The sequence below is a fragment of the Miniopterus natalensis genome, chromosome 1, assembly GCF_054644295.1.
Source record: "Miniopterus natalensis isolate mMinNat1 chromosome 1, mMinNat1.hap1, whole genome shotgun sequence".
Lineage (NCBI taxonomy): Eukaryota > Metazoa > Chordata > Mammalia > Chiroptera > Miniopteridae > Miniopterus > Miniopterus natalensis.
In genome coordinates, this window is record NC_142081.1 from 193,089,502 (window position 1) to 193,298,567 (window position 209,066).

The window sequence follows — 209,066 nt, forward strand, 5'->3', positions numbered from 1 at the left end:
ATAACAGACACTATAATCTGACAAAGGCACTGCCTGCCTGCCAACAAGCACTCTGAAGATAAGTTAAAACCAGGGCCAGACAGACCCTTTCAGGTCCATGCTATCCATCTATCTATTTATCTACCTATCATCTATGTATCTATCAGGTATCTATCATCTATCTATCCATCCATCCATCCATCCATCCATCTCTATATCTACCCATGTGTCCTTGTACTACTTGCAGTGTTCTGGGTATATTAATATGAGCTTAGTAAAAGAAGCATAGCTCACTCCTTATTATTCATTCTGTTTCTCAACCAATCTTTTGTCTTTCAAAGTCCTGAGTCCAATGGGACCCTTTACAGTTATTGTTAAAGAGAGAGCAGAATCCAGTGGACCATATCCATGTTTTAGATAAGATCCTACTACTTCCTCTGAGCAGAAGTGATAAGTAGTCCTCCTAACAAAATTACATATGAATAGGGCGTCCTGTTATTTGTCTGAGCAACATCTTATAGGACATGCAAAATAGTCACAGTATATTGGAATGAATTTCAAAGCCAGTTATCTAAGCCAAAGATTTTAGGAAAAATTTGCTTTTTTTTTTTTTTTTGGTAACTCTGTATATGTGGTGTCTCTCTAAGCACAGGAGCTCTAAAACCTGAGATACTCCATTCTCCGAGAATTCCATGTGCCTCTGTGCTAAATCCCACAGAGGGACTGCCTCCTCTGTTTGGAGGGTCCTGGCATGTAAAAGTAAACAGGGCACACGCTTAGGGAGGATACATTAATGCAGCTTTTTGACTGGAGGCTAAAAGCCAGAATCCAGAATCATCTTGACGATTTTCCACCCATTGCACTGACCTTTATGACACCCAAGTAAAGCCAGGATGAACTGGATTACAAGTCAGAAGTCTACCATGACCCTTTCTGTTGCTCCTCCAAAGCTTGATGCCCACATTGGTAAAAGTAATGGGTAGTATAGTTCCTTGAAGCGGGCAACAGCTTCCACAGTATCAAAGCACAACCACCATCTTTAGGGGAACAGCTCAACCACCTTCACCTCCCAATTCACTTTAAGCCTCTGGTCCTGAACTCACCATGTTCATCAGCTTGATCAGTCAGGATATGGGTTCTAGTCTGGCTTTTCTGCACTACATTATATTCTCTATAAAATGAGGAGGTTAGATTGATGATCTCTAAAGTCTACTAGCTCAAAAGTGAACTCCTGTAAATGCCAGGTTGATATGAAAGCTGAAGGGTGATTAATTTAAAATCAGTGAACTTTTTCACTGGGATTGTTACTGGTGGGGAGAGGTCCTCGTCCCCACTGGTTGCTTGTGGTAGGAGATTTCTTGCATTATCCCAAGAAAAAGAATCTTCTGAGACTCACACGGAAGAAAGAGGGATTTTTATTTCTGTGGAATTACATCTCTGAGTTTCTAAGGTCGCTTCTCCCTTAGTCCCACCATAAAAGAAGTGTAGCTGTGGCTTTAGTAGGGCTAGAATCAGAGTCAGTGTCCAGAGTTTCCGTTCTGTATTGGAGCAGTGTCCAACCCAGCATCAGGCTAGCTTATTTTGTGTTCTCGCTCTAGTCCAGCAGTCCACTGCATGTGGGGTCCACAGGGCCATATGACTATGGAGGAAACATGGATGAATGCAAGGAAACAGGAATGAGAGAGTCCCACATGCCAAGAACCAAGAGGGCCAAGAGTCACAATAGCAACAATAGAGCAAATTCCTTCATTTAGGGGAATATGTATTCCCAAATTTTTGTGGACTTGCCACAGGCATGCCCATTCTAGCCAATGATCTGTTCCCAGGCGTGACTGACAAGCATCTTCCCTAGTCAACCCACCTTCACTGCCCATGCATCTTTTTCCCCTTTGTTGGCCTCCTTCCCACAATGTTTTTGCACAGAGTGGGCCAGAGGGTTCCCTGGGAAGTGCAAAATTGCAGCTTCCTGGTGAAGCTGCCCAAATGACATGCGTATAATGTCTGGCCTTGCCTTTGCTCTTTTCCTATTACTAATAACTAGCTAATTACAACAGTATCAGGATTAAGCTGAGTTTTTTAATAAGTAATGTTTATCATGTATTGGGCTTTGTTCTAAGCACTTTACATGTTTTGACCTATTTAATTTTCAGAGTCTATATGAGGTAGATACTACCATTATCTTCATTTCACAGGTGAGGAAACTGAAGCACAGAAATGTTAACTAACTTGCCCACGGTCATGGAACTGATGGGTCTGAGATTTAAATAATGGACACTTGGGTCCAGGACTTATTCTCCAACTACTATTCTGCACTGTCTTTTACGCTTCTATTTCTATTGATACTATTTCCTCAGCCTGGAATATTCTACCTCCCACATTTCAATAAATATTTACTGTATATTTCAGGACCTGGGCCTGTAAATGGAGTTTCAATAGAGAAGAAGAAAGACAGGTCCCTTCTCTCACACAGCTTATCTCTAATGGCAGGTACAGGTGAGAAAGCAAGTACATACTCAATAATTAGATATAATACAGGTTTTAATTATTGCTCATATTACATTACACCATGGAATTATTAATTACTGGTTGTTGTTGCTGTTATTGTTAATACATTATACCATGAGGGCAAATACAGAAGACATTTATTTTAGACTTGAGTAGTCAGGTAAAGCTAAGTGACTTCTAAAATGACATGAGGATGACAAACATTTAGCCAGACAAAGAATAGTACTAATGAATGCTCTGGAGTAAGAGAGACCATGTCAGAGTCAAGGAACTGAGAAAAACTGAATGAGGCTCAGGCAGAGAAAGCAAGGGAAGAAAATGAGAGACTGCACTAGAGAAGTGAGCAGACACCAAATCATAAATAGCTACATTAAGAAGTTTAAACAAAGGCAGAATTAAACCTACTAAATTTTAATCTTCAGGGCCCTCACATCCATAGAACACTTCCAAAGCCTCAGAAAGAGCCCTAGCAAGGGATTCACAGAGCCATATGGTTTCGAAAATTTTGCAAAAGAAAGACATGTCCACTGAAATTGGCGATGACAGCTGTCTATTCCACTCTGACTTCCCTGCTGTCAAGCTTGCTCTTGTGTCAGGTGGCATCGGAGTGGCTAGGACATTTGGGGGGGATCTAGCTAAGGGAAATGGAGTTGACTATACATTTAGTTTGGGTTTCATGTTCATAATCATTTCCAAATATGGTGAACTTATAGCAAGCCACCTCAGTGTAAGAAGGGCTTTTTCCTTTTTTTGATGAGAATGGCATACTTGATAAAGTTTAAATACAGTTTTTAACTGCCATTTGGAAAAACATATCCATAAAACAAATGAAGAATTATAAACTTATCCTAACGTGGGTGCACGTGACAGGTATCTTTTTTATCACTTTTAAATTATTTTTACATAACTAATAAGTTTCAGATTAAAATAAGTCAATACAAAATACAAGCAATAAAGATAAGGAATGAAATCAGTAAAATTTATTCTGACACTGAAAAGCAAATTGTAAGACAAACCTTTTCAGATCATGCCAAATGACATGATTAAGAGGCACAAATAAATTTTTAATAGACGTAACAAATAGGCTTTTGGATATTCTGATAACCTAATTAATGATGAGGAATAAGTGATATGAGCACATTGAGAAAAGTCTTAAATTTCTTGCTAATTTGACCTGAAATATGTAAATCAACAAAGATGACAGTTAGCTCAGTACTCTACTGCAGAGAGGACATCAATGACAAATTGCTTAACCTGTATCATGAACAGTACTGGTATTGAAGGTTACACTGAACAAGAAAATTTGAAATGTCCTGAAATCCTACAACATACATTTGGAAGAATTTAATAAATGTTTCCCCAAATTTGACAACAGTCTTAAATAGTTACACAGCATATAAACAATAGGCTGTGAAGCTTTTCTAAAAAGAAAACTTTTCTTAAGAAGTTCTCTAAAAATATTAATAATGTTAAAAATTATATGTTGATTAAATTACCATGCTAAAGAAAACATTGAATCATCAACTTATACTCTCTATAGAAAATATTATAGCCCGGCCGGGCGTGGCTCAGCGGTTGAGCATCAACCTAGGATCCAGGAGATCAGGGTTCGATTCCTGGTCAGGGCACATGCCCGGGTTGCGGGCTAGGCAGCGGATCAATGACTCTCTCATCATTGATGTTTCTGTGTCTCTCTCTTCCCCTCCTCTCCTCTCTCTGAAATCAATAAAGATATGTTTAAAAAAAAAAAAGAAAATATTATAAAATCATTGTCATATGAAAAGATCAGAAAGTACACAGCTAAAAAAAGTGAAGTAAATACGGGGTGGAGCAGAAGTAATTTTACAGTTGTTTGTATGGAAAATAATACAAAAATTAATAAATAAAAATACAAGAATACACTCTGTGTTTCATATACTGACAACTGTAAACCTAGTTTTGCCCCACTCTGTATTGTAGTGGTACAGCAGGTAGATAATTGATAAAAATATCTTTTTCAATTTTAGGATATCTGTGGTATTTGTCAGATTTTTTAAATGTGCAATTTGTTGTTTTTCTTTTCTCATTCTTAAGTATTCACTTTTGTTCCTGATTTTTGTGTTGATAATTTTGTGTTGTTCTGAAAGAGGGCGCCCAAAATTGTATAAACGCCATCCCAAGGCATTGTCTTCCTCTTCTATCTAGTCTATTTATCCTTCAATACTCAGCCCAAATGCTGCCTCTGTGCCATAGTTTTTTGTGTTGATGCCTGTTTTCACAAAGGAAAGAAGAAACTAAAATATTTTAACTACCCTCTGCTGAACATCACATTAGGCACTTATGATATTACTTCACTGAGTCATATATATTTCTTGAAGGCAGGGCAATTGTTTTGATTTGGGGAAATACAAATCAAAAATAATGCTGGTTGTAATAATTCTGGCTCTCTAAGAATGCTATGGTGCTAACTATATATCTTAACGGTTGTTATAATTAACACCTTCTTAAGTGTGTTGATTTAAGATAACATTTAACCTTTCAGGTAACCCATTTTAAACTCAGACACAGCTCCCAAAAATGCAGCTTCAGGTTAACCATGAATTCTGTGTTCATTAATACAGTTCTCTCAAATGTTACAGTTGCATGGGCAAGCTGTTCACCTATACCCAAGTAACTACATGTCAGTGATTGCATTTAAACTCTTGGGACTTTGGTACAGTCTATTTTCTGTACCTCACCCTACCTGAATATATTCCCTTCCAGCTTATCTAGTCAATTCTTAGCATCCCCATTGAGAATGACACTCTAATCCTCTGGGATTAAGCAAACACTGTCCCTGGTTTTCAGCATTACATTGTTAATCCGTTAGGATTTACAAAAGCACAATTTGAAAAACAAGGACATAATTCCATTGCCCATAATTTAGGATGGCAAAAATCAGATCAACAAAGGCTGCCAACATATGACATAATTAACACAGCCATTGTAGGGAGGGTGTTGCAGCACATATGGGATGATATATAAAACCAAACAATGTTTTTTATAATGTGTGAGTATAGATATTATAAAGTTTAAGATCAAGTGGAGATCTCATCCTTAGTTCTCCCTTGGGCTGCATTTTTAGTGTGACCCTGACAGCATCAAGTGTCAATTTCATATCTGATGATAAAATTGTCTATTGAAATAGAAAGTTATAACCAGCATTTTTTACTTTATATGTCAGGTTCTTAATAGTTTCCTAAATAACAAGGAACACTCTTAGTCAGTTGGCATTTTCCAGTGTTTTAATTGCCTGCTGTGATATAATTATTGTGACATTTTGGGATGTTTTTAACATCCTGAATTAAATATTCTGACATCCCACAGAGCACTTCATGAAAACAGTCAAACTGTATTCAAGTCATTAGCAGTCTACAGCTGCCCTTTAATAGTAAAATTATTTTCCAACACAAAACACAGATGAAAAATTAAACTATTTAACAACTTTGATCTCAGGTTCGATTTGAGTATTATATTACCTTAATTTGTCAGGTAAGGAAGATCAGGGCAACTCAGATTCTTCCATTAAACTTTACCTGAAGCATCAACTGAATTAGGGCCACTTTTATGATAAAAGATAATGAACACAATGTACTGATATCAAAACTGCAGTTAGCCCCAGATTACACAGCCACGAATCCCACATTAAGGATAATCCCCAGAACACCGCACCTCCTTCTCTGTCACCCTACAAAGCTCGTTTGTTTTATCTCATTCACATATTTATTTATCTGGCCACCTATCTGTTTGTTTACTTGTGTCACATGATGTGTTCAAATAAAATCTGACAGATAACTTAGATAATTGGTATATTTTAAATAACAGCCCCTGTAGCATACTTTTTGTGGTAAGGTCCTAATGGATTGCTAAAGGGAAGGCCTGGCTGGATGGACCAGTGACGACACAGGGATAACTCCCCATCTTCACTTGGATGTTTCTGTTGTTTTTTTAATCCCCACCCAAGGACATTTTCTGAGAGAGAAGAAGGGAGAGGAGGAGAGAGAGAGCGAGACATCGATCGGTTGCCTTCCATAAGCTCCCTGAAAGGAGATCAAACCCACAACCCAGGTATGGGCCCTGACCAGTAATCAACCCAGCAACCTCTCGGTGCATGAACAACACTCAACCAACTGATTCACTCCAGCCAGGCTTCACTTGAATGTTTCATAAGCATCTCAAACATAGCACATTTGAAAACTTCTTGATTCCCTTACCTTCTCCTACAGCCTCCCTATCTCAGGAAATGGTAACTCCATGCTTCCCGTTGCTCTCAGACCCACAAACTTGTTATTATCACTTATTCCTTTTCTTGTTCTAACATGTAAAAATCAAAACCATTAGCAAATCTCATTGGTTAACATTCAAAATATATCCAAAATCCAATATTTCCCATCACCTCCCCTGACTCTTAATTCAGTTCACTATCTTTTTTTTTTTAAATTGTGGTAAAATATACATAAAATTTGCCATGTTAACTATTTTTAAGCATACAATTCAGTGGAATCAAGTAAATTCACAATGCTATGCAACCATCATCACTATCCAAACAGAAATTCTGTACCCATTAAACAATAACTCTCCATCCCCGCCTCCCCACAACAGCCTCTGGTAATCTCTATTCCACTTTCTCTCTCTATGAAGCAGATTCTCCTACATACTTCATATCAATGAAATCACACAACACTCGTCTTTTTATGTCTGGCTTACTTTACTTAGCACATTTTAAAAGTTTATCCATATTGTAGCATGTCTCAGAACTTCATCTTCCTTTCTAAGGCTGAGTAATATTTCAGTGTATGTCTACACCCCATTTCATTTCTTCATTCACCTGTTGGTGGATGTTTGGGTTATATCAACCTTTTGGTTACTGTGAATAACACTGCTATTAGCCTTGGTATACAAGTATGTGTTGGAGTGCTGCTTTTGATTCTTTTCGGTATGGATGTAGAAATGGAATGGCTGGATCATATGGTAATTCACTTCTGTTCCTCAAACTTGACATGCATATTTCTACCTCAGGACCTTTTCACTAACTGTTTCCACAGCCAGACAACCAGATAACCACATGAGTCCATCCATCATTTCTTTAAGGTCTCTGCTCATATATAACCTTACCAGTGTTGCCTTCTTCATCTTCCTATCTAAGGTAGCCCACAAGTACACACAAACACACACACACCAATCAAACTCTACCTTCTTAACCTATATTTTTCCATAGACTGTATTATACCTGACACATATATTTGTTGATCTGTTTATTAATTGACTGTATTTGCTCACTAGAATGTAAAATTCCCGAGGCCAGGGCATCATATTGTTTGTTGGCTCAAAAGACTGTTTTTCTGTGTGTTCATGTGTTTGTACTTTAAATATATTAGTGAGGATTTAAGCACAACCCATTTACATACCTAAACTTCCAGCTACCATTGCAGACTGCAGTGCAGGGGTCAAGCTTGGGATTGTTTGGTAATAGTACACTGTATCTGCACACATGCGGGCTGCAGTGCCCACCACTCCTGGCCAACTCTGAATAGGTTGGGGAAACCTATCTGCCAATTCTAATATTTCTCCTTGCACCCCACTTTGGAAATCATTGTTCTAAGGAAAGAGCTTGTTATGCTTTAGAAAACTAAAATCGTAATATAATATAATGTGATTTATAGTTTTCAAAGCAATTTGGTGTCTATGAAGAGCTGTCAGCTCTCACTAGCTTCAGTCCTCAACTCCTTCCAAACACCCTTCCATCTTTCTAATGAAGGTCACCTTTTCATGGGGGAAAAAAAAAAGATGCTTCTTGGTCTTCACCTGTCTCAAAGGCTCTTCAACTATCAACATGGTTACCATGCCTTCTTTTTTTTCTCTGCACAGCTTATTGAGGTATAATTTATTTGCCATAACACTAATCTACTTTAAGTGTAAAATCCAATTCTTTTTAGTAAATTTACAGAATCATGCAATCAAATCACCACAATCCAATTTCAGAACTTTTCCATCATTCCAAAAACATCCCTTAGGCCCATTCATGCTTTTTACTTAAAAATTCCCTTTGCTTTTTTAAAAAATTTATCTTTATTGTTGAAAGTATTAGAGTCCCCTTTTTCCCCCATTGACGGCCTCTACCCTGGCCCCACCCAGGCGTTCACCACACCATTGTCTGTATCCATGGGTTATACATAGTTGCATACAAATTCTTTGGTTAATCTCTTCCTATCCACCTCCACCTTCCCTCTGAGATTTGTCAGTCTGTACTTCTGTGTCTTTGGATCTATTTTGTTCATCAGTTTATTTTGTGCTTTAGATTCTACATATGAGTGACTTGGTCCTGTGCCAGCACGCCCTTCATTTCCCTATTGTCTTTTTTGCCATTCTTTCATAATCTTCTTGGCCTATCCCTCCTACTCTATTTAACTTTTAAATACTGATATTCCTTAGAGCGTGGTCCTAGGTCCTCTTTTCTTCTTACTCTGTACCTTTTCCCTAAGTTACCTCATCCATTCCAAGACTTTAATTACCATCCCTTCTACATCAATATCTGTCCTCCATCCACACCTCTTTTCTGAGTTCTAAACCTTTATATGTTCCCTTGTGTATCTATTTTCCTCACTTGGAGGTCTCATAGGCACCTCCAACTTCACATGCCTGAAAATGAACTTACTATTCTATCTACCCCAAATCTTTTCCTCCTCCAGTGTCTCATCTCTCAATAAAGACACCCTGAGTACCTTGCACTTAGTATCTCATATCAGAAAACTTGGGTTTATCCTTAACTCCTCTCTCTCCTAACCTACCACATCCAGTGCATCCCTTCTATCTATCTCCATGGACACCTCCCCAGACCCAGAGCATCAGCATTTCTTATCTGGACAACAATCACAGCTTCCTAGTGGTTTCCCCGCATCCACTCTATGCATCTTTTACACTTTTCTCCCAATGCTATCAGAGTCAAGTAAAAAGTAAATAAAAATGTACATAAAGTGCTTCAGTGGTCTCTATAACCTTTAAAGTAGATTCAAAATGCTTTTTTTCCCAATTTTATTGAGATACAACCCGTGTCCCTCAAGGGGTAAATGAATGAAGAAACTGTGGTATAAAATATATGGAATATTATTAGCTATGCTATAACATGGGGGAGCCTCAGGAGCATATGCTAAGTGAAATAAGTCAAAATTCTTTACCGCAACCTCCAAAGCCCTGCACTCTCAGATCCCTAATGATCCCCTGGGTCACACGCATTCATTCTCTCTTGCTCACTAAAATCCCACCACAGCCTTAAGTCATTTTCCTCTCCCCAGAGATTATTTCCTCTTTCTGAATGTTCTTCCCGAGTCTCCCAACCTCTCACTCCTATTCATCCTCAGGTCTTAGCTTCTATGTCTCCTTCCCAAAGGAGACTTTCTTCCCCGACTCCACATTCTTAGTCAGCTTCCCAGAAATACTCCCTCATAGCATCCCCTGATTTTCACTTTGCAGCATATCTCACAGCTGTAATTAAATAGCAATCTATATTATTTCATATGCTCCCCTCCCTAAACCGTAATCTCCGTGAGAGCAGGGACAGTGTCAGCTTTGCTTCAGGGCTGTACCATCGAGAGCTGGCTCAGTGCCTCACACATAGGAGGCACTCAGTAAATATTTGAGGACTGCATAGTTTCATCTAGCCCTTATAACAGTCCTGAAAGGTAACCAAGATCATTCATACGGTATGGGTAAAGAAACTAGAAGGTAGCTTGCCCAAAATCAATCACAGAGGATTTTAGAAGCATAAATAGAATAATGCATTGAGCAATTTAGAATGCTTGCTTAATTAAATCTGAGTAATGATTAATGATACCCATTGTCATTAACATTGTTCAGCTTTTAAACAAGTCTTCCAAACAAAAAACAAAAGCAGTTAGTCAGCCTAAGGAAGCAGTTACAAATGTGGATGTAATTTCTAACTCTCAAAAAGTACTTGTGAGGTAGAAATTAACATATATTAAATTACTGTTTTCCAGGAAGGCCTAACCCATGGCCAGTCTATTATTCGTACACACCACATAAAGATCACTGGTAAAAGCAATCCCTGGTTTCTCCCATTCCTGTGCTCAGTCACCACATACTGCATGAATGATAGGAACCAAGGACTCACTGGACACTAGATAGAAAGCACTGGATGGTGTGGCAGATTGTCCCACACCTAATATGTACTTTAAAAATATTGTTAACTGGATATAGGAATGAGCCAAACTTAAGCCTTTACATAAACTTGCTCTTTAATGGTACTATTTCCCACACCACCAGTACTAAGCACCTTAACATTTCCAGCCTTTGAAATAAGAATGTATAATAGACACAAGAATCTTTTCTAATAAACATTGAAATAACTAACCAATAAACCAATTTTTAAAACTAACCAAAAAAAGCAATAGATATTATTTGAATACCTGCTATGTGCCGCATAGTGTGGACAATGGTGATCCCCTCACTTGTGTAGTTCTTTAGAATTTACAAAATGTTGATATCTGCCTTTCCTAGTCTTTCTCTGTAGTGAACACTAACATTCCAACCTGTGGCCTCATAGCCACTTAGTTTATGATCCATCCCTTCTAAGACCCAACAACCAACACAGCAACAGTAGATTAGTCCTACAAGTTTAGTATCCAGTGTGCTTAACAAGCCCTGTAGACTCCTAAACCCACCAGCCATGCATTCTCTTAATACTTTGGGGAGTAACTTTATGACTGGTTCTGCCACAGGTCCTGACCAGGACTCTAGTTCTTTCTCTAGACTTGGGACCATGTCTGAACCCCACCCAAATAGAGCCTTGATGACTACACTAACACTTGCTGGTCCCCTGTCAATAGGCAGAGACCAACTCTGTGAAAATTCCCTTTATTGCAGACCAGAGCAAGCCTAATCAAGTCACCAGTCCAGCAGGTCACCTACAAGGTTAGGAGTCAGGACTAGACAAGGCTTGATTAGGCTCTGTAGTACACCAGGGTTATCAGAAGTGATGGAGAGAAAAAGCCAAGTATCAACTCATTGAGGCCAAATCTTGCAGCTAGGCCAAGGATTTTGCTTAAAACCAAAAACAGTAAGAGATACAAAAAAATCAGAAACTCAGTAAATGCAGAAAAAATATTTTGAGTCAAAATCAAAGTGGGTAAGAAACAAAGATTCCAAGAATTTAATTTTGAGAGCCCATTCCTATTAGCACTGAATCAGTGAATGGCTGGGTTAAAGGCACAGAAGTAGGGAACACTGTAACTTGAAACCAAAAGAAAATTAAGACAAGCCCTTAAAACAATATAAAGTGTATTATTCCCATTTTACAGATAGGAAACAGGCTTGAAAGCTCAAGTGGCTTGCCCAAAACAGAACTCTGGTCAATGGGGAAGGTCCGCACAGCACCAAGCATAATGTTTGACTCCTAACAAGCACCTTGTAAATGTTTGCTGATTGGATATAGGAATGAGCCAAAATTTGAACCCCTAATTTTCTGATTCATATATCACATGTAACTCTTGAACCTCACTATTTGTAGTGTTTCACATAAACTAGCTCTTTAGCGGTATTATTTACCACACCATGCATCCTCCATTGATGCTAAAGGAAAGCCAAATAATTCATAATTGGGGTCGGGTGGGTCTCTAGTGAGAGTCAACTTTGCAGAGGCAAGTTTTAAAAGAGAAACCTGAACCTGCAGAAAGGTCTGCTTTTACAGTGGCAACGAATGAAAATGTGAAAATGGAAGCCATCTATTTGCATGTTCTTGAGAAAAACCAAATTTGCCTGGCTGGAGAAGCATTAGAGCTATTTTTGTATACCCCAAAGGCAAAAATCACAGCTGACACAATAGCGCTGACTGAAATGGCATCCCTGAAATGACAGCTTCTACATAGAATACTCCTCTCTCAGCTAACCTCTGTCAATATGCTATCTGGTCAACGCCAGGGGTGAAGAGTATCTATACGTTAATGCATTGAATATGTTAATAATAAGCATTTGCTTTGAAGTCTACTTTAAATTAGGAATGAGACTTTCCAGTCGCGAGCTCACCGGAGGCCTTTGTGAATAATGTCGGTTAATCGCTGAACCATCCTATACGTTCGCCAGGCACGACACAGGATAAGCAGGTGACTGCAGTTTACCCTTTTGCCTCTGTGTTACTCAGCTCACAGCAGAGGTCTGAGGGCACATTCTCATAAATGGTGGAGTAAAATATACAAAATAACAATAAGACAAGCCAAAAATCTCAAAAGCTGGAGACATGAAAGGTTAAGGTTGACATTTCAGCTTTAAAGTAAGTCACTGTAACAGGATGAGGGTAGAAAAAATGTCAAACTCAAGAGAGGTAAAACAAACGAAACTCACCACAGTAGCTGGCGTATGTCAAAATCTCAAAGGTGACTAGAAAGGCCTTCCAGTCTAAATAAAGATGGGAAAATACCAATAATTATGCCTTCTATTTATTACCTTTCAGAGCTGAAGACATTTGACAAACTTTAACTCATCAACCCTCACAACATGACTGTGAGTCAAGTGGATGACAACTGGTCTACCTTGTTTCACAGAAAGAGGATGAGACCTGGGGGGTGATGAGTGGCAGAATTGCTGCACAACACCTGTGGGCAGTGAGAAAAGAACCCCAAGCACTAGCTAGCGATTCTAAAACCCAGACAAGAAACCGCAGAAACTCAGGCTCCCAAAAGAAATTACTATTACAGTACCATCTAAAAATCCTAAGATTGGAAAGCCATTCTCTACTAATTAGCAGCCATGACTATAATTTTCTGATCTGTTCCTTCTAGGTGTTAATGAGATGTTTTCATTTTTTTTTAAGAGAATTTTGATACTGCCAGTAATAATAAGCATGGAATCAGAGCTTTAAGATCATATGTCATTAGATGCTAAAGATGCCATATTACCCTATACCTATATTACTCTCAAGTAGTCTGTATTATTGTTCAAAATATTTACTGTTACTTCCTGAATGGGACTAAAATCAGGCTGGGTCTTGTGACTGTGAGAATATTAAAATATCCCTACCCTGTGGATGTCAGGTTTGACCATATAACTACCTTTGGCCAATGAAATGTGAACAAAATTCACATTAGTCGTTTTTGAAAAGAGGCTTTGAGAATTAACACATGGTTAGCCATATGCATTCCCCCTCTGCAGTGAGACCTGCAGGTTGCGGAAAGAGACTGCTCCATCAATTCACCCCATCACACAGTGATCAATAGACAGAGCTGTGATTTGAATCCAAGCATTTGAGCTCCAGAACCTTTTCTCTTAATGTTATTCCATACTTTTGCCAGTGTAATAATGTGGCCTGAAAGAGGGTGAATTGCTCAGTAGAAACCCTGTAGTAATCAGCAATTACTTTAGGCATCGGTAAAGTAATGCCTAAGAATCTGGCTGAGGCTTCGAAAGGTAATAATTAATTAAATGTTTTTAGTTTCTGCATCTAGGTTTGTTTGAGGTGTTTATGCCAGACCTATATTTTTAATGTTATGTCAAAACCTATTTATACTTTCAGGAAAAAGGGACCAGCTCTTCATTGAATAGGCTAATACCTGGCCTCAAGGGTTTCAATTCCAAGTCTTCACTCCCAACAATAAGCCGGCGACTGACAATGTCCTAGTTCCAGCCTCCTCTTAGTGTGGGCTTTTAACAATAATTAGTCTTCCCAATAACTACTCTTCTTTAGTCCTCACTTTGTGTGTGTGCGTTTCTACCCTGGAAACAGAGATCCAAACTACAACCTTTGAATATAAGTTCCCACTCCAGTCTGCCACTCCCCAGCCTTCCCTTTCTCAGTAATCAGAATCTCCATTAGCCCGGTTGTTCAGAACCCAAATTTGGAGTTATCCTCGACTCCTCTCATACACCCACACCTTTCATTTAATTCATCAGCATATACTGTCACTCTATCTCCAAAATATAGCCTCTATTCCACTAGTCCATGCACATCCTTTCACTACTCGTCAACTCTGAGCATGGCACCCCTAGGATTATAGCAACAAACTCCTAACTGGCTTCCCTGCTTTCACTCTTGGCCTCCTACAAACTGCTCTCCAAAGAGCAGCCAGAGCGATCCTTCTAAAAGATCAATGGAATTGTGCCACCCTGCTCCTCTTAACCCCCCAAATATTTCCCACCTGGTGGTGTGGGCCAATGCTTAACCACCCGCAGGAATTCTTGGAGCCCAGGGCTGAGAAGAGGTGGAAGCAGCCTGAGCTCCTGAGTGGTGGAAATAGGCTTTTAAAGAAAGAGAACGAGTGAGGGCCAAGTAGGCATAGTCATGGCCCGGTAAAGGAAGTCCACGAGGGCAGGGCAATCCAACACTGCCACTTACACATCAGGCAATGCCAGCCAGGACATTTCACTCAGCTTTCGAATCCATATTAAAAAACAACAACAACAACTATAAAAGAGTAGATGGGACCAGACAACAAGATGGCAGCGCAGGTAACCGCGGTACCCACTGCCTCCTTCAACTGCATCAAAATTACAACTAAAATACAGACCACCATCATCTGAACCTCCTGAGACCAAGCTGAACAGAAGCCCCACAACCAGGGAACTGAAGCAGCACCGAGACCGGGAGGAGGGGCGGAGACGCGGGCGGGTAGGTCTTAATTGCTGAGACGCAGCCTCAGGCCCACATCCGGTGCCGCAGGGTAAACCCGGGAGGGAATCTCAGGGTGGGGATTTCCCGGAGGAGTGAGGCCCCTTCCTGCCCAGGGCTCCAGGGCGGGAAGAGAAGTCCCACAACTCCGGGCTGTGAAACCAGCAGGGACAGTCCCTGAAGGTCACGGAGGTTTTGGAAGCCCCAGCAGCTCCTCCTAAAGGGCCCGCCCACAGACTCACTTGGACACTCCCTCTGAGCCTAGCACCGGGCAGCAATTTGAAAGGACCTGGGACACTTGGGGAGGAACTAACCTGTCTGGAATCCGGGGGATAGGTGGAGGTGCAGCTCCCTCCCAGGCAGAAGGGCTGGCAGAGGCCGTTGCTTCTTTGGCCAGTCCTCCCTGCACAGAGCAGGCACCTGACTCACACCTTTGGCCCCGCCCCGTGATTCCTGGAGGCCCCGCCCCTCCCTACCTGCAGCTCATCCAGGCCATTTCCAGGGACTTTTCTGTGTGCAAGTGGCCTCTGGAGCCTCATGCTTAGGACTATCCTAAAGTCTCTCAAACAAGCAGTAGCTGCCCCATACGGCGTGAGAAGCGGCCCCAGGCCTGGCACTAGCAGCAGCCTGCACTGGCTCATAGGTTGGCCTCTCCTGGGCACCTCCAAGGCCAGCACAAGGAGCAGCCAACTACGGTTTGCTGCGTAGCTCATGCTGGGGGGCCCTGGGCAAGGCCCTGGCACAGGCTGACTTTACACCTCCCTGGAGGCCCCAGAGACAGTGCACCTTGTGGTCAGACTCGACCACCCCGGATTACAACCCTACCACATCCACAAGTGACACACTCAAGGGGCGTACTTGGTGAACACCAAAGCTCCACTGAAGTAAATCCTGCTCCATAGAGGTGTCTCCAACACAGCAGCTCTTTGGCTGTAGATACAGCTGGTCCTCACAGCTGATTGGCTTGGGGGTGAATTCCTCCCAGTGATGCCAACAGCAACCAAGGCTCAGCTACAACAGGACAGTGCACAGAGCCCATACCAGGGAGCATCTAGAAGGCCCAGCTCAGGTGACTGGGGAGGTTGAGCCACTGGGCCCTACAGGACACCTACTACACAAAGCCACTCTACAAATTCCAGGAGACATAGCAGCTCTACCTAATACAAAGAAACAAACACCTGGAAGCAGCCAAAATGTGGAGGCAAAGAAACATGTCACAAAGGAAAGAACAGAAGAAATCTCTAGAAGAGGAACTAAATGAAATAGATCCAAGCAAGCAAACAGATACAGAGTTCAGAATAATGGTCATAAGGATGCTTTAGGACCTTAGTAAGACTATTAAGGAAATTAGTGAGATCATCGATGACATAATAAAGTACCAATCAAAATGAAGTCTACACGAAGTGAAAGGCAGAATAATTTACAGGGAATCAACAGTAGAGTAGAGGATGCTGAGAATCAAATCAGCAATTTGGAACATGAGGAAACAAAAAACACCCAACCAGAAGAACAAAAAGAAAAAAGAATCCAGAAATATGAAGATACTGTAAGGAGTCTCTGGGACAATTTCAAGCTGCCCAACATTTGTATTATTTGGCTGCCAGAAGGGGAAGAAAGAGAGCAAGAAATTGAAAACCTACTTGAAAAAATAATTACAGAAAACTTCCCCTACCTGGGGAAAGAAACAGACTTACAAGCCCAGGAAGCACAGAGGGTCCCAAACAAGAGGAACCCAAAGAGGCCCACACCAAGACACATTATAATTAAAATGCCAAAGGTTAAAGACAAAGAGAGAATCTTAAAAGCGGCAAGAGAAAAGCAATTAGTTACCTACAAGGGAGCACCCATATGACAGTCAGCTGATTTCTCAACAGAAACTTTGCAGGCCAGAAGGGAGTAGCAAGAAATATTCAAAGTGTTGAAAAGCAAGAAACTACAACCAAGATTGCTCTACCCAGCAAAGCTATCATTTAGAATTAAAGGTCAGATAAAGAGCTTCACAGATAAGAAAAAGCTAAAGGAGTTCATCACCACCAAACCAGTATTACATGAAATGCTGAAGGGTCTTCTTTAAGAAGAAGCTAATGGACAAAATAATCTGACAAACAAAATAGACCCAGAGACATTGAAGCATGCAACAGATAGTTGTATCTCAGAGGAAGAGGGAAGGGAGAAGGGGGTGGAAGTTGGGAAGAAATTAACCAAAGAAGTTATATGAGTATATACATAACCCATGGACATAGACAATTATGGGGTGAAGGCCTGGGGAGGGGATGGAAGGGAGGTGGAGGGGGTCAATGGGGTGGAAAATGGGACACCTGTAATACTTTCAACAATAAAGAGAATTTTTTTTTTTTAAAAAAGAGTGGATGGGATGTAATGGTTTATCATGCCTGTTCTTATTGCTTAAGATCACATGGTTGCAAGCAACAGAAACCAACTCTGGCTACCTTACACAGTAAAGAAGTGTATAGAAGGGTTTGGGGTAGCTCTCAGAGTCAAAGGGAAGGCTGGAGACCCAGGATCAGGAAACCACATGGACTAAGGTAGATGTGGATGTCTCACAGCAAGAACAGAATTATAGTAATACAAGTATTAACAGCTGCAGTTATAAAGTATACTCTATTTAATATGTACCAGGCAGAGCCTAACCCTTTAGATATTCTAGCTTATTTAATTCTCACAACAACCTTGTGAGTTAGGTACTAACAATGGCTCCATTTTAGAGATAAGGGAGCTGAGACATAGAGAAGTTAAAGAACTTGCCTCGTTATGGTCACTTAGCCAGTAAGGAGTTTGAACCCATGCTCTCTGGCACCTGAGTCTCTGCTCTGAGACACTCTGTGCTACATGACCTCTTAGATGGGCAGTTACTTCAGGGCCCCAAATGACTCCAACCATTTTCCTGCCTTTGTGTTATTTCCCCAGGATTCAACCAGGAGGCCTAGAGTGAAAGCAGGGAATCCAAGTAGGAGGAAAGTAACAAAGTCCCAGGAGAAGAGGCACAATTAGAATGATGTAGGAAATGGTTTGGGTCCCATACCCAGCCCTTGGCTAAGCTAGGGCATGTCGCTTTTCTGACAGTATTCCCAAAACTGCACAGAAAAGAGCAAAAGAAACCTCCTTAAAGGGAATCAGGATGGCATCACCCAAAGCAAAGGGAATGGAACTTGTCCAGCCAAATACAAAAGTACCCAGCACACCATTTCATTTAATTTTCTAATAGAGCACTGTGTTAACAGATTCACATACAGTTGCATTTCGTTCTCTCAGTGTTATGAGAAAGGCATTTCACAGATGAGGACACTGAGGGTAGAAAGATCTAATCATTTCCCCAAGGTCACACAGCTGGTAAAGCAGAGACGTAAGCCCCGATTTGTCATATTAGAATTTTCATTTTCTTAATTTATAAGATATTAAGATATGCTTGGCTGTACAGAAATTGGAGTAGCCCTTTCGATTATAGGAAAACAATTCTAAGCATACATAATATGCAAACTATTTTATAATAAAAACCTGACAAGATTAAATTAAGCCATAATTGTGCAAATACCTTTAAAGCTAAAAGCACTAATTAGATTGAGTATATTGTTATAATTAGTACAAGGATATGAAAATCACATATTGAGTATAAAACGTATTGACCCAGTAAAATAACAAAAAAAAAGGAATTGCTTTTATAATATAAGCACCATAACCTTAAGCTTTCTTTATAGTCATGCATTTTAGACGTTGACAGCTCTGCGATATTCAGCCCAGGGAAGGAGAAAGGAAGGAGAGATGGAGAAAACAACTCAGAAACGGAAAAGGTTGAATGTTAATGATCTCTTCCCATCACCCTCAATCAAGTGAGTCGTCCACTCACTTTAACCCACCATTTCCCTTGCAAAGAACAAGCTCAGTTCCCTTGGAGAGCAATTTTTGCAGACAATTACAGTTTATAGTTATTTCAAATAATGGTTTATGAAGGAGAGGCTAACGCAGGAAAATGTCTTTCCTTCTCAAAATATGGAAAGGAAACACCAAAAAGAAAGATGCAAATAAATAAATCTATAATTAGTCTTTCAGATCCACACATTTATCTAGTTGTGAATATTTGGTGGGGGGTGGCTATGTCTGCATATACACAGTACAAATTCATACAACGTATAGAGATAGAAATAGGCTCAAGCTAGGATTTTAGCCACAGACAGAAACCACAGGTAATCCAGATTAAGTCATTAACTAATGACATGACTCTGGGCAAATCACTTGATTTCCCTTTGCCCTTTGGTCCACCCCCCAGTTGGGTACTACACAGAAACTCCCTGAAAACCAGATGTTACATCAAAGCCAATATTTCCTGGAGGCTGGCCTTGCTGACTTCTTTGAAAAGCACTAAATTTAGAAGGAGCGTGCAAATAACACTGCTCAGATTAAACTCGCTTATTAGTGGTCCAGATGATAATCAGAGGCAAACAGATGGTCGCTTAATGAATGTTATTGGAAGGAAGGCATCTTTAAATATAGCAGTTGTGTGAAAAGTTTGCTTTTTCTTACAAGTTATTTTGATAATCATGTTAGAATGTTGGCATCTCTTTCCAGAATATAACCTTGTAGAACCTCACAGACATGTTGAGCAAGATCAAAGATTTGGAGAGCCAAGAACAGGTTTCTCCAAGTCTAATAAGCAAAATTATGCCATTAAAATGGAGATCAAAAGCCGTAACAGAAAGCTTATAGTTACCAAGAGCCAGAGTATATATCTTAAAGAATCAGAGATATCAAATATCCCTTCCTTTTTAGAAACCTGACATATGAAACCAAACCTATACTAGTGCCAGAATAGGGAATGAATATTTCTTTTACAAAAGATTTACAATAGGATTCCTATGTCCCAATGTACCCTAACATGTTTTAAAATGATACGTTTCTTGTTTTTCAAGAAACATGCCATTCTCCCTGCTCAGCAACATACAGTTAGAGGCTATACCTCATTCCTCTCTATGCAAAGAAAACAATTACTAAGTACGTTCTAAAACGGGCAACGTAGCTTTCACATAACCACTGGAGACTGTGAACCAGCATCAACTCCCACTATCAATGTTAACGAGTGTTAGTAACACAACTAATATTAATTGAAGATTTGTGAAATTCTCAGTGTCAGGCACTTTTTACAAAAGGTATTTGTCAAAACCAAACAAAACAAAACTGTACACTTTTACCAGTTTTCCTGGAGTACAACTGGGGTTGGTAGAGGCACAGCTCTAAAAGGTTACATATTCAGGGTCCATTCAGGACACAGAAACCAAACTAGTTAACTGAACAGAGAGAAATGAATATAAAGTATTCTTAACTAGATAAATAGTTATTAGCTAAGTAACTGAAGGAGTAAAAAGAGAACTCTAAGTAGTGGTAGGCGGGGCTGCTAAGTGCTTCAACCAGCTCTGTGGTGGGAGAAATCTGATTTATAGCATTTGCTAAAGTCCATTATATGTATGTATGTATGTATGTATGTATGTATGTATGTATGTGTGTGTGTGTGTGTGTGTGTGTATTTCCGCCATGGCAGATTTCTAGCTACCAACAATTTAACAATTGACTTGCAAAATTTCTGAAAATTTAACAATAGGCTCTGGAAAGCCAATATGGGCTGGCTCTAGCACAGAGATAGCAACCTCAGGAAACAGCTAACACCCAAGGGCTTAGGAACAAAGAGGCTGAAATTTATCAACATTTAGAAACTCAGAGGAGGAGCTTCACAGAGTTGAAGCAGAGATCTAAGGGAGTGGGACTCACCTGGTGTTGATGAGGGGAAAGGAGGTCCATGGGCCTAAGACCCTAAAAAGAAGGCACTTCTAAAAAGGAGATGTGGGAAAACTCCCACCAAGGCCAAGCTTCACCAGCCCCTCCAGCAGAAGACCTTTGCAGTAGGCCAGTCCCTGCTCCAAGGTAACAACATGCAACCAAAAGGCCATGATCAAGCATGTGGATATGTTGGAGGGGATGCAGCAGGACTCGATGCACCTCAGGCACTGGAGAAGTATAACATAGAGAAGGACATCACGGCCCAAACTGAGGAACTTCGGTAGTTACGTGACCCATGAAACCTAATACTTCCTCTACTTCTTCCTGGGCCAAGTGGCCATGCTTCTGTTCAAATCTAGTTGAAAGTATGGACTGTGCTACACACCCAGTGATCCATCCAAAATCAAGACTTGTAACCTAAATTCCAAACAGCAGAGACTGCAACCGTCAGCCTTTCCTAAGGGAACACCTGGACCTTTGAACCTGCATTGTGTTGTTTCACACAGGGCATTCTCTGTACTGATTTGTTGTGGTTATAAAGCAATTCACAAAATAGCTACATTTGTAGTTTTCTATTCCATACCTCTCTGCTCCATGTTTTTTCTCCTCAAAAATCCACTCTTTTCAAAAAATAAATTTGTTGAAGTTTGAAAAATAGACCAAGACATCATAAATACATTAACCAAATGGATGTGTGGCTGGTCCTGGTGGCTCTGAAGACGAGCACAGCATTTGAAAGTGTCAGAGAAACTGCAACCTGGAATCAGTTCTGACCATGGGAAGGAACCACAGGGGTGCGGGTGCTGGAGTGCAGCGCACAGGAACAGGAGGCAGATCTGATGCCAGCAGGAAGCTGCCCGGAAGGAACATGCCCTTTTCCTCCTACCGCCTCGCAGTCTCCCTCCGCTGCCCCCTGATGGAAGGCGAGGGAATGGTTGCAACCCCAATGGCATTTGCAGAGTCCCAGTCCCAACACAGCAGAGCTGAGTCTAGAAAGGAGGGTTTGGAGCTGAAAGGCAACTTAATAACTGCCACAGTTATAATCAGAAGAATAATCCTTTATACCCGTATATTCTTTACAATTTGTAAAGCTTTTTTTAAAGTGTATTTGAAATAATAATCATCATTTATTACTGAGTATTTACAACGTGCTGGGAACCATGCTAAATTTTATATACAACATATCTCATTCCATTTCCACAACAATCCTACAAGATAGCTATTGTCAACGCCATTTTATGTGTGAATAAACAGAGGTACAAAAAGGTTAGGAGAGCAGTCAAAGATTACACAGGCTGATGGCAACTAACTAGTTCTCAAACCTAAGTCCTCTGACTTCATTTCACCATGCCACTGTCTCGCCACAGGGCTATGAGTTAGGAAAGAAACCAAAATGTCAGCACCAACTTCATTTGAGGTCTGTTCGGGAAAGATTTATATGCCAAAGATTTATATTCTTTTTTAAATTGGTTTTTTCACTTACAGTTGACATACAATACCAAGGATGCAGCATAGTGATTGGACATTTATATAACTTATGAAGTGATTACCCAGATAAGACTAGTACCCATATGACTCCATATGAAGATTTATATTCTTAATGGGTATGGCAGAGATCCTATTAGTTCTTGCCGTTCTTGCTCTTAGTCATTGCTTAACAGAATTTTGGTAGAACTCAAAAAGTGCTCTAGTTAAGAGGGCTATCTATTAAAGTTGAGCTCAGCTGGAAGTAACAGAAACCATAAAAATAATAACCCAGACAATTTAGGGGGGCTATTTGTCTCACAAAAAGCAGGTCCACGGTTTGACAGTCCAAGAATGTATGGTATCATTCTGATGCCCTCAAGGATCTAGGTCCTTTCTAATTTCCCACTCCTTCATTCTCTCTTTGCACATGTCTTCCACCTTTGCAGGTGTCTTCCATTCCCATGCTGCCTCACTGTGGCAAGACTGTTTCTTCATATCAAATGTTGAGTCCATGCTCTTGTTGAAAAGAAGGGAAAGATAAACGGCAATTAATTCTGTTCCTTTCAAAGAATTTTCTCAGAATCCCTTCTCAGCAACTTCTGCTTACATCTCATTGTTCAGAACTGTGTCATATGCCTACTCGTGGCTGAAAGGGAGGCTGGTAAATGCCTTTTGGAGCGAGATATATTTCCACAGAATAAAATAGGGGGTCAGTTAGTGTGCAAAAAAAGAAAGAATGAATATTGGTTTAGCAATTATGCACATCAATCACAAAAGATAAGCAGGACTGGTAGGATCAACAGCTTATCTGCCCTTTACCTATTCATCTACCTTTGCCTTTTCCCAGCCTCTTCATTTTTCACTGAGTCTGTGACCCAGATTTCCCAAAGCAGCTTCAGTTGAAAGTGTTTGTCCCTTTGTGCCTATAAACTCCATCACACTTGCCAGCCCTATGTCCTGACTTTGGATTGGAAAACATGTGTCAATATAAACTACTTACTTGTTTTCTGGTTTTCTTCAACAACCCTTCAGTCCCTCTTAATTTTCAATTTAGGCACAGCTGACACTGAACCTAAAGTCCCAGAAAGTCCCCTTTCAATTTTTTGGACAATTTTGTCAAGCTTTGTTCTTTTCAGTAATTCAGTTTAACATTCTTGAGGGTTTGGAACCATTGCCAGACCATACTTCATAAACTATGTCAAGAGAGCATATTAAACTTTATATGGAATGATACTTGCCTTCGACTGAATATCTACTCTCCTTTTCATCCAAGAAGAGTGGAGGTTAGGAGACCCTAAGAGTTCAGCCTGTGAGGTACTTACTCTCTCTTCCCTCTTTCTTCATACTATTTTAGCGATAACAAATAGAACCTTAAACAATAGGCAGATGTAGATTTCAAGAAGATGGGAAGGATTTTCAAGTAGGCATAGTGCCTCCTTTCCTCTATCTTTCCCTCTGTCTCTAAGATATCACCGTCCTGAGAATCAATAACCAGTTCCAATGGCCAAAGGCTTACTAGGAAGACGTGTGAGTTAAAAGGCAGACGACACATAATTACCATGCAATATCTTAGCCTTCATTTTAGCAGATTGTAGTAAGGTTTTAAACTGTGTGTGTGTGTGTGTGTGTGTGTGTGTGTGTGTGCACTCACTTAATCCTATACACCTCTACAACCACAGCAGGCACTTATGACTTTTTTCCCCTCTTTCCCCCTCAGTTTTTAATAGATTTTAGAACAGTTTTAGATTTACAGAAAAATTTAGCAAGTAATACAGAGAGTTGCAATGTACTCACTGCTATACAGTACACCCTATTACCAACTTCTGGCATTCATCTGGTATATTTGTTGCAATTAAGGGACCAATATTGATACATTATTATTAAATAAAGTTCATAGTTTATTAAGATTTTTCTTAGTTTTTAATTGATGTCATTTTTCCTGTCACAGGATCCCATCCAGGATACCACGTTCATTATACTTAGTAGTCATGTCCCTATAAGCTCTTCTTGATTGTGACAGTGTCTCAGACTCTCCTTGTTTTTAATGACGACATTTTTCAGGAGTTCTGCTCAGATAAATTGTATGGTGTTCCTCTACTGGAATTTGTCTGATGTTTTTCACATGTTTAGGCTGAGGTCATGGGTTTGGGGAGGAAGATCACAGAGGTAAAGGGCCGTTTTTCTTTTCTTTTAATATATCTTTATTGATTTCAGAGAGAGGAAGGGAAAGGGAGATGGAAACATCAATGATGAGAGTCATCGTTGATTGGCTGCCTCTGGCACACCCCCAAGTGGGGATCAAACCTGCAACCGGGGCATGTGCCCTGACCAGGAATCAAGCCACAACCTCCTGGATCCTAGGTCGATGCTCAATGGCTGATTCAAAGCGGGCCACGAGAGGGCCATTTTCACCGCATCATATCAAGGGTAACTACGATCAACAAAACTAATTATTGTTGATGTTGAACTTGATCACCTGGCTGAAGTAGTGTTTGTCAGCTTTATCCACTATAAAATTACTTTTTAGCCCTTTACACACTGTTTCCATTTTGTAAGGAAGCCCCTGTGTGCAGCCCACACTTAAGAGTGAGGAGTTAGCCTCCCTTCTGTTAGAGCGGAGCATCTACACAACTTATTTGGACTTCTACGTGGGAGATTTGTCTCTTCTCCCCATGTATTTTTTTATTCAATCATTTGTCTATATCAATGTGAACTCATGGATATTTATTTTTTACTTTGGGTTATAATCCAATACTACTTTATTTTTTGCTCGAATTGCTCCAGCTGTGGCTAGTCGCAGCTCTTTCCGTTGACTCCTGTGCCCCTTTGGCATACACACATCAATGTGGGTTTGTATTTCTTTAGGGTTTTGGTGTGTGTTTTTTCAGCACTTCCTTACTTTGGGGCACTACAAGATGCACACGCTCGTCTTGTGTTATTTCCTGCCCCAATCCTAGAATCAGCCATTTCTCCAATTTTACTTTCATTTTTACTATCAATTTTAGTCCTTTCAACAATTCTTTATCCAAAAAACAAGCATGAGGTTCCTGTCTTTTTCCACTTATACAAGAAGAAATGAGCAGTAGACACAGCAAAATAAGTTCAAAAGATGCAGATCCCTAAGAGAAGGAAGGAAAAAGGGATTCCTCTTCATCCATTTCCCAGGAAGGGAGTCACACTTCCAGATTGTCTGAGGGGAAGGCCATGTGCAGGAGGAAGTCCCTTCCTGTACATCATCAGAGCATCCCTAGGGTGGGTGCTCTACGTCTCGAGCAACCTCTGCTCTCCCTTTCCTGCAGGGAAGGGTCCTTGCATCTCACCTTGCAAAGACAGCACCTCTGTGTCCTCCAGAAATGGTTTAAACTCTGGTGCTAACAAAGAGAAGAATGAAAGGAGCCCAGGGAAAGTCACTGGTGACGATGGAAATATCCATAAGCCCCTCAAGATACCAAGATGCCCCCTGTGAGAGTTGCCAGTGTGTGTAAGGTGGCCAGTGAGTCTTTCAATGAAACAGTATCAGGTAAGAAGCACTGACTGCCATTTCCTAGAGGCAGCAGAAGTATATTTGTGGGACCACCTTGCAGAGAAGGGACCCAGCAAACTGTGTGCTCCTGAAGGCACCAATACATGGATGGAGAGAAAGAGAGACAGAACAACTGGCTGCAGTTTCCCTTCTGATCGTTCTCAGAGGCTACTTCCTCCAGAAAACCCTCCTCGGTCTGTGGTCTGGCCTGGGCTGGGCACCTCCGAGCTCCTAAGGCTGTGAACTCTCTTTCACTTATCAACAAATACATAATCAAGCCCCTATTATGAGTCAAGTGTTGAGCTAAGTGCTAGAGATAAAGAGATGAATTTTATCCTGTGCTTTCAAAACTCACACACCAGGGCATAGGGAAGGAGAGTGGGGAATCAAAACCAAGTCAGCATGCAGTTTTCATACCTTTGGCAACAGGTGAGACTGAATGACAACTGCCCAGGCGAGGAGCAGAGGAAGGCAGTGTGAGTGCGGAAGCATCTCCGGAGTCTTAGAGGGTGACAGCCAATCCTCCAGTTCCACTCCTTGTCCTGTCTTCATATTATCTATTATATTGTATTATATTCTCTTTTCTTACTTGATTATTTTTTTTCTCTTTGGCTTCTATTATACACATCTTTTTGACTTGCTCACTGTCAAGGTCAGGGTTTCACCAGAAAAACATACCAGTAGGATATATATAAAGAGATAGGGAAGAGAGGGGGGAGTGAGGGAGAGAGAGAGAGAGAGAGAGAGAGAGAGAGAGAGAGAGATTTATTGCAAAGAATTGGCCTACACAATTGTAGGTGAGGGCCAGGCAGGTCTGAAATCCTTAGGGCAGGATGTCGGGCAGGGCAGGCTGCAAACTTTCCTGCCTGAGATGATGCTACCGTCCAGAGGTGAAATTTCTTCTTCCACAGGAGAACCTCAGTTTGTTCCTAAGGACTTTTAAGTGATTGGGCCAGGCCCACTCAGATTTTTCAGGATAATCTCCCCTTACTTAGAGTCAAGTGATTGTAAATGTTAATCAGATTCACAAAAGACATTCATGGAAACACCCAGATGAGTGTTTGATTCAATAATTGTAGGTTATAGCCTAACCAAATTGACACATACAACTGGCCACCACACTCACCCATCTCTTCCAGCCATCTGCCCTGAGCACACCATTCAGGAGCGATCACGATGAGATAGCTTCCTCCAGGAGTTGCGCGGCATGGGAGGCCTGCTTCTTCATTGATTTCTCTCCCCTCCCACCCCACCACTCAGGACTCTGCAGAGCCTCTACCCACACTATGGCCGGGCTCCTGCTGCCTGTCTGGGCACCCCGGGTGCATAGCCCCCTACTGAACATCTCCTGGATAAACAGGACTATTGTAACACACGTGAAGAGGGAAAGGACTACATAACCATTTTTAAGCGGGGAAAATGAAAAGCACATTAGTTTAGGAATAAATAAGAGATGAAATGTGGGCGTTTGGGTCCAGAGAACCAAAACAGAACTTTGAATCATAGCCTTTCCTTTCTTTCTCCTTTATTAAAGGATATAGCACAGAATTTAAGTACTTGAGCCCTGCAATCAACTGGATTTGAAATCTAAGTTACGTAACCTTCAACAAGTTTACAGCCACCGTGATCCTCAGTTTTTCACCTATTACATGGGAAGGTAGAAGGCCTTAGCTCAGGGAGTGGTTATGAAGATAAACTGAGAAAATATGTGCAAATCACTTACCCTAGACAAGCACATTATACAGTTTTTTCCTTAAGTTAGCTGTTATTATCATGAGATACCAACTATGTGGCAGGCAGAGTGAGGGATATTGAGAAAAGTAAGATCCTTAACGTTGAGGACCATAAAATCCAGTGGAAATGTCAGACATATAAACAATTTTAATACAATGTGGGAATTCAGTATGAGGGGGGAAGCAGAGAAAGGAGTAAGTACTCCAGCTCACGGGTCAGAAAGCCTTCACAGTGGCAATGCCACTTGAGCAGGGCTTCCACGGACCAGCAGTGCCTTCCTGAGCACAAAAGCAGGGAAGGGCATTGCAAACATAAGGGGCAGAGGCACTGAAGAGCACAGTGTGCCTAGAGGGGAGCAAGAAGCCCAGAGTGAATGGATTATCGGGGGTATGTGGCGTGCAGAGGAGATGTGGGGAAGGTAGAGGAGGTGGAGAAGTGGGAGGATGGCAAGAAATAAAGCCATCTGATGAAGACTGATATGGCATGCTAAGGAGTTTGGCCTCTATCCTGAAGGCAGTTGTAGGCAGGCTTCCAACTCTGCTTTTGGCCACAGAGCAATTGTACTGTAAATTGATAAAGCAGCATTTGTATTTACTTGTCTACAAGCCAGGCATAGCAAATGCACACATCCCCATGGAAATGTTCCTCGCCAGGATCATCAGTAATCAGGGCAGAAGAGGGACAGGGGGATTACACATACCAAAAACAAGTCAACCATGGCGCCCAACCCAGCCCATCACCTTACATCACCACATGGCCGAACTTACAGAGGATTTTGGGGAGGAAGAAAACATTCTTAGCTGAAACAAAGGGACAAATCCCCAAATAGTTCTCTCTCCCCACTCCCTCCTGTACACACCAGTTCTGGATTATTTTACACAGTTCACTATTCTCTCCTTTTTTCAACACTTCATTCTCTTGGCTCCTAGGACACCCCATTGTCCTGGTCACCTTCCTGCCTCTCAGACACTCCTTCTCAGTCCCCTTCACTGGTTTCTCTTCATGTTGAAGGCCCACGTTTCAATTTTTGGACCTGTTCCCCATCTCTGCTCGTTCCCTAGGGCTTTTATGCAAACTTATTACTTTAAATACTATCTATGTGCTGACAATTTCCAAATTTATATCTCCAGCTCAGACCTCTCCCTTGGACTCCAGGCTCTATATCCAATTGCCTGTTCAATATTTCTACTTGAGACGTCAGGCATCTCAAACTTAAGATGGATAAAACTAAACTTTTGGCCTTCCAAGCCAAACCTGTTCAGTAAACATAAATCACATGAATCCTTTTAAAACATAAATCATATCACCTCACTCTTCTGCTCGAAATTGCCTAATAGCTCCACATTTCATTCTCAAAAGAAGTGTAAGATTTGTATACTGAAAACTGCAAAACATTGGTGAGGACACTTAAAGATCTAACCAAACAGAAAGACATCTCAGGTTCATGGATTTAAACTGGTATTGGAATTGGTGCTGTTAACATTGCAATAGTTCCCACATTGATCTAGAGACTCAATAGAATCCCTGTCAAAATCTCAACTGCAGTTTTTACAGAATTTGGCAAGTTGATTATAAAACTCTTACGGAAATGCAAGGGACACAGAAAACTCAAATCATCTCGAAAAACAAAACAAAACAAAGTTAGAAACCCTCTTGATTTTGAAACAATACAAAGCTATGGTCATCAAGACAGACATATCGATCAATGAAATATGATTGAGACACAAGAACAGACATATCGATCAATGAAATAGGATTGAGGATCCAGAAAGAGACCTTTGCATTTATGGTAAACTGATTTTTAACAAGGGTGTCAAGATGATTCTATGGAGAAAGAATAATTACTTTAACAAATGGTGGTGAACAACTGGATACCCACATGCAAAAAAAAAAGGAGGGGGGAGATTGTACCCTACCCCTTACATGATAAATAAAAATTAATTCAAAATGAACATATACATGTAATTTTCAAAAAACCCCAACACATGGGTTGAGGAGAGTAATGGATAAATAAGACTGAAGATAAATACATGAGTTGGAACTCTAAGCCAACTTGAGGGAATGTATGAAAGAAACGTAATCCCATTGACTAGATTCAGAAGTTTAGAATTTCTTTAATAGGATTTCTGTAAATAACAGCAAAGGGAATGGAGGAAAAGAGACAACCAATGAAATAAAAGAAGAAAATTTCCCAGAATCAAAGAAAGATATAAATGCTCCAATTCAAAGAATCTAAATACATATGAATTTTCAGTATTCCAAGGAAAAGGGAAAAAAAATCCTAAAAGCTTCCAACTAGGGGATGTCGGTGGAGAAAATTAACAGAAGTATTAAAAAGGAATGAAATTTAAGTTGGCATCAGAACTGTCATGAATTGTGGATGCCAGAGTGAGGGAGTGATGTCTTCCAAGTTCCCTGGGACAAAGATTGTGAGCGTAACCAAGTAGGCATTCATACTTTTCTAAAATGTTCGCCTTTACAAACTTAGTATACCACAAACCGCTTAAAAGCATAAAACAGAGTAAGACAATACAATTAGGATTCACTTAAAAATTAAGGGACACTATTTCCATTTATGTAGCATGTATGCATGGAGCCCCTCCTCTATGCCAGGAAACATTGTAGTTACCAGTGACACAAAGGTGACCATGGTACAGTCCATTCTCCTTACTCATGGATTCTGTATTTGCAAATTTGCATCCTCACTACAATTGATTTGTAACCCCCAAATCCACAGTCACAGGGCTTTCATGGTCATCTGTAGACATGCACAGATGGGAAAAATTTGAGTGCACAACCCCATTGAGGTCAAACAAGAAGACAGCTCTCATGCTGTAAACAAGTGACTGTTCCATGATGTAGTTAGTACCAGATTTTTCTCATTTTTGTGCTCTTTTTTTGGGGGGAGGGAAAAGTGATTTTGCTGTTTAAGTTGGTCCCCAAGCATAGTGCAGGAGTGCTGTCTAGTGTTTCTAAGCACAAGAAGTCTGTGATGTGCCTTATGGAGAAAATATATGTCTTAGATAAGCTTCGTTCAGGCATGGGTTACAGTGCTGCTGGCCATGAGTTCAAGGTTAACAAATCAACAATATATATCAAATAAGGTGTCTTTTAAAAAAGACACACATTTAAAACGAGATTATGTATTGATCAACCCTGGAAATGTGACCAGAGCTTCCATAGGACCCTAACCCTGCATTTCCCCCAGAAGCAGATAATTCAGTGTTCATGGTGACTTTATAGAAATAGCCACCATAAGTCATGAAAATTGACTGAATATTGTTTACTCTCAAGTAGAGCACAAATTTTCTAAAAAATATATAAGTTTGCATGAATAAAAAAAACAATATAAACTATCTAAAAGCCTGAAACACAATCCAACTAGGTATATTCTTTCAACTTTGCCAGCTGCTTTCCCGCTTCTTTCAGTATCAAAAAGTTCCTAAATAGATTGTTCTGGCATCCTTAAATTCCTGAAAAGATGTCAAGGAGTATTTATGTGATTACATCAGCCATCTTTTCTGGGTATGAAAGCACATTGTGTTTTCTCTTTATTTAAAAATTATTATAAATTATATTCTTGGATGCTTTTGTAATTTCTGTAGGAGTTTCAGTACATCTTCCACTTTCAAAGGGGGAAATCTCTGTTATCTTTAGGATTGTCAACCATTTTATCTTTTTGTTTTATAAGTTAGCCAATAATTAACCAGCAACAAGTGGCAATGCACAAATGAAATTAATGGAACAAAAAGCAGACTGCAAGAAACAGTGAGCTTCATGAAGAAAAACTGGGGAAAGATGCTAAACACTTTGAAACTTTATATTCATATTAATTCTTACCAAGAAAATTTAAATTAAATTTCTTTTTTGCTTCCTTAGCAAACAGAACACATTTTTACGTCGAAATAACCTTTTACTGTAATTATTCTTTATTTGCATGTTTGGCAAGATTTCCTTCTGTCAACCACTTATCTGCAGTACTAAGACTCATAAAAGAGCTCAAGGACTAACGCTGGTATCACTGTAACCTATTTTGAAGGTATTTCTAATCTTACCATCTCTGAGCAATAAAGCAGCTATGCTTGCATACCACTTTGCTATTACAGGGAGTCAAAGTTCAAGAATGAGAGAGTAGAAAAGGAATTCTAAAATTTTTCAGCTGTTTTAAAATGTACCTTACAGAAGCCAATTCCTAATTGTTTGTGTCTGTTGTGATAAGCAAGAAGACCACGATTCCAAGTTTGCAAGGGGGAGACTGTCCAGGATATACCAGCATAATTCTGAACAGTTCTCCTTTTCATCTGCAAAGTGTCCTAGCAACGAGGGACACGTGGCGATGGGAGTGGGAAGAGGGGGCTGATATGATTCTCTTTCCTGCCTCACCATTCTCCGGCATGGTTTTCTTCCCTGTGGTCTGCCATTGTTTTTTTTTCTGGCTCAAGATAACACACATTTTTTAGAACCCCAATTAAAAGCTGCTTCATTTTTTTTGAGGATGGAAATGGAAATATTTTATCATTTTATGTAACAGTAGCAGAACCAGTTATTAATCTGATAAAAATTAGAAGATAATTTTTTTGTTTTCTGGATCACCTATTTATAAATATTTAATATCTCATAAGAGCAATTGCAAAAATAAAAGTAGAGACAGACTTCTAATCCTGTCTCATCAACAGCTTAGTCAAAAGGAAAATTTGGTCATCTGTGTCAATATGAGAATTCCAGACCTTTGGGTGCAGACTAAAAATAGCACGTTAGACTACAAAGAAACCACAGGCTTCCAAAGCATTAACCAGCTGGAAGTTTCTTTTAAAAATAAAAAAAGATAAGAAAGGAAGAAAGAAAATAAGAAAACTACCTTTCTCTGCAGTGTTGTTTCCAATGGAATGATTTGCATTTTATTTAAAACAGTTGATAATTTCCCCTCTGGAGGCAGAGGCAGCAAGGAAGGACTCCTTTTCCAAGTTCAAAATAACGACAATAAAGAGACAAACAAGATGGCAGGTAGGTCACAGCCGCACCCGCCGCCTCCAGCAACCGCATCACAATTCCAGCTAAAACACAGAACCACCATCACTCAGAGCCTCCTGAGATCTGGCTGCACAGAGGCCCCACAACCAGGGACCTGAAGCAGCACCGAGAGGGTAGGAGGGGCGGCGACGCGGGCTGGGCGGGGCTGGATCCCGGAGACCAGACCTCGGGCCCACACCCGGTGCCCCGGGTTAAACCCGGGGTGGAATCTCGGTGGCGGAGGTTTCCCGGAGGAGTGAGGGGTCCCAGCCCCACAGCAGGCCCCCAGCCCAGGGTTCCAGGGCCGGGAAGAGACGTCCCCATACCTTTGGGCTGGGAACCCAGCGGGGACTGTCCCTGAGGGTCACGGAGGCTGCGGGAGCCCCAGCAGCTCCTCTAAAGGGCCCGGCGCGGACTCACTCGGACGCTCCCTCTGAGCCCAGCGCCGGGCAGCAGCCTGAAAGGACCCGGGACACTCGGGGAGGAACTGACCTGCCTGAGATCCGGGCGAGAGGCGGAGGGCGGCTTCCTCCCAGGCAGAAGGGCTGGCGGAGGCCATGGCTCCTGTGGCGAGTCCTCCCCGCACAGCCGGCAGGTAGGCGCCATGTTGGAGTCGCCAGCACCTGACTCACCTGTGGCCCCGCCCCGTGATTCCCAGAGGCCCCGCCCCTCCCCACCTGCAGCTCATCCAGGCCATTTCCAGGGGCTTTTCTGTGCACGTGGCCTCTTGAGCCTCATGCTTAGGACTTTCCTAAAATCTCTCAAACAAGCAGCAGCTGCCCCATACGGCTTGATAAGTGGCCCCAGGCCTGGCACTAGCGGCAGCTGCACTGGCTCATAGCTTGGCCGCTCCTGGGCACCTCCAAGCCCAGCACAAGGAGCAGCCAACTACGGTTTGCTGTGTAGCTCATGCTGGGGGGCCCTGGGCAAGGCACTGGCACAGGCTGACTTTGCACCTCCCGGGAGGCCCCAGAGACAGTGCACCTGGTGCTCAGACTGGACCACGCTGGATTACAACCCTACCACATCCACGAGTGACACATTCAGGGGCACACTTGGTGAACACCAAAGCTCCTCTGAAGTAAATCCTGCTCCATAGGGGTGTCCCCAGCACAGTAGTTCTTTGGCTGTGGTTGCAGCTGGTCCTCACAGATGATTAGCCTGGGGGTCAATTCCTCCCAGTGACGCCAACAGCAACCAAGGCTCAACTACAACAGGACAGTGCACACAGCCCACACAGGGGAGCACCTGGAAGGCCCAGCTCAGGTGACTGGGGAGGCTGAGCCACTGGGCCCTACAGGACACCTACTACACAAAGCCACTCTACCAATTCCAGGAGACACAGCAGCTCTACCTAATACAAAGAAACAAACACCTGGAAGCAGCCAAAATGGGGGGCAAAGAAACATGTCACAAAGGAAAGAACAGAAGAAATCTCTAGAAGAGGAACTAAATGAAATAGATCCAAGCAAGCTAACAGAGTTCAGAATTTTGTTTATAAGGATGTTTAGGCAGACTATTAGGGAAATAACTGAGAAAATCAATACTATAATAAAGCACCAATTTGAAATGAAGGCTACAGGAACTGAAATGAACAGTAATTTACAGGGAATCAACAGTAGAGTAGAAGACGCTGAGAATCAAATCAGCAATTTGGAACATGAGGAAACAAAAAACACCCAACCAGAAGAACAAAAAGAAAAAAGAATCCAGAAATATGAAGATACTGTAAGGAGCCCCTGGGACAACTTCAAGAGGCCCAATATTTGTATTATTGGGGTGCCGGAAGAAGAAAGAGACCAAGAAATTGAAAACCTATTTGAAAAAATAATAACAGAAAACTTCCCCTACCTGGGGAAAAAAATAGACTTACAAGTCCAGGAAGCACAGAGGGTCCCAAACAAGAGGAACCCAAAGAGGCCCACACCAAGACACATCATAATTAAAATGACAAAGGTTAAAGACAAAGAGAGAATCTTAAAAGCAGCAAGAGAAAAGCAATTAGTTACCTACAAGGGAGCACCCATACGACTGTCAGCTAGTTTCTCAACAGAAACCTTGCAGGCCAGAAGGGAGTGGCAAGAAATATTCAAAGTGATGAAAAACATGGAACTACAACCAAGATTGCTCTACCCAGCAAAGCTATCATTTAGAATTGAAAGTCAGATAAAGTGCTTCACAGATAAGAAAAAGCTAAAGAAGTTCATCACCACCAGGCCAGCACTACAGGAAAAGTTGAAGGGTCTTCTTTAAGAAGAAACTAATGAACAAAAGAATCTGACGAACTAAATAGACCCAGAGACATTGAAGCATGCAACAGGCGATCATATTTCAGAGGAAAGAGGGAAGAGGTTAGAGGGTGGGAAGAGATTAACCAAAGAAGTTATATGCATAACCCATGGACACAGTCAATAACAGGGTGAAGGCCTGGGGAGTGGGTGGGAGCGAGGTGGAGGGGATCATTGTGGGGGTGGGGAAGTGGGACACCTGTAATACTCTCAACGATATAGATAAATTAAAAATAAATAATAGTGACAACAATAATAATAGACACTCCATATGATGGTTGTAGAAAATGCATAAGGACAGAAAGGGTACGAATTACATTCTTAAATGAGGTTACATTATATTTATTACAATAGCATCTCAATTGCATGGAGGAATAATAGTGAATTTGTGTGTGAGAATGTATTTCTTTAGTTTAAAGTTAATATTTAATGTACCTCTTGCAATAAATGTGTAGCTTTTCTGAGATTCTGAAGCCCAAAAGCTGGGAAACCACAATCTGTAAGAAACAATACAGGAATTGGAACCGATAAATTTGGTTTTATTTCCAACTCTACCTCATTTGCTGAACTTGGGTAAATCACCCAATGACTTTGCGCCTCAGTGTCCTCATCTGTCAAATAAAAGTGCTAATACCTTTCTTACCACATCTAATTGTTAGAAAGAGGAACCAGTGGGAAAATAGATATGAAAGCAGTTTGGAAGTTAGAAAGTACTATACAAGTTATTCAAATTACTCACTAGTAGATATAGAATTAACTGCTAAGACTAATTTTAACAAATAAAAGCAAAACTTGCTAGAATGACGGCCACAGTGGGGATATGTGTGATTTTGAAATGTTTGGCAAGAAAATATTTTTTCTAAAGAAATTGGATTCACAGTGATACAGTCTTCAGATGCTAGAGAGGCCCTCATTTCAAATGAATGAAATTTAAACTGAAAATATAGGGTTAAAAAGCACTTGGTAACACTCTTTGATCCTTACGCATTGTCTACCTTCTCTCATGGGTAAAAGTTCATGCCTTATCGCCCATTCAAATCACAAGCTCTCTGAGGACAAAGTTCCTGGTTGTTCCATCTTTGTAACCTTCTTCCCAGGGCCTTTGCACGTAGCTGAGGGCATAATAGTCATAAGTCACAGGCGCCCAAATGAAGCAGCTTAGTTTCAGATCCAGGTCAATCTAACATTGAAAGCCTGTCCTTTCCTGATACCAACCTACTTCCCTAAACTAGGCACTCATTTTGGAAAGCAGTGTTTAGGGTTCTTTGGACAGCAGATCTATACTTGTATGTAAGATTTAAGTTCATCTACCCACTTGGCCTCAGGTTGGAAATAATTTCGGCTCCCCAGCTTTCATTCCTGACTCATGTCTTTCTCCTACCCAACCACATGGCTCTCACTGTCTCAAACCCTTGCCTCCTCGGTTCTTCTCCACAAAGAAAAGATAACCAGGGTCCTTTTAACCCTAAGAGCACAGAGTAGTCTCCTGGTGGCATCTCCCCACTCCCAGGCAGGAAAGAAGTAACTGTACCCCCAGGATCGCTCTGATGAGAAATCAAGTTGGTAATCGATATTTTGAAAACTTCCAAATATAAGTATTGTCCATCAGCATCTCTGTCGACATTAAATCAATGAAAGACTTCATTAGTTCAAGTGCCTGTCTCCCGTCTTGCCCCTGTGCTCCCAATGCTGGTGCACTCGGGGAGACCCGTGTGGAGAGCCATCAGCTGAGTCTCCTCCACTGCTTGCTCATCCTGGCTTTGTTCTCTGGCATCTGGACTTCTAGGGAAAACAATGAGAAAAGTAATACCCAGGGAGTCTATTAGTAACCATAGTCCCACATTTCCCAAAGCATGTTCTTCAGGAAAATATTCCCCAGAGATGCTACACACACACACACACACACACACACACACACACACACAAATAGAAGGAAAGGAAGGAAAGATGGAAGAAAGAGAAAAAGGAAAGATTCTTGTGGTCAGAAAAAGTAAAAGAACTGCATACCAGCCCTTCCTTCCCTAAAGGCAGAAATGATACTTCAACCATGCCCCAAAGGCTAGTAGTACAGTGCCTGGTCCATGAAGGTGTTTAAAATATATTTGTTGATCAAAAACGTGAATGCATTTTTAATACTAAATACTCTAAGAAAAACTACCATTTAAAACATTTTTTTTTTTCATTTTGCTTCACCCAGAGTTATCCAAATGTATCCGAACACAGAATTCTTTTTCAACAAAATGGTGTTTTGTGGATCCCATTCTGGGAAATGTTGGTGGGCAGAGTAAATCCAGCTAAAGAAAACTCATTTTGCTCTAAAGGTTAGGGAATGTTTTGCTTGAATTCTCTAAAATCTTGACTAGCACTGGAAGGCAATCATACTGTTATTCAGTGGTCTGAATAATTCCTATTAGAGAGGGCCATTCAAGAAGGATGGATAGACCTTAAAATCTCTTAAATTTTGTTTAGTTTCCTGACATTATGGGAAAATTAACCAGCTTGATTGTAGGATATAGTCCAGCTCTGGGTTCTCTAATGGTCTATTTTTCTCAGACTGTGTAAACACCAATTTACCATCTTTATCACATTTTTCAGATAAAAATACAACTCTTTATCCCAATGTCAACATAATTTCTTAAAGGTTAACAACCTAAAAAAATCTTGAATGTTATTCAGTGACCTAGTTCTACAAACACAGAGAGAACTAAAAATCCCCAAAGAGTTTTGAATTCAGAAGTCTAAGTTTTACCTTTTTAAAAGCTTTTTGGAACCAAAGGTTTAAAAAAATGAGCTGAATTCTTTCAAAAATGTTGATAATGCTCTTCCACTTATATCAGGTTTTAAAAAACATACCCAAAGTTTGGTTAACTTCAGTTCCTCAAAGCAGACCTAAACACTTTCAGTTTTCAAGTGGCTGGGTAGGTAATCAAGACTCTTGGCCCTGATTTGTACAAGAATTGTATTTTTAATAATGCAAAGAAAATCAAACAGAAAAACAAACAAAATATCAGTCTGATGCCAAGAAATTTGTTACCTTCTAGGATCATCATAAATATAAAAGTACAAGCTAAATAGACCTGGCTCAGCTGAAGCAAACTAGTTAGCAGTCTGAGCCTCAGTTGCCTCCTTGTGAAAATGGGCATAATAATAGAGTTTACTTTATAGATTATTGTAAGACTGTTGGAAAAGTGTCTGGCTCACAGAAATCAGTCAATATTAGCTTTTATTCTTAGCCCAATCCCTATTTCCCAGAAGTTGAAAATGAGACCCAGTCAGCATAAGGGATTTGTCCAGAGCCACACCGCTAGTGAATATCAGACTAGGAATTGTCACTTAAGTCTCACAACGCTAGTCTAGTTATCTTTCCACCACATCATAACAACAAAAAATAGGAGCGGGGAAAGTAACTTGAAAACACATAAAATTGATGTACAAAGGAACTGTAAATTGGTACAAATGAGAGATACAATTGACTAAGGAGTTGAGAATACACTTGAGTGAATGAAATGGTTACATATATAAGGTTAGTCAGGATGGTCACACAAGAATACTTTTAAATCAGATTGTGAGGAAATGGGAAACATGGAAAGATGGAGAGGAGAAGACAGCAGGCGGGAAAGAGAGGTGGGCACAGACATTTGTAGGCTCTAAATCAACCACTTGCCAAGACCAGCAAACAAGTTTTCCTGCCCACTACGTTGAGACTGAAACAACCCTGGATAATGTTAACCAACATTGAACTAGGACTCACTGTATCAGGCACTATTCTCAGTTCTACCCAATGTATCTCTTTAAGTCCCAATGGGAATTCAATAAAGTAGGTACAATTATAATCTTCACTCCAGTGAGAGAACAGAGGCTCAGAGTGGTTGAATATTTTGCCTAGGGCCAAACAGTAAGTGACATGGCCAAGAGTTAAACCAAAATGGTCTAACATTAGGTCCAGAACTAATTATTATGCTAGAATGGAAGGGAGGGAGAGGGAAAGAAGCAAGGGAAACAATGACTTCTGAATGTTTTTTTTTTCTCTTTTTGTAGACTTAAAATCAAAATGTTGTATTAAAAATAAGGATGCATTTTGCATATATGTAAACATATGTACAACCACATAAATAATTACATACATGATTTTTATCAATTTTCTGGTCTATTTCATGGAAACTGTTAAAAGTAGCGTACAAGTGTGTTTGTTTAAATCAAAACAACAAAATTATAAGAGGAGAGGATTCCATGTTTTACAAAAGTTCAATAAACTTTCTGGTACCAAGAGTCATTCTATTCCAAAGATTCCAAACATAATCACGGTCTGTTTTTAAAACTGAACCATATCTGACTGCATGTGTAAGTGGCAAAGATCCAACACCATGAAACTATAAAACGGTGCAAGGTACAAATGAACCAACAGCAAGGGGAAGGAGAGATTGGTGTGTTATATCAAGAGGCTTAGCAGGACTGACAAACTCAGCTTTGAGGCCTCCATTCAAATACAGTTGTTATGCCATGCTTATCAGCTACAGTGGCGTGGTTAAGTGCACGACCTCTGGAATCCTACAAACCCGTGTCTATCCTAGATCCACAACTTGTTGACCGAGTGAACACAGGTATATTACTTCATTTCACCTACTTTCAGTTTCTTTCTATATGTAAGGCAGATAATATTATCTATTCACATACAATAACACACATGAGAGTGCTTGTCCTATGTATCATCTGTATAGCAGGCCTTCAAATAAATGTTAGCACTACACAGGTTATATTTCGCTTTGATATGTATTTTTTTAAATGCAACCAATGACATGCCCTGTTGGGTGTGGCTCAGCAGTTGAGCGTCGACCTAGGATCCAGGCGATCGGGGTTTGATTCCCGGTCAGGGCACATGCCCGGGTTGTGGGTTCGATCAATGACTCTCTCATCATTGATGTTTCTCTCTCTCTCTCCCTCTCCTTTCCTCTCTCTGAAATCAATAAACATGTATTTTAAAAAATAAAAATAAAAATAAAAAATAAATGCTACCAATGACAGATTGAATACATTAGACTTATTTCCCATTCTCTTTGAACACTCATGACCCATTTCAGCCCTCAACTTCTCCTTGAACTTCTCTCCTTCCTAAATCTGTAAGATTGAACTGTATTGTCTCTCTGCCCCCCTCACTGACTACTCTTTTTCATTGTTTTCTTCTATTTTTTCACTGTGGGGTAACCAAACACGAGCCCCTGGCATTAGTTTCTCTCTCCATACTCTCTCTCAGCAAACTCATCCACTGTCATAGGCGCCTTCATCGCATGTAGGTAGATGGCAACTAACCACCTCACCTGGATTCCTCGCATGCACTGCGCGCATATCCGGAGCTGGCTCTGAATGTTTCCATGAGACTGCTACTCTATTTGCTTTCGCTTGTCACGACTAAAATGCCAGTCACTGTCAACCCTGCTACGGCCTCTGTACATCACCATCCATCTTTCCAAACAAAAGGAACAAGCCCTCAACTTAAGTAGAAAATGAGTTGATTGATTGGAAGTCTATGTGGACTAGTTACAGGAGCGATGGAAGGGCTGGAGAACCAGCCTCAGAAAACAGGCAGGAACCAAGGAGACCCAAGACACAGCCACAGCCCCACCGCAGAACCAGACAGCTAGGGATGCAGAACCAGGCAGCTAGGGATGCTGTCCCTGTGTCACCACCACCAAACATTCTGATGCTTCTGGAGTCACAACTCTACCACAAAATACTCATCTCTGACCATCCTCTACCCACATCCATCATTCCTGCAAGAACCAAAGCTCCAGATGGAAGCATCTGAGGGGCCCAGCCTAGATGACATGCCTTTGCTTTACCTACTCTGTGTAGAAACTTGGAGAGGTTATCTGCTCCTGAATACACACTTTTGGCTTCCATGGTGGAAGGTAGGATTCAGCCTTGCTATTTGCGGATTGTTCCAAAATATAAAGAGCATTTGGGTGCTGGGAAAATAATATGTTTCTACACCTTCCTGTAAAACCAGCTGCCCTACCTGGCTCTGTTGTCACCACCCTCAAATCACTGTGTGTATCCCCCCACCCCCAGTCATCAATCTATTTGGGGGTATCTGTTTCCTAATAGTAAATATCTCCTTAATCCTACTCCAGTATCTCTTCACCTCACATGGCACTTTTGAAATAATCTTCCCACTGGATTCCTCTCTCTAGTTTCTTTCCTTACACATTTCTTGTGGACATTTGTTCTTTTAGTAGCAGTGCCCCAATTTTATTTTATGTAATTACCTCTCCTTTGTTGCACCTGGAGCTGTTAATCAAGGTGATCTGACCTCCAACTCCCAATGGCATATCCATAGCCCAAGATAGGCCATCACACGCTTTCTCTTGGAATACAAATATTGACCAAATAAAATACAAAGACTGAACATGTTTACTTTTTCCCCAAAAAAAGTTAATATATTGGTTTTCTATTGCTGTATAACACATTGCCACAGACTCAGCAGCCTGAAACAGTATCCACTTATTAGCTCATAGTTCTGTAGGTCAGAAGTCCAGTAATGATGTGACTGAGTTCTTTGCTCAGGATATGACATAGATGAAATCAAGGTATTAACTGTGCAGCCTTTCTTTCAAGAGGCTCTGGAGAAGAATCTTTTTCCGAGCTTATTCAGATTGTTGGCAGAATTTAGGTCCTTTTAGTTGTAGAACTGAGGTCTACATCTACTGTCAGGTGGGGGCTACTCTTAGCTCCCAGAGGCTGCCCATATATCTTCCAAGTCAGCAAAGGAGAATCTCTCTCAGGTAGAATAATCCCTTTCACACTTCAAATCTCCTTCTATAAAGAGTTTATTCCTTTTAAGGGTTCCTCTGATCAGGTCAGGCCCATCTGGATCATCTCCCTATTTTTAAGGTCAACTAATTTGGGGCCTGAATTACATATACAAAATCCCTTCACAGCATCACCTAGATTAGTGTTTGACTGAATAACTGGGAGAATGTGTGTCAATACCAGGGGCCACAAATCTTGGGGGTCACCTTAGAATTCTGTTTACGACTGTTACCTAATTATCAAGTTCAATTTATTTAATAATTTTTCCCATTGCCACTTATTTTTAATGTCACATTAATCATTTTGTATATGTTTGTATATAGACCATTATCCTGTTTATAAGCTATCTATACTTTAATGCTGATCAGTTTACCTGTTCTTGTGGCACTTCCATACAATAATTTTTAATTATAATATTTATAATACATTTAAATATCTAACATGACAAGTTTCTCTTCATTCTTTGTTCTTTTTCAGATTTTATATTGTTTTGATATTTAATGCTCCCCCATAATAAAAAAAAAGTAAAATAAATAATCCCTTTGGGATTTTTATTGTAATTGCATATTTTAAAATTTCTGGAAATCAAATTAGACAAAAATGGAAATTTGATTGGAACTGATTTTGAGAACAATTGACATTTGTATTAATCTGAACTCTTTTTGTTGCTGGTGAAAGAAGTCAAGCACAAACTAGCTGTTAATATTTATAAATAATACTAAACAGTGTCTGACATGTATCTGTTTAATACACTAATAAGCTATTATTTTTGCCTCAACTTAAATATTTTTCATCCGAAGGACTTTCCGGACGTTCCACACTAAAGTAGTCCTTTCATCACTTTCTGTTCCATCATAACTTTTAATATTCATCATGGCCCTTATCTCTACCTTGTATTTTCTTGTTTATTTATTTGTTTATAGTCTGCCACCATGCATTAGAATGAATGCAAGGTCTATGAGCATAAGGAGATTTGTTCTGTATGTGTTAGATATTTAATAAATGTTGCAAAATATATATATTTTAAAAAGATGCAAGGCTTTACTGGAAGGTTACTGAAGTAGTCACAGAATTATATGAATAATAGAATAGGGAGTAAAGTAGCTTTGGAGAGCTCAGCGATTGAAACCAGGGAGTTGACACCTCTTTAAGTCTCATCACTGCTTGTATCCCTGAGCTTCATTCTCTGCTACTACAGATAGATTTTCTTCAAATGGCAGGACACATAGCTCCCGGAAGACCCAGATTTATTCTCTCAGTGCTAAGATCTAAAAGCCAGTGGAATATCTTTCTTGCTTTAATTTTTAAAAATTCCAAGATGGTGTCTGAAAGCCCCAGTTTGGTTTGAGCAGTCAACTTTTGGACTACTCTAACAAGGGAAATGAAGTACTATATTTGGCCCCGGCTTGGGTATGCACTCATCTCTTCATGCCTTCCAAATCTGTATTTACTGCACCCATCTCATTCATGAACATGGTACATCTCTCTACTTATTTAAGCCTTCTTTTTATTATCTCTCAGGAAAGTTTCATGGTTTTCTGGATACTATAGTCTCTTGTTAACATTACTCTTAGGTCTGTTTCTTATTGCATTTTTCCTTCTTTCAGTAGTTATTGCTGGTAATATGGAAAATATATTGATTAATTTGGAATGCTTATTGGCTACCTTTCTGAACTCTCTTATTTGGAATGAGATGATGAAAATTCTCCTGATTTCAATATTACAAAATAATAGATCTGTATCGACTGCTATGATTTTGTAAGACTTCATCTTCATATATTTAATTTATCTTACCCTCTTGCAGTCAGCTATGAATTATTTGCACATTAACTTTCTGTCAAAATTTCACAAATTGTGAAAATGAGGTGACAGTAAAAAAATTAAACTGACTTTCTAAAACAAACACTCAAGACCTTAAAATAATTTTAAATGAGTGATCATCTCCTCCAGAATTGTCCCTTGAAAGTCATAGTAAACATGTCCGGTACACATGCCCAGCTCCTGCTCCCCATCTCTGAGGATGTCTCCCAAACCCATAACACTTCACCAAATGTTTTGGGCCTTTTTACTGAGCCCCTTCTGTTGCCTGTAGTCAATTAGGCCAGGGTTAACACTAAGACCAGATGGACTACTGAGCTCTCTCTACTGGGAATTTATCATTGAGAACCTGGGATAAGGAGCACACATCAGTTATCTGCAGGTGCTGAGCTTGTATACTGAGAACTGGGACTCCATTTTTGGATCAACCATCTTCTCCCCTATTCTCCATTGCCATATACACAGAAAACCTGAACAACTAAAGAGGGAGGGGAAATGAAAAATAATGATGCAGATATACAAATGGTAATTGACTTTATGGCTCCAGAGAAAGAAGCGAAAGAGAAAGAGCAGATTTGGATCACCGGTCAAATCCTGCTTTTAGATTTACAAAACACAGTTCTACTTCTGGTATTTGGATTTCTCCAAGATATCCTTGTTTAATTCAAATAAATTGCCCCGTATGTTAAGCTATTTTGTGTGGGTTTCTGTTACTTGCAAATAAAGAAACTGTGACTAAAAAGACAAACTAAAGCCCATTCTAATAATTTTTTCAAAATGTTAGAAAACATTTTTGAGATAACTAGTCTAGAATTGCCTTCCAAGCTTTGGTCATGGTCTTCCATTTGATGACAAGCCTTAATCCTTTAAAAAAAATTTAACACCCAGAAGCCTTTCAAAGATGTACAACTTTAAAAAGTGGGGATTTGAAGAACACTCACTAAATAGTTATTATATGTTAAGTAAGTGGCTTTATTGTTTTATAGGAACAACTTGTTGCTTGAACATATGTTCCTGTAGTTAATATATGGTTGAAGTTAAGAGGATAGGTTCAGGAATTAGATTTACGTGGTTCAAATTCTGGCTCTGTCACTTATCAACTGAGTAACTGTGAGCAAATTATAGTTACTGCGAGATGTATATTAAGATAATCTATTAAAAAAAAACTTAAAACAGAGTCTATTATTATCATCATTTTATGTCCTCCGCAAACTAACCTTTCATTATGCTGCATTTGCCTTTAGTCTCATATTATCTGGTTGGAATGCTCTTCTCTCCTAGACTCCAACCCCTCTCCCCTCGATTCATTGCCTTTATTTGGCTTACTCGCTTCTCAGCCCTTAGTCCAAGGTTATTGGCTTTAGGCAGAGCTCATTCTAGGATTTGGCTTCTCTCTCTCCTCTTGTGAGCTCTGTTCCTTGGTGTTGGCCTTATTATCAAACCCCATGTAATTGTCAAATATTTATTTACTAAGAACTGTTTTCTAGGTGCTGTGCATGGATAAAGCTGTGAAGAAGACAGACAAGGTCCTGCCTGCATGGACCTTGAGTTTTACTGTATGGAATCAGACCATAAACAAATAAATAATGTAACCATTCTAGATACTGACTTAACACTGAAGACCTGGCACTTAGTGTAGCACATAACCAATGTTAGGTGCCCAAGATGTTCACTGAATTTTTATGTGTGGGGTAGTGCTTTCTGACTTAAAGATATATTTTATGGTATGTATCTTAAATATTGATGTTTGAAAATTAAATATTTCAGTTTATACAAATGCAAGTTAAGATATTTCTGTGAAAATCAACAGTATTTTTATAGCTGGATATAACTTCTAATCATACCAAATTTGCAAAACAAAATTCTGTCATATTTTTATATATACTTCAGTTTTGTTTGAATTGAAAAAATAGTGAAAATCCATCCCAAAGTAGTTGACATTTTGGAGGGCTTTTTATTTTATTTTATTTCGTTTTTAATCTTTCTTAAAAAGTGCCTGGAAACCAATGCTTTAAAAGAAAATACTGCTTCGGCAGTAAATTTTACATACTCCTCAAGGTGCCAAAATAAACTCTTGGATCAAGGGATTCATAATGGAAAAGGGGTCTACTTTTTAAATGTATAAAAAAGCACATCTGAAGATTTATTCTGTAAAGCGAGTGCTGCATGTGCAAACCAGACCTCTTTGAGGAATGAAGGTGTGCTAACGGGCTTTCTAGCTTCGCAGTTGAGAGTCCCCCAACAGCACAATGCAACAATTTCATTAGCTGCATGTGCGTAGCTTGATTCTTCTCACTCTCCCTATTCCTTGTAGAACCTATCTGGGCAACTATTTAATGCTACCAGGCCAAATTCTTTCTTCACTTCTTTCCTGCCAAACAGTACCATAATTGTCATCGAGATGTGATCATCTGTTTCATATTGCTTTAACTCATGCTAAATGATAGCGCCAGTGCGATTTACCATTTCATTTCAGCTCTTACTCTTGAAAAATCAAAAATATGTGAACACTTCTTTTTATTCCCTTTTTTCCAAATCATGAGGCTGTGAATAAATTAACATTGTCCTGTTTGATGCATTATGCTCTTTGATTGAAGGAAGAAAGATGACTAGAATGAAAAGAAAGTTTTTAATAGAGGAAATTGGTTGGGAGTCTAAAAACTGCTTAATAACATATAAAAGCTTTCACAGTCCAGAAATGTTCTGCCCAATTTGGTAGCCTCCGTTTGCTTGTGACTATGAAATGTGGCTAATCTGAACTGAAATGTGCTAAGCGTAAAATACACTTAGAATTTCAAAGATGGTACAGAAAAAGAATGTAAAATCATATTATATTGATTATATGTTAATAATAATTTAGATGTGTAGAAGTGTAAAGTACATTCTTAAAATTAATTTCACTTTTACTTTTTAAATGCAACTACTAGAAAATTTGTATTTGTGTCTCATATTATATTCCTATTGAACAGAGCTGCTCCACAATTAACACACCAGGAAGTGAGAATAGTCAGAGATGAGATATCAGGAAATGAAAAGTCATATGTAACTAGCATTCTCAAATGTTATTTTCTGTTTTGAAAGGCTTATTTGGAGGAATATTCGTCTCTCTAAAAGAAGTCGGGGTAAAGTAGGTGAATTTTTTTTTCTCAATAATGTGGATCTTTGTTTTGGCCTGTCTGGATATACACGTTCCCTTTTCTGGTGATTGTACCCTAGTTCCTTTGAGAAACCATCTCTCTCTCTGATTTTGAGTCCATGTGGATAAGGCTGACCCCATGATTCATTCTAGAATTGGCCATGTTACCCAGGCCTAACCAATCAAAAGATTCCATTCTCCTGGCCAAAATAATTGTCTTAGGAAATTGATGAAAGATCCCCTTGAGAAGGATCTCCAGTTTCCTGCTGAGAGTTATAAATCTGGTTATAGGTGTTCTATGAGCAAAGTAGAGTAGATTTAGCAAACTTTTACTTAATAATCTGTGTTCAGTCTGCAGCTTTAGCCCCTCCCTCTACTGTGTTTGGGTGCTCAAATCCATGATCTCTCCAGTCCAATTTCTCCAATAAATAAATTTCCTATTTGTTGCTGGAGTAGGGATAAAAATGCTTGGCCTTCACATGTGCTGAGAGAGTGTAGAGGGGAGGTGGTGTTTCTCACAGCTTTTCACACAATCTTTCAACCAATCCCTAGGCTTTCAATCCTGCCTCTTACCTCTAACTTCAGTCTTGAAATTCTATTTTCTTGGAACAATGGAGAAACAGAGATTGGAGGAGACCAATAATATTCAAAATAGTTGCTTAGTTTTATATTTAGATTTCCTTTTCTTTCAAGTTTTTGGTTTAGAGCTTAATGACTTTAGTGTATGAGACAAGATCAGGTGATTTTGCTTATTAGATTGGAAAGCCTATAATAGGATAATATTAAACTTTTCTTTACCTTTCACTGTTGCATAAGTGATTATTATTTATAACTTAAATCTTATTATTATAATTTAAATCTTCAAATATTATATGATCTTGACATATTGACCACTAAGTTAAAAGGTACTAAAGCTATATCAACATCATAGTTCATTCCTATCTCTCCTATTTTATAAAGCTAAGTGATAGTATAATTGAACTGCTTCGTTCTTTTCTATCTTTATTTCACCTCTATTCTCTAGGTGGATTTTAATATGGACCCTTATCTATCATATTTCATTGTTTTAATAAGCCTTCTTTATAATAATAATTTAAAATGAATGTATTCAATTCACTGGATTTGACTTCAGAGCTTTATTGTTGGGCTTCTTTACCATGAAATATTGGTATTTTGTACTATTGTCATATCAAAATAAACATTTTCTATATGTTGTAACTGAAGGCCAAACCCAACCTTCTATCAACAGCATGGAAAACAATTTTAAAATTCATAGCCTGGCCAGTGTGGCTCAGTGGTTGAGCATCGATCTATGATCCAGGAGATCTGGGTTTGATTCCCAGTCAGAGCACATGTCCCGGTTGCGGGTTTGTTCCCTAGTAGGTGGCGTGCAGGAGGCAGCCGATCACTGATGTTTCTATATCTCTCTCTCCCTCTCCCTTCCTCTCTCTGAAATCAATAAAGATATATATTTTAAATAATAAAATAAAATTCATAAATTGTTCATATATCTGTTCCCTAAGACATTTTAGTAAGGGAAGTGATACACTTTATTTATATAAGACATTGTGGTTTAGTTTATATTAGGAATCCCAATAAGCAGAAAGGCCAGATGATGTTAATTTCTTGGTTTGAACTATAACTTCTGTAAAATGCAAACATGCCACCTCTTTTTGTCATTGTCTTGACATCAGGGGTGAAAAATAAGTTTGGATTTATGAATAGAATGATGGTGGGTGTGTGGGTGAAAGAAGACCTATGTCTTTCACGTTTTCTTTTAAAAATCTCTTTCATTTTAATTCAACAAAAGTGCCTTTGGTACCCACTAAGCGTAGAATGCAGGCATAGAGAAATGATGGACACCCAGGCCTTGACTTCACAGTCTACAAAGTGGAACAAAACAAGTTCCTCCATTTCTGATTCCTTTTGAGGCAGCTTTATCACCTTCTTATCTGCTTTCTAGTGTAAAGAAGTGGTTACATTTGGAAAGACAGAAATTCAAATTCCAGTCTACCGCAAATTAGCTGAGTGATGATGGACAAGTTAACTCCTCTGAGCCAATTTCCTAATTCTTTCCCTGTGATGTGGGGATGACAATAATAGTGCTTATTGTGTATGGTTCTGATAAAGGTTAAATGAATTAATAGTGTGTGTCAGTGCTCAACAAATGATGGCTTAATTATAGCAAAAAGAGTCAAGATTAGGAATCGGGGAATCTGATCTTTAGTTTGGGGACTGCTGCTTATAAACTGAGTGGCCTGCATACATTGCTTATCCTGTCTGGGCCTCAGTTTCCCTATCTGCCAAAATAGAGGATTGACCTGGATGATCTGTACTCTCTCTAAACTGTAGTGGTGTAAGTGCTATAGATGACATTTTTGTTTGACTTTGATACTGAACCATGCAATCAGATTAAATAGGGAAAAATTGCCAACATCAGCATATAATGCATTGAAATTTTATGAAAAGGATGAAAATGAAAGTGGTAATGAGTTAGGCTGGGAGACTGATTTCAAGAAGACACAAAAAGCGTAGGGATAGATCAGGTCCTATTATCATCTGCCTGGGTGTAAGGGGAAATAGATGGTAAATGGTATTTTAAAAAATCAGATGCCAAGTTCAAAGTCATATGATACTGTTTTTAAAAAGCATGCTCACCCTATTAATTGGTTATCCTGACAGTTAAGGGCCTGAGTATTCCTAATGCAGTGAAAAGTGTGTCCAACTAGAAGATATTTGATATGAAGATGGTAACAGGGTATAATAGTAATGTTCTAAAAATATTCACTGATTGAACTAAACAAAAAACATAAAAAACAAAAATCTGAGATACCACCCTGAGATGAGTGACAGAATTAGATCAACTATCATGCCCATTTTTTGTACTCTAAGGACAGTCTTAGAATAGGAAATAGGTGGACATTGCAGTTTAAGAAATGAAATACATCACCACTATATATCTGTTTCTTCAATTTTTATTCCCTCCTGTGAAATTTTATCTTTGTTCCCTACCAAATGTACATAAATATGTTGATGATATTTGGAAATGCATCAAGAAGACAAAAATCATTCATCTGTTTTAGATATCTCTAAAATTTAGCTGCACTATTGAAATTAAATGCATCAGCATGTACATCTGAGATGATGATGTCCTTAGAGTCCATACTCCCATAAGCAAAACAATGCTGAGAAATCTTTGGCTTATAAATATGGATGAATCTAAGATTTTTACATAAAATTTAACGTAATGATAATGTAACTGATTAGAAATTTTTGAGAAGGGGCTATGTTTCAAGGAATAAATAATTGATCAAATTTTCTGATTTTTATTTTTATTTATTTATTTTTATATATCTTTATTGATTTTAGAGAGAGGAAAGGAGAGGGAGAGATAGAAACATCAATGATGAGAGAGTCATTGATCGGCTGCCTCCTGCATTCCCCCAGCTGGGGATCAAGCCTGCAACCCGATCACGTGCCCTGCCTGGGAATCGAACCACTACCTCCTAGATCCTAGGTTGATGCTCAGTCGCTGAGCCACACCCAGCCGGGTGAAGTCTGTCTGATTTTTAGATCTCTGATCCGTGCAGTGCATTTGAGTTCAGATCTAAAGAAAATATAGTAAAGTGTGATGTTTTTTAAGCAGTTAATAAATTTACTCCAAAATGGCTTTTCAGCAGTATGAATCATTTTATAGTTAATTAAGGCATCTAATCATTATAACTTACAATTACAAAAGTATTTAGAATATTAAATTAGAAAATGCATATTACTTTTGTTACATGTTGATAATTCATAATTGAATAGGTACAACCCTACTAGTATATTGGATTGTTTATTTTTGTTGCAAAGAAAAAGAATAGCTCTTATTTTCAGTTAGTATTTCAAAAAACATGACTGTAGTCATACCCCCCTGTAATCTGAGATTTTTCTACTGTGGTAATATGAGTATTTTACACTATACCAATTCATTTGTATGTTTGTATCACAGTCTCCTAAAATGTACCCTAGATTGGGAATTGACTTCCAAATGGTCAAATAAATCAAGAAACTATTAATTTGCCCAGCAGCTTATATCTATACTTGGTAGTGTGCAAGAACTCTATAGATGTGTTTATCAGTTTTAGGTAAATAATAGTGAACCTATGGATATTTACGGTGGTTTCATTGAAGTAATGACCCTAATATGCTCACACCTTTCTGTATCCATGCCATTTGTTAGTGTCCTCCAGATGTTGGACTTGGTCATCTGATTTGCCTTGGAATGGGACAATAGCAACAAACGTTATGCAGCAAAGACTTGAAAAGCACTTGCACATTAGTGCTTATGATCTTGTTGTGCTTGACATACTGCCACTTTGTAAATAAGCTTTAGCTAGCTTCTGAGTGATGAGACACATGAGACACATGGCTCAGTCATTCCCATTATTTCAGCACAGGGAAGCCAAAGTCCAGACAAGAGTGAAGCCATCCTAGATCATGCAGATTCCAGCATTAACAATCCCAGCCAAGATCAGCAGAACCTTGCCAAATCAGCAGAACTGCCCATCTGACCTGTAGACTTCCCAGCAACGTTTTAAGCCACTAGGTTATGTATGGATCGGCTTGTTACACAGCAATAAACTAATGATACACTATATGTAGGAAATAGACTGCAGAACAAAAACATCTTTCTAAAGAACATTAACATTTCCTTTGAGAGTAACTAGATTTCCAGTGTAGGAGACAACCTTGGATATGACCCTTTTGTGTCTCTGGATTTACGGATATCTGGCCTAAAAATTCTAGAGATATCATATTCATTAGTTTTGTTCATTAATATTTCTATTCCCCCTTCTTTTGGGGAACATGGTAACACTACACTTTTCCATCTGCAGTAGACTACGAAAGTGGCCACATTATTTTTTCTCTCTCTATCCACACCCTTTCACAATGTGACTTGCAGCTCTTCCTGTTAAAAAGTACTTCCCTTCATTGACTCTGGGCTTAGCCGTATGATTGCTTTAGCCATTTGGACTGGAGAAAATGTGACCCAAGCCAAAGCTTTAAAAGTGCTTGTGCATTAGGGCTTGCTCTCTTGCTGACCTTGGAATCTTGTGACTGCCACCATGTGAACAAGCCAAGGCTAGCCTCTTGATGACAAGGGACAACTGGCCTGTTTGCTTTGTTGTCCCAGATGACAGTCACCTCACCTTCAGAAACAGAGCTGCCTCTCTAAGGGGACCCTAATCACAAACACCCAAGTGAACACAGTCCAGGCAAGCCGAACTATCCAGCTGAGCCTAAACAAATTTCCATTCCATGGGATCATAAGCTAAATAAACAGTTGATATTTTAAGGCATTAAGTTTTAGGGTGGTTGGTTACACCTGCAAAGCTATCTGATATATCACTCCTTTGAAGGTAGGCATGGCCATATGATTTGCTTTACCCAATGAAAAATGTCACTTCTGGCAGAAGCCTTTAAGAGCTGGACAGTGATTTAACATCTTTTTCTTGTCATGGTGACTGGGGAGGTTCCAGATGGTGGAGCTCCATAAACCTGGGTCCCTGAATGGACATGGAACAGTTCTCCCTACCGTCCTTCACACTGACTTTTGGAGGACATATAGCTTAAGAAATAAATCTTTGTATTAAGCTTCTGAGATTTTGAGTTTCCATACTAGAGCATAACCTAGCCCATTCTGACTATGTAGAAATTGGTACCCAGAAGGCGTTATGACAATGGAAAACCTAAACTATGTGGCTGTGACTTAGAGGCTCAGTGGGTGGTGGCAAGGAGACTGATGTTAGAGGCTGGAGAGTTAGTATTCCATGCTGAAACTGTTCGTGTGAGTTTTCCATTCTTCACCTTTATCCTGGTTATCTTTCCCTGGTTCTGCCACTGTACAGTGTGTGTGTGTGTGTGTGTGTGTGTGTGTGTGTAAGCAGAGAGGAATGGTCCTTTGTCCTTTCAGGTCTCTAAAACAAGAGAAGCTGATTCCTGCTCTAATATAGGGACCACCAGGCATCACCTAGAGATGCCAGACTTTGAGGTAAATGCTATTACTGAAAGGAACTTTTGGATTGTCTCCCTTGTGATAGGGATGGATGTCCTTTGTAGTGTAAGGAGAGTGAATTGGTGACCAGAAAGGTGAACTGCAGTAATCATTGGTGCCGCTCACCAATACATTCCGGTTATCTTCTTCCTGGGCAAGTAGTAGGATTACACTTCCGAGCTCCCTTGAAGATAGGCATGCCCGTATACATTTTTTTAATCAATAAAATAGGAGTGGAATCGACTTGTATCACTTTTAGGAAGAACCAGTTTGCCATTCATCTTCCTTGGGCCTATCAGGCCAGTGGGGAAGGGACAGTGATTGGGGCCTTCCTCGGTGGTCCTGTTGCTTGGTGACAACACCGGCTGTGGAGCTCCACTCCCCACCGCCCCCCAATGTTGGTTAACTTGTTACTGCTTGTTGCTGCACCATAAACTAGCCCATCCTAACTAACGTAGATTACTGTAAAAGCGATCAGAAAGCTACAGGTGCTGATCGCCCGGCCGTAGCCGCAGCGGGCCGCTGGCAACTCCTGAAGCTCCTTCCCAGTGACCTGACTCCTTTCCCAGCTGTGACCGTTCTAGAGCGGTGACCATGAGATTTTAAAGTTTATTTTCTTAATCTGTGAAAGTGTAAAACTACATCTTCACCATGGAGGGGTAAATACTGAAGTTTATATTAAACGAAAAGCTCCCTGAAGAAGAAAATACGTGTTCTCCGGCGCAGCGTGGAGCCCGTCGCGCAGCATCTGCAAGGAGCTGGTCCCACGCCGCGCCCCGCGCGAGGCCAGGCGGGTGGGGGCGTCACGCGGCAGGGGCTTCAGCGGGTCGCCTGCTCCAGGAGTCTACGTTTTGCGGATAAAAAGTTCCCCTTCGGGAGTTTTCATCGTCACACCCAGAGCCCCCGTAGGTGGTTTTGGGGGGAAGCCCCGCATCGTCTCCCTGACCCCCACACATGTGCTGCTTCTGAGGTCCCTTCCCCCTGGAAACTGACGTTTCTGCGGGATCTCCCCGGACATTCGGCAGTTACTTGGGATGCGGCCGAACGACCAGCTTGCTCTTTCCCTGCAGCGGCGGGATGCCAGGGACCCAAAAAGTTTCCAGCACTTAAAGCACAGAGTGCGGCTGGAACCACCGAGGAGCGGTCCAGTCCCGCGGTTCTCGCCGCCCCGGTCTCGCGGAGCCTAAGGAAGCTGAGGTGCCCGGGTCGGACCCGGCGGCGCGGCCAGAGCGCGGTCCCGGGCGCCGGGCGGCGGAGGCCGAGCCCGCAGGAGACGCCGCGCACCCAAGTCCAAGGCCGGTCTCCAGGGCGGAGTGTGGAAGGAGGACCGCGGAGTGCCCGTCCCCGCTGGACTACAAGGTCCAGCATGCATGGCGCCGCGGCGTCCAGCTCCCCTCCGGGACTCCCGCGCAACGGAGCCTGGGAACTGAAGTCTCCGCGCGTCCCGAGTCGCGTCGGGAAGGCAGAAGGGAGGAGCTGCCAGTCCGCTCCCTCGCGCGCCGGTTCCTGGCCGGGCTTGGAGCCTCTCGCTCTCGCTCGGGGTTTCCGCGGGCGGCGGGAGCAAGTATGGCTCGCTCGAGTAAACTGCGGGGGGAGGGGGGACTGGAGCGCGGGCGGGGAGGCGGGGTCAGCGGAAGCGGCAGGTTGCTTCCTTCTCCTCGCGCTCCCTCCCCGCCTCTCCCCGAGGGAGCGGTGGGAGGGGGAGGGAAGGGCAGAGGGAAGGTAGTGACACGTGTCAATCAACCCCCCTCCGGGGGGCGCGCGCTCCGGGGCTCGCGCCGAGGGCTCGCGCCCCTGCCTCGTGCCTGCGCCGCTCGTATGTAAATGAGGGCGCGTGACGCGGGACGCAGATGGACAAGGGAAGAGAGAGAATGGCCGCTGCCGCCGCCGCTGCTGCCGCCGCCGCCGCCGCTCAGTGCCGGAGCCCTCGGTGCGCGGCGGAGAGGAGAGGATTCCGGCGGGAACTCGACTCCTGGCGCCACCGCCTCATGCACTGTGTAGGTAAGAGAGACACGGGCCGGGGCGCCGGCTCCGCGCGGCCGCGGCTGCCGCTGCCCGAGGAGTTTGTGGCTGAGGGGTTTAGTTGAATCTCCCGTTCGGGTCAGTTCAATGGGGGAGCGCGATGGGAGCGGCGGCGGCGCGGCGGCCCCGGCGCTTGCCTTTTGTCTGGGGGCTCGTCGCCCGGCGCGGTCCCCGCTCCTTCCCCGTCCCCGGCGTAGCTGTTGGGCTCCCAGGAACTGTTAGTTCGGACCCGCTCGCCGAGCCCCGGAGGAAGCCGCTCGCTCGCGCTGTCCCCGAAACTCCTCGGCGCCCCTCGCCGCCCGTGGTCCACCCTGTCAGGAGGGAGGAAGCGGCCCAGCGGGTCGGCGCCCGGGCGAGGGGAGCCGGCGGGAGAAAGGCGGGCTGGTCCGCGCCCCCACCGGGCGCTCACACACCCCCTTCTCGTCGCCGGGGGCCGGGCCGGGCGACGCGACCGAGTTCCAGGGAGGGGGACCCGGGCGACCCCCTCCCCCCGGGCGCTCGCGGGGCTGCTGCCACGGGTGGACCAGCGGGGGGCTAGGGGCAGCGGGGGCGTCGCCCGAGGGGCGGGGGCGCCCTGCTCTGCCCTCTCCCGCTCGGCGGCGGCGGCGGCGCTGTGTGTACCCCTTTAAGAAGGAGCCGCTCGAGCGCTGACGGTTGGGATTTGAAGTTCTTCCTCCCTCTTTGGAAGTCTGGACGGCGGGGGGGTGGGGGACTGTTGCCATAGCGATGACACCCTCGCCCCCCTTCTCCCTGTGGACGCCCGACGACTCTGGTCCTCTTCTACTGTCATGTGATGGACCCGTCCCTGCACTTCCACGCGCGGCTCCCTCCCCACCTCCCGTCCCCAGCCTCTCGCCACTCCGCCTTCCCTGTCGGTGGGGTCGGAATCGTTTTGCTTCAAACTTCTGGGCTCGGAGCTGTCATTCTGCGGGTTGCTTGGAGTGGCGGGAGGTGGTGGGACCTCTGGACCTTGCCGCTGTCGCTTTTTTGTCTGAGTGGGACGTGTGCGTGGAGCTGTTACCCGGCAGGTTGGTGGTGTGAGCAGGAAGGGACAACGCGGGTCCTGGATGAGGTGTGTTGTGCGTGTTTATGTTGGAAGGGGGTTCGGGGTAAGAGAGTGAGGGAAGAAGAGTGGATAGTGGTAGCAGCTTGCTCGGCCGGCTGTTAAATCTCGGCGTTTGGAGTTGAGGCACTAACCTTAGTGCCTTAAGAAAACCCGCTCTCTTACCTTGTTTCCATCTGTTCTTTCGCCACCTCGCGCCCCTTTTCCCCCACCCCCCGCAGATTTGTTTGGTTAGCGCCTGGATGAAGATCCTTCTCGTTTTTTCACTAGTGAAAAAGAGATCGTGGTAGGATTAACTAGTACAACTTCAACTCAGAAGTGTGCGCTGCAGAATACTATGGACATAGGAGAACGTACGAGAAAGAAGATTGCTCTGATTAGGGGCATTTAAGTTATGTTTAAGCAATTTACTGTTCACCCTTATAAAATATGTTTTGGTCTTATCTAAGGAAACATTCTAGGAAATAGCTTTAGTCGAGTGCTCATCAGTGATTTTAGTTCTTTAAAAAAGTATAGAAAAACCTCACGGTATTCTTTATATAAAAATTTGAAGCTAAATGTTACTAGTGCTTCCTGAATACAAAATGGACCCGTTTTTATAATTGTTTATATAAAGATCTCTTCCACTGACAACCTGTTTAGAAATTATTGAGTTCGTTGAATTAGAATCAGGCAGGATAACAGCATTGTGTAACACTTTTTTGAGATATTGTGTTAAGTTTTCCCAAGTGATATGACGATTTCTTTGGTCAATTTTATGTTTTTGAATCCTTTAGAGTCTTTATCCCTTCATCTTTTTGCTTATTTAGATACGTTAAGTATGGCTCTGTATCTCAAAAATATATGCACCTTTGAAAAGTAGTTAAATTTTAATTAAACACAAAATTAATGGATTTGATGGGAAAAAGGACTTTTTGCCTTACCTATTTGGATACTGAAGTAGGATTAGGAGACATTGAAAATTGAGTTAATGCTGTTATGTCTAATATGCAACCTCTATATTACATTTTTAATGTAACATATAATTAATTGTACTGTATTTGAAAGGAAATTTTTAACTGGTCCGCAACTATATTTGAGAATTGTTTCGCAGAGTCCCAGTCCTAGTCAGGAGACCTAGTAGGACCCATTTCATACTTTGTTTTTGTCATTGTATTTTTAAATAAACAATAAAACTCTTTTAAACAGGATATACACTTGTTGATTGGTTTTCTTCAGTACCGTATATGTGAAGCATCTATTTATAGTGTGAATTGGGATTAAATGTAGTTTGTGTACTTATTTTAATTTGTCTTTTGCTATAAGTATGCTTACATTCAATATTTTACTTTGTAAACATATTTGCAAAAAGCCATATTCTTTTTCCTTTGTATGTTTGTATGTGTGTGAATATATGTATATGTGTATATGTTTCTATATTGCATATTCAGTGCTCTTATGGCTTGAAATCATTTTTATAAAATATTATTCTTTCTGCCTTTGGAGAAGAAAATGATTCAAAAGCGTTATTTTTAAATGAGGTAAAGAAATTGTAAGCAGCAGCTTAGGGTCGTACAGCAAGTTAGTATTGACCCAGTAGTGAAGTTTTAAACCTAAATTTTTAGAGTAAGTCTTCAATCTGATTCCTTTTTTTGTAACTTATATATAATATTCTAATTTTATGGGGGGAAAGTTCATCTTCCTTGTAGTTAGCTAAGATGTATAAGTCTTGATAAGGAAAGTGATGTTTACCTTTCTCTATTTGCGGAATTCATTTCTTTAGATTTGTGACTATGATTTATTCCTTTTTATAATTTAATTGAAGAGTTGCCCTATATGCTCTATGCCCCAATTAATACCTCTATTTACAATGTGGTACTTTTAATAATTTGATTATTTTTCTAATATCATCATATACTATGCTATAATTTTGAGTATGCTCATATAACATGTTTTAGTGCTTATCGGATATAGTAAACAGTATCCTTGTGCTTCATATAATATTGAGGTATAACATATAGTACTGAATTTTAGGGAATATATAATATAATTAGTAACGGATAAGTTACAAAAATTAAAACAAAGTCTAGGAGAAAAGGAATGCATTAATGTAATTTTAAATATTATCAGAACTTGTATGGTCTGTTAGGATATTTGATCTGGGAGATAAGCCAAGTTTTTTGTTTTTGTTGTTTTGATTTTTTTTTACTTTTATTTTTGGTATAATTTTAAACTTACAAGAAAAGTTGGAAGAATAATACAAGGAACTCCTATATGCCTTTACCCACATTCACTAATTGTATTACATTTTGCTGCATTTGCTTTATTGTTCTTGCCTTATATCCATATCATTCTATCTGCCTGTCTGTCCATCCATCCATCCATTTATCTTCTCTTGGAATAATTTGAGAGTAATTTACAGATACCATACTTCTTCACTCCTAAATTCTTCAGTGTATATTTCCTAAAATCAAAGACATTGTGCTTATGTAACCACAATGTAGTTATTAAAACCAGGAGGTTTAATATTGGCATAATACTGTTATCTAAATCATAATTCATATTTTATCTGTTTCTCTATTTTATCTGTAAGCTTTCCTCCCCTTAGTCCAGGATCGTGCATTGCATTTAGTTGTCACATCTCTTTAGTCTCGTAATCCGGAACACTTCCTCAGCTTCTCTTGTATTTCTTGACCTTGACATTTTTGAAAAGTACAGGATAGTTATTTTGTGGAATGTCTTCCCAATTTGAATTTGTTTGTTGTTTCCTCACGATTAGATTGGTTATGCATTTTTACCAGTAATACCTTTGAAGAGATGTGCTTCTTAGTACATCATATCTTGAGCTTCATGTTGTTGGCTTTGAAAATAGGCTAACGCATTATTCTCCATATTTCTCCCTGAAAGCCATCATCTATCCCTTTGTAATCAATATGTAATTTGGGGGAAAATACTTTGAGAAACAGGATATTTACATAATCTCATCAAAAATATCATCTTCAAGTTTTAACATCCATTCATGATTTTCTAACTTCTTTATTCAATAATTAGTAGATATTCTGTCATATAGCAATATTTGCCATCTTCTTTCTTCCCTTCTCTCTTTATTCAGTTATCTTTATCAGTATGAACTCATGGATTCTAATTTAATCAATGTTTACATTCATTACTGTCATTATTTTTATTTCTAAATTTTCCCAGGTTTCGCCAATGGGAGCCTCATCAAGCTGGTTCCAGTGTTTTTTGACAAATCACACCTTTCCATAACCCTTCCCCATCCGGTCATTTTTTTACCACTTCCTTCCTGCCATAACAACATATTTCATGTTCATCTTTTATTTTACCTGACCCAGCTTTAACATCAGCCATTTCTCTAAGGAGCTCTTCATTCTTTTTAGTGGAAAATACATTTAGATACCCAAATCTGAACACTAGGTTTCAGGACTGTTTTAAACCGTATTTTTTTTAGATAGAAACTAATACACAGTGCAGTTGATTTGCCTAAGGTTGTAACAGCAAAACAAAACGGTGAAGATTTTATTAGAATTATACTATAAACTCCAGAGTCTTTCCTACATACCAGTGTTGTCCAGTAGAAATATAATGGGAGTGAAATGCGTAGTTTAAAATTTTCTGGTAACCACATTAACAAAGCAATTTCAATAGCCTGATATGCTCAAATATTTTAGCATTAATCCATATAAACTTATTAATAAATTACTTTACATTCTTTTTCAATATTGAGTTCTTGAAATCATGTGTTTTACACATGAAGCACATTTGAATTTGGACTAGCCACATTTCAGGTGCTAATAGCCACATGTAGCAAGTGGCTACCTTATTGGACAGCACAGTTCTATAGTGTAGTAGCTCCAGGCAAGTCTTAATTACCATGGTACCACTTATTTCAAAACTGTTGATAATAACCAACCGATAGCTTAATTTATTTTCCCCAAAATCTTTTATTTGGATAGTATAATGCAGCACATAAAAATATAGGCTCTGGGAGCTAGACTACCTGCGTTTGTATTCTGGCATTACCACTTACCGTGTGGACAAGTTACTTAACCTGTCTGTACTTCCTTTTCTTATCTGTAAATTGGAGATAATGAGCTTGTTTAAGAATGAATTGTGTTGATATATGTTAATATGTATCTACATATAGGAAGCATTCTGTAAATGTTGCTATTATTGACTTACACAGGTTATTAGCAGGTTTGAGCTTTATAATTTTGCCAATAGATTCTTTCTGGTGGGAAACAATAAAAAGATCATGAGCCATGTTAGAGGAAAAGATAGTAAGAGCTTGAATGATCTGTATTCTAGGGTATTATAGAGCCAGAACCAGACTCATGGAGTTTTAGAATCACAGTGTATAACTTAGCCTAATCCTGGCTTTTTGTATATGAAGAGACCAAAAGACATTTGATGCTTTAAATTCTAAGGAATATTTTGGCTTTGTAGTAACTGAATACAAAACATTAGTTTAAATTTATTTTTTAAAAATGTATATTATATTAAATGTAAATGTATATTATATTAAAGCTACTGTTTATTGCTCTCTTTTTTACTTTTCCTGTTAACCTCATCACTGTCTTAGAGATCTGCACTCTGCAAGTGTTTATAGAGTGGACTTTCTTCCGAACTACTTGCCCCATCTATAGTCAGCAGTATAAATGTCAGAGTATATTTGTTTCCTTTATTTTTAACCTCTGAAGAAGTTATGGTAGTACTTCATAAAGCTGTAACACTTAAAGATGGGATAGCCCAGATAAATAAAACTCTCTTTCTGGATGCTTCTGGCTTTCTGGTCTTTTGACTTTGCGCTAATGTCTAGCTCATCTTGTCACTATTGCAATGTAAATCTCAGAAGAGTGGATTTACTTAGAAATCTAGATTTGATGAGGACTGATATGGTGGGTCAACTACCCTAAAACCTTGGCTGTCCAACTATTTTTTCAAACACTAGCAAGTTTTTTATCCACTTAAAATGTAAATTATGACACTGCCTAATAGCATGCATTAGACAAATGGAATGTATGATGATAATGAGTAGTTGGATAGTTAAAACATATACCCAAATTTCTCTGTAAAGTAGGTATATGTGTGAAACTGGTCAGAGCATAGTATAGCCTCCTTTCTCTGTGGAACAGTCTCTTCATGTCCATGCTACTTTCCTTGGTTCACTACATGTATATGCACCCCTTCCTGCTTGGCTGTGTGCCCTGACAAATTGGTGTTTGTTGTGTGCTGTATGTTCCCCTCACTTGTGTGACTTTGAACCCTGGCTCTTCTATCACAGTGCTGTCCTGGGAGGAGCAACAAAGGCATGTTGATATTTGGATATGTAGTTTCTTCTTTTTTATTAGTAAATCCAGTCTTTCAATTATTATACCCTACATTATTTATGTATGGAATTTCTTTTTCATTTTTGATAATATTCCTTCTTTTTGGGTGTACATATGGCGAACATTCATGGGTGACAGGTGACAGGTAACAGTTGGTTAGAGCACCAAGTTCATAGGTTCCACATTTTGAGGACCCATTTAACTTTGAGAGTCCATACTTGGGCCTGAATGTATTATTAAGTAATTAATTCAAAAGGGTTTTGTGTTTTTTCCCCCCACCACAGAATATAGATAAGAGAATGTGAATAGGCCCAGATCAACCTACTGCTCCCACTAGGAAACTAAGGTAACAAAATAATGCCATATTTGTATTTGAAGAATGGCACTTTGTTCTTAATTAAAACTAAATAAAAATTTTGTTTTCAGAATTTTTGTGTTTTCTAGAAAATAAAACTTACAATGAGGAATCACTTTTATAAACATCTTACTTATCCTTTCCTTTCTTTTCATAGAGTTTTCCCACAATTGGCAACGACCCTATCCTGCTTGCTTATATTTGCTTCTTTTCTTTTTCTTTACCCTAATGTGTTGCCAAGTTATTAGTACATTCTTTAAACTATCTCCTGGATTCAATTTTTCTAATAGTGTACTTGGGCAGATTCAGGTAAGTTTCTGGTTTATATCAATATCTGCATTTCTGGTTTTACTGTCTTTCAGTCTAGCGTGTAACCTACATTAAATCATTGTTTGAAATAGCTGCTTTGATTTTGTAGTTCACAAAGCAGTATCTCCCATTTGTTGTTGTTCGTCAAGTGAAAGCTCCTAACCATATTCAATTAGTTGATCTTAGTCTACCAGACTGCGTCTTCCCTCTGTTTTTCTAGCGTCTTCTTTAGACAGCCCAACCACTTGCATCTACTTTTACTTCTCTATTATACACGTTGCCCAAAGTTCTTGAGTATTTTTTTAGTCATAGCATCTACCCTACATACTCAGTCACCTTTTAATTCATTTGCAACCTAGAGTCTTTTCTTAAGTATTTATTGAAAAGCAAGTTTGACACTTTCTCCATTAATTCAAATTGGCCAATTCCTTTCTGATGGATATGTGTAAGGTGTGTGTATATGGGAAGCAACTTTGTTTAGTAGTCTTCATATTTAAATAATAAACCATTTAGTGACAAGGAACTAAGCTTTCACAAATGATAGAAAGGATGAAGAATTGAAAGAATATAGTTCCTTTCTTAGCCTCCATCATCATAACCTTAGGCATGTCATTTCACCTTCCACAGGTGGAAATCTGTGAAACTAGGATATCTATACTCAAATGTTCACTATTTTTTATTTTTAATGAAAGGTGGTATAATACTTATGTAGTAGTGGTTTATGGACCAAAGATATAAATTAGGGAATTATCAGCATAAAGATGATGTTTAAATTCTGGAAATGGATGAGCTCTCCCAGGTGTAAAAGATAGTATAATGAGAGGAGTAAAGTATTCAGCACCATGCCTTAAGGAATCTTAACTTTTTTTGGGCAAAGGAAGAGCAACCTCAGAGTAAAGCCATTGAACTTTTACACTGGAACATAAGTCTCTTGGCTAAGTAGAAAACCAGGGGAGAGTAGTATCACCAAATCTAAGAAAAGAGAAGTATGTTATAATAAGGAGGGATTGTTAAATGTTGATGAGATGTCAGTTACCATGAAACAGGGAAGTGTACATTTTTTGGCAACATGGAGGTTCTAGGTGACCTTGACTAAATTTCAGCAGATTCGTGGGAACGGAAGCCATAGGTTAGAAAGTAAAGTGTGTATAAGTGGAGATGACATTTGTAGTAGACTACTCATTTGAGAAGCTACATTTTGAGGAAGAATAGATAAATGGAGTAGTAGTTGAAAGGATCTGGGTCTAGGGATTTTTTTTTAGATGGAAGAAACCATTTACAATACTAAGTAAGATGGGGAATACTTTTCTGAGTCAATATTCATGATATTTCGTGTTTAATTAAGCCGAGACTTAATAGTAACAAAATATTGAGTCAGATAAATTAGGTGAATAATAGATGGGCTTGGTTTGAATCACTGAATGTGAACTCTAAATCTCTTCTTTTTCTTTAAACAATATTTTCCCAATTTAGCTTATTGCTAAGATATGGTATGTGTGATATTAGTACATTGTACATTTTAAAGGAATAATTTTTTTCAGTTAATTTACTGTTGTCACTCAGTCATCAAATATTTTGAGTCCTACTATGTGTCAGTTGGTGTGGTTTTTTCATGTGATGAGGACTTTTAAGATTTACTCTCTTAGCAACTTTCAAATATGCAGTGCAGTATTATTAACTATAGTCGCCATGCTGTTTATTACATCACCATGACTTACTTATTTTATAACTGGGCATTTGCACCTTTTGACTCCTGTCACCCATTTAACCTGTCAACCACCAATATGTTTTCTGTATTTATGAGCTTGGTTTAAAAATATTAATTCTTTAAATGATAAGTTTGTACTGAAGAACTTGTCAGCCAAAATTAGACATCGGACTTCTTTATTCCCTATCCCCCTGGATTGAATTTACCAATCTATCAAAGGCAGAGTAGCTGGAGCTGTTGGCCTCTTCTAAAGTACAAGGAAGTTCTACCCCAGTAAATTTACCATGTGATTTGCTTATTGGTAGTATGACTATTTAGGCAGAGTGATCAGGAGGGTTGGCAAGGCGAGAAAAATGACCTATAAAACATTAATCCATCCCACTATCAGGATGTTGCCAATATTAGTTATTCCTCTTTCCTTTGGGAGGGCTGAATAAAGGGTAGAGAAAAGGGCAGAAATTTCTTCTATAATACTTCCCCAAAGAATGTGATTAGTGTTGGGAAAGGTGGGAACTGTGGGTTGGATAAAAAAAAAAAGTTGTCTACGCTAGGAATAGGGTTTAGACTCGGCTTTTAAAGAGCTTACAGTTTTCAGGGATGTTAAGTATTAGAGTTGGTATAATATAATGGAAAGGCAGAGGAAGGAGCAATTAATTTTGATTTGAAGGATCTGAAATACTAGGCTTCAAAAGACTGAGTGAAAGTAGGGCTTGGCAAACTTCTTTTATAAAATATAATAAACATTTTAGGTTTTGAGGGCCATATGGTCTCTATTGCAACTCCTCAACTATGCTGTTGTAGCACAAAAGCATTATATAAATGAATGAGCATGGTTGTGTTCCAGGAAAAAAATTTCTTACAAAAATAGGTCGATTTGGCCTATAGGCCATAGTTTGCTGATCCCTAAGTTAATTAAATGACCCAGCAGGAGAGTAGGTTGGAGGGAACAGGCAGAGGGCTAGAAAATAAGCAAAGGTATAGAAATCTAAATAATGATATATTCTGAAACTACTGTATTTGGCAACTTAATATCATTGGAATATAGGATGGGAGTAGGAAATAGGAGTTGGAAGTATAAATTATGGCCTCTATAAGGAGGAAATTATGAACCTTTGAAGTTTTTTTTAATGGGTAATACGCATGATCAGATAAGTCTGCTTATTTTCATTTTGAACATCTGCTATTGGTTCAGGTTTGAGGGGGTTTATTTGTAATAGTTTTAAAGAAGCTCACATTGAATCAGCCCTTTTAAGTCAAAATTGGGGAAATGAACAATCTATTATATATTCAACATGTTAATTAAAATATTAGATTGCTGTAGTACTCTCAAATGGCACCCTTCTTTTATAGTTAGACTCTGAACAACTCGAAAAATAAAACAAGGAGAAAAATGGAAGCCAAAATATCACTTCTGTTACTGAGAGAGGCCAGGTTAGAGGAATAGTTTAGTGAGTAAGGTGGTCTGGCATAGGCCAATTTAGCCACCCAATCCTAAGCATACTAGGGAAGCAGAGCAGAGTATTTGGGGGGAAAGGAGCAGAACTGAGCTCTTTCTACTTACTTTCCCAAATCAGATCAGTCACTTCACTTCCCTAGGGGTAAAGAGAGGCGCAGATTGTTCTTATGAAGCATCCTTCCTCATAGAAACAAGAAGCAAGGAAAAAGTGTTCTAACAGAGCTAATTTTTGCAGAATTGAATCTGGGGAAGTGTACTGGAAGCAATACAACTGTTATTATAATGAAAACAAGTCAAACTTAACTATTCTGGATATATTTTAAAATATGTAATTCTAGCCGCACAGTTGGTTGGAATGTCTTCCCTTGCACTTAAGGGTGACAGGTTCAGTTCCTGGTCAGGGCACATACTTAGGTTGCAGGTTCAGTCCCCAGTTAGGGTGCTTAAGAGTGGCAACCAGTCAATGTTTCTCTCTCAAATCAATGTTTCTTTACATATTACATATATCTCTGTAATTCTGATATTTGAAACAACGACATTTCTTAAATTCTTAAAATTAGTAGTTTGTTTTGTTGTTGTTTTATAAATGAACTAGATTTTGTATAGGCCTATGTAAGATGCTTAAAGTGCATGATTGGCTAGAAAAGAAAGACAAAGACTTCCTTTATCAGTTTTCAATTGACTTTTTAAATTTAGAAGGAATTAGTATAAAAGGAGAGCAGTTTCTTTAAATGGAAAAAGCAGATACTTTGACAACTAGATTATCCTTTTAATTAGCTCTGGTTGTGGATTCTTGTGCAGTTTATTCACTGGTATCTTTCTTTAAAATGTTATCAGTTGTTCTTCCTGTCCTCTTCCCCTTTCCTTTCTGTATAATTCAGTACCAGAACTATCAGGAGAGACCAAACAAGGGTTAAGTTTCCTCACCAGGTGAGGTATGTGAGAGGGGGAGCCATGTCATCTTGGAGGAGTGGGATATCAGAGCCTGACAGGGGTGAGACAGTTGATGGAATTGGGAGGGTGAGGAGCAGTCTGCATAGGAGGACATGCTGGTGCAAGGTGTTGAAGCACAAGCAGGGTTAGTATGGTATCTGTGAAGGAGAGTAGCCTGATATGGGGGTGGATCAGTTATTCCCAGTGAGGGGTGCCCATACTTGAACAGGGTAAGAGGATGAGGAGGGCATCTACTTGGAGGTGTGTGTGAGGGATAATGTGAGGGTGTAGAAAGGCACCCCCATGCAGGAGGGTAGCCTGGTGTGGATATATTGAGGCTCAAGTGCGATGAGGATGGAGTCCATGCATGGAAGCATTCTAATGCAAGATGCCAGAGCCTTCAGGGTAGGAAGAGGAAGGCACCCCAGTGGAGGGTAAGCTCAATATGAGATGTTAGTGCTTGAGCTGGGTGAGGAGGGTATTCTTGTAGGAGTGGTGCCAAGCTTGAGGAATAGGAGCCTGAACAAAGTGAGAAGGCTATAAACATGGAAGAGGTGTGAGAGTGTCGAGCCAGCTAAGGAGGGGTGAGGAGAGCATCCATGTGGGGAAGGAAGGCAGCTACATGGGAGATTGGTCAAATAAATGAATATTAAGGATAATGGGAGCTACGCCCTCATTGTCTGAGAAGTGTTATAAATATGGTAATGGAGAAAACTAGAATGTTCTCTGTAGTGTTGGAGATAATTAGTGTGAAATCATGGTTTTCATTTTATCTATAGAGAAAGATAGAGAAATATAGAAGTAAATGTTTGTGTATGTATACAGTTAACCTTTGAATAATGTAGGGGTTACGAGCGCTGACCCCTTGCACAGTCCAAAACCCACACATAACTTTTCCCCAAAAAGTCAACTACAAATAGCCTGCTATTGATTAGAGCCTTACCAGTAATAGTCAATTAAAATACATTTTGTATGCTCTATGTACAGTATACTGTATTCTTACAATAAAGTGAGCTAGAGAAAAGAAAATGTTATTAAGAAAATCATAAGGAAAATACATTTATAGCATTTGCTGAAAAAAATCCACGAACAAGTGGGCCTGCACAGTTCAAACTCGTGTTGTTCCAGGGTCAACTGTGTATACACAACATGCCCTACATTGTTCACTTAGAAGGGGCCTAGGAGCAATGATACCCTAAGAGCAGTAAGTATAATGCATCATTGTTAATTTTCTGATTTTAATGGTTGTATTTGTAGGAAATATTTTATTTTTTTAAATATGTCCTTATTGATTTCAGAGACAGGAAAGGAGATGGGGAGAGAGAGATAGAAACATCAATGAGAGAGTCATTGATCGGCTGACTCCTGCACACCTTCCACTGGGGATCAAGCCCACAACCCCGGCATGTGCCCTGATGGGGAATCGAACCACGATCTCAACAGCTGAGCTAAGCTGGCCGGGCGAGGAAATACTTAATTAAAGAATTCAAAGGTGATGGGACATTATGTAGACCATTTACTCTCAAATTGTTGGAAAAATAAAAGTTCTTACCATACTTAAAACATATTCTGTAAATTTAAGATTGTTACAAAATAAAAACGAACATATAAAAGCAATGTCATTAGTCTAAATATTGCATTCTATTAAGTTAGTTGCTTTCAGCCTTTGAGACCACATAGTAATATGTAAATTGTTTTAGAGATTTATCAACACTAAGATAGCCCTTTGAAATGATGATAGCTAATATTTACTGAGTGTTTACCCTGCTGAGCTTTTATGTATATTAATCACATGTGAAATAGTAAAAATTGTATCTTCATTTTACAGATGAAACTGACACTTAGGCTGACTTGCCTAAGGCATTCCATTTAGGAAATATGTATGAAGGTAAAATTCACGTTCAGGTTTATGTTACTCCTTTGGTCAAACCTGGTTAAAAAATTAGCAAGTCTGATCCTTTCTGGACAGATAATTGTGTCTAAAACTTTAGTAGTGCTATTTTCTGTTTCATTTCAGAACCTTGAATTTCAGGGGTAGGGAAAAGTATTCTGGATTTAGACCTCCTTGGCCTTCTGTTTCTGGCCTGGAATAAGAGAGAACAGGGGCTTCTGTATTTGGGTTAAGGGTTCCCTTGAGATGGGTTAATCAAGAAGTAATATCCCCAAATTTCTTTTTTGTTCTTACAATTGGGAATGGTGGGGCATGGTGTTTGGGGTGGTGAGAGCATGGAGTTAGTGGGGCAAGGATTTTCCCCAGCATAGATTGTCAGTGTTTTAGTCTGGATATAAAGTTACCTTCTATCCTAATTCCAAGAACTATGACCATACCTTTCCATCTCTTTAGAACTTTTCCCGAGGATGGCAAATGGTGAATTGGAATATAGCTAACAAAAATTGTTTCATTTTAACTTTTCTTTGCTTGTGCTCTTCTGTACTCAGTGAACCCAAAAAGAGTCTGGAGGCTTTGGCTAGAAGTAAATGATGATTTGTTCAAGGGCCTTAGGGTTTGCAAACTTGAAATACAACTAGGCAATAGAGTGTCCCAAAGAAGAAAGAAAAGCTGAGGGTTCTTATAGTAAAACGTACTTTTTTTTTTTTTTACATTAAAATAGATTCTATTATAGAAAGATACCAGGCCATAAAACTAGCTATCCAGTACAGCAGTCCCCCCTTATCCACAACTTTGCTTTCTGCAGTTTCAGCTATCCATAGTCAACTATGGTCCAAAAATATTAAATGAAAAATTCCAGAAATAAATATTTTAGGTTGCACACAGTTCTGAGTAGTGTGATGAAATCTCTCACCATCCAAAGAGTACATTCTTGAAAAGAATCAGTCCTGCGTTCTTAGCCTCTGGACTGGTTTGAGATGGTCATCCTCTAGATGACCTGGTGGTCTGAATGATGGATGTCAGGTGGTCTGGATATATGAACATTCTTTCCTTAGTCCTTCATGGGGTAATCAGAGGGTTATCTGGAGGTTAGATGTGTATTCAGGCATTGATGCAAGACTGGAAAGTTCAAAAGTTAACATTCCCAGGTTAGTTAAAAGAATAGAATCCTTTCCTGATGCCTCACTCTACTTGATTTTAGTAATTTAGCAGCTTGAATATAGTGAGTCCACTTTATTCCTTCAGTCTGTTCCTCGCCATTTTGAGTATAAGAAAGTAGTGCCCTGGTAAAATTTGTATTTTTTAACACAAAATCTTAACAATATGTCATCAGCCTAATCATTACCTATTCCTTCTCCTTTACCTTATTACTTCACCTTTTAATATTTCTATTCTGGCGTAAGTATAACTCATAAGTAGGGTTGAATTTCCATATAAGTGTTACTGATGCAAAACCTGTGTGCCTGACTTTCTGAAATGTCAAAACTCAAAACATGAGTTTGGTATAAGGAAAGGTTTATTGATCCAGAAGGCACCAGCCAAGAAGATGGGAGCACTAGCACTTTCTCAAATCCATCTTAAGACAGTAGAGTGTTCAGGCTTCTTTTATGTCAAGGGAAGGGAAAATGAGAGGGGTTATTTTTGTAAAAACTCAAGTTTCAAGCGGAATTCCTCTAATGATTAGCACGTCTAAGGCAGGAGCTGTTAGCCATGAGAACATCTTAGTCCAGAACAAGATTGAGTGAAAGAAACCAAGCGTTTCACTCCTACAAGATAGGTACACATTAGATAAGTACACACTAGTTTACTTACCTAATTTGTCTTACTAAGTTAACTAACTTCATCCTTCTCATCAGTCTGAACCCACAGATCCTTACCTCCTCTATCATAAAATGAGTTTTTGAGGACTCTCATTGTTTAGATCCAATCTAAAATTGCTCCTTTATTTTATTTCAAGAATAATAGTATTTTTGTGGTTGAAGGAAGCATGGCTATGTGCTAGATCCTTTTGCACATCTCTTTTCTCCCTCATAATTGCTTTCAGTAAATATTTATGGTCCTGGCATTGTGCTAGGGGACTTAATGCATTACATTGTCTTCATGAAGCACAACCTTGTAGTGAAGACAAGACTCTCTTACTACAGAGTATGGTAAATGCTATAATAGAAGTATATACAATATTAAAATTGTGGTATAAAGAAGGAGAGGGATCAGATTTCCTTGTATGGGCCTAGAAGCAGTTATGGGACGATTGTGGGTCATGAGAAAAGAGAAAAAGAAGTTGAATTGTCGAAAAACTTCTGAGCAGAATACAATAGTAATTACTATTATTTAAAAAAAAAAAAAAAATTTCTTGACTTTTTAGAGAGAGGCAGAGAAAGAAACATTGATTTGTTGTTCCATCTATTTATGCATTCATTGGTTGCTCCTTATATGTGCCCTGACCAGGAACTGAACCTGAAACCTTGGAGCATCTCGGTATTTTTAATTACTGTATTTTACTGTGTATTAGGCATTTAAGTGCTTACATTAGAATTCATTTGATTTTCACAATAGTCACATAAACAGGAACTATTTTTATTTTCCCCCACTTTACCAATAGGGAAGTTAAGTAACTCATCTTACAGGTAGAGGAAAACCATTGAAGGGTTTTAAGCATGGGAGTAATGTAGTTTAATTTGTGGTTTTATAAGATTAATCTGCCAATAAAGTAATAAGAAACTGAGACAGGCAAATCAATCAGGAGTTTGTCAAGATAGCTCAACCAAGAAATTATGAGGGTCTGAAATAAGAGTAGTAATAGAAATGGAGGAGGGGGAAAGAATTTAAAAGATAAGAGGTGTTACAATCAGATTTTAAGTCATTGATGAGCTAAGGGCATACAGGAGAAGGAGGGAGAATAGAGAATCATTTCCAGTTTCTCTTTAGAAGCCAGATTGAATTGTGGGACTGTTATCCAGAATAGGGTATACAGCAGCATATATTCATATTTGAGGTAATAGAGTCAGTATTTAGGCTTATCTGGGACCAACATATTAGGGTTTGCTAGCTTGCCTTAAAGCCAATTGTTGCAAGAGTGCAGCAAGAACTCTAAGGAAACCAGTCATAGAATAGAAATTTCTCTCTAGTCATTGTATAAATTCTGAGCTTTCATACATAGTTCAAAGGCTTTTACTTCTGCAGGAATAATGTGCCACTTCTGCATTCTTGCATTCTTAACATTTGAAGGCTCGGGTGTGGTTTTGGACCTTGATTATCTGTGTGTGGTGGTGTATTGTCTCTCCCCTCTCCTTCCACTTTGCTCTCTGTTATCTGTCCAGGAAAATTTAACCTAATTAGACTGAGTAATTTTTATGTTGTATTTTTTGATATGTGAATAATTTTATAATAAATATAGGTAATTTGGAAGGACTCTTCAAGTCACCTTTCACTAATTATGTTGAAGTTGGTAGGGTGAATGTAACATGGCTCACTGTAGGTTTTAGACCCCCATAGCTTTAACATATGATTTCATCTTTAAACAAAACCCAAACTTCCTTGACCTTTATTTTTTCTGTCTCCCAGTCACTAGCCTATCTCAATATTTGATTTACTTGATCTCTCTCCACTTACTCGTATGTCTTTCAGATATCCTAAATATTAATATATTTAAGAAGGAAGTCTTGATTTCCCTCTACGAAATACCAAATCTGCTCCGCTGGTGTTCGTTATCTGAGTATATCTAGTTTCACAAGTCAGAGACTTAGAAGTCGTATTTCACTTATCCTCCTCATCTCTTATACCCAGCCCACCAATTATTATTGATTACACTTCCAAATATATCTTGAGTCCATCCTTTAGCTCCATTTCCACCCCAGTCTAAGTCATTCTTTCTTTTTTTGCCAGGACTACTGCAAAAATTCTTAATTGTTTCCTCTTTTCTGCTCTGATTCTTCTTTAGTGTAATCTTCTGTGCTACAAACAAAAATCTGATGACGTATTTGCTCTACTCTCAATTCAGCAATGACTTCCTTTTGCATCAGAGACAAAAGCATGAAAGTATTCTGTTGTTTTTAACATTATTATAGCATCCCTGAAGGTTGTACCATGGAGTACAAAAGTGGGCTTAGGCCAAACTGTGAACTTTTAAAAAATATATTGTCCCAAGGAATTAGTCCTTATTCTGGTATTATTTATTTGTTTATTTATTTATTTATTTTCCATTGCCATTTATCCTACCTATACCCTCTCCCACCTCCACCCACCCCTCCCCCTGCAATCACCACACCTTTATCTGTGTCCATGAGTTTTCTCTTTTTTATTTTCCTTTTTGCTCAATCCCTCCACCACCACCATTAACACCCCCATCAGAGCTGTTTGCCTGCTCTATGAGTCTGTCTCTATTCTGCTTGTTAGTTCAATTTGTTTATTAAATTCCACATATGAATGAAATTATATGGTACTTGTCTTTCTCTGACTGGCTTATTTCACTTAGCATAATGTTCTCCATGCCCATCCATGCTGTTGCAAAGGGTAAAATTTTCTTCCTTTTTACAGCCTAATAGTATTCCATTGTGTAAATTACCATAGCTGTTTTATTCACTTATCTCCTGATGGACACTTGGGCTGCTTCCAAATCTTGGCTATTGTAAGTAATGCTGCAATGAACATAGGGGTGCATATATTCTTTCAGATTAGTATTTCTTCAAAAAAATTTCCAGAAATGGAATTACCGGGCCATAAGGCAGTTCCATTTTTAATTTTGGGGGGTAACTCTATACTGCTTTCGACAGTGGCTGCACCAATCTGCATTCCCACCAACAATGCATAGGGTTCTCTTCTCCACATCCTCACCAACACTTGTTGTTTGCTGATTTATTGATGATAGTCATTCTGACAGTTATAAGGTGATATCTTATTGTGGTTTTAATTTGTATTTCTCTGATGATTAGTGACATTGAGCATCTTTTCCTTCGTCTATTGGCCATCTGTACATGCTCTTTGGAGAAGTATCTATTCAGGTCCTTTGCCCATTTTTTAATTGGATTGGTTATTTTTTTCATGTTGAGTTTTATAAGTTCCTTATGAATTTTGGATATTAACCCCTTATCAGATGTATCATTGGCGAATATGTTCTCCCATTCAGTGGGTTATCTTTTCATTTTGTTGATAGTTTCTTTTACTGTGAAAAAACTCTTTAGTTTGTTGTAGTCCCATTTGTTTGTTTATTCTTTCGTTCGCCCTGCCTGAGGAGACATATCCAAAAAAATATTGCTATGAGAAATGTTTGAGATTTTACTGCCTATGTTTTCGTCTAGGATTTTTATGGTTTTGAGCCTAACATTTAAGTCTTTAATCCATTTTGAATTTATTCTTGTGTGGTATAAGAAGGTGGTCTAGTATCATTTTTTTGCATGTATCTTTCCAATTTTCCCAGCACCATTTATTGAATAAACTCTCTTTAGCTAAGAAGAAATAAAAGGCATCCAAATTGGGAAGGAAGAAGTAAAACTGTCATTCTTTGCAGATAACCTAATACTGTACGTAGAGAACCCTAATGATTCCATCAAAAAACTACTAGAACTGAAAAATGAATTCAGTAAAGTAGCAGGATACAAAATAAGTATCCAGAAATCAGTTGCATTTTTATACACCGATAAAGAACTATCAGAAAGGGAAACTAAAAAAAAATCCCATTCTCACAGTTGCTTCAAAAATAATAAAATGCCTAGGAATAAATTTAACCAGGATGTAAAAGACCTGTTCTTGGAAAATTATAAGACACTGAAGAAAGAACTGAAGAAGATACAAATAAGTGGAAATATATACTATGTTCATGGATAATAAGAATTCACATCATTAAAATGTTCGTATTGCCCAAAGCAATCTATAGATTCAGCACAATTTCTATTAAAATACCAATGGTATATTTCACAGAATTAGAAAAAATATTCCAAAAATTTATATGGAATCACAAAGACCCCGAGTAGCAACAATGATCCTAAGAAAGAAGAACAAAGTTGGAGGAATCACGCTTATTCTGATGTTTAATTGGAATTCAATTGACATTTTTATTAGCTTGTTTTTAACTGGGGAGGTGCAAAGAAATGCCTCTTTACACATTATATTCAGTAAATTTACTGTTTTAGTTCTGTTTCATACGAGCTCTATGCAAACCATGATTATTCTTTTTGGGGGAAATCAAAAGTAGCTTTCCCAGGAGACTATTTGAATACCTGGGCATAATTTGTAAAGTCTATATGGGAAATTGCAAATATGTACAAAGATGGAAGAAAGCATAATGAATCTCCACATTCCTGTGATCCAGCTTTAATGGTATTACAAATTCTGGCCTAATTTTTGATAGTAAAGTTTTCAGTCAGAACAAAAATATTATATGTTGGTTATCTAAATGCCGTAATCCATTCCATGATCTACTGTGAATGAACCCAGGTTACACATTTTATTACAGTCATTGTGGATTTGTGCCAGAGTTGTGAAAATTACTATGATGTTCATGATATTTTACTGCTTGAATTTAGGCTTAATATAAGGTATTTGGGTTGTATGTAGTATGGTTATATGCCAAAACAGTTAAGTTCTTGTCTCCAGAAGTGCTCTCTCTCTCTCTTTTCCTCCCTCCCTCCCTCCCTCCCTCCCTCCCTCCCTCCCTCCCTCCCTCCTTCCTTCCTTCCTTCCTTCCTTCCTTCCTTCCTTCCTTCCTTCCTTCCTTCCTTCCTTCTCTCCCTCTTCCTTTTCCTTTACTTCTCCTCCCCCCTTTCCCCTCCCCACTCTCCTCCTCTTTCTTCCCCTTCCCTCTTCTTTTTCTTTCTTTTCTCCCCCTTTTCTTCCCTCTCTCTCATGCTTCTTAATCGCCTTCACATTTTTCACCCAGTCCCCCAATTCCCCTCCCATCTGACAACCATCAATTTCTTCTCTGTACCTATGAATTTGTTTCTCTTTTGTTTATTTCTTTATTTTGGTTTTTAGAATCCACATATGAGTGAAATCATGTGGTATTTGTCTTTGTCTGACTTATTTCACTTACCATAATACCCTTGAGTCTATCCATGTTGTCACAAATGGTTAGATTTCATTTTCTTTTTTTTAAATATATCTTTATTGATTTTCAGAGAGAGGAAAGGAGAGGGAGAGAGAGATAGAAACATCAATGATGAGAGAGTCATTGATCGAGCCCGCAACCCGGGCATGTGCCCTGACCAGGAATCGAACCCTGATTGCCTGGATCCTAGGTCGAGTCTCAACCACTGAGTCACACCCAGCCGGGCGATTTCATTTTCTTATAGCCTAGTAATAGTCTATTATATATATATGCACCACACACATCTCCTTTATCCATTTGTCTATCAGTGGACACTTAGGTTACTTCTAAATCTTGGCTGTTATAAATAATGCTGCAGTGAACATAGGAATACATATATCATTTCTTTTCTTTTTTCAACTCTTACCCAAGGATATTTTTTCCATTGCTTTTCAATGTGAGGGAGACACACTGACTGATTCCCTCCCTCATGAACCCCAACCGGGGCCAGGATCGAGCTGGCAACCGAGGTACGTGCCCTTGGCTGGAATTGAACCTGGGACCCTTCAGTCCACAGGCTGATGCTCTAACCACTGAGCAAAACAACTAGGGCCATATATCTTTTTAATTAGTGTTTTGGATTTCTTCAGATAAATACTCAGAAGTGGAATTCCTGGATCATATGCTATTTCTGTTTTTAAATTTTTGAGGAACCTCCATACTGTTTTCCACAGTGGCTGCACCGATTTACAGTCCCACCAACAGTGTGGTAGGGTTCCCTTTTCTCTACATTCTCGAAACACTGATGTTTATTGATGATGGCTATTCTGACAGGTGTGAAGTGATATCTCATTGTGGTTTTAATTTACATTTCCCTGATAATTAGTAGGAATTAACATTATTAAAATGTTCATACTACCCAAAACAATCTACAGATTTAGTTCAATCCCTATCAAAATATCAATGGCATTTTTCACAGAACTTGAACAAATAATCTTAATATTTATATGGAACCACAGAAGTCCCTGATTATCCAAAGCATTACTGAAAAGGAAGAACAATGTTGGAAGTATCACGCTACCTGATACCAAAACTATACTACAAGGCTGTAGTAATCAAAACAGCATGGTACTAGCGTGAAAACAGACACATAGAAAACAACAAAATAGAGAGCCCAGAAATAAATCCCCACCTAATATGGTCAGTAATCCATGACAAAGTAGGCAAGAATATACAGTGGGATAAAGATAAATGGTGAAGGAAAACTGGACAGATACCTGCAAAAAGGTGAAACTAGACCATTTTCTTACACAATATTCAAGAATACACTCAAAATGGATTAAAGACAATTTAAGACCCCAAACCATAAAACTCCTGGAAGAAAACGTACCCAGTAAACTCTTTGACATCACTTTGGATAGGCAAGGGAAACAAAAGAAAACATAAAATGAGACTATAGCAAACTAAAAAGGTTTTGCACAGCGAAGTAAACCATCAGTAAATTGAAAGACAGCCTACTAGAATGGGAGAAGATATTTGCCAATGATGATATTCGCTATCGGGCTTAATATCCAACATATGTAAGGAGTTCATACAATTTAACACTAAAAAAAAAAAAATCCTATTGAAAAATAGAGGGCTTGAGTGGACATTTCCCCAAAGAGCATGTACAGATGGCCAACAGATTATTTGAAAAGATGCTCAACATCACTAATCATCTCGATTTTCAAATCAGTGCTTTTTTTCGTTCTTCATTTCTCTGTATTGGACTTCTCTGCGAGATTTGTTGACAGTCTTTTCTTGACACCTTAAAAAAAGAAAACGAAGAAAAAAGCTTTACATCTTATTTATAATTTTCCTAAGCTCAAATGTGATCATATTGTTCTCTGTGTAAAAATCTTCATTGGTTCCCCACTAATCTTAGCATAAAGTCTAAATTCATAATGTGGCTTTTTTTATCATTCTACCTTGGGCATTACAACCAAGCAGCTGCATTAGTGGCACAGTAACAGTAGTATAGTAATAAAAGCAGCTAACATTTACTGAACACCTATTAATACTTTTGCCAGGTACGTGCTTTACATGTAGTCTATCTTTTAATCCTCACAATAATCTTGAGCATAGGTATTGTAGTTAGCATTTTACAGAGGAGTCACACTGCACCCTTTTTGGATCCTCAATCACTGTGCCTCTGGGCTTTTGCATATTTGTTTTCTCCTTCTGGATTATCGATAAGTGTTCTTCCTTCTTTTTGTAAACATTTTTTAAAAGTATAACTACATATAAAAAAAATATGCAGATCATAAACTTATACTTCAGTGAACAGAGTTAATCTGTTCTTGTAACCACCACCAGATCAAGAAGTCCCCTCTTACTTCTTCCCAAGCAGTGCTTTCTCCCTCCTCCTCAAATGTGAATAGCATTCTGACTTCTTAACATCATAGATTATTTTTGCCTGTTTTGGGAAACTTTTTAAAAATTGAATTATGTAGCATTTATTCTCTTGTGTCTAGCTTCTTTAATTCAATATGTTTGTCCTGTGGTTGCCTATAGATATAGTTTATTCATTGTCATTGCTTTGTAATCTGATATGTAAATATATCATAGCTTTTTTAATCTGTTCTTATTTTGAAAAATATATGAGTTATTTCCAGTTTACATTATTACAAACAATACAATTGACATTCTTATACATTATACATTTTAAATTTTGATTTAACTCCTGGAGTATTTTTCAACCTTATTTTAGCTAACTAGATTTCACTTTTTGCAGGAATCCTTTCCTAGCCTCCTCAGGTTTGGATTTGGTACCCTTCTGTGTGCAAGAATATCACTCTTCTCTTCTGCTTTATTTCCCAGAAACTTCACAGTGTGTGTGTGTGTGTGAATATGTGTGTAAAGATAAAACCATGTATTCTCCTTTCCTGTCACCTTGGCACACACTGAGTATTTAAATGTTGAATGAATGAGTTTTCTAAGACATACACTTTTTCATTGCTAAAAAAATTAAAATTGGCATAAATACAGGGGTGGATAAAAGTAGGTTTACAGTTTGTATGGAAAATAATACAATAAATAATAATATAAGAATAAACTCTGTTTCATGTACTCACAACTCTAAACCTACTTTTGCCCACCCCTGTCTAATGGAATATGGGTAATTCACTTAATTACTCTCTGCCTTTATTTTATTCTCTTTAGTTAGATAGGCAGAGTTACTTTAAAATGGATTATTGCCCTGGCTGGGTGGCTTAGTTGGTTGGAGCATCATCCTATACATTAAGAGGTTGCGAGTTCAATTCCTGGTCAGGGCACATACCTAGCTTGTGCGTTCGATCCCATCAGGGCACATAAAGGGAGGCGACCAACTGATGTTTCTTTCTCATTGATGTTTCTCTCCCTCTCTCTCTCTCCCTCCCCGCCTCCCCCTTCCTTTCTAAAAATCAATGAACATATCATTAGGTGAGGATAAAAAATAAGGATTATTATCAAGTTATGTTAACATTTTTTGATTTGCAGGCATCTGTGTTGTTTCTTCTGTAATTTTGTTCTACCATACAGCTATTGTGTTAAGTATTTTTGGAATTTAAAAAAATAATTTGTGGCACATTTAATACATAACCTTATTTGTGACATATAATATCATTTGTCCTTTAAGGGTGGTCTTGAGTTTTGGAAATAGCCAAAAGATTTGGAGCCAAGAAGGGAAAGTTATGAATGATAAACTATTGAAAGTGAGTTGAGATTTCAAGATACATCGATTCTCCTCCTTTCCCCCATCTTCTTATGGCTTTAAAAACTTTCTTTTTGTAGAATTGAGTCACTGACATAAGCCAGAGTTTGTACTATGTTGTGCTTTTAAGTTTCTTGTGCCTTTCAAACTGGTTACTTTTGCAAGTTATATATCTTGTGCTTAATTTATACTTGAGTATGATTTAATTTGTGAGAGCGTTTTCTTTTTAGTCTTTTTTTTTATCATGAATGTCTTCTCTGAAATTAAAATTTTCATCTTTGCTTTAACCACTACACCTGTTATTAACACTCGTGCCTGCCCCTCCTTACCCCCCAATTAAATAGTGATGATAGTGTACCTTCTACCATCTATCTTATTTGTCTCACTGTCTCCTAGGCTTGGTCTCTCTATTCTTGCTTATCTCAGGCATTCTGTATAGCATTTATTGATCTTGTCTTCTGCTTTGTCTTCCTTCCTCACTAAACTATGAGCTTAACACAGGTGTTTGTTAGGAGTTTAACAGAAGTGTTTTTTGATTATGTGAAGACTTTGTCACCTATTTTAGTCTTTTCTAAAGCATTCTCATTTCCCAGAAATGCTTATTTTTATATTAGTCATTTTTCTTGTTATTTAAAAACTCTTCTGCCTCTTTATTGGAAAAAGATGGTCCCTCCTCTCCCTTTAGCCAAATCCTCTTTCAGGCCATGAAATTCAACTACATTTATTAGGCGAATCACGACGACAAGTCCTGGGGATAATACAGAGCCAATAATAATTGTCCTGTTGTCAAGTAGCTAAACATTCTAACTCCCTTTCATCAGTCAAAAGGAAAGAAAGAAAAGAGGGGGAAAAAAAGGAAGAAAGAAAGTAAATGTTTCCAAATTATGATGTGAACGTACTTGGAGAATGTGATGCTTGTAACAGTGAATTCTGTCAAATAAGATTGGAAAAGCCATTGTGATACCATTTACATAGTACTTGTTGTAGACCAGTACTTGTTTATACCTGAACAAACTGCTGCTTAATGTGGTTAATTACTCAGCTAGTTGTAAAGCTGAAAGAAAATGTTTTTGGTTAGTTTGGAAGACTTGGCTCTTGACAGTGAACAAAAGAAAGCTCAGATGTATAAACAACGTAATGAGTTCATTGTTCTTATAAGTGGCATGCAGTTTACTTATGATGAAGTGATATAAAATATGGTTGAAGAATAGGCAGAGACTAGATCAGGAAAGACTGCGTATGCTATTTTAGAACATTCTAGAAATGGTAGAGACCCATTGGAGAGTTTTAAGCAGAATTAGTATAGTCTTACGATATTTTAAATGGTGAAAATTGATTAGAACAATGATTCCAATATCCATTATAAGAGCCTTGGTAATCAGAGATATTCCAGTAAACTTCACATTTTCTGTACTGCTGAGAATAATGTTCAGTAGAGGTGAATCTTTAACAAATTTACAGTTTGGAATTATGTAACATTTTTTAAGTTACAAACTGATTACATCAGACCTCCAACAAATATATTGAGTAGTATAATGATATCCAAGTACCTTCCATCTGAAGGAATAAATAATGACAGATGGAATTGAAATTCTTACCTATCATTTACCAGTCCCATTCTGCGTCCTCTAATCTGGAAGTATGTATTTTTCTATTGGTGTCAGTCTTCTATAAAGCATCCATAGTCTACCTTCTGTAAGTTATTTCAGTGTAAGAGTCACAGATATACTTTGTGTATTAGATGTCTTTCATAAAAGTTGCATATTGAGTTTTTCTGTGTTTGATTTTAAATGCTTAATAAAGCTTACTTATATTTATGTTTTCTTCCTAAAACATATTGATTACCCCATATTTTGTCTTTTTATTTGTATATAAATCTAGTTTTATTTATTAGGTTTGCTTAAAAATCAGTGCTATAAAATATGAATATTCCAGTATTATAACCTTATAAGAGTAACTTACAAACTTAAAACTTAGTAAAAGATAAAGGGAAGTAATGTGGACACAGCCTGGTCATAATATTTTTTCTGAATTTGTGCCTGTGAACCCAGATAGGAGTAAAATCTGATTCAGACACCTGAATTGTATGTTTTTAGTTTCCAGCAGTAACCAGGAAGCTTTTAAATACAGTGAAATAATTATCCTAGTATCAAATCAACTGTGTGTATGTCCTGAACAGGGTAACCATTTATTTTATACATGTGCTTTTTCCTCAGTAATTCTTTATGACCAGTTTGGTTCCATTTGTTGCATAATTGTAAAGTAGAGAAAGAGGTGGATAATTAAGGTATTCTTTGGGTTTTTCTTTTTTAATGTCTATTCAGACATTTGATCTAGTTCCTTAACACTGACTTTTGAACCAGCCTTGGCACTGTTGACATTTTGGGCTGGACAATTCTTTGTTGTAAGGAGTTGCCCTGTGCATTGTAGAGTGCTTAGCATCCATGATACCAGTAGATAACCAGTAGTTCCATTTATATGCTCATGTTTGGAGATTGTGGAAACTTGAAAAACTTGTAGTAGAGACACCTTTATTAATAGAGGCACTGCAATCCTTAAGTCAGAATGGAAAATATATTTGACATATGCTCACAGAAAGACAGTAGACAACACTTAAGAAAGAGGCAGTTGTTAGACTACAACTAAAGTGTCTTAGATTTTAAGAAATAGAAAAAGCATGCAACTAAGCAAGACACAAATATAGGTTGTTCTTAGAACAAGGTAGAATGTAAATAAATAAATGGCAGTGAATTTCAGAATGATACTAGATGGGAAGAAAGATAATTATTAATAACAGGCAGTTTTTAAGTTACAAATTGGGCTGTGCTCTAAAAGTTATTTTGAGAATGAATGTCTTTGCTCTCAAAGTGAAATTTTCACCTCAAACATTTTTTCAACAAATATTTGAGTGCCTAATATGGGCCAGCACTGGGGCTAGTAGCATACCTAGCAAGATGACATGGTTCCTTCCTTCTTGGAGCTTAAAATGTTGTAGCATTTATTAAATGAAAATATCAAATAAAAATTTACTTATGTGATTTTTTTTTTTATATCAATCCCCGCAGTTTGAGTTAGGGGTAGAACTTTTGTCTCTTCTTACTCACCAATGTATTCCAGTTTCTAGAACACCAAGTAAACATACAAATATTTGTTAAATGAATAATTGATTAGTTGGGAAGAGACATTTAAAAAATTGCACATGATTAATTAGAATTGTGGTAAGTGCTCCAAAGGAAATAATGCAAGGTAGTATATAATATAAAGCATGTGACAATAGGCCTAATCTAGTCTAAATTGATTAGATAAGATGAACCTTTAATTTGAGGCAGTGATTCCTTCCCATCCCCACCCCCAGCTTTATTAGTGCATAATTGACAAATAAAATTATGAGTATTTAAAGTGTACAGTGTGATGATTTGACATATCTCTTATGTTGTACAGTGATTACCACATTTAGCTTAACATATCTGTCACCTTACAGTCACCTGGTGGTTGTGTGTACGGGGGGTTTGAGAGAGAGAGAGAGATAAGAAAGCTTAAAATCTCTTAGCAAATTTCAAGTAAACACAGTATTACTAACTGTAATCACTATGCTGTACATTAGGTCCCAGAGCTTGTTCATCTTAAAATTCAAGGCTTGTATTCTTTGACTCGCATCTCCCCATCTCTCCACCCCTCAGCTCCTGGTAGCCACCATTCTGCTTTTTGTTTCAATGAGTTTGACTCTCCCCCCCCGCCCCCAATTCCACATATATGTGAGATCATATGGTAATGTGTCTTTCTCTGTCTGGCTAATTTCACTTAGCACAGAGTCCTCTAGATTCATCCACGTTGCTGTAAATAGCAGGATTTCCTTCTTTCTCGTGGCTGAGTAGTATTCCATTGTCTGTCTATATCATATCTTTTTTATCCATTCATCTGTCAATGGATATTTAGGTAATTTCTGGGCCTTGGCTATTGTAAATAATGCTGCAGTGAACATGGGGGTGCAGATATCTTTTTGAGATAGTGGTTTTGTTTCCTTCAGATGTATACCCACAAGTGGAATTGATGGATCATATGGTAGTTTATTTTTAATATTTTGAGGAATCTCCATACTGTTTTCTGCACCAGTTTACATTCTCACCAACAGTGCACAAGGATTCCTTTTTTCTCCACATCCTTGCCAACACTTATCTCTTTTCTTTTTTATGACAGCTGTCCTAACAGCTGTGGCGATATCTCATTGTGGTTGTGATTTGATTTTCCTGATTAGTGAGCTTGAGCACCTTTTTCATGAACCTGTTGGCCATTTGTATGTCTTCTTTGGAAAAATGTCTATTCAGTTGCTCTGCCATTTTTTAAATTGGATTCTTTGCTTTTTGCTATTGAATAGTATGAGTTCTTTATATATTTTGGATATTAACCCCTTATCAAGTACATGGTTGCAAATGTTTTCCATGGGTTGCCTATTTATTTTGACAGTTTCTTTTGCTGTGTAGAAGCTTTTTAGTTTGATGTTGTCCCATGTTTCTTTTTTACTTGTGTTGCCTCTGCTTTTGGTATATACAAAAGAAAAGCATTGCCAAGACCAGTGTGAAGAATCTTTTTCTCTGTATTTTTTCTAGGAGTTTTACAGTTTCAGTGATTATTGAAGCCATGATTTTTTTAAGACTGAGTAGGATTTATCCAGGTGTGTTCACGGGTGGGAATAGGGGTTGGAATGTGTGTAGTAGGCTGAAGGAACAGCTTTGTATAGATGCCCGAGGTGGGATACAGTGTGGCATTTTTTAGTTTGAGTGTTGGCAGGAGTGGTGGGGTAGGGTAGCATGGTACCTCATAACATACTGACTTTTCTTCTATTATATACTGAAATACTATTTGTAGTTTAAAAAAAAAAAACTATTAAAACATTAAGTAAAATATAAAAATTTTAAATGGTAATTTAAAAATATTTTTATTCTAATACTTGATGAAATACTGTTTTAGTTAATTAGGAAATGGGATTTTATCTTCCATCTATGTGCTGATGTCTGTGTTTCTACGTTTGGATGTTTTTGTTTAATTTATGCTCACATATCCAAGTAAGCATATTCAAAAGTATACTCCTTTTATATCTACCAATCATTTAAAACAAAACTAACAAACAAGAAAAAGCTTCATGGATTTCTTGTCTCAGTGGATATTTGTTCACTTCTCAAGCCAGAAATCTTTACTCCTCTCGTTTCTACCTTAAAATAATGAAACTATGGCATTATTATTATTCCATTTAATTGTATTATATCACTCAAAGTTACCCTCTTTCTCTTATATAGGGAGAAGCCCTGTATTTTGTTCAATATACAATAGAATGACATCTTAAAATCGTTGTTTGCATTGTTAATTTTTGGATTCCATTGATCACAGCAAAATAGAATGATATTATCTTAGTAATAGAGATTTGGGGCTTGTTCAGTCTGAAGCTTTATTCAGTATGAAAGTCCTTTTGATAGCATTTTTTTAAAAAAATATCTATTGATTTCAGAGAGAGGAAAGGAGAGGGGGAGAGAGACAGAAACATCAATGATGAGTCATTGATCATCTGCCTCCTGCACGCCCCCTGCTGGGGATCGAGCCCACAACCTGGGCATAGCCCCGACCGGGAATCGAACCCTGATCACCTGGATCCTAGGTCGATGCTCAACCACGCCTGCCGGGCTGATAGCATTTTTGAAAGCTCTCTCTGGTTCTAGTTCATTCACTTTTCTGCCTGAAATTTCTACTCATGGGAACTAATACTGAATCATTTCACAAAGATTTTGTTAAGTGCATATTTTCTAAATACCATGGTAACCACTTTACTTTGTCAAATCTAAGACATCATAAGTTGTAAGATGCATCATTTCTTCATGTTCTACTAAGTGAAAAATGTTAGCCTTTTACTATGATACACCATTGATTTTAATATGCATCTTAATTACAGAGATGTTAAAATGTCTTTTTAAAGCATCTAATGATTTATGAAACATTTCTATAGTAGTAGTTTGGCTTTTTTACAATTTAGGAATATCACTGAGAAAATCTTCTTTATCTTTCATTTTTCAGATCTATCATGCTACTACCTTTAGTGTTTTTCCTCCCTAATTTAAGCATTCTTTAAGTAGTTCCTTTTCTTAATTTGCCATTCTGGTCATTTTCCTTTGGATGCCTTGTAGTTTATCAAAAGGCTGCTTAAAATTGAACATAGTACAGACTTTAAAAAGAAAATTGCAAAATCCTAAAATTAGTATATCCAGAAAGTAGAACACTGTGTAAGTTCATGAATGAGGGTTTTAGCTTGACAAGATTTTCAGTAATTTTTTTAAAGCAATCCATGCCCATGAATAAATTGTTGTATTGTGATTTCTACAAGTAGATTAAAATTTTATACATCATGCTTTTTTTAATCCTCACCTGAGGATATGTTTATTGATTTAAGAGAGAGAGAAGAACATCAATGTGAGAAACATCACCGGGGATCAAATCTGCAGCCTAGCTATGTGCCCCAACCTGGAATTAAATCTCAGCCTTTTTGGTACATAGGATGATGCTCCAACCAACTTAGCCGTCTGGCCAGGGCCATCATACTTTTCATAACAAGAATGTATCCCCATTGACATTCATTTACTCATTTTTGTAATTGAGGTTAAAAGATGCTACTTTTAAGTTAACATTTTTTGTAACAAATATAAACAGAATTATAATATACATCTTTTCTAATTATTCTCCTTTCTACAAAATTATTACAAAAGAAATCTGCCCATAATAATTTATCCTGGGAATATTTCTAAATGACAAAAAAATGTTTACCTGTTTTAGTAGTAAATATTTCTTTATAATTATGTAATTTCTGACAGTTGTATGACTGTTTATTATGATGTATATTGCCTAGTTCAGCTTAATTCAACTAAAGGAAAAATGATATCATAGTATGTTAAATTTATAATTTTCTGATTCCTGTAGAGTTTATGGTTTTTTATTGTAAAATTAAGCTTTTTTAGTAGTTAATATACTTTTATTTCTTTAATAACAGGTTTTGAGAGTATTTTAGAAGGGCTTTATGGACCACGGCTACGAAGAGACCTCAGTTTATTTGAAGGTAATGTTTTATTTCAAAATTTTAAACTTCTGTCTCATTTAACAAATGAAAAATAGTTGCTCTGCACTAACTTTATACCAAACGTGAATTTGTGCTATTGTTTAATTAGAAAATATTTTTAAATAAATAAATAAAGTGATCCAAATATTCCTATTACATGTTATAATCTTTAAAAAAATTTAGTACACTGATCAAAATAGAAAATGAAGCTTGTTTTTGGCTCAATGGTGAAATTTGATTTTTGTCTTTTTATATATTACGTTCCCTGACTACACTTAAAGAGAACTTAAAGGGGTTCAATTAAATAAATACCTCCTGTTGATTATGATACAGGCAGCCTAGAGCTCAGATTGTCACTCTGAGAAATCCTGCCATGTGTGTTGAGTTTTACATTTATATATAGCCTCCTCTCTTTCTTATAGCCTCCTCTTCCAGACATTGTTGCATAAATCCTGGTGTAAGATTTTGATCTGTGATATAATTGCTGTGATAGCATAGTTTAGTTCTACTGCTTGCTTGGAAATGTAGAGCACTAATAAAAAACATTTTGTAGACATCTGAAATTTTATGGTACAGTTCATTTACAAAGTGGGTAACGCTAGTATAGACTTTCTACTTTGATTTTGAATTATTTATGTATCGTCACTTTTTGAAAAAAAAAAAATATATTTTTATTGATTTTAGAGGAAGAGACAAGGAGAGAGAGAGATAGAAACATCAACGATGAGAGCCATTGATTGGCTCCCTCCTTCACATCCACTACAGGGGATTGAGCTGCAACGCAGGCACATGCCCTAACCGGGAATTGAACCGTGATCTCCTGGATCATAAGTCCATGCTCAGCTGCTGAGCCATGCTGACTGGGCTCTTTTTACCTTTTTGTGCTAACTCTGTTACTTTCTGTTCTATTCTGGTACGTTCCATTCTTCTAAAACCAGGGTCCTACGAGACCTAAAGGTCCTTCTCTCTTCTGTCTTTTGAGTTGAGGTAGTTACAGTGATAGTTGGAGTAGTCAGAAGTTTTCTGTTCATTCTTTGTTAATGTTGAGGAGCATAATTGACTTATGAATCATAGAACTGAAAGTATCTATGAAAGATCATTTGTCCCAACCATCCATTTTCAATTAGAGGAGTGATATCCATGCAGAACATGACTGTAAGGATTGAGACTCCAAAACATGCCAGTTCCAATGTTTTATTATTTTGATGGCTAAGATCTTTTTCTTATATCTCTTTAACTTTCAACATCTCTCACTGTATCATAGTTTAACACTGAATTAAATCTTTTTACCTGGTATATTTATAAGTAGTACTGACTAATTATAGTTTCACCTATTTTTCTGAGCTTACAAATAAAGGAAAAATCTAAAGAAATAATAATTTAACCTATGCTTGGTATTTCTTCAGCCTGCTGTTTTCAGTCATGTCAGAAGGCAGCATTATACTTAATCACCTTCTGATAACCCAGAGTCCAGCTTGCGATTTTTAGCCTCTTGCTTCCCTCACTTTCATTTATTTACATATATAGTTTGAATATATGTATATATTTATGTTCCTTCAGAAATTAGTTGTTCATTGTACAAAGGGCAGAATGTTCTAAGGAAATAAATGCATGTATTTTATTTTTAGACTATTATTTCTTTAGTGTACAAGTAACATATGTTCATTTTAGAAAATAAGCCCAAAAGTAAAAAATTAGCCCCGTGACGCATAGATAAGATTCAACATTTTTATATAAGTTTAAAGTATGTTTGTATGTATTTATTGTTTTATTAAAATAGCACATACTGTACATTCAGTATATATAGTTTTTGTACCTACTGTGTTTGTTCAGTAGTATGTCATTTGGGTATATAAAGTTATTGATCATCATTCTTACTGGATGCACAGTATTACATTGTGGATCTATTATAACCAGTTTAACTAATTAGTTAATTTAATATACCTCATTGCTGTATATCTTATTCCATTTATTTTTTTTAATTCCAGTAGATCTTGTACTGTATGTCCTCTTATGTGCTCTTTTTGGTAGGGGATTTATAAAATTAGCTAAGCTTTGGAACTCAATCTTTTTCTCATATATAGGCACATAATTTCATTGCCCTTTCTCACCCCTAATGTTCTAGCTTTTCTCCAAATATCATAGATAAATTCTTCTTTTTTCCTGCTTTTTTTTAATTAAAAAGAGCTCTAATTAAAGTTGTAGGCTTAAGTGTGATGACACTAATTATAGTAATAAATGGTATCTGTGCAAGGATGAAGACAGCTATATGTTTTGAAGGAAAATTAAAACAGTGTTACCAAAGTGTAGAGCCTTTTGAAAAGGCATGTAGAAGCTATCTTTTGTAGACATCTCCAACTTCTTTCTGATCCTTTTCTAAATAAGTGTGCTTTCTTTGTTGTTACCATTGTTAAAAATGGTTTAGTATTTAGATGCTGGGACTACAAGTATAGGTATTTCTCACTATACATATCTGTATGCAGGAACCAAATAGATTAATGTATGTTTTTAGATAAGTCATTGGAAATCTGAATCCTTCTTACTTCAAAACTCAGAAACCAAATAAATTGGATAGCAAAAGATTCATACATATTACTCTCAATTTTTTATAAAATTAAGTGCATATTATTTAAATTTTATAATACATTTAAGTTAAATGAATCATATAACAAACCTGCTACTGTTGCTATGGAAAAAATATTCTAAATTTCACACTGCTGCCTTAAAACTCAGCTTTGGCTAACAGTGTTTTTTTAAGACTTTTGTATTATATATTGGTGTTTTGAAAGGTTTATATTTTAATTTGATTCAGAATCACCTTCAGATTGAATGGTTTTGAAAAAAGCTTTTTTAAGTACTGCTAATTTTTAATTTGTTGGAAACAAAACAGAAGTCCTAGCTTTCTGTGTTCTTTAATCTGTTGTCATGACTTTTTGTCCTTTTGAGGAAAACAAAACTATTATTTCTTTTTTAAGTAAAGTCTCCAGAGAACCTTTGAATGTCACAAACTTCTCAATTTTACATACTCCCAGAAAAATTCTCTGTACTCTGCCTTTCTTTCTCCTCCATCTCTCCAAAACTCACTTTTCCTGCTGTCACAGGATTTTAGTCAATTCTTTTTCATGTCTTATTGATGAGCCAGCTTATTTCATCCATGGAATCATCTGATATAATTGCTCTAACTGTGGATATTTTACAAAAATATGAAAAGACTGCAGTAGACCTATGTAAACTGGCCGATAAGATCCTAATTTGTGTGTGTGTGTGTGTCCACATTTCAAAGAGAGATTATATCAGCAATCTGCAAGCTATAGCATGTGGGCCAAATTGAGCTGTTTTTGGAAGGCCTCTGAGCTAAGAGTGGTTTTTACATTTTTAAATAGTTGAAAAAATAAAAAGATTAATGTTTCATGATGTGAAAATTATAAGATTTTCAAATTTAATTATCCGGTTAATAACATTTTATTGGAAACAGCCTCTCATTTGTTGACTGCTTTTGTACTGCAATAGTAGAGTTGAATGGTTGTGACTATATGGGCTGCAAAACCTAAAATATTTTCTGTCTGGTGGTTTATAGAAAAGGCTTATGCCACTGACTGAAATTTAATATTTTTGGCTTAATATTCTTTTTTAAAAGTGTTAACACTATGATGATGGAGACATCAAGACTAACTTTTAATAAAACTTTTTGAATGGACTGTTTGGAATGCTTAATATGTGTTAGGAACTATAATTAGCAATGAGAAAGAACCATGAATAAGTAGGATCTCTTCCTACTAGGAACTCATGGCCTAGTCTTAAGTCAAAAGTCAGTAGTTTTCTAATATGGATTGATGATTATTTATATTAAAATCAGAGAATCTAATACTCTTTTATAGTTATTTATATAAATTATATTATTAGCTTCTATCACCATGTACAAAAAGACGTATCTGGATGCATTCATCATGGTGTTTTTAATGCCAAGATTAGAGAAACAAGCTTAATTATCCAGCAATAGGATGTTGATTAAATAAGTTATAATACATCTCTTTAATGGACTGTATTTATCTTTTAAAAAATGATTTAGAAGTATATTTGAGCATGGAAAATATTTGTGATAAATAAGAATGTGTATAATATGATTCTAATTTTTAAAACAAATAGTATTTTTGAGAGCAGTTTTAAATTTACAGAAAAATCTGGTAGAAAGTACAAAGAATTCCCATATACCCCTTCTTCCCCTTTATTAGGTTTCCCCATATTAACGTCTTTCATTCGTGTGGTACGTTTGTTACAATTGATGAACTGATATTGATGCATTATTATTAACTAAAGCCCCCATAATTGACACTAGATTCACTCTTTGTGTGTTGTACATTTGTGTGGGTTTTGCCAAATGCAGTGTCATGTATTCACTATTACAGTATCATACACAGTAGTTTTACTGCCCTAAAAATCACCTGTATTCACTTTTTCAGTCCTCTCCCTTGGTCCTAAACCATGTCAAACACCGATCTTTTTACTGTCTCTGTAGTTTTTTCTTTTCCAGAATGCCATATACTTGGTGTCATACAGTATTTAGCCTTTATATACTCACTTCTTTCACTGAGCAATATTCATTTAAGGTTCCTCTCTGTATTTTCATGGCTTCATAGCTCATTTCTTTTTATTGCTAAATACTGCCTTATGTAGATGTACCACAGTTTGCTTAATCCATTTACCCTTTTGAAAGACATCTTGGTCATTTTCAAGTTTTGGCAATTATGAATAAAGCAGCTATAAACATCTGTGTGCAAGTTTTTGTGTGGACATGTTTTCAACTCATTTGAGTAAGTACCTAGGAGTACCGTGGCTAGATGGAAAGACTGTCTAGCTTTGAAAGAAACTTCCAGACTGTCTTAAAAAGTGGCCATACTATTTTGTGTTCCCACCAGTTCTTTTTGTTCTGCATCCTCACCAGCATTTGATGCTGTCTGTGTTTTAGACTCTAACCATACTATTAGATGTGTAGTGGTATCTTTCTTAATTTGCAGTTTTCTAATAGAATATGATATTGAGTGCCTTTTCATATGTTGATTGCTCTCTGCATATCCTCTTGGGTGAGGTGTCTGTTCAGACAAGTTTTGCTATTTGGGTAGTGATGGAATCATAGAATAAGTTAGGAAATATTTCCTTTTTCTGGAGCAGATTGAAGAGAAACCATCCGAGCTGGTGCTTTCTGTTTTGGGAGGTTATTAATTATTGATTTAATTTTTTAATAGAAATAAGTGTATTGAGCTTATTTGTTTTTTCTTGTGTGAGATTTGTTAGATTGTGTCTTTCAAGGAATTCGTCCACTTCATCTAAAGTTATAAAATTTGGGGCAACTAATGTTCACAATATTCTTTTATTATTCATAGGATCAGTAGTAATAGCTGATCATTTATTTCCAATTAGTTTCTCTTTTTTTTCTTGGTTAGCCTGGCTAACCAATTTTATTGATCTTCTCAAAGGAATCAGCTGGTTCTAATTTTTTAAAAATATATCTTTATTGATTTCAGAGAGAGGAAATCAAAGGAACAAAGAGAGATAGAAACATCAATGATAAGAGTCATTGATTGGCTGCCTCCTGCACACCCCCAGTGGGGATCGAGCCCGCAACCCAGGCATGTGCCCTGACCAGGAATCAAACCACAATCTCCTGGATCCTAGGTTGATGCTCAACTGCTGAGCCACGCCGGCCGGGCTGATTCTAATTTTTAAAAAGGCATAGATAAACTGGAAGGACGTATTGTAAGTGTTAATCATTATCTCTGGATGATGGGATTAAGAATAGTTTTTTTTCTTTTCTCCTTTGTACTTTTCAATATAGTTAATATGTAGTTTCATAATGAAAAATTATTTTAAAATACATTGCCCCACTGTTCAGTATCTTACCTCAAAATCAACATACTTAAAACCACTTTTTCATGACCTTCATGAAAAATCTAGTTCAGTATTTTCACTTTTCATTGGGTTTTGTCTTTGGTTGGGACAAAGACAGATTTATTTCTTGTGGTTAAAGGCTGCTGAAGAGAATAAAAACATTCAAAAGAAATGTGATTTTTGAAATAAAAGTAACATCTTATTAGGGCTAAGTAGGTGTTTTGCATATTTTTATTTAATTTTTACTACAGCCTTAAACTGCAATTATTATTATCCTCATTTTACAGACAGGGAAACTGCAACTCAGAGAAAGTAACTTGCCCAAGGCGACATCTGGAATGTGGAAAGTCCATGGTTCAGTGCCAAGGCTCTCTAATTTCAAAGTCTGCTATCTTCCCAAGATAGATTAGGTAAAATGATTGGAGATGAACGGACTACAAGAGTACATGTCCACAGAGGAAAGGTTGATCTTTGTCAGTCATTCATTTACTTTCAGTTTTCATTATGACATTGCCTTTTATTAATAAGACTGTTTCTTATAAAGTACACAGTTTGACCCTTTTCAACTTATACCATCATGTATTAAAATTTCAAAATGACAGACAACTTATTTTAGAGAGGGTATCTGATTCATTGTCAAAGTGTATGTGAGAGATAAAATGAATATATTCTGTTGTAGTTTTTATTTAATGTTTATGACATGAAAAGACAACCTGGACAGAGGAAGAAATCTGGCCTACTATTGATTTTTCAAAATCTGTTTTCATATATATATATATATATATATAAAATGTATCCTACCATCATTTATCTGGACTCAAAAATCAAAAGTTGCTGTAGAAAGAGTAATTGTTAAATATTTGTCAAGTCGTAGATTTTTCAACCCAGCAAAATATACTGGCATTTATGTAATCGTTGATTATTCATTGCCATTTATTTAACTATGTAGACATTTATTTTAATTAACATTTCCTTAAAGAGCTTGTGAAGTAAGTAAGGATCATCTTAGCATGCTCAATTTTATTTTACAATTGGTAATGGTTTTAATGACTTCAAAGTTGTCCTTTGAGTCAACATATTTATCACTGAAACCTGATGAAACCTTACAATGATTTTTCAGAAATACTCCTTCTCTAGGCCTACCACTTGTTTTTCAAAAATCTCAATGCTAGATTGCTTTTGTAGTCCCTATTCATGCGGTCATAATAAAAAAGCAGGTTAGATTTCATTAACCTATAAGAATGATCTTATGCTTGGCATATGAGCCAAGTTTTTGCGACAGTATTGATGCATAACAGACAGCTCCAAAATCTATTTTATGCTTACGCATGATCAGATTCACTGGACTCCAGGCTATGGATGGGGATCACATCTCCTCATGACTGCAGGTCGCAGACTGAAGGAGTAATGATTATATGAAGCAATTTCTTCTCACATTGGATGGTAGAAGCTCAGGAAAACTGGGAGAACTTGTCAAGCTTTTTAAAGCTTCAGTTTGGAATGGTATACTGTCACTTCTCCGTATTCATTCCATTAGTCAGAGAGCTCTGACTCCCTAGTAAGAGATACCGCATGATCCTGCATTCAAGAATATGAATATATGCATAGCCCATGGACAGACAATAGTTCAGGGAAGGCCTGGAGAGGGGGTGGGAGCCGGGGACGGGGGTTAGTTGAGGGGGGCGGGGGGACATGTGTAATATTTTCAACAATAAAGACAAAATTTTTTTAAAAAGGAAAAAAAATTCAAAATGGGGGGAAAAGTATGAATGTGTGATTCTGTTCCAGTGACAGTGAAAGGTTGAAAAAAATTATAAACATACATAGCTACAGTTCTAGGTTTTTAAGTGTATAGATTGCATAAACTTTTCGATTTGTCAGGTTGTTTACAAAAGTATGTTTAACATCTTAAGCAGATATTAATTTAAAAGTATGTTTTCTGCAAACTAACCTTATTAAATATATGTGTGATAGTACAGGAATTAAAAAATAGACTGGTGATTCTACCTTGTTAATAATTAGCTTTTGCATGGTGTGTATAGTTTATTAAGTATTTTCACTTGACCCACTATAAGTTTAGATAAATATCAGGAATATTTCTGGACCATTGCCAAAATCAAAGGAAACTATCACTACACTCTATATTCTAAAAATTATATTATCTTCTTCTATTCTATTTGGATTGATGCAAGAGTATCCTAAGGGCTGATTCTAACTAGGATTTATTCATTATCACGTCAAAAAAAAGATAAGAGTATTTTCTGTGTAGTTTAGCAGAAACATATATTCAACTTTGTTATGTATTTCAAAAGTATGAGAGTAAATTACTGTGATACGCCAGTGCTTTTCAAGTTAGTCCCAGTGTAGCTGCCTCAGATGATAATGGTTTTATGGTGTGAGGTTCTACATGTGAATTTATTTGGGAAAAGAAATTGGGGGGATTTCTGTTGCAAGGGGTAAGTTTGAAAAATCACTTTCTATACCAAGTATAATTGGGATGACAATGTTCTATCTTCAGAAAATCCTTCATTAGAAAATGTTCGTTTTCCACAAATACTCTTATTACTATAGTTGGATTATAAGGAACATTCTTCTGGGGGGAAAAATCCATGTTGTATGTTGAATGATATAACTTGCTTACCTGGTTTTTGCTCTAACTCTTGTAACAAAGCCTTTAAACAATGTAGTAAAAATCTGATCAGACTTTTTAGCTATGGATTTCTCTATTTTTTTCTTGAGCAGCATTCCCTGTTCTCAAATCTGTGGGTTTTTCTGGTGCTTTACTCCATTTCTGTTTTATGTTGCCTTTCGTGATATGCAAAATTTATCCCTTTTCCCCCATATCTTCTTGTTCTGATTTATTTCATAGTGAAAATACAAAATTAATAGGCAATGATAAATTGAACCTTTCAGAAGGCTAGCCGAACCCTGTTATTAGAGAATTAATTTATAACCAGCTCATTGTTCTTGCTACTTTGTCCCATAATAGTGCAAAAATACTCTCCTTACAGTCTTCTCTGTTTATTTCTTTCTAGATGTCACCAGTTTAATTTTAAAGTTAGACTTTTTCCCCTGTCAGTAGTTAGTTTTTTTATACGAGCCATTGCTCTGGAGAGTGGTATTTTTATTTGTTTTAATAAAGTTAGTGTATTTAATGAATATTTTTCCCTCTTTTAAAGACTGTGAACCAGAAGAACTGACTGACTGGTCTATGGATGAAAAATGTTCATTTTGTAACCTACAGAGAGAAGCAGTCAGTGTAAGTTTTAGTGCTATGAAATTATTTCTAAACTATTTGCACAATTTTAAAACTTAATTTGTTCTGAAATTTTGTGACTTACAGTAGACTTTAAATACTTGATTTTGGTAATGAGAAGAATATTAAAGTCTTATGTTAGAAGTCTGACATTTAGCTTATCTCATAGGTGAAAATCCCAAAACACCCCATCTTTTTTGCTTATTTCACATTTCTTTCTTGTAGCTCCCTGACTCATGAAATCGGTTCAGATCTGTTTTGTATTTATATAGACAAGGCTGATCTTGGAGGCCTGGTTTGGTCTGAGACCATCCTATAGGCTGATTTCTTAGGAATCAATACTTGGAGGATAATGTGGTACTACTTTTTAACGTTTTGCTTTCTCTTGAAGTCTTTTGGATATCATAATTATCTCCTGTGTAAATTATTAAGTATTAGTGTCTACTGTAAACAGGGCATAAACTAGATAAGCAGCATCTTCTTGTATGGTGGGAACCTAATTCTTTATATACTGTTGTGAGAAGGCTGAGAGAAAATGAGAACTCAAGAACCTGTACCTATTTTGGTCATATTAGTAGGTAAACATATGTGCTTTGTTGTCAAAACTTCCATTGCTGGCATGCTATATAGTGAATTTATTCAGCAATATATTTTATCTTCTCTTCCCCCTTTTTTTGACTCTAGTTTTGCAAAGGAATAAGGCTAATCTGGCCCTCTATGAGAGTTAAATTTCTTTTTTCCTGACTCCTATTCCAAATTGAATGTTCTCTATATAATTTGATATATTTAAAAGGTAGAACCAATGAGCATTTAGAGAGTTAAATTTTTTGCCATTTTTAATGGAATCCCACGTTTAAATAAAAGGTGATTTTTTGATGGGTTGTTTGTTTGTTTTATAATTTAGGATTGTATGCCATCCCTTGATTCTTCACAGTCAACACCAACGGAGGAGCTATCATCTCAGGGCCAGTCCAACACTGAAAAGATTGAATGCCAAGCAGAAAATTACCTAAATGCACTCTTTCGAAAGAAAGGTAATGTTGGTACACTTGGTCATTTAAAATTTGCAATAGATATCTAAAATGTTTTAATTTTTCTCACACACAGGATTTTTATATGTCAGCCTTTACTCCATTCTTGATTATTTCTTTGTTTATCCATAGTTTTTTTGTGTGTGCGTTTTTTTGTGTGTTTTTTTTTTTCATATTTTCAGGGACATTAGCGTTCTTAGTCACTGTGGAACTAGTCTTTCAGGCATGCCTTTTTGCCGTTCTATTCTCAGATCTCTCCCTGACTTTTTCATACATTTTCCTTATCTACTATAGACAGATGAGGAAATTTTTTTATGCTTCTGGTCTTCCTTATTTTGTTGCTGCTCTCAAGACTTCAAAAGTCATTTCATGCTTAATAAGTGATAGATATATTACGTGCAGTAGTTATATCTACATAATATATACGTAGATAAGCTATATCATTTATCAGCCAGGTTGTGTAGTATATTTGCTGGCTTTCCATTTCAGTATTTCTTTGGTAGCTTGAGAATGCTTACTTGACATTAAAATGTCATTGTTCTTTTTGATTCCTGTTTATCTAAACTACTTAAACACATTGAGGCTTGTTTTATTTGTTACTTTACCTGATACACATTATCATGCAGAAGTAGCTTTTATATCTTAGTTACCTGGGGAAAATATAGAAATATAGAACCTTCCATTTTTTCATCCTTGGCCATTTCTGCAGTAATAGAGTGTCTTAATTTTTACCACATAGTAAGTCATGGTATAGAGGAATACAGGGTGAGAGGCAGGTCATCCTACCTCCCAACTTCCAGAGATTGGGAAAAACATTACTGTTCTTCTTATCTAGGTATTGACCCTGTTTTACTCCTGTTTGGAATTAGGTAATATCAGATATTTTTTGTTAAATTGTTAACTTTCAGGTTTTAATCAGTACTATTGGAAACAGTCCTCACCTTTAAGAAAGGAGGCTTTTGTTTACTCTTAAGTGTTATGAAGTCTTTTATGTGTTGAAATATGAGAATTTTCTGACTAGAGAAATCATTAGTATTAATTAAAAGGCCTAAAGTTAAGAATTATATATATTTTTTAAATTCAGGGGACTGAAAATCTTTTCTTGTGTTACTGGCATACATAGTGTTGAGAAATTAGCATTGTCTTTAAAAATCAAATTCTTTTCTCAAAATTTTCTCTCTGAGCCAATATGAAAAATAGTTTACATGCTTTAAGAATTTTATAACATTAATTTAAGAAATTTTACTCTGCCAATATATTTACACTTTTGTTATCAGATTTATATCACTAAGATAACTGGAGGAAATGTACACATTTACACACATGCACACAGTAAATTTCACTTACCTTAAAACTCATTACTCTGTCTCCTTTTCCTTTGAGTAATTTGCAATGGTAGCTGGAATTATCAGCCATCATAATCTTTAATTGGGGATAGTATAGAGTGCTCCATTGCCCTGTTATAGTAATCAGTAAAAACTTGGTACTATTTTGGCTGATTCAAGCATCTGGGTCCTCAAAAAATCTCCTACCAGTGGTTGGATGAGTGTTCATGGATATTTAGTGACCTCTCCATTTGGGGATTTCTTGGTTTTCTTAAAGGTTTTTGAAGGATCACATAGTTTTTAAATGAAAGATTCTTATTAGTATTTTTGCTTTACTTTAGGTCTTATATTTGTTAATTTCTTTATTTGTAGCCCATCATAACTTTCCAGATTTAATTAAACGTAAGGATTTTTCTACTTGTTTACTTGGGGTTTTTGTTGTTTGTTTTTTAATTTTCTTTGGATAAAATCACTTTAGAGATTTCCAATATGGTCTGAGTAGGATTAGGCTTGAATAATAATATGTTGTAAAAAGTCTAAACTTTTAAATTTGTTTAATTAGTTCTATTCACTCTACTTTGAAATAAAAGGCAAACAAAAATGTGTTTAAAAGACAGGAAGTACTTCTGAGTCTTTGGAGTAGCAAATAAAATGTTGATAAAGCATCTTACTGGTGAAGTTTTTATTTGATTTCTGAAAATTTCCCAAACTTGGACATTTTTAGGAATTCTGGATATTGTTAGAATTAACGTTACTGACATTTTAAATCTGTTACTAGTTTGAGGAAGATATGCATGTTGATCATCTTGCTGAAATGTAAAGAAATCTGTTAATGTCCTTATTGTAGCTTGTTTATTATCTTTTCTAACTGTGGTTTTGGGGACAATGATAATCATATTATAAGCTATTATTATTGAGAACTCACATCTCAGGATAATGATGATTGATATCAATTATGATTGAACACTAAACTCTTTTTGTGCCTTATCTCATTTAGTTCCAAAACAGTGTTAAGAGGTAGGTACAATTGTTATCTTTTTAACAGGTAGAGACAATAAAGTGCAGAGAAGTTAAGTGTCTTTTAGCTCTGTGTTGTGAAAATGTAAATCTTCAAGAAGAAATTTTAAAAGGCATAAGATGTCTCGTATGCAGAGCATCTAGATCCTTTTAAGTGCTAAGTAGAAAAACTTGATTCTCTGCTACTTAGCAGCCTAGGACTAGAATTGTTTTAATTGAGTTAAGCAGACTAGAGAGGACCTATGAGAAATATAGAACATTTCTCATAGGTTTCCATTTTTGTTTATGTGAACTATGAATGGTTTTAGAGATTAGTTCCCTGATACCAACGATTTTCAACCTTTTTCATCTCATGGCACACATAAACTAATTAGTAAAATTCTTCGGCATTTATATATTATAAAATAAAATATATTTTTTGCTGATCTGACAAAAATAGGTATAATTTTGATTCATTCACACTGGACGACTACTGTTGATTTGGCTGTTGTCATTTTTTAAATTGTATTTGATAGTATAAGAGAAAAAAGGTCAATGCCCCTGACTAAATAGTCAAGTATTGTATGTTTTAAAAATTCTTGTGGCACACCAGTTGAAAATCACTATCTTATAGTGTTTAGTGATAGAACAGATGAACCTTATTAAACTAAATACAGTTTGGATGATCCCTTGTAGTTGAAAGCTAGTCAAAAATCTTTCAGGCTGAATAAATAAAATTGGGGGAAAGGGAAGTTTTAGTATAGACGTGAACTTAACGAGTTTTGTATATTCTTTACTTTAGAAATTCTTCAAAATTGAGTTTTCTTCTAGAGGTTAATCTTAAAATTGTCTAGAATGCTAGAGTAGAATGAAAGTACCATGATAGCAGGGACTTTGTTTTGTTAATTGCAGAATTTTCAATATCTAGAACAGTACTTGTCACAATCCTTGATTTCAGTAACTATTTCTTGAATGGATGGATAGATGGATAAATGAATACTAAGATAAACTGTCCATATGTCTTCCAGTTTCTCTATATACTCAGTGGTGTATTATTTGTTCTATTTGAAGAAGGAAATTATTTAACATGTACATATAGTTTACCTTTCCCTATTTTGTACTTGTTAATTACTCTGTATAATTTAAATATCAGTCAACTTATTTGTTTGAAATGTGACAAACCTAGGCATATAGATTTAAAATGCCTTTTCCAAAGCTATCCCCATGAGATGTGCACTAAATTATTTTGACTTTTAGCTTCACATTCTTTCATCAGCTAAAGCCGTGTAAGTCACTGGTTCACTATTTGGGAATATGTCTTCTCCTTTGTTTTTAAATTAAAGAAGGCTACTTGATTTGACTAAATTGGACAGAAAGTATGTACATAGTAGCTGAATGCATCGTACCTAAATATATAAAAAAATGAAACCTTTCTTAATCAAAATATGTCTTTCTTGCTTTATCTGTCACCTGCACACACATTTAGCGTTCATGTAACTACTATTCTGGCCTTTTATTTTCATAGACTTTCTTGATATAGTTGATGCATCTAGTTGGAAGCTATTAATCAACCCTTCCCCCTTAAATTAATTGATATCCAGGTTTATATAACGTTTTCCGTGCCTTTTCTGAACACAGACCCTTTTCCTGCTAAACTCTTAATTTTTAAGCCTTATACTATAGCATGTAGTAGATATTAATACTGCTAACTAACCAATTGACTTATGACTGATGATAAAGCATTTGACTTCTTAGAATCAGGAGTATTAATTTTTTAGACTGCTTTTCTCCTTGAGTAACTTCGTACGTCTGACCTGATTCATTCAGGCCCTTAAGTGTTTTGTGTGCCTTTATGATACAGTTGTAGTCATATGTTGAATTTCTTTTATACAGGTTGCCTTTTTGGAACTCTCAGGGAACTGTATGTTAGTGCCATAAAACAATTCACATACCATTATGATCCACATTCAGAGGTGTTCGTGAAAAGAGTTTTCTTCTTTTACCATATACTTGGAGGATATGAATGAAATTCTAAGAACACACCTAGAATTAGAACTGGATTTAAGATTTTTGCTTTTTGGGAAATCACCTTTTACCTGCAATACCATCCATAGCAGGAGTTAAAGGCCAACTGTCAGGTCATTCATCACCTAGATTCTTACCTCCTTTTGTGTTTTTTATGTTTTTAATTTGACCCAATCATCTACCCTTTACAAGCACCCAAATTCTTTCTGTGTCTTCTGGAACTTGTAGTCTTTGACCAGCAAAATCTCCTTATGTCCTCAGTCTTTTCTCTTAATTTTCTCTTTATTGCTGTAACTGGAGCCTCTGTATTCATAAAAGATGCTTCTGTAGCCCTCTCTTTTTCTTTCCCTGAGTATGACTGTCCACGAAGCAACACTACTATCTTGGCTTTATGAAACATATTTTTGGTCCATTATTAGAGGAGTTCATTCATTCTACAAAGATCCACGAAGCTTCCTTCTACATGCCAGGAACGGTTCTGGGAACAAATGATAAAAAACATCCTTGTCTTCCTGCGCCTTTATATTCTAGTGAAGGGAAGCAGATGATAAACAAGTAAATTATATTTGTGGTTGAATGTATATGCACACACACACCTCTCCCGTTCATGCTGGATATGTATGAATACAGGGTGGGGCAGAAGTAGTTTTACATTTGTGAGTACACAAAACACAGACTTTATTCTTACATTATTATTTTTTAATTATTGTATTATTTTTCAAATGAATGACTGTAAAACTTCTTTTGCCCCACCCTGTATATAAGTGCTGTGGAAACAAATGGAAAGAGGAACCCAGGGAATGCCAGATTAGAGGTGGTGATCGAAATTTTATAAAGGGTAGTGAGATACATTTAAGCAAAGATGTAAAAAAAAAAAATTAAAAAAAATTAAGGTAAACTACAGAAATCCTAGGGGAAATAAGTTTTAAGAGTTAAAAATAATACCAATTTTGAAAAATTATTTATCAGGTATGTGGTAGGTGATTCCCACTCTCATTCCTCAGTTTTATAGATTATTTATTTTCCTTTTAAGACCAATGTAAAATTATGAAATTTTAAAGCAAGTAGAAGATTATTTACCTCTGTTTCTTTACATACAAAGAAATATTAGTTAAATAACTTTACTAAGGAAAATGTACTGTAGTGTAATAAATAATGAAATAATGTAAGATAATAATTGCCAGTAGCATGTAGTAAATAAATGGAAAAAAAGGCATTTAAAAATTTTTAATTATGCATAACCCTTAGACACAGACAACGGTATGGTTGGTGATGACCAGATTTTGGGGGGGGGGGGGGGGTGAGGCTGGGTGGAGGTGGGCAAAGGGGGGGATGGGGACATCTGTAATAGCATAAACAATAAAAATAAAGTTTAACAAATGTTTAATTAATGGTTATAGAGTTCCTCACCTGAAGTTTGATGGTAAGAAGAGATGGAGGCTTTATAATTTCTGTTGCTCTGGTGGTTAGTATACTCAACCAGAGTGAGGTGGTGAAATAGCGAATAGGAGTATTAAATGTTTAAGGTTCATCCACGTCACTAGCTCTGAATCATCAGCTGAAGTTATAGACAAGGCAGTGGGATTAAAGAAAAACAAAACCTGAAAAATACATGAACTATTTCAGTTCTCTTCACTTGCAGTTTTTCAGCTCCTGGTCGCCGAGGATTTCACTTGAAGCTTCATTTTTTTAATATGAGAAATCTTCTCATACCATGACCAAACTCACTTGTAACAACACATTCATACATACACATATTCTGAAATTTCTTTTAAAGATATGGTTTCAACTATTTGTGAATCATCACTATGTGATATTCGCAGTTCTTTAACATTTTCACTGTTCACTCCTTAGCATCGAGTTGTAAGGCTTTTTGCTTTACAGTCGTTTCCTTCAACACCTGGAAGTTAACCAAAAATATGCTAGGTTCTTTCATACTCTGTTCATTTGTGATACTTTTACCCAAGTTTGAGTGACTTAGAATATATTTTTATAAAAACGGTTTCATACATCCTACATCTAGAAGTGTCAAATGCATAAGCATACCATAGCAGATACTTCACTTTCAGTGTGAAAAATAATCTGTATCATGTGGGCACACCTATCCAGTCTTCTACTTGGTCAGAATACACCTCATAGGGACCATGAAATGGGAAATAAATGAATTACTGTCCTTTAATAGCTCTTAGTTTTCACATGCCTCCTGTGCTTTAAAGCAGCTCTGCAAATAGAGCATGATTCTCTTGTTTATTTTTTAACACTTTATGAAATTTATTGGGGTGACAGTGGTAAATATGAACATATAGGTTTCAGTGTGGGTTTCTGTGTTACAAGATCTATATATTGCTCTGTGATTCTCTTGTTTAAAAGATGTGTTTTATAATAAATAATAATGCGTGAGATTGTAGACCTTAACTGATATGTATACTATACTTATGGGTTATTTAAACAAAATAATTTTTACCTTTATCTGTTTCAAATATCATATCCCCTTAAGAGTATTGATTTTAGTAGATTTTGGATTCTTGGGAGGCAAAGAATATCTTAACTTTTATGTTTTCAGTTCCTTATAATCACTTATTTGTTTTTTGAATAGTTTTGGTCAAAGACATAAAACAAAAACATAGAAAACATTTGGGAGGGTCTTCAGTGGTTTATATCCAATAGCCAAGAAAGAGTAATATTAGTCTTGCTAGTTGAGTATTAAGCCTCACTCCTCAGTTTACCTTTCTGACCATTACTGTAGCACTTGGAGATTCTAAATGATCTTGTCATGTCCAGAGGATAGTACATTTAGTCCATGATAGTTTTTATCAAACTTAACTTATTTAGAATAAAGTTTTTAACCTTATTTGGGTTTTACTCTATTGTTAAAGTATTCGATTTTTTTTGGTATGGAGTTTCCTTTTTAACACTTTTACTTTGTTTTCCGATTATTCCCAGGAATGCCCCAGCTTTAGCAGATCCTAATGTTTGTCTGGAGATGTCAGTATCTCTCTGAGTGCCACATTGGTTACCGGGGGGTGGGGTGGGGGGGTTGGTGTATGTTCTACAAACACTTGTGCCTCTTTCAGCCATAATTCCCTACAAAATCCTTTGGACCAGTAACTTTTAAGCTCTGTTGAAGGTGGCTGTGATAGGAATAAGGAAGGCATTATCTAAATAATCACTTTGTTGGGTCCAAGATTGATCCTACTTAATAGCAAGTGTCATAGCTGCTGACAAGGCAGAAAAAAGCCTGTTATGGGAAGTGTCTTAGCATTCCAAATAATTTCTAGTCAAATTTTTACTACAACATAGACTGTCGTGTGGAGAAATATGAGCATAGAGATAATGTATCTAGAGTAACTTGCCTGACTGCATCCCTGTAAGAGGAAAATGGTTTACCCCTCCTGTTCAGTATCATATTTAATTGTTTCATATCTCTAAAACAGCAGTTAGGCGAGCTGAAAGACTTACGCTATTATTCATCTGTTCTCACCCTGGCTTGCATGGCAGAGTATAAAAGTAGATTGTATAAAAAGTAGAAGCTGGATGAAGCGAGATGGGAGTAGAATGCCTGGTATATAGAATGATCGTATTGGCAATCTATGGCGGTGATTCCTAATGGGGATACATTTTTAAAAATTAGTCTAAATACAGTTGTGATTTATTTTATTTTATTTATTTTTTTAAATTTATCTTTATTGTTGTAAGTATTACAGAAGTCCCCTTCTCCCCCCTTAAATCTCCTCCATCCCGCGGGCACCCCACCCCCAGGCATTTCCCATACCAATGTCTTCATCCATAGGTTATGCATATAAGCATATAAGTCCTTTGATTAATCTTGCTTAATGTGCTGTTCTCTGTCTGACCTTGTTCTACTTCACAACTGTAAGAAATGAAGCAATGGGTATAGTATTTTGTCATGGCAGTTTAAAAATAGCATGCTTTTTTGCTGCTATAATTCCCATGATATTGTTTTGTCAAATTTTTCTTTCCCTTTAATTTTACTTCCTAGCTCAGGGGTTCTTAACCTGGTATACTCCCCAACAAGTTCATGGGTATGCTTTTCTTTAGGTCCATGAAATTAAATGGGGGGGGGGGAGTTATATCTTTATTTTCATTAATTCTTAGCTGAAACTTAACATTTTCTTCAAATATAAATATTGACAACAAACAGCAGTGATGTTAGTAATACCTGGTCTAGCAATATATATTAGATATTTTCATGTCATATCTTCAGTTATTGTTTACATTCTCACTGCTTTGAAATTGTAGTACATATTAAACTTTACTAGATTTTTTAATGCATTAAGAAAAAAAGCACATATTACTATATCTCAACTAAAAATATTTTAACAATTATATTTCAATATACTTGGTTTTTTCCTAATCCTATATATTTGTGCATTGAAAACATGATTCTGAGGTGCCCACCACACTGCCAAAGGAGTCATTGCGCAAAAAGATCTAAGAGCCTTTCCAAACCCAGCCCCAGCAGAGAGAGCCACAATCTGTAGATTGCTGATAGCTCCAAATAGGGTGTCCAAGGTGAGTCACGAACAGTGTCTGACAGTCCTGCACCAGAGACCCTTCAAACAGATTAGGAATCCTAGCAGGTCTACCTAATACATAGAAATAAACCCAAACAGGCAGCCAAAATGGGGAAATAAAAAAAGCCCCAAATGAGAGAACAAGAGAATTTTCCAGGAGAAGAGCTAAATGAAATGGAGATAGGCAATTTATCAGATATAGAGTTCAGAATAATGATCATAAGGGGATGCTCAACAATACAAGAAAAGAAATGGAAACTATGAAGGAAATTAAGAATGACATAGAAGAAATAAAGAATACATTGGAAGGGATAAGCAGCAGAAGAATGGAACCTGAGGGTTGTATCAGAGAATTAGAAGACAGGGTAGGGAAAAGCAATCAAAGATCCAAAAAGAAAAAACAATTAAAAAACAGGAAGACAGTTTTAAGGGAGCTGTGGAACAACATGAAAAGTAATATTTGCACCGAAGGAGTACCAAAAGGGGAAGAAAGTGATCAAGGGAGAGAGAACCTGTTTGGAGAAATAATAGCAGAAAACTTCCCTAGCCTGGTCCAGGAAAGTCACACAAGTTCAGGAGGCAGAGAGAGTCCCAAGCAAGAAGAATCCAAAGAGGCCCACATGCAGGCACATCGTAATTAAAATGCCAAAAATTAAAGACAAAGAATCTTAAAGGCAGCAAGGGAAAACCAATTTGTTATCTACAAAGGAGCTCTCATCATGCTGTGAAGCTGATTTCTCATCAGAAACTCTACAGGGCAAAACAGAATGGTATGAAATATTCAAGGAAATGAAAAGCAAGGATCTGAAACCAGGAGTAGATCCAGCAAGGTTATCATTCAAAATAGATGGTGAAATAAAGAACTTTCTTGACCAAAAAAAAAGCTAAACGAAGGAGTTTATCACCACCAAACCAGCATTGCAAGAAATCTTAAAGGGACTGCTGTAATAGGAAGTAGAATGCTTTGCAAAGCTCCCCTGTGAAGCTGTCCGAACCAGGGCTTTTGTTTGCTGGGAGTTTTTTGATTACTGCTTTGATTTCATCAGTTGTTATTAGCCTGTTCAGGTTTTCTGAATTTTTCCTGATTCAGTTTTACATGATCTCACTCATGTGGAATCTAATGAACAAAATAAACTGATGAACAAAATAGATCCAGAGACAGAAGCAAAGTACAGACTGATGAATCTCAGAGGGGAGGCAGGGGTGGGGAAGTGGGTGGGGAGAGATTAATCTAAGAACTTAAATGCATATATGCACAACCCATGGACACAGACTATAGTATGGTGAAGGCAGGGGTGGGGGTGCCGTGGATGTGAGGTGGAGGGGATCAATGGGGGAGGAAGGAGGACATCTGCAATACTTTCAACAGTAAAGATACATTTTTTAAAAAGGGACTAAGAGTCCTATCTACCTCCTTTACTATTTGATCTTCATGCTGCCCCCAGAATGTTATACCTTAAGGACTGTGCCTGTAATGGTAAAGGTTAATATACTTGTTTATATTACTATGTCAGCCATATGCTGCTATCCTGGATAATTTGTTTTGTGAGAATTGAAGTCTGTTTGGAAGAATAAGGATACATTTTGCTCTTCACTCCAGATACTTCTGTGATTCCCTTATTTTTTCTACCCTTTCTCTCCTGTCCCCACCAAAGTAGCAGTATATAGTGTTTAGTCTTCATTAATGGGTAAGTACAAAACACCAGAGTACCTGTATAAGAAGATTATTTTTTATAAGTTAGGGCTATCTCATTTGTTCTCTATAAAACTGAATGTTTACTATGTCAGTTTGAAAGTCAGTGGGTGAATAAGCAATAGTTGCTTGGTGAGTATTAACATGTTTTTACCCTCTGCTTCTTAGAAAGATAATACTTTTTTCTGTCCCACCTTGAGGATGAAAAGAATTTTGAAGTGCTCTGATGCCACATTTAGTGAATGCTTTTAGCCTATGGAGAAAGGCAATTTACTAATGAGATACTTGCTCACTAGTAGTTAGGAAGTGTCAAATGGATGTGTTAGGAAGCTGTCAAAATGTGAGTTGGGTCCAGCCGGGCATGGCTCAGTGGTTGAGCATCGACCGAGGATCCAGGAGATGGCGGTTTGATTCCCGGTCAGAGCACATGCCCGGGTTGCAGGCAGGATCCCCAGTCTGGGGTGTGCAAGAGTCAGCCGCTCAATGACGACTCTTTCTTGATTGATGTTTCTGTCTCTTCCTCCCTCTCCTTTCCTCTCTCTGAAATCAATAAAAATATATTTAATAAAAAAAGTGTGTTGGAATTTGTTTTTTAAATAGCTTAACATTGCACCTTTTTTATTACCCATAATGTAGAGTCACTCTTCCAGCATAATTCTTCATATTTGCTTTCCTAGATTTCTGTGATTATTTACCACTTATGGAATAATATAATTTACACCTAAATTTAGTTTGTCTATAACACATCTTTTTTTTCCAAAAGTTTCCATTTTAATATTTATTAATGAACAAATACAGTCTCAAAGCATGTATCAACGTTAAAGCTAAGCATTATGAATAGTACAATTCCATCTTGTAATTTCTTATTCTAAAGGTTCTCTGGTGCCATCTACTGAATAGTTTTTTAAAGCAAGAAAAGTATATGAAATCGGATGAATTTTTCACTTAATCAAATTTTTTTGTTTTTTTAATAGAGTATTTTATAGAGCATTTTTAGGTTTACAGAAAAATTGAGCAGAAAGTGTAGAGCATTCCCTTATACTCATCTTCCCCCCCCCCCAATTTTCCCTATTATTAACGTCGTTCATTAGTGTGTTACATTTCTTATTGTTGATGAATTACTGTTGATGCATTATTATTAAATGAAGCCTGTACTTTCCCTTAGGTTCACTCTGTGTCTTGTACAGTTGTGTGTTTTGCCAAAATGTACAATTTCATGTATCCACCATTATAGTGTCATACACAATAGTTTCACTGCCCTAAAATTCCCTCTACTCCACCTATTCATCCCTCCAGCCCTTGCCTTCACCCTGTGTGAGACACTGATATTATTAGTCTTCAAGGTTTTGCTTTTTTCCCAAAATGTTATATAGTTGGTATCCTACAGTATGTAGCCTTTTTAGGTTTGCTTCTTTCACTTAGCAATATGTATTTAAGGTTCCTCTTTTTTGTGTGTGTGGCTTGATAGCTCATTTCTTTTATACCTGAATAATATTCCATGCTATGCATATACCACAGTTTGTTTATCCATTCACCTATTAAGGGACATTTTAGTTGTTTCTAATTTTAGCAATTAAAAATATTTACTAGTTTATGTGTATTAAAATTTAGAATGATGGCACAGATAATAACATATTGAATAACAAAACACAATTCATGAGTCCACAGTGATAAAAATAAAAAGGTAAAAGTCAGAAGAGAAGACATTTCTTTTTTTTAAGAATGCTGTATAAAATAGAGAATGAATAATGGAATTACAGAATTATCGTTTCACAACAACTGTGCAACAGTTGATTCTGATAGGAATCATCAGCTGATACTAAAACCATTGAGTAAGTAGAAGATTGTTGAGGAACAGCATAATCACATTAGAGAATTATTCCACAGATACTAATTACATAGGAGAATAGGTAACTTTATAATGAAGATATTTGTTGGATACCACCTTAAGGCAGGTGATCAATATCACTAATATTGGGACAAACTGATATGATACACCAAGGAGGCATATCACCTATGTATATTCCTGTCAAAAATGATTAACCTGAACCTAAATAATGAGAAATTGAACCCAAATTGTGGGACATGCTACAAAATGGCAAGAAAGTCAAGAAAAGGCAGGAGACTCACTTATATGTGGAATCTAAAGAACAAAATAAACAGATGAACAAAATAGATCCAGTGACATAGAAGCATGGAACAGACTGATGAATCTCAGAGGGAAGGCAAGGGTGGGTGGGGAGAGATTAACCAAAGAATTTATATGCATATATGCATAACCCATGGACACAGATCATAGTGGGTTTGGGGTAGAAGGGGTCAATTGGGAAAAGGGGGGACCATCTGTAATATTTTCAACAATAAAGATAAATTTTTAAAAATAGTCTTATTTTAAATTTAAAAAAGAAAAGGCAGGAGAAAGATGAAGGACACATGATAATCAAATACAACACGTGATCCTTGATTGTATCCTGTTATTGGGGAGGGAAAAGCTGTAAAGGACATAACTGAGAAAGTTGGGGACATTATTGTTTGTTTTAACTTTCTTAAAAGCCATAATGGAATTATAGTTATGTATGGTAATGTTCTTGATCTTTATTACTCAAGTATTTAGGGTTAAAACTTCATGATATCTACAGCTTACTTTCAAATGCTTCACCTATAAATAACCTGTGTGCATGTGAGTGTATATGTAAATCAAATGACACAAAATGTCAACAGTTGTTTATAGAGGTAAAATTTTGAAGGAGTACATTGTACCCTTTCAATTTTTCTGTAGATAGAAATTTTTGGAAATAACAGAAAGGCAAGAACTGTATGCTATAATTGGTTCCATAGGACTTTGCTTTCCTTTTTACCTCTCATTATATCGTCATCTGCACTAATACACTTGTTAAATGATAACAGCATATGTCAGTTCTTCATGTTCTATAAAGTGCTATATCAGTGTTAATTGTTGTTAATATAGCTATCAAACATGGAGAGAATTAAAATGGAGGTAGGAAAAGAGAAGATAACAAAAATGCCACCATCCTGGCCTTTAAATTTTTTTGTTGGATTAGTGACTTATGTTTTCCACATTGAAAATCTCATCATTGATACAACCCCAAACATATATTCTTAGATTGATTCCAAGAGCTGCTATCCCTCTTTGGTAAATAATAGCATTATATGCTACCTTTCAATGTAGGAGAATATTAAATAAAGGTGTGAATACAAAGAAGTTGGAATCCATTGGTCTCCAGTAATTCACATCTCTCCCATATGCAAAATACACTCACTCCTGCTCAAAGACCTCCAAAAGTCTTATCTTATGGTATTATCTCAAAGTCCACAATCTTACTATCTAACTCAGTTCCAGGTGCAATTGAGGCTCCTTGGGTGTAGTTCTTTAAAAACAATACTTCAGTTACAGTTCTTAATGGTGGGACAGGCATAAGAAAAACTAAACACTCCTGTTCAGAAATGGGGAAATGGAATGTACACAGGGGTCACTGTTCCATAGCAGTTCTGAAATCCCACTGCGCAAATGTTGGAAGTTGTTTTTATTAGATCTTAAGACCTAGGAATGAATACTTTTGGCTCTTGGATCTGCCCTCTGTACTGTAGCTTCTGTTCTCAGAGTTATCCTTCCTTCCTATTTTTCTTTTATTTGAGTTATAATTCATAAAATGAGCTTTTTTAAAGTATAGAATTCAGTGGGTTTTAGTATACTTAATCACAAGTTTTGCAACCATTGTCACTATCTGATTCTAGAACATTTTCATCACCCTGAAAGAGAAAGCAATTAACAGATTAGCACTCACTCAGTCATTTTTCTCCTACCCTCCTCCAGGATCTGGCAACCACTAATTTACTTTCTGTCTCTAGATTTGCCTGGTTTTATACATTTTGATAAATGGAATCATGCAATGGGTAGGCTTTATTTAGCATAATGTTTTTGAGGTTTACCCATTTTATAGCATGCATCAATTCTTTTTTTAATGACTGCATAATACTCTGTTGTTTGAACTTACCACCTGTTATGTATACATTCACCAGTTGATATTCATTTGGGCTATTACTAATAAAGCTGCTATGACTATCCATGTACACATGTTTTTAATTTGTTTTTTAGAGAGAGGAGAAGGGAGAGAGAGAAACATCGATGAGAGAGAAACATCGGCATTCATTGGCTGCCTCCTGCATGCCCCTTGCTGGGGGATCAAGCCAGCAACCTAGGCATGTGCCCTGACCAGGAATCGAACTAGTGACCTCTTGGTGTATGGAATGATGCTCAACCACTGAGGCATAGTAGCAGGGCATGCACATATTTTTGTTTGAACATATATTCAGGGTTTGGGGGGGTATATATGTACGAGTGGAATTAGCTGGGTCTTATGGTAATTCTATGTTTACATTTTTTTAAGAACTGCCAATGTGTTTTTGAAAGTGGCTACACTATTTTGCATTCCCACCAGCAGTGTATAAGGGTTCACATTTTTCCCATTCTCACTAGCACTTGTTACCTACATTTCTTATTATAATGCTCCTTCTGGTTGTGAAATGACAGCTCATTGCAGTTTTGATTTGCATTTCTCTAATGACTAATGATGTTAAGCATTTGTCATGTACTTATTGGCCATTCGTAATATCTTCTTTGGAGAAATGTCATTTGCTATTTCTTAATCAAGCATTTTCTTTTTATTGTTGAGTTGTAAGAATTCTTATTATAGTATGTACACTACACCCTTATTTGACATGGTTTATAAATATTTACTCTCATTGTTTGGACTGTCTTTTCATTGCTTCATTTTGATCAAGTCCAGTATACCTACTTTTTTTTTTCTTGCTTGTGTTTTTAAGTGTCAAAGCTAAGGAATCATTGCCTTATTCCAAGGTTATGAAGATACACATGTATGTTTTCTTCTAAGATGTCTATAGTTTTAGCCTCCTATATTTGGGTCTTTGATCCATTTTGAGTGAATTATTGTATAAGGTCTGACATAGCAGTCCTGCTTCATTATTTTGCATGTAAATACCCAGTTGCTCCATTTTTTAAAAGGACTGTTTTTCCCCAACATTGATTGTCTTGATACTCTCATCAAAAATAATTGACTATAGATGCAAGGGTTTATTTTGGAACTCATTTCTACTCTGTTGATATATCTGTCTTTCCTTATACCATAACCCAGTGTTGATTAATAGTAATCAACACTTTATAGTAAGTTTCCAAGTTCTTGTTTTTCGAAATATTTTTTTGGCTATTTTGGATTCCTTGTATTTCCATAGGAATTTCCAGATTAGCCTGACAATTTCTACAAAAATGCCAGCTGGGATTTTAATAGGAATTGTGTTGATCAGTTTGGGGAGTATTACCATCTTAGCAATATTAAGTCTTCCAGTTCATTAACACAGGATATATTTCTATTTATTTAGGTTGTGTTCATGTTTTATAATTTTCAATGTGTACACTTCTACTTCCCTTGTTAAACTTATTATAAGTATTTTATTCTTTGTGATGCTGTTTTAAATGGAATTATTTTCTTAATTATTTCACTTTAGAATTGTTTATTGCCATTATATAGAAACTGAGTTTTGTATGTTGATATGGGATCATGTAACCTTGCTGAACTTAATTATTAGCTCTAAAGTTTTGTGGGGTTTTTTGGTTTTGGGTTTTTTCTGGTAGATTCCGTAGAAATTTTTGTGTACAAGATTGTTATTTACAAAGAAAGTTTTACTTCTACCTTTGAATTTAAATACCTTTTATTTATTTTTCTTACCTAAACACCCTGGATAGAACCTTCAGTACATGTTGAATAGAAGTGGTGAGAGCATATATCCTTATCCTGTACCTGATCTTAGGGGGAAAGGTTTTGATCTTTCACCATTAAGAATGATGAAAGAACCCTGGCCGGTGTGGCTCACTTGGTTGGAATGTCGTTCTGTGCACCAAAAGGTCACAGGTTCTATTCCTAGTTAGGGCACATACCCAGGCTTCGGGTTTGATCCCCAGTGAGGCACGTGCAGAAGGCAACCAATCAATGTTTCTCACATCAATGTTTCTTTCCTTCTCTCTCCCTCTCCTTTCCTCTCTCTCTCAATACAAAACATATCCTCGGGTGAGGATTAAGAAAAAAAGAATGATGAAAGATCTGTGGATGGATTTTTTATAGACATCCTTTCTTAAATTAAGGTAGTTTCCTTCTGTCTAGCTTGTGAACAAGCTAGTGTTTTTATTGAATGTTATCAAGTGCTTTTCTACATCTGTGGAGATTATTATGTGGCTTTTGTCCTTTATTACTATGTTTTATTACACTGACTGATTGGTTTTTATCTGGTGAACTAACCTTGCGTTCTTGGGATAAATTCCACTTGGTTTTAGTGTGTTATCCTTTTTATATATTGCTGGATTCTGTTTGATAGTATTTTTAGTATTTTTGTGTCTATTCATAATGGATACTTTTTGTTTGGTTGGGTAGTTTTCTTTTCATGTGATATTTTTTGTCTGTTTTTAATATCAGGCTACTTATTGGCCTCATAGAATGAGTTAGGAAGTGTTTCTTAGAGTTTGTGAAGGATTGGTGTTAAGTCTTCTTTAAATGCCTAACAGTATTCAGCAGTAAATCTGCCTGTCCCTGGGCTTTTCTTTGTGGCAAGTTTTTGGTTATTGATTCAATCTCTTGTTATAGGTCTGTTCAGATTTTCTGTTACTTATTTAATCAGTTTGGTAGTTTGGGTCTTTTTAGGAATTTGGCTATTTCATCTAGGAGATCTAATTAGTTTATACACACACACACGTATATAAACAAAAATAAGTGTGTATATATATATATATAAAATGTGTGGGGGAAAAAAAATATATATATATATATATATTTGTATTTCCTGATTATCTTTTTTGTTTCTTTAATGTTAATGGCAATGTATTTTCCTTCATTCCTGATTTTTGCAACTTAAATCTTCTCTAGTTTTTTTCTTGGTCAGTCTAGCTAAAGGTTTATAAATTTTCAGTTTTTTCAAAGAACCATCTTTTCGTTTCACTGATCTTCTCTGTTGTCTCCTATTCTCTATTATTTTTTTTCTTTTCTAACCTTTCATTTCTTTATGCTTGGTTTGGGTTTAGTTTTTAATCCATTTTCTCGTAAGTTAGACGGTTAGGTTATTGGATCATTGGTCTGAAAAAACTTTTTAACTATATGTGTTTACAGCTATAAATTGTCCTCAAAGCACTGCTTTAGCTGCATCTCATACCTTATAGTATGCTGTGTTTTCCTGTTCAGCTTTTAGCGTATTCTAATAACCCTTGTGACTCCATCTTTTACCTATTAGATATTTAGGAGTGTGTTTTTTTATCTTCACATTTATTAATTTCCCAAATTTCATTTTGTTACTGATTTTTTTTCATTTCTTTAATGTTGAAAAACATACTTTTGTATTCTTTAATCTTTTTAAATTGATTGAGACTTGTTTTGTGAAGTAACATATGGGCTGTCTTGGAGAATTGTCATGTGCACTTGACAAAAATATATATTCTGTTGTTTGGAAGGAGAGTGCTTTATATCTGTTAGGTATAGTTGATTTATATGTCTTCTGCTTTTTTCACCTTTTGTCTATTTTTTTAATCTATTATTTAAAGTGGTTTATTGAAGTCTCTATATAACTATTGAATATTCTCTTTGTTTAATTCTTTTAGTTTTTCTTCATGTATTTTATATTGAACTTTTTTATTATAAAATGACCTGTTTCTGATGACAATTTTGTCTTGGAATAGATTTTGTCTGATATTAGTATAACCACCCTAGTTTTCTTTTGGTTACTATTTACATACTATTTTTCATCTTTTCTTTTAACATGGTTGTGTCTTTGAATTTAAAGTGCCTCTTTTGATAGTATATAGTTAGATTATTTTTTAACCCATTTTTCCAATCTCTGCCTTTCCATTTACATGTACTGTAATTACTGGTAAGGTAGGATTTTCACTGTCATTTTACTATTTATTTTTAGTGTTGTTTTTTCCATTTATGTCTCCATTATTACTTTTTTGTGTGTTTAAAAATTTTCCAGTGTACCATTTTAATTATTTTGTTGTTTCTTCTACTATATATTTTTTAGTTACTTTCTTAGTGGTTGCCTTGGAATTATAATTAACATCTTAATAAGTAGCAATCTAGTTCAGCTTAATACAAAAACCTTGATTCCATATGTGTCCATTCAGATAGTATACAAAAATCTTGATTCCATATGTGTCCATTCCATCTGATCCTATTTTATGTTGTATTGTCCTTTGTGTTACATTTTTTTTTTTTAATATATCTTTATTGATTTCAGAGAGAAAAAAGGAGAGAGAGAGAGAGAGAGAGATAGAAACATCAATGATGAGAGAGTCATTGATTGAGCCCGCAATGCAGGCATGTGCCCTGACCGGGAATCAAACCCCGATCACCTGGATCCTAGGTCAACGCTCAACTGCTGAGCCACGCCACCCCGGGCTGTGTTACATCTTTAGACATTGTCCACCAAGACAGACTCATAATTATTGCTTTGTGCAGTTATCCTTTAAACTAGATAAGGAAGAAAAACATTACAAACAAAAAATACATTTATAATTTATAAACATTTATACTGTATTTTACCTATGTAGTTACTGTACTGGTGCTCATTATTTGTATGGATTTGCTTTAATGTTTAGTATCATTTCATTAGATCAGGTCTGCTAACAGAACAATTTGTTTTTATTTATCTGAGAATGTCTAAATTTCTCCTTTTAAAATATAGGATAGTTTTACCGAATATAGAATTCTTGATTGACAGTCTTTTTCTTTCAATTCTTTGAATATATCATCTCAATGTAACTTCTGGCCTTCATGAATTCTGATGTGATATTGGCTATTAATCTCATTGAGGGCCCCTTGTTTGTGATGCATTGATTTTTGCTTGTTGCCTTCAAGATTGACTCTTTGTTTTTGGTTTTTGATTGGTTGATTAGAATGCATCTAAATATGTCTAGATACATCCAAATGTGACTTCTTTCATTCTACTTGGAGTTCCTTGGGCTTTTGGGGGTATATTGATAAATGTCTTTCATAAAATTTGGGACAGTTTTCTAATGTTTGTACCTCTTTCAGCTCCTTCTGGGACTACCATTTGTGTATGTTGGTACACTTGATAGTGTCCCACAGGTCTCTGAGGCTCTGTTCAGTTTTCTTTCTTTTTAAAAAGAGAACTTAGCTGTTGTCTTCCTTTCTTTTTGCTTTCTTTTTTTTTTTTAATATATCTTTATTGATTTCAGAGAGAGGAAAGGAGAGGGAGAGAGAGAGATAGAAACATCAATGATGAGAGAGTCATTGATCGAGCCCACAACCTGGGCATGTGCCCCGACCGGGAATCGAACCCCGATCACCTGGATCCCAGGTCGATGCTCGACCGCTGAGCCACACCCAGCAGGGCTCTTTTTGCTTTCTTTCCTCCTTTCTTCCTCCTACTCCCTTCTTTCTTTTTTCCTGCCTGCCTTTCTTCCTTCATTCCCTCCTTCCCCTCCTCTCTTTCTTCTTCCCATTCTCCCTTGAAACTGGGTAAACTCAACTGGCCTATTTTCAAGTTCACTATTCTTTTTCTGCCAGCTGAAATCTGCTATTGTATCCATCTAGTGAGTTTTGCATTTTAGTTCATATATTTTTCAAATCCAGAATTTCTGTGTGGTTCTTTTTAAAAACTTCTATTTATTTATATTTTTTATTTAGTGAGATATTCTTCTGGTGCTTTCCTTTATTCCTTTATACATGGTTTCCTTTAGTTCTTTGAACATCTTTAAAATGGCTGATTTAAACTTTTTATCTAGTAAGTCCAATATCTCCACTTCCTCAGAGACATTTTCTATTGACTTTCTATGTATAGGCCGTACTTTCTTCTTTCTTTGCATTCCTCTTAATGCTTTGTTTCAAAAACTGGATGTTTTAAATGATACAATGTGATAGCTATAGAAATCAGATTACCCCACATCTCAGAGTTTGTTGTTGTTGCTGTGTGTTATTATCATTTATTTGCTTAGTGACTTTTGTGAAGTCACTTTTTTTATATTGTGTGGCCACTGACATTTCTTAGTTAGCTAGTGGTCAACTAATGATTGAACAGAGATTTCCTGAGGTTCTGAGTCTTTGCGTAGGACCTGTGTGTGTGTTGAGGAAGGCTGCCTCAGAACTGGCATGGGAGGATAGGACTAGGGCAATATGAAATGCTATAAAGCCTGTTGTTTTTACAGAGATTTAGCCGGTGTTCTTGAATAGCCACTTTCTCGAAAGATTTTGGTTACTTCCAGAATTCTTTGTTTAGTGGAGTGAAATTCCTCCCACAAAAAAATGAAAACGAAAAATTCACATGAGACCCACAACATTATTAAGAAGGTCAAATTTGAAGGAAACTCATCAGCTTTCTGAAGCATATTTTCCTGGTGGTTCTCCTAATTTGGTCTTTGCTCAACTGTTCTTAATTGTAGGCTCATTTGCCATCTATATTGACTGAAAATTTTCAAAACAGTGAAGACCTGGTTTCTTTTTGTTTAATTGTCCTTCCTTTAGTATCTCTCTCTTTTCTTATATTTTAGTATAATTAACTAGAGGAAACCAAAAGGCAAGTCAACATTTTGCTTAAAATTTCCATAGATTACTCAACTTATTAGGCACATTTTTTACTTTCCAAGTTACTGCACACAAGTGTTGTCTTTCTAACACTACATAATAAGTATATTCTTTTCTTCACTTTCCAATAACATTTACCTCATTTTACTGCAGGTCTTCACCCTCCAGCTTTATCAAAGACCATGAGGCTTCTATTAACAATTTCTTCAAGGTACTTCAGGCTTATATTTAATACTCTCCCTGAAGCCCACTCTCTGGATTTAAAGCCACACCTACATTTTAGGTTTTAATACAGCAGCATTCCTCTGATACATACCAAAATCTGTATTATTTACCTTTTACTATTTAACAAATTATCTTGAAAATTTAAAACAACAAACATTATCTCACATTTTTTCTGAGCGAGAAATCTGAAAGTGGCTCAGCTGGGTGTTTCTGGCACAGTTTTTCACTTGGCAGCAAAGGGTCAGGAAGGGTTGTAGTCATCTGGGATTTGATTGTTCTGGAGTATCTTCTTCCAGTTTCACTCATTTGGCTTTTACAGGAGACTTCAGTTCATCTCCTTATGAGCCTCACCATAGGGTTGCTCACAGTATGGCTTACTCCAGAGTCAGTAATGAGAGACAGAGAAAGAGAGAGAAATGCGAGGATGGAATAGGGATGGGGGCAGGGAGGAGGCAACGAACATCAATATTCAGGAGTATCCAAGATAGAAACCACTTACAAATATAACCTAATATCAGAAATGAGGTACACTTCTGTGGTATGCTATTAATCACACATACCACCCCTGATACAATGTAAAAGGAACTATACAGCAGTAGGAAACCAGGACGTGGAAATCATTGAGGACATTCTTGATACTGGCTACCCCAAATAGCATGTTAAACTTTTGAATTAGTTAAATTTGACAAATGATGGGTCTAGATCTTTAGTAACTCATTTGCTTTTGTAATTATGACAGTTTGTACATGTAATTTAGAAGACTCATTAGTTAATTAGCAGCTGAGTAGCATTTTTACTTTATTTTTTAATTTATTTTTTGCCAAGTCCTTTGGTCCCACACATAGACTTCTTCCCCAATATAAAGGGAGAAAAACAGTAGGTAAATAGAATAGAATAGCGATACCTATTCTGCTTTAAACTTACCTCTAAACTCAATTCTAAAGTATAGCCCCATTTATATATTATGAGTCTGATTATATTTTTGTTCTTTTTGGAAATTTTAATTATTTCGAATTTATAAGGTGACAGTCAATTAATTGCAGGACAGTTAACCAAAATACCTAGAAGTACATTCATTCAGTATCTCCCTTTAACACATAAGGTAAAGCAAAATTAGATTTGAAAAAAGATGGAGAAGAATGCTCACAGAAACCTTCAAAGATTCTTGGAGGTAATAATCAAGAAATGGTATAAACTGGAATCCTTATGGGCAACCTGGAAATGTTTGGTTTTGGTAAATCACTTTAGTTAGGTAACGTGCTAATCTTATTTATTCTAACCAAAAACCACATGGGCTTAGATATTATGTCATTTTTATTTTCTCAGTTAGTTAATACTTTTATATTTGCCTTAATATTTTTACTTATTTGACATCTTGTGATTTAAATAAAATATAATTGCTCAGTTTGCATCTTTTTGTTTCTCTTGTTATTTATACTATAACTTAAGAGCTAATGTTTACCACACTGATAAAATATCAAGTATTTTATCTGCAGTCTCATATAACCTTAAAATATGCTGTGATCAAGCCCTATTATGATTTTCAAGGTTCTGTAATCATTTATGAACAGAGAAACTAAAACATGGAGTAAATATATAACTAGCCTAAGTTCATAAATATGGCTAAGATTCCAACCTATAATCTAAGCCTTTTTTTTTTCCAGTACCCCCAAACCAATATTGCCTCTTTCCCCTGCTGGGTCAAAGAATAAAGGTAAAAGCTGAAATGCTACCTTTTAAAAATAAGCCCACAGCCCCTTTTCTCAGACATTTCTTTAGAATTTAAAATTCTTTATTTTAAAAGAGGTAATGTAATGGAGATATTTATTATGTAACATCTCCAGCCATTTCAAAACAGTACCCTGTGACCAAATATATTGATATTTCTGCAGGGACCATAAATAGATTCATGTTCTTAGGTCACATTTTGCTACCAAATGTGGTGGTGATCATAGTGAGGTGTTTGTTGCCTCTTCTCACCTCCAAATAGTATGTTTTCAAACCTGAATCAGGGGTCTGTAACAATAAATGCTAGTTAAAAGACTTGCCTTCAGATGCCTTAGGCAAGTTCTCTAGCTAATACTGAACCCCCAAAATAAAGAGACTTGACCCTTCAGTCTCAAACAGCCCGGCACCAGTGCAGACCTATTCGTGTAACAGTGATCTGCCTTGGTCAGAGTTGAGGCATGTAAGAAACGAAGAATTAGTCTCAAGAAGTAGGACTACGTCTAAGAGGAAGAAGTAGGGAGCCTAACCAAGTATGCTTAGTTATCCTTTCCAGCCTATCAGCCATTCTACCTCTGAAGGTAGCAGAGTAAATGAAAGTATCGGGTTGAGGCCAGAAGTGTATGTGAAAATCCACCACCAACCCCACTCTCCAATACCAAAACTCTATCATTATTACATGCTGTGTTTATAACTGGTCTGTCCTTATTCTGCACCCCTCACTATAAAATCGTCTCTTTTGACCTATTGTACAGGTTTTAAGTAGAATTGTATATCACTGCCAGTCATTATAGTTGTACCTGATCAACATGTTTGGGGATCAAGGATTAATTAAGACCCTTAATAGTGATATTGCCATTTTTATAGGAGAATCTCAGTAGATGCTTACTGAAACATTTAGGAGTGAAATGTCATGATTCTATAATTTATTTTTAGTGGTTCTGCAAACCAAAAAAAGTTAGTGAATGTGACAGAATACTAACAATTCTTGAATCTTGGTCAAGGCTGGCTGTGTGATTTCTGTTCTTTATTTTTTCTGATTGAAATTTCTCAATATAAAAAGTTGAGAAAGGAAAAAAGTCCTTGATGATCACATTCAAGCTGTATAGGAAATGCATATTTGACAGAATTGAATAATTAATAGTAATTAACAGTTATGAGAGTTTAGATGTTTTTAAATAGTTAATGCATGCACTTAGTATATTAAGTTAAAAATTGACTACTTATATATACAATTTATATTCACATACTAAAGTGTTTTAATATCAGGTTGAATATATTTAAATTAAAACTCTAAAATTAAGAAATAGAACTGAACTTTCTATGTCTAATTCTGTATCTAAATTTTAGTTTGTGAACAAAAATGTTTATTTTTAAGAAATGATTAAATATGCCAAGTTTGGAGTTGATATATTGTTATAATAGTAATTAAATCTGCAAAGTTTCTATTGCTAAGTGCTAGAAACCATTGGCAATTACGGGCTGGCACTAAAAAGACTTCTGAAATCATTAATTTGTAATAAAAATACAATAAGTTTAAATATCAGTATTTCACATTTCAGTTTTTAATGGTTATTATATTTGTTTCTTCTCTAGATCTTCCTCAGAACTGTGATCCTAACATTCCCCTAGTTGCTCAGGAATTAATGAAAAAGATGATACGTCAATTTGCAATTGAGTATATTTCAAAAAGTGGTAAAATTCAAGAGAATAGAAATGGTTCAATTGGACCAAGTCTAATATGTAAAAGTATCCAAATGAATCAAGCAGAAAACTCCCTTCAGGAAGAACAGGAAGGCCCCTTAGACCTCACTGTGAATCGAATGCAAGAACAAAACACTCAGCAAGGTAAGACTTTGTGTTTGTGTAGTATACAGTTTTATGTTTAATATTCTTAAATATGTGTAACTTTATAGAGAAATTTTGGAGATAACATTTTTTGTAATTAGCCTGTGTAATATGGACTAGCAAGAAGCGCTAAATTCGAGCTTTTGTATTGCATTCGACTTTTGTTTATAAAAGAAGAAATTTCAGTTGCTCTCAGTCTCTTTTCACAATAAAGTGTATGGTGAGAGAGTCCTCACAAGCAACTGAAAAGCAAAGTATACAAGTACAAAAATGTATACGATGAAAAATTGTTTTTAAAATGTACAGCTGAGAACATAAGCACTTGCTGTTCAGTTTTTTACACTTAGGTGAAAAATAAAAAATACATGATTTATCTTCAATTGTTGATGTAACTGGAGAAAGAGAGAAGCTAATACATGTGATAAATATAATGTGATCATGTAATTAACTATATAGATATCCATTTTTCATAAGAGCCTGAATGATGAGGGCTGTATTGGATTTATCTAACAGTTAATTGAAGGAAGACCCATAATTTATCAGAGGAAAGGAGGGGGGGAGCGTTTTAAGTGCTTGTAGAGGATGCCAAATAAGTGTCTGACTCAAAAAGATAGAACAAGTAGCTTTTGTTAACACAAGTTAGGGAAATTATTGTCAGTCCTTGAAGCCAGAAAGATATCAGCATTAAGTTTTATCTCAGAAGAGAGTGTGGTCATTAGGGCTATAAAGAAAAGTAGTCATTGTTTAAAGAAAATAGTCTGTTCAGTGTGTAAGACAGATTAAAATTGAGAGGGAGCTGAAATATGGAAATAATTTTCTTTAATATTGTATCAGTGTGTGTAGAAAAGTGTCAAAAATGACTATAGTATAAAGCTTAAGGAAAAATATATCAGTACATAAAGTTTGGAAATTAGAAAGCATAGAATTTAAAAATTGATTTTGTTTGTTTTGCTTTTCCATGTTTCACACCCTCTTGTATCTCTGGTGCTTTGTGGAAGGCAGTTCAGTGTTCTAAAAAGACTAAAACATAGGCTTTGGTATCTGAAAGACTTTGGTTGAAATCCCAGATCTGTTCTTTTAAGTTACTTGAATAAGTAATTTTACCTATTGGAACTTTAATTTCCTCATTGTTATTTGGCAATAATAATAAACTCATTGGAGCAATGCGAAAGTTAAATAAGGAACCAACTCATGAAAGATACCCAAACACTAGTTACTCTACTTTCTACCTCCTGTTTCTTATCACCACAGAAGAGGAGCCTTAGAAGAAGCAGGATAGTGATCTGTGAATTTTTGAATGGCTGTACACTTAAAGTAGAACTGAACTTTGTCTGAATGGCCCAATGAGTAGAATTAGAGTCACTGGCTAGAAGTTAGATAGAAATAGATTTCAGGTCCATAAAGGAAAGAATATTTCTAAGGATCAGACAGTTCTTAAAGTGGAAAAGGGCCAATGATTTCCTGTTTGCCTTATTTAGGGGTATTCAAAAGCATTAGATGAGTGATAAGATAGATGAAATTTTAAAAGTTAAATTTAAGTTGTCATTCTCTGATTCTATGAACTTAAGTGATAAGGTAGACCCAAGCATATGTAGAAAACAAGTAATATAAATTACTTAAATTATTGTGATATCCTAGGAAAAGTACACAAATATGTATGTGAACATCCTGAGGTGAAAAGAGTAGTGATAGTGATCTAAATCCATATTTCCTTCTTCTTGATGATTTTAATTTTGGGGGATGAGTTTTATCATATGTGATCTTAGTGTTCTTACTTGAGGATAGGAATCATTTAGTCTAGTGTGTCTTGTAGAGAACAAAAGAGAAAGTGGTAATGAGGCTAAAAAGTTAGGTAGGGACCAGATTATGAGAAAGTCATGTAGGATATATTAAGGGTTTTTTCTTAGGGCCACAAAAAGCTGCTATATTGCTTTAAGCACAGAGTAATAAAATCAGATTTTTCTTCTGTGATACAGATTGGTAGGCTTTAACTATGCCTACTTGCATACCGAATTTTTTAAATAAAAAATTGAGCACATACCCTGTGATGCATTTTTGTGTGTTTGTATATTTATCATACTAATACCTTATATGTACTCGTTTTTCCACAAATTAAATTTCTTAAGATTGAAATAAAGATGTTATAAACAATTTTTAAATGCCTTGCTAATCATGATCACTGTCAGTATCTTATTACATAATAAATACTTTGTGAGAGTATCATTAGTAATGATAGAGGTATATATCCATATCTCAAATGGTTTTCTTAAGAATTTAAAAAACTTTAGCCTGATTTCATTGTTCTTACCTTATAGTATAATCGAAAAAGTGCAATTACTAGTGGAAGCAATGTTCTGCCTTTGTTATTTGCTACTGCTTACATTTTTCATATTATTCTCTAGAATTTTTTAACAGTAATTTAAATCAGTTGTCCATTTTGTGAGTTACTTTATTTAAAGTAGATAATGTAATCCATAATCCAATAGATAATCTCATAACAAATAATGTAAATAATTTGTGGATAGTCTAACCTATAAATCTATAAATTATCAACCCCAAATAGTTTTGATAATCTATAAATTATCAACCCCAACAGATAATTCCTATCATTCACTGACTATTTTAAAGAATAGCAAACAAATATTGGTATAATCTTTATACCAAAACTAGACAAAGCTAGCAAAAGAAAGAAAAGTTTACAAACCAGTCTTACAAACCTGGGTGCAAAAGTCCTAAATAAATATTAGCAAATCGAATATAGTGAAATATAAAAGCATGATAAATAATGACTAGGGAGGCACAGATGATCCTTTTTTCTTTTTTTTAAATCCTTACCCGAGGATATTTTTTCCATTGCTCTTCAGAGAGAGTGGGGGGGGGGGGGAGAGAGAGAAACATCAACGTGAGAGAGACACATTGATTGGTTGCCTCCCACACGATCCCCTACTGGCGGGAGGAGCCTGCAAGCTAAGTATGTGCCCTTGGCTGGAATCTAACCTGGGACCCTTCATACCTTGGTGGATGCTCCAACCACTGAGCCAAACCTGCTAGGGTGAGGCACAGATGATTCTGCATTTGAAAAACCTTTAGGATTTCCCACAGCACACGAGGGAGGGAGGGAGGGAGGGAGGGAGGGAGGGAGGGAGGGAGGGAGGGAGGGAGGGAGGGAGGGGAAAGAAAGAGAGAGAGAAAGAAAGAAGAAAGAAATCAGTATTATTATAGACACAGAGAAAAACATTCTACAAAAGCTGACACATTTATGATAAAAAATGCTTATCAAACAAAGAATATATATAACCACTTTCACTACCAGAAACATCATAACCTAATGATTTAAAGTAATGGAGAAGACAAAACGCACACTATCACCACTTTTTAACATTTTATGAGAGGTCCTGACTCATAACATGATGAGAAAAATAAAAGTATGAAATTAAGCAATATTAAGCAGTAGGTTATAAGGAAAGAATGAGCAAAATTGTGGTTGCTTATAAGCAATATGATTGTGCATTTTGAAAATATAAAAGAATATTTAGGTAAACTTTTAGAACTGATGAAAAAGTTCAGAAAAGATACTCCTCAATAAGATCAGTATATATTACTACATATCAGCACTCACCCAATTAGAAAATCCAGTTGTAAAAAAAACTTATCTACAATAGCAACAAAGGCAGGTAAAACATTAAAACACTAATGTTTTTATGAACATTAAGAATGAAACTAATAAACTGTTTTAAGACCTTATGGAGAACATTATAAAACTATTGAAGGGCAATAAAAGGAAGACTCCCAAAATGAGTGGTCATATTTTAAATAAATGGGAAGACTAAAAAATGGCAGTTCGTTTTTAATATACTTACAAATTCATTGTAATTCCAGTCAAAATTGTGACAAGTTTTATTGTGAAAAATGACTTGCCAAGCCTAAAGTTTATGAGCAATACTTAAAGAGCCAAGAATAACTAAGTCAGAGGTGGTGAGGGACTTGCTATATAGCATATCAAGACTTAGTGCAGTAATTAAAACACAATGCCACTGGCCATATATAAATCAGTAGCACAGATTAGAAAGTTCAGAAACATCCAAACATTAGTGGGAACTTGGTATAAGACAAATGTCACTATAAATTAGGGAAGGATGGCCTATTCAATAAATGGTTTTGGGGCAACTGGCCCACATGGAACAAAAAATAAAAATAGATTTCTTGCCTCACACCACTCACTAAAGTAATTCTAGTTTAAAGGGCTAAATGTGAAAAGAAAAACTGAAAGTTAGAAAAGATTTAGGACGGTATCTTAATGAACTCAAAATAAGGAAGAATTTCTTAAGATGCAAAATTACTAGTCCATACAACAATTCTATAAGTTTGACTATACTGAAATGTAAAACTAAGTAGTATAAAAGTGGGAACGGAGTGCAAGTTCAAGCCTCAAATTGGAAGACAGTATTTACAACTGATATAACTGGCACCATTCACCTAACAAAATGATAGCCAATGAGAAAAACGTAGCTTCGTAGAAAAATAGGCAAAAAAAGGTGTCATAAGATAACAGATTAATCAAATAACCAGAGAAAAATGTGCTCAAAAAATTATCCTGCCCAGTCTATCCAATATACAGTTCTTTTGTTCTATAGTATAAGAGATGGTAATTCAACCTAACTTGCAAAAATTTTTGTTTGACCGCTCTGACAATTAAGCTCATATTTCTGAAACATCTCTTTATATTTTTTCTGTCTGCAACAGTGTTTTACTTTATAGTACGGCAAATATTTGTAGAAATTATTATATCTCCAAACTTCTGTTTTCCATGCTAACCTTTAGTGTTTTTCCCCATCTGCAACAATATGAGAAAGTTTATTTCTTTTACTTACTAGTGCTATAAATATTTGTTGAAATTATTGTCTCTCTAAACCTCTGTTTTCCATGCAAATCTTTTAGCTTTGTTAATTCTTCATAAGTCAGTTTCCATATTTCTCATTTTCCTTGCCCTTTCTCAAACTCTAAATTCACTTAAAATATAGGTGCCCTGTGGGAAACATTTTCATTTGCCCCTCCATTCTACTTTCTAACAAGATGTTTCAGTATTAAAGACATTTCTTTTTGTACTTTCATTTCTGCAGATTTGTATAAATACTCTGAACTTCAGAAACTGGGAGTAAGTCAGTCATACATTGCTTGTACAAATGATTCTTTTTTGTCCTGGCACGCTAAGTTAAAAAACAGGTAGAAATACCATTGGCATATCCAAAAAAATTTTTTAATTTCAGTTTTAATCTGGGGCCAAAGTAAAAACTCCTAAATTTCAAAGCACAGGAAGAATTTGCAACTTTATCATTAGGGACCTTTATCATTATCATGACAACCATGAAGAATTTACCAATCCTATACCAAACAAGATCAAATGTGGACAGAGATAAAACAGCAGCACTTCACTGGTCTTGTTGGTGTCGTTTTTTGCCATGAAATTCAGTGAATATCCTGGTAAAACGTCATTATAGTAAATTTCTCACTTCATAGTAATTGTTTTTGTGCTTATCTCCCCACTGTAATCTACCCTTGAGAGCAGGAACCAGTCTGTTCACTTGTAACCCCAGTGTATATATGATGTATGACATACTGGATTTATTGGATTAAAAATTTTCACTGTTTGCAAATGCTGCTGACAACTAACATGATATTTGATCATTGGGTTTCTGATTTTTTAGCACTGAAATTTTTTTATTTTAAACATTTTGGTTGGAAAACACCCTGAAATATCATTATACTTTCTTAAACAACATGTCATGATGAAGATTAATTATTGCACTGTCTTGTAATGACTTGACATTTTTAGAATTATTTTCCCTTAATCTAATTGGCAACAGATAAGTAAAAATTTTTTAAGAATTGTTACTTTACACTGCTATGGCTATAATATGCCAGTCATTTTCTAGGCACAAAGGAAACAATAGAGAACAAGGTAGAAAATGTTCCTGCCCTCATGGAACTTATCTTCTACTGGGGTAGACAAGGAAAAGATAAACAAATTAAAAAAAAAAAAATTTCACAAGGTGATAAGATCTATAATGGAAATAAAAGAGAGCAACAGCAAGATTAATAATGGCAGGCGGAAGGATGGTCCTATGTTGGAATAAATGATCAAGCAAAGCCTCTAAGGTGATTTGTCCAGTCTGTAACCAGCAAACAGAAACAGCCTGTGTTCATTATTCAGAACATATTCAAATATACAGAAAAATACAGCATAATGAGCTTGTTCCTGTCGCCCGGAACTATCACATCCTTTCATACATTCTTGGAAGCAAGCACTAATAATACCTATTTATGCATCTGTAACCAAAACAGTTTTATGTGCTTTAAAAATATATGTAAATGCATTATTGTTGATTTAGTCCTGCTACTTGCTTTTCTTACTCATTGGGTTAGCAAAAATTAAAAATCTCAACACTAGGTGTTGTTCAAGGATATAGGAAGTTTGGTAGTATCTGCTAAATTTCAAAGGTAAATACCCTGCTGCTGTCTGGCACTTCCACTTCTAGGTGTATATCTTAGAAAAATTCTATACACAAGAAAACATTTGGAAGAATTTTCATTTCAGCATTGTTTGTAATTGTGAAAAACTGAAGCAACCTAGGTACCTACCAATAGGTGAATGGTAAACAAATGTCAGTCCCTTCTTTTCTCTGTCTTCTACTTACTCTATATTGCCCTAGAGCATTTAGCATAAGTGCTTAGTTTTTATCCATCAAGTTAATTATTAACTTGTATTATTGGAAATACATACACTAAAAACAGTCTAGTTATGATATGATAACTCCATTGTGAAGGAGTGATGCTGATACATATAGTCACCATTCAGCTCAGCAGGAGCAAAACAATGCCCTTTATCCCCCACTCTTGATCTTCCTGTTTCTTAATCTTCTTTCCCAGGCTCTCTCCCCTTCTCATTGTTTTTGCTCTTCTAATTCCGACAGTCATAGGGCTCCCTTGTTACAGTTTTCCTGGTTCTTAAGCTACCTCTATGATGGAGAAAGGATTATGATATCACAAAATTTTTAAAAAGTATAGATAATACTGCTAACAAAAACTGAGATTTTCTATAGATAACTAAAATTTATCTAAAAATACTTTACTTGTGTATCTATGTATCTTGTATTCACTACATAAATGTTCATGATTAAAGAATTTTACTGTGTGGCAGAAATATGTTGAAGGAGTGTATTTTCCATTTTCACTATGTAACAGACTAATGTGTTACTTTGGTTAGCAAGTACTTTTAGAACAAAACTTCTAAAATGGGCAAGCTAGGTAAGGAGAAGGGGCAATTGAAAAACGATAAAAGCATTTCTCACCTGGATCACTGTTTAGAGTTCCTAAAGAAATGGAATCAGGAGTATAGGCCTGATTTGGGTAGCTTTCTTAAAGATGGAACCGGGCTTATTCTAAAGTTCATCCTCAAGATTAAAATTAGAGATAACGGGCCGTGTGTGGCTGTCAACCCAGCAGTCAAGGAGTGGTCCAAAAAAGACAAGAATACCTTTATTGCCCTAGCTCAGAAGCTGTAGCCTAATTTGCATAGTTAATGTAGAGAGAGTGGGTTTCTTGCACCTCTTTATTTCTGGTTTGTGGAATAATTAACTTTAAATAGACTGTATTAAAAGTCTAGAAGAGTTTAGAATTGGAGATTTTTTATTAATTCATTCTGTAACATTGACTAGAAACAACAGACCTATAGAAAGTGTGTTTTACATGCTACAAACATAAGCAAAATCAAAACTAGTGAATTGAATGATAAATCTGAATATGGATTAGGTAGTCCTTTTTGAAGGAGGTAGTCTTATAAAATCTTGAAATAGTAAGATTTTAATTGCTGAAGAAGAGAAATGAGATAGTAAAAGAGAAAACAACATTTCTTTTTTTCTTTAAAATTTAGTAGGTTATAGCACTCTACTATTTGTGAAATAAAAATTAAAAAGTTAAGATCTCTGACCCTGAGGAATTTAGTCTCATGGAAGAAAAAGATATGTGAGTCAGTAATTGCATGAGAGTGTCCTAAGTGTTATAGGATACTGTTGACTATAGGGAGACAGTCATCAGCCTCCACTTGGGATCTCGATCTTTAAAGATGAGTAGGAGTTTGACATGTTAAAAAGGTGGAGGGAGGGAACCATCCACTGCAGCTTGAGAGACCAGACATCACATTGCATGTCTGAGGAACTAACTACAAGTAAGATACGCAGGACGTGTGAGTCAGAGACTAAGCATAAAATTGGGTTGGAGGGATAAACCAGGGCAAGATAATTCATTTAACAGTTTTTTAAGGTACCATATACTTTGTTTACCTGTCCATTCTCCCCTTTTACCATTTTTATCTAGGCATTCTAACCTCTAGCCATACTGAATTTCTTCCAGTTCTTCAAAATTCTATTCAGCAAATATTTATTGAGCACATGCAGTGTGCCAGGCACTATTCTAGGCAGTGGGATACATCAGTGAATAAAATATCATGGTCTCTGCCTTCACATAGCTTATAGTCTGGTGGCTAATCCTGGTAAGTATATAAGCAACTAGAACACAGTAATATAGGTGAGTGTTGCAGGAATGGGAACCTCAAATAATGACGGTCAGCCAGGTCCAAGTTGTGCCTGAGTGACTGAATAATGAGTAAGACTTGGTGAGTTAGGATGAGGGGATAGGAGGAGGAGAGGATTGGGAGTCTTCTAGGCAGAGGAAACTAACTGAAAGCCCACAAATGATAAGTAGTTTAGCACTGTCCCACCCATAGCCTCTGTAGTCCATTCTTCCCGCAGCAGATTGATGCTTTAAAAACAAGTTAAACGCCGGGTGGGTGGCTCAGTCGGTTGGAGCGTTGTCCCATACACCAAAAGGTTGTGGATTCCATTCCCAGTAGGGCACATACCTTGGTTGGGGGTTTGATCCCCGATCGGGGATTGTATGGGAGGCAACTAATTGATGTTCTCACATCGATGTTTCTCTCTCTCTCTCTCCCTCTCCCCCCACTTCCTCTGTTTCTAAAGTCAATAAAAACATATACTCAGGTAAGGATTTAAAAAGAAAATTATGTCAGTCTTATGCTTAGAGTTCTTCCGTGGTTTCCTGTTTCTCTCAAAATAAAATTCAGATTTCTTAACCATGGCCTTACAAGGGCCAGTGTGGTCTGACTTCCGGCATTTTTCTCGTCTCACTCAGCCAGACTTACTCTACTCCAGCCACCCTGGCCTGTTTGCTGCTCCACAAACATTCCAGATATGATTTCATATAACAGCCTTTCCACAAACTTCCTTCTAGAAGCTTTCCCCCAGGTAATCTGCCTGGTTGGTACCCTACTTTCTTCAAGACAGAGGCCATCACTGATAACACTCAACAGATTAGCAACCTCTTCAGCCTACTTTCCATATTCTATCTGCTTTCTCTGCTTTGTTTTTTTAAGGATTCCTTATCAATCAGAAATATGTTGGGTGGTGATGCTGGTGGTGTACGACTTATCTCACTAGATCCTAAGCACCACGAGAATAGGTACTTTGTATGCCATTTTTACTGCTGCTCTCTAAATTCTTAAATTCGTGCTTTGCACATAGTAAGCACTCAATAAAATTATTATTGAATTATACATAGTAGCTTATGGGTGGGACATGTTCTTAATTTTTTCATCGTCGTATCTTTCCAGGGCACTTAAGTGTTAAGTAGATTTGTATGATAACAGTAAAGCCCACTTGATTTTTTTAAAAAACTCAGTATTTTTGAGTATATTTTTAAACATATTTTTTATTCCTTTCTTACAGCTTAAATTTTTAATCTTTAGCTGTCAGGAAAAATATACTAGTAGTATTTATTGATGTATTTTAAATTCATAGTTTATTTTTATTCTTCTTGATCTTGAAGTTTTTTGCCAGGTTAACAATATGTCTGAATTGTTGAAGTCTTATTTATGTAAATTCAGTATTATAATAGTAATTAAAATAACTATATTTTAATAACAAATACTTAGGCAATTGTTTTCTAACAGGTATTTTTCCTAAAGTGTTATATTGTTGTAAGTTATAGCTTCATTCAATCACAGATATAACCATGATGTGTTACATAGGCAGTGACTCAACTGTTATACATTTCAGTTGTATAAAATAGTAAAATTTTGTCCTGTAATTTCTAAAAACACATTGTTTACACAGAGTCATAGTTTGCCTAAAGTATATGTTCCACATAGTGCTAGTCCTAGTAAATGCTAATTATTGTCCTCTTATTTGTTCATATTTTCTGTGTTCTCTCTTGTGCAACTTATATCATTTCTACTTTCCCAGAGCATCATCTTGGCAACCTTAAATAGAAACTGTCACGGATGAACAGTCAAATGGCTGTTTATTGCAAACAGTGGGAAAGGTGACCAGGGGTTGATTTTTAAACAGGTTTTATGTTATAGCCTGTTTGTTTCTTTAATCTGTCACAAATATAAAGTTTTTTCTCTTGCAAAAATTATAGGGGATGGAGTGTTAGATCTCTCTACAAAGAAAACCAGCATAAAATCTGAAGAGTCATCCATATGTGATCCTTCTTCTGAAAATTCAGTGGCTGGGTAAGCAATATCCAGGAAATATAATTTAATATTAATATAAAATTATCTCTGCAGAGAAATCTTAATGCTACTCTGAGTAGATTGACATGTACAGTTTCCTCCAGAGGCTTTGTCACTCATAAATGTTTGTCTCTCATACCTTCCATCTTGTCCTTTCTCTTTCTTTTTATTCTTTCTGTTAAAGAAAAGTTATCAGAACAATCACCAAACTTTAGTTCATGTTACTAAAATGAACTATCAACTTAACCATAGAATACAAACTAAGAAGCAGGACAAGTAAAGAGAATTTTAAATTCAGTATTCAGGAGTCAGATTTAAGGGAAATATGTAATTTTACTATTTAATTTTTTAAAACAATAAATTTTTAAAATATTATACTTAATAATTCCTATAGTTTATAGTGTTTATATTTTTTTCCATTGTGCTTTAGGTGTGGTGGCAGACTTTAATATATCTTATAATCACCACAAAAAGTCCTTTTTTCCTTTGATTGAAATCTGTCATTAAATTAATAGATAATTAGTAATGAAATGCTGTTCTGTTAGATTTTTGGATTTTTTGGTAACTTTTGCATCTTCCCATTAACAAACTACACAGGAAACTTTTTTGTCACATTTAAATCTTAGAGGTAGAGTATAATTTTGTTTAAACTAAAGCTGTAGTAGCTTTTGAATCATGAGGTATAGTAAGCTATTTGTTTGAGAAACTTTGAAATTACAGTGATACATTTGAAATAGAAATAACATTTATAATATCTAAAATTATTTTACCCAAATATAACTTATCTGCTTGTTTCAAATTGTAAGTTTTTGTCTAGAGAAAAATTGGTCTTGTGGAAATATGGGATGTTTGTGTTTGGAAATATTCTTACTGCTACAAATTTCCTTTAAAGGGGTTGACTCTTTTATTACTTGTTTAGCGGTAACGTCACGTTTCTACTAACAAAAACTCCTTTAGGATTTGGGTATTTTTTTAATAATGGAACTCTAATTGTACAAGTAAAAAAACTAAGTGTTGCTCTGCAAGCATCTGTCAGAGGAATAGCAACATCATGAGAATATTTTTACAAATACTGAGTTAGGATTTTATGTTCTTGGAAGGTCTGCCTGTTGAGGCCACCGTATGATTGACACATTGTCCTACCTGGACTATAGCGTTTGCTTTGATAAGGCGTAACTACTACATCTCACAGACTTAAAAGAGTATAAGCAGTGATGTTACCTAAGCAAGGAGTATAATAAAGGAGTGGACCCTCCCCTTCCATAGCTGTGTGAGAGTCTCTCATGCATCAGTTTACCATCGTTTCATTCCATCCATCCAGGAGACTACACAGAAACAGAGAGGACTATGTGGAAAGAAGTGCTGAGTTTGCAGATGGTTTGCTCTCAAAAGCTTTGAAAGACATTCAGTCTGGAGCACTGGACATAAATAAAGCAGGCATACTTTATGGCATACCTCAAAAAACTTTACTTCTCCACTTAGAAGCCTTACCAGCAGGGAAGCCTGCATCTTTTAAAAACAAAACTCGAGATTTCAATGATAGTTATTCATATAAAGACAGTAAAGAAACTTGTGCAGTGCTGCAAAAAGTAGCCTTGTGGGCAAGAGCTCAAGCAGAGCGCACAGAAAAAAGTAAACTCAATCTACTTGAAACCTCAGAATTAAAATTCCCAACAGCTTCCAGTTACCTCCATCAGTTAACTCTACAGAAAATGGTTACTCAATTTAAAGAAAAAAATGAAAACCTACAATATGAAACTTCACATCCTACTGTACAATTAAAAATTCCTCAGCTACGAGTAAGTTCTGTTTCAAAACCACAACCTGATGGTCCTGGTCTGCTGGATGTTATGTATCAAGTTTCCAAAACCTCTCCAGTCCTAGAAGGATCAGCTCTCCAAAAACTGAAAAATATACTCCCTAAACAGAACAAAATAGAATGTTCTGGGCCCGTAACTCACGCAAGCATTGACTCTTATTTTCTACATGGGGACCTCTCTCCTTTGTGTCTTAATTCTAAAAATGGAACAGTTGATGGAACCTCTGAAAATACTGAAGATGGATTGGATCGAAAAGATAATAAGCAGCCCAGGAAAAAACGTGGCCGTTATCGGCAATATGATCATGAAATAATGGAAGAGGCTATTGCAATGGTAATGAGTGGAAAAATGAGTGTTTCCAAAGCACAAGGAATTTATGGGGTACCTCACAGCACTTTAGAATACAAGGTAAAAGAAAGATCTGGAACACTGAAGACTCCTCCGAAGAAGAAACTCCGATTACCAGACACTGGGTTATATAATATGGCAGATTCAGGGACTGGCAGCTGCAAAAACAGCAGCAAGCCTGTGTAGATTACTTGTTAGGAAAATGTTTGTGTATGCGTGTGTGTATGTGTGTTTGCGTGTGTGTATGTGCACAGGTGTGTATTTGTATGTCTATATACACACATGTGGGAATTACAGATGCTCACTCTGACAGGAGACATGAAATTTTACAGTTCAAAAACCACTTACATGCCTTTTGAAAAAAGTTTTATTCAGGGTTTTCACTGTGGACAGATGATATAGTTGCTTACTTCTGATAGTTTGTATTTAATCCTTGTATAAATAGGTGAAAAAGATTCAGGTTTTCTTTAGTAGTCAATAGCATAAAGCATTGTGGGAAAACAAGTAATTGTCAAGTGAAACATTTTTATTGGTGAAAGACCACTCCAGCCATTCAGTTGAACCATCTTATAATGGAAATATGATATTAATAGTTTGTAAACATTTTAACATAACATACTTACAGTTATTGTAAGTACGTCAACCAACCAATCAAAGTTTAAATAGACAGCTATCTCCATACTAAGAAAAATTAATATATACAGTATTAGTACACTACAGTGCATTATATGAAATATGAAATGCACTCAAGTACATCCACCAGGAATAGAAAAGAAAACCTTAAATGATATGTATAATGAAATTTAATATTTATCATTTAATAGTTGATTTAGCAGGACTCTGGGGTTTATAAGGTATATGCTTTTAAAAAAAACTGACACATAGTTGACCCCAGCAGCTATAGAATTCTTTAATATAAGGTGGAATACTAGGAACAAAAAGTAATTTAAATTTAATTATTAAAATAATTTAATTTTGTTTTTTATTTGAAAAATAAGCTAATTTGTAAGGTTAGAAAAGAAAGTTGGAATGCAGCTTAGAGCATGTTTATAATGTGCACAGAAAAAGCTTGAAAATGATAATTTTGGTTTAAATGTGCTGGTTAGTTGATGTTATGACTACTTTAAATTTTAAGGATTGTGACACACTCCTACTATTGAAAAACCTCAGTGTAACTTTAATATATTTGCTGCTGTGACATTTCAAAACATTTTCAGTTTATCAAAATGAATTACAGATTTCATTTTGGTGGGCGAAACATTATCATTTTGCTAATAACCAAATTTGCAGTTTGTTCAGGGTCTTGAATAGATTTACAAATATTTAACACTGAAGCTGTTTTGAACTTTCAGTAATGTAAACTCTCTACTAAATGGGTAGTTAGAAGCTGGGCAGTGCATTTTAACTTTTACCAGACTCATAAGAGAGACCAGTAATTTTTATATAGCAGTTTTAAAATGTGGTTCAGAGTATCCATGTTGGATTTATGGAGTATGCAGTTTTAGTAGTAAAATATTGTAAAGCATGTGCCTCCATATAAAGAATGGGGATTTGCTTCATATAGTCAAAATTCTCTGAGTGCCCCTTTTCTCTGTTAAAATTCAGGTTTTAATCATTTTTCTAAGCCAGTTTTCCTAAATCCAAAAGCTGAATTTAAAAAAAATAAGTGCACCTTGTCAAATACTTGTGTTTTTACACTTGTGTTTGTGTGTATCTAATAATCACATATACATGTAATACTAAAGAGATTTTCAGCTATTACATTTAAAAACTGCTTACATATGATTAAAGAAACTGAAGAGTAGAAAGCTAAAGTAGTTATTTGGTCTCTTAGATATATACTGAACCCTCTTCAGCTATTAATGTTACCTGCATAGTAGGGTATGAATCCTCTTGCTCTTTTCTTTTCCAAGAAAGTATACATAATAGATTACAAAACAGCAGACGTCAGGGTCATCTTTCTTTTTAAAGAATTAAGCCATATTTTGTGAGGGCCAGAACTTGGATTATTTACTATATTACCCCTCCCCCCCATTAAAAAACAAAGTTAAAGTAAATGTTTCAACACAATTTTATTGACCTCTTTATACAGAATTTTACTTGCAAAAATTTTGGGGCTTGAATGCATTACATAATATTTGTATTGTATTGAGCTTTTTTATTCCTCACACTATATTTACATTAATAAATTGATTGAGAAGTTTATAGTAAAGGGATGCTTAACAGAAAACTCTTTTATATCATTTAAAAGATGACCTGACCAAAAACTTTACAGGATTCATAAAATCAGGGATCATTTTGCTATTGACTTCACAGTGATCAGTAGTTTTATAGGTAATATTATAGTTAATTTGCAGCATTTTAGTACTTGTATTATTTATTTTTGGTCAGAAATAGTAAATTAAATATTTTTTGATAGTTTATAAGTAATAACCCATAACTTTTAAAAGAAACAAAATGTTTCTAATTATTGAGTTAACTTTTGATTATACAAACTAGGAAAGGCAGGGAAATTTATGGGTTCCCCTTCTCCCCCGTGATTCTTTCTATTAAGATGTTCTTTATGTTAAACTTTCAAAGTACTTTATGAATTTAGTTACCAGTTACTACTTATCAATTGACAATTTTCTGAAATATCCAGTTTCAGCAGACTTTTAATGAAGGTGAAAGCAACCCTTATGTGCTTTCTACTTATTTGAATGTTCCTCAAGTATTTTATATTTAAAAAAAAAAAAAAGAAGGAAAAGAAAAAAACAGTGCCTCTGTTTTTAGGAAACTACTGCTCAGTAAAGTTGTTTAAACCACTTCTGGTAGCTAATGACAATTTTATATTAAATTGTATACTAACTTTAGTGAGACTGATTTTTTTAGTTGTTTACAGTACAAATACTTGTATTTGTTTTTTAATTGCAGTATTTTCATTGTCGCAGTAATTTAGTAAAACTCTGTGGCTGCCTTGATTTTGACAGATTTTGTTAATATAAACTGATTGTTAGGCAATTAGTTATATTTATGCATAAATCAATTGCACTATAATTCATGAATTATTTATTACAATATTTTCTAATGAATTCATGTATCTGTCTTGTGTTGTAAATGTACTGTAATTCTGTTTCTACTTTGTGTTGTTATATATCTAAATCTGATTGTATGAATTTTAATTGTTTGGTTAACGTGTTCCTAGGTTGTAATTTGTAGTAAAGCACTTCAATGCTTTTGCACTTAAATTTACAACACTGTTGGTGTGTGATTGATTTACTCATTCAGTAAAAGAAAAAAAAGAAAAGCAAAGAAAAAACTGACTACACTGACTTCTTTAATTCATTCTAGAAAGCAGTTTTATTAATATTAAATATTAGAAATTGACTTTCTCCAAAACACTCTCAACAGCAAAACTTGTAATGGGCAAAACGGATAGTAACATACAAAAAATAGGATATTTTGGTTTATAAATCAAACAGGAAAAGTTTAGAAAAAAATTTAGCAATTAAAAAAAGGGAGCCATGAAAGGTACAATCTTAGAACCTTTATACAATCACTTGGGAATAAATCCTAGGTCGTAGACTTATGTTTATTCAACTGTTATTTATATTAAGTTTCATATATTAGGGTTTTCTTTGAGACTTTAACATGCAAGAAATATGGAAAAGAAAAAATTTGAAGTCAGATAAGCATATTGTGGAGTTTTATGATTTGAGAACTTAGTTATCTAATATCTGAACCTATTCCAATATCTAAATATTTAATTAGGAACTTTATTAAGCTATTCTTCATATAGCATTAGGTGGAAATTACTGGCCACTGTGGTATTTTTGAAATTTTATTATTAGAAATAATAAACTGAATAAGAAATTCTTTTAAAGTATAGATTTCCTTAGAATGTCAGAAGAGAGATATAAAAATCTTGTCGTTTTCAGAATAGTTAACACTAGTCAGTTTTTATTATTTCTAACAGAAAAAAGCACTTGAGAATTTCAGGAACTGTTATGCAAGCATATTAATCTTGAAAATACAGTGTAATGTATTTATCTGAGAAGTATGTAAAATCTCTCTTTAACTGTGTAGTTACAGATATGTTTAATAGGCCATAACAGAACTCTAAAGAAACTGTTGAAGTGTGTTTATCTCAACTTTTTGGGGTGGGTTTTTTGTTTTTGTTTTTTGCTTATGTGAAAATTATAATTTTTAATTTGCTGGGAAAGAGCATAATTTTATTTATATCTTTATATTTGATAGTTAACATTTCCTCCTGCCTTTGTTCCCTACATATGTTCTTTTAATTACCTGATATTGAATCTTAGGAGTTAGTTCCATCATTTTGCACTCCCAACCATGATTAAAGTTTATCAAAATTTTATTTTCAGAAAGGTAAAGTTACTGAGGTCAGGTCTTATCTTCATCTGTCTAGAGGTGGCAGTGGATTTAAGAAGTTTGATTTAATTTCATCTCTTCTCACTTTGATAACTACTTGATGCCAAATCGTATGCTAGTTTTAGTGAAATATTGGTTGAATCTAGTAAAGTTATTTTTTTTCCTTAGAAAAAAATTTGATCTAATGTTCAAAATTTGCTTTGGTGTTTTTCCTATTCAAATAACAACTTTTATAAAATGTAGATAAAATATTGCATACTTGTCTGTGAAACAAATTAAGCCATTTTTAGGGAACAAAATAAAAAATTAGTTTCACTTTTCATTTTAAAAGAAAAATTCTCTAATTTTTAATATTCATGAATATAAACTTTTATTAAATAAAATGCATTCTTCTGTAGCAATTCATAATCAGCATATCCCAATTCCATCCCTAAATTTCTACAAACCAGGAGCTACTAGCAATAAACAGAAAATATAAGTCATGAGTGGGAGGTTATTTTCATGTACAGAGTTTGGTGATATGTTTAATTTAAATGGATACTTTTCTGAAACAGAATTCTTTTATATATTTTATCTTCTTACTGCTGGTAGTTGGATTAAAAATTTTTTTTTAGACTTCTACATTGGTTGCTAAGTAATAATGAGTCTTAAAGTTAGATGTATATTAGTTTCTGAAGTGGACATTTTCCATTTGAAATTAAATAATTAGGTAAGTAATGCCTTTAGTTTCAATGTAATTACTTTAGTATTTAAAATCAATTAAAAATAGATTTCATTTTTAAATAGCTTAAATTTTTTATTTTCTTAATAGGTTAAAATGCCTGCAGCTTAATCTTAGAAAAGACGTTTTGTTATTTACATGAAATCTAAATCCCTTAATTTTTCTTATGACAAAGCTTTTACTAATAATTTTCATTACCTTGAAAAAATATATATATTTAAATAAAGATGAGATTTTCTCATACACCTTATTTTTCTTATTTGCATTAATACAGACTGATAGTTATCAAAATAACATAAAATATTTACTGTACAAAAACTACTTCCTGGTGAAGCACTTTCCATTAAATATCCTTAATATATTCAAAGAACTAAATATTAGCAATCTGTAAATATAATCATATCTATAATCACCAGCTTTTATATCACAAAACTAGGGCTTTGTTTTGGCTCATATTTGTCATAGGAAATTATCATCAGTGCTTCATTATATTTTTGCCAAACAATAATGAAGATTCCATTCTTGCAGCTCTGTAGGAGTTAGGAGTCCAGCAATATCAAAGTATCTTTTGTTCAAACTCTGTTAAAATTATAACTCCTTATAATACTGGTATTTTTGCTGTAATTCATTTTTTGTTTGATTTTTATTTTTAGTTCAACTGTTGATGCAAAATCAGAGGAAGCTACTAAAATGGAAAAAGGAAAATCAGCATTAAGCAAAGTTTTGGAATCTTTGTGCATACATCACCAGCAACAAGCTTTGACTATGTTGAAATTTCTAGTCCAAGAGCAGAATGCTGCTTCTCTTTGCTGTTGTAATACATCATATACTGTGTCTTCAGAATCTCAAAAGCCCCTAATTGAAGATGATATACATGGTCTATTCTGTCATTGTGAATATAGGCTGGCAGAAAGAGGGTGCTTACAAAATGAAAGACAAAGCCCTGGTTTTGTGCCTCTGCCAGTCTGTATTAAAGATTTACATTGTTTGTCTTGCCAAACTGTAACTATTGAACACATTAAGACAGTAGTGAATAGAGGAATTGCAAACAGTTATACTCCTCACAGGTGCTGTTCTGGACTGTTTCCAAACATTCACTCTACAAAATCGGCCTTTCATACTCCTTTTTCGTCAAGGGAAGTACGCAGTGATGTTTCAGTTAGTCTTGAAGATATTTGTAGATCTCGAAGTCCCTCACCCCCACCATTATCACCTGTACAGACGGAAGGATTTGAAAAATTGAAAGATGTCATCTCAGAGCTTTCAGCCTTAGAAAATAACAGACTTGAAACAAACATTAACCAACCTCCATTCCTTACACCAGCAGAAATAAGTAGTGACAAAGATGATCATGGAGGTAAAATACATAAAACCAAAATACCCAGTAACTCTGATTTGCTCTTGGAAGGCAGCAATAATTGTACTGCAAATCATGAAAAAGGTGAAACTACTGTAATTTTTCAAGATTTAATGGACCGTATTAATGAAAAATTAAAATCAATAGAAACTACAGATACGACAAACCTTTTAAAATTATCTAACAGTGATTGTAATACAGATAATGATTTAAAATTGAGAGATTTAATAACCTCCCTCTTGCATAATGCAAAGGCCAGTGATTACAGTTTTATGGAATTACTGAGTCAACATGATAAAAAGGTAGAAAATAAAATTATTCAGACAAGATTTCGAAAGCGTCAAGAAACATTATTTGCAATGCACAACTCTCCTGATTCACCCGTATTTAGAAGGCAGTCTTTACAGATAAAAAGAGAACTTGCTAGTCTTGATGAAAACTTTGTAAGAAAAAAATGCAGTGAAAAAATGTCAAGGAAATTGGTATGCAATGATGTGGTATTTTCAACAGACAAAGAAGAATTCTATCATTGCCAAGGGCCTTTACAGAATTCTAAAAGCCTTCAAGATAGCAGTCATGCAGAAATATTTTCACCAGATTATGCATTACAGTCATTGCAACTACCTCTTCATAACTTAGGTACTAACTTGGCTTTTGACACATTTTCAGAAAGCTTTAAAATGACTACCCCTGAGAAAATGAACATCATAAATTCACAGGAGAAATCTGCAGCTGGAAATTTTTTTTTGCAAAATCATGAGGAGAATTCAAAATTAGAAAATACTCAAACTCCTTTGAAATGTGATGTTCCTGGACTTTTAAACAGAAGTAAACGAAATATCGTGCCTCCAGGGTGGTATTCTGTATATGTAACAAATAATTATGTTCTCAAAAAATCCCCTAAGGCCAAAAAAGTTTCTGAATCTTCAAAAAAAAAAGATCAGGTGAAAAATATTCAAACTGAAAGCTCACACAGTATAGATCTAAACAAAATTGCGATGAATTCTAATCTACAAGTTGTTGTGGAGCGTTTGGAAGATACAATAAATATGGCCAAGAAGTCTTGGAATAATCAGTCGTTGGAAGGATATAAAGCATCCAAGAAATTGAAAGAAATTGACAGTAAAGATCAAAATGCTGGTAGAAATATCACTCTTACTGTAAGCAGAATGACATGTAAAGAGCAGAGTTTATCAAAATCTGTGGTAGCATCCAGCAGTATCCAAAGCAATCACATGCCTCCAATAGATTTGAATAACAAAAGACTTGATAATCTGAAAAAGTCATCTATTTTAGATACAGGTAGCTTGATTTCCACTGTTGAGAATGTACCAACAAAATATGAAGCCATCAAAAGCTCTTCTTTTTCCAGCTATTCTAGTCCTGTCAAACTCATGTTTTTATCTGAGGTTAAAAGCAGGGAAGGGGTCAAATATACTTTAACTTCAGTCACTAATTCTGAATCAAATACTCATCTTCCTTCTGAAAAACATCCAAACCATCATGTGATTGAAAAAAAAACAGAAACGAATGAGGAGATCCCAAATGCTAGCTTGGAAAATTTTAGTTCTACTCTTAATGACAGTGACACCCTTCAAAAAGATCTAAAACACAGTTGTGCAGAAGAAACTGCAGAATCCTCTGAAATGTTTACCGATAATATAAATAGTGATAAGCCATCGGAAGAACCTAAGGAAAATGCAAACAGTGCAGTGGATTCATCGTTTAAAAGAAAACCAGGTAGACCTAAAAAAATAGGCCCCCAGGTTGTGAAACAGACTAAGCGACCAATTGGAAGACCACCGAAACCAAAATCTGATCAGACAGACATCACCATTTGCCAAAACGACTCCTTTAGTACTGGAAAGAAAAGCCCAGAATCTCTCCTATCAGAAGTAAAAGAAGGTGTTTATAAAAAGAGTATTACAGTAACTGTTATTTATGGAAGGTCAAGAAGAACTAAAAGGCATGTTTCTGAAGGAAGTGTAAACATAAACAATGTTACATCTTTAAACAGTAAAGTTACTGATTTTTCAACTGAACGGAATAGTCTCAGAAATATCAGAGAATATGAACTTGACTCGGGTGAAATAAGTGCTGTTTCGAGTTTGACGACAGAAAGTGAGATCTTGGGGTGTGGCTTTGAGTATGTTAGGCCTATCAAGAATAAGTCTGTGATACTTCAGCTTTCCAAGAACATTCTTCGGCCAAATCAGAAGCCTTTGGCAATAATTAGGAAGCCTGGTCGACCTGCAAAAGTGAAAATCTCTGGTATATCTGTAACTATTAATAGAATTTCACCTCAGGAAAGAGAAGTGAGTATTAGCAGCTGCTTACCTCCTTTAGAACAAGAGGTTTTATTAGAAAAAAGTCTGCCTGGAGAAAAGTATGCTCCCCAATGCAATAACATGGATGCAAAGCATGCTGAAGTGGATGCATCTGAGGATGGGTCCAAAAGTATGGTTGCTGCTGTACCTTTGAGACATTCTATTAGGGATAGAAAACCATCTCTGCATTTCCTTCATTCATTAGCATCTTCTAGCTCACTCATTTATAGAAATACTCTGCTCCATAAATCATATAAACTCCATTTGCAGAAAGGTAAAAGTCAGAAGGAAAAACATAGGCAGTCGAGGACAAAAGTAGCTCCCAAAGGTACACCAGGAGCTAGAAATGCAAGGAATGCAAAAAAGTGTTTGGAAGATAACAATTTAATACCCATTTCTGAAGTATCCTTGGACCCTATAATTTCATCAAACCCTTTGCTCAGGTGGTGGGCTGCTTCTGCTTCAAACGATTCCTTATTAGAGGAATTAAACAATAGATTTGAGCAAATTACAAATGCTTGGGTGCAAGTAAGTGGAGATGAAGCTGAAAATTGTGTTAAAAAAAGGGAACACACTGAAAGTAGTAATTTCAAAATAGCAAACCCTTTGGGAACCTGTCTTGTAGAACTTGAAGTTTCACCAGTAAAAATGCTTTTTCGGAAAAAATATGATTTGAATGAACTCTGCACCTGGTTTATGCAAACGACAGAAACACAGTCTCTTTCACTAGTTAGAAAAGCAAATGCTCGAAACCCTTTGGAAGTAATAAATACCAGAGGAATTAAATTAGGGACCAAATATACTGATTTTAATACCAGCCCCTTCAGAAAGCACTTTAAAAAATTTGCACTATCTTCTCCTTCAAAATCAGGGAAGTTACATATACTGCATAAAATGGTTAGCTCTCCACTCTTAAATGTGAAAAGTAATTTAACACTAGATAGATTCAAAAGAACTGAGTTTAAGAGGTTGCGACAAGAAAGGTGGAGAAGAGAGGGAAAGCTGCACAGCCATGGGACCGTTGATTGGATCTCTAAAAGGAGGAACCTGAGATTTTTCTGCCAGAACCAATTTTTAAATAAGACTGAGGGGGGACCAAATGCTGACATCCCACTCCAAGGAAAAAATATGGTAGATAATCAGTTTATTTTGCCACCTGAGATCAGGGATGACTTTTTACAAGAGAGGGTGGCAATGTCTGACTTTAAAACACATGCTAGTTTAGAGGATAAATTTACATCAGAAGCAAAGGAAAATGGGACAAATTGCAGCCCAAAAGATTTTGAAAAGGGCCTAAGACTAGGAAGTGTTTGTCCAAATAATTGGAGGTCAAAAACCTTAAAAGATTGTAGAATATTTTTGAGAAAGATCAACTACCTTGAACACAGAAATACTTTTAAGCTAAATACAGTCATTTACTCTCCTGAAGCTGTTGACAGTGGAAGCAACCATCAGACTCATGTGGAAGAATCAAAGCGCTTTACCTTAAGATCCCATTCTGCTAGGCAGAATTCCTTTAAACGGCAAACTAAAGAGATAGAAAGTGCTAAGGCAGATAGTCCTGCAGCCGATAAATTTCCTGGCCAACTTGACAGTAGTAAATTAAATAAATGTGTTAATTATGACAAGCCTCCTGATAGTTCTGAAGTTCTTAGCAAATTGAACAAAAGAAAAAGACCACCATGGAAGACCACAGAAATGTCAACAAAAAGACATAAACGACAGTCTTGCAACAGTGGACAAATGGCAAACTATTATTCAAAATCCCAATTAGGTAAGTTTTTCTCTGCTTAATTTTCAAGTTTCATTGTAGGTGCCTCGAGTAAAATATATGATAATGGGTAGAAAAGAAACAACTGACTTAGTTTTCATTTATTTCCAAAATATTTGGACAACCTCATTTCTTGGCACCTAGTATGAAACTCATGAAATTAGGTGCTGCTAAATGTACCAGTGCATTTCCCCACATATACTGTGTCCAGCATTTCAAGCAAATTAAAATATATTTAATAGAGACATAGAAAGCCTCTAAACATAGCCTTTAAAATTAATATAAAAGTTATGTTATCTGCTTTTGCATTTTATCAGATACAAAATAGAGAAAACAATGTGACAGATAAATATGCCCAACTATCTAAAACTTAACTGCTACACTACAGACTAATATGTGTTTATCATCTGATAACTTTAAGACCAGGCCATGTGGAAAGAAGTAAAGACTGTCTCATTACTAAATTGATAAAGCTTATAACATATATAATAATTCTAGGGTATCAGTCTCACATTCACCATTAAGTCACTATGCCCATTGGTACTGCTTTGCGAACCACTTTAATACTCTGCTTACTTAAACAGTGTCAGGGAACAAGATTTTTTTTTCCAACAAATCAGCAAACTTGTTGAATAGATTTTTTCCTCTAGACACTGAACTAGAGTGCATGAATATAAAGATAAAGATTTCTTTCCAGAGACAATCCATAGCCTATCTAGGGAGAAAGTCATACACAGGTAATTTTAAGGTAATGCAAACTGAAGTTACTTTAGCAGCAATTATGTGCTTTCCTCAGTTATACTAACCTGACGTTGATGCCTCAGGGCGACTGTAACCCTTAGAACCTAGCAGAAATAGAATATGAACACTGTAGGTGCCAGTGTAACCAGTTCTCACTCTACTTATTGATAAATGCTAGAAAATTCAAGATATTAGGAAGTGTGGTAGTGCTAGATTCCTTTTCTGACATGAAAGAGTGCCAGGTTACATTTGGAAATTTAAGGAAATTTTATCATATGGTTGCGTTGTTACATTGTATATTTTAGGGGATTTTTCTGAGGGTTGGGGAAGTATTGATGGCTTTATTTCTTCCCTTTAAAACTTTTTTAAAAGCTAAAAAAGTACTATCAGGTCCTTATGTTAAAATATTAAAAGCAGTAATTAAGCTTGTGTTTTAATAGGTAAGATTATTATGGCCCCCTAAATTCAATTATTTATGTAACTTTAAAATACATATTTCATTATTTAATATGCAGTGATTAAAAATTTTAACTAACATTCAGTGTCTAAAATTTTAAAATTAGTCTTCATTATGAAAGAGGAATCAAATCTAAAATTATGCCCTTTGTTTCTTCAGGACAGCTAAAAACATTATAACATATAGTAAGTATGTCAGGAAAAAAGAGGGAAGTGTGATAGTGATTTTTTTTAAAAAATTTACAGTTCACCTAAAAATATACACACATATTTTTAAAAGACTATGATGAGTGAAAAATAAAATATAGTGTATCGTTTTTAATTTTTTATACCATCCTCATTTCATGCTTTTGAGTTTACCAAGGGTAGTTTGCATTAACTCGTTTGCAGCAGAACTGTACTTCGTCCTTTCAGCTTCTCAACCATTGTGTCTTCCTAAGGTATAAATGTAAAATTTGTTTTAATATGATTCTTCATCTCACTAAATATGAGATTACCCTAGAAAAATAAGATGGAAGATGGTGTAATTATTACTTTTCAAATTATTTTCGAAAGCATTTTGTGATATGGAAAAAAATAGTATCATATTAAGAGTTACTTTTCACGTTTTCCCATTTTAAAATTTACTAGCACTATTGTCCTGTTCTGCTTAAAGTTTTATTTATCTTTTACTGATAACTTTCCTTCTTTATTTTTTAACATTCTTTTTTTTAATCAAGGACATTTTTGTAAAGTTGTATTTGAAACTATTTGTTATATTTATCTGATTTTTAAATGTTTCTTAAAGTGTTCTTTTTTTCCTCATTATTCTTGGTATTTCATGCTTCTTTTTGCCTTTTTGGAAATAACTGTAAAATTCATTAGTAGTTTTATATGTGTTTTTCTTCTTCATAGAATAATTAGTGGCTGGAGATTTGAGAGACTTTTAACAATAGGACTTTTCTATAAAAATTCCTAGTTTGATGTATGTAATGAATTGTGGAATGTTTCTATTGATGAAAAGTTTTGCTTCTACCACGAATGTCTTATTTTTGTACATTTCAAAATTAATTGTTCAGATATAGTTTAATACATAGGAGTTTTAAGATTTATACTACATTTGTACTGCTGTGTATCTGGACATGGAAAGGAGGAAGAAGAACTACAGGTCCATTCTATTCTAATTCAGCAAATATTTAATGAATTCCTACAGTATGCTCTTGGGCATGTGGAAGGTTCAGGAAGTTCCCTTTCCATCTAAGTGGGTAAAGACCTACATCATTTATTTATCCAACAAACAGAGTGTATTTTATGTTTTAAAAGGGATATTACATGTTTTAAGGGGATAGAATGGTTAAAGCCATGGTTTTTGCTTTCACAGAGCTTTTCATCTCTTGGGGGACAGTGAACAGGCAACTCCAGTGGAAAGATGAGTGCTATGATTGGGGCAAGAGGTGGATTGTAGGAGCACATGGGAGGGAAATTGAACCCAGGTATGGAGAATTAGGCAAGGATTCCTATATAGCACATCTAAGCTGAGATTGAAGGGTGCCAAAGTGGTAGAAGTTGGGAGAAGAGTATTTCAGCAGAGCAAACTGCATGTGGAGAATCGGGTGACAAAAGAGAAGGCTTGTTTGGAGCACTAAATAATTTTCTCCAAATAGCTGTGTTATAAAATAGGGATTAAGGATGGGGCAGGGGGTGGTTGGAAAAATAGCAAAAGATAAAGCTACTGAGGGAAGCAATGCCCAAATTGTGAGTTCTTTAAAAAAAATAAAGTGGTTTTGAGCCCTAAAAGTGACATGAATGCAGAAGAATAGATATATTTAAGAAAGTTTTATGAAGTAGAATCAGGACATCTTAGAGAGTGAAGGAATAAAGGATAACACCCAGGTTTTAGGCTTCAGCATCTGGGTAGATGATAGCAATATGCACTGAGGTGTAGGTGCACTCAGGGTGTTCAGTTTTAGACATCAGAGGTTTGAGGCATCCAGAGAAATAACCAAGAAAATATGTTTAGGAAGCAATTAGTTAATAGGGGTTTTTTGCTCAGGAGAGAGGGCTGAGCTAGAGATAAAGATTGATGAGAGTGGAAGAGATTGTTCTCTGAAATGAGAAGAGCCTAGGATCCCCAAATTCCAAAAATATGGAGAAAAGAAAAGATGTATATAATAGGAAACTGATGAGAGTAGTCAGGAGATGAGAGGAAGCCAGGAGAGGGTGGTGAAAAGGAAGTGTGTCACGACAGTGGAGAAAACAGCCGTGTAAACTGTTGATAATGGGTCAATTAGCCTTGAGACATTTCCATCGAATATAGCACAGGAGGTTATTTCATTTGGTTTGGGAGAGAGCAGTTCTGGTGGACTGACAGAACCAGAGACCTTACGATTGAGTATGTGCAGGAAGAGGGCATGAAGGAAGTTAGCACTGAAGACTAAGTGGCTCTGCCTGGAGAGGAGATAGGGAGGTGACTAAGGGAAGGCCTGCTTAAGGCAGGTTTTAAAAAATGTTAGATGACAATGGGAAGAAGCCAGTGGAAAATGAAAGGCTGAAGATACAAAAATGAGACGGCAAGCAGTGAAAGTGGGGTGAAGCCCCTGAGTTGATTATTGGATATTATGGAGCATCATTAGCAACACTGCACTTGACCACAAGAGTCACTTCTCTCTTAAGAAATACATACATACACATAACTTTATAAGTTCATGGGCAAAATGTTGAGGATATTAGAGCCTATTTTCTATGAATTGAGGTAATCTAAGAGCTGTATGGTGGGTATTGATAATATGGGTAAAGTCAAAAATACTATCTCAAGAACTAACAGGATTGAGCAGCTTGTGATTTTATCTCTGTGACCACAATGTAAGCATTGAGAAAGGCGGGCCCTTGGATTTGATAGTTATTGGGTTCACCAAGTGGGTATAACAAGGACAAAGAGATCAAGCCAAGAATTCACCCACTGAGTTGTGAGAAACTATATGATCAAGGTGTAATTCTAGAGGGTCTTTTTTAATAGCACACATTATAGATTTGAGGGGGACAGCAAAATGGGGTGCGTGAAGGGCTTGTTGCAGGAGATGATTTTTGAGGTGATACTAGAGTATGACTATTGGGAATAATAATATAGACCTTTTTAATATCAACGTCTTTGGAGTTCCCAAAGCAAATGTGTGCCTTTTCCTAATTGCCACATATCTGGCTATAAATACACTGACTTTGGACACCTCTGGGGAAATATTAAAACTAGAATAATCTAATGTGGACTTGAAGCTACTAAATTCACAGTTCTCATTCTGCAGTGTTTTCCCATAAAAATTCAGAACTCAAGGTGACGCTTTGAATTGGATTCTGAGGTGACTGAAAAATGTCATTTGTCAGCTTCTCCTGTTTTGTCCATCTGTCCTCAAAACTGACAGAATATACATTTTCCCCATTCTGAATACTGGTTTTCACACAGGTATATAACTAATGAGTGATTTTTAAATTAACAATATATTCCTCAACTTTCTGAAACCCAGACTAACCCTCTATCCTCTGGTCTTGCTTATGAACATTTTACCACATTTTTCGAATCCTAACTCAAGATGTTCTTTTACATTTGTGTGGTTGAGGCAGCCCTTGGCACAGAATATCCTTAAACATTTTTAAATACAATTTAAAGTTGAGTTTCTTCATGTGCATTATTTAGTATCATTATTATCATTTAATGGGAAAACTATGAAGCGAGAGTAGATGATTTTCTAAATTTCATTTTGATAGGGGGGAAAAAAAACACAAACCTTTCCAAATGATTCAGTCACCCTAATCTAGTTTGCTACACAAGCATTCCAAAGATGTATTCCAAGAAACACTAGTCCCCCAAGGTGTTCTATGTGCAAAGGGTTCCATGGTGTAACAACATTGAGAAATGCTGGTTCTCTTTCCTGTGCTTATCAAGTCACAGTGCCCCATTAGCTTGTTAAACTGTATTCTCCAGCCTTTATATATATATGAAAACTTTTTATATCCTACTGAACACAGTTTGGGGAACATAATTGGGAAATGTTGCTCTACATGGTTTCCTACTAGGGTTTCTCTAAAATTACTGTGATATTCCCAGAAAGAATGCAATGACTATAAAAATTTAAGTTAATTTACAAATTAGATTTGTCCTTGTATATAAATTAAGTTAGAGTCATCAAAATTGTAAGAGCTTTATTAAAATTCAGTATTAAAAAGAACTCTGTGGTAAATATCTATAAACCAAAGATGATCACATTCTGATCAGCCTATTCTCTAAGCTTCATTTTTGTATATTAGATTTTATTTCATGCTGAGTTAAGAAAGGCAGAGCTCTGGCAGTAGCCAGTCCAGGTGGCTTTACATACCATGGGGAAAAAACGAATTTAAATATAAGATCACTGTCTCCTCAACTCTTAATTAATCCACAGTTTTAATTTGGTCAGCACTAGATAAAATGATATTTTAATGTAAAAATTAGTAAATTTGTTGGCATTCATTTTTATATGGGCTTCATATTACCACTTTGCTAATTGCCAGTGCCTTAGGTAAAACTATTAAAACTTTACTCACAATACTTTAAATAAGTAAAAAAACTTTAATGAAATCAGGAATTTTAAAAAAGTTATTCTGTTTACAGTTTACTATTTCCCTATCATTGTCTTTTTCATAGGAACTGAGTAAAGAGAAGAGTTTTAGGTCTTGAAGAGCTTCTGACTCTTGCCATAATAGGTATTAAAATGTAAATCAGCTACTTTGATAATCCCTTGTCTTGATGTTTTTTCTTAGACTTTTTCTTGAATATTTTATATCCTGTTACTTTGTCAACCATTACTGAGTTTTTTAGGATATACTGCTTCTCTAATTGCCCCATGTCTTTCGTAGAAAACCATTCACTTTAATCAACAAATATTGGATACTTTTCCTTTTGATCTGCCAGGCATTGTGTTAGACATGAGAGTCACAAAGGAACTCAGGGATCATATCAAAAAATATTTCAAGTTTTTACTTTGTCAACATAATTAAGTATAAGTTGAAGAAAGATAATCTGGTTTATTTTCCATGCCAGTGGATATGGAGTATAAAATTGTTTTTAAACATAATATTCTCTAAATCAGGGGCCCTGCCCATGGCCCACTTTGTAGGTGAAGTTCTGTTGGAGCACCACCATGTTCTTTCATGGACGTGTCTTCTGTTGCAGGTTTTGTGCCATGGGAACTGAACTGAGTAGGTGCAACAGAGATCATATAGAGCCCCCAAAGCCTAAAATATTTACCCGGCCCTTTGCAGGAGAAGTGTGCTGACCCCTGTTTATATCAGTAGAATTTTGGTATTGAGTGGCTTGAAAAAAGTCATTGGAATTTTTTTTTTAGTAGATTAAGGTTATTATGTCCAATTCATAGCCAACACCCATCCACTCCCTCCAGTTGTCCACTCCCTCCTCCCATATAATACAATATATTTCTGACAGGTAGTTTTGTTTTATCTCTGTGGGACAGGACTTGGCTGTATCCAGCAGAGTGATGCTCGGGAGCCCTGAGTGCCAATTTTATTGTTTTGTAAATCTCTATTCTCTTCCTGCAGCCTCCAGACCTGCTTTGTCTATCTGAGGTAAGTTCAAGGGTCGCCCTTCTTTCCCTCAGCCAGCTTCTGCCACCTGTTAGGAAGAGATTGATCTTGGTGCTTCACACCTAAAGGTCCTTCCTCAACTGTTCTCTCCTTTTTACCCCTCTTTTCTGTTTCTTCACATAGGAGTTCGCAGTTCGTAGTTCAGCCCTCCTGGCTACCATTGCCCAACTCCTACCCCTCATCTTCCTGGGCAATGAACAGGTGTGTTTTTTATAGTGGATCTGAGCACTCTGTGGTTATCATGTTAAGACTACTGAAGTCATCTATCATTTAATTACCCCCCCAAAAAAACAGAGTATCTGTCTGAGTGATTTCATCCTGCCAGGTTTTATCTTGGTTATTTTGTTTGTGTGTGTGTGTGTGTGTGTGTGTTTAATTTTAAACAAAACCTTGGCTCCTTCCTCCCCCCAATTCTAATTCCAGGCAACCTGGAAAATTCATTTGTTTCTAACTTTGTTTCTATGTTATATAAACATAGAAAACTAGAATCTATAGACTCCGTTAATTTATTCTTTCAAAACTGTTTGTCTCCTTTGTGCCAGGCAGTATGCTAGACATACGGGATTAATTGGGGACAAAACCTCCCTCATGGTTCAAGTTTATTTGGAGAGGCAAATCTTGAGTAAATAATTACACACATCTTAACAACTTCTTAATTAGGTTATGCAATGAGAATTCCTTATAGGGAGATTTTATCAAGTCAGGGAAATGAGGAAAGACTTCCCTAAGGAAATGGCATTGAGCAGAGCTTTGAATGTTGAGTAGGAATTAACCAGACCAAGTAGCAGAGAACTAGGAGGGAAGAAATGACTTCAGGAAGAGGAATTGCATTGTGAAACCACCTCTAAGGCGTTGCATTCTTGGCAGGAAAGGGGATAAGACATGACTGGTGTGTCTAGGGTGGAGAGAGAAAGAAGGAGCATGGTGTGGTGAAGACTGAAGAGTAAGTGGAACATAGACCGTGCAGGTTCTCTTAAGTCATGGTTATATACTTCCAGTGACTTCCAGTTGCTCTTGGAATAGAGATTTAAATTGGAGGTAGATGGGCAAGGTATATGACATCTTCAGATTCTCCTTTCTAAGAGATCTCCGACTGCATTGTGGAAAATGAATGGTATAGTGCAAGAGTGAAGGCATAGATCTTATGGTAGTCCAGATGAGAACTGTGGTCTACAAACTTTAGTGTGAATCAGAATCACCAGGAAGGCTTGTTAAAAGAGATGGTTGGGCTCCAACCAATTTCTGATTCAGTGGGTATGGAGTGGGATCCAAGTGATGTTTATGTTGCTGGTCCAGGGACCACACTTTCAGAACCATTAGTGGAGAAAGTAGAGTGTTGTGGCAGAAAGGAGATTAATTCTTTACTAATATGATCATGTTATAAATTCCCTCTAAAAACTACTTTCCCATAAATTGTATTGTGCTGTTTTCTCTTTCATTAAATTAGAAATATTTTCTAATTTCCCATTGGATTTCTTCTTTAGTCCATGGGTTATGTGTTGTTTAGTTTCCAGGTATTTTTCTGTTACTAATTTCTAATTTAATTCAGTTATGGTTGTAAAATATGCTTTGTATTATTTTGATCTTTTTGAACTTAATGAGATTTGTTTTATGGTTCAGAGTCTATCTAGATCTACCTTAATAAATGCTCTGTGTGTTCTTGAAAATAATGTGTACTCTGCTGCTGCAGGGTGTAGTGTTCTAGAAATGTCATTTAGGTCAAGAGAGGGTGCTGTTCAACTCTTTTCTGTTTATTGCATTTCAGTCTACTGTTAATTTTTAGAGAGGGTGTTGAAGTCTACAACTGTGATTCTGGATTTTGCTGTTTATCCTTTTACTTCTATCAGGTTTTGTTTTATCTATTTTGAAGCTCTATGATTAGATGCATGCATTTTAAGAATTTTTATGTACTTTTGATAGATTGACTCCCTTATCATATGAAGTGAGCCTCTTTTTTAAATTATTGAGGTATAATTAGCATATAACATTATATTAATTTCAGGTGTGTACAACATTCTGATTTGATATTTGTACATATTGCAAAATAAATACCACAATGTCTAGTTAACAGCCATCACTGTACATAGTTGCAGTTTTTTTTCTTGTGATGAGAACTTCTAAGAAGATCTACTCTCTTAACAATTTTCAAATATATAATACAGTATTATTAACAGTACAGTAATGCGGTACATGAATTATTTATTTTATACTTGGAAGTTTGCACCTTTTGACCTCCTTCACCCATTTTGTCCCACACACACCCCCACCCCACCTCTGGCAACCACTAATCTCTTTATCTATGAGCTCAGTTTTGTTTTTTGTTTTTGTTCAGATTCCATATATAAGTGAGATCATATGGTATTTGTCTTTCTCTATCTGACTTATTTCACTTCGCATAAGGTTCACTTACCATAATGCTGTCAAGGTTTATCATGTTGTTACATACAGATCGCAAGATTTCCTTCTTTTTTATGGCTGAAAAATATTACAGTGTGTGTGTGTCTGTGTGTGTATGTATGCACATATACAATGGAATACACCCCAGAAAATTTTAATCCATTCATCCTTCCAACACTTAGGTTGTTTCCATATCTTGGCTGTTGTACATAATGTACATTATGTTGTACATAATGCTACAGTGAACATGGGAGTACATTTATCTTTTCACCTTATTGTTTAAGTTCTCTTTGGGTAAATATGCAGAAATGGAAATGTTGGATCATATGGTAGTTCTACTTTTAAATTTTTGAGGAACCTCCATACTGTTTTCCATAGTGGATGTACTAATTTACATTCCCACCAACTGTGCACAAAGGTTCCCTTTTTCTGCATCCTCACGAATACTTGTCATTGTGGTTTTGATAATAGCCATCCAACTTTCTGTTTTTTATTTGTCCAATATATTATTTACTTCCTTTTGTCTTCTCTTTTTCTGCCTTCTTTTGGGTCAGTTGCGTATATTTTATTTCTATTTATTTTATTCTATTTAATCTCTTAACTGGCTTTTAAAAAAGTATTTGCTGTCAGGTTCACCCTATATATTACTAACTTATCAGACTACCTTCAAATGAGATGCCACTTCATGTATAGTGCAAGAACTTGCTAACAGTACTATTTACATTTCCTCCCTTCAAGTGTTTGTGCTATAGATGTCATACATTTTGCTTCTAATATAGTTACTATTTTTTATTTACACAATCCTTCAAAGAGATTTTTTAAAATAGAACTATTTCCCCTATGAATTTACTATTTCCGGTACTCTTTATTCTTTGTATATATCCGAATTTCCATCTGATAACCATTTTCCTCTGTCTGAATAACTTTCTTTTAGCATTTCCTGTAGTGCACATTTGATTAATTCACTCAGCCCTAAAAAGTCTTTATTTTACTTATGCTTTTAAAAATATTTTTGTTTGATATGGAATTCAAAGTTGACCATGGCCTTTTACTGCTTTGAAACTGTTGCGCTCCACTGTCTTTTAGCTTACATTGTTTTCCAAAGATAGGTCTGCTTCCATTCTTATATTTGCTATTCTTTTTGTGATGTGTATTTTCTTCTGGTTGCTTATTAAATGTTCTGTTTGTTCCTGGTTATCAGCATTGTGATTATAAATGGGCTTGGTAGTCCTGACTTCATGTTTTCTCTGCTTAGGGCTTTTTGAACTACCTGGATATGAGCTTAGTTTTTATCACATTTGGAAAATTTTCAGCCAGATTTCAAGTTTGTCACTGTCCTCTATAATCTCCTTTTGGGATTCCAATCACATATATATTGTACAACAGATCACTGATACTCTATTCAATTTTGCCCAATTGTTTTCTCTGTTCCACTTTGGGTTATACTATTTCTGTGTTTTTAAATTTATTAACTTTTTTTCTGGAATTGTATAATCTGCTGTTAATAAATTCCAGGGTATTTTTCATTTCATGGATTTGTATTTTCACATCCAGAAATTTAAATTTAGTCTTCTTTGTATCTACCACATATATCCTCCTCATGCTTGTGCTTTCCTCAACTTCTTGACTGTGTGGAATCTATTTAAAATAACATATATTAACTTCCTTGTGTGCTGATTTTACAACCTATGTTATCTATTGATTGACTTTTCTTCTCATTATGGACCATGTTTTCCTGTTTCTTCGCATGCCTAGAGATTTCAGATGAGATATAAGCCATTGTCAATTTTACATTGTATGCTGGATTTTTATTTTTTTTACAATTCCTTAAATGTATTGGGGTTCTGTTCTGGGCATCATTAGCTTACTGAGAAACATTTTATTCTTTCAAATGTTGCTTTTGAGCATTGTCAGACAGAACCAGAACAGCCTTTATTCTAGTAGTGTTTCTCAACTGGCAATGACTTTGCCCTGCAGAGGATATTTAGCAGTGTATGGAAACATTTTTTATTGTAACACCTAAAGGATAGAGGCCAGGGTTGCTGCTAAACATTCTACAATTTATAATAAAACAGCCCCCACAACAAAGAATCATCTGACCCCAAATGTCAGTAGTTCCAAGGATGAGAAACCCTGCCCTAGGGTTAATTTTATGACACTAGTTAGGCAGTACCAATACCTGAGGACTCTACTTCCTGCCCCATGTGTAAGGAGATCTTTCCATTCTTGCTTGTGGGAACATAGATTATATCCAGCCCTTTAGGGTCTCTAGGGATTTTCCACCTGGGCCTTTTCGGTAGTCTTTTACACAGCCTCGGGAAACATTCATGGTTTGATCGTTATCTATAGACTACAGGGGAACCCTATACAGATCTCTGGAGCTCTCCCTGTGCAGCTCTCTCTCCTGTACTCTGCCTCACAAAATCTAGCTGACTTAGACTTCCTTACCTCCAAAGTCTGTCTTCTCATTTCAGGAAGATTCCCAAGCTCTCTTTGGGCTCCTCTCCCTATACTACAGCCTGGAAACTCACCAGGCAGTATCCAGAGAAAATTTTAAAACTTCCCTCCTTTGTTTCCCTTCTTTCAGGGATTACTGTCATCCTTGCATTTTCTGTAATCCATTGTCTTAAAAAAAAAATTACTTTATATATTGCATCTGTTTTTGTAAGTTGCTTAAAATGAGAGGGTGAATCCAGTTCTTGTTACTTCTTCGTGGCCAGAAATCCCAGATTTATTTTTTAACAAATATTTATCCAGTTTCCATATGCTGGGTGCTGAAAATAATATGCTGAACAAGACCAGCAAGAATCTTTTCTTTTGTCAAGTTTGTATTTTAGTGGGAGAAAAAGTAAAATAGAAAACACAAGGCAGTGGTAAATTCTTTTAATGAGATTAGAAGATATAAGGAATTTCTTAAGGGAGGTACTTTAGGTTGAGTTCTCGGGGAAAGCTTTCTGCAGAAGTATTGCATAGCTGTGGGTGGAGCCGAAACATCTAGGATATCATTGCTGGCTGAAACTAAGTAGAATGAGAACCCCTAGTGAGAGATTATAGGATAAGAAGAAAAGAAAGCCTGGGACTCAGCCTTGGGAAATTCCAGTATTTATTAGCCAGGTAGAGCAGGATGACCTACAGTGGAAAGAAGAGGCAGAGGAAAACCAATATTGTGTTTTGTCTCAAAAGCAAAAAAAAAAAAAAGTTTCAAGAAAGTGCCTTGTTCTGCTTGGGCTGCTGTAAAAAATAATTTAAGAAATAGAACCATATATTGTATGGCAAACGAAATTTTATTTTCGTACAGTTTGGGAGGCTGGAAAATCCAAGGTCAAGGTCTGGAGGGTTCACTGTCTGGTAAGGGCTCTCTTCCTGGCTTGCAGATGTCGACCTTCTGTTCTCTGGTTTCTCCACTTATAGAGACACCAATCCCATCAGATTAGTCCCCCACCCTATGATCTCAATTCACCTTAATTACCTCCTAAAGGCCCTGTATCTCTCTTTAAAAAAAAAAAAGTTTTTATTGATTTCAGAGAGAGGGTGAGACAGAAAGAAACACCAATGATGAGTCATTGATCCGCTGCCTCCTGCACATCCCCTACTGGGGATCAAGCCGGAAACCTGGGCATGTGCCCTGACCAGGAATCAGACCTCAACCTCCTGGGTCATAAGTCGATGCTCAACCACTGAGCCATGCTGGCTGGGCAGGCCCTGTATATCTTAATATACGGGGTTAGGGCTTCAACATAAATATGGGAGGTGCACAGTTCAGTAAATATAGAGGAAATGGTCAACAGTGATCAAAATTTGAAAAGTACCCTTTGACCCAGGTGTCCTAATCCTAGATACCAACCCTGTAGATGTACCTGCACACATACAATAAGATTCAAACATATTGATATTTTCACAAAAAGATTGGAATAGCCCCAAAGTCTATCAACTGAAGAACAACAAAGTAAATTATGACATATCCGTAGAGTGGAATTCTATGTAGCTGTTAAAAGAATTTTATTCATTGTACAGACATGAAGCAATCTGAAAAATACACATTTTTTTCCATTACAGTTGGCATTCAATATTATTTTGTATTAGTTTTAAGGTGTACAGCATAGTGGTTAGACAGTCATATACTTTACAAAGTGATCCCCCTGACAATTCAGTACCCACCTGGCAACATACCTAGTTATCACAATATTATGGACTATATTTCCTATGCTGTCAAAATATATAGTTTTTAAAGCAAGATATAGAACAATATACAGAATTGTATAGGGGAAAGGACATAGTTGAAACACAAATATGTCAATGTGATGAATACACAAGAAATTGGTTAACTGTAGTTGCTCCTAGAAGAGGGGCTAGGAGCAGTAAGACTTCATTGTATAATATTTTGCAGTGATTTTCTAAGTTTACAAACATAGTACCTACTTTTAAAATTAAAGCATTGTGTAGAAAGTACATCAAGAAAAGTTGAACAATCTTTCACTTCGTACCAATGTGTATACCACAAATTCCTGACATTAAACCTAGTTTAGTCAAAATTTTAGTTTCCAAATATAAAGGAGTTTGTTAAAAAATTTCCCCTAGGTTGCAAATTCTATGTCTTCCTCATGTTTGTATTCCTAAATTCTTCCTTGGGGGGGGGAGGGGGGGGCTATCCAGTAAATGTTAAATAATTTGATGGTATAGAAAATAGAACTGAAAAGTGCTGTGGTTGATACTAGATTCACTAGAGATCCAGGTTCTTATACTAGTCCACATACAGCTGGTTAGGACACTGAAAAATAAGTTTATCTTTCTATTTTCCTATACCTTAGTTTCCTTATCTTTTTAAAAAGGTCTAGAAAATGCCCTTCTAGCTCTGTTGTTCTCTGGCCAGCACTTCATAAGATAGCTGTATTCTTCTATGATTAGTATTTTGTAGATCGGTAGTGCCCGTATGTACACCAGCTAGGTTTGAGTGTGTATTTGTGAATTGCACGCCAATCTGTGTGTTAGTACTAACGTTTAGTTTTCTTCCCATGCACATGCATAGTTCTGTGCACCCCTGGAGTTTGTGTGCTGAAATTTAGTACTTTTTCTAGAAAAGTAAAAAAGAAACAACCACCTGTCTTTACAGTATTGCAAAGAATGTTATTAAAGTATTCTTCTGTAATACACCTTTGTCAATCAAATAACAAACAGAAAACAAGTTTTTTATGACCATGATTTGTTGCTCTATGCCATCTTTTATTTATTTTTTTGGAGTTGGATACTTGATGTACTTATCTACCAGGGTACCTCAATTAATATGATTGTATTTTCATAGCCTGCCTTGAAGTTTCTCAAAGAAGTGTACATCAAACTTGTTTTGAAAACACAAATAATAAAATTATGAAGAGTCCTTGGAGGAAGGGAAAGCATTACTGCTTTATCTGTGCTTTGCCAGCTTGAGAAATAAAAGAACTTGAGGTCCATGAGGGCACACCAGTCTAATAGTAACTAACCCATGTATTTTCAGAAATCAATTACAATTTGTGATATGGGTGAAAATAGTTTTGGATTTCTAATTTGTCACATATCGGGCCATGATTTACTTTAAGTGTCATCCTATTAATCACATCTCTATGTTTTGGCTTTTTAAATGATATTACTATTTTTTACTTTTATTGTTGAGAGTATTACAGATGTCCCCCATTTTTCCCCCTTTGGCCCTCTCCACCCAGCTCTCGCCCCAGCCCTTCACCGTACCAATTTACTGTTTTTAATGAGTAATCTTTTAGGCTAGTTCATAGTTTGTATCATATCTTTAGGAACCATGTCCTTCAGTGGAACTGGGACTGTTTGCCTGGGGAGGACTCGGGGAGAACATGATAGCTGTTGAATGATGGTGTAACAGGATGGTCTCTCTGGCTTAGTACTGAGTGGCAAAGGAGTTGGTTGGTTAAGGGTGCGAGGGATCAGGAAATGCTGCGGAAGTCTGGCTGCTGCTGCCTTTACCAACTCCGTCACTTAAATGCTAGCCACCCAGCTCATTTTCCTCCCTCCTGATGGGATCATGGACCTGTGCCGTTGCGCAAAGCTTAGGAACGATATCTAGCCAAACCAACCAATGAAATACCAAATAAGCTGTGCAGGAGCTGTTAGTTTATAAACAAAAAGTTGACATCTGAAGATGTGAATCAGCTCTCATTAAGGCTCAGAATTACATGTGCATTGCATGTTGAGTGGACTCTCAGGTTTCTGTGAGTCTAAAGATTTTCATCAGAGAGCCGGTAGACAGGCATAAAGGCAAGAGCAGGGACTGTGTTCCAATCCCAACTCCAGCCCGGTGCCTACAACCTCAGGCATATTTGTACCTAACTCTCCAAGACTCACTTTTATCATTTGTTAGGAGGATAAGTATACTGACCTTGTTATGAAACTTAGATAATACATGTAAATGTGCCTAGAAAATAGTAGGCATTCAGCAAAGGTTAATTCCTTCTTGTCTCAAAGTGGCTCTGATCCTTGGTAGGCTGAAGGCCAAGTTGAAAGGGATGAATCCCACCAAGCTCAGTTCTGACATACGCTGATGAAATCTGTAAATGCAGTGACAATCTTTATCCAGTGGCACCTGAGTGACTGACCTCTCAAGTGCCAGGCTTACTGTGTAGTCTTCAGTTCAGCAGGGAGACAGGTTCAAAACAAAACAAACTCGCACTCTCAGGGTAATACATGCTCTAGCCACTCTGTTTAGAGGTTCCAACAATAAAACTATTAAATTTTTTTCTACAAGGTTGATTTCTTTGAAATTGAAGTAAAACTGAAATGCTTTACACTTTTTTTTCCAGCGTGCTACAAATGAAAACTGATGAGAAACTGAATTTGTCTGATGGGAATGCAGCAAGTTGCCCTTTGAGCCCCATTAAGATGTGCCTTAATCATCCCATTGAATGGAATCTGAATTTGACAGCAGCACCTCTAGCAAGCTGTACAGTTCAAAACCAAAATCTCACCAGTGAAGAGAAATAGATTTCAGTTCTTCTTGCACTATCCTTATTTTGTACGTCAATATTCTTTCTGCTGAACATTAAGCATTTATCAATTGATCTTGAAATATTTCTAGTCCTGTGATTTGTCTTTATATTAAATCATTAGCATTAATCACTTTGCTTATATTCTTTGTACGTTTTTTACATCAGACCATTGTGGAATTTTGCAGTACAGATGGATTTTGATGTTTCTCTTTGTGAATTTTTTATGCCCTAAGTTTAAATATAGTTGTCCCGTTTTATTTCTGTGCACAAAGTTTTAATATATAACGCATTGCGTGACTTAGAAGTGTTGTAAAGATTCGTGATGATGACCTAACCCATGAGCAGTTGTAAAGCAGGTGGATACCAACTACCTCGAATTGGTGAAAGGCAAAGGTATCTCTTAGAAGTGTATCATTTTCAAAGTTATATATGTATAGGAAACTTGATCCTAGTTTACCATCAAGTAGCATGTTTCCATTCATAGGAGAATTTGAGCTGATGAGTCTTCTTTCTATGTACTTTTAAACCTTTAAAGTCTGTGAGCTGTGAGAACAGTGGCACAATCGCATGTTTCCTCTTCAGCAAATCTGTGCCTCTTACAGACAAGAATACTGTTTGGTTTCTGTAAGTTATCAGTTTTGAATGAAAAATGGTAAACGGATTTACATCTATTAATTTTACTGTATTTTAGCCATTTATTTTTAAGTGTAAAGGGGTGTTTTTTAAATCAGGATATTCCTTACCTTTAATAGTGCAAAAGCACATAGCTTCAACAATGGCTTACATGACTGTGTCTAAAACTTGAATGGTAAGAATACTAAAGATTTGGTGCTTAATTTGTTTTCCCAGCCAGATAAAGCTTTGGTATGGGGGTCCATGTAAGTATATGAGAACATGGCTCCTTCCCTTTGGATAGCCTGGCTATAAGGTAAATGGAATTTAGTTTGTGACATTTTAAGTCCTTGTTTTCCCCTACCACCAACCCAAAATATTTTTAAACAGGGATTTAACAAAAGAAGATTTAGATAAAGAATTTGAAGCACAGAAAAAGACACAGAGCCAACAGAATGGAAACCATCTGTTTTTCACTGTTCTATATCACCACCATTATCTGCCTTTTCTTTCGGCTTAATAAGCATTCTTACTTTGTAACTTTCAGACTCCTTTTATATTTCTCGGTTTTATAAAACACATATATGTATGTAATATAGCAATTTGGTTCTGAAAAGCACAATCTTGACTTTAGCTCCATCTTAGAACATCACTTTAAATAAATGGCCTCTGGTAAATAAAGCACAATTAAAACAGATCCAAAGTTAGGGCATTTCTATTCTGAAAAATAAAGAGAAAAGGCAATTATCAGACGGATAAGAAAAAGTGTTTTGCTGGATGTTGCAGAAGGAAAGGGGACTGGTTTCACACAGTACATGTTTCAATAGTCAGGCAAGTGCCAATTTCAGAAGATAAGTGAAGTTGACAATGAAGAAATAGTGTCCGCAAATTAGTATATAGAGAACTTCCCGTCACATTCCTTTCCCACTAGTATTTCTTATCCACAGTAAATATTTTATTACGCCAAAAAACACAGAAAGCAAGTCCAGGATTAATATGTACATGTGAACATCTCTCCACCCAGGAAACAGCATCACAAACAAGCAAACTAGGGCTCTCATATGCAAATATTTTAGGAAGAGAAATTACCCATTCAGGTAGCATTATCAAAAATGTTTTTATTGTAAGAAACACAAAACAAAATCAAAATGAGAACTGCTGAACTTGGCTGCTGCGTACTCTGGTTCATTATACTAGTCCTCCCTGGGAGTGAGCTCATTTCTAGCAAGTTTGTGGTACTTCATCTGCCCTTGAGGTGTGGCTCTGTAACTGTGTTCACTTATGTCCGATCTGCCCCACCTAAATCAAGCTTCTCAAAGGCAAACTACTAGCTAGTGACAGTTGCCCGCAATGCCATTTTCTTAAACACGAGAGTTCATATGCATTCTCTGGAAAGCCTAAGAAGCAGGTTCCTGGGCCCACTTTAGATTCTGATGAAATCACTGTGGCCGATGCAGGTGGTTTGTGGCGCACATTGACAGACATTGTCCTGATGCTCCAGTACAGGCCAACGTCGTGGAATCACACAGCAGAACGTCTTAGAAGACATCAGGCAAAAATTTTTCTAATGTTGACACGAGGGTAAGTTTATTAAAACAAAGAACTAAAAATAATTTTAAAGGGCATTTGAAAAAGGACCCCACCTCCATCATCTCGCCTCCTAATTCATTTCTTCATTGAGAAGTTGCTCCAAGTTACGTTTACTTTTTGCTAGTGCTGCTGTTTTGGCTCTTCTTGGTAATCTCACCTTCATTTCTGATTCTGGCTCTGGAACTTCATGATCACTAAATAGATGTTGAAAATACACCAATTTAAATACAAGCTTTAAAGCCACAGTTTATTTATAAATAAAACGTTTTTTGTTTCTGACTCCCATTCTATCAGTGTGTAATTGATATCCTGATTCCACTAAGCTTAAAACTAAACCAAAACACACTGGCTGGCTATCCAGCAAACTGAAATCATGGAAAACCTAGCTCAGTTCTTTTTATATCTATGTGGAACCTGGTGTTATACAGAAGGAAAAAACAAACACAAACTTTTGTAATGAAGGCTGTCATTAAACAGGGACCATAACAACTGCCCAAAAGAGTTTTTGGGAGAATACAAGAAATGGAAGAAAATCTCCACTTAGGAAATAAATTCCTTAAAACACTCTAAATAGCATGTTTCCCCAAAAGATTTTTAAATTTAGTCAAAATTTAATCATTAAGTTACGGGCTGAAAATATACAGTTTTTCCAGTGAATAAATGAATGCAAGGCAGCAACAACTTTCAGCTTCCAACAGTGGCTGACTGGCAGAAACCAAATATAAACACTATACCACTATATCCAAATTATAGACAGAAGTGTTCTATCATTGTACAAGTCGAGAACCCAAACCTAAATCTCAAGGGTTGCTAATTCAAGATTAGAGGAGTCCTATACACATGACCATGTAATTAGAAGAACTGGAAATAGAAACTGAAAAAGCACATTAAAGCTGATTACCTAGTAGTCAAGGCCATGCCAACCAATAGGAAAAGCAAGCCACAGGAAGTCAAATGCTCTTGATAATGGAATCCAAGACATAGCTATTTACAGTTTTCACTGATTATCTTATTATATATTGAGTTTCTCTGTCACAGAAGCACACTAAAATTTTTTCTATTCAACATACCCTACACACGCATGACATACCTTTCCAAGTCAGTCCCAGAAGTCTGTCGTCTCCTGCTCATCCTGGCTGAAGCTGTCACTTTTCGCCGTCCTTAAAGACAGTTCATTATCAAGATTATCAGTGGCTTATTGTTTTTAATCTATTTGTGGGCTACCTAAATCCTTTATTTTCCCTCTTTAACACATTTCCTCCTAAGTTCCCAGCCACCTAGGATTATCAATTATCAACACTGCAGAGGAAAGGAACTTGAGCAAGATTAAAAATTTACTAATTTCTTCTGTAAGCTCCGATAAAAGGGAAAATATGAAAATTATGTTTTAAGGAGGCAAATTTCAGTTAAACGTAATTAGAAGAAAGCAGCATGTAAAAAACATACTATATAAGGAAATGCCTCTATTATGGCTATAGTACAAAACATGGAGAAGCTAATGAAAATTAAAGTAGAAAGGTAGGTAGGTTAAGCCCATAAACAGGTCCTAAAATATCCAAACATATATAAGCTAATTCAAATATGTGTTCTAAAACATATTACAGTATAAAAATTAAGTGTCTTGATATGCTGGGAGTTGCAAAAATTTACAAGGTTAAGACAAAGTTTGGCCTGGGATGCTCCTCATTTATGATAACAATACATAAAAAAGTTTGAACTATCAAAAAAAAAATTAGAGGTGGTGGTCCAATGAGATAGTATCCAACTAAAAGCAATCTTATCAAAACCAGGTGGTTCAGTATGATCATTTGGTTGAAATTTGTAAGCCCTACTTATTCATGTGAGACTTGTATTCCCTCCCCAAAACCTTACGTATTTCCTTTTAAACTTATAATGTAATTATCCCCAAGAAAATATCCAACAATATGGGACTAATTTGGCACACCCAGCAATTAGCACTGAATTAACTGACTGGCTACAAAACAATATTACACCTAGATTCCATTTAGAAAAATATTAAATCTGCATAGAAAAAGGCCTCAAAAAACATTTTTCAAGGATTAAGATAGTGGTTGGTTCAAGGGTGGTATTATAGTGTTCTTTATATTGGTATGCTTGGATGTGTTTGCCAATTTTCTGTAATAAGCATGCACTGCTTTTTTGTAATAAGAAAATAAACAATAAAAAAATCTTGAATTACAGATTTTTTCCCCAAGTGATCCCCTCATAGTCAACATTTAATTATTCCAACAAGTCCCCTATTGTTGGATATCGCTTGGGAAATAAATTATGTTGGGGAAACATGAAATGGGAAAAGGGAAAATGGAAGCCCAGAAAAATACTAGGCAGATAGATAAAAGGGACAAAGTGCTTAACAATATAAAGGAGAGAACACAAATAACTGATAATATAAAATCATCACCGATCATTTGCTAATAAAAATCAATTTAATCCAAATAATCCTTTGCAATATGAACTGTATCATATTTCAAACAAAAGCACTTGCAGCAACATTGATATAATCTTTTAGATAACAAAGCAAAACCTAATTATCAGCTGAAAGAATTAAAAAAATAAAGAATACCTAAGACATTTATCCCTAAGGAAACAGGTAAGGAAACTTGCCCAGTAGTTCATTGGAAAACAAAACAAACGTTTTATTACAAAACTAGTCAATCTGTGCACTACCTCTGTCAGTCTTCCGCTGAGTGGATTTTGATGCTCGGGTTGCTTTTACCTTGGGAGGAGTTATATATACTTCTTTATTCTTTTCTATTAAAGGAAATAACAACATTGTCAGTAAAAAATAGCCTCATGGAATATTTTAAATGGTCTAAGTCAATTTTTCATAAAACAGAAATGACCACCATCCAATTATTAGCAGCTATTGAAAATCTATCATAAATCAGTTTTCCAAAAAAGGTGAATACTGGCAAGTAAGCAAACAAAACTCCTGGTCACGTGCTGAGAAATGTACACCAAAAACCTGTAAGAGCAGAACAAACACTTAGCAGTTACAGGCTTCCTCAGGGGGATTAATTAGAAACATTTCCGTTTAATTTCTGAAACCCACCCCATGTTATAGGAGAGAAAAAGCGTCTCAGTGAAAATGAAAAGGACAACCTCCCAGATACTCAGGTTAGTGTGCTCTCACCCTCATTTTCACAAACGGTCGTCATGCCGGCGGCATCCTGCGCTGCTGCAGCTTGGTCACCACCGTCTTTATTTCCTTTTTGTAACTGACTCTTGATTTTCTCCAAAGCTCTCAGACATATCCTATCTTTTACTTGCTATAATAGAAAACATTTTTAAAATACATTTTCTAATCTTTTAAAAAAGCTATATGCTGATATCAAGTTGTTTTAAAACATTCTAGCATTCTATTAAATTTATGAAGGAAATATTTACTTCAAATGAACAAAGTCACAGAATGCTAACGTATAATTTAATACAACAATGTAAACTCTACTTTGATAAAAATATATACATAAATAAGAGTAATTAGAAAGGACTTTACCTCCAGAATCTCATTCAACAGAACCAAGAGATCTTTAGCAAGATTGGTACTGAGTTCTAAAGAACTCAAGGCTTTTGTATAGACACGAATTTCTGGTGAACATGGACACGTTAAGATCTCATTGCAAATTTTTATAGCCAAATTGTCATGAACTGTTAAGGCCTAGAAAATTAAGAGAAAAACGGTTGTAAATAGAAAATGGTATGACAATACAGTCCTACACATCTAACAAACACTTCCAACTAATTATCTTGCCATCATCCCAAATGCAAAATGTCTAAAACCAAATTTAACATGTTCCTCCCAAATGAGTTCCCCTTCTTAAGTTCTTGTAGTGGACGCTGTGGTTCAGGGCAGACCGCCCCCTTTTTACACTGAGCCTTTATCTTCCACCTACTATGAGACCAAACATTTTGGAGGCTAAAGGTTCCCAGGTGCAGAGCTGACTCAAGCTGAAGACAGTGGGCCCTGCCCAAGGATGTACCTCCTCCCCAGGAGAGGCCACATTCAGTGACTGGTAGGTACATGGCTATAAAGGCACAGCTTGGTCTCAATTCTGGGTAACTCGAAGGACTACCCCTGTTACGGAACTTCCTGTGGGATCACCTGGGGTGTTCAGGCTTCAGGACAGTCAACTTCTTCCTCCACCCACCTGGTAATCTTGGGAATTCTTGGCCTGAGGATGTAATGCACTTGGTCTTGTCAAGTCTACAAGTAACTCGGCAACGTTGGAGATGTCTACCTCGGCTAGAGGAGAGGATGCAGGGGCATTGGCCAGTGTTCGCAGGGCGGGGAAAAAGGCCTCCTCAAAGCATTCCTGGTTGGTCCTATTGAAACACAATTAGAAAAGTATACTGGCAGAGAAAAAGCAGGATTCTCAAAAATATGTATAAAGTTCACCCCATCAAGACAGTACATTTTCACATGGGGAGGAACCAAGTAATTCGGGGAGATAAAATCTAGGTAAGACCTTCTCACTCCATCACTTACCACTGAAGAACAAGAACAAACGAACAACACTGTAGGTATGACTCCTGGGGTGTGAATTTACCTCCAAGGCAGATGTTGACGCACTGACATACTAAATAAATACCTGCTTGCATAAGCAAACATGGGGAAGAACACGCCCAGGCAATGTCGAAGTCGAACGTCGTCTTCCGTCACAGGATTGTACCACAGCAAGATGAGGCGGGAGAGAATCCTGCTGCTGACCAGGAGCCCAGAGAACATCAGCTTGGCCAGTCCTTCTGCAGCTCCTGTCCTGAGTTCAGACACCTAATAAAAACAACTTTCATTAAAGGAAATTTTTTACTTATATTTCCTTTTTAAGCCTTAAAATGTAGCCTCTAAAATATTTTTATATGAACTACCCCCAAATCATTCCTGTTATTATGAATTTGTTAAAGGCAGAACTATCTAATCTCAGTAGCCAAAAGGTGGAAACAGCCCAAACATCTTTCAATGGATTTGAACAGCTAAGCACATGGCAGTATGTATGTAAAATGGAATGGTGTTCTGCTATAAGAAATAAAGTACTGATACAAGCTACAACATGGATGGTCCTCAAAGAAAGCTAAGTGAAAGAAAGCAGACGAAAGCCACATACTGTATATGACTCCACTTATATGACATATCTAGATAGTTAAAGCTGTAGAGACAATGCAGACTAGTGGCTGTCTGGGTCTGGTGGGAGGGAGACAGCAGCTGCTTACTGGGTACCTTTCCTTTTGGGGTAATGAAAATGTCTTTAACAGTTAGGGGTGGCGCCCACACTACACTGTGAATATGGTGATGCCAATACACTGCTGAATTTACAATTGTTAGCTCATGTCACAATTTTTTTACTGAGGTAAAATTGACAATTAAATGTATCTATATGCTAGGAAACGCAGTTCAAGAGTTCCTTAAGAAAAAAGATGCAACCCCATACCCTATCTTAGACCTTCCACCAACCCAATGTAAAATTTATTTCTTAAAACTCTTGGGGGAAAAATGTTTTAAGTCACAAATCACAAAGACGGGAAAAGATGAAAAAATGATAGCAAGCCCCTCCAGTCATTTCATTCTTGTTTACACTTCAATTCTCAGCACAAGCAATCCAACAGCAAGAAACTAGATATGCTAGAAGTAAAGGTGGAATTTAATTATGACAATCAAAAGGCAAAATTTTTAAATGTTGGCCAAGTTTAAACTTCAGCCTAAAAACTATAGATATAAAGAACATAAAGGTACATGCTGAAAATGACATTTCAGAGTAACAGGGCTGTGATCATTTCCTACCTCACTGTCTAAGAAATCGGAGAGGAGTTTCAGAACATTCTTGGCTGTGCCGGTCACTTCTCCAGCTTCTTCTGACTCTTGCTCCTCACTGGTGTTTATTTCCGCACCTTCGTTTCGAACAGCTTTTGCTTTTTGAGTTGTAAATGGTTCAATCCCAAATGTCATCAGTTGGTCAAAGATTGCCTTTAAAGCACTCATTTTTATTGTCACATCATCAATTTGCAAAACCTAAATTGAAATATCCCCCAACAAAAGTGAATTCACTAAACTTTCAATTGTTATGCTACATAAAATTAACAAGTATCTTATTTTTAGTCCAATTTCATAATGGCATCAAGCCTACATAAAACATTTTTCAAAACCAATTAAAGTTTCCATTTTTTTAGAATTATTTTTATTTATTTGTACCATAACATTTAGCTATATTTCCTTCAGAAAAAGTTCACCTTCAGTCAAAAAAAGTCTGGAACTTTGTGTCCAGCTGAATTATATTATTTGTTCCTTTTATTAAAAAAATGTTTAACTATGATTTTCTTATTAGCTCAATTCAGATTTCATTAACAAAAAATTCAGCTTTCAACAAACTGAACAGGACTCCTTTATAAAAGGGGGATTTCTAGAAAGCCTAGCAATTTGTATGAGTCTATCCTGATAAGAAAACTCAATTCCTACAGACCAAATCTCAAAACCATGAAAATATAGAGCTGAATATTTCTATTATAAAGAGATTTACTATCATCTTTAATGCACTTAAGTTTTGGTGAGTGATACATGTACCTTTTTGTTCACTGCAGCATTATTTATGGTGGCCAAGACATGGAAACAACCAAGGTGTCCTTCAATAGACAACTGAATAAAGATGTGGTACATATATACAACAGCATACTACTCAGCCATAAGAAGAGAAGAAATACTGCGATTTGCAACAGCATGGATGGATCTTGAGAATATCATGCTTAAGCGAAATAAGTCACATAGAAAAAATCAGGAATCATATGAATTCACTCATGTGAGATATAAAACTGAAAGCAACAAATGAACAAACAAGAAAAACAAACAAAAACTCACACACACACAACAGTATGGTGGTTACCAGAGGGAAGGAAGGGGAGGGGGGTTGTACAGGGTAAATGGGGTCAATATATGGTGACAGAACATCTCAGTTCAGGTGGTGGGCACACAATGAAATATTCAGATGATGTATCACAGAATGTACACTTGAAACCTACATAATTTTATTAACCAATGTCACCTCAATAAATCTAATTTTTTTTAAATTATAAAAGAAAAGTAATGATCAGGGTCAATCTAGTACTTCAACACCCCAAACTTATAGAAAGACAGGAAACTGAAGTAGAGAATTTTCTGTTCTAATTTCTTAGCAAAACCTCTTTGAAAATGTAGGATTTTATTTCCTAGGCACCTAAAAGCCAAGACATTTCATAATACTAAACTAGACTTCCTTTAGAATTACTAGCAGAATCACTGATGCCTACTATACTATATACAATGTTTATTTTTCATTGTGTTTTCTCTTCTAAAATGTAAGCTCCTATCTTATTTTTTTCTAAGCCTAGAATAATGCTGGGCATATAATATGCACTCAATAAATGTTTACTGTATGATTAATTTTAAAAATCCTTAACTGACATTTCACTCCTTTTCTACAGAGGTGTTTAAATCAGAAAAATCAAAAGATAAAAATTGAGTCTTTAGAAGTCATCCATAATCATTACCTTCAGTAAGGTAGAGTACTAGCATATGGCCACAGATTCTGAGTATTTTAAGAAAAACAATCAAGATTCTGTCACAAGATAAATCCTACCTGTAAGAGTAATACAAAGTGTTTACTTGCAAAATTCTGATTCTGTAGGCCACAGCATCCCAAGCATAAAACAGCCAGATTTCTTACTACAGGATGAACACTTATTATGCCAGGAAGAATCTAAAATGAATTAGAAAGTATAATTTTTACCAGGACAAGAAATTTACAATAGTATATTAAAAACATGGTCAAAATAATTTGTGTATGATTTTGCATATCTACATTTCCATATTGTCTATTAACTCAAAGAAGTCAATTTTCAGTTGAAAAGTTAAATATTAAATTGCTAAAACAGAAGAATATAGCCAGAGTGAAACAGTCTGATTATGAGGCACCTCCCCTTCCAACTGCTAAAACTTTCTCAATGGTTTCCCAATGCTCATAGCACAAAGATAAAACTCCTTACCATATAAAATTTCTCACTGTGCACTCTTTCCCAGTATCATCTTATATTACTACACTATCCCCTGCTCTGTGCTTATTCAACTGGTCTGACTGTGATGCCCTTCACTCAGTGCCATCCAATAGAAATAGAATGCAGGCCAAGTGTCATTTTTAATTTTCTAATAGCCACACTAAAGTAAAAACAGGTGAAACTAATCTTAGTGTATTTTATTTTAGCCAATAAAGCCCAAATATTATCATAAATCATGTAATCAACGTTTAAAAATGAAGATAATTTATAGCCTGTTGTTTGTACTAAGTCTTCAAAACCCAATGTATTTTTATACTTAGAGCTCATCTGTTTTGGACTAGTTTTTAATAGCCACATGTGGCTGGTGGTTACTGTATTGGAGAGCAGGTCTAAAACATTCTGCCCTCCTCCTTCATAGTTAATGTCTACTCAAATATCAGACCAAAGCCACCTTCCATGAACACGTCAAACTGCACTATTGTAGAGTCACATATGATCACACACACCTTATTCAGAGCAATTACCAACAGCATAAGCTGCCACTTTGACTGATGTTTCCCTCACCTGACCAAAGACGCATGAGAACAGTCTATGTGTGTTTTGTAAACCACATATACTCTATCCCCAGTATTTAGTATATAGGGGATGTTCAATAAAAATCTGCTCAATTCATTTATTATTTTTATGTAAAGAATAGTAATTTCATAAAAATATTCTAACTCCTGTATCTAAATATCTTACTCAGTTACATCCCTCTACAGTCTCTTTCAATCTTTACACAGTTTCTAGTTTTTATATAATTAACACCATTATGACCATTCAATTTTGTGTTCTTTCTTCCTTCAACATTGTGTATATTTTCCCACATATATACAGTTTTCATATTTACTACTTCAGTTGTATAGTTACATATACCATAATTTACCCATCTCCTGCAATAGGACTAGACATGAAGTATGCCAGTACAACTTTAAAAGCATAAGTTTTCACTGAGGGTATCTGCTTCACTAAAACTAAAAATAAATTCTAATGGTTTAACAGAGCCTAGTTTTAATCAAAAGCTCTAAACTGCTGTAAATAATAACTGCTCTTATTTACTGAATTAAGAAACTCATGACAACCTAGAAATCTAAATTTTAGATCCCATTCATTGACTGTTTTTTACTAATCCCAAGTGAAAACAACTTAGGGAGAATCCTGGAAGAGCTTAAAATACATTCGAAATTTGCTTTCGCTGAGTACACAACTGAAACAGAATGCTCTACAGCTGCACTGTCTGATACTGTAGCCACCACCACATATGACTGCTGAACACTTGAAATGTCTCTAGTATAGACTGAGATGTGCTTTTAGACTTAGTATGAAGAACAGAATTTAAAATATCACAATAGTTTTAATATTAAGTAAGTGATGAAGTTATAATATTTTGGGTATATCGGATTAAAAATATTAAAATTAATTTTACCTGTTTCTTTATTTTTTAAATGTGGCTACTAGAAAATTTAAAGTCACATGTGGTTTGCATTATATTTCTATCACAATGCTGTTCTAGAGTCTTGCAGTGTTTATATCCCTAAATTCAGTAAAATGGAGATTAACTATGAAGGGTTACTTTAGTGAAAAGTCTTTTAAATATATAGTAATAAACTCCTTTCACAGGGTTCATAATGTATCTTTTCATACTCTTACTATTGAGCAAGATTCCAGCACTTAAATATTCCCATTATTTCCTCTTACCATTCAAAGAATGAAAATATTCTGCATTTCTTTCCAGCATAAATTATTTTTTTCAAAATTTTTAAAGGAATAACTATATACCACATCTTTTACATGCATTATCTTAATTTAATCCTCACAGTATGATTGTAGCCACTGTAATTTTTTTTACCATTTATATTTATCAGATATTTAAAATGGCCATCTTTTCATTCTTTTGAACCCCAAGGAACATTTTACTTATAAAATGAGGAAGGAGTGCATGAGAATAAAATTTCAAAGGCCACCAACATACCAAAGAGTCAATGATGCCATTCATAGTTGCACTTATCCCTGCTGAAGTGGAGATCTGTTTTAACAGTTCATAACACAAAATGAGACACTTCTGTAGTGTCTCAGCATCATTCTAAAATGAAACAAAGTATTGAACATTAGTAAGAATATCTTCTGCCCATCCCTTAAACGGTTGCTTTCTCTGGGCTTTGTCTAAGGAATATTGCCTCTGCTGACACACCCTGGGCAATCTTATGCAGTCACACAACTTCATTTACCATCTGTGAGCTAGCCCAGCTATTCTGAGTTTCAGATTCATGTATACAAACTGTTGTCAGACATTTACTCTTATATATAGCTCCACAGATTTCTCAAACTCAAAATGTTGAAAAGAGAACTCATCATTACCCAAATCCTTCCTCCTCCTGTGCTATCTCCATAAGTATCGCTGTCATCTACCCAGTTCTCCAAAGCAAAACACTAGCATACATTCTTGACTCACCCTTCTCCGTTACCAATTCCTAAATACTTCCCATATCCACCATCATTATATCTTGAGACTGCAACCATGTCAAGCCCACATTACTGTAACAGTCTCCTAACTGGTGTGTGTGCCTGCCTAGGTTTTTACACACTGAGATCCATTTCTGAATAACAATGATCTAAGACATAAATCTCATCCATCCTGCCACTTAAAACCCTTTGGTGGTTGACCATGATCTTTGGGTAGCACAAATTAAATATTGCTTATACAAGACATTACATGGTCTGGCCATTAATTTTCCCCCAGATTTCTCTTAACTCTCCCCCTCAATTCTCTAGTTATGTAGACCTGAAGTTTTTTTTTAACACAACAGACTCTGTAACTTGTGAGCCTTCTCACATGTAGTTCCATCTGCCTGCAACATTCCCTTAATAATTCATTGCGATGAGATAATACAGACTGCACTAAAAGCACAAAGCTAAAGCCACTTGCCTGGGTTTGAATTCTGCCTCCACCATTTACTACCTGAGTGACTTTGGGCTAACAAGTTACTTGTACTCTATAAAATGAGAACAACAGTACCAACATCATAAGGTAATACATTCATACTTGTGAGTGGATGAAGCAGTACTACCACAGAAAAAGCATCCTGCTTATATTACCATTTTTATTCAAATCATAAGTTAAAGCAATTCTTCCTCTGAGGAAGCCCCCAACACCCAACCAGGATAAACAGGTAAGAGTGGAAAACCCCTGTACTATACGTAAAACCCCTGTACTTCCCTGACCATAGCATTTATTATGCTATGCTGTAATTGTACTAATAGATTTATAACCCTTAAACAGGAAAAGTGAACAAATCGTCAAAGCAACTCAAGTTAAACAGATGATATCATGGCAGACTACCTCTGTTAATATTTTTCTAATTCAGACCTGCAGTTTATATCATTTTCAGTTTGCAATATATTTTCACTTTTAATTTTCTCCTCAAATTTAAGAGCCTATAATGATCCACAGATTTTGTCAAACAAAAGAAATAAGCTACCTGCTATGAAAATAAAATTGAGCATCCTCATTGGGAAAGTGGGGTGGTAAGAGTGGGGATGTCTACAGCTAAAGAGCTCAGGGACGTAATATAACTTACAGAACACTTTTGTATAATAAACTCCCCCTATACAGCATTCTCTGTATGAATACACTAATCAGCACTTCCCAAACTATACAATAATAAATGACGTTTACCACAAAGGTAAGATACAAAATGACCTCCCAGATTAACTTAACAGCAAATCATACAGCAACTGAGAGCACTCTATGTTATGTTAAAGTAAGACTCGTTTATCAAATACATCTAAGTTTTGCCCTGGCCGGGTGCCTTAATTGATTGGAGCATCATCCTGTACACCAAAAAGTTGCGGGTTCCATTCCTGGACAGGGCACATACCTAGGTTGCAGATTCAATCCTGGTCGAGGCACTTCCTGGAGGCAACCTATCAATGTTTCTCACATCGATGTTTCTCTCTCTCTAAAATTAATGAAAACATATTGGGTGAGAATTAAAAAAAAAAAAAAAAAATACAACTGTGTTTTAAAAAGACTGCTGAAACTTAGCTTTAAATGTTACTAGATATATGTTTACTATTTCATTGAAAATAACAAAGCTACTTAGCTTTTTCTGAAAATAACAGTACAGTCATGTGCCACATAATGGTTGGCCAGTGTATGGGCCAGGAACAGACAAGGAAAGGTGGGGAGAAGGCTGGGGAGGGGAGCCCCTGCCTGGACACACAGGCACACATGCCGCACACACACTCCTGTGTACCAACTCCCTTCCCTTCCTTCCATTTCTCTTTATCTCTTTCCCTCCCAGTCCTGTTTCTCTCTGCTCTCATTCTCGCTCTGTTGCTTGCTCTCTCCTCCCCTCACCCTTTTATTATTTCTTCTTTCACGTTTTATCTGTCTCTTTTGATATCTGCCCTCCTTTCTTCATTCCCTTCTCCCCCACCTGAGGTGCACTCTCCCTCAGACGGAACCTCCCTCCACAGCCCTTCCCCTGCCCCCAAAATGTGCAAGCGTGCACACAGTCACACTCACACATACACTTTATCTTGTATACCGTATGTTTACTGTACCTTTTCTATGTTTAGATACACAAATACTTACCATTGTGTTACAACTGCCTACAGTATTCAGTACAGTAACATGCTGTACAGGTTTGTAGCCTAGAAGCCATAGGCTATATAGTACAGCCTAGGTGTGTATGTAGTAGGCTTTACCACCTAGGCTTGTGTAAGTGAACCCTATGATATTCCACAATGACAAAAAAGGTGAAGGGATTAGCCAAAGAACATATATGCATAACCCATAGGCACAGACAATAGTGTGGTGATGGCCAGAGGAAATGGGGCGGGGGGCTGGGTGGGAGTGGGCATGGGCAAAGGGGGAAATGGGGACATCGTAATCTTGTCAACAATAAAAATAAAGTTTTAAATAACACACCAAACACCACATCCTTCAAAATTTATCCCCATTATGTGATACATGACTGTAATTGAGCTTTAAAATATATGTGTATACTAGTATGGTTACCACTGAAATTCTTTCCCTAGCAACAGAAAGGTCATTAGTCTTCCACAAATAAGGAAAAGACAAATAAATGGTGCATTTTCCTTTTCTGAACCATTCAAGACAAACAAACACCAACCAGAAGGTGACCGTTGCCTCAGCAAATAAAGCCTTTTTAAAATCCTCACTGGAGGATGTGCTTTTATTGAGAGAGAGGAAAGGAGAGAGAGGGAAAGAGAGAGGAAGACGGAGAGGAAGAGGGAGAGGGGAGAGGGAGGGAGAGAGAAACATCGATGTGAGAGTGAAACATCAATTGGTTGCTTCCCCTAAGTGCCCCAACTAGAAATCAAACTCGCGACCTTTGGTGTACAGGAAGACACTCCAACCAACTGAGCCACACTGGCCAGGGCAGAAGACTTTAGATTCCAGTGATTAGCACTAAGGGAGCAAATAAAGCCCTAGTTACAATAATTAATTAAGTCCTTTCAAAGTCCAAAACAGAAAGGAACAGGAGTAGGAAAAATTATTTTTATATTAATTCATGGAACAAATTCCTCCAAAGTGAATATATTCTGGCAGATTTCTGAGTTAAGAAAACAAGGTGTAGTTGAGATAAATACCAGCTGAAATTTAGTATAAAGTATACCTTCTCTACATGGACTTCTTTAATTTCAAGCTGCTCTGTCTCTTTCAACAGGCTTACTCTGGCATCTTCTAATGCTTTTATTTCTTCTTTTAATTCTGATGCTCGATTAAAATCCTGTAAAGTAATGCAATTTTGCAAAGCTTCTTTTGCCTCAATAAGTTTAACTTTTATTTCAGCCATCTAGGAAAGATATAAATTGTGTAAATATCAAACAAAACCTATTAATATGAAAATCTGTAGCAAACTAAAGAGTACACTCTAACATCTAAATGTCCCATAAGTTAATCAGTCAGACATATGCAAAGTTGTTGTCTTCCTAAAACAGAGACCTGCAAATCTTTTAGGCTGACATAATCTGGAAACATTTTAGATACTCTTATAGTTTAATAGTTAATCAATCATTTGACCTTGTGAGAACAACCCTGAAAATGTACAGCAAAAGGGAATAAAAGACTTGAAGAACTACATTATATTCAAGTATTTCTTTCATTCAGAAGAGATTTACCTTGAGTTCTTTCTTTCTTGCATCAGCTGGGTCAATTTCAACACCAACAGTAACAATGGGTGCCCGAATCTCTGAGATAATTTCTGTAACCTGGTAAGTAAAGTTATAATTCAGAGTACATGATTTCATATATGTTCTATTTCAAAAAATGACATCAAACTGCTACAAAAAATTCCAATTAGTATCCACAATCTCTTGAAAAATAGAGCAAAATATATAAGTAAAAATGGAATACATTCTATTTGCTAGACAATTTTAGAAAAAAATGACCAAACAATACATTTGACTAAAAACTCTAAGATTATGGGAAGATAAAAGGTACATAGACATTGAAGATAAGTTCTCACATACTGCTTCAGAAACAGAAAAAATGAATAGTGTCTAATCTTAGGTACCATGAAACTAAAATTCTCTGCCTAAAATCTTCAACTCCTTCCCTGTTCAGCTCCATGGGAGCTAAATATAAAAAGCAGAATATTATTTTATTGTTTCTTTGACTATATAATGCATAAATAATGACAGCATAACTAAAGACTTTCCTTTCAGAGCCACTGGAGTTGGCAGATTCAGGAAAAGGCTGCATTCCAAATGAGGATACTTAAGCAGACACTGGATAACCACTAACTGGAAATGTTGCAGAAGGGATTTATGTATAAATCTGTATATATAAGGAGGGGTTGGAAAAGACAACCTGTGAATTAACTTATGATTTTATGAAAAGCAATGATGCAGGTCTGTCTTTTTTAGCTACCCCAGAGGAAATAAAACTTAGCAACAGTAATATTATGTAACATTTATTTCTGTATTTATAAAGCAATTCATGAACATTATTTCATTATTGTTATTCATATTTTGCAGACAAGTAAAAATCCTAAATTAAATAACTTGCTTAAAATCACAAAACCAGAAAGTGTCAGAGGTATGTGTAACTTGAGCCAGCTCTTGAACACTCTAGTGACCAATGCCCAATGTCACCTCTTCCCTAACCTGCTCCATTTCAAATTGATACAACACAATGTAAGTATGCTAAGAGGAGGAGATATTTTCTTAAATGTGTGTGTGTTTGTGAAAGAGAGATCTGGTTTTAAGTTTAAAAATTTGATAGACAAATTAAAACAAAAGGTAAAGACCAAGCAAAAGTACTGAAAAAAAGTAAGACAATTCTGTCATTGACCAAAACCTCTTATCTCTATCAACAATGAAGATAATTACTTACAATTTGTGTTCTCTTATTATCATCTGTAATGATGTGGAGCAGTCTCTCAACAAGAAAAGAAATTAGAGACATTGGGGTTGTGGGGAGAGTAAGAATCTCCTGTAAAATAGCCAGCAATCGTTTCCTGCGTTCAAAAAGAACTATTTAATTTAAATATGACAGCAGAAACACATTTTATCTCTAACATTTCACCTCCTCTACAGGCTTAAATCACATTTGTTTCAGTTCTTTTTTATGTTTATCACCATACGTACAAAAATATATGTAGAGATTTTAGGTCAAAAATTCATGTTCTGCAAAAAAAAGAATTTTTATAAATGACCTTACAATCTCATATAAATCAACATAATGAATGGTAAAATCCCAGAAGTGAATGAAATCTTTTAGAGAGTATTACTAGTCCTCTCTGTCATGAAGACAAATAGATTTTTAAGCATAAACATCCAATTTCATTGATTTATTTTAAATAAATTGAATGACGACCTCATAAAATAAAATAAAAAAATAAGAAAACAATAAAAAGAAAGAATCCTCATGGAAAAAAAGATCGCATATATTTTATGTTTTCATACACACACACACACAGAGGAAAATGGAGGAAGGGAAAGAGTATGTTTCCTTTTGTATATTACACATAGAAGAGAAAAGAAAATACTTTTTATAACATGTCAGAGAGCTAGGTTAAATACAGAGGTGGGCAAAGTAGGTTTACCGCTGTGAGTACACAAAACAGTTTACTCTTGCATTTTTTCTAATTATTGTATTCTTTTCCACACAAACAACTGTAAACCTGCTTTTGCCCACTCGGTATATTTAATTATATTGTAACAAGACTGTATTTCAATAGAGGATTAAGAGCAAATCAGAATGAGGGTTAGCTCTCAGACATACCTTCCTCCTTCCTCACTGGTATCCAAAGACTTGATAATTAGAATCAATTGCTGACCTATGAACTCTTTTGTCATCAAATGTCCAATGTAGGAAAAATCATTTCTGTGTCCATCATCAACAATTGGAATGCTCTGAATATAACTAAAAGAAGAATTAATAAAAGGTAGAATGTGTTAAGAAACATTAAACAGCTCCCCATTAGGTCAGAAAAGGGTCTTTTTTCAGTTCACATTACTCCAAATATATGGATGTTTATACCAAGTGATACTAATTTGGTTTACAGAGTAAATTCAGTGCTATTGTCATGAACTGTTTTACTAACAAACTTACTGACTTGAATCAAAAGAATTTGAAAAATGTATTTTCATTGAATTCAAATTTCCTATGGGAAATTTTCAAGAGGTACATATTTGTTTCTCTCAAACTGATAACTAATTATTTCAATGTGACTAGTATTCTCTTATTTTTAATTTTCTTATTTTTCTATTACAGTTGATATTCAATATTATTTGATATTTGTTTCAGGTATATGTCACTAGTATTCTCAATTATAAAGTTCTGAATCCCTTCTCCAAAATCCAATTTCATAAAGAATTAGTCTTCATCATTCCTAATTAACCATTATTTTGTTTAAAAGAATGACTTTGGGTGGTGAGCACACAGCAATATACAGATCTTGTAACACAGAAACTCACACCTGAAACCTCTATGTTCATATTAATCATTGCCACCCCAATAAATTTAATTAAAAATTAATTAATTTAATTAAGTAAAACAATAGTAGTAATAATAGTAATGACACAAGTGATCCATGAATACAATGACCTTTTTAAAAGTCAGGAAAATACAGACAGCTTCATGAATTTGCATTACCCTTGCTTGGGGGCCCACTCAGCTCAGTATTGTTCTTATGTTAGTGCAGGTGCTACTGAACAGCACCATCAACTACACTTGTAGTTAGTCTCACTATCACTGGCTACATTAGAGCCTTTTACAGCCCTCACCTAGAAAATATCCAGTAGCCCACAGAAGCGCTCTCTTTTGAAAGTGCTTAAACAACTAGGTGCCTTTAGGTTGGAATATGAAAAACAACAATCCAGATTAAAAATGTCATTTTAAGAATGGCAACAAAAATCAATTCCACTTCTGGAAATCAACCCCACAAAATCCCAAACAGACATAAAAATATACAAGGAAGTTTGTGGCTAGTGAAAGGAAGTTTGTAACATCAGTGAAAACTGTAAACATATAAAATGTCCAACAGAGTAATTCAATGATACCACCACACTATGGAATGATATGCTGTTGTTAGGACTGTGATATATTTATATGTACATATAATGTACATAGAACATATAATGGTCTCGGACACCAGTAGTTAAAAAAAAACCAATTATGTATAGTGTGCTATATTTTTTTAAAGTATTTCTGCATTTAGCATACATGTATATAAATGTAGAGAAAAGTTTGAAAGTATATACCCCAAATTGTTTGGTTGTTAACTCCAAGGAAATCAATGAGATTGAGGAATTAGGAGATAAAAGAGGAAATGCCACACTTTTATTCTACATACATCTGTAATGGAATTTTGACAAGAATGAATTAATGTTTTACTTGTATAATTTTAAAGTGAAATAAGTAAAAATTAGAGTAATTCAAATAATTTAAGAAAAAAGTACATTTTGAAAAGATTCTTAAAACAAAAAGCCAAATAGTAACAGTTATAATTAATACTAGAACTGGGAACAAACGTCTACCCTGTCCGTTGAAAACTATGGCCCATGCATCAAATAAAGCTGACTGCTTGTTTATCTATAGCTTGCAAGCTAATATTTTTACATTCTTAAATAGCAGTTTAAAATATGTATGTGAATATATAAACATGTATAAATATATGCATGTGAAAATTATACAAAATTCAAATTTTAGCGTCCATAAAAGTCTTATTAAAAAATAGTCAAACTTTTACTACATCTTGTCCTTGGCTGCTTCTGCACTCACAGCAAACTGAGTCACTGTGACTCTCACATATTTACTGTCTGGCACATAGAAAGCTTGCTAACCCATTTCAGAGTAACACATCATCATCACTACATGGAGAAATGTACAGAACACATCTGAAGTTTTCAGGAAATGTCCCTAAACATATTTTTACTTTCTTCAGAAACACTCACTGCGTATACTTATTTATCGTTACCTGTCCCCCACCCCCCAAAAGTGGTTCTGACTTATTCCCAGTCAACCTGTCCCTGAGGGAGGGGGTTGGTGGGGGTCTGACACAGAGAGCAATACAAGTACATTCCAAAGGAAAACATTTTACCTCAGTAAATACTCTGCATATATCACGGGCTCTGGCAAAATCTGCTCTAAAAATTCTTCACCTTCATCTCCTTTTGACTTCAAATATTCACAGAGGGCACGCCAATACAAAGCATTTTCAGGAGTTAATGTTTCCATTGGAATCAATTTCCTTCATTTAAAGGAGAGAAAACAGAGAAAGCATGATTTTAATATCCAGTTAAAAATTTGAACTGCATAGAAAAATGGGATTAAGAAGCAAGTGATTTATAATCACTCCCCTTTTAAACTGTGAAGTCATTAAGTTATCCACAAAAAAAGAATGAAAATATTTAGACCAAAAAAAAAAATCAAATAAGCAAACATACTATAGGGGCGCATGTTGTTGGACTTTCCATAGTAGGTTAATGCAAAAATCAAAGTAACAAAATAAAAAATTAAAAATGCAGCTAAAGTAGTCTATGATAAAGTAGTGAGTTCTTACACAAGGGAAAAAATTGACATCCACTAGAACAAAACAAAAAAAAATAAGAGGGATAGATAAAAAGTATTGATACAATCAATCTGAAGTAATGAGGGGAGGGGACTAATATTCATTACAGAAGTTCATCAGTATTACATTTCAAATAATGAATACTTTATATACCTGTTATCGTTATGTTTACAGATTTCTGCCAGTTCATTAAGAGGAGTCACTGAAAATAAGGCATTGAGAACAGAGACTGCCACTTCAGAAGAATTTTCCACATCCAACCGATGAAGTAACTCTAATACATTTCCTTCAGCAAAACGCAGCCAGCCCTGGAGAAGATGCTTCTGCGTTGCTTGTTTGACAGCCTCTGTTAAATCATATGAAACATAGGTGAGCAAGGCTCCCTCTAACTCCCATTTCCTGTATTTTGTCTGTTTTAATTCATTTACCAGATCAGTGTTAACATGAGGTTGATATTTACAATAAAAATGTAATGAAACTAAGAGACAGAACAAAGCATACTAACAAAAAAATAGAAGTACAACATATTGCAGAAATCACTGATGCTCACTTCCGAATACAAATGAAGGTCAGAACCAGATATACAACCACTACCACAGCCTTGCATTCCTTCTCCCCTGGGCTCAGCAGGCTTCAGGTTTTAATCTGGACTACATAACACATATTAGTTCACTTGCTGACGGACTTCATCTGTTCCACACGATGCTATCTGCAGTAGTGAATCACACGAACATATACCACTGAACAAACCTATTCTTAATTTTTAAAGGCATCCTAATCATTAATCCTGTGACAATAAATGTTTTCAACCTCAGCAAAATTAAGCCATCTTAGCCTTCTCATACAGATTGGAAATTTAAACTAGATCATTCCTCATCGCCCTGTAAACAGATTCTCTAGTTTTAACAGGAAGAAACAAAAACCAAAAAACAAAGAAAATGATACTAGTATGGCCATTCCTGACTGTTGTTTACAATGCATTGAACTCATTCATATCCAGATATACACAAAGGGGATAGATAGCATGTTTTTAATCCTCACCTGATGATTTTTTAGGAGCCCTGGCTCAGGACCAATCCCACAACCTAAGTATGTGCCCTGACTACATTAGAACGGCAATCAGTTTTGTGTACAGGCCAATGCTCCAACCAACTGAGTCACCAGGCCAGGGCAAGATAGCATTTTAATAAAGGAGAGAGAATTGAAAAAGATGCCCGGCCAGGCACGGCTCATTGGTTGAGCGTCGACCTAGGATCCAGGCGATTAGGGTTCGATTCCTGGTCAGAACACATGCCTGGGTTGTGGGCTCAATCAATGACTCTCTCATCGTTGATGTTTCTATCTCTCTCTCTCCCTCTCCTTTCCTCTATCTGAAATCAATAAAGATATATTTAAAAAAAAAAAAGAGATCATGCCCTATTTCTGATATAAATTAGCTCTATAGCCTTAAGCTATAGTTTCTCCATCTGTAAAACACAGGAAAATTGAAACTAACTCTGCTCCTTCAAGGTATTAAGATCTTTAACCTTAAGAAATGTTTTCTACATTAATCAGAAAAAATATATGTACCCCGATGGTCACAGCAGCACAGTTTACAATAGCTAAGATCTGGAAACAGCCCAAGTGCCCATCAGTAGACGAGTGGATAAAAAAGCTGTGGGACATTTACACCATGGAATACTATGCAGCTGCAACGAAGAAGAATCTCGTACCCTTTGGGACAATATGGATGGATCTGGAGAAAATTATGCTAAGTGAAATAAGCCAGGCAGTGAAAGACAAACATCACATGATCTCGCTTATACGTGGAATCTCAAGAACTTAATAAACTGATGAACAGAACAGATTCAATGACATGGAAGCATAGATGAGACGGACGAATGTCAGAGGGATGGAGGAGAGTGGGTGGGTGGAGGGGGAGAGAGTAACCAAAGAATCTATATGCATATATGCACAACCCAAGGACACAGACAATGGTGGGAAGAGGGACTAGGGAGGGGGATGGGACGGGGTGGAATGGGTTATTGGAGAGAAAAAGGGGCATCTGTAATATTCTAAACAAAAATAAAAATTAAAAAAGAAAAAAAAAATGTTTTCTATACAATACATGGAGATGAATTTCTACAGGCTGTGGAAATAGGCTTACCTGACTTAATTTAGGACACCTGTTTCCTAAATCTTAAGTCTGAACTCAAAATCTACTTAAGTTTTATATGAAGATGTCTAACTTACCTGATCTGTCATTAAGACCTTGTTGAAGGAGCATTACTCTCTGAGCAATGGACATTGCTCTCATATGAACCTTTTCACCTAAAACCTTAAAGAGATAATATTAAAAAGATGGTCATTAAACTCAACATCGTTTACACATTTCATAATTAGCAATAACTCCTTCATTTAAGAAAATTACCCTTCAAAAACAAAAAATATCTGGTAACCCATTTAATGCAATAAAATTCTACTTAAAGTACCTATACTCTCTAAGCGTGAAAATCTCAATTAAAGAAATCATTATTATTTGCCAAATATTTTTCAAAAGTATTTCAAGAATATGGTTTTTTGTCTTCTAAGGATATGCCTACACAAAATATTGAACTCATTTACCTGATAAGCCAGCTTTCTGACAGCCTCTTTCACGTCCTTGGTGCGTCCTACAATTTTTGACAAAGTCTTTGCTGATGGTACAATACATGACAGCACTGCCCGCCTAACTTCTGGATTTGAATCATTTTCAATCAAAGTAGCATATGCTAAATATAGAACAGTATATTTTAGTATATTAAAGAAATATTTCTTTAACCATAATCGTAAGATAGCACACATTTTGATATTTAATAGTATCTTTAAAGTGATAAAAATATCACTTTCTAGTCTTACATATTTAATTCTAGCTGAAGATTTTCTTCTGCCAACTTCCATTAACAAGGACAGAATGGGAAATTACTCAATGGACTGCGCATGAAAGCTAAAATAAATAGCCGTAAAAATTATGGAAAATTCGTCATTAAGATTATGTCTCTGCTACTCTTCAAGATTTAGAAGAATGTCTAATATAGCAAGCAGTTTACTTTTAAACTGATATGGTTTTATTTAGGGCTCGTTACTATTCTGATTTTTAATGAGTTCTAAAAAGAAGTAAGTCATCTAAAGTAGCGAGAGAACTACTCTTCACATAACCTAAGGATTTCTTTGCAGTATAAGGAATTCCAATACATCAGTAAGATGAACCAACAGAAAAATGGGTAGAACACATTAACAGGCCTCATATAATAGAAGAAATAATATTGGCTGCTAAATACCCAAAAAGATACATAACAAATAAGCAAAGAATTGTAAATCTGACAATACCAAACATTAAAAAGAATATGGATCACTGAAGACGTCTATGCACTTTTATTGTGAATATTAACTGGTAAACTTTCTAAAAAACACTTGTATCTAACTAGTAAAGCTGAGTGCACATATATACCCTAGAAAAACTCTAACCTGTCCACTAGAAACCATGTGTAAGTTCATAGAAACAACAGTTTTTCAAAAGCAAAATAACTGAAGACAACTAGAAGGTCCATCAGTATTAGAAATAATAAGCTGTTTTATGTTCATACTACAGAATTCTATAAAATAGTAAATAAACAGATCAACATGGGTGAATGTTACAATTAAAAATAATGTTGAGAACACAGAAAAATATAGTATAACACACAGAGCATACAAAATTAGAGGCAAAGCTTAACATTATTTAGAGACACACATCTAGTTAATTGTTTAAACAAAAAGACAGGAGAATAAATCCAAAATTCAGGATAATCATTATCTCTGAGAGTGATGTAACTGGGGTGGGGCTATAAGTTAGCTTCCAAAGTTACTAATGATGCTCTATTTTTTAAGTTGGATTGTATCTCCTTGGGTTTGTTTTTTTTAATCATATATATACATATGTATATACCTTCACATATACGTAGTTCTAAATAAAAAATTCATCTATTTGTAACTTAAAAGTCAACAAAACTGAAAAAGGATTTTTGTAACTACACATACCATTAGCCACTGGGCATTCATCATCTTTGGGATCCTGAAGTCGTGAAAGAGCCAGAACTGCCTGTAACCTCACATTTGGAATTTTATCTTTCAATCTAATAAGCATGGCTTCATTAATCTTATCAAACAAATCATCATCAATCTGAGCATTTTCTGGCATGTTTCCCAAGAGCTTGTTTATGAGCTGGCACACTCTAAATCTAACTGCATTGCTGTTTGCTTCATGAGACTGAAATGGAAACAATCAAAATTTAGTCACATATCATTAGTAAATAATCACATATCATTGAATTCTGTACGTTTAGAATTCAAGAAATTACAACAGTAATTCATTCTTGCAGAAAAACTATGCTACCTTGATTCACATGCATCCTAAAAATACATTATATAAATTCTCAAAATATACAGTCTGAAGTATTTGCTTAATTACAAGAGTATATTCCTCTTTGCAGGAACTCTTCCTTTACTGCTAAAATAGAGAACTCATTTAAAACAAATGTATGGGAGAAGAGCTTTAGAGGGGTCAATAAAAATTTAACGCTGGTGTTATTTTAGAAGTCGACCTGTTACAGGGTATGGGGGAAAAAGGGTGATGGACAGAGACTTGACTTGGGGTGGTGAACACCCACAATACAGAGTACGCAGGATGTGTTGTAGAATTGTGCACCTGAAACCTGTATATTTTTAACCAGTGTCACCCCAATAAAATAAAATTAAAAAGTTATCTTTTAAAAGTCCACCTTTTCATCTAACAAGAGTTCTAATATTTCCTACAAAAAGCAGACTCGTTCACAGGCATTTTCTCATTGACCAGATATTTCAAGTCTCTAAAAAATACAAACTCCCACGGCCCGTTTCATATAACAAAATTTTCTACGATTACTTCCCCAAAGTGCTGGTTTTCATAATACCTTTAATAGGAAAGTACACAAGTAATTTAAAAGGCCTGTGTCTTCCTCTTCATCATCTTCCACATCTGACTGGTGAAACGAGGTAACAAACTTCGCTGCAAACTCGATCACCCTCTCCACGACGGGCTCGCGTTTATACACCACCATCGCATACTTAAGGTGATGAACGAACTCCTCGTGAAAACTTACTTTATCTTCTGTCTGAAAGACAAAAGAAACCCTTCGCAAGCTGCGCTGATACAACCCTATTTCCCCAGCTTTACCCTACGACTGCGGAAAGCCTGAGCCGTAACCCAGACACACTGAAGTCACTACTTAGTAAACTCTGAATTACCCAAACCATCAAAAGGGAAATAAATTTGCACGAGTTTCTCTCCAGAGAAATTGACTTCTGCCAGGGAGAAACCTTAATCGTGCATTTTGACAATGAAAGGATTCCTTTTTGCCCCCAATATCCCTAAATCCTCAATATGCCTTGGTACCAGTTTTGTAAAAACTTGCTTCACGAACACAAGATTAACAGCGGCTTTAATATTTTATACGTAGTCTTAGTGTTGCACAGAAACTTCCTTTTGATATAACTTCCACACCTATTTCATATCTTCAAGGCCTATTACATTGACTTTTTCTTCAACCCCCCCCAATAGTTTATTTTCCCAGAATTCACTGTCCCCTTCTCACGGCTCCGCTCAAAACAAACAGTATTTACATGAACAGGAAGAGCCAGATCCTAACAACTAATTTGCTATTTGGGGATCTGATTCCATTTAGCCGCGGGGAGAGGTTAGCACAGGGTGACTGGCGTCGGCGGTGACCTGAGGGACAACCACCCCTGGGCCACAGCAGTGGGCACCCACCCTGAGGCCCAGCGCCTGCGGCCGGTGGCCTCGGAGCCCGCGTTTCTCTCCCACCTCACCGCCTACGGAGCACAACGGCCCGCGCCGAGGCCGCCGGGGACGGGGGTTCCGCCCGGCGACGTCCCGCACGCAGCCACGACCGGAGGCTTTGCAGGAGGTTGGAGGCGCGGTGCGCTGAGTCCGGAGGGTCACGGGAGGGCGAGGGACAGCGGCGGCCAGGGCCCTCGGGGTGGGGCGCGCTTACCGTGCGGTAGGTACGGCTCAGCGCCACCACCAGCTTCGCCTGGTTCTGGTGCGGCTGCTGCGCCAGCTGGAAGGCCTCCTTAATGGGCAGCAGCCTCTTCTCTGCCCCCATGATGGCGCGACCCGGCGGGGACTCGCCCTGCGGGAGCTCGGCCGCAGCGGGACCGTGGGACCTCAAACCAAATTCCCCGAGTCCACTGCGACTCCCCAGCGCGCGCCGCGGAGGGCGTGGTTGCCGCCAGAGCGTTTAAATAACTCCCGCGGGAGAAGGAAATATCGCGAGACTGCTGAGCAGGCGCCCGGCGGCGAGAGCGGGAAGAGAGAGCTCCACCCACCTCAAACCCTGCGTTGGGGCGCATGCGCTTAGGGCTCATCCAGCCGTTTTCGGGTGGGAAGTGGCATTTCTCAGAGGAGGGGGCGTGGGCTCGCCCGGAAGTGGTGCCGGCTGGCGAGGGCGAGCGGAGCGGCGCTGCGAGTGTCTCGACGGAGCGGCGTTAGGCCTCAGGCGGCCGTGCGCAGGGCGTGAGGAGAGAGAGGAGGAGGATTCTCCATGGGTGAGAGCAGGGAGTCTGCGGGGGGAATATTCCTGCTCCGACCGGAGGGGAGCGGGGGAGCCCGGGAGGAGGGGCTGTTTGGCCGTCCGTCGGGAAGGGAAGGAAGGAGCGGGTACCGAGGGCCGGGCCCCGCCGGCTTCTGCTGAGAAGGGAGCCGCTCCCGCGCGGCCGGGGGGCCGTTCCGAGGTGGCCTGATGGACGCGGGCCGCCGGCTTTCTGAGCCCTGGGCCCCCGGTGGCGGACGGCCTGCGGCGGGGAGAGGCTGTTCAACGTGGGCGCAGCTCGTCCTGGGTGTGCCAGCTTCCGAGGCCCAGCTTTCCGCGGCGCCTTAGGACATGTCCTCACAGGAGAGCAGACAATGGCAGCGTTCCGGGGAGTGGTTGAGATATAAACTTGGAGTGCCTTCGAGCGGGACCTGAGCCTTTAAACTTTTTTTAAAAACGGGGTTAGGTCAGACGGCAGTGAGCATCTCAGCACCCACAGCCGCCCAAAGACATAGGTGCCAGAGCCGCCCGTGGGTGCTGTTCCTGTCGCGTCCCCGTGCCTCCCCAGCAGTAACGGGCTTTCTGAATTCACTGTTCATTTGTGTGTATTAACAATATTTGAGTGCATCTCTGAAAAAGTATACTGTGTTGTTTTCGCGTTCTAGTATGAATGGTCAGATATACGGTTTCCTTTTTTCAGTCATTGCTTTTGAGGTTTATTCGTATTGGTATTTTCCTAATAGCAACTTATATCTGTGGACCCTTACGTGCCAGACACTGGTGTGAGCACGTTACTTCCTGGAATCTTTGCAAACGACCCCTGTGAAGTAACTTCTGTCTCCTTTAAAGATGAGGAAACTGAGGCACGGGTTGCTGTAGTATCTATTGCATGAATGTGCCATAATTTATTCATCCATTCTCTTCCTGTTCCTAATTCCCGAAACGTTTTAGGCACTCAGACGATAAAGTAATGAATATGGAAGCATTGGGGTTGCCCATAATTTCAAAATTATCAAGATGTCTAACTTCTCAAAAAGCATTTTAACTTAGTGCAAAAGTATAAAGGCCTAAGGGTGCATGGAACGTGCTGATAACATTTGTAAACTGGCTGTAGTTCACATGTGGACTGCCCGGAAAGTTGTGGTAAAAGAAACCTAGAAAGGGCATTCATTTTTTTAACCAAGTATATTCAGATTATCATTTCAACATGTTAGTAACATAAATAATTAATGAGATAGTTTACTTTTTTCCTGCTAACTTTGAAATTGGGTATTATTTTACACTAACCACATTTCCTGTGCTCAGTAGACACATAGGGTGAATGGTACAGTATTGGATAGTGCAGAACTATTTTTACTTTGAGAACCTCTATATGTACCATTTGTTTTTATGTAGAGTCCAACTGGTAAACTATAAATTAGAACAAATATTTGGAGGCATTTACTATTTTGTGGCCTTTAATTGCTCAGCTCTCTTCATGCTTTGGGTGCCTGCTACCTTTGTCGCTGTGTTTGTGAAGTTTCTAACAGTACTGTTTCCTTTACTGTATTTTAGTTGGCTGTCTTGCTGCCTCAAATGAGAGATGACTTCATATGAGGCATCTGGCCACCAGAGGTCAGCCTAACTATACTTTAATTTTTTTAGGATTAATAACTTTTTTGTTCAGTATTTTTTGAATATTATAATCTGGAGAATTTATTAAAAGATAGTAGATTGCAAAATGAAAAGATAACCTTTGCAATAGGAGAAGATATTTGCAAACCATTTATCCCAAAGGAGGTTAATATCCATAATATACAGGGAACTCAATGTCCAAAAAAACACACAAAACTTTCTTTTAAAGTAAGCAAAGATCCTGAATAGACATTTTTCCAAACAAGACATACTAATTGCCAACAGGTACATGAAAAGGTGCTCAACATCAGTAATTGTCAGGGAAATGCAAGTCAAAACCACAATAATATAACACCTTGCACCTGTTAGGGTGGTTATTATCAAAAAGTCAAAAGAAAACAAATGTTAGCAAGGATGTGGAGGAAAGGGAAACCTTGTACGTGTTGGTGGGAATGTAAATTGGTACAGTCAGTATGGAAAACAGTATGGAAGTTCCTCAAAAAATTAAAAATAGAACTACCATATGACCCAGCAATCTCACTTCTGGGTATACATTCAAAGGAAATAAGGTCACTATCTGAAAGATATCTCTGCATGCCCATGTTTATTGCAGCATTATTGACAGTAGCCAACATATGGAAACAGCCTGTGTCCATCAGTGTATGAATGGATAAAGATGTGAGACACACACGCGCGCACGCGCGCACACACACACACACAGGAATATGCAGTCTTAAAAAGAAGGAAATTCTGCAATTTCAACAGCATGGGTCAATTGGAAGATCATTCAGCTAAGTGAAATAAGGCAGACACAGAAAGACATATACTGCATGATTCCACTTATATATAGAATCTAAAAAAGTCAAACTCAGTAACAGTAGAATGGAAGTTAGCAGTAGCTAGGGTGTGTAGGAAATGGGGAGATGTTTGTCAAAGGGTACAGACTTTGAGTTATAAGATGAGTGAGTTCTGGAGACTAAGTGTACAGCATGGTAACTATAGTTAATGATTAGTATGTATACTTGAAATTTGCTAAGAATGGATCTTAAGTGTTCTTTCTCACCACCCCCAAAAAATGGTAACTGAGGTGATAGATAATGTTAATTAGCTTGATTGTGGTAATCATTTCACAGTGAATGCGTATTTTAAACACCATAGTTTCACTGTGTTGAGGCTTACCTATTTCTTGAATTTTACTTTTGGAGCTATGATAAAAAATAACATAATAGCAACTTTGGGAATAAATATTTTCCTGTTCTTGGGAAACTTAGTCAAAGAAATAACAAAACTAAAGAATTTGTATGGTGAGACTGTTTAGTTCCGAAATCATAGAAAAATCATTCTTTAAAGGTAAATTCTACATGGGCATATATAGAGTAGGCGTGGTTAATTCAGTTTTGATATGGGAAAACTGTGCACACGGAATGTAAAGGAATACTAGTGATGGGCTCATTCTAGAATTTATATATGCCTACAAAAAGACTGTCTTATTTCTAAAGTAGAATGAGCCTTTTAAAGCATGCTTTGAGTAACACAATGACTGAAATGTATTCAATGATCTTGCAGATGGAATTTGGTTGAAATGAACATAGTAAAAATATAAGATGACAGAAGTATTTAAAGCCAACAGCTTCTCCTTTCTCAATAAAATAACCACTTATGGTATGTTTTGAATTTTCTTTTTCAGAGTGAACTAGGTAAAAGTATTATACACTTAAGTATTTGCATTCATGTTCATTCTTAAAGATCAAGTTATAAGCAGTTCCCTTTATATTGCTTTAGTAGCTTCATGTTTGTTGGTCCTGCTGTAATAAACTGTTTAATGTGCCTTTGTCCAACATATTACCAAGTCAGTTAAATATAATTTGGGAATTTTGTCTCCCTAAAATAAAAACAGAACATATTTGTATAGTTACAGCAGGCCTTCATCATTCCCTTACTAATTTTTTCAAAAAACTTCCTAAGTCCCTAATATGTGCCAGACACTGCTGGGAACTGAATTAGATAAAAAGAATGTATAGAAGCCAGAGAAATATTTTTTAGAGGACTATTCCTGACATGAAGCCGTAGCATACAACCTTATTACTACAACTCTGTGTATATTTGAAACTAGAGATGTTTACTGACTTTCACTTTGGAACTCACTCCTACAGAATGGCATAAATAGGATTTGATATTTTGGTTTTTGCTTTTTTTATTTAGAGCTATACCTTTAGTACAACCATATTGCAATGTATACTTCTAATGTGCTTTCACCACGTTTTACCTAGCCACTCTAGGTTTCCAGTGATGGAAACCTAGAACTCTTCTAAGTTTTTAGCATCAAAGATGAAGCATCAGAATACATGTTGGTCTTATGAGAATTTCTTTGCTATATTTACCCAAGAGTAGAATTGCTAGATCATGAGATGTGCAGATAGTTTGACTAAGTAGGACTACCAATTGCTCTTCAGAAAGGTTGTCCCAGTCTATAATCTTTGGTTCCTAAAGGGGTTCTTTTAGTCTTCTCACTAACACTTGACATTGTCTAGCTTTCTAATTTTTTACCAAATAATGGAATAATGTGGTATCTCTTTACTCATATGGTTAATGGTTTATCGCTTTTCCCTTCTGTAAATTAGTTGTTTTTGTCCTTTGCCCATTTCTTTATTGAGGTTGCTACTTTTTGTTGTTGATTTGTAAACTTTGTTCTTTATGTCTTTAGTTCACTCAAGAAATGATTAACTTTGATGTGATCGAATTCATCATTTTTTGGTCTTGTGATACCTTGTAAAAGGATTTATGTAATACATTTTCTAGTTAGTATTACTGGTACAGAAGTTAAGAGAGCCTGGGTTCAAATTCTGACTCTATCAGTAGATGAGTGAGCTTAAGCCTTGTGTAAATGGGAACAATAAAAGTGCCTTTCTTATAGGGTTTGTAGGAGAATTTAAAATGAATTAACATTTAGGCAGTTTCTAGAACAGTACCTGGCAAATAGTAAGTGCTACATAAATAAATTAATGAATATTCATAGGCAGTTAATCTCAGATCCAGAAACTTTGTTGAGCTCTTGTATTAGCTCTAATTGTTTATACATTAGTCTTTTTAAAAATTAGATGACCATATCACCTGTTAATTAATAGTTTTATCTCTTTTCTTCCAGTTCTTATACCTGTCATTCTTTTATTATAACATTGATTAGAACTTTTTGTTCTTTGTCAGTATCAATCATCATGGTCATCCTTATCTAATTTCATTTTTCAAGGGAATATATCTAAAGTTTCTCATTTAGTATAATATTTGCTAAAAGATTTTGGTTGTTAACTTTTACCAAGTTGAGAAAATAACTTTCTTTTGCTAGTTTGGTAAGTGGTTTTTGTGCTTTGTTTTTTAAAGCATAAATAGGTGTTAATCAGGAACTAACAAAGGTTATCCACAGTTGATAAAATTATTCTTTGTGTGTTTTTTTTGTGGGGTTTTTTGTTTTTGCTTTATTACTGTGGTAGGTTACATTTAGACATTTTTCTGAAATCGAGATATTCTTTCCTGGGATAAGCTCGACCTGATTAGAACATAGTTTTCTTTTCTTTAATATACTACTAGTCTTGTTGAGTAATATTTGGGATTTTTTGCAAGTGAAATGAACATATACTTATTTGGTTCATAACTAGATTTAGAATTAATAATTATCCTCATGAAAGCTAGTCAGTTTATATACATTTTTCTTTTTTCTGGAACAACTTATATAAATAGGTATGAATTTTCTAGGAATTAATGGGACTCACTTATAAAACCATAGGGGCCTGTGTTTTAATAGGCAGTTGTTACCTTTTTATTTTATTTAATACTTATAGTTTATTCTATTGAAGTTACCTGTTTCTTCCTGTATGAATTTTAGTATTTTCTTCTAAAATTTCATCATTTCATCTAAATTTTCATATTTTAGCATATATTTGTCATATTTTTATTTTTAATCTGTTACTTTAAGTCTTTCTTGAATAAGTCTCACCAGTTTTGTTTTTTTATTCATACTTTCAGAAAATATTTTAGTTTTATCAATCTTCTTTGCTGCTCTTTTATATACTATTTAATTTCCTTTATTATTTCCTTCCTGCTTATTTTACTATTGCTCTTTTCCAATATCTTGAATTGAATTCTTAACTTGTGGATATTTAAACTTATTTGTTTTCTCATCAGTGTGTTCAAAGCTATAAATTTCTTTGAGGGACTGATTTGGCCATGCCCCACAAATTATGCCTTGCAGGTAGTCTGTATTATCATCCTGTTTTACAATTTCTTAATATCCTTTATAATTTCCATTTTAACCCCTAAATTAGTTATGTCCCAAAATAGGATTGCTTTTAACTAACATTTAGTATCTACTTTTATTGCATTATGGTCAGAGAATTTAGTCTGAATGAAATGGCCCTTTGGAATCTAGTTATATTTTATAATTTAATGCATGATCTATTTGTGTGTATGCACATTCAGATATCTATTGGTTGGTATTATTCTGTTTACTTATGTAATCCTTAAAGTATATTAATATTTTAACTGTTTTCATGCTTTTTTTAAATCCCTGCTTATATTTCCCCCTTCAGTCCTATTAGTTGTTACTTGAGAAATTTTGAGTATGTGTGTTCAGGTGTATGTATGATAATAAGTACAGCAGGTCCTCAAATAACATCCTTCCCATAGGGGCTTAACTCTTGCTTATATCAATTAACCTATAGTAACAGCATTTTGTTTAAAGTTGCAGAGCCTATTAATGACATTACTATGAGGATTTAACTGTATATCACTTTATTCAGTTTATTTTACTAGTATTATCGTCCATCTTTGTCCCTTATAATTTTTGGCTTAAAATCTTTTTTTTTAATATATCTTTATTGATTTTGGAGAGAGGAAAGGGGAGGAAGGGAGGGAGGGAGGGAGGGAGGGAGGGAGGGAGGGAGATCAATGATGAGAGAGCCATTGATCGAGCCCGCAACCCGGGCATGTGCCCTGACTGGGAATCGAACCCCGATCTCCTGGATCCTAGGTTGACGCTCAGCCGCTGAGCCATGTCCAGCCGGGCTTAAAATCTTTTTTTGTTAATGTTAAAATTGCTATCCCATCTTTATTCAGGTCGACAGTTGCATGATATTTTTTTTCATCCTTTTATTTTTGACCTTTCTATGTTTTTTTGCTTTAAAATGTCATTTGTTAGCAGCATATTACTGAATCTTGTTTTATTTTTTTAATCCAGTCTGAGTGTCTGCCTTTTAATTGTGAGCTTAACCTGTTTACATTCAGTGTAATTCCTATTGTATTAAGAGTTTTACTTGCCAGTGTCACATAACGTGTAGAATGTGATCATATGATCACAACCTCTGGGGTCCCTGCAAGAGTCCTAATATCTAGCAGCTCTACAAGGACAGGTCTCTTAAAACTAATCCTACCAAGCATATCTAAAGGTAAAAATATATATATATATAAATATAAAAGAGTTTTTATAGTTCTCTCTTTGGAGTTTGGGACATAAGGGATCTACTTTAATGAAAGTAATTTTATGGGCTAGAACTGCATATTTTAAAACAAATTGGCCCTGATATGTACCAACAAAGGATTAAAATGGTCCCAGGCTCTCTCCTTCCCAATTTTGTGATTTTAGGAGCCATTCCCAGTAGGAAAATCTACCTAAGCCTATAAGATAGAGATGGGAAAACCAAAAAGGCTTCTTGTTCAGCATCCATGTGTTTGGATACTCATAGATAGACAGTAATATTACCTAGTGCTTTCAGGCTTTAATATCATGTGTCTAGTCTTCTCATTCACAGGTTAAGGCTACCTTTCCAGATAGTCCAACAGCTAAGTCACCAGTTTCCAAGGGCATTTGCACCACCTATGGAAAACATCGGATCCGTGCACACCAGATGTCCTTGACAACTCATCCCACCATTCCCCTGCACAAAATTTGCTGCACCAGCAGACTATGAAAGTGACCGCTGAGCTTCTTTTTATTACCAAGTAGCTATAATATCCCTGACATCAAAACAGAGGACACAAGTGTCTCTTCATAGTCATGACCAGTTGAGACCACGCTAAGAAAATCAGCTTGCCTACATGAGGACCCCTTCTCTTCTTGGGTAGCCAGGATTTAAAGGAGAGACTCTGACCTGTGCCACTGGTAAGTGACTAACACTTTTACACACACTGAACTGGTCCTGAGAACTGAGATGTCTTCTTTGTAAAGTGAAGACTATACAACATAATCTCGAAGAACCGCACAGTGGTGCAAGCCAGAGGCGTATGTGTGTGTGCTGGACTCAGAAACAGGCAAGTTAATCTTGTTGAAAGGATTTTCCATCTTTTGTTTCTATTTGCCAGTGTTAGTGTTTTGCTGGCTGCAGCTGTTACCTTTTTCTGGTTCCTTCTTCTTTTCTAATGGGTCCCAGAAATCCCTCTCCTGACCCCTTGTCAGAATCAGAAAGTGAGGAAGAAGGAAGCACTCACTACCTAAATGAGAGTTCTGGGGAAGAGTGGGAGTCCTCTGAGGAAGAGGACCCTGTGGTGCCCAACCTCACACCTCTTGAGAGTCTTGCCTGGCAGGTTAAGTGCCTTTTAAAATACTCAACTACTTGGAAACCTTTAAATCCTAATTCCTGGTTATATCATGCTAAACTCTTAGATCCAAGCACACCAGTCCATATACTTCGGGAGATAGGTCTAAGGCTCTCCCATTGCTCCCATTGTGTACCCAAACTGGAACCAATTCCTGAATGGCCACCTCTGGCTTCTTGTGGAGTCCCACCTTTTCAGAAGCCCCTGACAAGTCCCAGCCGGCTTTCTAGAGATCATGCCACTCTAAATGGAGCACTGCAATTTGCCACCAAACAGTTAAGCCGAACCTTGAGTAGAGCCACTCCCATACCTGAATACCTAAAACAGATCCCTAATTCATGTGTTTCTGGTTGTTGCTGTGGCTGGTTAACTAAAACAGTTAAGGAAACAACCCGCACTGAACCCATCAATACCACTTACTCTTATACTGACTTCCAAAAGGCAGTTAACAAACTCCTAACTGCATCACTATAAAGATTCACCATTTGTTGTGATATCTCTTATGTTTCTAATTCAGAAAATAGTACCAAGTTGCACAGCCCATAGCTGAGAAAGGAATGCCTCCCCAACCAAACCACTGTCTCCTGACAAGCCCAAGTACTACTAAGTACTGAATATCTATCCAAGAGGCCCATCACTCAACTACAGAAAATATACAGTGTGAGCATTCCCTTTGACAGATCCTGTGGATAAAACGAGAACATCAATAGAGAATTAGTCAAAAAGGACCATATTGCAAAGGATAAATTGACTATTCTCCACATTCAGTTCTCCCCCCAATTTACTCTGCCTATCTGAATGGACTCTAACTAGTTATCTAATTATTAACGGAAAGGAAAAGGTAGGCTACTACCCCTTTAGTTAGTAACAGCCGTTGTGGAAAGTGGGAAGTTATCTGCTCCAAATAATACCTGGCTGAGCAAACTTTTCTCTGACATTCAGTTATAGGGAGGTAGTTGAATTAAATTGAATAGCTAGACAAAAGAAAATGGTGGGACTATAATTTATCCCCCAGCTTATATGGATAGGTCTACATATAGCATTAAACAGACAACTATTCTATAGAGAATGTGTTTCCTGCGTCTTGGCACACAGACTTTAGTCGAAATAAAACACACTCCAAAAGACCAAAGTGAAAGGATTATTAAGAGAGCATTTATGTTTTCTGTATTAACTGCTAGTAGATTAAAGTATTTCAGTCTGTCTGTTTCCTGGAGCAGCACTAAATGCACTTTCCCATCCATTGCAAACTTTTTAGCATCACTTCTAACTTTAAAGAACTTTACTGTAGAAAATCTCATCCTAATACACCCTGAAGTTAGAGTTTTTTAGTGTCATTGTTTTTCTTCATAGATTAGCTTTAGATCTATCTGAACAAGGAAGTATATATACTCTTGTAAATGAGTCTTGCAGTGTTTATTTAGATGAGTCAAAATGTAGACGTCAACATAAATAAAATGCATGAGACTGTTAGATCTTTTCACATACCTATAATAAAGAGTGAAACCTGTGTATGATCCTGGTTAACTAGGTACCTACAGGGTTCAGAAAATAGATTGTTAAAGTTATATCGTACTGCCTTGTTCTAGTTTTGCTTTTTCCTATTCTCCATAACTAAGTGCTGTCTATAGTGTGGCATCAGAAACTTAAAGCATTAATGGAATCACAAATTCTATAAATGTGTAGCAACTTTAGGAGAGAGAGGAGTGTTTATAATCTAATGAGTATTTCTGCTGAGCCCTAATTGTCTTAAGGAAAAAAAAGGAGGGGATTGTAATAAGTAGAAAAAACATTTGTTAGTGGAAAATTACTAAACTGAAACCGTATCATACTGTTAGTGTAACTGAATGTATCAGAAACTGTTCCTATGTAGATGTTTTCTGTGAAACTGGTTTTTAAAATGTTACAGCCTGTTTTTCAAGGGGGAGGTGGGAAAGATAGATCTGAAAATTAAAATATGTTGATGTTTATGTAACCACAGTCTGTTCCTTCTGTGTGGGTGTGTGTGCGCGTGTGTATGTGTAAAAATGCCTTGCTCATAAATGCATTTTTGCTATTCACTCCTAAAGGATGCCTTTCCCCAGCTTTGCGGCTGAATAAACCAACAGCTTTGTACATGCTGAACAGAGTATGGTCATTTATTCTCAACAAATGAAATAGATCGTGCTTTGCTTAAGGTATATTCAACATTTACTAAGTGCTGAATAAAGTCAGTAGTTGTAGTGCCTGTATCTGTGCAGTGTCTCTGAGAGGAGGTGACTTGGCAACTCTAGAAAAGAAACATACTTGAAGAAGATAATGTGAAATGTCAGTACCCATCGTGGAACCCACTTGTTTACATAATAACTAATTCCAGGTTGCACAAAAGAATAGGCACCTGAAGAAGCCTTAAGCCTTCACTTTTTGTGTGCCATGGATGTGGGGTTAGGGGTGAATTTACCACTTTTGTACTCACCCTACGTGGGCCTTTGGTAAAATGCAGTCACCATAATTAAGATAAAGAAGGGCACATTTATTCTCTATAGAAATATTTATCAAAGGACTAAGGAAACGATTTCTAAACCAATGGCCATTAATGTTATTTAAAGGTATTCTCTCTTGGTACAGATAGCCAGCCTCTCTTTGTTGAAGTTGTTCAGATACCTTAGGCTCAGAGAAGACCACAGTCATGTATTTTAAACCCATCAGCTTCCTAAGAAGGAAAAAGTCTGTGCATTGCAGAAAGACAGATGTTAGGTCAGCTTTAGGGAATTATCCTTGGGAGCTCCTATCACAACTATCCACCTAAAAAAATTGCTCTCATGAAAACAGTGTTTTGATATTAGAGTAGATTAGAGCAATTTAGGGAACTTAGAAGTCACTTGGGTTATTTTCTTTCTGATACATAAGTACTCATATCTTTAATAAATGATTCTCTGATTTTTGGCTCCAGTGTTAGAAACTCAGTATCTTTTGGAGTAGCCCATTAGTTTTAAATATCTCTTGTTAGAAATTTAGTCATTCATCTAATAACGTTAGGGAATGCCTACTGTAATCCAGATACTGGAAATGCAACATTAAATAAGATACTATACATAAGAAGTTAGTTTTAAAATATACTGATCCAAGATAAATTATCCCAAAGCTTTTGGCCATTGATGCTATTTCTGCTCTCTGGTAACATTAAATAAGCCTAACCCTTACAGTAGCCCTTAAATATTTGAAAGTGGGGTAGCCATCCAAATGTAGTGTAATTCATATGGAAGGCACACTCCAACAATTAAACCCCACAAGGGAAAATCAGCTAAGGGTATAGATAAAATAAATAGGTATTTTTTACACAGATTTAAGTTGTGTATGCTAAATTCACAAGACAATGGCATACAAAGATCAGAGCCAGAAGTATTTTGCTCATATATATATACATATACACACACACACACATATATATAGATGTAGATATATATAGAAAGTCTGGGTAAACGCCTGACTTAATGAGACAGTTTTGTAGAAGCTACTAGCATATGAGTCCGGCATATGAGCAATATCCATTGGACTGAGGGAAAATTGAGGGAGCTGTGCTACATGACACAAGCTACTTGTTATTTCTTCTATGCTATCAAATCTATGGTGTCTCTTTGCCAATTTTAAACAAAGTTTAGTTAATGGCTCTGTCTGAGTCTAATCATTGTATACAATCTTCCACGTTCTTTCAGTTGGTGGCAGCTTTGGGATTATATAAAAGCTTTGGAAGTAGAACCAAGAAAATGGAAGGAAAAGGGGTATCACAATGACCTGACATTTGCTGGCTACCCAGCTCTGACCTAACATTTGCTAGCTACCCAGCTCCTGTTAGCTGTGAGAGCTATGACAAGCTCTTCTCAATGAGATATGCCTATTTAAAAATAATTTAAAATGGTGTGGCAGGCAGACAGTACCAGAGTTGTTTCTTATAAACAGCACTGAGTCAGCTGTTAAGATGTTAGCGACAGTTTGGGGTTGGATTATAAAACAGTAAATTGAATGGTGCTTGGGCAGTTTATTTGGGAAGACACAGATGAGTCCAACACAGGATATGAAAATCCCTGGCTAATTTGAAAAGTGATGCCCTATTCCCTGGAGTAGGACATAATCAGTAATCATCTAGGAGACTCAGGATCCTGATTGGCCAAGATTAAAACTGAGTTCCTAGTATATACAGAAACCAAGCTGGTATGGTGTCCAATTGGATTTCAGCAGAAACCAGATGGAAGGGTCTTTGAGTTTGTATATTAAGGAGCTGGTAATGTCTTCTTACTTGGATGACACTATGTTTAGGTTAACTGTTAAGCCCTTGCTCAATGTTACCTTTCCAGACATAGTTTCCACTGTGGAACCTGATGCTCCAATATATATACTAGTGCTTTACAATGTATTAATTAGTCACTGGTCTAGTAGGGGCAACTTCCTTTGGAAGGTACCCGAAAAAGACCCTGGGTTAGCTTTTATGATTGCACTCTGAACAACCAGAATGACTTGGTAATGTGGCAAGAGTTCTGTTGACACAGTTAAGCCAACCACAACCAAGAGAGAGACTAAATTCCTGTGTCAAAAGCATTAATATTGGCCACAGCCTGTGCATTCCATGGGGACTTACCACAAAGTAGGTTTTATGGTGTTAGCCCCTAACCACCTGCCTGGTAGTGATGTAGAATTACCTAATGACTTGAATGCTTTGGTCCAGAACCCAAATTCCTTCTTTGAATCCAGCTTTTTTTTTTTTTTAATGTTGGTCATTTTCTAGTTATAACATTTTTTTAAATGTGTTGGGTTGCTGGGTTTAGCACATAAAAATGCAAGACACCCAAATTTCAGATAAACAGTGAAATATGGGATATACTTATACTAGAAAAAAAATTTCATTATGTTTTCTGAAGTTTAACTGGCAGCCCATGTTTTACCTGGCAGCCCTATAAATGTGTTGGTAGCATTAATTCAGCTTGGGTTGTAGTAATGTAATTGTTGCCATGGGACAGTATGGTTCTGTCCATTATGTGGTGGTTTCTTACCTTCAAATTTCTTGATTGGGGGAGAGGGAGGCTGACATATTTGACACAAGATTAGAATGTTATAGGAAGGTGAGAAAGGAAGACCAATTACAGATATGAGAGTTTTTATGAAAGACACATTGTATTAGGCTAAAATAATCACATAACCATTAAACATTTCCAAACATTTTTATAATTATTAAAATTCTGTCTCAATAATAGCTAGATTGGGTTTGTTGTTTTCTTTTGTGTGTTTTTTAAGCAGTTACATTCTCATGTTTGCAGTGAAGGGAAAAATTAAATATTTTTAAAATTTTAAATACTTGATAAGTAGCACAGTTCTGGCAGCTGTTCTTCATTGCAGGAAAGGTCCACAAATTTGGATCACCTATCTTTTCCTTCCAGAACCCCCAAAAGACTCAAGGATTTAAAGCACAAGGTACCCTGGAAGGTGAGGGTGAGGAGCAAAGTTTGAAACAAGGGGATTATTCGAAAGTTTATTTGTGCCCTCCTTCTCTAGCCAAGTGACTACTATACCCCTTTCTAGCCAAAGATTGGAGGCTTATATCTGGAGAAATTGAACCAAAGTCCCAGTTAGACTTAGAATTGGGACCTGGGGGAGAGTGGTAGTGAGGTGCTGTACTGAAAACAGGAAGAGAGAATGCCTGTATTCTGAACATTATGAGCCATCAGTCCCTTCTGTCCACCCAGCTACATAATCTGGCAGCCAGGCTAATACCCAGTCCTGTCCACCCAATCCAGGAAAATGAACAATTAGAAAAACAGCTGCCCACTTGATTATTTGTTACAGTGAAACCCAGAGCCCACAAGCCCTCCTCATTCAGGCAAGGCTTTTGGTGACGAACTTACTATAAACTGATACCAAGAATAGTTAAACATTTGCAGAGACCTTCAGCAGTGAAAGATGAATACCAGAATAAAAGAGCCAGAGAGAAAACGAAATAATGCGGAAACATAAAACTCCCAAAGGATGCTATAAAAACATGAACAATCAGAAAATACAAGTACTGGAAAAAATAGGAGAGCCAAAATTAAACATTCAATAGGTGTGTTGGAAGACAAGCTGAAGAAATTTCAGAAAGTAGAACAAAAAGGCAAAGATGGAAAATAGGAAAGAACAAAAGGGGAAATTAGAGATCAGAATGGGATGCAGCATGTGAGAGCCTCAGAATGAGAGGACAGACAGGAGATGAAGAGAGGAAACAAAACTAAAGAACATGTCCCAAAATCATAGGACATGAGTCTCCTAAACTAAAAGGGTCCGCTGAGTGCCTGGCACAATGAATTAAAAAATACAAAAGCACATCATGGTATTTCAGGATACCAGGGTTAAAGATCCTAAAGGTTTCCCAAGGTGGGAAAAAACAAGGTTTACATAAAAGGATGTTTCCAGAATGGCATTTAGACTTCTTGGTAGCAACACTGGATGTTAGAAGACTATAAAAGCAAGTCCTTCAAATTTAAGGGGAGAAATTAATTCTGATCTAGAATTCTGTATCCAGACAATCCAGCCAAGTATGGGACTAAAATAAAGGTTAGACTTGCATGGTCTCAAAATTTTACCTTACCATGTACCCTTTCTTAGGAGGCCACTGGAGGATGTGCTTCACCAAAACAAAGGAGTAATCTAAGTAAGAAGGCATGGGATCCTGAAAACATAAGCTCTCACAAAGGAATGCAATGAAGGAAAGTCCCGGGATGACTACTGTGTCAAGTAAGTAGGATGGGGGTTTCAGAAAGTAGGTCTCTAGAAAACTTAGGGAAGATGTAGAAAAGAATGAGACAGATACTGGGAAATTAGGGGACAAGAATAAAATAATTACATAGAAAACTAGGTTAATGATAAAATAAGACAGAAGTACACCACATACACATTTTTGGATGAATGTCACTGTGTCACAAAAGTAAATCTGAAATTTTATTTAAGTGTAATTATTACAGTTTTAGTAGTCAGATATAGTGGTCACATTAAAAATATAGTACAGTTGTATTGTCAGCAAATTGACTGATGATTCGGCATCATACACCACAATTGCAGTAGGTGCTCACCTTCGATAAGATGTGCATTGCAGAAAATTTTTTCAGAAAGTAAATATTATTCAGTAATTTGTTTTGTAAAAGAAACTATGTCCCTTGCTTAGGCAAGTCTCAAAATTTTTTATTTATAGAAATGATACATATTCTACAGCAGTATTTTCAACAACCTTTCATTTAAATTTTACCTTTGTAGGCTCAAAAGCGTAACGAATTATCGACTTCTTTAAAAATAATATTTTGAAATTCCATAGTTTTACATCTTCCATACTATTTTTGCTATCAAGATAGTTATATCCAGTGACAAATCCATAATATATTACTACATAACACTTTAGATTTTTTTCCTATGAGTTATGGTTGAGGTTTTTTCCTATACTTTGTTTATATTACTATTACATATTCTCAGAATAAATTTGACTTAATTGCAAATGATTGTGTGGTGATGTGTTTTTCTTTGTCATCATATCTATTGAGTAAACCATGCCAGACCAATTTGTCCATCTGCCTTTTTTTAAAGTAAGGAATAACATACCTACAGTGAAATACATAAAGTACACTAATCATAAGTGTACGTGATGGTTTTTCACATATGTATACACTCAGATCAAAATGTACACACTCAGATGAAAGAACAAAAAGTTTCTGATTCCCTGGCACCCTTTCGCAGTCTATACCTCCCCCAGAAATATCCACTCTTCTCTTAAATATCAATTAGTTTTGCTTGTTCTAGAATTCATGTGAATGGGATCATGTGTTGCTTCATGCTTAGCTCCTTTCATCAGCATAATATATGTGATTCATTCGGGTGTTTGCATGTATTGGTGGGTCCATTTCTTTATTGCTGTTGACTGTTCCATTGTGTTAACATGTCATAATTCATTTATCCATTCACTTGTTGATGGCATTTGAGTTCTTTCCAATTTTTGCCTATTACACATAAAGCTGCAGTAAGTATTCTTGTACCTGTGTTTTTGGTGGGTATGTGCACTTAACTGATTAGGAAAAAAATTACTAAGCAAAGGCTGAAAGATTACCTTAACAAATTTTTACTAAAGAAATCACCTAAGGCAGCACTTAGACTATCAGCGTGGTAAAGGTGAATTATTCAATACCTGTTGGGACAACTACTTAGCCATCTGGAAAAACATTATGCATACCAGCCTCACTCCATATATCAACATAATTCCAAACTTTAAAAAAATGTAAACATAAAAATGCTAGGAGAAACTAATCTTGGGTGGGGAAGGCCTTTCTAAGCATGATGAAAAGCCAGAAAATATAAAAGTATCAATACATAGATTTGCCTATGTAAAAATTCAAAATATTTATAGAACATTATAAAACTAAAATTACTAACTGGGGAAGATGTTTGCTTTTATATTATAGGCAAAATGCTAAAAACCCCTATGAAGAAAGATCTTGGAATAAGCATTAAAAATTATTAAAGACGACAATTTCGGGGATAAAAACGGGACAGGCTCCAGAGAACTGGAAAATGGGGCAGAAGGCAGGAAGCTTTTCTAGGATAAAGAGTATCTGATTATCTGGGTCACACAGTCAACCTTGTTTGGGGTGAGAAGGAACAAGTAAGTAGTATAGAGCCCAGAGTTGGCTTGGCATTGGACGATTGGCTGGCTGGTTATACTGCGTGTCTGGTCAAGCAGAACATTTTTAGGGACACAGAGTTGTCTAAGTTTCAGTTTGCTGACCTGGCACTCTGGGCAGGAGCAGCTCCACCTTGGGCCTAGAAAGTTATTTCAACAGAAGGAAAAAAAGGCAAGCAAAAGCGATACGCAAAAGGTTTAATTCAATTTGTGGAAAGGTGTTCCAGCAGCCCTACTAGTAAACAAATGGTGTAGGGGAGATATCCTTCACCTATCTGAAGATATTTGAAGATCAGTAGTGGCTGGCTTGGGCAAGGATATGGGAAAACATGCATTTTTGTGCACTATTAATGAGTGTACATTGGAATAACTTCCAGAGAACAGTATAGCAAAATATATCAACATTTAAAATTTTCTTACTCTTTGGAACTGGTTGTTCTAGGATTTATTTCTATGGAAATACTTGCACATCTGTGCAAAGATGCGTGTATGGTATTGTGTAGGAAGTTATCTTCACACAATGATAACCTCCAAATAAACTATCAGGCAGGCTATCCCAGATGTCATAGACAGGAAACTTGACATCTCAAAGTAAAGTGCTCCAGTCACTTGGTTTATTGACTCACTTTTAGGCAGAAGTCAGTTGGAAAGAACAGTGACAGTTAAGACATTTAAGATAGGGTGTCGGGGAGGTGAGAGGCCCACGTTACCTGAGTCCAGTGTTACGCAGTGTCGTGTCCTTTCTGCTGCACCAAACTTCCCTTCTGATAGTGTGGTTATGTGAACCACAGCTAAAGTTGAAAAGGGGGGCTGAGCAGATGGAAGATGCCTGGAGGCAACACATGCTTGCTCTGTCAGGATGTGCAGGGGCAAGTGTGCCTGGGCAGCCACCTCCCGAGGGCCATGTGTTTTCATCTGTGTTTCTGGGGCAGAACATACACGGGCCAGAATGGGTGTCTACAATGACTGGCACTTTAGGGATGACGTAGCTGTCCGCCTGAAGGTGGCATCACTTTTACCTTAAAATTTGTTCTTTCCATCTTTTTCTGTTAGTAACACTCTCGTTCATTCCATCGTCCTCTTTACATAAATTCCATTCTGTCTTTATCATGTGTTACGATATACTGTCTGAACTTAACACATCTTAAGAATTCTTTCTCACATGAGTTTCATGTACCTTTCTTGGTTTTCCTGTTCTTTAAAACAATTGAATATTTTCATAATGCAGCAAACAAATTATAAACATATATAAAGTACTTTGCTTAAAATATAAAAATATAAAAGAATTGTTTATTAGGGCATAGGATAAATATGTTATTGTTGTATATAATGGAATCCTGGTTGTTAAAAATGGGAATGATCTTTATTGGCAAAAGAAAGAAATATGTGCATTTTAGATTGGATGAGTAGGGTTCAGAAACATTTCCAGCACCTCACTTATATTTTAAATAATATACGTATGTAACATTTTCTGGGCTGTACAGAGAAATGCCTGGAAAGATCTTCTCAAAATATTAACAATTTTCTTTGAGTGTGGGATTTGGGGTGATTTTTGCTTGCTTATACTCATTTTTTGCATTATTACAGGTGAGATGGAGGGAGGTTCTACAAGCAGCTTATATTTTTGTAATCTAAAGAAAAAACTAATCAGTTATGGTTTTTAAAAGTTTCCTATGGCCAGCATTTTGCTCCGGGAAGAATAGCCCTTGAAGTCATCTAGACCACAGCCCACCTACTAGCTGTGTCAAATCGGATTCTTGGCCTCCCTTGACTCAGTGTTCTAGTCTGTAGAATGAGGATAATGAGCACCTTAGTGGAGGTAACATGTCCAAAGGGCAGAGCACAGTCCCAGGGTCACCTTAGTGGGCCAATAAAGGCCCTTCCACCCCCATATCTGATAGAGTGCTGACCCCTCTTCTGCCCCTCTATTTCACTCCTGATAGTGTGAGAGGACCTACTCATCAGTGCTGGAAAATCCCAGCAGCTGCAGAAGACTCCTTCCGAGCAGGTCAGCTTGTGGTACCAAGATAACAGTAGCTGCGGTCCAGCAAGACTGGTAAGGGAGTCTGGTTTTCCCAGTGTCTTCCATTATAAAGTCGAAAGTATAATATGACATTTTCTACTGGAAAATACTTTGGCCCCAGAACCTAATAAGATTGTATTTAAGTAACTAAAATTTAGGGTTATACCAGTATTACTAAACTTTAATGTGCTTTTGATCATCTAGAGCAGTGGTTCTCAATCCTGTTCATACCCAACATCCCCCTTTTTATAATATTCATGTTGCTATCTTGAAATTCATAGGTAAGTTTTTAAACTATTGCACACATTTTTAAAATCAATATAATTTCTTAACAGTAACGTAAAGGAGAAAGAAAAGGAAAGTGGTTATAATTAAGCCATATGCATGCATTTCAGCATAGAAATACTCTGGTATGATTAACTGTATGACATTGTAGTACTCAGATGCTTGCTCATGTAGGTAGACTCTCCACAAATGCGGCAGTTGTAATACAGAGGTGTTGGATTGACAACCGAATACCATGTGCCACATGGCCATTGATGATGTTATTTTCCAAAATGGTGAACAGCTTTTGGTAAAGTTCTGGACCAAAAAGGCTAATTTCCCTTTATCGTTTACACACTGGTTGAATTCCTGTAAAATTTAGTATATTAATACCCTACAGAAATTACTCTAAATACACAACTGGAGTAAGTAGAGAGCTTATGTAAAATACGGATTTCTGAACCCCCAACTCCAGAGTTTTGACTCGGAGTCTAGGACAGGGCCCAGCATCCACATCAACCTCCTGGCAGTGGTTCCGATTCAGGCATTGTTTCCTAAGTGAATGGGGGGATGTGTAGTTGTTCTAGAGAGGGAACCTAAAATGGTAAACTAGGAACCAAAAACTCAGGTTGGTCATTCCTTTGTAGTGTAATGTATTGGGGCAAAGATAAGGAATTTAGAATAGGAATGTCTCAGTTTCAGACACAAGTCTGCTACTTGTAATTGCTGGAGTGGTACACATTTCTTGTATCTATTTCCACCCCTATAAAAATGGTTGTGACCTATAGTGTGGAAGGATGGGATTGTGGTTTCTGAGACTGAAGCTTGCTTGCTCTGTCAGGATTATTAAAACTCTTGATATAAGGCATTGTGTAAAATGAAGTATATTGACCATGCTAACTGCTTATTATGATGACACTATTATTCACACTTATGGAAAATCTGAATGGGGTACTGTCAGTTTCCTAAAGGCCCAGAGTAAGCAAGCCACAGAGAAATCAGGCCCACTCACCTCTCCACACACACTCCTAATCCAGGATCATGGGCAAGGGCAACTCGCTTTCCCTGGCTTGGTTTACTTGGACTCAGCTCCGTGTTCCTCCATTCCTTTTTGGCTCCTCCTTTCCCACCAGCCTTTCTACCTTTCTATTTATCTTCTCCGCGCTCCTCCTGCCTCCCGCGTTGTGCATTCCCCTCTGGGTTTCAGTCACCAGCTTCTCCGCTGCCCCTTTGGCTTCCTCCCTTTGTTTGGTAATCCCTGGCAATTCTCCCGCAACGTCTGGGCTCCTCCCCAAGATGGAACTGGGGACTCCCATTTGCAGGCCTTGCGGGGAACCACACTGTGCACCCCGGTCCCCTGCACCTCCTCGTCCCCAACACTTGCTCTCACCTCCCTGCCCCTCTTGGCATCCTGTCCCCCCTCCGCCCTCAGATAGGGCTTCGAGGCTCAAGAGCCGCTGGCTAAGTAAACTGGTAACGGTGCCAGGTTCCTCGTCACCCCGTTCACCCCGCAGCTCATCTTCAGGGGCTCCTCCCGAGACCCAGAGCACCCGCTGCCAGCGGCTGAGGCAGGCTCTTCCTCCTTAGCCAGGGGTGCCCACCGCGGGCGGGGTCCGTCACCACCGAGTCTAGAGCCCAGCGCCACCCACGTGTCCGAGAGTGCCGCGCCCCGCCAGCGCCAACCTCTCCAAGGCCAGTAGCTCCAG

General features: G+C 36.7%; 3 protein-coding genes and 1 pseudogene across 13 annotated transcripts; 3 read left to right on the forward strand and 1 right to left on the reverse strand.

Moving 5' to 3' along the window:
* The first annotated feature begins 21,061 nt into the window (after positions 1–21,061).
* On the forward strand, positions 21,062–21,265 carry LOC148094520 (dynein light chain 1, cytoplasmic pseudogene; annotated as a pseudogene).
* Positions 21,266–54,572: 33,307 nt separating this feature from the next.
* Positions 54,573–160,420, forward strand: LCORL (ligand dependent nuclear receptor corepressor like). 9 transcript variants are annotated; one of them, XM_016199747.2, is made up of 8 exons: positions 54,573–54,723; positions 85,571–85,636; positions 94,702–94,781; positions 95,683–95,812; positions 120,549–120,800; positions 131,295–131,388; positions 139,302–142,320; positions 160,108–160,227. In XM_016199747.2, the coding sequence occupies exons 1-8, from the start codon at positions 54,573–54,575 to the stop codon at positions 160,126–160,128; spliced, it is 3,813 nt and encodes a 1,270-aa protein (XP_016055233.2). In that variant the 3' UTR covers positions 160,129–160,227. The 9 variants fall into 9 exon arrangements, with proteins under 9 accessions (XP_016055233.2, XP_016055235.1, XP_016055234.1 ...); XM_087828080.1 differs by having other exon boundaries at positions 54,589–54,719; XM_016199749.2 differs by lacking the exon at positions 139,302–142,320 and having other exon boundaries at positions 160,108–160,420.
* Positions 160,421–161,838: 1,418 nt separating this feature from the next.
* On the reverse strand, positions 161,839–187,795 carry NCAPG (non-SMC condensin I complex subunit G). Of its 3 annotated transcripts, none has more exons than XM_016199753.2 (22): positions 187,670–187,795; positions 186,569–186,769; positions 185,658–185,886; positions 184,224–184,369; positions 183,852–183,936; positions 181,773–181,965; positions 181,149–181,298; positions 178,829–178,969; positions 177,938–178,061; positions 176,722–176,811; positions 176,217–176,396; positions 172,544–172,654; positions 170,118–170,237; positions 168,293–168,520; positions 167,106–167,287; positions 166,665–166,839; positions 166,013–166,174; positions 165,650–165,785; positions 165,184–165,267; positions 163,586–163,655; positions 162,549–162,689; positions 161,839–162,442 (listed from the first exon to the last, which is right to left on the reverse strand). In XM_016199753.2, the coding sequence occupies exons 1-21, from the start codon at positions 187,778–187,780 to the stop codon at positions 162,566–162,568; spliced, it is 3,042 nt and encodes a 1,013-aa protein (XP_016055239.2). In that variant the 5' UTR covers positions 187,781–187,795; the 3' UTR covers positions 161,839–162,442; positions 162,549–162,565. The 3 variants fall into 3 exon arrangements, with proteins under 3 accessions (XP_016055239.2, XP_016055238.2, XP_016055237.2); XM_016199752.2 differs by having other exon boundaries at positions 161,839–162,469; XM_016199751.2 differs by having other exon boundaries at positions 161,839–162,689.
* An 8,170-nt stretch (positions 187,796–195,965) lies between these two features.
* On the forward strand, positions 195,966–197,986 carry DCAF16 (DDB1 and CUL4 associated factor 16). The gene has a single exon (XM_016199755.2). The coding sequence runs from the start codon at positions 196,229–196,231 to the stop codon at positions 196,877–196,879; it is 651 nt and encodes a 216-aa protein (XP_016055241.1). The 5' UTR covers positions 195,966–196,228; the 3' UTR covers positions 196,880–197,986.
* The last annotated feature ends 11,080 nt before the right edge of the window (positions 197,987–209,066 follow it).

Bases quoted from the DNA above. Each gene is read 5' to 3' on its own strand.
- LCORL (XM_016199747.2), top strand. From the start codon at position 54,573: ATGGACAAGGGAAGAGAGAGAATGGCCGCTGCCGCCGCCGCTGCTGCC. The intron at 95,813-120,548 runs GTAATGTTGGTA...TTTCTTCTCTAG, and splicing joins TGCACTCTTTCGAAAGAAAG to ATCTTCCTCAGAACTGTGAT. The intron at 142,321-160,107 runs GTGAGTATTAGC...TTTTTTTTCCAG, and splicing joins TTTCACCTCAGGAAAGAGAA to CGTGCTACAAATGAAAACTG.
- NCAPG (XM_016199753.2), bottom strand. From the start codon at position 187,780: ATGGGGGCAGAGAAGAGGCTGCTGCCCATTAAGGAGGCCTTCCAGCTG. The intron at 172,655-176,216 runs GTATACTTTATA...GTTTCATTTTAG, and splicing joins AAGAAGTCCATGTAGAGAAG to AATGATGCTGAGACACTACA. The intron at 166,840-167,105 runs GTATTTATTTAG...GTGTTTCAATAG, and splicing joins ATGTTTGCTTATGCAAGCAG to GACCAACCAGGAATGCTTTG.
- DCAF16 (XM_016199755.2), top strand. From the start codon at position 196,229: ATGGGTCCCAGAAATCCCTCTCCTGACCCCTTGTCAGAATCAGAAAGT.